At 36.6% G+C, this 235,057-nt stretch overlaps 5 protein-coding genes across 7 annotated transcripts; 2 read left to right on the top strand and 3 right to left on the bottom strand.

Moving 5' to 3' along the window:
• The first annotated feature begins 42,242 nt into the window (after positions 1-42,242).
• On the top strand, positions 42,243-57,973 carry GNPNAT1 (glucosamine-phosphate N-acetyltransferase 1). 3 transcript variants are annotated; one of them, XM_082832729.1, is made up of 6 exons: positions 42,243-42,415; positions 50,070-50,237; positions 51,250-51,312; positions 52,822-52,949; positions 53,873-53,934; positions 55,458-57,973. In XM_082832729.1, the coding sequence occupies exons 2-6, from the start codon at positions 50,084-50,086 to the stop codon at positions 55,603-55,605; spliced, it is 555 nt and encodes a 184-aa protein (XP_082688855.1). In that variant the 5' UTR covers positions 42,243-42,415; positions 50,070-50,083; the 3' UTR covers positions 55,606-57,973. The 3 variants fall into 3 exon arrangements, with proteins under 3 accessions (XP_082688855.1, XP_082688856.1, XP_082688857.1); XM_082832730.1 differs by having other exon boundaries at positions 42,243-42,405; XM_082832731.1 differs by lacking the exon at positions 42,243-42,415 and having other exon boundaries at positions 49,622-50,237.
• An 87-nt stretch (positions 57,974-58,060) lies between these two features.
• Positions 58,061-89,878, bottom strand: STYX (serine/threonine/tyrosine interacting protein). The gene is made up of 11 exons (XM_082835833.1): positions 89,567-89,878; positions 84,162-84,194; positions 82,510-82,563; positions 79,095-79,192; positions 76,016-76,076; positions 75,566-75,602; positions 75,097-75,136; positions 74,954-75,004; positions 72,539-72,611; positions 64,420-64,513; positions 58,061-61,970 (listed from the first exon to the last, which is right to left on the bottom strand). Exons 1-11 carry the CDS (start codon positions 89,621-89,623, stop codon positions 61,897-61,899), a joined length of 672 nt encoding a protein of 223 aa, XP_082691959.1. The 5' UTR covers positions 89,624-89,878; the 3' UTR covers positions 58,061-61,896.
• Positions 89,879-91,622: 1,744 nt separating this feature from the next.
• PSMC6 (proteasome 26S subunit, ATPase 6) lies at positions 91,623-110,296 on the bottom strand. Its single transcript, XM_082832678.1, has 14 exons — positions 110,168-110,296; positions 109,074-109,153; positions 108,944-108,983; positions 108,645-108,697; positions 105,880-105,947; positions 105,160-105,274; positions 103,279-103,366; positions 101,541-101,602; positions 101,333-101,456; positions 100,904-100,965; positions 99,226-99,346; positions 99,002-99,082; positions 95,185-95,256; positions 91,623-92,347 (listed from the first exon to the last, which is right to left on the bottom strand). The coding sequence occupies exons 1-14, from the start codon at positions 110,292-110,294 to the stop codon at positions 92,229-92,231; spliced, it is 1,212 nt and encodes a 403-aa protein (XP_082688804.1). The 5' UTR covers positions 110,295-110,296; the 3' UTR covers positions 91,623-92,228.
• Positions 110,297-118,937: 8,641 nt separating this feature from the next.
• ERO1A (endoplasmic reticulum oxidoreductase 1 alpha) lies at positions 118,938-162,731 on the top strand. The gene is made up of 15 exons (XM_082832610.1): positions 118,938-119,285; positions 127,647-127,766; positions 128,572-128,655; positions 130,176-130,214; positions 139,943-140,019; positions 140,115-140,188; positions 144,203-144,323; positions 146,453-146,499; positions 152,280-152,306; positions 152,430-152,522; positions 153,379-153,625; positions 154,128-154,197; positions 158,464-158,550; positions 158,634-158,767; positions 160,246-162,731. Exons 1-15 carry the CDS (start codon positions 119,172-119,174, stop codon positions 160,304-160,306), a joined length of 1,395 nt encoding a protein of 464 aa, XP_082688736.1. The 5' UTR covers positions 118,938-119,171; the 3' UTR covers positions 160,307-162,731.
• Positions 162,732-174,393: 11,662 nt separating this feature from the next.
• GPR137C (G protein-coupled receptor 137C) lies at positions 174,394-226,801 on the bottom strand (the record flags this gene model as incomplete). The annotated part of the gene is given in 10 exon segments (XM_082837994.1): positions 174,394-174,571; positions 175,618-175,736; positions 175,906-176,031; positions 177,267-177,416; positions 188,635-188,669; positions 188,672-188,741; positions 188,743-188,751; positions 194,487-194,715; positions 196,247-196,290; positions 226,403-226,801. Coding segments are annotated over 10 exon segments (1,359 nt in total).
• Positions 226,802-235,057: the final 8,256 nt, after the last annotated feature.

The following is a 235,057-nucleotide window of genomic DNA, read 5'->3' on the forward strand; positions in this document are numbered from 1 at the left end:
CTTGCCCTACCCAGTGCCTTGCACATATTATTAATAAGTATTTAGTCATCCAATAATCATTTATTACGTGCCTACTAGGTGCTAAAGTTTACATAAACGTTTGTTGAACTGAAATGAGGTAAGCAGACCCGCTGAGACCAGGTGAGCATATGAAGCTCCGCGGGAACCCTCAGGGATGCCTCAGAGGGTGGAGTGGGAAGATCCCCATGACGGGGTGCTCTTCCAAGGGGTCGGCCTAGAAGTCACAGTGGCCGGGTTTCACAGACTCAGAAAGTGGCACCTGTCAGATACTGAGGCTGCATTTGCCACTGTAAAATACTCTCTTTTCCAAAATTCTCTCTCCCTAAGTTTTCTGATACCATTTTCCCTGGTTCTCTTTTCTCTGGCTCCTGTCTCTGCCCACTCCCTGTCGAGGTTAGGCCAGGCCTCCTTGTAGAGACTCTCCTCCTCTCATTCCACACATTCTCCCATGGTGCAGTCACCCGTGCCATCACTGCAGCATCCTCTAGAGGCGGGCTGATGACTTCCAGGTCCCCATCTCAGCTCAGACCTCTCCTCAGCAACTCCAGCCCAGTGGTGCTGGGATCCCACCTCTCAGGTATTTCTCTCTCTCTCTCTCTTTTTTTTTTAATTTTATTGAAGTATGGTTGATTTACATAGCCACGGTTTTTTAAATTTATTTAGTTTTTGGCCACACCATGCAGCATGCGGAGATTTTAGCTCCCCAACCAGGGACTGTACCTGTGCCCCCTGCACTGGGAGTGCAGAGTCTTAAACACTGGACCACCAGGGAAGTCCCTCAGGTATCTCTTAAGTGTCTCAAATGCACCATGGCCAAGGCAGAACTCATCACGACCCTCCCCTACTCTTCTACCAGCTGCCAACATCCCCTTCCCACCCACCCACCCACCTACCATGGCACCAGATCTACCCAGTGACTCTTCTCGCCCTCTCACAGCCCAGCACTACAAATACCTAGTCAGCCATGTAAGGGTCCTTCAAGTCTACCCACTAAATACTTCTGAACCTGTCTAATCCTTTCTATCCCATGCCTTAGTTCAGGACCTCACATTCCCTGTCTGGATTACTTCCATTACCTGACACTGTTCTTCCTAATTCTGGTTAGAGCCCCTTACAGTCAAGCCTCTAAACCAAAGGATCTTTCCAACATGTAACTGCTTTCAGTGGTTCCCTTAACTATCAAGGTTAAGTCCTAAAAAAATAGAGAGGGAGGGAGAGAGGGAGAGCGTATGTGTATGTCTGTGTGTGTGTGTAAGTGTAATATAAGCACTGGCTCTCCAGAGACAGACCCCGCCTACTTTTCAAGGCAGAATAGTACAGCTGAGGTGAATAGAGTCTGGAGTTTGAATGCCTGAGTTCAAATTTCAAATTCATAATTTATGAGTTATGTGACCTTGGAAAAATTACTTAATATGTGATGCCTCAGTGTCTGTATTAGTTAGCTAGTGCTGCGTAACAAACGACCTCAAGACTTAGTAGCTTAAAACAACAAATACTTATTATCCCAGAGGCTTTGCAGGGGGGAGTGGGGTCAGGAGTTTGGGAGCAGCTGAGCTAGGTAGTTCTGGCTCAGGCTTTCTCATAAGGTTGTGGTCAAGGCTGGGGCTGCAGTCATTTGAAGACTTGACTGAGGCTAGATCTTCTTTTCAAAACAGCTCCCTCACATGGCAGATGGCAGGAGGCTCTTGGCCGGAGGGCTCTGTTTCTTGCCATGTGGGCCTCTCTGTAAGGCTGCTTAAGTGGCCTCATCATATGGCAGCTGGCTCCCTCCAGAGTGAATGAGAAAGCAAGGAGGAGGCCATAATGCCTTTTATGACCTAGTTTCAGAAGCCACCAATCATCACTTCTGCTATATTTTATTAGTTGGAAGCAGGTCATTAGCCAGCCCATACCCAAGGGGAGAGGAATTAGGGTATACTTACAGGGAAGCCTATCAAAGAATTTGTGGACATGTTTTAATGCCATCACAATGTCCTCTTCTGCAAAATGGAGATAATAACGGTAACTTCATCGAGTTACATGAGGATTAAATGAGCTAAGACATGTCAGGGTTTAGAATGGTGCACGGCACATGGTAAGAACTCAGTAAGTACTAACTACCGCTATCTTTCCCAGGTCTATATGCCACCACCCACTCCCTCATCAACTCCCCTCACAAATCCTGTCTCCCAGCCTTTCTGAGCTGTTTGAATAAGTTAGCAAACACCTTCATGCCCTGGCCCTCCGCTCTGCCTTACTGGAAGACTCCCCTATTCCATATTTTTCCTCCAACCCTTAGTGGGTCCTTCTCCAAGCACCTCCCCAGAACCTCTCAGGCAGGGCAAGGCGCACGCGGCAAGCCCCCCAGGGCTCCCTCGGCCAAGCGCGCACCCCATACACCTGACTCCTCCTGCTCTAGCTCGTGATGGCGGGTGTGTGTTCCTCAGGTAGCTGTTCCCTCAGGTAGGTGTTCCCTGACATTCCCAGCGGGATCAGGAGCTCCTTCCCAGGAGACCTCTTGGAACTTCAAACCTATTTCTGTTTGTGTATCGTCACGTTGTCATTGTCTTTGTCACCCACTCACACTGACAGGGACACTGTCTTATCTTTGTAGCTTCAGGCACAAGCATAGTGCCCAGAACACAGTGGGTGAATAAGAGATAATTTGTTGAACCAATGGATAGGTGTCTAAAGCTTCAGAGAATATTTTTAATGTACAGGAGGAAGAAGAATCACAGAAAAATCAACAAAATGGGTCAAGCGCATCAGAAATCTCACAGGCAAGCTCTGGCCAAACAAGGTCACACTATATCATTCATCTGGGACGCTCACAATTCTGTTTTCTCAGAATCTACTTTTGTCTTCATCACTAATTAACATAAGCTAAGTTTAAAAGTACAAATTTATGTTATAAGCTTATATAACATCACTATGTTTATAAACTATAAATAACTCTAAGAACTTTGACAGAAAAGAAAGCTGTTCATTGTTTACAATTTACAACGCCAAGGCATAAAAATTTCCCCTATGTTCAATACATTTTCGCAATCTCTTGTTTAAACATTTATTTCATTATCAATGCCTTTAAAGGTAGTTAAAACAAAGCACCCAGAAGTAAGTGTAAGAAGTTTGCCTATAAACACATTGATGGCCAAAAACGGAATATGACTCAGATCAAATAAATACTTCTAAAAACAGGCACAAAGTAAGTCTTAACCTGAAATCTATTTTTCAACAGCAACTCACACACAAACAGGTAACCTGAGAGAAGACTCTGTGACTTAGCATTAAAGCATGGTACACTTGATAACCGAGGGACGAAGAGCGAGAAATGTGAAATGTGAAGATGCTGATGTACTTGTTTGTGGGGTTAGAAGTAGATGCCCTTGGCCTCCTGTCAAAGGATATATACACTGAAATATCTTTCTTAACGTCTCACGGAAGCCTCACCAAAGTTTTAGTTTGAACTTGACCTACTGTATTCTATGAATGTTCCTGTTCTTCTAAGATTAGATTTCTTTCCATTTTTTGAAAGCTGTGTTTTTAAAGCATTTGTGGTAGCTTTCAAGAGCCAAAGTTAAGCTATTTAATAATGTTGGACTAACAGGCAGTAGAGTATTTCTGAATGAAGCACCCTGTCTGGTGTCCCCTCAAATCATGCCAGCTATGTATTCTGTCCACTTTAAGGCAGGCCCTGGATAGAGAGAATTAGGGAATCGTTACACGTGAAGAGCTTCTGCTAACACATCCCTGTAAAAATAAAGGAACATTCGTGCATATGCTGCGGTACCCTTCCAGATGTATTCATGGCTGCAGCTTTTACATGATTTTAGGAGTTCAGTAGCAGCTCCTATGCCACCAGCTCCAATGCTGAAGTACTTCCTTCTCTGAATAACTAAGAAAACAGAAGCAGTGGCCTCTCAACTATGGGATCTGGAAGCAAACTTGAAAGACAAGGACCCAGGAGGCTCCTGCTGTAGATACTGTTATGAAGGTGAAACAGAAGGGGAGAGGGCAGGGCACAACCTTTAAAAGAATGAATAGCTGTTGAGAATACAACATAAACTGGTTAGAACCAATTAGGTCCAAGACAGCGGAAGATTCGACTTGCGGTAGACCTTGAGCCTCATTATACGCACATTGTAATACATTAGCATATGCTAAATGACACATCCACAGGCGCCATGATAGTTCCAAGAGGCTGACCATAAAAGGCCAAAGAGTGGGCAGTGGCCCAATTCCTGGAAATCCCCCTCCCTTCCCCCGAAATAGCTGGAATAATCTTCCCATTCATTAGCCTATGAAATTACCCAGCCCATAAAAACTAACCACCCTGTATTTCAGGGCCTTTTGCCTTCTGAGATGGCCCACACTTTGTCTATGGAGTGTGTCTCTCCCTCAAAAAATGTACTTCTTACCTATCACCATGCCTCTCGCTGAATTCCTTCTGCGCTGAGACTTCAGCAAGTCCTGAGGCCAGGTGTGCAATCAATTAAAAGACAGTGGGTTCAAGTCTGTCTGAGTTTTGGCTGGGTTTGAGTCCCAACCAGTGGGTTCAAGTCCCAGTCTGAGCTGTGTGGTTTCAAAGGGACACTGTGACCAGAAAAGCATTTCAGAATCAGAAGGAATCATAAACCTATGGGAGACTTGTGACCCAGATTTTTCACTGCAAGCACAATTTCAAATCTTCTGCTCCTCTGTCAGATCATGAGTCATAGGTCATCTGGGCCACCACCTTAATTTTATAGGCAAAGAAACTGAGGATAAATAATTTGCCAAAGAGCACACAAGTAATTAGTGCCAGATGGAAATGCTCGACTGTTCATTCCTCACTGTCCTTCTAAGCAATCCCCAGGACGAAACTCAAGGCCTCTTGCAATTTAGTTCTAGCCTTTCTTCACTATATAACACTGAATATGTTTTTCATGAGTTGCATCATTACGAGACAATCTGAATTTAAAAAGGAAAGTTCAGATGAGCCAACCTTTCCTCCTATGACAAGAATGAAGGGTTTTAAGTTGGGGATTGGGAATTTACCAAGCTTAAGTTTCAATTAAACTGAGAACCTTTCAGTAATCAGTTCAAGTATGAACTAAGGAACAGCTAGCAAAATATCTAAACGTGTGAACTTTATATTAGTTAGAAAACTTAACATGCATTTTAATGCACAAAAATAGATCCCCAAAATCGAGTCAGTAAAAACCACAGAATAAAATGAAGAAGGGAGAAGGAAAATCTTGAAGAAGAAAAGTGGACACCATATATTGAGGGAGGTTTGTTTAGACGTGGTGATTGTTTACCACTGTCCAAAATGAACTTCAGACTTTGGGGTTTAGAATTCTGTCACTCTTAATCAAAGAGATAAAAGGGAAAGCGAGTCAGACGCAGTAATTCTGGCTCTGGGAAATAATGCAGTAGGGTTTCCTCCCTCTGACAATAAGTACAAGGGGACAAAATAGGAAGGCAGAAAAGCTGCCGGCCTCAGACGATCCACAGAGTGACAGGTTTCAAAATCATTTTAAAAGCTACTTCTTTCTTGGAAAAAATAACATTTTTTCTGTCTATAAGCATACTTCTTATACTTCTGTAGAAAGTATACTTTGTAGAAAACTTGAAAAACAGAGAGAAAAGAAAAAGAAGCAAAGCACTCATTCTTCTCCAGGCACATCCAGGTAACCTCTATTAATGCTTGCCTATGTTTTTCATTATTTTTCTCCAAATGCAGTAATATTTTATATGAGATAACCCATGTTTATAGATTTTTAACCTCTTTAATTCAGTAAAGTACTATGAACATTTTCTTTTGTCATTTAAAATTATTTTGCAAGTAGTTTGTAAATGGCTGCCTTATATCATAAGCCCACCCTAACTTATATAATGATTTTCTTATTTATAAATACTACAAATAATGCTGTTATCAATATCTTTGTATGTAAATCCTTGTCCACATTCCTGATTATTCCTACAGAGAGGAGCCTAGAATCTGAACTACTAGGTCAGTTTGAACAATTTAAGTTTCTTTTTAACATTTGTCAAATTAACTTCCAGAAAAGTTGTACCGATTTACACTCCCTCTGCCAGCGATGAGGTGCCTGTCTTACCACTGCCTTCGTATCTCTGAGGATGAGCGTTACAAACTTTTGAGGCACTACACTGCTCTTCAGTTTTGATTTGATTGTTAGTGAGTTGTAATATATTTTCACATAATTACTAGCAATCTATATTCCTCTTCGGGTCCTTCAACCATTGAGAGTTCTTCTTTGGTAAAGTAATTTAGACATATATATATATATAAAATGATATCTCATTATCTTTCCTTACAATCCATTTTCACATTAATTGGGCAACTTATTTTCTTTTAGAACTTCCTAAAGAAAACTTCATGAATCAATAAAGTGAAATAAACTCTTAAACCTGTCACAACAGTATACATAATACTGTATGAAATAATTATGGAATGACTAATTTTTCCTCAAATAAATCATATGTTAAACATTTTGCAAAAAAAGAGGCTTTAGTCCTGGCTCTGCCTCAAACCAGAATTTTTATCTTCAACAGGCCAAATTTCAATGAGTCTCATGTGTTCATCTGTAAAACAAGATGCATAATCTTTGAGAATCTTTCCATTTCAAAAGTAGGCAGTCTTGTGCCTAACATAAAATACACAGCACCACCTAGAGGTAAAAATAAATACTTTTATACATTTTCCCTAGGTTAACAAGCAATCTCTAGTCTTCAGCAAAATATCAAGTTGATAAATTTTATATTAGCAAAAGTTGCCTGAGTAAATGTATTCGAATTTTAATAGTCTCTATAATACAGGATCAAACTTTTAAAATGAATCTGTCACAGAATCTGCAAGAGTTCTTAGCTCCTGTGTAAATCTAGCTCATTTTTCCCTACCATCACTTATTTTATTTTATTTTTGGCCGTGTTCGGTCTTTGTGGCTGTGCGCGGGCCTTCTCTAGTTGTGGCGAGTGGGGGCTACTCTTCGTTGCGGTGCGTCGGTGTCTCATTGTGGTGCGTCGGCTTCTCATTGTGGTGGCTTCTCTTGTTGAGGAGCACAGGCAGGCACGCAGGCTTCAGTAGTTGTGGCAGGCGAGCTCAGTAGTTGTGGCTCGTGGGCTCTAGAGCACAGGTTCAGTAGTTGTGGTGCACGGGCTTAGCTGCTTCGTGGCATGTAGGATCTTCCCACCAGAGCTCGAACCTGTGTCCCCTGCATTGGCAGGCGGATGCTTAGCCACTGCACCACCAGGGAAGCCGTCCTACCATCACTTTTTAAGGGGATCAACCTTGAGAAAATTGGCATTGCTTGAGAAAATCCATGACGCTATCTGAAGTCTGACTCTAAGGACCATAAATGTCACGATAACTTAATGCGATGTATTGTAGTGTACAATAGATATTTGGTATACTGGAGGTATTCTTTACCCTTTGAAGCTTTGTGGACTTGATGAAAACCATGGTCAAAAAACAATTTCTCAGGACTTCCTTGGTGGTCCAGTGGTTAAGAATCCGCCTTCCAATGCAGGCGACGCAGGTTCCATCCCTGGTAGGGGAATTAAGATCCCACATGCCATGGGCCAACTAAGCCCGTGTGCCACAACTACTGAGCCCGCGTGCCACAACTAGAGAGCCTGCGTGCCGCAACTACTGAGCCTACATACCCTGGAGCCTGCACACCACAACTACAGAGAAGCCCGCATACCACAACAAAGAGCCCACATGCCTCAACAAAAGATCCCACATGCTGCAACAAAGATCCTGCATGCCACAACTAAGACCTGATGCAGCCAAATGAATGAATGAATGAATGAATAAAAACACAGTTTCTCCATGATTAAAACACAATGTCACTCCCTGGCTTCAACTTCAGAGAAAATAATGCCTGGGTTGAAAACGCAGGTAGCATCAAAAAATTCCAGTGGTGGTGCCCTGAATCTACTTGGACTTGAGGAAAATTTTAATCTATGGAAAGATAAGTCTATGGATGTCCAATCGCTGTTAACATCTAGAATATTACAACACTTTGCTTCCACGCAGATATTAAGAACAGCTTCTGTAACCCCCTCTGGAACTGCACTGTTTTCATTTCTACTTTCTAAATTGTTCTGAATGTGTTCTTCAGCTTCATCATGCTTAACCTTCCAACTAAGCTGTAAGCTCGCCATGTGAAGTTGCATCTTCTGATGGCCTTGGGGCCAAGCCCCCCACCTCCCAGGCCTATCATCATGGGAACGTTTCTGTGGAATAAGTGACAAGTACATTGCTAGTGGCTATGCAGACACAATTCCTCTGGCAAATGTGAATGTACAAGGTAAAAGGGAGCTTGGGCAAATAAAGGTTAAGTAACTGTTGTGACAACGTTCAGAAAGAGTGTTGCCTAAGACCTGAGTTTACCCTTGGCTGATGTAACTTAGACTTAAAAGAAAAACAACAAAATCCTTTCTGAAATTGCCTTAAATTTGTATGATCTCCAATTTCTAACTCATATTTCGGGGAATAGATTCCCCTTGGGGAAATGCATAATCATGCATTGTTCTTAACAGGGAAGAGAAAAAGGGACTAAACGCTTTTCCCAACTTTTTATTCTGAAAGTTTTCAAACATCCAGAAAAGTTGCAAGAACAGTATGATAAGCACCCATACACCTGCCTCCTACCTTTAACCATTGTTAACGTTCTTCTTTATGCAACTATATTTATTTCTGAAACTCTGAAACTGAGTTACAGATATCATGACACTTCACCCCCAAATACTTCAAGCATCATTTAACAACAAGGATATTCTCCTTCATAACCCCAGTGTCACTGTCACACTCAAGAAAATCGACAAGAATGCCCTAATATCTAATATCCAGTTGAAATCCAAATGTCCGTAATTGTCCCAAGGACGTCCTTTATAGCTGTTTAAAAAAACAATCAAGGATTACAAATTACATGTAGCTTATGTTGTTTTTGAAGCATTCATTTATTGGGTGCTTACTCTGTCCCAGGTTACACAGATCTTCCTATTTAATTTTCACAAGAAATTTTTTTTTTTTTTTTTTTGCGGTACGCGGGCCTCTCACTGTTGTGGCCTCTCCCGTTGCGGAGCACAGGCTCCGAACGCGCAGGCTCAGCGGCCATGGCTCACGGGCCCAGCCGCTCCGCGGCATGTGGGATCTTCCCGGACCGGGACACGAACCTGTGTCCCCTGCATCGTCAGGCAGACTCTCAACCATTGCGCCACCAGGGAAGCCCTCACAAGAAAATTTGAGATAGTTTTTTGTTATGTCAAATGGTGATAAAGTCCTTACCTCTGAATATTCTGATGTATTTTAGTTATTCACCATTATATTCAGAGAATTTCGCACAGAGCCTCGAACATACCAGGTACTAATACACAGCTGTGGAATAAATGAAACATGGTGTACTTGTCCATTCTGATGGAAAAACTATAAAGAAAACGTGATGGTAAAGTACCTAATCTGTTGTGACAATACACCTAGGTAGAGGCAGCCCTTCACCCACACTCCCCTGCTTTTCCAGGCACTTTGGTGGAAATATTTGAGCAGTCCACCCTTAGCTGCCTCAAGCGACCTGCTACAGGATAACAATTACAATTCATGCCAATCTTGCATCTATTCAATAGATCCGTATCTTTTGTTTTAATATTAAAAATGGTTTTTAATTTAGCATCAAGGAGGAGAAGAGTTTCCCATTTGTTTTGTCAGGCTATAGAGTATATCAAATTTGGACACTAATTAAAAGGAAGCCAATAGCAAATATAAGTTTAGCATTCAGGCAATTTCTTTTTTTTTTGAGTCACAGGATTTTGAGAACCTAGATTCACATAAACATAGAGATATAAATAGCAAACAATTTTTAATCTTTGTGAGTTATGGCAGGCTAATCCCTGACAAGATATACACAGACCATCGCAAAAGAGGTGATAGAATGCAACACTGCAGCCTAATTTTGGTAACATTTTGATAAGTATTACCTGGCAAGAAGGTAAGACGTTTATGTCATTTATTGGGCTAAAATATTCTCTGATACTTTGTCAGTCTCTTTTAGAATCTAAGAGATGTATCTGTCAGACAACTGTTTAGAAAAGAAAGATGACTAAAGATGATGATTTTTACCATGAATACTATAATTTCTATGACATATGAGTGAAGAATCTGAAATAACTCAGTTTCCATGATAAATGTTAATTACAGAAATCTTGTACAGAAATGTATAATTCTGCCTTCCAGCTGTTAGCTGAATCTACTAAATAAAGTCAACTTTGTAAGATGAACAATGGAGTCATTCATCTTATTTGTTTACTTTAAATTTATTTATTTATTTATTTTTGGCTGCATTGGGTCTTTGTTGCTGCACACGGGCTTCCTCTGGTTGCGGCGAATGGGGGCTACTCTTCATTGACGTGCGCGGGCTTCTCATTGCGGTGGCTTCTCTTGTGGAGCACGGGCTCTAGGCGCACGGGCTTCAGTAGTTGTGGCATGTGGGATCAGGAGTTGTGGCTCACAGGCTTAGCTGCTCTGTGCCATGTCGGATCTTCCTGGACCAGGGCTCGAACCCATGTCCCCTGCATTGGCAGGCAGATTCTTAACTACTGAGCCACCAGGGAAGTCCCCATTCATCTTATTTAGATTTTACCAGTTTGATGTGATATCTTTTTGGTTCTCTATGAAGGGAAATAACTTAAACCTGTTCAAAGAAATTCCTGCCAGTACTTTCCCCTGAGCCAGCATATATCTATCCAAAAGAGCAATTTTTCAGTTATTTCTTTGTGTGACTGACTAGTTTGCATTAAAAGGCTAGTATTAGTAAAAGTGTATGCAAAATTTACTTTTGTTTTTAAACCACCCCACTTCACAGACTGAGAAAGTAAAAAGGCACATTCTCTGGGGTAAGGTATCTTCAGGAAGGATGCAGGCAGGTAGGTGTGTTCAGAGTGTGCAGAGGTTTTGGTGGCAGCCTTGCCCACTCCTGCAGGGGTTTTTTTTTTTTTGCTGTCATAAATTTGGCCTCAATTATGCAAGTGTATGTAAGTTTTTGCCCAGTGAATGCTATGCTCTTTAAAACACTGATCTTTGTTGAAGATTTCATCACCGGCAATCAATCAGTTTTCAAATCAACATGTCTTCATATCCTCAGAAATATGTGAACTATAGAGAACAAAGACCAGTAAGCCCAAATTTCATTAATAATCATGTAGAAGACCCTTAGCATCTTTTAGTAAAGCACTGAACCCAACAAAAAAAGAACTACTTCCCTTTTAATAAACTAGAATAGTTTACATAAATGTCATGAGAACAGAGACTTCATTTGCTTGGATTGTTACTACACCCACGGTGCTAGCATATGGTCGGCATTCAATAAATATTTACTCAATGGATATGTTGAATGTTTTAACCCTTCAGGCAGCTATGAGGCTCTGAAAAGACAGTGGGCCCTGGCAGACCACTGAGTCTAAGCAGTGCCATGAGGTGGGTGTTTTCTGCTCCACTTAGCTATAACCTGAGCCATTTCTAGAAGTCAGGTCGAAACAATATATCGGAACTGAGCCCAACAGGACCTTAATGCACAAGCAGAGTGACAATGCAGGTGGTTTACACTCGGCCCCCACACAGTACCACATTCCTGCTCTTCTCTCAACCCTCAACTATAGGCCTGTGCGCAGCTCCCTATGAGCTGAGCTGAGGCTTGGTAACCCCAGACCTACTAGATGGAGGGATGTGCCTTACCATATATTAAGAATTATTTTCAAGCCTTAGTAACTTATACTGTCTTCTGGTATAAGAATAGATAAATAGACCAACTGAGCAAAACATATATCTCAGAAATAGGCTTATATTTATATGAATATCTGATATATGACAGAAGTGACATTACAAATCAATGTGAAAAGGATGCAATCATCAACGAATGGTATTGAGACAACAGGATATCAATATTGGAATAAATTTAGATCTGCACCTCACAGCTCAACAAAAATTAATCCTAGGTTAATTAAGGACCTAACTATGAAAGAAATCATTTTAAGACTCTTAGAAAGATAACTGCTACAACACAGATGAAATTTGAAAATATCTGAAATAAGCCAATCCCAAAGGAAAAATGCCATATTATTCCACTCATGTGAGGTACCTACAGTAGTCAAAGTCACAGAGACAGGAAGTAGACGTAATAGTCAGGAGCTGGTGGAGAGGAAAGGGCAGTTACTTCAATGGGTACAGAGCTGCAATTCTGCAAGATGATAAAAAATTCTGGAGATAGATGGTGGTGATGGTTGCACACCAGTGTGAAGGTACGTAAAGCCACTGAACCGTGCATGTAAAAATGGTGAAAATGGCAAAATTTAAGTTATGTATATTTTACCACAATTTTAAAAACTCAGAAGAAAATGTAGACAATGTCTTCCATTTCAGTATGGCATACTCATTTATACAGACAGTCCCTCCCACAGATAAATAAAAATGCTTAATAAACATTTAAAATACTCTTTAAAACACCACCTGATGATTCCTGACACCTCAAGCTACAGTTTTAAAGTGGTCCTGGATTGGGAGAACTCTAAGAACCTGGTAGAAGTGGGTATAACACTCTTTGAGGGAATTCACCCTCATCCAAGGCCTCACAGAATCACCACAAATAATTCTCAGGGAAATGAGCAGCTTACAGTAAGAAAAATAACCAAGCACACAAGAAACGAAGACTCATGAGTAAGAAACAACAGATAGCAGAAGAACACTCATGAAGATTGTTATTAACCAAAGGAGTTGTCTATATGGTCTGGGATGCAAAAGGAAGTGGCAAATTTCTTGGTAAATACTGTACAGATATAAAATAATAATAATGGCTTATGGAATAAAGAAAAGAGAGAATTAAAATACATAATCACAATAACATAAATAAGGAGGACAATAAATGAAGTTAAAAGTGTTCTAAAGTTCTTATGTTATACCAAAGGCAGAAGTATTGCTTTTTAGGACTTTGGTAAGTTAATAACGCACGTTGAAATTTCTAGTAACCACTGAAGAAGAGAAACAGTATAGTATACCTTCCAAATAAAGCGAAAAACGTGGAGGGATTCAATCAACCCAAAAGAATTCAATAAAGAAGAGAAAAATAAATAAATTGTACAAATAGAAATCACAAAATGAAATGACAGATTTAAACCTAAATATATGAGAAATGATACTTAATGATAATGGACTAAATGCTCCAGTGAAAAGGTTAGATCATCAGACTAAGTAAAATAAAAAACCCAATGATACACTCTGTAAGTCATCCAAAACATAAGGCAGATAGAAAAGTTTAAAGTAAAAAGATGTTAAAATATATACATTGTGCAAATACCAACCAAAAGATAGTCAGTATGGCATATTAATATGAGACAAAATAAACTTTAAGGCAAGAAGCCTTAATAGAGATAAAGAGGTTTAAATTTTCACAAAACTCCAGTCTGAGATGGCTTACTATTAAATATTAAAGAAATAAGTAACTACAAAATGTTTCAGGGCTAGTGTAACATATACGTGAGAACTTATAGAAACAGTAAGAGACAGGACAATTATAGGACAATCTCATTCATAAACACAAATGTAAAAATCTTCAGCAAAATAATAGCAAAGCAAATCAAGCAAAGTATAAAAGGGAAAATCTAACATGACCAAGTTGGTTTTATTTCAGAAGTACAAAGTTGGTTTCACATTAGAATAAAAACCAAACAATGAAACAAACAAACAATGTAATTTACTACGTTAACAGATTAAAGTGAAAAATCATACAAATATCTCAATAGATGCAGAAAAAAGCATTTAATAAATTCAACATTTGTGACTTTTAAAAATCTTAGCTAAGTAGAAATCGAAAGGAACAACTATTTGACACTGCATTGTAGCTGTTAAACAGTGAAGCAGAGCAAGAAAAAAATATATATAAGGATTAGAATTAAAAAACCAAAACTATCATTATTCATTATTTGAAAATGATATCTAAGTAATTCAAAATAATACTTCAATTAATTATTGTATAGGAAAATCAATATACAAAGTTACTGGGTAGAAAAATCAATATGCAAAATTAATTTTTTTCCTTTATACTTCCAACTCGTAGGTTAAAAAAAACATACCATTTGCAATAGCATGAAAGTGTGAAGGCTAGAGAATAAATCAAACTCTAAATATTAGATTCTATGCAGAGAATTTATGGAGAAAATTTTAAAAGTTTATTTAAAATCTCAAGAAGACCTGAATAAATATACAGGAATCGGAAGATTTAGCATCATAAAGATGCTAAGCTCCACTACTGATCACAAAGTAAGTGGCACAGAACTTGCTCTTCCACAGTAAACAACCAGAAACATGGACAAAAGATATGAGACAACTGTTTGCAAATGACAGGGAAAGACTGATATCTGAGAGAAGGAAAATAAAATGCTCCAGCTTCCTACCTACAGCACAGCAAAGAAAAACTCAAACAAAGCACAGTGGTCTCACTAAACTGTGAAGATAGAGACTGGATTTTTGGGAGGGGAGGGAGCTGGAATTTGTGGGACAAAGTATCAGAGAGGAGGGAGCTATACAGAGAAAGAGCTTCCGAAATCTGCACAGGGGTCTTCTTGAGTCTTTGGCTGAATACCAATCTGCACAAGCACAGAATGAAACTCCACAAGGCTGGGCAAAGAACTACTACCAGAGGCTGTAAACTGAACATTTCTCAGCACACAGAAGATTAGATGATGTTCACATTCTAGCCAACCAGAGTAGAGAGACCTCACTGAGCCATAGGGCAATCAACAGAAACCCTGGAGGGGGTCACGGCTTAGTATTAAAGCTAAACTAGCCCTTGAATAAAGGCTATTCTAGGCACACTCCAACAAAGCTTAAAATATTATCAGGTTGATCAGGTTGATCCACAACTAACCTAAAGATCAGCCTGTGCGCCAGAACAAACTTCAAAACTCTTTGAAAAAAGACAACAAAAGGCAAACATTCAACAGCATTCAACAGCATAACATTTATAATCTATGACGTCAAACAGAAAATCACTAGACATAGCAAAAAGCAACAAGTTCTGAACCAGAAAAAGACCTGAAAATAATATATATAAAATATTATATATGTAATTTTCATATACACATAATATATACATGCATGTATTGTATACACACAAACACACTTTTTTGTTCCAGCCCTTTTCACTTTGACTTAACTTCAGTGCTAATACCATCAGATTTCCTGATAATGCGAAAGTGATCATTTCATGTACATAAAATTTAGTTCCCTCCATGTTTACAATCAAACAAAAACAACATAAATATTAGTGAGTATGGAAAAGGACAATCAACTAATTTTGCTTATTTATGTGTGTTAAGTAAGCCCTTTAAGACTAGTTAAAAAAAAAAACAAAACTTTTTTCTCCCTATGTTTTCTTTGGCTTTACCTATTCCCAGTACATTGTCCTTATCCCAGGGGTACGCAACTAGTGGTGTGCTGGAACTGGCTCTCACCAGCTCCTGAGAGCCAACTGTTAAATATTCAGGAATTTCGCAATCCAATTGCTAAACTGTTGGAAGCTTGAAATCAGCTATTTCATTGGCAGCGTTAAACTCCCCAAATTGACAAACCGTACAAATCAGGGCTTTATTTCATCATGCTGATCTGCTGGTACACTACTGTGTGTTTTTCAGTTTAATAAGTATCCCCTAGGGAGTTCCATGGTGGCATAGTGGTTGGATTCCAGGCTTTCACTGCTGTGGCCGCAAGCCGTGCGGCGCTGCCAAAAAAAAAGTACTGTATCCCCTAGAGAGTGAGCAAACTATGGCCTCCAGGTCAAATCTGGCCAATCGCCTGTTTTTGTAAATAAAGTTTTATTGGAACCCAGCCATATCCATTTGCTTACACACTGTCAATGGCTACTTTTGTGCTACAACAGCGGAGTTGAGTAGTCACGACAGAGACCACAAAGCCTAAAATATTTACTATCTGGCTCTTTACCAGAAAAGAGAGGGTAAACAAAAGCTATAAGGAGCAGAGGTAATAGTCGGATATGGCAAATAATAATAAATTATAGTTTGAACAGAATTCATCAAAAGCTGCCATCTTGGGGCTTCCCTGGTGGCGCAGTGGTTGAGAGTCCGCCTGCCGATGCAGGGGACACAGGTTCGTGCCCTGGTCCGGGAGGATCCCACATGCCGCGGAAAGGCTGGGCCCGTGAGCCATGGCCGCTGAGCCTGCGCGTCCGGAGCCTGTGCTCCGCAACGGGAGAGGCCACAACAGTGAGAGGCCCGCGTACCGCAAAAACAAACAAACAAAAAAAACCAAAAAAACCCTGCCATCTTGGAAAAGTTCTTTTTACACATTCTGATATACAAAATACCTAAAATCTATAGTCTCAGATGTCTAACAGTAGTATACATTTGGTAGACTAATCCCAGGAAATGCCATCATCAAATATAACTCTTTCATTTTTGGTTTACCTAAGCAGCTTTGTACAGATATGTAATATTCTCTAATAATGTATATCCAACGTTGGTGCCATTCTCTGGTTTTCTTATCTCAAAGATCCTACCAAGCACGGTCATACACAGTTTTTGTTGTCTTTATAATTTGAATCAACATTTGTATAAGAAGAGACTTGGCATAAAAATCGAAACTCCCGCTGTCTTTTGAAAAATCAAAATATCTGAAAACGTCAGGGCTACTTTCCTGTGACAAGGCGCAGCTACCCACTTTGGAGGAGACATAATTTCCAAAGTGCCCATCACTCCCTATTAATTTCTGACACCTAAAACCTTCCAGTTCACTCATTTATATTTCTTGTCTCTGCACCACCCTCTCCCATCCCCAAGGCAGCCGATTTCACCTGTTCTTCCTCTCTACTTCCCAGTTTCTTCTGCAACTTCTTTTCCTTCATCCATCTCTTAAACATTAGTGTTTCCTAGGGTCTCGTTTTTGGCTCTCTTCTCACCTTTTGTAACTCTCACTGGACATCCTCATCTATACCCGCCATCTGGACTTGAACTACCAGGCCCAGTGATAAGGTTAAAGCGCATGGACAGCAACCTTACACTGGTAGGGATCACCAAGAATTTTCAGTCTTTTTTCTCTAGTCCTGACCTCCTCTCTGAACCCTTGTTCCACCTATCTATCTACAGACATCTCGCAGCAACTAAGACAACATGCCCAACACTAAACTATTAGCTCATTTCCCAAACCAGTTCCTCATTATTTCCTCGTATTGTTTAATCACACCGTAAACCACTCAGTTATCCAAGCCAGACTCTTGGGATTCACCTATGACTCTTTGCTCATGTTCATACCCATATCCAATTTTTACTAAGTCCTAGCAATTCTATTCCATTAATATGTCTAAATATTGTTCAATATGTCTTGTTCATTCCTCTTTGAATTATTTAGTTCAGATACTCCTTACCTTCATATAGAGCTATAACAATAACTTCTTAATTTGTCTCCAGGCTTCTTGTTTTGACCCCCTCCAATTCATTCTCCACATTGCTGGCAATGTACACTTTCTAACAGTGCAAATCTGATCATGGTGCCTCTGCTTAAGCTCCTCCAGTGGTTCCCCATCACTTACGGCATCGAGTCTAAGCTCCTCTGGATGAAATATCTAACTTCTAACAATCTTTACAGCTTCATTGCCCACCACTCCCCCACATGTGTCTTGCCCTTCATATATCCTGCACAATTTGCAGTTACGAAATGAGTCATGGTCTTTTTCACCCCCATCTTTGCATATAATGGGTTTTTTTGTTTGTTTTTTTTGCTGCCTGGGATGGATTTTTTTCATTCTTCCATCTGCTTTTCAAAGTCCTGCATAAACTCCAAACTCAGTTCAAATGTCACATCCTCCAGGAAGATTTCTGTCATCTTCAGAGTTAAGTGTCTCCTATTCCCACCTCTTCTAGTGAACTTTCCACATTGTTCTAATGATTATTTATTTTAGTCGAGGAGACAAGCCTATGGAACTGTTCTTTCATCCGTGATGAGGAGTAACTATGCCAGCTTCACTCTCTCAACTGGTACATAGTTCAAGATTTCTTAAACTAGGGTCCCCAAATTCCCGATTGTTTTTAAAACAGTCGTTTACCACTTATAAATTATTTTTCATCAGAATTCACAGTTCAAAGGTATTTTTATACAAAAAGCCTTTTTAGCTTATTAAGTCAATATTTCTCTGCTGACATATTCTTAGCGATTTACAAGGAGTATTTATGGGAGGGCTGTTCTTTTCTCAAGTTTGAAAAACACTGTTCTGAATAATTGGCTGAGGTATTTATAACCACGTCTGTTTTTCTCTACAAAAATCTAAGTGATCAGTGCAGAATAAAACCCACACTAACCTCATTGTCACTACCTTATTTACGGTGTGCTACTCACAACCACCTTTGGAGTACATTCGAAGTCAGCATTAACAAAATTGACACGTGAATGAAGTATGTCTTACAAGTTAATACTTAATTTAGAAATTCGAGATGTTTAGGAACAGAAGGAAGTAGATATGTTTAAGAAATCTGATTATCAGCATTCTAATCTAAATTAACCCTATCAACCACAAAATAGGATGCAGTAGTGCAAATGAGAATTATATATCACTGTATTAAAAGAAAATCTGGGCGAGTGGGGGAAGACTGGAGATAGCCTTTGGAGAGAGAGCGAAGCATTAGTTACAAATATAATTTTAACCATTTGAGTGCAAGCTCCACACAGGGTGGGAGTCTTAGCACCCCTGTTACCTGCACTGAGGGCTTCTTAGGTGGCCACTGTTGAAGTGGAAGCATATTTCCCTCTTTCTCTATCCTTGGTAGCCAACGATTTCAAATTCAAACCACTGAATTCAAACCATTCAGCTGACAAGGGGCTGGGAGTAGGTGGTGAGTGCAGCACAAGCCAGGTGTTGCACCAAACGAAGGAGCTAGCTAACTCACTCACCAACCCGGCCCCGCTACCACACAGGAGAAGTGGGCTCAGCTGTCCCTTTGGAGTGTCCCCATGCGGATAATGCCTCAACCAACAAAAATTTTCCCTTTGCCTCCCTCCACCTTGTTTTTTGTTCTTATTTTTTTCTCGAACTCCCCGCTTCCTTCCTTTACCTCAAAATATACAGGCCCTATCTCCTCTGTGACCTTTAAAATCCTAGACTATTCCCCTCCTCCAATCCAATTTTCCCTTGCTCAGTAAAGACACAAGGGGTCATTCCTTCAGTAGATATTTCCTGAGTGCATACTGGGTACCCAACACTGTGACCAAGAGAGGCTTACTCCCTTTATAAGAGTGGTGTTTGACCCACAGAGTCGACAGACAAATTAAACAATTATAAATTAGTACCATGAAGGAAATAAATAATAATGGGAAGTGGGGTACCAATTGGATGGCCAAGGTAAATTTCTCTGAGGGGGCTGGGAGCTGAAAGATGAGAAGGAGCTAGATTTTGCAATGGATGCTGGAGGAGAATGTTCTGGGCAGAAGGAATGACTTGTCTGAAGGCAAGAAAGATCTTCACCTGTGAGACAAACTGAGAAGTAAGGTTTGGCTGGAGCACAGTGAGAGAAAGGAACAACACGCGGGACGAGGGTGAATTAGAGAGGAAGGGACCAGCTCACCTCAGGCCTTATAGGCCAAGATACCAAGTCTGACTTTCAAGAGCCATGGGACCCCATCAGAGGGGTTTTGTTGGAGGGGAACTGCCTGATCTCATTTGTTTTGAGAGGATCACTCTTGCAGCTGTGGAGAACAGATTTGAAGGGGGCAAAAATGATATCTGATAGAACAGCTAGGCACATTTATTGCCTTTTAACATTAATGTGCATACAAATCACCTGGAGATCTTGTTAAAGTGCTGTTTCTGGCATGGGGGGAGGGGGAGGGCGTCTGAGATCCTGCATTTCCATAAAGCTCCTAGCTCCAAGGCTGTTGCTGTTGGTCTATGAGCCACACTTTAAGTAGTAAGTTAAGTAACTGGGAGACCCTGCAGTATCCAGGTGAGAGATGACAGTGATTAGGGACTGGATCACGGCAATAAAAATGGAGAAAAGTAGGTGTACCCAAAACAAAAGTAGGTGATGTTTCTGGATTGAAAAAAAGAAACATCAAGATGGGTTGTAACCTTCTCCTTCCACCTTTTTTTTTAAAATGAGAATTCTCACATTGGGAGGATGGACTTTAGGTCAAAAGCTCTCACTAGAACTATGTAGAAGACTCATCCAAATGCTAGAGAAACTTCTGGATTTTACTATGCCAAAAGAGCATTTCTTCTTCATAAACGTGCATTATAACATCTTCTATTCACATTTATTGGGATTGCCATTCCCAATCACTCTTCCTACTTCCTAGGATTCCCTATCCCTCTACAGCAGAAAGAATGAAATTAATAATACCCAGAACACTAGTTCTCACAGTGTGATTCCCAAACAGCAGCAGCATCAAATAGGAATTTGGTGGGAATGAAGATTTTTGGACTCCACCTTACACGTACTGAATCAGAAAATCTGAGAATGGATTCCAGAAGTCTGTGCTTTAACAAACCCTCCAGGTGATTCTGATGCTAATTCAAGTTTAAGAACCACTGAATCAGAAAATTAGAAAACATTAGTGTATATGTTAGTGGACATTAACATCCTGGATTCAGGATGTTTCTGAGTGAATCTTTTGGAAAGATAAGACAAAGAAGATAGAACAACTTTAACCAAACAAATTAGATAACCTGGAAAAAACAAAAACAGGCCATCTGAGCCTCTTAGATTATGTGTATGGGCAGCTTTCACTATTACCGTTTGCCCTGTGTGTTACCATGACGACAAGAAGAAAATTAGGAGAGAAAAAGAAAGCCCTTTCTTCTTCCCTTTAAAATAAATTGTTTAATAATTTTCAGCTTAAGCAGGTATTTGGTATTTGCTCTTTGTGCCTCTCCTTTCTTTTAGCCACAATTATGAATTAGGGGTATGAGGAAGGAGGAATATGAGAATCATCTAAGAAGCCTTCTCAAAATATGTATCCCCCTTCCCTCTCCCTTCCCCAACTGAGATGCTGATGTAGGAGTGTGGTTGGACTAACACATACATCCTGAGGAATCTTCCTTGTGATTCCAATCTACTTCCATCCTCGACTCTCTCCACAACCCCCACCAGCTCTCTTAGCCTCTTCTCAATGCAGGAGGAAGTATCAGGACCACCAAATCTGTCTTCTACCTTCCTGTAGTCACTAATATGCACCAACTACAGCTTCCACCATGCTGTGAGGTATGGTCTCAGCCCTGAAGGCTGTAATAGTCTAGGTAAAAGAAACAACCAGTGAAAAGCATTAGACTAAATGCAATCAAGTGCTATATTGTGTGATGGAGACATCAGGGCTATGAAATTTGGAGAACAAGAGCTAGGCTACCCGTTCACTTTCACAACGTTATCTTCTCATCTTGGAACATTGGGGCCAGATGGTCTGAGCTGCCAAAAGGACAAACATATAGCCACATTCCACTCATACATATAAACAACAGAAGGGAAGAGTACTTTATGAAACGCACCTGAAAATTACAGATGCATTAGGGCCAAAGCAACCTGAGAGAAGACAAGAAAGTCTTTTAAGAGCCGTTGAGCTTATGTGTATTTCATGTTTCTCCTTTCCTTTTTTGTTGCCCGATCCTTAAGCATTTTGCTTCTTGTTTATTTTTTCAGTGGTGGATAAGTAGGACAGGGGAAATAGGAAATAAACTTTACTATACTGTATCTTGTACTCTTTAATAATAAAAGGTATAGTGACGAGAACATTTCAAAGTGTTAGCTAAGCTTTGCGTACGGATATAGATATGAATTCCAAGACATATTGTTAAGTAAAAAACAAAAAACAAAACCCAAGGTGAGAATAGTGTGTATTTATGTCATTTCTGTTAAAAGGGTGAAAAAGACTATTTATATTTATGTATAAATGCTTTGGTAAAGATACACAAGAAACTGGTAACATCAGTTGCTCCTGAAAAGCGGAATTGAGTGACGGGTGGACAGGGTTAAAAGGAGAGTCTTCACTGGATACCCTTTTGTTATTTCTTGAATTTTGAACCATGTGTTTGTATGACCTATTTTTAAAAAACAAATAACCTTTTTTAAGAAAATTGGCAAAGAGGAGATTTAGGAATCTCAATCCTTTCTTCTAAGAGGTTTCATGGCATAATAGAAAGAGCGTTGTTTTGGGAGTTTAAAAAAAAAAAAAACAGATCTGGTTCCCAAACCTGGTCTGCTACTTACTAGTTTTGTGACCTTGGCCAAGTTCCTCAAGTTAGCTGAATCTCAGTTTGTGCATTAATAAAATCAGTATAACAAAAGTTACTTTGTGAGGATCAGACATTATATAAAACTGCCTTGTGCTTACTAAATGGTAGCTATTATTCTGTGGATTTCAATTATCCCTGCTATTCATTTCTACCAATTATGTGTTGGATGTGGATTAAAGGGAACCTGAGGTATGAAGGAGGTCTAAGAGAGTCTTAGTTTACAGATCTCAATTAACTACCTTTGGGAGAAAACTGATCGTTCTTTTAAAAATTGTATTCAGGTGCTTTTTGGGTCTTTGGATATAAAGTCCAAGGGCTTTTTAAGGCTTCTTAAGGACTATTCCAAGAGATCAAGCTAGCAGTGGCATTGAATAATGGCCAACTCCATAAGGCAATTTCACATTGGTTCTCCCTCCTTCCTTGCTTCACTCTTTTTCTTATTCCTGTTTCTTGGACCGGCTTGCCCTAATAAAGTGACAGCACATAAGCCTTTTGCCTCAGGCTAAGTATACTTGCTGGGGAAACCCAAGCTAAGACTGGAGCCTGCCCAATACTACTGAAGAGAGTCTGGGACTGTGCAGCAGGTACTGTTGGTGCCCTGCCCATATGCCTTCAGGCCTCAGCATTAATAGGGCTTGCTTTCCTGACTGGCAGTATTTGCATCTCCTGCACTGCTAGAGGGCTTTCTTTGCCACCCTCAACAAATATTTTCTGCCATTCTGTGAGGTGTCTTTAAATTTCTTGATGGTATAGTTTGCCCTATAAAGGTTTAGATTTTTGATGAAGTCCAATGTATCTTTTTTTTTTTTTTTTTTTTTTGGCTGCACGGCACGGCATGGGGGATCTTAGTTCCCCACCCAGCTATCAAACCTGCGCTCCTTCCACTGGAAGCATGGAGTCTTAACCACTGGACAGCCAGGGAAGTCCCTCAAATTTATTTTTTTATCACTTGTCCTTTTGGTGTTTTTGGTATCTCAGAAATCATTGCCTAACTCAAGGTCACTAAAATTTACTCAGTGTTTCTTCTAGTAGTTTTGTAGTTTCTTTACGCTTAGATCTAGATCATTTTTAGTTAATTTTGTGTATAGTTGATGTAGGGGATCCAGTTTTATTCTTTCATGTGGATATCCAATTGTCCCAGCCCCATTTGTTGAAAAGACTATTTTTTCCCCACTGAATTGTCTGGGCAGCCTTGCAGAAAATCAGCTGACTACAAATGTAAGGGTTTATTTCTGGATTCTCCATTTTCTTCCATTAATCTATATGTCTATCCTATGCCAATACCACACTGCCTTGATTACTGTAGTTTTGTAGTAAAGTTTGAAGTTGGGAAGTGTAAGTTCTCCAATTTTGGTCTTCTTTTTCAAGATTGTCTTGGCTGTCATCTTTACCTTTTGATTTATACTTTTTGGCTCTTCTTTAAGAAATCCTTTTGGACTCCAAAGCCATAAAATATTTTTCTATGTGTTTTTCTAAAAGTTTTATTATTTGCCCTTTTCAGTTAGACCTTCGATCTATTCGGAATTTATTTTAGCACATGGTGGGAGGTAGGGGTCTAGCGTCATGAATTTAAATTGTATTAACACTTTGTTTTTAAAGTCCATTCTTTCTTCAACTGATCTGCAAAGCAAGCCTGTTACAAATCAATTTTCCATTTAGGCAGGGTTCTGGTTGGGTGTTCTATTCTGTTCCGTTGGTCATTTTTTCTACCCCTGAACCACCATCACCTTTCCTTAATTACTACATATTTTAATAAGGTAACCTGTAGGGCAATTCTCCCCATCTTGTTCTTCTTCACAAGTGTATTTTTGGCTCTTACATATCAATTATGGATACAGCTTGACAAGTTACACACATACAAACACACACACAAACTTCATTTGGATTTTGACTGAAATTGCATTGAATCTATAGATCAATTTGGGAAGAAATTATTTTAAAAATAATATTGAGTCTTATACTCAATAAACATGATACATCTCCTTACTTCCTTACATTGGGCCACAGTGTGGCAAAGTTCCAGGGGTATCTCTCATCCTGAGATCCATTTAGATCTTCTCTCCTTTATGCTACCGGCCTTGTTCCTGGGCTTAAAGAGAATGCTTTCAACATGACCAATTAAGAATAATGTTAGCTGCAGTATTTGGTAGGTAACTTTTATCTGGTTAGAAAGGTCCTTTTTATTCCTTGTTTGTTAAGAAGCATTTTTTAAAAATCGTGTGTTGAATTTTATCATACATGCTTTGCTTCTAATATTAAACTAGTCCTGGATTTGTGAAATATACCCGTCCTGGTGATGATGTGTTATCACTTTTACATACGTCAGATTCCATTTCCTAACTGAACTTATTTAAGACTTCCACTATTAAGATTTTCACTCTGGTCAGAACAGGTCCTTTACTGTCTTAGGTTACACTGACATATTGATATCAAAGTTATACCAATTTTATAAACAGAATTGGGGAGTTCATCTCTTTTTCTATTCTCCGATATAGTTTATATAATATTGGAACTGTTTGTTACTTGACTGGTAGAACTCTGGGTCTGAAGTTTGCTCTGCAGGAAGATTTTAATTGACTGACAATGTATTTCATGGCTATAGAACTACTTTTCAGAGATTCACTTTCTTCTTGAGATAGCTGGAAGAAGTTATATTTTCTAAGACTATCAATTTTCATCTAATTTTCGAAGTTGCTAGCATAAACTTGTTAATATCTTATCTTTTTAATGTTGGAAGCATTTCTAAGCCTCCTTTTCCATTCCTATTATTGTTTACTTATGCATTCTCTTTTTTTCTTGATGAATCTTGCTAGAAGTTTGCTGTTGTTATGACTCTTACATTGGTCTTGTATAAATTTGTTTACTATGTTATTACTTTCCTCTCTTATTATATTACTGCCTCCTTCCATACATTTTGTTTATTCTGCTGTTTCTTTTCTAATTTCCTAAGTTTTATGCTTTGAGCGTTAATTTCCAGCCTTTCTTCAATTCGAACAGAAGGAGTTAAGACAATAAATTTCCCCTGAAGCTCTGTTTAGCTGTCATTTTTCACTTATAGAATTTCCACTTAGTTCTGTTTTTCTAGTTTCCATTTCTCTACTGAGATTCCCCATCTGTTCACTCACACTTTTCAAGGAAAACTTCATCTTTTGCTTTTAACCCTTGAACATATTTATAACAGCCGCTTTAAAATCCATGTCTACTTATTCCATCATCCAGAGTCACCTATGTTTCTATTGACTATCTTGTCTCTTGATTAAGGGTCACATTCCCCTGCTTCTTGAGTTACTTTTCTAAGAGTTTCTTCCTGTATGTGGAACAATTTTGGCTGCCACACTGTGAGGAACTGTATGATACTGTCTTTCTTTAAAGTGTGTTGAGTTTTTTTTCTGGCAGGTTGTTGATTACACTGATTCACCTTGATCCTACGCCGGTTTTGTCCTTAATATAGGGCATGGACCTTACTGGAGTTTCAGTTGAATGTTCAAGGTATTCAGTAAGATCCCTCCAGTCTGAATGGATTGGATTCCACACTCTTTCAGCAGTGGTATTTCTGTTAACGTTCTTAGTCCCCTAACAGTCACTACTGGCAGGCCTCTCATAGCCTTGACTTGCATATGGGCAGCCCACCACGTAGCCATAGTCCTGAAGATGACCTACTGTGAGATTACCCTCTTCACAGCTCTGTCATTTTGGGTATACTGACCCACAAATTACAGCCACGTCAGCAGCCCAAATCTGACCTCTGCCTCTTCTACTCAAGCAAGGCTGCTGCTCTGCACTTGGGCCCACCTCCCTGAACCACACATCAAAGAGCGCTCCCAGGGCTTCCCTGGTGGCGCAGTGGTTGAGAGTCCGCCTGCCGATGCAGGGGACACAGGTTCGTGTCCCGGTCCGGGAAGATCCCACATGCCGCGGAGCGGCTGGGCCCGTGAGCCATGGCCGCTGAGCCTGCGCGTCCGGAGCCTGTGCTCCGCAGCGGGAGAGGCCGCAACAGTGAGAGGCCAGCGTACAGCAAAAAAAAAAAAAAAGCGCTCCCGTTCAGAAAGGCAAGGCAAACATGCAGGTCACCTCACATGTTTCCCTTATGTTAAGGATCATTGCCCTGTGCTGCTGTCCACTGCCTGAGAACACTTGCTTTGTATATTTTGCTACTTTCACAGTTGTTTGTGGCACAAAGCTAAGCCCAATATTAGTTACTCTAGCAGGTCTAGAAGCAGCAATCCCCATTTTTTAATATGCAATATTTTTATCATTCAGTTTAAAGATTTCCAAATTACCATTATTTTCTTAGTGGTTCATAAGTATGTTTCTTAGTCTCCAAACATGAACTTTTTATATTTTTTCAGTGCATATTTCTTTTTTAATCCCGATGTGCTCAAAGAAAGCAATATATATGATACCATTCTCTGGAAATTTGTGCAGACTTCCAATATATGGTCACAAATATTCTGCTTGAAAAACGTGTATTCTGCAATTTTGGGGTGGAATGTTCTATATGTGTCCATTGAATCAAGTACATTCATTGTTTTGTTCAAATTTTCTATATTCTTGTTGATTTTTGTTTTTGTCTGCTTGATCTTTCATTAAGAAATGGGTGTTAAAATCCTTCATTATGATTGTGGGATTTGTCTCCAATTCCTTATTGTTCCTGGTGATTCTTTTATCATATCTAGCAACCTCTTTATTTTTAGTAATGCTCTTGGCTTTAAATTCTTACTTTTTTCTGATATTAATAGATTTATACTAGCTTTTCTATTTGCCTGATATATCTTTTCCATGCTTTTGTTTTCAACCTTTCCATATTCTTACTTTTAGCTATAGCTTTTGTGAAGATTTGTAGACATTCAGTTCAATCCTGTTTCATTGCTGTGAAACAGGTGTCCCCCAGCAACATTTGGCAATAATAGTTTGTCATAAAGATATGCTTCTTCCTTCATAATAGTTTTCTCATTTTTTGTTCAGTTTTGGAAATTGGTAAAACATAGGGAAGATGAGCAGCTGGAGGGTAGAAAGTGACTGAGTATATTAGAATGCCACGGAGAAAAAAAAAGTATAATAAATGAAGAAAATTCAAACTGTGGAAGTGATCTTCAGATGAAATCAGACATTACATGAGAGAATTAAGGATAAGAGAAAACAAGCAATTATGGTTTTAGAATCTGTAAGAAAGGGTAGGCTTTACATAGTGCAATTTCAAGCTAAAGCCAGTACAACACCCAATGCCTGGACTAAAAGGATGTGAAATGCCCATGAACAGGACTGTAAAAGACCACTAAAAGGATACAAATATCCAAAACTTACAAAGCAAGACTTGGAGATCAAGTAATAAGCATAATTTTGATGAGAATCTGTATTTGCATATCTATATGTAATCTGCACCTGAGATTTTTGTATTCTAAATGGCTTATTGTATATGCTATGTGCTGGTCAACTGTGATTCACGACTCTCCTTCCCAAACCTTCTCTTCTTCCAGTATTCCTTATTTAAATAAATGACATCCCCCTGTTTGGTTAGCCCAGAAGTCTGGAAGTAGCCTTGATTCACCTTTTCCTAGCAATCAAAGCCTATTGATTTTGTCTCTTAAGTAGCTCTTGAATCAGTCCACTTTTTCCTCCTCTTCTCTTCCAACTTCCTAACTCATTTCCTCTAACTGCCTCCTAACTGGTTTCTCCACATATATTTGTACAGCATCCTCTCCTCCATTCTGTACATAGTGCCTAGAATGATCTTTTAAAAATGCAAGTGACTATGTCACTTCCCTGCTTAAACATATAAAACAAAAAAATAAACAAACAGAAAACTTCAATGGCTTCCCTCCTATTACTCTCAGAATAGAGACCAAACCTACAATAAGGCCTCAGAGATCTGGCTTCTGTCTCTCTCACTGCAGCCCTGCTGGCTTTCCTTTCAGTACTTCAAAATCAGTTCAGTGCTGTTTCCTCTGCCTAAACCGCTTTCCCCTCTATTCTTCGCCCAGCCCACTCCTCCTCATTTTTTCTTGTTTTAGCTTTGATATCTCTAAAATCCATTCTGACCTCCCAAATAGGTTACATAATCCCCTGTTGAAAGCTCCCACAGGGAGCTTCCTGCTACTGCACAATCTCAGTGCACTTATAGATACTTGTATAATGTTGGTGTCCCTTGCTCTCTTAACAGTTCCATGAGGGCTGGACCTTGTCTATCTCATTCCTCTTTGGATCACCAGTCCTTAACATAACTTGGCACACGGTAGGATCTTAATATTTAGCAAATGATCAAAACACGAAAAGAAAGAAAGAAAGAATGATCATTGAATAGAGAATTTGTGATATGGTGAAGGAGTATAAAGCAAAGCTCTAGTCCTCAGGTAGAAATCTAAGGAAATTCTCCCTTCAGAGAAGGATTAGTAATTAACATAGGGAACAACAATCGTTTGAAGGGCCACAGGAATGGTTCTTTTATGATTCTTTATTTTTCCCTTTGTCCGGGTTTCTGCCTGGAAGAACCAGGCTCAGGATTTTGGTATACTCAAACCATACCAGTAAAATGCAGAAGGAAGGTAATCTGTATCCCTAGTTTTCAGATGAGGCAATTAAGTTCAGAGATCAAAATTACTGTTCATGGTCTCAAAGAAATTTTGTGACCTTTGAACTAAGATGATGCTATATGTTTTCTGCTTTTGACATTGAGGTATGGCCATTATTCTAAAACTGTTTTTATTATTAAATAAGGCCTGTGAGTAGACAGTCTGATACTGAAAAATTAATCATTCCAAATCCTAAAAAGGTTTCCAACTGAATGTCAGTATAATGCAGTAATCCTTCCTTCCTGAGGTAACAACATTGTTCTCAAAACAGAGATCTTGCCTCATAAAATACATCATGACTAGGGTAAACTGAATTATGAAAACAAAACTTTTTATGCATCAGACTTCCAAGTTATCTGTGTCACCGAAGTGCAATTCTCTCTAAATTTGTAATTCTCTTTTCTTTGGCCCAGCTCTTCCAAAATAGCTTCCTAGCAGCGTCATGCATTTTCCTTTAAACATGATGTTCTGGTTGGATGACTAACACTGACCAAATTTGCCCTGACGAGAGTCTTCCTCACTGCTTGACCAAGCCTGTCATCAATTCCCTTAAATGCAGGGGTGTTCAGTGATCTCTCAGACACTCCTCCTTGGGGTCTGGGTGTGGCCCCCAATCTAGCCAAGGAAGTTTGAGAGAGTCCAGTAAACTCTTTGGGCTGATTTCATTTTTTTGCGTCAATCATTATCATCTAATTATTGAGACACTTGGTCATTTTAAGGAAAAACTGACAGAATTTACTCAAAATGTTTGTGCAATGTAGCCTAGTTCCATGGCAACGGAAAGTAAATCACTGGAAGAACAAACTTTTTGGTGGAAGAATCATAAGGATGTGACTAAGAAAAGTCTCTCTTCAAACTATACCTCACATCGGCCAATTGCTTGAAAAAAGTACCCAAAGTATTTTTGAGCCAGCTCTCTAATCCTCAAAACTTTTAAATTGCTTGTAGATATACTATTTTGTGTAGCTTACGTTTTTCTTTCTTTTACATTCTCAACACAGCAACATGCTGTAAGAATGATTAGGGACTGATGTTGTATTTAACAAGGTCATCACTAAGTTTTATTTCTCAATCTATAATTTTCATAGAGAATGTATAATATGTCTAATCACATTAAAGGAATGATAGAAAGGGAGATAAAAAGGTAATGATTAAGAGTTTAACAAATTAATAAGAAAAATAAGACTAACATACACAAGTATGCAGGGGTAAACAGCAATATGTAATCAAATGCTAGATTGTTTAGTACCCAGATTTAGTGAGGATGCAGAGAAATAAACAAGTTAAAACATTGTTTCTGAGGAAGTAAATTGATAAAATCTTTCTTTTTTAATTGAGAAGGTCTATTAAATTTTCTGTCATGATTTTGTTTTTCCAAAATGCAGGTATAAAATTTGGATGTGGGTTTTACAACCAGGGCTACTTTTTCATTTTTAACTTTTATTCATGGAAAATTTTAAACACATACGAAAATAGAAAAATGCATTTTCACATACACATCACCAAACCACACTAATCATTTTATTTTCTTGAAACACTCATCCTCTAGAAATAATCACAAGGCTGACTTCTTCATACCTTTCAGAATTTAAATCAAATCACCTCAAAGAGGCCTTCCATGATCATACTATTTAAAAGTGTATCCTCAGAACACCCTCTACATTTCCCCTATTTCACACCATAATATTTATTACTTTCTAACATATTGTACTTTAAAAATATTATATTTCCTATCTGTTTGCAATGCAGTAAACTATATGAAAGTAGGGATTATCAAATGTTTTCTTCATTGGTATATCCCATACCTAGAACAATGTCTGACACGTGGAAGGGCTTAATAATGAATGAATGAATGAATGAATGAATGAATATGTATTGATATGGAGAGATGTCCATGATAAGTTTAAAGAAACTGAAAAATTGCAACACAGTTTGAATAATATTATACCATGCTGAAGGGAAAGAAGTAGATTGTGACAGAGGTAGTAGCATTCACCAGATATTCTTCACTCCACACTCCACATTTCCCAGTTTACTTACAGCTATGACCAATAAATTGTAACTGGATGTGGAGAATTATGGGCTGAGGCAGTAAAAAGTCCATGTGAGATTTTACAGTCTATTTTTACTGCTATGGTGACTCAAGGGGCCTTGTATTCCAGCGTGTGACCACAACATGGCGGAATCTCCCTACCCTGGGTCCCTGAGTGACCGCATGGAGAAACCACCCTGCCAATCTGTGTAAGACATGCAGCATTGGCAGGAAATAAACTTTTGTTGTGTTAAATCACTGAGACTTTGGGGGTTGTTTGTTATTGCAACATAATCTAGCCTATCGGGATGAACACATGTACAAAAAATTGTACTCATTGAGCACTTGATGAATAGTTAAGCAGGAACCATTATCTTACATATCATCTTATTAAACCCTCACAACCCCCTCACAAAGCCCTGTAAGCCAGTACTATTACAATGAGGAAATTGAGGCAGCATGAGGACAACTAACGGGTCCAAGGCTGCCAGCTAAATGAAAAAGCTGGAAATGGAACCCAGGCAGTTTGGAGTAAGAGCTACCAAGCTGTTAACAGTAGCTATCCCTTACAAAACAGAAACAGACTCACAGACATACAGAACAGACTTGTGGTTGCCAAGAGGGAGGGGGCAGGGGGTGGGATGGACTAGGAGTTTGAGATTAGCAGATGTAAACTATTATATCCAGGATAGATAAACAACACGGTCCTACTCTATAGCACAGGGAAGTACATTCAAGATCCTGGGATAAACCATAATGGAAAAGAATATGAAAAAAAGAATGTGTGTATGTGCATAACTGAGTCACTCTGCTGTACAGCAGGGATTAGCACAACACTGTAAATCCACTACACGTCAATAAAAAACAAATAAACAAACAAAAAAAACCCAGTAGTTATCCCTGACGGCAGGGTTATGGGGACTTATCACTCTTTGTTCTTCATTTCTGCAATGTTGCAAATTTTTAATCATTCATTACCTTTGCAGTAGGCAATAAACAAATAGATAAATTATGCTTAGATACTTCAAGACTATGAATTCAGAGATGGAAGTCAAGTGACCACTGGAGCTTGGCATAATTAAGAAATGTCTAAAAATGGCCCTCTACCATCTACAGGCATACCTGGTTTTATAGGTGAATTTCAGCAAATAAAGTGAATCATATAATATTTCACAATAAAATTGGATTCGTTTTGCAGGAGAGAAATACCCCTATATATTTTAACTTTTGGGAAGGAAGGAATTAATAAAATGGCCACGCCCATAGCAGGATGAATGTTGTAGCTTTGGGGACGTTGTGTGGTTTTTCCCGTATTGCTGTCTGTCCCTCAGTACCTGCAGGGGATTGGTTCGAGCATCCCTTATGGACACCAAAATCTGCAGATGCCCAAGTCCCTTATATAAAATGGTATATTATTTGCATATAACCTATGCACATCCTCCCCATATACTTTAAATGATCTCTAGATTACTTATAATAAGTAATACAATGCAAATGCTATGTAAACCGTTGCCGATGCATAGCAAATTCAAGTTTGGCTTTTTTGGAACTTTCTGGAATTTTTTTTTTTAAGTTTTTGATCCACAGTTGGTTGAATCCATGGATGCAGAACCTGTAGATACGGAGGGCTAACTGTACTTAAGAGGGCTCTTTAAAAGAAGAGCACTAATAAAAAAATAATTCCTTATAGTTAAACATGGCTTTATGAAGTGTGTATTTTAAATGTTCTATTCAGCCATATTTAAACAAAATATATATGGCATAATATACAATGATCCAGTATACATGTAGTTTTGCTGGCTGCCCAGGCTCTGAATCTCCATTTGGAGAATTGAACAACATACAACTTTTGACAGGAGGAAACTGAAAGGCCAAAATACTGGTCCTCCCACACTCTGGGCAGCTAACCGGGTTCTTGGGTACCTGGACTCTCTTGGCCTCTATCATTGTCTGAGCCTGGTTTACGCACCGATTCTGTAAACTAACAACTCTTCCAGAATTGGTTTCTTTTGCATGGAAGCAAGAACCTGACTACCAACCAGGCAGTAGCTACTGACAGCTATAAAATCTGAAGGCACAGTATTAGGAGAAAATGAGCCACCTTTGAAGGATTCAAGAACAAGACAGAAATCTATAATATGATAATAAACGCCATAAAAGCACTCTGACCAGATTTGAGATACTTTCGTATCACCACATTTCTCCCAGGCTTAATCTTTTGCTTCCTGTCCAGGAATTTCTGTCGTATCTGAGTATTCCCTGACTCCACACATAAAACACCTATGCTTAACTCCCATCTTTCGTCTTCCATTTATAATATCCCAGTTTCAAAAAGGTGTCATTCATTATGGATCATGATCTACTCAACAGTAAAAATGCTTTAACTTTGTGGTTGAATGTTACAGAAAACAAATCACTGAACTGTTTTTTTAGGTTAGGTTCAAAAGTATAAAATAAAACACCACCTCACCTATAAGAAAATGAAAATTACCTGAGTTTCATTTGTCTTCTCTCACAGTATTCATAGGAGGATCAAATGAAACAATTTATGATCATTTTTAGAGAATTATTATTTTAAGATATGAACCACATTTCATTAAATCTTAAGATACGCCTATTGTAAGATACACTGTTAGTTTATTATATACCACTAAGAAAGAAAAATATGGCCAATTAAAAACTGTAACACATACTTCCTTATCACTTGGACATCACCACTTAGTAAAAGAGCCCTTTATACTTAACTAGACACAGGTTGTAATATTTAGTTCTTGCGCACACACTGAGCGAAAAATATGCATGAAATAAATTGGTTAAGGTAGTCTTAAAACTTCTCCTTGAGTCCAACATTCCTGAATCATTTCTCAATTCAATCACTGATATTCATGTTTTCCCACATAATATCAATACCTATTCCATCAAGAATGCTGGCGATGCAGCATTTCTTGTAAGAATCTGTACAATGTTTTGCTGGTTCAAAATGGCAACACAGGAGAATCCTGAACTCACCTCTCACAGACACACTGAATCTACACTTACACACAGAACAACTTCCTTTGAAAGATATCCAGAAACTAGCTGAACAGCTCTTACACATTAGAGGAACCAAAAAACCCACATCAAGATGGGTAGGTGAGACGCCATCTCACCATAAACCTCACCCCCATGCAGTGACATAAAACTGGGAGAGAACTCAAAACTCTCAGCTTCTCCCTGAGGAGCGAAGGGTTTGGACCCCACAACTGATGCTACAACTTTTAAGACTTCCACCTCAGAAATGGACCCCAAAACATCTAGCTCTGAAAGCCAACAGAGCTTGCATTCATGAGACCCACAAGGCTATAGTGAACTAATCGAATAGACAGTTCTTAGAGTGCGTGGATTCTCGGTGGCTAATCCTCCAGGGCCCAGGGCAGAGGCAGCAGACTGAAATGCACCCAGTCTTTCCATGAAAGAGGCTAGTCGCTTACCTTAAAAGGCTGAGGGACAGCCTTCTAATTTAAAACACTTCTAGGGGGCGACTGTAACGCTCTCCAGAAACCACAGAGGCTGGTGGGTGCCTCTTTCCGCTCTCCCTCTGCCTCGCTCCAGGTCACCAGTATCTCCCAGAAAGGAGCTCATGTACATTGCTGATGCCCCAATTTTAGTGGCGGCTACCCAGAAGATGCCACTTGATCTCCTGGCTCTGGTGGCCACTGACGCTTCTGTTCAAGGGTACCATAGGACTGTAACAAATAGAGCAACAGGTCTTCACCAGTCAGCCCTCCTTGGGCCCAGTGCAGAGGCAGCAGGCTAAAACGCCCAGTCTCTCCAGGAGAGAGGAATATCAGCTTGTTAATAGGTGCGGCCTGAGGGGCTGGCTGCACTCCTCTCCAGAGACCAGGGAGGCCCATGGGGGCCACCTTCATGCTCTCTCTCTGCCCCGCTCCAGACTGCTGGTGCCTGTGAGAAAGGAGCTTATGCACACTTCTGCCCCCCGGGGTTCTGGGACTGCCGCGGAGAGGACACACCTCCTGCTAGCCTGGCACTGGTGACCAGCGAGCCTTGTGTTCATGGGTTCAATGGGATGATAGCAAATAAAGAAACAGTTTTAAACGGGATATCCCTCCCAGGGCTCAGCGCAGAGGGCGCAGACAGATACAACTCCTAGACTTTCCCCGAAGAGGTATATTTACACCTTTAAAAGGTGCTGCCTCAGGGTCTGGCTTCCATTCAGTCTGCATCCAGGTGCTGACTGAGATCCTCCCCTTTGGGACGCTGACAGAGCTTGGCACACCCTCAGCTACCGGGAGCCTATAAGAACATGGAAGGCTGCCTGGATAACCACAAAGGTTTAAGAGAAAAGCATGAGCTAGGGCAGGGCTGAACGCTAAGGTGCATCTCCTAAATGAGACCACTCCTTCAAGACTGAGAGAGGTGGCATTAGAGCCAACACAGAGAGTCAAAGAAAATGGAAGACACAGAGAAATACGTTCCAAACGAAGGAACAAGATAAACTCCCAGAAAAAGACCTTAATGAAATGCAGTTAAATTCAGAATAATCTCATGTTGTAATGATGGTAGGTTAATCACTTATAAACCTAGAGAATAACTACAGCTACTATAATTTGTTAATGTGTACACAAGATAAAAAGATGTAAATTGTGAAATCAAAAATATAAAATGTGGGTGGGGGTAAAAATGTAGAGCTTTACAATGTGTTCAAACTTAAGTTATTATCAACTTAAAATAGACTTAAAAGATATTTCATGTAAGCCTCATGATAATCACAAAACAAAAACCTATAGTAGATACACAAAAGATAAAGACATTTAAGGTTACCACTATAGAAAATCATCCAATCACACAGAAGAGAGCAAGAGAAGAAGAAAGGAACAAAGGAATTACAGAACATCCAGAAAACAATCAACAAAATGGTAATAAGTTCATACCTATTGATAATTACTTTATATGTAAATGGACTTCAGAAAATTCTCCAGTTGAAAGATATAGAATGGCTGATGGATTAAAAACAACAACAACGAAAAATAAGACCCAAATATATGCTGCCCACAAGAGACTCCCATCAGCTTTAAGGACATACACAGACAGAATGTGAAGATATGGGAAAAAAATAGTCTATGCAAACAGAAACCAAGAGAAAGCTGTGGTAGCTATACTTACATCAGACAAAACAGACTTAAATACAAACCTGTAATAGGAGATGAAGAAGTTCTTTATATAATGATAAAGGGGTCAAATCAACAAGAGGATATAGCATTTGTAGATTTACATGCACCCAACATAAGAACACCTAAATATATAAAGCAAATATTAATAGACTTAAAGGGAGAAACAGATAGCAATACAATAATAGTAGGGCACTTCAATACTCACTTTCATCAATGGATAGATCAACTAGACAGAAAATCAATACGGAAACATTGGACTTCAACAACACATTAGACCAGATGAACTTAACGCACATTTATAGAACATTCCATCCAAAAGTAGCAGAATACACATTTTTCTCAAGCACACCTAAAACATTCTCCAGGATAGATCATATGTTAGGTCACAAAACAAGTCTCAATAGATCTAAGAAGACTGAAATCATACCGAGCATTTTTCTCAACCATGGTATGAAACTAGAAGTCAATTACAAGAAGAAAACTGGAAAGTCCACAAATACATGCAGATTAAACAACATGCTACCAAACAATCAATGTGCCAAAGAAGAAATAAAAAGAGAACTCAAAAAATATCTTGAGACAAATGAAAATAGATATACAACATACAAAAATTTATGGGCTATAGCAAAAGCAGTTCTAAGAGGGAAGTTCTTAGTGATAAATGCCTATGTCAAGAAAAAAGAATGATCTCAAATAAACAACCTAACTTTACATCTTAAGGAACTACATAAAGAAGAACAAACTAAGCCCTTAGTTAGTAGAAGGAAGGAAATAATAAAGATCAGAGTGGAAATGAATGAAATAGAGACTAAAAAGACAACAGAAAAGATTGATGAAACTAAGCTGGTTCTTTGAAAGGATAAACTAAATCAATAGCTTTAGCTAAACTAACCAAGAAAAAAAGGGGAGAGGGCTCAAATAAGGTCAGAAATGAAAAAGGAGAAATTATAACTGATACCACAGAAATGCAAAGGTTTATAGGAGAACATGATGAACAATTATATGCCAACAAATTGGACAACCTAGAAGAAATGGACAAATTCCTAGAAACATACAATCTATCAAGATTGAATCATGAAGAAACAGAAAACCTGACTATTTACTAGACCAATTACTAGACCAATTACAATTTACTAGATCAATTACTAGTAAGGAGATTGAATCAGTAATCAAAAACCTCCCAACAACGAAAGTCCAGGACCAAGATGGCTTCACTGGTGAATTTTTCCAAATTCAACAATTTAATACCTATACTTCTCAAATGCTTCCAAAAAATTGAAGAAGATGGAATGCTTCCAAACAAATTTTACAAGACCAGCATTACCATGATACCAAAACCAGACAAAGGACACCACAAAAAAAGAAAATTATAGGCCAATATCCTTGATAAATATAGACACAAAAATCCTCAACAAAATATTAATAAACTGAATTCAACAATACATTAAAAGGATCATACACCATGATCCAGTGGGATTTATTTCAGGATGCAAGAATGGTTCAAAATCTACAAGTCAATCAACTTGATACACAACATTAACAAAATTAAGGATAAGAATCATATGATCATCTAAGATGCAGAAAAAGCATTTGACAAAATTCAACATCCATTCTTGATAAAAACGCTCAACAAAGTGGGTATAGAGGGAACATACGTCAACATAAGAAAGTCCATATATGACAAGCCCACAGCAAACATCATTGTCAATGGTGAAAAACTGAAAGCTTTTCCTCTAAGATCAGGAACAAGACAAGGATGCCCACTTTTGCCATTTTTATTTAACATAGTCCTGGGAGTCCTAGCCAGAGCAATTAGGCAAGAAAAATAAAGGGTACCCAAATCAGAAAGGAAGAGTAAAACTGTCTTTATTTTCAAATGACATGGTATTATACATAGGAAATCCTAAAGTTTAAAGACTTCACAAAAAAAAACTGTTAGAACCAATAAATTCAGTAAAGTTCAGGATACAAAATCAATGTACAAGAATCAGTTGTGTTTTTCTACACTAACAACAAACTACCAGAAAGAGAAATTTAAAAAACAGTCTTATTTACAATTGCATCAAAAGAACAAAATGCCTACAAATATATATATATATATATATCTCCAAGGATGTGAAAGACCTGTACACTGAATACTACAAGACACTGATGAAAGAAACTGAAGAAGTCACAAATAAATAGAAAGATATTCTGTGTTCATGGATCAGAAGAATTAATATTGCTAAAATGTTCATACTAACCAAAGCAATCTACAGATTAAATGCAATCCCTATCAAAATTCCAATGGCATTTTTCACAGACATAGAACAAATAATTCTAAAATCTGACCCTTAATAGACAAAGCAATTCTGAGAAAGAAGAACAAAGTTTCAGGCATCACACTTCCTGATTTCAAAATATATTACAAAGCAGTAGTATCAAAACAATATGGTAGTGACTTCCCTGGTGGCACAGTGGTTAGGAATCTGCCTGCCAACTCAGGAGACAGGGGTTTGTTCCCTGGTCTGGGAAGATCCCACATGCTGTGGAGCGACTAAGTCCATGTGCCACAACTACTGAGCCTGTGCTCTAGAACCCACGAGCCACAACTACCGAGCCTGTGTGCCACAACTACTGAATCCCACATGCTCTAGGGCCCATGTGTGACAACTACTGAGCCCGCATGCTGCAACTACTGAAGTCCGCATGCCTAGAGCCTGTGTTCCGCAACAAAAGAAGCCACCGCAATGAGAAGCCCACGCACTGCAACAAAGAGTAGCCCCCGGGGCTTCCCTGGTGGCGCAGTGGTTGAGAGTCCACCTGCCGATGCAGGGGACACGGGTTTGTGCCCCGGTCTGGGAAGATCCCACATGCCGTGGAGCGGCTGGGCCCGTAAGCCATGGCCGCTGAGCCTGCGCATCCGGAGCCTGTGCTCCGCAGCGGGAGAGGCCATAACAGTGAGAGGCCCACGTACCGCAAAAAAAAAAAAAAAAGAGTAGCCTCCGCTCACTGCAACTAGAGAAAGCCCGCACGCAACAACGAAGATCCAAGGCCACCACAAATAAATAAATAAATAAATTTATTAAAAAAACAATACGGTATTGGCATTTAAAACAGACTCATAGATCAATGGAACAAAGCAAGTACCCAGAAATAAACCCATACATGTATGATAAATTAATTTACAACAAACAAACAAGAATATGCAATGGGTAAAGGATAGTCTCTTCAATAAACAGTGTTAGAAAAAGCGACAACTACATGCAAAAGAACAAAACTGGACCCCTATCTTACATCCTACACAAATATCAACTCAAACTGGATTAAATACTCAAACATAAGACCTGAAACCAGAAAACTCCTAGACGCAAACATGGGGTAAGCTCCCTGACATCAGTCTTGGCAGTGATTGTTTAGATTTGATACCAAAAGCAAAAATAAACAAGTGGGACTACATCAAACTAAGAAGCTTCTGTACAGCAAAGGAAACCATAAACAAAATGAAAAGGCAACCTACCAAATGGCAGAAAACATTTGCAAACTATATATCTGACAAGAGGTTAATATCCAAAATATATAAAGAACTCATAAAACTCAATAGCAATCCCCCCCACAACAAAACAAACAACCCCCCCCCAAAAAAACAAAACCCCAATTTGATTAAAAAATGGGCAGAGGAGCTGAATAGACAGCTTCCAGTGCAGACATATGTAAGGCCAACAGGTGTATGAAAAGGTGTTCAATTGTCACTAATTGTTAGGGAAATGCAAATCAAAACCATAACGAGCTATCACCTCACACCTGTTAGAATGGCATCATCAAAAAGACAGATAACAGGCATTGGCAAGGGTTTGGAGAAAGGGGAACCCTTGTGTTCTACAGGTGAGAATGTAAATTGGTGCAGCCACTATGGAAAACAGTATGGACGTTCCTCCAACTATTAAAAATAGAACTACCATATGATCCAGCAATCCCACTGTGGGTATTTATCCGAAGGAAACAAAATCTCTATCTTATACATCAAAAGATACATGCACCCTCATGTTCATAGCAGCGTTACTGACAATAGCCAAGGCATAGAAACAACCTGTGCATCCACTGACAGGTGAGTAGATAAAGAAGTTTAGGCATGCACGCACGTGGTGGAATATTACTCAGCAATAAAAAAAGAAAATCTTGCCATTTGTGAAAACATGGATGGACCCTGAAAGCATTATGCTAAGTGAAAAAAGTCAGACAGAGAAAGACAAATACTATATAATTTCATTTATATGTAGAATCTAAACAAAAGACTAATTCATACATACAGAGAACAAATTGGTGGTTGCCAGAGTAGGGGGATGGGGGTGAAATGAGAGCAAGGTGGTCAAAAGATACAAACTTCCACTTATAAGATAAATAAGGCCCAGGGATATAATGTGATATATGGTGACTATAGTTAACAGTATTGTACTATGTACCTGAAAGCTGCTAAGAGAATAAATCCTAAAAGTTCTCATCACAAGAAAAAAATCTGTAACTATATGTGGTGATAGATGTTAGCTAAACTGATTGTGGTGATCATTTCCCAATATATACATATATCAAATCATTGTGTTGTACACCTAAACCTAATATAATGTTATATGCCAATTATATCTCTATTAAAAACAAGAATCCATAAAATAAATAAAAATCACCAGAGGACACACCAACGGTTCTATTAAACTAGAAGGTGACGTTGTCACCTGGCTACCTTGGGCTGCTCATTGCAACAAAGAGAAAGGGTCACTGTCTGGTCAGAGTGACTGACTTTGCTGAAGAGGAATTGGGTTCCTATGGCACAATGAGGGTAAGGAGTAGTATGTCTCAAATGCAGATCTTTGGGGGTAACTGTTAGAACTCCTGTGGTCTCTGATACATTTTATAATTAATTGTTTCACTCTGATAAATGATAAAATGTACAGGGTTCTTTTGCTCAGGAGGAGCTCATTGTAAACATAGGGCCAGAAGTCTGAAAGAAAACAAGGCTATACGTTTAAGATTAGTGGTGTTTATTTTTGTTTATGTCTTAATTCTTCTGTATGTTTAAGGGTAAAAACAAGGATAGATACAGAGATATTTGAAGTTATGAGAATACATCAATCAGCAAAAGAGTTATCTGAAATTTAAGTCTCACAAATAAGCAGAAAATATTATTTCTGGCAGACTATATATGGTGTTAATTCTTTGAACCGTATTAAGAACAATTTCAATCAGTTGAAATTTATGGTACAAGGCAAGGAATGGGAGCTACTAGCTACGTAACTTCGGCAAATTACTTAACATCTCTGAAACTCTTTCCCAATCTGTAAAATAAGGGCACGTGCTAGTTAGGTAAGACGCTTTGTAAGTGGGAATTCAGAGAAAAGTCAGTTTTCTTCTCCTAACCCAGAGTTTCTCAACTTCAGCAATACTGACATGGCCAGGTAATTCTTTATTGTGGGGAGCTGTCCTTTGTATTGTAAAACATGTCGCAGCATGCCTGATCTCTACCCATATCTACCCTCTATCATCTGGAGAGATGCCAGTAACACCTCTCTCCCAGACTTGAGGTTGAAAATGACCACACATTGCCAACTGCCTCCTGGGAGGCAAAATCGCCGCAGCTGAGAATCATTGTCCTAACCCCCGTGTTCATCCAAAAAGGATCTGAGCGAGAAATAAAACGTAGTCTCAGAGTAGAATGCAGGGGTCCCACCTCACAGAGGCAGGATGTGTGACTCAGAAAACTGGGGATGAGGAGATTCGAGCCTCCAGCGAGTAGCTGAAGTCCTAATCAGTGAAAGAACTGACTACGAAGGGAAGGTGCAACGAGGGGCAAACGAAGAGGGAAGAGGCCGAGACTCTGGTCTCTGGGAACCAAAGATGCACACACTAGTCACCACTTACAGTGCTTAGCTGACTCCGAGGCAGAATTATGTCCAGTTAAACCGAGACGCTGAGGCCGTGGGGGAAGCCTTAGGGAGCGAGGAGCGGGTGCCGCGCGGTGCCAGGACTCGTTGCCGGCACGCCTGCCTGGTGGAGTCCCCACGGCGTCTCCGCCGCCGCCTCACGTGCTGACGCCGGCCGCAGGCCCCGCCCCCGCCCGGCCCCCAGGCTCTCGACCCCGCCTCCGCCCGCAGTTGCCTCCTCCGCCTGCAAGCGGCCCTACGTAAGCGGGCAGGGGCGGGCTGGAGGTGTCGGTTCTGCCACGTCCTGGCGGCGGCTCGCGGAGCGGCGGCCTTGCGGGAGACTGTAGAGCCGGAGGTGGAGGAGGTGGGGCTGCCGCTGAAGCCGGATGTGGATCTAGGGCTGTGTACCCGGGTGGGTGAGAATCCGACGGGCCTGGAGAGGAGCGCCGACTGCAGGTCTCTACGGGTGAGGGGGACCGGGGGTCGGGGAGAGAGAGCGGGGCCCGGCCGGATGCCCTGGGTGCCGGCTTGGGCCTGCCCTTCAGGTTTATCAAACAGGTGTGACTGCTACCCCTGGGCGAGGCGGGCTAGGCCCGGTCCGGGGCGGGGGGAGGTTCCGTTCGGGGAACCGGGCATTTATCTTCGCCAGCTGGGTGCGTATGAGGGCGTAGAGGGCAGTTTGGAGCAAGTTGAGCGGACACACGTGTGGAGCAGAGGTTAGGGATGATGGCCAGTGGTCCAGCAGTGCAGGAGGTGGCCCTAGCAGGCAGGAACAGAGACTGAGGTCGAAACTAATTTTTCGTTCGTCAGGCTTTATCGTGGGGGATTGGACAGTTGTTCACAGTCTCTGCCGCCATCGGTTTTGAAATGGGCACGAACGCCTCTGGCCCTGTTTTCCACCGTTCCTTTCCGCGTAGCACCCCACGGCGGTCAGGAGCCACTTGAGGACATGATTCTGCTCCGAAGATCACCTGCACTGACTAAATCGGGGTTTTCACCGCAGGAAAGACGGACATCCTTTGTCTCTTCCGGGGGCTTCTACCCCTAGAAACACTGAGTACTGTGATTTCTCTTATAGGAACTGTTTATGTAAATCGAACTCTTATAATTTCATAAAAAATTGAAGGGCGACTATAGTTTTGTTAGGATATACACTCGTGAATAAATCCTAGAATGGACCTCAAGAAATCATTTAGGTCAGTTTCATTAGGCAGGATTCACTGACATTTTTTAGAATAGGGGAGACACCTCCCTGTCTGGCACGATGATGTAAATATTGGCTTCTATTGAGTATGGTACTGTAGAGCTCAAGACGGGAGAACAACATCGGAGGGTTTAGTCCCAATTCACTCATTGGCTGTGTTACCTTGGGGTCAAGTACTGAAAGCTCCAGGTGCTCCAGCTTGCTCATGGGTAGACTGGGAATAATGCCTAAGTCACAGGGATCAAATAAACTATCAGGAAATTTAAAAATTCTCAACTGAAGTGTAATTGCATAATTTAATAAATATAGCTAGGCCTATTAAAATCATCACCGAATGAAGTGTTCTTTAGATTCACAATTCAGTCAAATTACTATTGAAATAGTTATAAAATGTATGTAGACGAACCCCAAAGTCTCAGCACATGGGCCCCCTTCCTGCTTTAACCATGTACTGAAGTCATACAGTAATGCCCTGAAAGCTCTTGAGATATGTAAAGTCCATTTAGATTTGACTTTAGATTGTTTTTTTTAATTTTTATATCAACTTTTGAAATCTTCATTCCCAGTATCTTATTACTTGTTGCTCTCAGTTGCTTGATTCTAGCAGCAGCTCCTCCCCATGTATATTCTAGTGCACTATAGATGCTGAGAAACCTGTTGAAACTGTGTCCAAAGAATGGTCAACCGACTGAAAACCTGATGTGATCTTAGTAAAAATGAATTTGGTGTATGGTTTTTGTGATATCACTTGTAGCAGCTTGGTAATCTTTTTTTCTTCTAGATATTCTGAAATGTGATCTCCAGATAACTCTTATACCATTCATTATTCATTCACTAGGCATTTATTGGGCTAAGGTTAGGCATATATGGGCCTTTAAATGCTTGTTAACTTAGTAGTTAAACAGAAAAGGTACTTGAGAAATACTTAAGAAGGGTTAGGGTTTACTTTTTAAAATTAATCTAAAATCTTCAAAATAAGACCCCAATGAGGGAATTCCCTGGCAGTCCAGTGGTTAAGACTCAGCACTTTCACTGCTGTAGGCCCAGGTTAGATCCCTGGTTGGGGAACTAAGATCCCACAAGCAGCGTGGCCAAAAAAACCAAAAAAAGCAAAACCAAAAGAAACAAAACAAAATAAGACCCCAATGATAATGGTGAAATTCAGCTTCAAACAACTGTGCATTTCTGTTTACTGAAATTTCCTATATTGTGGTACCTGCGGGCACTTTAAGATGCTGAAAATTATTTCTTTTGTAAACCAAATAAATTTACCTGTTTTGCTCTTTTATAAATGCTTTTGAAATTTAGTATCAAATCACATCTTACTTTAACTTGCCCAGCATATTAATTGGGCACCAGCAGAATTTACTGTATGGGGACAGAATAAGATAAAAGAAGGTAACCTTAAGTATGGCTCTGTTTTGTAAAATAGCTCATATAAACATTTTGATATTAATTTTTTTAAAGATTTTTTTGATGTGGACCATTTTTAAAGTCTTTATTGAATTTGTTACAATATTGCTTCTGTTCTGTGTTCTGGTTTTTTGGCCACGAGGCATGTGGGATCTTAGCTCCCCAACCAGGGATCAAACCTGCACCCCCTGCGATGGGAGGCTAAGTCTTAACCGCTGGACTGCCAGGGAAGTCCCTTGATATTAATTTTTGATTGCCATAAGAATATGGATTCTTATTTCTATCCAGAATGCATTAAATACTTTAACTAGCCTGAAATTCTTACTTTCCAAATATAAGTGCTGCTTTGACTAAATTTTAAACTCTTGCACAATAAAGTAGAGAATTCACCTTCACTAGTGCCTCTTCAGTACTACAGAGTATAGAGTCTGGAGTCATGCAGGAATGGTTGCATAATTTGTGGCAACATTAACAATTTCGACAGTGGCAGCAGAGAATTAAGTGTGGGGCCCTGTGTCCTTGAAGCTGGCCGTGCTACCTGGTTGCGAATCCTCACTGTTCCTTATTTGCTCTGTTATCTTGAGCTAGTTACTGTGCCTGCTTTCTAGTCTGATAGATCTTTCATTGTATTTTCATTTGTATATAAAGTACTCAATAAATATTAGCCAATATCATTTATTTTTATCATTCATGGAATAAGACCATCGATTAAAGAAAAGCACAGGAAAATATTAGTATTTACTGTTTAAAATTCTTTAAAGGCTTCATAATCCTAATTCTTCTCCTGTGTACCTCTCCCCTCTCTCTCAGAAATTATTAACCCTATTTTGCGAGTTTTCTAGGCACATTTCATTGTAAACTCAAGCAACTTTATAGGAAGAAGAAATCTAGTTAACTTTAAATTATCTTAATGTCCATCCACATTTCCTTTTGAGCTTTCTTTAAACTTCATGCTTACAACTGTATGTTAAATAGCATGAACATCAAAATGTTTAAATGGTATGTTGTCTTGAAGAACTTAATTGTAATACTTTCTGACTTCTGCACTTAATGTACACATTTTACTTTATTGATAAATATTTAGCCTGTTTATCTGTATACCTGAAAACCAATTTTGTTATCCATCTTTCAGATTAGAGTACTCTCAAAAGCCTCAGGGGTCCAATTATCAGGGACAAATACTAAAGTGTATGCACTAAAATTAATCTACAAAAAAATCTGTTTCAAGTGGACCATAAGCTTGTTAAATTTTATGAATGATTGTTTTAATCATCACAATTTCCTTTCATTACTATTCTTAGATCCAGGCATAGTTTTTACAGCATAACATGATCTGAGTCCTTTTTGAGGGAAAGAAAACAAACCTCTCAGTATTCTACATAGTAACTATTATTTTTAAAGTTCTTTCTTTCCTTTCTAAGAATGCTAACTTTCAGTTTAACATAAACATAATAGATCATCTTTTTGTAGCTCCTGTACCCAGCACAGTGCCTGACTCACGAATTAATTTAAAGGTGAACAAAGTTAACAAGAACGTATAAAAATAAATTTTAAATTAGTTGCTAACTGAAGTATCAATGTATCTTGTTGAACACTTGCCCTGTGCCAGGCACTGTTAGGTACTTGTATACAGTAATTCATTTCTTCTAACAATTTCATCTCCATTTTACAAATGAGGAAACATTCTCAGTTTAACTTCCTTAGCCATCATCACACAGTTGATGTCTGAACACCAGGTCTGACTCCAGAGCTCATGCTCTTTCCATGTCTAGGTTTCAATTTCAGCTTTGCTAATTCTGTGACCTTGGGCAAGTTACTTAACTTGTCTACACCTGCATTTCCTCATCTGTTGAAATGGAGATAATAATCATCCCTACCCTGTAGGATTGTTATAGTAAGTGAATCAGTAATGTGTAAAGTTCTTTGAACAATGCTGGCACATAAGTGCTGAACAAATGTTAACTTCTATTATTACATCACAGTACCTTCCCAAAGCCTCTGCTATACTGCAGCAGAGTATATATATATTTTATATATATATATATATATATATATATATAACCTATATTTAATAGTTACATAGGGTTATACAGTTCAGTAGACCTTTAAGGAAAACTTAAGAATAGTTGCCCTTAAGCATATTGTGACTTATGAAATAGGGAACATCTGGGAGTTGGGTTATTGGGGAAATTGTTCTGTTATTAAGTGAACTTTAATTTTTCTGGCATTGCTTTTTTGTTTTATGGTAGTATGTTATGGATATATATCTTTAAATTCTTTGTTTCAAAGAAGTACAGGCAGGTATCAAGTAGAATACAGTTGACCCTTAACAACACGGGTTTGAACTGCAAGGATCCACTTACATACACATTTTTTTCAACAGTAAATATTACAGTACTACACATTCCAAGGTTGGTTAAATCCACGGATATGGAACTGCAGATACAGAGGGCTGACTATAAGTTATACATGATTTTTCGACTGCGCATTTTTGACTGTGTGGAGGATTGGCACCCTAAACCCATGTTGTTCAAGGGTCAACTATGGTTTCTTTAGCTGGGCATGGGCTTACAAATCAAAGTTCAGGGTTGCCTTACAATCTCCTAATAATTGTTAGAAAGACTTTCCTCCAGCAGCTCTGTTCCACAGAAGTGTGCCCCACCAGCCTTTTTTTTCTCTTTTTGGCTGCGTTGGGTCTTCATTGCTGCGTGCGGTCTTTCTCTAGTTGCGGCGGGCATGGGCTACTCTTCGTTGTGGTGTGCAGGCTTCTCACTGCAGTGGCTTCTCTTGTTGCGGAGCACGGGCTCTAGGCGCACGGGCTTCAGTAGGTGTGGCTCGCGTGCTCTAGAGCGCAGACTCAGTAGTTGTGGCACATGGGCTTAGTTGCTTCGTGGCATGTGGAATCTTCCCGGATCAGGGCTTGAACCTGTGTCCCCTGCATTGGCAGGCAGATTCTTAACCACTGCGCCACCAGGGAAGCACCGCCCCCCCCCCCAGCCATTTTTATGCTTCATATGTTTTTCATTCTTTCTATCATTATATCTTATTTAAGTCTCAGTTTTATTAGACCACACCTAATAAGAACCTGACCATTTCTGAATGTTCAAAAGAGAGGAAAATACTGTAATTGATCATTTTTCAATAGCATGAAAAACACTGGCTATTTTTTTTTAACATCTTTATTGGAGTATAATTGCTTTACAGTGGTGTGTTAGTTTCTGCGTTATAACAAAGTGAATCAGTTATACATATACATATATCCCCATCTCTTCCCTCTTGCTTCTCCCTTCCTCCCACCCTCCCTATCCCACCGCTCTAGGTGGTCACAAAACACCGAGCTGATCTCCCTGTGCTATGCACCTGCTTCCCACTAGCTATCTATTTTACATTTGGTAGTGTATATATGTCCATGCCACTCTCTCACTTTGTCCCAGTTTACCCTTCCCCCTCCCCGTATCCTCAAGTCCATTCTCTAGTAGGTCTGCATCTTTATTCCCGTCTTGTCCCTAGGTTCAGGACCTTTTTTTTTTTGTTTTTTAGATTCCATATATATGTGTTAGCATACAGTATTTTTCTCTTTCTGACTTACTTCACTCTGTATGACAGACTCTAGGTCCATCCACCTCACTACAAATAACTCAATTTCGTTTCTTTTTATGGCTGAGTAATATTCCATTGTATGCATGTGCCACATCTTCTTTATCCATTCATCCGATGATGGGCACTTAGTTTGCTTCCATGTACTGGCTATTGTAAATAGAGCTGCAGTGAACATTGTGGTACATGACTCTTTCTGAATTATGGTTTTCTCCAGGTACATGCCCAGTAGTGGGATTGCTGGGTCGTATGGTAGTTCTATTTTTAGTTTTTTAAGGAACCTCCATACTGTTCTCCATAGTGGCTGTATCAATTCACATTCCCACCAGCAATGCAAGAGGGTTCCCTTTTCTCCACACCCTCTCCAGCATTTATTGTTTCTAGATTTTTTGATGATGGCCATTCTGACCAGTGTGAGATATCTCATTGTAGTTTTGATTTGCATTTCTCTACTGATTAATGATGTTGAGCATTCTTTCATTTGTTTGTTGGCAATCTGTATGTCTATTTAGGGCTTCTGCCCATTTTTGGATTGGGTTTTTTTTTGATATTGAGCTGCATGAGCTGCTTGTAAATTTTGGAGATTAATCCTTTGTCAGTTGCTTCATTTGCAACTATTTTCTCCCATTATGAGGGTTGTCTTTTCATCTTGTTTCTGGTTTCCTTTGCTGTGCAAAAGGTTTTAAGTTTCATTAGGTTCCATTTGTTTATTTTTTTTTTTATTTCCATTTCTCTAGGAGGTGGGTCAAAAAGGATCTTGCTGTGATTTATGTCATAGAGTGTTCTGCCTGTGTTTTCCTCTAAGAGTTTGATAGCATCTGGCCTTACATTTAGGTCTTTAATCCATTCTGAGTTTATTTTTGTGTATGGTGTTAGGGAATGTTCTAATTTCATTCTTTTACATGTAGCTCTCCAGTTTTCCCAGCACCACTTATTGAAGAGGCTATCTTTTCTCCATTGTATATTCTTGCCTCCTTTATCAAAGATAAGGTGACCATATGTGCGTGGGTTTATCTCTGGGCTTTCTATCCTGTTCCATTGATCTATATTTCTGTTTTTGTGACACTGGCTATTCTTAAGGTGCTTAGATGTAGCTGAGAAACTTATAGATTTTTAGAAAGACTGCTGTGAAAACAAAATCCAGTAGATAGTCTTGGTGTGAGTCTATCATAGCTGAGACCAAATATTCCAGTGAATGCAGAGAATTTTCTGTTCATGGTTAATAATTTTTTTAAAAAGTTACACACCCAGTAAGTCTTCTTTAGTGTCAGGTAAAAAACTGATGAGTTACTCCTTAGCCCAATAATAAAATTAAATAATGTAAAAAAAAAAAAAAAAGAGCTCCTGAAAAGTCAGCTATTCACGGTGCTACACTAGTAGCACTGAGCCAGAGGAAAAAATGCTTTAAAGGTCCTATTAGAAAATGGAGTTTTCAAGTGTAAAACTTCTAAATTTAGTCACTTGTTTACTGTCTGATAGAATCTGTGAGTTTTCTATAGAGCTCTAGCTGTGGCATTTGATGTTAGAGTCAGGATAGGCTAAAATAAAATATCTTGCATACCTGTTAAAGAATTTTTCTAATTGCATTAATTTTTATTAAGAAATTGACATTCTTGGGCTTCCCTGGTGGCGCAGTGGTTGAGAGTCCGCCTGCCGATGCAGGGGACACGGGTTCGTGCCCTGGTCCGGGAGGATCCCACGTGCCGCAGAGCGGCTGGGCCCGTGAGCCATGGCTGCTGGGTGCGCGTCTGGAGCCTGTGCTCCGCAACGGGAGAGGCCACAGGGGTGAGAGTCCCGCGTACCGCAAAAAAAAAAAAAAAAAAAAAAAAGAAAAGAAATTGACATTCTTGACAATCAACAATCTTCTATTAAACAAAATGGCTTAACATTTAAAATTTTATTTTAGACCTTACTGCAAAGATGAAACCTGATGAAACGCCTATGTTTGACCCAAGTCTACTCAAAGAAGTGGACTGGAGTCAGAATACAGCTACATTTTCTCCAGCCATTTCCCCAACACATCCTGGAGAAGGTTTGGTTTTGAGGCCTCTTTGTACTGCTGATTTAAATAGAGGTATGGACTCAGTTTACAAATTCTGGTTAGACTTATAGTTAGCATTCTGTGTTCTCCACAAACACGATGATGATGCCTATAATTTTTAAAAATACTGTTGGACTTTTATATTATTCTTTGTGCTTAAATTTTAAAGTGACTGAGAACTCAATTCCAATGTGTACAGACCAGATGTTACTGTATTACAGTACTGTATTACAGTATTTCAAATGACTTAAGTACAACAGTGCTCCTTCCTAATTAAGCAGCCAAAAAGGGGAAATTATCTTGTATAATGACACGTAAGGAAGAATCTTCTCTAAGAAGCTGGATGGGGAATGAGGATAAAGATAATTTGCCTTGGATAAGTTGCAAAAGGTTTTGTCTACATGTATTCCTTTTTTTAACATCTAAATTCTCCAAAATGATTTCCTTAAATTTCAGTAATCAAAAATCAACTTTTTACAGTTTTCTTCTTGGTAGGAAATCTTAAGAAACTATTATATTTTGGTCATATTAATTATTGGGTTATAGAAGTTAAGATTCTCAACATTCTATGCTATTCACATTAATTTAAAGTAACATTAATGAAATTAATCAGGAATCTTTAAAAACTGTAGTCTCAACAATGTTATTTATATTTTATTTTATAAATAGTATCATATTTGGTCATAATGAGAATCTTGCATTTTTAAGTAAAACCAAAGCACATATTTGGGAAAATTCGGCATCCCTTGTGTTGAATGTAATGCAAATTACATTGAAAACTGTACATGCTGCTTCTGTAAATATTGAGTATTAAGGTCAGCACTATTCCAAAAATGTTATGCAGGCAGAAACACTGGTAAAACCTACTACTATTTGTTTTACGTAGTGATAATAGAAAGAATAATGGGTTTCAGTTTAATATTTTAAAATAGTTCATTACATAAAGTTTTGAAAAAATAATTGCTCACCAGCTTGACACATTACTTCTTTTGATATATATTTCATTTGCTGTTCTCATGACTTGAAATCTGTTTTTCAAAACTAGGTTTTTTTAAGGTACTAGGTCAGCTGACAGAGACTGGAGTTGTCAACCCGGAACAATTTATGAGTAAGTCCTACAGTCTCTTTTTCCTGAAGGAAAAGAAATAAAGGGAAACAAGATTTTATTTTTGTTTAGAGCTCTATTCAGTGTCTACTTGTGGTTTTGTTCAAATAGCTCGAAATTATTCAAATAACAAATTAGCTGTTTTCTTATTTAAATGTTTAATGTAGCTGAACTGTTTTAGAATCCAATTGTAGCAACTACCATGTTTTACAAAATACCTGGCTACTTTTAGATAATTACTGTAGCACAGAGCCTGTGTGGCAACCTTAGAGAGTGTTTTTTATTGTAGTGTTTACCTTTCATGTGGTTAGGTCATTTCACAGAAATTTCATCACCCAATCAAAAATGTAAGAAAATATGTTCTAAATTTATTTTTTGGTTCATTTATATTGAATTTTAAGGTTGGCAGGTATCTTTTAGTTCATCCCTCCCCCTTTTTAATACATATGAGAGGATGGAAATTAAAAGAGAGGTCAAATGACTTCCCAAGATCACAGGAAGTTATTGGTAAGAAAAGAACTACAACCTTCCTGACTCCATCCAATGCTCTTAACAGTGTCTTCCTATTTTCTTCATTTCCTTCAATAGGTAATTTTATTTTGTACTCTATATGACCTTCCTGAGATGAAGATTATTATTTCCTGATTCTCATTGTTTCTTTTCCTTCATTGAATTTATTTCTTCCCACTCCAGACCCATTACTAGAACAAGACTGTGGAAATAAACAGTATGTTGAGACTGTTAGGCTCAGTTTTTATTCTTGAATTCTTCTTTGCAGGCATATCAGATTAGATGAAAAATCATGTTATTTCATCAATATAAGTACTAAAAGTCAATTTGAGGGGAAGATATTTATTCCACTTTTGCTCCTGTTTGCTATGTGGCTTTGGGAAAAGCTGGGAAATGAAGACTTACTTTTTTATCTACTTCACAAGGTGCTTTCAAAGCAAACAAAAATGATGACTCTATTTCTAAAACAGGTCATGTAATCATGGAACACTTGAGAGCACAAAGGGAAAATTGAAAACTACTTTGTCAAGTTATTTTAAAATCAAAAGACTAAAAATTAAAGAATGGAGACACATAAACATTCTCTTATTAAAATTTGCAAAGAGTTTTGTTCTGTGTGAATATCTGTTAAGTGAAAACGTTAATCAATTTAAAGTTAACTAGTAATGAAGGTATAAAAGTTTTCATACACTAATCACAGAAATGGCAACATGTACAATTTATTTGTATTTTAAGTGCTGTTCATCTAAAATAGCTATCTTAGTCTTACCTTATTTTGCTAGAAGAGTTTTTAAATGTATGGACTATGTCCCAGTTGATATTGATTGCTGATATTTCAACTACTTGGTCATTTTTAATAATTGATATTTTCTTTAAAATTACTGTGGTAAAATAGCTATAAATATTCAATAATATTTATTGAAGTAAGCTAGTTCGAGTATTTTTCTGGCACCTAATAAAGTTTAATGTCTGCCACACAACACTATTTTCCAATTTCCACAGAATCTTTTGAGCACATGAAGAAATCTGGGGATTATTATGTTACAGTTGTGGAAGATGTAACTTTAGGACAGATAGTTGCTACAGCAACTCTGATAATAGAACATAAATTCATCCATTCCTGTGCTAAGGTATGTGTTCATATTAATGCTTATGAGTAAAATGGATATGTGTTTTCTAGCAAAATCGACTTTGAGTTACCATTAGACAAGTCTGTTTTCCCACTGCTTTTTATTGTAAAATGAGAGAGCTAAATATTGGCTAGAATAAAAGTTTTGCTTCTTAGAAATCACTTAGTAACAGTCAATTTCCCATTGTCTTCTAAGAGTTATGAGGAAGAAAATGTGTTAATAATATGAATTGTTTGCTAAAAATTGTTCTGTAAGGTGTAGAATTGGTAAAGACAAAGAGAAATCGAGTCAGCATCGTGGAATTTGGCAGTAATGTTTGGAATCTCTAATGCTAATTTTTATTCAAAAACAATACTTTGAATATACTACACTAACACAAATTCCCATCACTTTCCCAGTGGTAAAGGGTTCAGAATAATATATTCTGTTCTAATTGTGGCACTTCTAATGCCTGTAGATTTCCTTCACTCCTCATGACTCACATGAAATAGTAAAGAAAACAAAACCTAGGTAATCCAATGAGAATATGATAGAAAACACTTGGAATTATTCTGTGAAGTATGAATTTTGGTGTGGTTTCTGTACTAGAAATTAATAAACTGTATTTGGATGTCTGAAATAAATTGCAATTAAGCAAGGAGTAGGATGATGGATGTAGTACATTCATGACAAGATTACATTTTGGTGATGTGGATTTTGAGACTTGCTTTAAAATAATGGGGTGGGAAGGTTTAAGATACAGACAAAGCAAAATTAGGCCACAAATTGATTGATTGTATTATCTCCTCTATAATAGTAAGTTAAAAAACTGCATTTTGCAAAGTTCAGGTTTACAAAACATTTATCAATTCTTACCGTCACTTGTTGATTTAACTAAAACAAAACTACATGCTTAGTCCTTTAAACATTGTAAATATTTTCAGAGAGGAAGAGTAGAAGATGTTGTTGTTAGTGATGAATGCAGAGGAAAGCAGCTTGGCAAATTGTAAGTAGGCAGAAACAAGGTAACCCTGGATAAATTAGATACTCTTTGTGTTTCAGTTTACAGTTTCTTGCAAGATACTTTTTTAAAAGTGTTTTACTGTTTGAAGTTTTTTAAGCATCATTAATTATGAACTCACTCCATAGCTTAGACTGAATTTAATGAAGAAATAAGGTATTTTTATATAATTTTTACCATAAAGTTTGGAAATTGGAAGTGTACTGTTAAAACAGCAACACCTTAGTTATTAGCTTTTAATAGTAGTACCTTTTTTTTTTTTTTTTTTTGCGGTACGCGGGCCTCTCACTGTTGTGGCCTCTCCCGTTGCAGAAGCACAGGCTCCGGACACGCAGGCTCAGTGGCCATGGCTCACGGGCCCAGCCGCTCCGTGGCATGTGGGATCTTCCCGGACTGGGGCACGAACCCATGTCCCCTGCATTGGCAGGCAGACTCTCAACCACTGCGCCACCAGGGAAGCCCCAGTAGTACTCTTATAGTAGTAGGAAACAGAAACTTTTGGTGAGCCAAGTAATTTGTCCGTTTCTCTGTCATATTTAAAAACAAAGGAAATGTTCTCAGTTACAAAGTTTTAGAAGCATGTACTGAAACAGCCTTCACAGTGTAATCCTCTATACATTTATCTAAATCTTTTAAAGTAAGTTTCATAGGTTTATTGCTTATTTATAAAACAGAACTTGCTTTTTAATATTATCCCTTCTGAGTTTTAAGGAATTCACTCAGTAAATATTAAGCACCTGCTATATGCCAGATACTATTCAAGGTCTTTGGTATACATCAGTGAATGAAAGAGACCAATTTCTAGTATTTCTAGTCCATGTAACTTAGTCATGCCTTTTATAATTGTGTAACTTCAATCAAGAGGTTCTGTCTTCAGAATAAGATTTTTCAATCTATACAACATGAGAAAACCCTTCAGGTAAATTTTTGTAGATCTTTCCTAGTTTTTATAAAGATGTATACATTTTTGCTTTGTTTACACTTGTTATACTTGTTTACACTTGTTACAACCAATCCAGAGTTAACCTAATACATTCTTTCACAAATATTTAAGTAACTTTAAAAATGATAAAGAACAAAGCAATTATTTACCCATTTTATGTTGGCTATTCCTAAATAGTTTGAATAGATCTAGAGAAAAAGATTAATTTTGGCCATATTTTTAAAAAGGTTTCTAGTCTTTGGTGTTAATATTAATGTTAAAACCTATTTTTAAAGAGGGTTTAGGGTGAGTTCAGGGTTTAGGATAATATTTGTTCTATTTATTAATGGGCTGGAGATTACTAAAGTATATTTGAAACAAAATCAAAAGCTTTGGGTGATTTAAATGTTTAACCACTTACAATTTGAATGTTTAAATGAATATAGTGGGAAGGGCCATGATCTAATAAACCTATTTGTAATAAAAACTTGAAGTTTTATGTGATATTCACTCACATTGTTACTAAAATCCATTTTTATTAACAAATGCTCTATGCCTTGCCTACCTTTTTTTTCTTTAATTTCAGGTTATTATCAACCCTTACTTTGCTAAGCAAGAAATTGAACTGTTATAAGATTACCCTTGAATGTCTACCACAAAACGCTGGTTTCTATAAAAAGTTTGGATATACAGTATCTGAAGAAAACTACATGTGTCAGAGGTTTCTAAAGTAAAACCTTTTAAGAAAGACATCTGTCAAAGGAGCTGATGCAACAAGGCTACACTCTCTTCCTAGAGTTAAAGTATTTTGTTGCCGCAACCCAGTGACCTCCATAAATACTGGATTGAAAAAAACACTGTAATACAAGTATAATGACATTTAGAAGATTACTTTGGGCTGGTGAGACATGCTGAGTTTAGATTACAGATGAAATTGTTAAGGGGATGATTTTTAACCAAAGGAGTATATTTTTAACTTGAATCTTTTCTTGCATTGTATTTTTCTAAAGTTCGGCTTTATTTCTTAGTAGTCAGTATAGGTAGTAAGAAGTTATATGTCTGCTATCTGTACTGCTCATTAAAAAAAAAAAAGCATACAGTGAATAAGGCTGTTTCTTATCACATTCATAAAATTAATATTTTTTTCAAAGAAATATATCTAAATACCACTTAGGGGTGTATCATTTCACATATATTACGTGAAATTGGATGTTAGACATATTATAACTAAATGTAGTTCAGTCCAACATTTGCTGATCCTAATACTATACTGGCAAACCTGGTGAGCCTTCAAAATAAGGAGAAATGAAAATTAACTTCTTATAAAATGTGACAATTTAAACGTACATCTAAAAGTTGATATAATTCTAATGTAGCTGAAGTACCACCTGTCTTATATGTGAAATGTAATAATTATTCATTTGTTTAAAATATCTAAGAGAAATAGAAGGTACTTTTTAACAGTGAATTAGTAAATCCTGGCATATTATGTATTTCTAAGCTGATTTCTCATTTTTCCAGGGGTGTCCGAGCCTCTCTTCTGAGTAACATTTTTATGAAAATGGATTACAAAATTGAGTGGAGTACTTTAAAATGTATCATACTGCATTTATTACATTCTTAAAATGTTGATGGAAGCTTTTCTATTTAATGTGATTATAATGGTACTATTCTGGTCACTATCCTATTTTGATTTTATTTATTTTAATTATTTTTTTTAAGTTGAAATAAGAATTAGATACTTCACTACTCGTTCGAATCTTTTACATTTCATGTTACATTAAACCTGTTCATATGAATAGTCTTTTGTTAGAATCTAAATGTTTTCTGTGCTTTTCTTGAGTTGTCTATTGAATTATTAGGTCAAGTCATGGTTCATAAAATCTTAGTTTTGTGTACCTTTTGTAAAAGGAGCTTAGAAAGTAAAGAGCACCTGTTTCTCATCCCTTTGATCCTCACCTACCTCAACTAGATTTCAGACTTCCCTCCATGCAGTAAAGCTAAAGTCGGCTTTCTAAAACAACAGAAATTCTTCACCAACAGAGGGTGTACTACTCACCTGCTGATGATATAGGCAGATGAATTGATCTGTCCCTAGTGAAAGCAACAAAGTTAAGTTTTGCTTTTTTAGGAGTCCTATAACCTTGATAACACCAGCTGTACTAGGTACAGTCTGGTAATTTAAAACCTCTGTTAACAAATAAACCTAATAGGGACTTCCCTGGTGGTCCAGTGGTTAAGATTCTGCGCTCCCACTGCAGGGGGCATGGGTTCTGATCCCTGGTTGGGGAACTAAGATCCCGCATGCTGTGCTGCATGGCCAGGAAAAAAACACCACCAAAAAAAACCCTAATAAAAGGCAAAATTAAATGCTTTATTTCATTTCTTACCACTGAACAATTTGAAGTAAAACTATAAGGTGGCTATTTCAATAAATCCCTTTAAATAGTGTTCTTAAGGTCTTATCTTAAATCCCCCCCCTACAGGAAATAGAGTTGTAGGTAAGGTGTAATACATAAAAATTGTGTCATTGAGGAAACTGATGATCTGTATTTAGCTTTAGTTAACCAGAGAAATTTGATTTTTCTAAGCCATTTTGTGGGTAAAATTGAGTATGAAAAAAACTGCATAGAACATTTCAATATATACACTTTTGAGCAATGTTTACTTTTGAAAAGGTATAACGAAGTGGCAACTGTGATTTTTATTTTGCTCCATGTATTTTATATATTTGTATTTCACTGACTCTCAAGCACTTTTTTTTTCTTTTTTACATGTAACATTTGGAAATGTGGATGCATTTTATGATCAGTGGCTTGTCTTAGTTTATTCAGCAATATTTTTTGCCTTTTAGTAGGATCAAAAAGATGGTGTAGAGATGCTAATGATGATGTCTTAGATTTGATGAAGAATATTATGTAGGTAGGCTAACAAGGGGAAAACTAAAAGCAAAAAGTATTTTTTTAATGAGCTGGAAGCTGTTCTATGGATGTGGCCTTACCCTTTCCTTCATTCACAAATTTCCTCACTTTCAACTCCAAACTTGTTCAACTAATTGTTTAAAATATACTTGAGCTGGGGCTTCCCTGGTGGCACAGTGGTTGAGAGTCTGCCTGCCGCTGCAGGGGACACGGGTTCGTGCCCCGGTCCGGGAAGATCCCACATGCCATGGAGCGGCTAGGCCTGTGAGCCATGGGCGCTAAGCTTGCGCGTCCGGAGCCTGTGCTCCGCAACGGGAGAGGCCACAACAGTGAGAGGCCCGCGTACCACCCCCCAAAAAATATATATACTTGAGCTGAAACTTGGGCCTTCCCTGTACTGACCATAATTTTTATGTGTGATCACAATGTTTTAGAAAATACTCTTAAGTGCTTCTCAATATCCAATGTTCATTCATCCTTCTTAATCTGTGTGGGACTAAAATTGGGTTACTTTTACCTAGAAGACAACAATCTAAGTAAGTAAAGAGGTTCTGAGGCATAAGCAGTATAAATGAGCTTTTCAATCTTTTTGAGGTATAATGGCACACCAGTTTTAATACAACCACCAATCTTCACAAAATAATTTTAATACTTTGTGCCTGAGCTAGCAGCATCTTGCACTGTGACATTCCTATACATACATAAGCATTTGATCCAAGTACAGATGTTAAAAGCAGAGTAACTTAAGCAATTGTCTGTACAAAGGTAAATAGACACTGTAGGTTATTTTTCTTTGTGAATTATTTTTGCTGCATAGTAAATTGCAATTACATGTCAGTATAATGTTACTGATCTACAAAATACACTTTGAACTGTGAGGTATGGCAACTCCCTATGAGAGAGAGCTAGCATGTAAACCTGAATATTTTGAGTGATTTTTTTTTTTTTTTAGCTGCCATGGATGGATAAGACAAAAAAAAAATCCAGCATTCAAAGACCCTAGAAACTTATTTTTTCTAATCAATAAAAAAAAAATAAAATCTTTTAGTAATTTTCAGCTATTTCCTATCATTTACCTATTGGAGCACTGATGAATGGACAAAATAAATATTGACGTGAAGCTAAGTTTGTTATGGAATTATGGATTAAACAGTTATCTGAAAAAAAAAAGTCTGCCAGGTAACTGCTCATTTACTTTACATCAAGTTGAGATTTTGATATATATCTCTATATATGTATCCCAACTTTATAATTCAAGATTGCAGTTAAATACTTCTAATTCATTTAAATTACCATGGTAATAAGACAATTATAAACCTTATATTTTCTTTAAAAGGACATGCTTAACATTTTCTGACATTACTTCTAAACTCAGATGAAGCACAAAATCCTCCCAAAACAAATAGTCTGCTCTGAAAGTTAGGTGGTTGAGAGTTGGTAGCAAAGGGTATCATGGTTTAATACTTCCACCACAGAGTAGATATAAATAAACAAAGGTAACTGCTGTTTAAACAGCTGGTAAGAAATTAACAGGAACCAATGGACTGAAATTACAAGGTAAGAATACTGCCATTCCAGTTTGAATATTTTCAATATTGAAGTTTCATACTTTCAAAATGGAAAATAAAGCAGTTCTCCTATGTTTTGATGCAATATCATTTTAAATTCTGTGCCCAGGTTAATATTTAATGTTTAAAATTCGGTGCTGGGTCACTCATACATTACTCAAATATTCTAGAAAATAAATTATGATTGGTTAAATGTACTGTAGTTAGCTATCACAAAACATCAGTGGAAACAGAGGAATTATAGAAATGGAACAAAACAGAAGAATAGGAAGAGCTACCAGAAGAACTAGTTGAACACTGGGTGGAAGAATGAAACCAAGATAAAACAAACTTGCAGTATTCTTATAGAAAGAATAAACTTTTTGTCCATATTAATTTGTACTCAAGAAGATGACAGTCCTTTTTTCTAGTGTTTGTGAGAGTCTTTAATATACAGTGCTGGGCAGGCACTTTAGTGCCAACATAAAAATTTCAGTGGTTAGAAAAAGTGGAAAATTACCAACTGTAAATTAATAACCAAACCTGTACTCTTGGCCAGACTACTAGAGAGGATATGTGTATTTAAGAAATTAATTTAGAAAATCTTAACTGCCTCATTTTTAAAACCTAAATGGACTATTACGAAGATTCTTTTGAGCCGTTTTTGTGGAATGAAGCATCACAGATTATTAGTTTGCAAAAGAGATCTTTGCTGACCTAACCAATAATGATCTATATACAGGAAAGTTGTATTATCTGGCACTTCACCAGCTGGAATTTCTGAACACTCAATGCAAATCTTGACTATACTAGACCACCACACCCAATGACCTAATCACAACAGAATACAAGACTACAATGGGATTGACAATAATGCTGTTATTTTAGGGTGGTAAAATAAGGAAGGGAAGGGAAATAAGAAGAGGAATACCACCTGGGGCAGCAGAATTAACGCTTAATTAACAAAGCAGTTTTGATTCACTGCCACTCTCCTGCTCTGCTGGATAAAAAAGCTTTTACTGTATTATTACACGTTAGGGAGGAAAGCGAAGTAGGTAACTTGCTACCTTACAAGTCCCATCAGTAAAGCACCTCAAGAGAGGACTGAGAAAAGTGAGATACAAAGGAGTTTTGTTTGTGCTACCCTAAATCACCAACTATAAAAAGTTAAAAACACTCCTCTCCTCCCCAACATCATACTTAAAATAGCAAAAATGTTTTTCTTAGAACAATTTTTATATGTATAAATAAAAACATGGTGAACCTAGGATCCCTAAAGTGACTTTGCTAATGCAAATTATGGGGGAAATTTGGATTAATGCAATGCCAAGAACTGATTACAACACTAATGTATAATACACTGAAGTCTCCCACAATCACTTTTCCCCAATAAATGCATCCTCAAAGAAAAGCATTTCTCTGAGCCAGAACAATCTCACAGAATCATTAAGACAACATAAAAATGGAGTAAATGCTCCATATTCCAAATAATTTACTAAGGTTTCTTCAAGCCTTAAGACTTTCAGTTTGAACTAATTTATGGTTTAAAAAAAATTACAGAAAAACGTTCAAAACTTTTCACTGTTCTACATACTAATTTAGAGGACGTGAGGATTTATTTTTTATATTTTCTAATGAGGCAAGGCACTTTTCTTTTTTGGGCTTTGTTTAGGAAAAAAATAGTGCTACACTGGTTTATTATATTCTATTTAGAACCATTTTGGACAAAGAAAAAACAGGCTACACAACTCAAAAGAACAAACACAACATTTGGCTTTTAAGAATGCTAAAGGAAAGTCACTTGAGTTTAAAACTCTCCTTGTTTTTGAGCATCTGGTATTATAAAGCGAAACATTTTCCTTTGTTCATTAAACTTTTTTTTCTATAGGATAAAATTAGGAAGGTAGTAGGAAAAGAAGCAATACTTGGATCATGTTAAAGTAAGGACAGATGGCTAATGTCATGATTTAAAGATTATTAAGATGGGATCAAGAAGTTTAAAAAAACTAAAAGATAATTAAGCTATTGAATTATATTAAAAAGAAATGTGGCAGATTCCTGCATTTGTTAATGTTTCTGTAAGAGGCTCCATCATAAAATTGAACTGTAAAATTATTTTTAAAATGTAATACGTAAAACAAAATGAATTTTTAGCAAACTTTAGGAAATTCTTTTGTTATAAATTACCCAGATTTTATAAACAAGTCCCCCCTAACTTGCATTTTGTTTAAAGTAACAACTTTATATCATACAAATAAATTTCAAGTATGAAAAGTGCATTATTGCAATAATACCTCTTTGCAAGTCCAAAATTCTTTGTTTATAATAAAACTGTAAAGAATTAAAAAAAAAAAAAGGAATAAAACCATCAGTGCCATCTATTGCAGAAGTCCGACATCTTAAAATGTTGCTCAACAAGTTGCAGAGAAACATGTCTGGAAGCAACATATAAGTGAAAAGAAACTACTTGTGTTTTTACCATTTTACATTATTACTGTCTGTAGTATTTTCTCCTTCCCAAATAGAAATTCACATCCTCTATACTGTTGCTCTTCAATCAGCCATTCTGTGCAGTCGCCACTTGCATGTTTCCAAAATCATCTTCTTCTTCATGTGTTCTCTTCAAACTGCCTAAAAGTTATTGCATGAACATAACATAATGGGAACTTAAATAAATAAATTCATTCATTAGAATGTTACAACTAGCAAAAGCTTCATTTTTCATGAAGTATTACCATATATATGACTATGAAAATTGTATGACTGAATTTTTAGTAAACTGTTGTAAATCCTTTTGTTGTAAACAACCCAAAGAACTTTATATCTTCATGACATTTTCCCTCTTAAGGTATTTTATATAATGAACATTAATTTTTAAAATAGTTTGAAAATAGAAATTTTAAAGGGATAACGGTCCACAATTGTTTGGTTACTGAATTTGTTTTTTAGGCTCCATAAACATGTGACTTAGGACACTGTACATTTGTACAATTTTATTTTGTAGATGTAATTATCCTTTTGCTTCCACAGATGCTGCCAAAAATATTTTTTCCACTGAAAATATGATTTTATTACCAACAAGTCTAGAGTTGGGAGAAAGGAAGCATGTAGCAGATAAGAGATTTTCTTTTATCTACTCTTCACATCAGAGTCTGCTAGTACAGAAATTTCCCACACAGAATCAGAGCTATCCCCATATGCCCAACAGTTATAATCAAGAAATTTGAGTCTCAATGGAGGAAAACTTTAGGGAACAACTGAACTGGTAGAGGGTTTGCTGTGTTATCTGCCTAACAATCGCATGACCTTAAACTTATGCCCTAAAGGTTGTGCTAAATCATGGTAATAATGTTAATACAGAGGGTGGATTCCAACAGAAAACTAATGTTTCACTGTAAGATTAAAATTAAGGATAGAAATATAGTATTGATGGAATAGAGAAGAAAATATGCTAGCCATAAGTCTAAATACAGTGGTTGTAACAGTTTCAGATGCAGTGTTGCACCTGCATTCTACGAAGGGAGGTAAGAGACATAGGTAACTAATACAAGGCAGAAAGTGAGGAGGTACAGATAAAGCTCTATGGCAGTTTTGAATAACTAGAGATTAGAGGAACAGTAAGTTAATCATCATGTTTTCTTCAGGTGATGACATCTGAACCAAGTTTTTATGGAGAGAGAGACTGAAGGTGATGCTTTCTAGATGGAGAACAGAAGACACGCACAGGAAACCATTAGTAGTCCCATTTTCTGGAGTACATATATAGAGGTACAGTGAGAGATACAAATAAAGATCAAAAGGGCCTTTAATTACTACCTATGATGTGTTTTCTTCAGTAGAAATTATGCCAGTGGGGACTTCCCTGGTGGTCCAGTGGTTAAGACTCTGCACTCCCAATGCAGGGGGCCCGGGTTCGATCCCTGGTCAGGGAACTAGATCCCACATGCATGCCGTAACTAAGAGCTCGCACGCCACAACTAAGGAGCCCGCAAGCCGCAACTAAGGAGCCCACCTGCTGCAACTACAACCTGGGGCAACCTAATAAATAAATAAACAAATATGAAAAAAAAATATGCCAATGAAGACTTTTATACAGGAAGAATATCACTATTAGAACTATCTTTCATGAAAATAAGTCTGGCCACAATGTACAGAACAAACTAAATAACACGAGTTGGAACAGGAGGCCAATATGGACCTGAACTTGACCGAAATTAAGGGTACTATAAAAGAGGGAGGGAATTCTAGGTACTGAGGAAACAGACCATCCCATTTTGGAAAATGATTAGATAGAAGTTGCAAAGAATCAATGACAACTGGGAAGTTGAGCCTGAAGGATGGGTATATAGTATTATCACTAAGGAAGTGCAATACAGTGCTGGACTTGTGGAGCAGCCAGTGTTAAATTTCCAGGACCAACACTAACCAGGTTGTATGTTCAAATAAGACTGAAAGGAACTCTGGGAGAGAAAAACCATAAACTAAAAAAATTCCACGAATGCTCTAATAAAAAGAAAGGAGACAAAAAAGGGTAGCAAGGTCTTGGAGAGGATGGCAAAAGTTAGGATTTTGAGAGCATGCCTGGATCATTAACTTTTAAAATGGGGGAGGGGACACTGCAATAGGGAAAGGAGAAAGGATTCAAATACGGCAAGAGAAAAACTGAGGTAGCTTACATTTAGTCACCCTGCTTTTACTTACTAACCACCTTTCATTTTTAATAAGATCACCTAAGTGTATTTAGGGGCTCATCTCCAGACCCCTCTTATTATTTTAATCTTTGCAACACAGTTATACTGCTTAAAGATTTAAAACTCAACAAAGTAGAAATCTGACCTTCCAACCAACACGTTCTAATTAACTAGTGGTGTACACACAGAAGCTCAATATAATACATATTTAATTATAAATTTAAAATTTGAAATTATCTTATTTTAATTAAATAGTCCATCCAAAAATTTTCTAAACAATTTAAATTGTTCAGTGTAACTTGTTAATGAGCAAAAGATGCTTCTTCTCTTCTATTTTTCACTACCATCATCTTTCTTCCCAAATTTCTCCAAAATGAAAAAATCCTTACCTGTGGTGCCAGAATGAACAGATAACGACCTTTCTATCTGAAGTGGCGACATCATCTGTATTGTTAATTTCGCTAGGTAGATGGCTTCATATTCCTAGAAAAGATTTTAATTAACTTGAATATACATTTAAATTCTTAGATACCCAAAACAAAACAAAATTTTAAAAGTGTTTAATACATACATTATTGGTATTCTTAGTTTATACTGAAAACTCTGGTGCCATATTGCTGTAAGTGAAAGGCTTAAAATTCCTATCTTATAATTTCACGTTTATTGATGAGACTATAAATCAAGTCAAGTAAATAGCTTGCACTAAGGCACTGTACATTGAACTGCCAGTCAGTATGTATTCTCTGCCACCGGGCATAAGCTATATGATCTCTGACTTCATCTGTTAAAACACATACATACCCCCAAAACCCAAACTGGCAATCTCATAGAATGATTATAAGAATAAAAAGAAATAAAATATTTTTAAAAATCAGATTACTATATGGCATTTAATTGATTCAAGTATATATTTGGTTCTAATTCCTTAAAATCAATAGTCCTCTACTTCCAGTTAAAGATGGAGTAATAAAGCCATTCCTATTCCTCTCCCCTTTCTGAAAACAAGAAATAGAGAACTCCTTATTCCAAGAAGCTAGGAAACATCCATAACCCTGAATATGAGAAGAATGAAGAGAAAAGTAAGGAATTAATTATCAAATAAGTCAGGATACTGGCTACCTTTATGATGGCAGAAAGAGAATTATGATTAGAAAGAGGCCTCAAGAGGGCTTTTGGGATTCTGGCAAACGTTCAATTTCTTTACCTGGATGGCAGTTACATGGATGTTTATTCGCACTTTATGCATTTTTATATATGTGTATTATATTTCACAATAACATTAAAAAAAATGGAACCAGACTAAGCTATGCACAAAAGACGCCTGACTGCGGATATCAGACAGAGTGGGTACAGCTGACAAACTAACAAGCCCTTGCCTAGTATGATACAGCCAGGAAGTGTTCGTGGGCTGTGGGAGGAGGAAGGGCATATTAAGGAAAATGTGAACACCCACACCTGGCATTTCTGCAAGACGCAAGCAACGTGGAGGAGAAACTGGGTTGCATGTTGCCAAGCATCTGCTGATCTTGGTCAGCTGAAAGTAAAGGCTAAACTATTGATTCTCAAGCCTGGCTACACCTGAGAATCACCTGAGGAACCTTAAAACCTGTAGGTATATTGTCAACTCCTCTCCTCTCCCCCCAGAGATTCTCATTTAACTGGTATGGGTAACATTCCCCAGGTGATTCTAATGTGCATGCACTGTTTATCAACCTAAACAAGAAGAACCTGTGACAAAAGGGGCTCTTTTTTTTCCCACTCACTAAGTAGAGTCATACCACTGGAGAAAAGTGTTGGTGAGAAAGTCTTCCAAGACAACTGGGAAAATTTAAGCTGCCTACCTTTCCCCACCACTCCCCTGGTCCCTTTCCCACAACCTTATTGTTGGGCACATAGCTTATCTAAGAAGAATGTCTCCAGTTCAAAGATGACCAATATCAAAAAAGGAACCAATGTATGTCTTATGTAAAGATGTTTGCAAGGGAAAGAAAAGCAACATTATAACCAAAAGTCTATATATAAAGAACACTGCATGAAAACTACACCATGGAGCAGGTCAAAATTACAATTCTCCATGAAATCAATGAGAATACGGCATTTCTGAAACGAGTTCAAAGAAGAGATAAAAGGATTCATGGAAGAAATAGGACAATAAAAGAGATGACTATGCCATTTCCTACCATTTCAGAAAACAAACAGAACACCCCTCTTAATCCTAGTTTCCCCTCCAACTACTGTTTCATTTCTGTTTTCCCCTTCTAAGCGTAATTCCTGGAATTATCTATTCTTGCTGTTCACATTCCTCTCTTCCCATTTTCCTTTCAACTCTGAGCAATTACGCTTATCTTCCCCCTTCCACAAAAATTGTCAAGGGCACTAATGACATCATGTTCCTAACCTAATGTCAATTCTCAGCCCTTATCTTATTTAACCTGTTATCAACCTTTGAAACAGAGGGTCATTCCCCACTCTTCTAACACCTTCTTCACTTGACTTCCCAAACACCAGACCATCCTGATTTTCTTCCTAACTCACTGGCCACTCTTTTCAGCCTCCTCTGCTGATTCCCCATCTCCACAATCTCTACATGCTGGGAATACATTAAGGTTCTGTTTTTGAAATCCTTCTCTATCCACACTCACTTCTCTAGTGATCTCATCCAGTTTCAAAGCTTTCAATAGCATCTATATATTGATAACCCCTAGAAATACAGTTCTTTCTCATGAAATCCAGGCTTATATGTATACCTGCCCACTATCTAATAGCTCTCTCAACCTTAACATGACCAAAACCGACTCTTGATTTTACTCCCTTCAAATTTCATGCAGTTTCTCCCATACAAGCAAGTAGCAGTTCCTCTTCCAGTGTTCAGGCTACAAGGCTTAAATTCATCCCAATCTCTCTTCACATCCAATCCATCAGCAAATTCCGTCAGCTCTACTGTCAAATAAATCCAGCATCTGATCTCTTCTCACCTCTCCCCCTGCAACCACTTTGATTGAAACCAACACTCTCTTGACTCCATCACTGCAACAGCCTCTTAACTCAAGCACCTGCTTCTGCCCAAACCCCAACAAACCCCTACAGTATATACACAGTATACTATATTCAGCACAGCAGCAGGCAATCTGAAGTTGTTCCTTCACTTAAAATAAAAGCCAAAGGCCTTACTTATAATGGCCTACAAACGCCTGTCATGTGGCCCCTTACCTCCCAGCTTTAATCTCCTACCATTATTTGCTTACTCTGTTGCAGCCACACTGACCTTCTTGCACTTCTCGAAAATACTACGCTTACTCCCATTTCAAGGCACTTGCTCGTATATTCCTGCTACCTAGAATGCCTTCCCCCCAATATCAGCACAGCTTGTTCTCCTAATTTCTCCAGGTCTCTGCTCAAATATCATTTTTGCAATAAGGCCTTTTCTGATCACCGTTTAAAAATGCAATTCATGTCGCATCTCCTTATATGGCCTTATTTCTCCCTCCCTTATTTTTCTCTGTGACCCATTACTATATGACCTTCTACATTTTACTTTGTTTACTGTTTAATTCTCTCATTAGAATAGGTTTCATGAGGTCAGAGATTTCTATTTTTTTCTCTGCTTTACTGCCATTGCCTAGAACAATGCCAAATAAACATCTGATGAAACAATGACATATGGGAAAGGCAGGAAAAGCTTGAGAAAAATCAAGCCAAGAGAAAAGAACAAAGTTGAAAATAATTACAGAGAAAATGGAAGATATGGAAGAAAAAGGGAACCAACATAAACTATGTCTCTGGGAGAAAAAACCAGGCAAATGAAACAGAACAACAAAAACAGAAGCCAAATACATAGTAGAAGAAAACTTTCTGAAATAAGGGAAGGTGTGACTCTGTAAGTGCTAAGGGCATACTAAGACTGAGAAGTTAATATAGAACAATCAACAAGATATACCTTGACAAATCATCCTATGTTCATCCAGACAACACCTCCTCCTCCCAATCAAGTCTTTTAAGGGGGAAAAATTTTAAATTAGGCTCCCCTCAGCCTTCTCTGGAGCAATATTCAATGTCAGGTCTGTGTACAAACCCATAAGGGAAAAAGGATTAAACAAAAAATTTTTATCTAGCCAATTGTCATTCAAACATAAGAGCAACAGAAAAATATTTTCCAAAATGCCAGGACTTAGGGAATATAGTTTCCAAGAACTCTTCTTGAAAATAATGCTCAAAGACAAACTCCATTAGTTGAATACAGAAGCTAGAATCCTATTTAAATGTAGAACTAAGGATGAACAACTAGAAAATGTGGTTATAGGATAGAATATAAATATTATAATCTGTAACAATGTAGAAAAAATATAATCTTTTTTTTAAAAAAAGGAGGTGACAGGACATATAACAGGAGGTAGTTTAAGTAGATGATCTTACATTGCTAAGTAACAAGAGGTATAATATTTAAATATTTTTAAAGGTATAAGAGGTAACTCCTAGAAGAACTAAGACTAATAACAAAACAGGTAGTGGAGGGGAAGGAGGAAAGAAGTAGAGGTATATAAATTTTTATCTTTTATAGTGGAAATCAACTGATAGTTATTTAAAAGTGATAACTCAAGAAACATATGTATATACTATAAAGTTACAACTGTGCCCATTAGAACTAAAAACAATAAACTTAAAAATTATCAAAAGATTACAAACATACAAAAAATTCATAAACTATAGTGAAAAGTTTTAAAAAGATGCATTTAAAAGAGAAAGCGTGACATGAAATAAAATGACAAAAGTATATATCATTTTTAGTGCAAGAAAGTGGGATAAATTCACCTATTAAAGAAAAATACTGATAACAAATCAAACAGCAAAATCCAGCCATAGACCATATATAGGAAATGCATCTAGAACAAAGTGATTTAGAAAGGTGGAAAGAAAAGTAAGGCAGAAACTCACAAGGCAAATGCAAACAATATTACACAAGGTTAATTTCAAAGTAAAATAATTGAATGGAGGAATAATGAATATATAACTACAATGAAGATCTAACTTGAATTTTATCTACCAAATAACACAGTACCAAAATTGGCAAAGACACTAGAAGAACTAAAGAAAAAATAAACAGAAATATAATAAAGTAAAGGAGTTTCAATTTACCTCTCAGCCCAAGACAGACGAATCAAACAAATACTATCAGCCCTCTATGCACGGATGCAGAACCCACAGATACAGAGGACTGACTGTACTATGCCATTTTATATAAGATTTGGAATTCACGGGGCGGTGGGGGTGGGGGGTGGGTGTCCTGAAACCAATCTCCCACGGATACTGAGGGACGACTGTATATTGAGCTTTATGCCCTGAAAACAGAGAATACATCTTCTTTTCAAGTGCCCAGGAGACAGTTGTAATAACAACTGTATATTAGGCCATGAAGAAAACATTAAAAAATTCAAGAAGTAAATAGTATTAGAAATGAACAAAAATAGAAAATAAACCTTGTCACCTATATAGTTTTTTTTAAAAAAAAACCTCTCAAACAAATGTTAAGTAAAAAATAAAATCAAAAGTGAAATCACAGAATATCAAGCTATAACAGTAATAAAAATATTGCATAGCAGAATCTATGTACGATATGTAGAATATGGCTAAAGCAATGCTAAGAGGGTAATTCATAGTCTTGAATTCTTGAAAGAATGAAAAACTAAGCTTTCAACTCAGGAAATTCACTAAAGAATAACAGCAGCAGCAGCACGAACAACAAAAACCTAAGGAAAGCAGAAAGCAAGGAGAAATTCAAATACAAAGAAGTTATATAAACTAACCAGATCAAGGAAAAAAGAAAGCACAGATACACAAAACTGAAAAAAGAATGGAAAAATATTTTCCTCAATTTTATCTCAAATCCTATGAAATGAATGATTATATAGGAGATTATGAAACCATCTAAAGTGACCTGAGGAGTATATGAAAATCAGACTTAACCTACCAAATGAAGAAAAGCTGTCCAAGAATTGGTCCACCCTCAAAATACACAAATGAATGAAATAATGAATAACTGAATTAAATTAAAAAATCAAGGTCCAATGATTTCACAGGTACCATATATCAGAACACCAAGAAGCTCATAACTCCAATCTAATTTACATTGTTCTAGAGCACATAAAGAGAAAGCAAGTTTCCATTTTAAAAATGAGAATCACATGATAAACACCCAAACCAGAAGAGGGTAGTATAGAAGAAAATTACAAACCAATATCACTTATTCAACTAATTCCAAAATCTTAAAAAAAATACTGACAAATAGAATCTAGCAACACATTCATGGAACATAGTGTACCATAACCAAGTGAGATCCATTTGTGAACCAAAATGATGATTCAAAATTAAGAAATCTAGCATAATGTGATCCAATAATTCAACTCACCATATTAATGGCTTAAAGGAGTAAAACTACAGTCATTCCATTAAAAAAAATTTTTTTAAGCTAAAACTCAACATCTATTCCTGGTAAAAAACTCTTTACATAGGCACAGATGAATACATACACACACATACACACACACACACACACACACACAGACACACACACAGTGCAATACTAGAAGCACTGACACTGAAATCAAGAATAAAGTACAAGTACTATACCACTATTACTTATCATGGTTCTGATACAATGACCATCCAATGAGAAAAAAAAAATTAGAAAAGTTGCAAAATTATTATGATTTGGAGATGAAAATCTAAGACAATTAGAAAAATTTTCAGAATTGTTTAGAGTTTAATGCCAACTGAAAACAATAAAAATCAATAGCTTTCCTATATATAAGTAACTAATTAGAAAACATACTGAAGGAAAAAAACATTTTATTTATAATGGGAATAAAAGAAAATAGGAAAAATTTCATAAGAAATGCATATATTCTATATAAAGAAAACTTTAAAACACTAAAAGACATAGAAATTGACTTGAATAAATGGAACATACTCTTAGAGAGGAACATACTGAGAAAAATTTAAAGGTGTCAATTCCTTCTGAACTGTGAACATAGAGATAATGTTATTAAAAACAACTACAGGACTCTTTCCAGTAAAGTTCACACCAAAAAATAAGTGTTAAGAACATACCAGGAAAATTCCAGAAAAAACATTAATGAGGGGATCTTGATTAAATTACTTGATATAAGTAATATAAATTACTTACATAATATTATAGTATTTAAAATTGTTTGATACAAGTGCGACAATAAGCAGATCAATGGAACAAAATACAAGGTCAGAAACAGACTCAAGTATAGATCAGAATTTGGTATATAATAAAAATGGCATTTCAAATCAGTTGGATAAAGACAGATTTTCTTAATATACAGAGTCCTTACAAGCCAATGAGAAAAAGACCAACAACCTGATAGAAAAATAGGCAAATCATAAGGAGTTGCCACTTTTACCACCATGATAACAATGATCAAGAAGTTTCATAAAACACTTTCACTATTGGTATTGATTAGGTATGGGTAAACAGGTACCCCTTGTTTCCTGAAGCCTTTTTAGAGGCAATTTGGCAACATCAAATTTCAAATGCCCTCTGACCCAGCAATTCTACTCTGATCAGTTATCATACAGGTGCATTCACACATGTAAACAAAGATGTACCTACCAGGATATTCTTTCCAATGTTGTTTAAAATCATGAAAGGCTGGAAACAATCTAAAGGTCCGTGTATAAGCAATTGATCATATAAAACTGCAATACACACATACATCTATGTACATATACACATAAAAATATTATGCAGGTAGAGCTATATGTGATCTTCAAGATACACTATTAAGGAGACTTACTTTTCAAGTATTCTTCTTAGGCATTATTGAATTTTTATTTTTTTAACCATATTTTTTTCTCTTTTAAATGAAGTAAAAACTAAAAGTGAATTAAAAATAAAAAGGAAGCAAAATTTAAAGTTTGGTAACTGAGACAACCCATTTTGTAGTGCTCTTGATATCTCAATGTAAGATTTATTCCTGCATAACTGGATAGAATCAGCCAGAGCACATTCTTCAACCTATGATTTTCCTTCTTGGAAAAAAATCAAATAAATTAATCAGATAAATTCACAAACTTTACTGTCTTTTTAGTGCATCTTCTAGGCATCATCAAAATGTGAAAGAATATGGAAAAGATAAAGCATATAAAACAGAAAAAGCAGCTATACATAATACATTTAAATCAAAACTCTTATGCTCTGTACGTGTGATTAAAATAAAGAAGTAATTGAAGACATTTCTAACACCAATTATTTTACTTTAGGTTGAAAAATGTGCCTTTAACTCTTTTTTTCTTGTTAACGGCAGCTTTTAAGAAAATATTGATAATTTTAAATACAGATGTAAACTTGAACAAAGAATCAAATTAATCAGGTTATGGCAATTTTTAAGTATTTACAAAGTAAATACTACAACTAAATTACATGAACATAAGATTTTAATTATCCTACTTTCTGACTGCCTTAAAGAGGAAGAAGAGAGAAGTTACCTGAAGCTGATGGACAAATCCAGCATTAGGATTAATACAAAATCTTCTTTCTTGAACGTAAGCAAATGCATCTCTGAAAACAAAAAAAGAAAACTAAAGCGATAATATTATTTCATGAATTAATCTCAATTTTTCCAGAATTTATCTAAAATATGAACTTACCTAACAATTTACCTAAAATAGAAAATCATAATCATACAGCTTGTACTACAGAGAAGTAGTGAATTGTAGTGGAAAAACCGAAAGCATGGTCAGACTAAGTATCACAATTCGTTTGCTTCCCAGCTGTGTGTCCTAGAAGGGGACACTTCTCAGCTTCTCTAAGCTTTATTTTTCTCAACTGTAAATTAGCCATTATAATAATTCCTATCTTGGAGCACTACTGTAAAGATGGAAGATAATAAGTATAACACATCGTGTACAGCATCTGTCACACAGTTCATGCTCAGATATTATTACTGGTTAATAAATGAGAAGTATAGGGACTTCCGTGTGTTGTTGAGATGAAAGTGCCTAGAATAGTATCTGGCACATGGCAGAAACCCAATAAATGGAAGTTATTTTCATTATTAATATTATTACTGATACATCACCAAATAATAAAGAGAATATATAAAACAAAATCTACCAGGCATTAATCATTTTCAGTTAAATAAAAGCACTTGTATTCAAATAATATTTAAGAATTAACACTTTTAAGCAAACTTTTCCATTATAATTTTTAGATAAAAAATACCAAATAAACTAAAGCATTTGGGACTTCCCTGGTGGCACAGCGGTTAAGAATCTGCCTGTAGGGCTTCCCTGGTGGCACAGTGGTTGAGAGTCCTCCTGCCGATGCAGGGGACACAGGTTTGTGCCCCGGTCCAGGAAGATCCCACGTGCCGCGGAGCAGCTGGGCCCATGAGCCATGGCCACTGAGTCTGCGCGTCCGGAGCCTGTGCTCCGCAACGGGAGAGGCCACAACAGTGAGAGGCCCGCGTACCGCAAAAAAAAAAAAAAAAAAAAAAAAAAGAATCTGTCTGCCAATGCAGGGGACACGGGTTCCATCCCTGGTCCGGGAAGATCCCACATGCTGTGGAACAACTAAGTTCATGCACCACAACTACTGAGCCTGCACTCTAGAGCCCGCAAGCCACAACTACTGAAGCCCACGCACCTAGAGTCCGTGCTCCGCAACAAGAGAAGCCACAGCAATGAGAAGCCCACGCACTGCAATGAAGAGTAGCCCCCGCTCGCCCCAACTAGAGAAAGCCCACATGCAGCAAAGAAGACCCAACGCAGCCAAAAATAAATAAATAACTAAATAAATTAAAGATAACTTGGCAAAAAAAAAAACACTAAAGCATCTGAATGTCTACTGTATGTGAGACATGTGGATCCAATGCTGAACATAGCTCAAATGGAGAGGGTTAATGGGGAACACAGCATTAGAATGGAGAGATTGATAGGGGCATGTCATGTGAAGTTTCATTGGCCATGTTAAGAATTATTAAGGATCAGAAACCTTTGAAAGCTTTTTAGGGTAAGGTAACATATGATCAGATTTATCTTTTGAGAAAATCATTCTCACTGTGGTGTGGAGAACAGAACAGACTAGAGAAGGAAAGAAAACATGAGACCACTAAGAAGGTGACTACTGGAAGAGTCCAAAGAAAACATGACTAGAGCTTGGATTAGGGAAATTAAATAATGATAAAGAGAAAGAGACAGATTCAAGGAATATTTTAGGACAAAAAACAGACAGGATTTGGTAAAGGATCAGTTTCGGACATGGGGAGTGAAGAGAAGGAGGTATCAATGATTACAACAGATTTCTAACTTGTACAAGACACACTAAGAAAGAAAATACTGTACATTGGCCAGTTTTCTAGGTTTGTTTTAGGGTGAAAAGTTCATCAGCCTGTCTCTCTCTCTCTCTCTCTCTCTTTTGTCTATGCAATATGCTTGGAACAGATGATTTTGGATAAGACAAACAATGAGTTGTGAACAGACACTAAAACAATTCTTAGGTAATTTTTCATCCAACTACTGTTAAAGGAAAACATAATAAATTAATCTTAAAGAAGCAATTACATCTTTGTCTAAGAGTTTTTAAACTCAGATTAACCAATTCCCTAGTAGTAAGCAAGCAGTTTTCCATGGGTTATTCCAACTATAATTATCTTTGGTTAAAATAACAAAAGTTAGCACTAGCTCCATAAAATAACAAACATTAGCCTAAGTGGATCTATACAAGGTAGACAAGCTACAAGGATTAAGAGACTTAACCATGGGATAAAAGGGCCTGCCTAATCAAACATGACAAGATGACAAAATCAGGAGATTATTAACTTAAATCTCCTAAACCGTCTCCATTAAGCTTTATTTTAATGAGAATCTAAATTGTGGCTAAGTTTCAGAGTACTTTCTTACCTGTACTTCATTCCAAATGTTTCCATAATGTATGCAATAACAAAGGCAGCACTGAAGAGGGGGAAAAAATTTTTAGAAAAAAACAGAAAACACAACTCATTAATTAAATGCAAGAGAAAGAAAGATTATCTCTAACTTCATACCTCCTGGAGATCCCTGCATTCCCATGGACAAGAACTTTTCCTGAAAAACAAGAAATAGTTATTCTGATAGAAAGATACCTGATTCAGCAGCTAAAATATATTGAAACTATGTATCATACTACAATAAATCTTTTCTTAAACATTTTATGTATTTTATACATACAACTTGGATACTTATTAATTTTCAAATCCTTGAATTTATTTATATTAACTGTGTGGAGATTACAGTAGACTTTTAGGTTAAAGAGATTTAAAGCTGACCCAGAACATGAAAAATAGTTCTATAGAGATATTTAAGAAAGCCTATCCAAATGAAACAAGAAGTTAGGAAAATACAAATTTGGGAAGTCTATTATACATAAATGCAGAATATGAAAGTTGTAATTAAGACAAATACTAACTAAAAAATTAACTATCATAAATAATCTCCTAAAAATAAATGTAAGCTAAGTAAAGGAATATTATTTACCTCCACTTTGTAAGCTCCCATCAATAAATTCTTTAGTCTGAAGGCAAAAGACAATGTGTTATAATAAAACATGTGGAGTAACATAAGCATAAAATACATACATACATACATACAGTGAAACAAAGTATACTGAAAGTAATTTCCTGATTATTTATATGAATAAAAATTACTTTATGTCAAAAATCTCCAAAATGCTACAAATACAACTATTACAAGTTTAAATATTAGTTTGAATTTAAGAAATCTGAAGTGTGATTTCTCAAATATTTGGAGATCATAAAAAGGTTTTAAAAATAATAAATATTTTAAAAAATATAATCCCACAATTTTCAGACATAACAAAGTAAAAGCAGTATAGGAGAAAATCATGTTTCATTAAGTTTTAGAACCACAATTAAGCAGGTCAAATCATAAATAAATTTTAAATGATATTAAAATATTGATACCTACCATGGGGAAAAAACGTATTATATTTTCAACTGGATTATCTGCAATATCCAAGACTAAATATCTGAAAATAGAATATTTTGTGATAAGCACATTTTCAGATAAAACTCTCTTCATATATAAAAAATATGAAAATTTCTTGGCAACCATGAAAATAATGCAAAACAACTTTCAAAGTATCATATTCCCAAGAACCGAGCCATAGATTTTATACTGCTTGAAGGCATAGATAGCATTTAAAGCCTTAAATAAAACGTTAACATTTCTCTGATATCTTATTATTTAAAAAAATTTATCTGCTTAAAACAGAAAAATCACAAGTAGGAAGAAACCTTCCTCTAGATCAGAGTGGACCTGGAAAATAAAGACAAGAATTGCCTGTTTTCCTTATTGTTATTCTTCTATTTCTACCAACTTCCCTAGGACTAAAAGACTTTTCTCTGGATAGCCCTGCCACCTTTCCTCACAACCCTAGAGAGGACAATTCAGAGGAAGCCCACAGTCTGAGAGAGAAGAAACTAACCAAAACAGAAGGCAGCAGTCTGACAGAGCCGTGAGTCAAACATTCATTGTTTGAACTAACCTTCAGTAGAGCAACAAGCAACAAAAGACCACCTGTCCTGGAATTTTACACCTTCAAAAACATTTAAAATAAGTCATTTTAATATACTAGCCTTAATTTGTGAAAAACTTCTATTTCTGGAAATTCCCTGGCAGTTCAGTGGTTAGGACTTGGTGCTTTCACTGCTGGGACCCTGGGTTCGAACCCTGGTTAGGAAACTAAGATCCCGCAAGCCGCGTGGTATGGCCAAAAATAAAAAATAAGAACTTCCATTTCTAACCTATCCAACACCACCTGTTTATTAACACAACTTAGTTAAGTAATTAAGTTCTAAAATTTAAAGTCAATATTGCTTTAATGATCATTTCGGTGGCAGCAACTTCAATAAATTCAGGGCTTATCACACAGAAGCTGTATCCAGGACATTTTGGCACTAAAAACAAAAATTCTATACAAACTAGAAAGCTATGTAGTATGGCATTTTAAAATATAACATTTTCATTTTCTTTAATATACACAAGTCTATATGTGTGTATACATAATACACATATACAGTAGAAAAAGTTTAGAAGGAAATATACCAAAATGTTAAAGTTATGTTCCTCTGGGTTGTGTATTTATGGATGACTTTTAAAATATTTTTCTTGGTGTCATTCTGTATTTTCCAACATATCTACAAAGAACAAGTATTTCTTTTGCAATTAGAAAAGTTAGATCTATTTTATTTTAGATTACAGATATTCCCTTTTTAAAACTAGTTTTTTTTTTTGCGGTACGCGAATCTCTCACTGTTGCGGCCTCTCCCGTTGTGGAGCGCAGGCTCAGCAGCCATGGCTCACGGACCCAGCCGCTCCGCGGCATGTGGGATCCTCCCGGACCGGGGCACGAACCCATGTCCCCTGCATCGGCAGGCGGACTCTCAACCACTGCGCCACCAGGGAAGTCCCTAAAACTAGTTTTTATTAACTGAAAAATCTGTACACACAATAAAAAATTCTAACGGTATAAAGACATCTGCAATGAAACCTAATGTCTACCATCCCAGACCCTAAATTTCCCTTCTCAGAAGTAACTACTATCAAGTTTCTAGTCTGTCAGTCCAGAAATTTTCTATGCATATACAAGAATATATGCCTAATGTACTGCATATATTTTTAAACACATGGCTCTGCACCTTGCTGTTTTCATTTAATAAATCTTGAAGATTAGTCCATATCAGCACACATAGAAATACTTCATTCTTTTTCATGGTTACAGTATTCTACTGTGTATTCACACAGTATATTTTATAGTCTCTTATACTGATGGACATTCAGGTTGCTTTCATTTTTACAAACAATAAAGCAGAACATTAAAACAGTTTTAACATATATGCTTTTATACAAATATTTCTAGAATGATATCAAAAAAAAAGAGTTAATAGTAGCTGCCTCCTAGCTAGAGATAGACTAGGGTAGCTGGGTTTAGGGGAGGAAAGAGACATTTTCCTTATATACCTTTTTGACCCTTTGGCCTTTGTATCATGTGTAATATATGCTTTATTTTTTTAAATGAAGCTAAAACAAAGAACATTAAAAACCATCAGATGCTCAACCTCATCATTTTAAGATAAATGAGAAAGGCAAATTAAAACTACAACAAGACACCTTTTTTACTCTAGGAGATTGGGAAAAATTTTAAATGCTTTATAATTTTGTTGTAGAGAGATACCAAGGAAAGAGTACCTCTCATTTACTTCACAGTGGGAATGTAAACTGATACAACTCACTGGAGGGCAATTTGTAACATCTATTAAAATTTAAATGCTCACGTTCTTTAATCCAGGAATTCCACCTCTACAAATTTATCCTATTAATGTATTCACATATGAATTAAATGATATATACAGGGATACTCACTACATTAGCAAAAGTCTGGAAACAATCTAAATGTCCAACAAGAGGAGATGGGTTGAATAAATTTTAGTACAGTAATACAATGGATTACTGTGCAACTTAAAAAGAATAATGCAGGAGTTCCCTGGTAGCCTTGTGGTTAGGATTCTGGGCTTTCACTGGTTGGGGAACTGAGATCCCGCAAGCTGTGCAGTGTGGAGGGAAAAAAAAAAGAAGAATGCAGCTAAGAAATAATATGAAGCCATCTCCAAAATACATAATTTTTAAAAAAGGCTAACTTGATCTGTAAGAATATGTTTATATAGGTAACATACCTCTGGAAACGTACTCAAAAACAACGGATACCTGCAGGGAGGAGAATTGAGTATCTAGGGGACAGGAATAAGGAAACCTACTTTTCAGTATACATGTTTTTCAACATTTAGAATTCCACATTCTGTGCATGAATTACTTTTTAAAAATATTTTAAAGGAAGTTTATTCTTTAAATGATGTACTGTATGACCCATCTTTATAAAACATATATATACAGGAGAAAAATCCGATATAATAAAATCAACTTGAAATAAAAACATTACATGTTTGCTACCCTTAACATTTTTATAAATTATAGCAACAATTCTTACCTAAATAATTGTTGAAAGTTGGGTTTAATAAAGTTTGCTTCAATATTTTGTCTTATACATATTATATGAGTTATTCCGTGTTTCTGTAGTATAGGTAGCTATAAAAAAAGGGAGAGAAATAGTTTAAAATACAAAACATCATCTTATTGTAAAACAGATATTTGAAAATACACAGGACTCAACTTTAGAACTAATGTAGCCACATCTGAGCTTTAAGTACAGGGGATCAAAGCTAATTTCATAATAACATACCTGAAGTGATCAGCAAAATATTTCAATGATTCAAGGTTAATACACTACATGTCCTCAAAAGGCTAACAGGATTATTTTATATCTATAATTTCAGAGCTTGATATGACCTTAAAGATAATTTATTTGGGAAACAATACTATACCTTCATTATATACCTTATTGTACATTTTGACCTTTGTATCATGTGTAATATACTTTATTACTTATTTATAATTTACATTTATATACTCTTTATTATTTATTTATAATACTATGTAGTGGTTAAAAGCATGGGCTTTGGAGTCATGAGAGCCCAAGCTCTAGATCCTAGCTCTGCTAATGATCTGAGCACTGTGGCTCAATTTTCTCACACGAAAATAAGGAAAACCCTACCTATTCACTTGAGTGGTTGTGAGAATTATATAAGAAAATATGTTTGGCATACTGCCTGGGACACACAGCAAGGGTTTTCAGTAAATGGCAGTTACATATATTGACTACAATTTTTATTTTTTAGAGAGGACTACTATGACATAAACAGTTGTTCAACATCACTGATCTCTAGACTACTCCCTGCCTCTCCCAGTACACTTTTTCTACTATAAGCCAGAATTAAGTTATAAAATTCACAAAATCTAATTAACCTTTTAGGGTTTAAAAATTCTTCTAAAGTTAAAACTGGCAACTCCAAAGTATATTATATTCTGTGGTGCCTTTGGGCTCTACATTTAAAACAATTTAACATGACAACTCTAAGAACTATCAAATAATTTTTATTTGCAAGTGACTAGGTTTCAATGAAATTTACAGGTGACTTTTTTTTTTTTTTTTCCCTGTACGCGGGCCTCTCACTGTTGTGGCCTCTCCCGTTGCGGAGCATAGGCTCTGGACATGCAGGCTCAGCAGCCATGGCTCATGGGCCTAGCCGCTCCGCGGCATGTGGGATCTTCCCGGACCGGGGCACGAACCCGTGTCCCCTGTATCGGCAGGCGGACTCTCAGCCACTGCGCCACCAGGGAAGCCCGAAAATGTGGTTTTTAAATGTTAATTTTTGCAGCTAGGTTTCCTATGTCTGGCATAGATTAGAGTTAAATTATCTTTGTATTTTCTCAGTATATCCTGAGACAGGGGAAAGGAGGTAAGCATTTGGTAGGATTAACAATGAATCAATGGTGACTTCCCTGGTGGTCCAATGGTTAAGACTTCACCTTCCGATGCAGGGGATGCAGGTTCAATCTCTGGTCGGGGAGCTAAGATCCCACATGCCTCGTGGCCAAAAAGCCAAAAAACATTAAAGAAGAAGTAACTGTACTGTAACAAATTCAATAAAAACTTAAAAAAAAATGGCCCACATTAAAAAAAAAATCTTAAAAAAAAAATCAATGTTCTGTATTCACATTTACGGAAACTCCAAAGTAAATTCAATATTCATTCCTTTGTTTATGATTATCTATGATATGTGAAGTTTTCATATCTACTCTATTAATGTGGGAAACTACAAGAAGACATATATAAAATTAGGGATAAAAACATATTTTAACAAGCCTGGAAGGCACATTAGATTACTAAGTGAAAAACAAAACTTAAGATAGACCCCAAAAGTAATAGCACACAAAATAGTTTTTACTTTTCAACAGAATTTCATTTATACAAAGCAAATTATGACCTTATCTCATACCTAGAAACAACAGAAAAATTTTAGAAAAAGAAATGGTTCACTACTTACAAGGAGCCTAAATATGTCCCTTTTATTAAAACTGTATTTGAATGTAATAAAAGATAGGCTAAACTAAGTGAGTTTATTAGAACAGGAGTTTATTCCCTAAGGTTTCTTTATCTCCGTTATTCTTTTGTTACTTTTTTGGATGATGAAATGAAAAGAAATATGGGCTGTACTATAATGACTCATGGTGGGAAATAATCAAATTTTGCCATAGAAGCTTTTCTTCAGTCCAATGCGACTTATGGTGAAATTAGGGGGGAGAGATTTTGAGACGATAGATCTGTAAACAAACACTTATAAATTAATGTGAGAAAGAGTATAACAGGTATATTTATAAAGTGCAGTGAGAATACAAAAAGCAAATAGTCTAAAATCATCCTGAAGGCCAGTATTTGTGAATATTACATTATTTGGGCATAACTTTGTTTTTACAAAGTAAGTCACAGTTAATTCTATAGTTATCTACCATATTCTTTCCTTAGTATTTATTTACATAGATTTTTTTTAATCAACGTCCCATCTTTCCAACTTAGCTGTAAGCCATCAAAATGACTAGGGTTACTCTTAGATAGTCCTCAACAGTCAAAAAGCCTTCCAGTACCAAAAGGAATGACATTAACTTTAAAAAACTCCCAATCACCTAAAATTCGTAAATACATCAAATTATTTCATAAAAGCTTTAAATTCTACAGTTTTTATAAAACCTACTGCAGGTAAGTATCATACACAAGAACACTGACTTCTAAATAGGCAGGTTATTAGGGAAAACATTTGTGACACAATGTTTCACATTATAATTCAAAGAGAATTAGCACTGCCATAATTCATAGGGCTGAATCCTCTAGAAGTGACAATAACACTGTTACATATATTTGAATGAGATCTACCCTTTTAACTGTGTAACTGAAGAAATACATTTCAGGTTAACTATATAGGACATCTAGATATATAGTACAATACTTTACAACCTGGAACATCCAGACCTCTAAAGTCTGGAAGAACAGAAGATTTGAGTCACTTCAATTAAAATGTGTGGGTGTATGAGTGCATTCGTATACACTTGTGCACGCACACTCTCTTACCCTTTAACTAAAATGTTAAATAACCTTATTTTAGGATTTAATTGTATCTCATATTTTTCAGAAACTATGATTAGCAATTACAGATGTCTAGTATCTTAGAGGGTAAATAAATTATTAAAGGTCAGTTTTCAGTAAGTCTTTTAAATACATGGATTTCATGAGGAAAAAAAATACAAAAACTCATTTGTGATTTGTGGTTAAACATGAGAATCACTGGTCCAGTAAAATTTGGAAAGAACTAGGTGCTCCAGAGTGACAACTACTGTTAATATGCAATATCGGTGCACCCTTCCTCAAATAATACTCTTTCTACCAAAAAATTTTACTCCAAATAGTTGGTTAATAAGGTCTCTTGATGAATCTAATCTAAAGTTCTTACCTTGCTTTTCATGGCAGAAGAATATGGGCCTAAAAACAATCCAGGCAAAATTTCCTAGGAAAAAAAATTGAGCTATTTACCATCAGCAATTTAAATCTATACAAAATATGTACCATATAAGTGGATTAGCTGAGTGTTTTCATAGCTGTTATAATAATTTGCTAAAAAGCTTGTTATTTAGGGAGTATTTTCTAGCCACACTGAGCAAATGACTGGGAAGAGAAATGCAGATGTGCTTTACATAATCAAATGACATATTTAAAGTTGAAATGTAGTTCTGAAAAGTCAGATATTTGAACTTCCATAGAGCTTTTTTTGTTGCGGAGCACAGGCTCCGGACGCGCAGGCTCAGCGGCCATGGCTCACGGGCCCAGCCACTCCACGGCATGTGGGATCTTCCTGGACCGGGGCACGAACCCCTGTCCCCTGCATCAGCAGGCGGACTCTCAACCACTGCGCCACCAGGGAAGCCCTCCATTGTGCTTTTTATAAGCAGTTTGAGTAGAATTACTATATTGTATTGTTGTCTTTTAGATTACTAAAACACCCATAATTTTATTTCTATTCTCTATTATAGTTTAGAAATAAAATAGGTATAAAGAAAATCATCCCTTTGGAATTACACAAAACCTTATTCAGTCAAATCAAAAGTAGTACAAGATAAAACAATTACAACTTTTACCTATGTAAAGTATTTTTGCAAAGCTTAAAAAGAAAGACTATTGACAGTTTCAGCAATTTAAATAAGTAACTTCTGAATGGTGAATTAAAATTTATTCTATGTGAATTGAATATAGAAAGCTTTCAGTGTGAATTCTATGTGAATTCAATATAGAAAGTTTTTAGTATATAGAGTATATATCATACTCTATATACTAATACAATTTTGTAGTTCAGTTCTATGGGACATCAGAATTATTTGTGTATAGGTGTGATTTCTTCTAATAGCTTCTTGTGGACAGAAACTAAATTTTACTCATATTTGCATTCCCCATAGCACCAAGTAAAATGCCCCATGGGTAATCACATATTTTTAAAAAGTGAATTTTCACAAAAAGAGAAAGGAAACAGATTTTTAGAAGTCAAGGGATTCCTGAGAAGGGGAGACATTGCTTGATCTTGGGAGTAGCAAAGTTGAAATGCAAAACAAAAAAAGTACTGCTATGTGGGTTAGCTATCACTAATTCGTTCATTCCATACTGTGAGTATTCAACTCAATCTTCTGGAGAACTTCACTATGAAAGTTGACTGGGAATCAGACACGAAGATGAGCAATTAGTCAAAAGGGTGATGTGCTTTACAGTCAACTCTCCTGAGTTTATCTAAGCTAGACAAACACAGAAAGTAAACTGCTTTCAGAAATAATACAAATATTGTACCCAATTTTTCAGATGAAGAAAGACAAAGTGACTCATTAAGTACAAACATATATTACTATGTCCATGGTTCTAATCTAAGAAAGAAATTTCATCTCCCATCTTTTTAAGAGCCACGATCAACTTTAAATATGTTAATATTTAAAATACTCAGTGATGAACCTACAGATCATGAGTCAACAGGACTCAAATCCTTTGTGAAATTAGGTTAAATTATTTAACAATGATAGTAACAGTAACACGGGCTGGCTGGAATAAATGAGAAGGTTGTCATACCTGCATCTCTCGTCTCATAGGGTAGGTCCACTCCTTAAAAATGGAAGGAAAACAAAAGAAAAGTAAATAACATTATGAAAAAGTCACCCAATTAAAGGTTAAAGATGTGATATACAAGTGTACGGATTTTTTAAAAATACATTATACTTATAGAATGTTCTATAAAAACAGCTGATTCAATTGGCTTCACAAGCACCTAAAAATTTAAGTGACAAGAAACAACGATTAAGGTAATTCTTTAAATAACTGGGCTTCCAAAATTATGATTATGTTACTTTATAATGGATGGAATAGTTCAATAATTATAAGGATAAGTATTCCAGAAGTTTCTCTCAAAAATGATCCTCTAAATCAGAGATGTCAAATACACTTTTTGTCATTCGTGCCAACTCTAATCAACTGGCAGTAGATAGCTAAAACCCTGTGTGGAGAAAGACTCAAGGAAGGAAAGAGTGCTGTGGTCATTGAGCAATATCTGCAATGATGAAAGAAGAACAGAATGTGATAAGTATTTATTTGCCATTCCTGATCTAAACTGCCAGATGCTCATCAAACAGCCTTTCCCATATCTCACTTGGGCTTAAGATTCTGTCTAGTTCAAGTTCCTTTACAGATACACTTCACCAAAGTACAGAGTTCATTCTTGGAATGCAGACCAAGATAAAGAAGTTGGAAAATAATGCAAAATGGCAAAAGACAGAAAATATTTTAAAAGAAAAAGAAAAAAGCAATACAGTGAATTGAAATGAAGAATCAAATATAGTACAGATAGTCCTCATTTGTAAATGGACTACATTCCAAAAGTTTCTAGCTTGGTTGCTTAAAACTCAGAATTATAAACAGTAATTAGGTTTCTAAAGTTAAAACTGCAAAAAGTTTTAAAAAAAAACTTTCTATTTTGAAATAATTTTAGAATTACAGAAAAGTTGAAAAAATAGTACAAGGAATTCCCTTTACCCTCCATCCAGATTCCCCAAGTCAGAAAAGTATCTTTAACATCTAAGGTAGAAATGTATCTCTGTAATGGAAAGAGAGAATAGTACTCCTACAAAGACAGCATTTTTTTTAAAATAGAGAAACAAAATACATTTTTCATTTTTAATCTTGAAAAATGGTCTCGGCAATGTAGTAGAAGCAGACTATAAAGCCTGAGAAACCATCTATGAAATGACTGTTAAAAAAAATATAATATATATATATTATATTTTTGTGTGCGTGTGGTACACGGGCCTCTCACTGTTGCGGCCTCTCCCGCTGTGGAGCACAGGCTCCGGACGCGCAGGCTCAGCGGCCATGGCTCACGGGCCCAGCCGCTCCGCGGCATGTGGGATCCTCCCGGACCAGGGCACGAACCCGTGTCCCCTGCATCGGCAGGCAGACTCTCAACCACTGCGCCACCAGGGAAGCCCTGTTAAAATATATTTTTAAAGGTATCTTTAAATGCATAGCTGAACTAAGAAGTGAGGGAAATCCCCAGAGAGACACACACTCATAAACACAAGAAAGCACAAAACCAGCAAGGGTAGTAAGCACTGAAACACAGCATACTGAGAAGATCTGCTAGTCTTTTCATGGCCTTATATTTCTTTCTGTTCTTTTAAAATGTAGGTATAAAAGAACTTATAATGAGGTGCTAAAATGCCCAAATCTGAATGTAGAGCTCAATCAATTTTTACAAACATACATACCCATATGATCACCACTCAGATGAAGATTTCCATCATCCCAGAAAGTTCCCTCATTCTTCTTCTCAGTCAATATCTCCTGTTTTCAGAGGTGACCACTGACTTCCATCACTACAGATTTTAGTTTTGTCTGTTCTGGAACTTCATGTAAATGGAATCATACAGCAGTACTATTTTATGTCTGGTTTATCTCACTCAACTTAATGTCTGTGAGATTCATCCATGTTGTTGTGTATGTCAGTAGTTTGTTCCTTTTCACTGCTGTGCAGTATACTATTGTATAAATATTCCACAATTTACTCATTCTCCTGTTGGTGGAGATTTAAGTAGCTTCCAGGTTTTGGCAATTATGAATAAAGGTGCAATGAAAACTCTTTTATATGCTCTTTGGTGGACATATGCATTTATTGCTCTTGGATATATAAGTGGCAATGGAATGACTAAATCACAGAGTAGGCCTATATTTGGCTTTACTAGACACTGTCAAAAGTTTTAGAAGAGCAATTTACACTCCCACCAGGAATGTATGGGAGTTCTAGTTGTTCCACATCCTCATGATGGACTTAATTTTAAATGGCACGGCACATGAGACAAAGCCTAGGACCTGCTCAAAGTCAGATTATGACCAAAAAGCTGGGACCCCCAAAGGGCAACACCCTAAGTGAAAGATAAAGTGGTGGGAGTGGGGCCTCACTTCATCCCCATAAAAATGAGTACTCTTGCCTTTCCTAGCTTTGGTTCTGAGTAGGTGGTGGTGGTGGTAGTAGCGGGGTGGGGTCTTCCTAACCAATCTGGTCTTCACTAAGGTTTGGCATTAGAATGCAATTATCTTTGTGAGGCCAAATGAAAATTTAATGTCAAGTGGCCTTGGGTAAAAAGTGTCCATGGGTTCCTGGGAGAAGCAAATGCATTTTCTCTCTGAAGGAACACACCTTAAACCTAGATCAGAAATAATTCAAACAGATAGGTTCCAATGAACTCGCAATATAAAATTCATTTAAAAAAAAAAGAGGAAATGAATAACCATGATAAGCGATACAACTGAATCACAGCCACAAAGATGGCAGATATTAATTACCAAATAGCTAGCTAGTGGGAAGCAGATGCACAGCACAGGGAGATCAGCTCGGTACTTTGCGACCACCTAGAGGAGTGGGATAGGGAGGGTGGGAGGGAGAAGCAAGAGGGAGGAGATATGCGGATATATGTATATGTATAGCTGATTCACTTTGTTATAAAGCAGAAACTAACACACCATTGTAAAGCAATTATACTCCAATAAAGATGTTTAAAAAAGAAAACAATGGGAAATCACAGCAGTTTTAAAGGAATGATGATGTTTTTGGAAACCCATCTAAACACAGCTAAATTTCTGCTAACAACTATCCTGTAAAGAGTGCTCTAACCAGTATTTCACGAAACTTGGAAGTAATATTTTTATAGAAGTGACAGGATCATCAAGCTACCATAGCCTGATCACAACAATCATTAAGAGCCTTCACTGAAATCTCTGTACTTGAATTTTTTTTTTACTTAAGCGAGATTTGGATTGTGATTGGTAGTGCTTTCTACGTGGAGGAACTATGCTGGCTGGTCACCATAACCATGAAAAACTGTTTGCCATTTTATGTATCTCACTGGAAATTAGAAAATTACATTGTTTTATTAGTCAGTTTTTCATGAGTAACTATATGCCCTATTTAATGGTTATTTACAGTTTTGTCTGTCCAGAAAGCATCCTCCATCTTTTATGAAATGCTCCTATGGTTTTGGTGGGAGGGCTACTAATGATAAGCTTCACTCCCCCAGCCCAGAGTGAGTATCTGACCTAGACTGGACCCCTCACTGTATTCACCCCTTCCTGGCTCTCTTGACTGATCCAAAGGATGGGCATATGACCTAAATTGGGCCAATCTTCTAGATTTTAAACACTGAAGCTTAGAGAAAGGCACTTTTGTTCCTCAGTGTGTATGCTGTAAGCATATGACCCTCGAGCAACTGATGGCCAAACTCCATACCTGTGCAGAAGCCCAAGAAAAAGAACAGACACTGACAGAAAGTAGATACAAGCACTAATGAAAGGCAGAGGCAGCTCTGATGCATTATAATACTATCTAGTCAAGTCCCTGAGACCAGCTGCACTCCAAACTTTCTGGATTTAGTTACTTCTTTTCTTTTTTGCTTAAGCTCCTCTGGTTTTTGTCACTTGTAACCGAGAGATAACAAACATCCAGTGCTATGAAATAAGGAATGAACTGGCTTTCAGCAGATAATATCATTATGTACTAGGTTTAAGCATTACTTCTGTCCGACACAGAAAAGAAGCTATATTCCTCGTAAGATTTTATAATCTTTGCAAAGATAAGATATATTATTTACACAATAAAAGATTAAATACAAAGTCTGTAAACATTTTAAACTAGAACTATTAAGATTAGAACAGGGAAGAATTGAGGTGTAGTAAAAAGGACAATGAATTAAGAATGAGGAGACCAAGGTCCTCACTTGTGTCTTGTGCTAGGCATATCATTTATTCTTAGTAAGCTACAATTTCTTCACTTTAAAAGTAGGAATGCTCTACATTATTTCTAAGGTTGCTTCCAGTGATGAAATTTCTGAATCATTTTGAGGATATAAAAGCATACTCCTCATTCACATTATTCCATATGAAACAAAGAAAAAAGTGTAAATTCATTTTTAACCTAATCTAAATTCTACTTTTTTTTCCTACTTAAGAGTCTACTCTTAAAACATGAAATTCTCAAGGATTATTATCACAAGCAAAAGATCCGCCCCCAATAAAAAACGTGAACCACAAATGAAGACATTCAATAGAATGAATATTTGGTATAAACTGAATGATCTCTTAAAAATAGAGATTTTAGATTTCTTTCTTTCTCGATCCTACTAAAGCATATCTGAATATCATTGTTCTGTTATAATTGAGTCTTCAAAAAATTCTAATTTAGTATTCTGCAATACCATAAAGTATTCCAAACTAGGAATAAATGGGAAAAAACTCAGTACAAACGTTAGGGAAGGAAGAAGTAAGGTGGGGTAAAAAGAACCCCAAATTAGAAATCAGGAGAACAAGTTATAAAGAATTTTATTCCCCATATTAACTTCTCTCCAAAGGGCAAAGTTTTGGATTGAAGTTTTCAGATTCGAACGAGCTAGCTTTGTGACATTTACTCTGCTGGTCACGGCTTGCCTCAAAAACACCAAAAACCAAAACAAACCAAAACAAACCAACTACTTCGGGGAAACTTTTTGAAGGCACACTTAGCAAGCTCAGGGCCCACGTCTATTCCACACGTGGGGCCGTGTGTCCCACAAGTGAATCGACGACACCAAAGATTACCCCTCAAAAGATTAAAAACATTACCCTCGCATTGTTTTGGCAATAAAAGGGGAACCTTACTCCAAGTAAGGCCTCGACGCCAAACCTGGGGGAAAGGGCTGTTTTTGCTCATCTCATTGAATTCAGTTGACCAGACCCGGCTCCGGCGCCGGAGACTCAGGAGGAGAAGAGGAACTCAGTGACCGGGGTCTGGGCTGACAGCCCCGGAGTGCGAGGCTCCGCCCCTGGGTCCCGGGACGCCCTCAAGAGGCAACAGGACTCCGGGGAGCCGGAGGCTTCGACGGTTGGGGCCTGGGGTCGCCCCTCGGCTGAGGAGCCACAGGGGGAGGCCTTTGCGTGGCAGTCACTGACAGACTCACCTCGGCGTCTTCTTTGCACTGTGGGAGCGAAGGGAACTCCAGCTTCACGTCCTCCATGGTCCCGGCCCGCGGGCTTGTGGGTGGGGTGGGGTGGGAGTGGGAGTTGCCCGCCGGCCCGACACTCGGGCTGGCAGTGGCGGTGAAAGGGAGGGAGGGTAGACCGGAGGACTGACGGGGAGGCAGCGGGCTTACAACTAACACACGCAGACTAAAGGGTCCCAGCGACTCCGGCGGCGGCGGTGGCGGCGACGACAGCCGGGAAAAGGAGGGCTGGGCGGCTCGTGCCCGGCCGCCATGCTGCTGCCGCCTCCCTCCCCCGCCGAGTCTCCGCGCCCCTAAGGCCGCCCAGGCTCCCGCACCAACACGAGCCCTACAACCATCTCCCCTCTTTCCACCCCGCCCTCCCCGCGCCGCCCCAGCCAATCCCAGCCCACGCTCGCCTTCGGCCCGCCCCCCGCGGCCGCCAGGTGTCAGAGCGCCGCCGCCCCACCCCTTCGCGAGAGCGCAGACGCGGGGGGGCGGGGCCCTGGAGGCGCAGCGGCGGGAGCTCACCGGGTGTGGAGGAGGTGAGACTGCGGTAGGAGGGAAAGCACGAAGGACGGTCCTGGGAAAAGGAGCGGGATAATACGACTCAGCTCTGCCCTTTCCGGATTGGACGCAAATCCCTTCTTTGGTGTAAGAACAGGGAAGACATCCTAGCCACCATAAACTGGCAAACGAAAGGAAACTATAGTTTTCTCCCCTCTCAGAATCCTGCGGAATCTGGTGAGGTTATAACCCAGAGTAATGAATTCACCTGAAAATTACGTTATGCCACAGAATGAAACACCATCACTTTTAAGCAAATCGAAACGGTGTACTTTTAAGAATACTTGGGAATATAACAACTAGAAAATATCAAGAAAAAATGGCAAACAGAAAAAATCCTAATACAAACAATTGATAGCCCACTAATTTGTACATAATACTGAAGGTGTCTTCCTTTAATTCTAAGCTTATTAACACTTCAACGTATTATTAAACTATATGGCTTTCAATATCTTTAAAAGGAGTTTGCATCAGTTAATACTATATTGTTAATAAAGTTCAGGTATATAATACTTTCTCTGGGTTTAGGGAGATAATGTTATCTTTTTTGTTTTTAAACAGATGAGGAAAATCAAGCTTAGAAGTGGAAGAACCCACACATAAACTTTCAAGATTTGTACACCAACCTGATTCTTTAAAAAAAACACTACCACCACCACCAAAGTAAAAAAGTGAGATAGTCTTTCATTAACTGAATTGCAGATTACAAGTAAAAAGGACCACATGGATATCTGACCTTTTTAAAGTAAAAAGGACCACATGGATATCTGACCTAGACCTGACATACTATTACTTTTTATAGTCATGTTTATGAAATACACTACTAAACATATAAATAGAACTGTTCAATAATTTGAGTATTAGATGGCTAGTTTGAGGGCTCCATTTTCTCTACCTCTATGTAAACAGTTCTCTCCCTTTTAGTTACAAAAAGGCACACATTACTCTGCTAGCAAGTTTTTAATTTGAAGAATGATTGTATTATTACCTGCGTCATATATCATTCATTCTTCAGTGTTTATGAAACTGAAGTTTCTTTTGTTTAACAGCACCTTTAATAATAACATAATCTTAATTGATGCCCAATGATGATTTCCTATTGTAATTTGTTAAAGCTTTAATTACCACATGAGAAAGAATCGTGTATAGGTAACGGAACTTTTGTTCTGAACATTTCTGACATCAACATCCCCTACATCAGATCCTTGGCCTGGTATCCATAGATACCTAGTGTCCATGGGTGAGCTTGGGAAATAATAAATCTCCTAAGTTTTAATATATGCAAAATTGTGTGTATGTATGTGTGAATCTTTCTGAGAAGAGTGCACAAACCTCCTCAAAAGGGAACTATCATTTCACATAAATCAAGAAAACCAAGTCACATTTAAATAGCAAATGTTACTTTTAATCATAATCTAAAAAATGGTTATGGATGTGCATGTACTATTTCAATTAACTATCACACGGATTAATCATAGTAGGTGGAGAATAAAGGCTTTCTTGAAGGAGGAATATATACAGACACACATCTATGTTACATATAACAAGATGCTCTCATGAACACTGAGTATAGGTACTGTTTTAAAATAAAATTCAAAAGTCTACGATCTAAACCCAACTTCATCTTGGTTATTAAATAGTTTAGACCATAGTAAATGTAGTCTCATAAAAGACAAGAATATATGTAGGAGAACTGAATCAAACAGATTTTATTAAACTTTTTAGGATGAGGAAAACAAATGATATAAAATAAGTCATAAGAAATACTATCTGGTACTACCGTCTCAAACCATTTTCAAGGTTTTACAAAATACACAGCAAATACAAAAAGCTTCAACATACTCTTCTTTTATAACTTCTGCTGCAATAAATGCAACATTAACAAACATACAAATTTCTTCCATACTTCTTAAAAGTAGAATTACTGAATTACTAATCTTTACAATGTTATTCATATACATTTTTATTCATACTCTTTTAATGAGATCATTTTTGCCAATACATAATTTTCCTTAACTTTATTTTTACATTAAGCCAATATCTGTCATGCAGCCATCAAAAATCTTACAGTAAATTACACAGGTTTGTAGTCCAATTTAGACTCTAGCTTCTTAGAATCAGCCACTTTTCTGACTGCTTTCATGAAGTCTTCCTGTACTACAAAATCATGATCAGCACGAATTGCAAACATACCTGTGGAGAATAAAACAACATGACTGCTATATTTAATATGTGAATTATTTATTATAAGAAAACTAAGGGAGAGGGTAGGTGAAATGGGTAAAGGTGGTCAAAAGGTACAAACTCCCACTTAAAAAAATAAATAAGTCCTGGGGATGTAATGTACAGCATGGTGACTATACTTATTAATACTGCACTGTGTATTTGAAAGATGCTGAGTAGATCACAAGAAAAAAATACTTTTCTATGTGTGATGATGGAATGTTAACTAGACTCATTATGGTGATCATTTCATAATATATACAAATACTGAATCATTATGTTGTATACATGAAACTAATATGTCAATTATATCTCAAAAAACTTTAAAGAAAACTAAATAATGTAATATTATTCTATGGAATAAGTGTGAAGGAGCTTAGATGTATTACTTCTCAGCCAACAGTTCTAATTTCCTAAAAACCACTATTATTGTTCAATTAATTTCCGTAACTACAGTGAGCACTATTTTCCAAACCAAAAGCTAGAAAACAGTGAGACAATTATCTGTATACTTAAATTCCACCTCACACAGTCCCTGTATCCAATGTCATTTTGAAAAAAACAAAACAAAACCCAACTATCAATAACACATACACATTTTAGGCAGAAGTTTCCTAACTCTACAGGCAGCAATCCCCTGGAAGCAGGGGGCACATGTATGGTTTGGGAAAACACAAAACACCTCAGTAATTTTCATAGCTCTTCCTTGTTAATAATCAAAAGCATAGAGAATAGGAATTAAAGAAAGTCAACAAAAATCAGTGTCATTATTCATGTGAGAAAATTTACCTTTTTTATGTACAAATTGGTATTTTATAAGACTTTCATATTCAAATATCACCATTCAGTTTTTGCTTTCAAGGTTTTGACAAGTTACTTGTCAAATACTACTTGGCAAGGAGGTAAAAGGTTTGTGGGTTTTTTTTAAACATTAGTTGTGTCATAGATATGGGTCCCAGATTTTGAGACAATCTTAATTGCATAAGCTAAAGCTGGTAAGTTATCACTATCTACTAATTAAGTGAATCCTACTACTATTTTCATTGAGGATCTGCTTATACTGAATTTTCACTAACATAAAATGAGTGGGTTGCAATAGAAAATTGCAAGGGTTACTTCCTGTCTTCCCTTTCCTTTCAAGATTTCTACATAAGGAATATTGGCAATAGTCATTCTATGCTGTCCTCAGAAATCAGGTGAATGGAAATGACTGTTTTTTTTAATAGTGAAGTTTTAAAACCTGTTTAGAAGGCTGTAACTAAATTAGGCAAGTTATTTTTCCAAACCTTGTGCATATTACTGTTTCCAAATCATTATTTAGTGAATGAGTGAATGTGAGATACATTCTAATCCAAAAAGGATGACAATCTCAGGATTTGAATGGAAAAAGACAACTATAATTGAATCAAGTATATTTTAACTCACAGAAAGATATGTTAACAAAAAAGGCTTGAAGACTAATAAAAAGAAAACTCAAGAATTTCAGTATGTCTCTAGATGAGAAGTTTAAAAAGCTTAAATTTTAATCCACACAGAAGTTATAGTTCTTTATTGGAAATAGCTAAAAATAAACTTTTAAAAAATATGTGGAAAAAGAGAGAATATAATTTAATGGTATCAGCCTTTAAGATTTAGATACTGCTTTTGTTTGGATTCCATCTTCACCAAAGCAAGCTTCTAATAATAATTTGGTCTAGTGTAGATTTTGAAAGGAGAATGTCATAAGTTACCCCTAGTAGTTCAGGCTACTGACTGCTTACCTTTTAATATTTTTGTTTACTAGTAAGTCTTTGTGAGCATGATTTATGTGATTTGTACTGAGAGTTTCTGGACCTGCAGATCTTTGATCCAGATACTGAGTCACAGTATACCCATGAAGATACTCCTATGGAGAAGCCATGTCTGAGCAGCCTCTTTAAACACTGTCTGTTGAATTTACAAGAAATGTTAAAATAAGGCTAATGGTGATATGAAAACAAGAAGAAATCACATATTGTAATACTTAAAAAGTGTTCATATGCAACCTATGAAAGTCAGTGACTATAAAATCTACTGTAGACATTTTTTTAATTTTAAGATTCTGTGTGGAGGACAAAAACTAAATGACCGTATGTATGATTTTAAAGCCACTTGGTACCAGAAATAAAAATAAAATCACACAATCCACAGAAAAAATTATACTAAAAAACTACTACATTTCCACAAGTTGAATGAACACAAAATTCATAAATCAATCTTTCAAAGGTTAACTACTGACAGGCTAGTATCAGAAGGCATGTCATCCATTTTGTAGCAGATACCCCCAGTGCTGGCCCAGTCGGATTTCAGCCACAGGTGTGGCAGATAGCTCTGTACAGTCTCAGACTTACTCCAGGGGGACAGCATGCTATCACTATGCATGTCTTTCCACATTCTACCCTAAGGCATCCATAAGTGCAAAGAAGTTAACACCCCCAAGGGCAAATCTCATCCCACGGAGGAATGGAGGATGACAGCTGGTAAATGTCTAGTCTCCCATATTTCAGCCAGATAATCCTGGAAAGAATTCTGTATGTTTCTCTGAGGTCTCATCAGAATCAAACCCCTCTTGCTTACAACAGTTATTTCAGTGATGCACCCTTATAACAGCCTTCCCTCTTCCCATTTCACTTGCCCTATTCTCTACTTCTTGGAATCAATTTCCCAGAAAATAACAAGCACTCAAATCCTTGCAAAGCTCAGGCTCTGCTTTTGGACAAACCCAAACACATTTTTAGCAAATTAAACAAATCAAAATCAATAGTAAAAATTGTACTTTAAACCCTTACCTGCTTCAGTACAAACATTTCTCAGGTCTGCTCCATTAAAGCCGTCTGAAAGCTTCACAATTGCTTCATAATCTGTTTAGGAAAAATACTGGAAATCAGTTAAAAAAATAATAATAGGAGACCTTTTTTGGATTTATTCCCATATAGAAAATTTAACTTAAGAGCCTGCTTCGAATTTAGTCAGCTAGGCATCAACTCTGTTAACATTCCACAACATTAACAACAAAAATCAATACTTCTGTTAAGTAAACCAGCACCAAGCAGAAATAAACATACTTCTAAAACTCTAAAACCAAGAAATATCAAGATCTGAAAGCATCTTAACCTGTTTCTACACAGAGAAACTGTTAAGTGCATGTGAACTTTAGATATGTCAAGCTATGGCTTTTATTAAAACTGTAACCAAGTATCTAATTTGAATAAATCTAGAATATTCAAAATCAACTGTAACCACAATGGAATTTAATCACATAAGGCAAATATAAAATATACCAAAAATAGTCTTCAGACATCATTTTATCATACAGAATTTTTAAATGCTAGAGTAAACACTGACTAGCTTTTCTGGTTTCTGTGAAAGCTCCAAGTGTTGAGGTATCAAATCTATGATAACAGTAATAGTTAAGTGACCTTTCTATCCACGTGACAGACGAAATGAAGAGCTGCTGCTGGTTTAAGGTAGCAGTTACGGACTTGATGTAGAATAGCGAGAAGAGACACATAAGCTACTACAATGTGAAAAACTGTGATACGACACCCTTGTCAGGCAATCTGGAGTATGTCAATCTCTATTTGAAATCACACAGATAATTCATTAATTAGTCTTCATTCAGGTTCAAGTTCATGTAAGCTTCTGGAGAGCAGAAATTCCTAAGGTTAGCACAGCATCTGGCACCTAGCAAGAGCTCAGTATTGGAAGAAGGTGGTAAATTCAGCTCAGTCTTTCCAACTCAAAACTTTCACATGAGTAATGAGAAAGGCAATGGTCAACTATCTGTAATTATTTTGGACCACTAACTTGTAAAAAGTTTTTAAAGTTGCTTGGCAATTATACTAGATGCCTCTAGTCCAGGGGTCAGCAAACTTTCTGTAATGGGCAAGACAGTAAATACTTCAGACTTTGTAGATCATATGGTCTCTGTCAAAACTACTCATTTCTGCCACTGTAGTGGGAAAGTAGTCATAGACAACATGTAAATGAATGGGAGTGGTTGTGCTACAACAAAACTTTATTTACAAAAACAGAAGGCATACAGAATTTAGCCCACAATAGAATACATGGCTTGCTGGCCTTTACACTAGTCCAGTCTCTCACTTCTATAGATAACTATTTTGTAATTTTTCCTGTCCTCAAATCTCTAACAGTACTTTCCCATTTTCACTCTTAACTTGCTTTCTATTTCACTGAGAGAAAAAACGCATTCAGAAGAAAAATCCTCTAAGTACCTGCCATATTTAAGAACCTGTTATCATCAGCATCTAATATATGCTGCCTTTCCTCCTATTCTCCTGAGAAGTCTATGCTCATAGACAAAGCCAACCTCTCTTCAAAAAAAAGCACATTATCAACTTGTGTCTCTCTCCTAGATCATTCCCATCAGCATAAAAAAAAAGTGTTGTAAGTACATGCATCTTAAAGAAAACCCCAAGTCCTCATCTCCATTTCTGCTGCAGCTCCATTTCTTCTCTTCTCCCCTTCGCTAGAGAACTCCTTGAAAGAGGTGGCTAAACTCAATGCCTCTTGTCCCCATCTCTCTGATATCCATTTGAACAAGGCTCTCACTCCTACCACTCCAAAGAAATTTCTTTTGATAAGGTCACCAATGATCTTCACAGTAAATCCAATCTCAGAACTCTTCTTATCAGACCCATTGTCAGCATTTGACAGGAAATTAGTCCCTCCCTATAGTATTTCTTCATTTATTCTCCAGGACACCATCAGGTCCTGGTTAACTCCTATCTCTGTGAGTAACCTTCCTCAGTCTCCTTTGATGGTTCTTCCTCTCAACTTTTTTTATTTCCTCTCAACTTCTTAATGCTGGAATTAGCTCAGTTTTGAATCCCTTCTCTATCAACATTCTCTTCCTTGGAACCATTTTTATGCTGATATTAGCCACATTTATAACTCTAGCACAGGCCACCCCAACGAACTATTGATGCACACAGAATTACTAATCAACATCTTTACTTGGCTATCTAATTGGCATCTCAAATTAAATATTGCCAGAATCAAATTCCTCATTCTCCCTTTAAAACCGAATCTTTCCAGTCTTCCCTCGCTTTAATTGATGGCAATTCCATTTGTTCAGTTGCATGAGTAAAAAACCTAAGTCTTCCCTGGTTCTTCTCTTTAGCTCACACCCTACATCTGATTCATTAGCAAGCCCTGTCACCTCTATTTTCAAAATATGTCCAGAATCTCATTATTTTAAAAGATTTTGCTACCACCTTGGACCAAGCCACCATCATCTTTTGCCTGCATTACTGAAATAACCTCCTAATGGATCCTCTTGTCTCTATCCTTGTCCCTCTAGCTGCAGCCAGATGATCTATTTAACATAAGTGAATTCTGAAATATTTACAGATGAAATGATAATGACTGGAATTTGCTTTTTTTTTTTTTTTTTTGTGGTACGCGGGCCTCTCACTGCTGTGGCCCCTCCCATTGCGGAGCACAGGCTCCAGACGCACAGGCTCAGCGGCCATTGCTCACAGGCCCAGCTGCTCCGCGGCATGTGGGATCCTCCCAGACCGGGGCACGAACCCGTGTCCCCTGCATTGGCAGGCGAACTCCCAACCACTGCGCCACCAGGGAAGCCCTGGAATTTGCTTTTTAAAAACCCAGAAGGAAGGTAAGAGGTGGGAGAGATTACAGATGAAACAAGATTGGCCAAGGGTTAATTACTGAAGCTGGGGGATGAATTCCTGATAAGATTATGCTCATCTCTACTTTTATGTATTTCTAATTTTCTGTAATACAAAGTTAAAAACAATAAAAAGTAAGGTCATATCATTCCTCTGCTCACAATCCTCCAATGGAATCCATTTCACTAAAAACAAAAGCCAAAGTTCCTACACAACGGCCTCAGTAAGGCTCTATACAATCTGATCCCCATTACTTCTATGATTTATTTCACTTGCTACCGTCCCAATAACTATGCCACAGACACCCTGACCTCTATACTGCTCCTGGAATGTTCCATGCACGCACCTACTTCAAGGCCTTCTTACTTGCTGTTCCCTCCGCAAATTTCCCCCAAATATCCATACTTAGCTCCTTCACCTTTTAGGTCACTGCTTAAAAATCACCTTGGTAAGGCGTTCCCTGTGTCTCCTCCTCCCCACCTCTATTCAAAATGTATACATTCGGGCTTCCCTGGTGGCACAGTCGAAAATCTGCACATAACTCATAGCGGCCCTCCATGTTCATGGTTCTGCATCTGTGGATTCAACCAACCCCAACCAGGTAGTACTATAGCATTTACTAGTTAAAAAAAAAATCCACGTATAAGTAGACCCACACAGTTCAAACCCATTTTGCTCAAGGGTCAAGTGTATTTTACTTTCTTCACCTGCCTTTCCTGACAAAAATGTAAGTTATATAAAGGCAGGAATTTATCTGTTTTGTTCATTGCTATATCCTCAGCACTTAGAACAATTCTTAGCATACAGCACATGCTCAATAACTATTAGCTAAATTCAAGACCACCAAGTTTCCTGAATTTAAAACTAGATTTGGTAGACTATCAGTGATATCCAATAGCATTTTACTTCATTTACCAAATGTAAATATATATAAAATAGGTTATTTACTTACCTATTTCACCATGCTTTGTAATGGGACCTGCATGGATTTTCAATATATCTAACCTTGCTTGTTCGTTTGGTAAATCAATATCTGAAAATAAGAAAATTACAAGAAATTCTTTTGCAGTCAGGTTTTTTGTTTTTTAAATAAAGTAGGGGGTGAGGAGGAGGTATGGGAAGAGAAATGGACATAGACAAAGGGAAATGGACAGCAGGCACAAAAGCTTAACTTACGTATTTTTCTATCTAATCTGCCTGGACGAAGCAAAGCAGGATCCAGTGTATCTGGTCTGTTTGTAGCCATGATCATTTTAACTCTATGTAGAGTATCAAATCCATCCATCTGATTCAGTAGCTAAGAATATATTTGTGAATATAAATCAAAGGCACATTTTATAAAGCATCCCAACCATTAAAAAAACACATAGCACACACCTTTTATAAAATGACTAAGACCATGAAATGTATTGCTTACAGATACATATGTGATGTGCAGAATGATCGTTTGATGGAATCATATTTTTTTCTCTCTTACATAAAGGGATATATATTCCATCCTAAAAGTTCCAAGATAGATTATTTAATGGGTTTTTTTGGGCCGTGCCTTGCAGTATGCAGGATCTTAGTTCCACGACCAGGGATCGAACCCGTGTCCCCTGCCGGGGAAGAACAGAGTCTTAACCAATCGACTGCCAGGGAAGTCTCCAAGATAGATTATTCAACTATGTACCTTTGTATAGCTATCAGATAGTTTTAATAAATCTGAAGGCATCCATCCAGTCACGAATTATGAAACTAAGTTATGTGGATCTGATTTCCAATGTTCGAATTTTTTTGTTACAATTACTTTTAAAATAATGTTTCAAGAGCTTATGGCATGCCAGACATAAAATTTACATCAGGATAACTGGAAACAATGATTTTCTACAAACTTGATAATAAATCCATTAAATATCTTTTCAAATAATTCTACTTACACAGAAATACTCAGATACCTAACACATTTCCTTCAATTCCTAAAGTTTTCTTGAATAAATGTTGAAAAATCTAACTGCATTCAACAAACACTTTAAAACAAAGCTAGCCTGACAATATGTCTATTTCTTCATGCCAATATGTCTAACATACCCTAAGTGTTAGCTAACAACATATCAGCTACATGAATAAAACTAGTATCTGCGTTTTAAAAAAAATACCTCAATTTAAGGCTTCTAATAGACTCTACAACTAATTTTAAAATACTGTCTTTTCTGAGCAGACAATTTATAAAAAGCAATTTTCAAACACCCCTACTGAGACAGTAGTTGACAATGCATTACCTATGCTACCTATCTATTCATAGGAGTTGGAAAATGTGTTTGGAATCTTGCCAGCACTTTCACAGAATGTGGAGTGGGAAAAGACGTTAATATACATTTCAATATCCCATCATCTATCTTCAATAATCAAAACTATTTTAGTTTCCTTTCACTCTCAGCAATAAAGAGAGGAAAGTATTAGTAATTTTTAGAGCAGCCTCATACATAGTTACAATTCATTTACTGCCACTAGTTTAAATATATTTGTCACTCATAAAATATCTGAATAAAACTAACACAAAATCACATTCACAATGTAAGTACAATATATAATTTTTTAAATGGCCAGTCTGCTCAAAAAATGTAGAACGGTACAGCTGTAACTCACATGAAATTTTGTAGATATCCCTATTATTTTCTAGTACTCATTTTCTTACTAGAGATTGTGGTAAAGAAAACTGTTCATTCCTGTCAATACTGTACTTTCAAATTTCATACTTAAGTGCATTCTTCATTTAAACCATTATCCATATTTTGACCTTCAAATATCCAATGTTCACTTCTTCACTTTATAAACATTGATTTCTTTACAAACAGGCTTTACCAAATATTACCTCCATTAAAGTTCTCTGAATCTCTCTATCAGCTGAAGTACCCTCAGAAAACCGACGACCACCTAAAATAATGATGTGGAAACTCATATGCATTACTCCTTTCCTCTTTAAGCATCATTTAAGAAAATATGAAAATGATAGTGTCTGGGGTTTAAAACATTAAGATGAAAATAAATTAACAAGAATTACACTGACAAAATTAGAATTGATTTTGGTATGTTTATCATTTTCTCAATGTTAAAGGTTATTTATTGAGAGTGGTTAAACTTTCTTAAGAATTTTTTTAAAGTAACATTCAATTCATTTTGCTACTTCACACAAATTGCAGTTAGAGGTGAAAAGAGAGGGAAAAAGTTCTTTTAGATTAAAAAAATATTCCTAACAGTTCAAGTAAAGTTTAAAATAAATTTTAAGAAGTGTTATTCTTACCAATAGCATCTATTTCATCCATAAAAATGATGCATGGCTGATGGTCCCTGGCATAATTAAACATTTCTCGGATCAAACGAGCACTTTCACCAATGTACTTGTCTACAATAGAACTAGATACAACCTGATTAAAGGAAAAACATGGTAAACATAGGAAAATTCAAATAAAATTTATTTTCAATAGCTACAAAAAGAATATTCCCTTTACCTTTAAGAAATTGCAATCCAACTGGCTAGCAACAGCTCGTGCCAAGAGTGTTTTTCCTGTACCTAGGAATGATAAATGAAGTCCTAATTAAATGGAAAGTAAAAGAAATTTTCAAAAGCCTTTAAGAATGTAATCCTTTGAATAGTAAATTTTGCAAAATGGAAGCTAAGTCTTAAATAAAAGCATTTAAAATCATTTAAAATCCCAAAGCACTTCCACTCTCAATATTAAAATTTAAAATTTTATTCAAAATATCCCTTCTAATTTTATTTTAAGCAAACTGAATACATAACTTTAGAAATATATCAAAGCCAACTTACAAAGAGACTGTGATGGAAACTTGTACATTCAAATACATTGGGCTATACTGAACACTGAGTGGACCTTTGCCTACGTATGATATTGTAATATCAAGTATTTGTTATTTGGAAACTACTGATTCAGTGGGTTATGAAAATCTTCCAAATACTGGCATTTTCCATTATATAATATTAAAAAGTCACATTTGTTAATACCATCTCCGATCTCATCCTGTCTTATATTAACAAACACATTGGAAAGTCGTCAAGCTCATAGTACCAGAGGTAAAGTTTTCAAAAACTCAATTTTCGTTTGAAAGCTCAAATTTTATCACTGGCTACAGATGGTGTCAGTTGTTTGCTTTAACATGATTGGCTAACTTCATTCATTTTTTAAAAAAAATGTGTGCAGGGACTTCCCTGGTGGCACAGTGCTTAAGAATCCACCTGCCAATGCAGGGAACATGGGTTTGATCCCTGGTCCAGGAAGATCCCACATGCCATGGAGCAACTAAACCGTGCAACACAACTACTGAGCCTGGGCTCTAGAGCCCCTGCTCTGCAACAAGAGAAGCCACCGCAATGAGAAGCCCGCACACAGCAACGAAGTGTAGCCCCTGCTCGCCGCAACTAGAGAACGCCCGCGCACAGCAATGAAGATCCAACACAGCCAAAAATAAATAATAAATTAAAAAAAAAAATGTGTGCAAGGTAACCAATAACCAGTCTGATAACTGACTGTAAATTATCCTTTCAAGTAAAAATGGCATTCCGTGAAAAGCAGCTAATACAGCAGGCAACTCAAATAATCACACAAATGCTTTTCCTGGAGATATCTTATTCAGTATGCAACGGAAGTACTTTATATGTATTTTCCATTTCATCACAGAATACAACACATTATTCAAGGATCAAATCAAGGATATAATGCTTTAGCAAGGACATTTTAAAGTGAAACTGACATCTTTTTTTAAAAATACTGCAAATGTGAGTGGCCCCGAACACAATGACTACTATACCATTTTGTGCCACTGACTTAATTGATTCATACTATGGCATGAGTAGCTTTACCCTCATTGCTTTGCACCATCAGCACAGATGTTAGTTGCTTTTTTCTTTTTCACTGTGTTGACATCTTAGTATTACAACAGTAATTCTGACCTTGCAGAATCCCTGAAAGTGTCTCTGGGACACCCAGAGGTCTGTGAACCACACAAGACCATTGCTTAGAATCACATGGCATGTTTAGATATATATACCCTATGAAGCACAAGAGGACTAAGCAAGACTAAGACAACAGTAGACACACATCCCCAATTCCTTCCTTACTCTGAACAGAATGGAGGCTGGAATTGTCACATTAATTATCTCCATCTCATTTTTTTACTCCTTCATTCATTCATTCGCTCATAGTGGGGCAGACATGATTTAATACCAACCTGGTGGTCCATATAACAAACAGCCTTTTGGAGGTATTATTCCTACACGTTGGAATAATTCTGGGTTTGTAAGAGGTAATTCTATTACCTAGAAAAGAAGTTGCATGTTTCTTAAAACGTTAGTAAAGATTTTGATGTACTTTCAAATATTTTAAGTAAACTATCAGCAGATTTATGTACATACATCATAATTCGTAATAGATCTAGAATTCAGTGCTATGTAAAACCATTTATATTAGAGGTTTTTCTTCAGATAGATGTAAGATATCTCTTAAATCTAAAAATCTTAAAATATTTTTTAAATTAATTAATTAAAAAGCATGTGGTAATTTGAACTATTTATTATTTAATACACTTGCTAAAATAACCACACACTTGATTAGAGTGATGTTTGCACGGGCATATAATCTGTCAAACACATTTGAACTGTACACTTAAAAAACGTGAATTTTACTGAAGGTAAATTATGCCTCAACGAAACAATTAACACTACAAAAAATCAGTTAAGCAAAAAAACAAAAAGATTACACTGGTGTGCATCTGAATACAACAAAAAATAATTATAAAATGGGGAACTTTGGTAAGATATAACTGCCACTAAGAGAAATGGTACATAAAATTTTCTTATGTTGGCATTTTGTCATAGTAGTCTTAAAAAAAAACATAAATTCTGCTCTCAATATTAAGACTGATTCAAAGAAAGAAAAGTGGAGAACAGCAAAAGTGAGGATTTGACTGCCCAGTTTACTTGAGAGATAAACCTCTACTGAATAACTCTGTCCATAAGGTATGATTAAGACACGCCAAAATTGTGAGAAATTAATATTCGCAATTGTCTGATGTATACTGCATGTCATTGGTGTGTGTGCGTGTGTCTGTGTGTGTGAGAGGGATTCATTCTGCTCCTATGGCTGATGCAGCAAATCACTGTAAAATATTTCACTGTTTCATGAAGCACTTGTTCTTCCTCTTTTCATTAACTATAATGTGAAAAGAATAGGCTTTTATTTATGCTTAGGCCAATGCTTCCACAAGTATGGTTGAAAAACAAAAACAACTTGGTTTCATAATCACCTGGAATGCTTGTTTAAATGCTAATTCCTGTGCCCCACCCCCAAGCCACTGCATCAAAACCACGCAGAGGGCCTAGGAATCTGTATCTTTAGTAAGAGTTCCAGAAAATTTAAAGTGCTGAAGTTTGAAAACTACTGGTTTAGGGCTTAAATCAGATAATGTAAGCCATTCTAATTAATCAAATTCATTCCTGAGTATTTCCATCCTAAATTAAGAGGAAATCAATACAACAATGTAATTTGCTTAAAAGAGAATTGTTAAGAAGCTATCTGTGTTGTAAAGCAAGGCAACCCTGATTTGATTCTTCATGTAAGAACTTAAAGTTTAAGCCACGCTAAAGCCAGTATTTTTCTTAAATGACAGCAAACAGCTTTATCAAAATAAAATATTTAAGGCACAGATAACTTACTCTATTTAAGGGCAATAGGAAATCAATGAGGTTATGGGAAAAACTACATTACACACACTATCCAAATGTGCTCTGACCCAACTAAACTACTAAGATAAACAAAATACCAGATGGTATGGGCAGTGGATTACATCCATTATTCTTAGCTTTTTTTCCTTCTTGGTCATAAAAAGAGCAGGATTTTTCAAACACCAAATTATCTCCAAATTTAACAAAAACCCATAATTTTCATAGCTAGAGATTCAGTGCTTTTTTTCTCTTGGCAAAAATATTATATATATAATATTCAGTAAACACTATTTGGATAAAGTGATTTTACATCCTCTTTCTCCCTTCAGGCATTTTAAAACCCGTACTACTTCTTAGTAAGTTCAGAGAATAAAGCACACACTACCAACCTCTCGTAACTCCCGAATCTGTTCTGACAAACCTCCGATCTCAGAATAAGAAACATTCCCGGGGTCCTCATGCGACATGTTGTAAACCAGTGGGTCCACCTCTCTTGGCAAATACCTGTAATGATAAGGTGTGTATTTTTCTTTTAAAAGATGTATTTTCTCTCAGCCTACAAATAGAGTATAAATGACTTGCTTATGCAAGCACCTGTAGGTGATCTTGGAAAATCATGTTGGGACTTCCCTGGTGGCGCAGTGGTTAAGAATCCGCCTGCCAATGCAGGGGACACGGGTTCGAGCCCTGGTCCAGAAGATCCCACATGCCATGGAGCAGCTAAGCCCGTGCACCAAAACTACTGAGCCTGCGCTCTAGAGACTGCAAGCCACAACTACGGAGCCCGCGTGCCACAACTACTGAAGCCCATGTGCCTAGAGCCTGTGCTCCACAACAAGAGAAGCCACCACAATGAGAAGCTCGTGCACCGCAACAAAGAGTAGCCCCCGCTCGCTGCAACTAGAGAAAGCCCATGCATAGCAATGAAGACCCAATGCAGCCAAATAAATAAATTTATTATTTTTTTAAAAAAAACATGTTTAAATTAATTTGAAATTAGGAAAAGCTGAAAAGTGGCAAAACATTCAGTGATCTCAAGAAGCATATATTTTGGATAAAATCTTCCCTCCTGAAAATGAGACGTAAACTAAATAGTACAAGAAACCTACCTCATGATAGTTAGTGTAGTCATATCCAAAGCAACTCTTGTTCCTGGTTTCAGCTTACTTTTGTCAAGCTAATTGTGTAAAACAAAAGGTGTTACACAAACACTTGAAAAGGGGAATAACACTCTAACAAGAGCATAGTTAGAAGCCAAATAATCATTTTTATCCTTCCGAGAGAACACTAAGATTAGATTATAAACACCATGCCCAAGGGAAGGGTTTATAAAAAGTAGTAATTCAAAGTTATTTCCTTCTGCTCCTTCAAAGAGTGCCCTTTTGTGCAATCTCAGTGTGAAATGAGAAATCACTAATATATAAAGTCTGAGGTGGCAACAACCTTGTTTTTGAAGAAGGAACTGACTGCAATATTTTACTTTCAAAGGCTCACTATTTAATATAGTTTTGCTCATTATTTTGATTTAGGCACTGTAGTACAGTGACTTTGGCAATTGGTACCAAAGCATTTATACAGAAATCCCTTAATGAACATTTGGAGGGGAAGGACAGGAAAGCATCTTAAAGGTATGTCCATTAGATTTATTTTGAAAACTATAGTTTTGGGAAGTATGTGTTATGTGATCATAGGAGATAAGGGGGATATGCACTCTATTTCCCCTTAGAGATTTTTGATTAAAATTCTAAAGAACAAACAAAAAAACCCCAGCAACCTTCATTCATGCTTTTGCTACATGCCAGACACTATGGTAAATATATTACTGTACATATTAAGTTGAATCATACTAAACAATTTATTGGCATATTTAACTTATTTGGATAGAAGTGGAGAGAATCTATCCAAATAGATTCAAATCACACTCAGGCTGTTACTTGTCAAAAATAAAGTTATTTTTCGAAAAAACTATAATTTTTTAGTTTTTTCGAAAAGTGCAACAAAAAAAATAATAAACTGCTTGCCAATACAATTTCAGAATCATACAAATTACTGACCACTTTTCACAGGATTTTGCAAACAGCGCTCAGTTTCGGATTTAGTGCGAATTAAAATGAAGTGAAGATATGCTAAATACTAGGTTTAATATAATGGATTAAACTAAGAATAATTGTCAGGTACAGTAGTCCTGCCCTTATCCACATTTTCAGTTACCTGAAAATATTAAATGAAAAATTCCAGAAATAAACTAATCCTAAGTTTTAAATTTCATGCTGTTCTGAGTAGCGTGATGAAAGCTCTGTCCTTGGGACATGAATCATCCCTTTGTCCAGCGTATTAGTAGCCCTCTCGGTTATCAGATCCACTGTCCTGGTGACTGAAGTACTTGTGGTCAAATAATCCTTATTTTACTTAATAATGGCCCCAAAGCACAATGGTAGTGATGCTGGCCATTCAGATATGGCAAAGAGAAGCCACAGACCACTTCCTAATGAAACGGGGAAAGTTCTCGACTTAATAAGGAAATAAAAATCATATGCTGAGGTTGCTATAATCTAGAGTAAGAACAAATCTTCTATCCATGCACTTGTGAAGAAGAAAAAAGAAACCTGTGCTAGTTTTGCTGTCACGCCTCAAACTGCAAAAGTTATGGCGACAGGGCATGACAAGTGCTGAGTTAAGATGGAAAAGGCATTAAATTTGTACAAGATATTTTGAGAGAGACCACATTCACATGACTTTTGTAACAGCATATTTTTTTAATAATTGCTCTATTTTATTATTATTTTTGTTAATCTCTTTCTGTGCATAATTTTTAAATTAAACTTTATCATAGGTATGTATGTAGAGGAAAAAACATAGCATATATAAGGTTTGGTATATGCCCAGGTTTCAGGCATCCACTGGGGGTCTTGGAACATACACCCCACGGATAACAAGGGACCACTGTACTTGAAAATGAGCTTAAACAGAGATGAATATGAAGCTATTTCAACATTTACATCTATAGGGAATATATACTCTGGCTTTTCTAACATCTTCCAGTTTTCAAATACTCTCTTGCCCCTCATACAACCACAAAATATCTTAGAAATGCCAACTTTTGGCATCCAGAGGGCCCTGAAAGGGACATAAATATCCTCTGTCGGATTAGGCAACTGAAATTTTGATTTAGAAAATGTCATCCCACTTACATGCTAGGCAAAATCTTAAGACTGAATTTAGTCCCTAGGAAAAATTCAATTCTATAGCCATGTCATATCAATGTTTTAAAACCTGAACCTGACACAACAAATACTCAGTTTAGAAAGCTCTTCCAATGAGTTTATAAGAATTCGCTAAAGACGCTTTCTAAAGAATAGGGTAGTACATAAATTGGCTTCAGAGGCTACTAAATGATCCAAAGCCATTTGTTGGTGATTTTTGATGACTGCAAGATAAAATCTGGAGTTATTTCAATTTGCCGATTCTAATTTAAATGAACTCATACAAAATCAATTTAGCCTCTAGTAAAGACTATAAGTAATATTTTTGAATGTTTAAATATAAAATGTAATTTATAAGGTCTAATACTTTTAAGACCTCTTCAAAAAAAGACACTAAAATAAAATAATCTGAGATTCTTTCACTTCTAAAATTCTTTGATTTCTCAGTGTGTAGAGCTGACTGAGGCAATGCAATAGAGCAGAAAAGTAGAGACTACCGGGAGTCAAACCCATGGTCTGAGTTCAGGCTTTGCTAATAATTAGCTATATCTGAACAAGTCATCTTTGGGAGTTATGGGCATAATGCCTGACCTGCTTACCTTGAGAATTAAATACCTTACATGAAAGCGCTTTTGTCAATTATAAAGCACTATAGAAATGTAAAATGTTACCTGTCGACGACAACCCACAACATATCTTGGTCCATTTGTAGCTTTAACAATGACTAGAGGAAGAAAATGAAAAAACAAATTGAAAAATAGAAAGTAAAAAATAAATATATCCACATTGATGGCAGATTGAGTTTTATTTCTGTTCTCCAAAAGACAAGAATTGAAAGACAACTTAGTCTATGCAAGAATATCATCTACCTTCATGACAGGTCATTAAAATAATAAGCATTTCAAAAGTTGGTGGTGGGAGGGAGGGGAGTCTGCTCTTTTTTTCTTTACTAACAACCTAATACACTTACATTTTTCTTCAGTTAATTGCTTAAGTACTTCACCCACAATCTAAGAAAGAAAAAAAAAAGCATTACTTTTTGCCAAGAGCTAAAAAAACAAATCACCATCACCCTCTACACCCCAAACTCCATTACCTACCTGCCCAACACTTTGTAGGGCCTTCAGATCATTTTCAGACTTTTCATACTGCTTGGTAAGTTCTTTTAATTGTTCCCTTACTGAAAAATATAATTTGAACATTTTAAATTAAATAATCTTAGCGAGTTTAAGTCACTAAGTCTCACTTTATTTAAGTTTATTTAAGTCTATTCACTTTACGTGTATTTTATATCCACTATATCAAACCACAGAAAACATAATGCCATTTGTAGATGACATGTTTAAAAACGAAATGTTACAGAGAAAGCACCACGTTTTTATTTTCTTGATCAGGAATACTTACTTGTTTGAGCACATACTAGGTTACATTCATAACAGATATTGACATTGACACTTCCGGATTTGAGATTCCAAACCCGAATGATAAAAGAGTCAGACCCTTCCTCCCTTCACCTACCCACATGAACTGTTACTCTGGCTTTCTAACCTAAATAAAGCGCCACAGAATTATACAGTTAAGGTCTTCCTTCATTATTTAAACCATTCAGGTTTGTCAGTGACGGTGCACTAAGAAAAATTATAAGTGCTCTTTTGGTTCAGGAGTAAGGGAAAATTGTGTGCCTGACAGAGCACAATTCAAAACACGAGGAAAAAAGAAGAGGACTACGATTGACCGATGGACCCCTTCTCTCTTAAACTCCGCGTTCGGCTTTCCATGCCACTAACAAGCCAACTACCCGAGTCTCGTCTCTTGCTTGAGCTTCTTTGACTCAAGTCTCTTTCCGCCTCCGGGTCCCGGGACTCCACCAACACCGCACTCCTTGCACCTTAACCTGGAAACATCCCTGTGACCCACTTCTTCCCCAGTCCCCTCTGGTCATCTTCCAATTCCATCTCAGAACTGGGGATGTTCTCTCTGTCACCTGGACCAGACTGGTCCATTTTCACGACCGAAGAGGCGTGAAGAAGCTCGGCTTCCGAAGCTATAGGCGGGGATGACAAAGCGCCTTGTCTCCAGACTGAGGCCTTCTCTCCTCGGGGCTCGGTTGCCGAGCTCGGCCAAAGGCCTCCGCTTTGTCAGAGACAGGAGCGGGTCCGGGCACGAGATTATGTGGAAAGAAAGGTGCACTCACACTCCTTGAGACGGCCGTCGATCTCCTTGTGCTCCAGCAGCTTCTTGCGGTAGTCCTGAAGCGCCTTATCTCTAGGGTCCGCCATGATGAGAAGCCGCCGCTCATAGGGGATGCCGGGAATGGCCATGGCCGCCCGGGCGGGGGAAGGGGCGGGGCGAGACAGGAGAGCCTCCCTGGAGGGGCGGGTTTCGCGGAAGACACTGCCCCTTCCGGTTTGCACCGCCTCTGCCCTCCACTTCTCCAACGTCTGCGTCTCTATGCGCTAGGGTGCCGGCGTGCACCGAAGGAGGCCTCCAGATACACCATCCCCTGCAGGTCAGCCTGGGTAGAGCAAGGGCGCTGTCCCCTGAGAGGCCTTGGTGTTTTTAAGTCACTGCTGTTCTGGAACCACAACAGACTTTGTAATAAACCAAGATGAGAATGAAATAGGGAATATATACATATCTCTCTAAAGGGCTCTGATGGCTTATCGGTATAACACAGATAGCCTACTGGTATAACCCAATACTATCCAGGATCTCCAGGTACAGAAGGAGTAGGATATTTATTCATTTATTCACTCAGTGAGTGAGGTACTAAGGGTTAGATCTGGTGGGAAGATAAAAAAATATCTTTAAAGTGTAATAAATACTATACTATAATGAAAATAAAACATGGTGGTGTTATAGAGTAAGGTGAGGAGAACTAATTTAGCACAGATATCTGAGATAACGAGCCAGATGTGCAACAAACTGGGGAAAACCTTCCAAACAGAGGAAACAGCAAATGCAAAGATCTTAAGGTGAAAAGGGGGTTGGCTCATTTCTTGGAACAGAAAGAAGGCCAATGAGCCTGGAAGGGGGCGGGTTGTACAGATGAGGGGCACAAGATAAAGATGCCTTCTTTCTGTGCTTTTGGACAAATTAATCTCTCAAAATCTCTGTAGAATGAGCATAATATTTGTACCTATCTCATAGGGATGTCATGAGTATTAAACAACATAGTGTGCCTGTAAGCTATCAACACAACATCTGGCACATAGTAAGCATTCAGTAGTGTTATTTTAAATTGTTTATTTTAAGGGTAGTAATGACCTCAGTTTTTGCGGGACAGGTCCACATTGCTGTACCTCTTCCCAGCATTACTCCTAGGGAGAATTTATTGCTGTTCCAAAAGAATCAGTCACATTCCCCAGACTCCATTTGATCTCATCTTATCCAGTGGCCCAGGATGTTTGAGTTTAAATAGGTATATCTTATATATACATATAAATTGCAAATTTAAGTGAATTAAATTACAAACAAATTATTAGGAAATTAAAAGATGCCTTCAAATTTATTAGGAAAAAATCTTATGGATATTGTGTGAATATTCTATTCTGTTTTTCTAAATATAACTGGTAATTGCAGTTAGCCAATAAACAAGGAAGGTGGATTGAGCAGGGTTAGTCCCTTCTCCCAATCAGCTGCAACTATTCTGGTCAAACTGTACCAAAAGTATATCACCTCTGATGTCAAGAAGAGAGGATGGGGCAAAGAAAAAAAATATATATATATAACTCAGTTTGATTCCATTCAATAAATATTTATAAGCACATACTAGTGTGTTATTTCAACATAACACACCAATATTTTAAACTCCCTTTACTCTTATTCTTTTTCTCTCACCCATCTGGCAAAATCCCAACTTCGGTTGAACCTCCTGTCTGTCTTCAGTATGCCTGCAACAGAACAGCCCTGTTCCTTTTTATATGCACCTCTAAGACTGTATCCCTGTCCATCAGAAAATATAGCTTAATTTGTAATTATACATTCCTAAGTGTTCTTAAAGATGCAATTAAATGTGTATTTTCCCCCTAGTAGACTATAAGCTCCAGGAAAACAAGAACTATGACTATTTCTTGCTCATTACTGTATCCCCAGAAGATGGAGATATATATATATATATATATATATATATACTATTGAATGAATTTGTGAATATGTTAGACACTATGATAGGTAAGCAGAGATACAAAAAGACTAAGAAATATCATCGGTTCTCAAGGAACTTAAAATATTGTAGAATAGAGAAGAAGTGAGGTGACAAGGTAGGGTATATCTTAGTTTTGGAAGGAGGGATCATTAAAAGTGATGTCATAACATACAGTGATGAAATTTTTTTAGATCTTCAAAATATCATTTTTAAGGATAGTCTCCTAACCTACTAACGTATAATGTAGCATTGATGGGTGTTGTGGTTTTAAAATATGTACACAGATTCTTTGATACTTCCCATTTCAAGAAGTGGAGCCTAATTTTCCTCCCCTGGATCTAGTGACTTGTTCTGGACAAATAGAATAAAGTGGAAGTGACAGTAGACAACCATTGAGCCTAGGTCATGAAAGGCGTTGGAGTTTCCTCCTTACTCTCCCTTGGACCACTCCCTCTGGGGGAAGCCAGCTCTCATGCCAAGAGGACACATCAGCAGGTCTGTGGAGAGACCCACACGGAAATGAACAGCCAGCAAGGAACTGAGGCCTCCTGCCAACAGCCATGTGAGTGAGCCATTTTCGAAGCAGAGCCTCCCACCCTAGGCAAGCCTTCAGATGACAGAAGCTCTAGTCTTAATTGCAACATCATGAGAGACTGAGTCATACAACCCAGTTCAGCTGTTCCTGAACTGCTGGCCCACAAAAACTTGAGATAATAAATGTTTGTTGTTTTAAGCCACTAAGTTTGTGGTCATTTGTTACATGATGACAGATAACTAATACAACAGGAACTGATATTTTTCTAGAGAGAATTGAGAAACAGTACCAGATAGGCAAGTAGCAACTACTTTTGCTCACATATCAGCTATAACACTTGAGTTTTTAGAAATTTGTCATTCCAAATATCTACCCCCAAATACTTACCAGAATGCACTTAATTGAATGTGTCTATGGCCGAGCAGCAAGATGTTGTTGTAGAAATAGAAGTTAGAATTCCTAGCTTCTGGGAAATACTCTTCTTTAATCAAAGTAATACATAAAGTTTTTTTTTAGTACTACAAGTCTTAGATTGAAAAAGAGGAGTCTACTGCCCCAACCTATTCTATCCCTGAGCCCCACTATCCAATTATTTTTTTTTATTAATTTTTTTTAATTTTTATTTTTGGCTGCGTTGGGTCTTCATTGCTGTGTGCGTGCTTTCTCTAGTTGTGGTGAGCGGGGGCTACTCTTCATTGCAGTGCGCGGGCTTCTCACTGCAGTGGCTTCTCTTGTTGCGGTGCACGGGCTCTAGGCGTGTGGGCTTCAGTAATTGTGGCACACGGGCTCAGTAGTTGTGGCTCGCGGGCTCTAGAGTGCAGGCTCAGTAGTTGTGGAGCACGGGCTCAGTTGCTCCGCAGCATGTGAGAACTTCCCTGGCCAGGGTTCGAACCCGTGTCCCCTGCATTGGCAGGCGGATTCTTAACCACTGTGCCACCAGGGAAGCCCCTCCAATTCTTTAACTTGTTTTTTTTTGTATTTATCTCCACATTTCTAACTAATATGCTTATGCTGCTATTTCTTGTTAGGTCAATTTTAGGCTTTATCTTTTGACTTCCTAATAAGAAAGATAAAGATTCAGCACCCTTATATTATTCCAGATTCCCACTTTCCCTACCTCCACCCCCCCATATACAATATATACAAGTTTTGGTTAAATCACTGTCCAGCACTTGTCTTATCGTGGGGCTATGCAAGTCAAGCAATATACTATAGTTACATTTGCTTTATTGTAAAATTGTTTTGAACGTCCTATAATTAAAAGCTGCCTCATTTAAAAAATATGCTTAGCTATTTTTTAAAATCACTTTTTCTTCCCAAATTTACAATACAATTGTAAAATTCCTCTGAATAGTGTTTTTCAGAAAGTCACATCAGGTATCCCTCCAGTCCCAATTTTAACTAGAGACACCCCTACTGGAGGCCTCCATCTTCTTCTAGGGTTGCTGCATAACTCCCTTCTAGAACTTTCCTAGCTCCTCTCTTGTGTACTATCTTCTCTTTCCTGATACCCAGGTCTCCTCTTTTTTGTTTTACTCCTTTGTTTGGTTGGATCATATCCTTTCAGTGAATTTTCCTAGAAAGGATTTAAAGATGTACATTATTCTTTGTATCTAACAATATCTTAATTCTACTCTCATATTTGATTAATAGTTTGGCCGGCTATAGAATTCTCAGAATTTTGGAGGCCTTGCTCTATGGTCCTGTAGCTTCCAGTTCATCTGTAGTACCCTTCTGATTCTCAATTCTTTGTCAGGAACCAAGATTTCTTTGTTCTTTTTGAAATTTTTGTCTCTGTTAGGGACATTTTCCATCCACTGACTGGGCATTTAGTATGCCCAGTGAATCTAGACAGCCATCCCTCCATTTGGCTATTTTCTTGAATTACTTCTAAGATTATTTCCTGTGTTTGCATGTTCTCTCTAAGTGGTACTCTTATTAGTCAGACTGTTCTCCTTGAATTAGTCCCCTTATTTTTTTTCTATCTCTTCTCATCTATTTCTGCCATTTTGTCTTTTTCTTTCACTATCTAGAAGATTTCATCAGCACTTCTAATGGCTGCAGCTGGAAACAAGGTCTCTGGAGGAATCGTTAGCAGTTCACTAACTATAAGGCAGAGAGGTGTTGGAAGTGAAGTTGGAGAAATAGATAGGGACCTTGAATGTCGTGCTGAGAATCTTGAATTTAATTATTCAGAAGCATCAGATCAGGAGCATCACAGATTTTAGACAGAAGTGTGATTTACATTTTTGAGAAACCAGGCTAGCAGGGAAGACTATTTTTTGAGGGGTACAACCCTAGAAGTTGGGTAATCAGTTAAGGAAATATGGTAATAAATCAGGTGAGCAATAATCAGGGCTGAAACTAGTCCTTAGTCATAAAGATGGAGAGGAGGAAATAAACTGATGACAGAACTGGCAGGACAGAATAGGTTATGGAAGGTGAAAGAGAGGGGGAGACTGAGGATGGTTTCCTGATTTCTAGCTGTCTAGATACGTATGGCAATGTGATCAAACATTTCTGAGAAAACCAGATGGCTGTGTTCAATAGGCAGCTGGATTTTGAAGCTCAAGGAAGAGATCTGAACTGGAAAAATAGATTTGGGAGTCATTAGCATAAAGGAAATATTTAAAATCATGAGATTGGGCAAGTTTCTCCAGGGGAGAGTATAGATGAGGAAAAGCACTGAAGAAAGGATAGAACACTGGGGAACACTCACATCTTAAAGGAAGGCTCAGGGAAAGCCCATGAAGGAGACAGTTAAATAATATCAGAGAACTATAAGGAGGATCTGGAATGTTCAGTGCACAGGAAATTGAATCAAAGAAAGAAGGAATCTGCTTTGTCAAAATGCAGCAGAGATGTTATGATTTCAATGAAAAATGGCAATTAGATTTGCCAATAAGAAGGTCAGGTAAAGAAGAGTAAGAGAGTGGAGTTGGCAACCAGACTGCACATTTGGCTAAGGTATGATCCCGAAGTTAGGAAGTGAAGTCAGTTACTATTTATAGTTCATCCTTTCAGGAACCTGAGGTAAAGAAGGTGATGACAGAGCTTAGGTGGCACGTCTCCCCAACTCAGATGATGTCAAGCAGCCCAATAGAAAAGTCTAGCAATACAACATGTGCACACTTACATTCAGTAAATATTACATAGATCTAATCAAGTATCAGAACCAGACCTTTAGGTTATTTAGCCTTTCTTCATCTTGTGTGTCATAATAATCCTTTTCCTTGATCACATTTTTTTCCTTAATCATTTCCTTCTAGTCAATTCAACGTCAGAAAGTGTTCATGTACTGAGAAGTTTCCCACAGAAATTCCATTTTGAGAAATTGGACTCAAGCCATTTCCTGCTTTGGTCATTAAAAAAATAATAATAGCTGTTATTTGCAGAGTAAACAGAATTCTGTCAAGAAATGCTGTGTACATTAAATCTAAGTCATGTTATTGTTATGATCACTAGTATTAGAATAACAAGACCATGGCCTTGTTCATCTCTAAAAAATTTACTATTGTTTAGCAAAGTTATAATATATGGGAGGCTGTAGTTTCAGAAATCCAAGGTTGAACTATGTACCCTGTGGATGCTCCCTAGTTATTTGATAACTAATCGGTTATTTCATGGCCTTAACATAGGCAAGATGGTGTGAGAGGAGGCAGAGTTGAAGAAGTGAACTCACACAAAGGACCAACTCAAAAGGGTTCTCAGGGAAATGTCAGTAATATTTATACAGTATGTATAAAACTGTATTTTACACATTCTAAAATCACTTACAAATCTGGTAGGAGAAAATATAATTTTCAAGACAATAAAGTAAGATCCAGCAATCTCACTTCTGGGTATATACCCGGATATCTGTACTTCCACATCCATCCAGCATTATTCGCAATTGCCAAAGCATGGAAACAACCTAAGTGTCTGTCAGCAGATAAATGGATAATGAAGATGTCGTATACATATACAATAGACTATTATCCAGCATGAGAAATTTGATACAACATAGATGGGGCTTGAGGGCACCATGCTAAGTGAAATAAGTCAGACAAGACAAATACTGCATGGTATCACTTATATGTGGAATAATAATAATGAAAAAGCAAACTCATAGAAACAGAGAGTAGACAACTGGTTGCCAGGGGCAAGGGGGTTGGGAAAGCAGGGAGAGGTTGATAAAGGGGTACAGACTTTCAGCTATAAGATGAATAAGTTCTGAGAATCTAGTGTGTAACATGGTGACCATAGTTGATAACACTGTATTGTATCATTGATATTTTCTGAGAGAGTTGAACTTAAATGTTCTCACCAAGGGAGGGGAAAAGGGTAAATATGTAAGATGATAGATGGGTTAACTTGATGGGGAGAATCCTTTCACAATGTATATGTATGTCAAACCAGTTAGATATACACTTTAAATATCTGACAATTTTATTTGTCAGTTATACTTCAATAAGGCTGGGGAAAAAAGACAATAAATTAAAAAAATTGTCTTATATGGTGATTGTTTCTGATTTTAAGTTTGCTAGAAATTTGTTCTGGGCAAGAATTTGAATCTTATGGACTAGAGTCTTCATCCTGGGAATACTGATGTTTTTAAATTCTCCCTAATTACGGGCTATTGCATCAGAGTGAAATCCAGAGCTGATGATGTTCAGATTGCTTCTTTCTGCAATTTTAGGCTTTATTCATTTAGTTTCCCCCTTTTCATACTGTGTCTCTCATTTTTGATAGCTTAATCTTCAGATATTAATACTGTGGCCATATGAAATATATTCATTCATTTTACAAACGTGTGCAAAGATTTCTGGGAGTCACAGGCATGTTTGAGACATAATCCCTGCTTAAGGAGTTAAAAGAGATTACAGTTCAGTGGTAGAAACATAAAGTAGAACTGTCATAAAAGATTACATACTAAATTCTATGGGGTGTCCATCCATGTGCAGGGACTGGGTTTTATACATCTTTATATCTCTAACGTCAAGCTCAATCTGGCAGAGTGTAAGTTCCACCCAGTGGAACTGGGTGAAGAGGAAACCAGGAAGACTCATGATGAGGGATTGAGTGAGCTGGGTCTGGCCCTAGAAGGATAAGTAGAACCCATACACAGTATAGTGAAAAAGTAACTTTCGGAGTAAAGCGAGAGATTGTATTAATATGCACACATTGCATTTTGTAGATACTAAGATCAGAGCTTCCCCGGCCCACCAGGATGTCAGATGATTGGTAACTTTTTAATTACATGTCAATTCACTTGGCAGTGATGGACAGAGCATAGGGTTTGAGTCTCACCCCTACCATACCAAGTGATTTTTAATAACGTATATAAATTCTATGCCTATTCTTCTCAGCTAGAAAATAGGTGTATAATATCTATTTGAGGCCTACTATATCCTAGAATTATGTCAATAAGTGATGGCTTTTTAAGAAAAAACAGAAGCAGAAACAAACAGGAAAAGATTTACCAAAAAACTAAATAGAAATATTTTAGCTTTTAATGTAATATGTAAGATGTTGGAACGTTTTCCAGTTTCACCTTGAAAATTTATCCTTAAAAAAAAGCTGATGGACCCATCCCACAGCTGGGATCAGAGGACCTGGCTCTCTCACTGCCCAGCTCCCATTCCTATAGCTTACATTGCCTCACCTCTCTGGGCCTGTTCCCTTCTATAAAAAAAACAGTAATCTCCCCCTCTGTCCACACAGTAGCCACTGGCCACATCTGACTATGAAATGTGGCTAGTTCGTAAAAAATACACATCAGATTTCAAAGCTAAAAATAAAAAAATGTAAAATATTTTATGAATCATCTACTATTGAGTATATTTTGAAATATTTTGCACATAATGGTTTCAATAAAATCGATTATTAAAATTAACTTCACCTGTTTCTTTTTGCTCTTTTGATGTGACTACCAGAAAATCTAGATTAGATATGCAGCCCTGGTCTAGATAGATGATCACGAATATCCTTCTCAGCCTAGGACTCAGCCAGGGCCACTGTGCACACGTAATTCAGTTTGATTTCCTCGCACTGAGATACGGAAGGACTGGCTGGGAGTGAGCAGGCTGGGGCGGGGACCTGCCGGAAGACACAGACCCCTCCAGCTTTCGCTCCGGCTCGGCTCTCGGAGCGGGAAGGACCCCGACTCCCACGCGGGGCTGGGGGTAGACAGCCCATTCCAGTCTCCGGGCCCCGGGAGTTAAAGGGGCCGGGGGCGGGCGCGGCGCGCCGGGAGGGGCCGAGCCGCGAAGCGGGTTGGTGCGTCAGCCTCACGCGTGGGGAAGGAAGCGGGCCTCAGGCCCCGGACTGCCACCGCGGGGTCCCCGGCACGTCCGCAGGCTGCACCGGGAAGTGGCGGCTTCTGAGAGGCTGGAGAGCCGAGGGCGGGCCTGGGAGGCGGCCGGGAGGTGGGGCGCGGCCGGGGGCAGGCCCGCGCGGGCTTCATCTGCGGACTCACGGCCTGCTCCCGATCGCTGGGGATTCCGAGGCGCGGCGCGAAGACCGCCCGGAGCGGCTATGGACCACCGCTGGGGCTTCCTGATCGGCTTCCTGGGCGCCGTGGGGCTGCTGGGCTCGGGCCACGGCGGGCAGCAGCCCCCGGAGACGGCGGCGCAGAGGTGCTTCTGCCAGGTGAGGGGTGTGCGTGGCGGCGCTGCGGGTCCCGGGACCCCTGCCTCCGCCGTGCGCTCTGTCCCGCGCGCCCGGGCAGGTGGGGCGCTGGGGGTGCGTCTCTGCATCTCCACCCTTCCGGAAGGAACCCCCTGTGCTTCTGCTCCCTGGCAGGGGCTGAATCCTCTGCAGCTCGCCTGGGTTGGTGTGGACCGGTTCCCCCCTTCCCCCCCCCGCCCCAAACAGCCTGAACCGACGTCGAATCGCCCTCCCGCGCTTCCGATCAGGCGTGGGACGAGAGGTGTGGGTGCACCGCTGTTTCTACCTAGTTGGTTTGTGCGTCTTTTTTGGTCTTCCCTGCCCGGGGAAGGTGTGCGCGCGCGCACACACACACACACACACGCACACACACAGTCACACTCAGTATTTTTATTTTCGCAGAACCTGGGTCTTCCTGACTTCTAATTTGACTTGGAACAGTGTGGGCTGTGCCTGTGCTGGATGTCTTCTCCAGCCTTTCTGGCCAGGACAGGCTTTTGCAGGGGGGCTGCCCTCAGATCTCCCTGTCAGGCAGGAGAATGCCTTCGTGTGGCTTTTCTGTGTCTAAGCCTAACTGCCTGGTGTCTTGGGGGCCGCGGTTGCCCCGTGACTACTCGCCCTATGTGTCCTTTGTTTTTCCTGAATGTAGTGAGACTCTTTTACCGTGATATCCATATTGCCGGTCTGAATTGGGAGAACGGTCCTCAGTGCACAAGTTTAATTACAAGCTTATTATGGTTATTTCCTTCTGTTAGTAAGAGATGTGGGTTCCTTGAGAAAAAAATTCAAAGAAAGTTACAGGTTTTTGGTGCCCACAATATCTGATATTTTAATATCATTATTCTTAAAGTCACTTTTGGTTGGCTTCTGTTGATAAAAATTACATTTTATACAAAATTGAGATATGGGTATCCAAATTGTCCCTTTTAAGTAGACGTTACTATTAACTTATCAGAAATAACATTTTATGTGTGTAGGGGGGGTAATACTATTTCACAGAGGAAAGAAGAATTTAAATATTATGAGAAGAGGTGTCATCTCTTTCACTGCTTTAAATTCTTGGATTTTATTTTTTGCTGAGTGATTTGGAAGTTGGGGTGAGTGATAACTGGGAAGGTGTAAGAGAAATTGAAAGAAAATTGCTGCTTTATAACTAAGAGATTGAAAAGCTCCTTTACCTTCAGTGATTATAAACAGTATACAATCAAGTACTTAAAAGAAAAAGGGTAATTTTTCTTCTGCTTACAAATATAATGTATCACAAAGTTTAAACATTTAAAAATAAGTAAATTAGAAATAAGTGGACTTAAAAATAAGGTATTCAGGGCTTCCCTGGTGGCGCAGTGGTTGAGAGTCCGCCTGCCAATGCAGGGGACACGGGTTCGTGCCCCGGTCCGCGAAGGTCCCACATGCCCCGGAGCGGCTGGGCCCGTGAACCATGGCCGCCAGGCCTGGGCGTTCGGAGCCTGTGCTCCGCGACGGGCGAAGCCACAACAGTGAGAGACCCGCGTACCGCAAAAAAAAAATAAAAATAAGGTATTCAGTGCAGAAAGATTCCATTGTAACATTTTCAACTATATTCTAGAGATTTGGATAATGGAATAAAAGTACATGTTGAACTTTTAAACGTTCACTCCCCTCCCCCATAACCATTTTAGATATTTGATTAAAATTGGGGAGCTTTTAGTTTTTTATATTCATTTACTTTTGCTTCTGATTAGTGTTAGGCTTTTTTACTCTTTCACAATATTTTCAAGATTAAAATACACAAAAATCTGTTAGACCTCTTTCATTTTCTTTTAGAACAAGAGTGACTGTTTTTCTTTCCAGAGCCAAATTAAAAAGTAATAAAATGAGTAAAAAAAAATTAAGGGAAATTTAAAATGGTTTAGTTAAATAAACTTAAAAACAGAGACCATCAATTCCAATTCAATAAATGAAACATGTGTACCTTAGTTCTAATTATGTTCAGTAATAGAAGGGATGGGGGAAAGGGGAGGAAAGGAGGGAGGGGACTGTGACGAATAGACATGAAGAGAAAGATGGAGACAAACATATTGACATGCACACCGAAACAGAGGGAGAGGCAGATAAAAGAAAAAAGTGGAGAAAGAAAAGATAAGGGGAGGAACAAATTATTCATTCAAAAAACATTTATAAACACTATGTACATTGATCTGAGAGTTTGGAATACAGAAATAACTATGGCATAATCCCTGCTCTGAAGAGCTTACAGTTCAGCACATCATGTTCTTTGGGGCTTGGGAAGAGGTGGGGATCCTAGATATTTTTTTAAAATTTAAAAAGTTAGTAAATATTGCTAGAAACTAAATTTTCACCTGAGATTTGGAAATACAAGTTCAAATCTTGTCTGGTTCTATTTGCAGTTTCCAACTGGCCACACAGTCCTGTTGACTCTTTTTCGTTTATAGTCACATCCCTTTCTTCCTTCCTGCTGCCTGTGCCTCTTACCACTTCTGCCTTGAGTTACCACACCATCACCCCTCACCACACTGTTGCATGGGTGCCTGACTTAGGGGTTGTGATTTGAGCCAGAGCAGCATGTAGTTAGTTATTCGACCTTAGAAAGTCATTGAAGTAAAATGTACAAAGCTCTACAAATAATCAGACTAAATTCAATAAGCATTTATTATACTATGAACAAGTTTTGAGAGATCAAAAAATAAAAAGTTACAATTTAGTCCCAATTCCTGACACTCCAGAGTACGGAGACTGGTAAATAATTGGTGCTCAGCAAGTGTTAGGGAAATTATAATACAAGATGTGAACACTACAGGAGCTGAAGTATATTCTTAATTGAAGATGGGTTGACAGCTTCCAATGAATATTTAAACTTAGTCAGTTACTGCAGCGGTCCCCTACCTTTTTGGACCCAGTGACTGGTTTCATGGAAGACAGTTTTTCCACCGACGGGGGCCGGGGTTGTGGGGTGGGAGGATGGTCAGTCAGTAATGCGAGCGATGAGGGGCGGCAGAAGAGACACTTCGCTGGCTCTCCCTCCTCTCACCTCCTGCTGTGCAGCCCAGTTCCTAACAGGCCACGGACCGGTAGAGGTCCTTGGCCCCGGGGTTGGGGACCCCTGAGTTATTGCATATGCCTGTTAGTTGACATCGCATCCTATTAAAACCATTTTCACTGTATGTTGTAAGTTCTTTTGAGAATAGTGCTTCAGCTTAGCTGCTCAAAGTAAGTGATCAATTGTCTGGAACTTATAAATCTTCCTTATATACATTCCCTTTCCCCCAATCCCTGTATCATTCTGTTAAAAAATGTTAAAAAAAATTTTTTTACACAGAAAATTGGCTTTTTTCCCCGTTGGTATACAAGTTTGTGAAGTCTAACACATGTACAGTTTTGTGTAAAAACCCCATAAAGCAGGACTCACCCTTTCTTTAAATCAAAATATTATTGTAGTACGTATGGGCTTCAAGTAAATGAAGATTTTTCAGAGTTTATTCCTTTGTGACAATTATTTCCTCGTTATGCACCATTAGATAGAACGAATGTAACAGAACTTTAGTTCCAATTCATGGAATCCCAGGATGCATTTTAAAGAAATCACCTCAGAAGAGATATTGAAGCCCAGATACGGAGTCAGTATGGACATCTTTTTCATCTTTTTAAAATTAATTAGAGATGAGTTTGTAAACTTCTATACTCAGAATGTTTTATCTCCCTTAATAGAGCTAATGCTGGTAACCCTCAGATCCCCTTGCTTGAATGCAGTGAATCTCCATCAGGTTAATGAAAGGGGAGTAGTTCACATAGTCCATCATAGCTACTTCAAAGGTGGATTATTTTTCCTTTGGAGTGCGTTGTAGATACACTCTGCATTCATGTATTTTAGCAGTCTGACTTGTCTGGGTGTCTTGTTTAGGTCAATTTAAAAAAAAGAGTTTTTGTTAGTCAGAGTGGCTGGGCCATGGAAGAGACACTTGAGAATATGCTAAGTGGTGGGTGGAAATAAGTCCAGGATTAATACTTAGTCAGAGGGATCTTTGAAACAGGTTATACTGGAGAGGGGTCCATTGACTGTGAATGCTTCCAACATTCCAGGCTTTTCTGAACAAAGCAAGTGGACCAAAGTGTATTTAACGTTGGTTGCCATACTTTGGGTCATTTAGCAACAATTTAAAGTTCTAGCAAGACCAAGACTTTAAAGAAGAAATAGCTCATAGCATTCCATGTTCTTAGAATGGTGCCTACTAGCCAGGATAGAATCTTTTGGTGTTTCTATTCTTTCTTTAGCAGTTGTCCCAGTCTGCTCTGTCAGTGAATGAATGTTTTTCATGTTCTTTTTTTTTTTCTAATGGTCATAAAACTCAATAAAATTTAGCACAACTGCAGTTCTTTGCCAAATAAAGCGCATTTTGAGCACTTTTGAAAGGTATTTCATACAAGTATGAGGAATGTATTCTTACAGTGCTTTGGAAAAAAAAATCTATGGTAGGACTGGAAGTTGTTGGGACACAGGAAGACCATTTAGAAAGTGTTTTTTGTTTAGTCTTTCATTGCAAAGTAAAGGATACCTCTATCCAAAAACTAGAGAACAAGCAGGCCAGTGTATTTTCTTTTCCCTTGCCTTTTGTATTTTGGTATTTGGTCCAAACCAATCAGAGTCAATGGAGAAATAATGGAGCTAACATTTGGTTATCTAGTTGTGTGTTGCACTGGAGCTTCAGATGTAAAATGTTTGGAGAATTTTAACTGCAAACCTGGCCTTTTGCTTTGGGGGAATAGCAAGCTCCCTGTCACTGGAAGCATTTAAGCAGTGGTAGGGTAATAGTAATGATCAACATTTATTGGGCATTTACTGTGGGTCGTTTTATCTTGATATCAACTCTTTGAGATGGGAACTACTGTTACTTCTATTTTTGTACTCAGATAGGAAATTGAGGCCTAGAGAAGTTAAAAAGCAGGGGCAATGTCAACAGCTAATAAGTACCAGAGATGGGATTCTACCCTAGAAGGCCTGACTCCAGAGCCTGCCTGCTATCCACTGTTATACACTACCTCCCCTTGAGGGTGTGTGAGGGAGGGGATTGCTGGGTTGCTCTGAAGATAGCAAGAGAAGACCTTCAAAGGCTTTCCAGCTCTTAAGAGACCAGGACTTTAAACTGGGTGATATTGTGTGTTAGGCCTACCTTGGTCCTTATATCCACCACCCTCAACAAGGGCCTTTCCATTGCTTCCTATTAGTCTGGCCCTCCACAAAACCAAAGCTGATCGTCACCTGAAGCCTAGAGCAGCGAGCTTCAAATTTTAGCATTCATCAAGCACTTTGTGTGTATGTTGCAGAGGCGGGGAGGGGGGTGCATTTTTAAAAGATTTGGATTCCTATGGTAGGGCCAGAGTTCTATTTCACTTTGGGAGATAGTGTAGTGGTTACTTATGCAGCCATAGCACCTTTCGAAGTACAGCATCAAGCCATTCTTCTTATAAATCAGCACCTGTCTTTTGGTCTTAGTTTAGGTAATAGGACTTTGCTTCGTTTCCAAGGTTCTGCCCTGGGTCCATCAACTGGAGTTCTGCCTTAGACTTTTCCTGAGACTCTATTCTGGTAACATGCCTGGTTCTCTACTTTCTAGAACTGGGCCTGGAATCATACCTGCCAGACTTCCTTGCAGGGATCAGGTTCTGCTGCCTGTTGGCAAGCTTATTTGAACAGTCAGATGGCTTGGATTTCCAAGTATCTGCCTGCCTCTCCTTTGCTGGACTCTTTCCATCCAGTGAAACTCCTTTCACCCGCTGCTGTACCTCCTTAGCTGCCCTGTGGCCTGTCATTGTCGTTGGTAATACCTCCTACTCAATTTCTAAGGTAAGGGGCAGGAGATTTTTAAATCTCCCATTGTCCTGCCTTCTCTTCCTCTGTGGCCTCTAGGTTATAAGCCACCTCTGCTCTGGAGGCATCTTGCATTTCTTTCTGATGTGGGGCTTCTTATCATTCCCTTTGTAATTAGGATATAGATCCGTAGAATATTGGACACAAAGGGTTGTTTGCCTTTGCTGCTTGCTTTCCTTGCTCTGTGAGTGCATTCCTGCCCCTTGAGTTGGCATGGTCTGGCACTGAGCACCACCATAGGTGACATGGAAGTACATAGTTATAATTAGGCAGTGCAGTGCTAGGCTCCAGTGAATGAGAGTGACAATGGACAGCATTCATTAATTCATTCACCAACCCATTCCACAAATAATTATTGAGCATCTACTGTGTGCTTTCTACAGTGCTCAGTACCGGGAATACAAAAGTGAACAAACATGAGCCTGCTCTCAAGGGTCTTAACTCTAGTGGGTGGGAGTGAGATAGATACATTCAGTACAGTGAGGTAATTCTTGTGTAGGAGTATGTGGAGTGTCATGGGAACACATACGAGAGACAGTTAACTGAGCAGGGGGTGAGTGGTACCTGAGGGGCAGCTTTCCAAAAGAGGGGAGGATAGATTTTTACCTTAAAAGTGAATTCCTGGGGTGGGGGGAGAAATGGATTGCCTCAAACCCTTCCTCTTAAGATTTTTGTGTTTTTTCTTTTGTGATTTAATATCTCTATCTGGCATGTGTCTCTTTGGCCTTTGCAGCCTTTGTGCCTGTTGTTCTTTGTATAATCATTTGTGTCCAAGAGGAGAAACAGTAGCTTATTTTATGTTCTTAGAAGTTTTGCTTTGAAGGCTCAAAAGAAAGAGGTGTGAAAAATCAAACCATCTGGGTTAGAAGCACTTCTGTTTTGTTGGTACCCAAAATTAGGACTCTAAGATTCTTGTGTACTCAGATAATTTTTACAGGAAACAAGGACACATTTGCGTATGAAATGAAAATAGTTATTACAGTGACAAAATATGTAGATCAGATTTCTAGAAACTGAATTCTTTAGTCCAAAACAAATAAGACTAGGCAAATTGGCTAAACAAACAAACAAGCAAAAAACTTAGCTCTTGAATATTGCCGTCATCATCCCAAGTATTCTTATCTCTTAGGTGAAAATTTTCCATTACTGTTTTGTGATGTTCTAAAATTAAAAGATAGTGTAGGATTTTACATATTCCAAAAGGAAAACACCTAAATTTAGTATTTCAATGAAGTATTCTTAATTTGTTTCCTTACCAACAGATTTTTAAATTATTTTTTTATTGTCAATAACTCCCCTAAAATATAATCCAAAGTGGTTTATAATGTAAATATTCAGACCAAAGTATAAGGATCTCTTTTCTGCAGCATGCTGTATATTAAAAAAATAAAAATTTTAGTTTAAAAAAATCATAATATATTTTTTACTTACTTAAAAGCACTGCTTAATTAATTCTGTTAGGTGTTTGCCTAGTCCCAAATAAACATCTCAGAATTTTAGCTTCACAGCTGTTAACAATGTCTGATTATAATATGATTTCCCATTGCCTCTAATTATAACATGATTTAATAGTTTGATTTAGTAAATACAGTTAAGACATTGGTTTTAAGCACTTGAAGATCAGGATTGGCTTTGTGGTTAATTTGCTATCTCAGTGTTGCTAAGGATAAGTCATTTCTAAGTACCATTTCAAATCTATAAAAATTGTCATGGCCAATATTTGAGGGTTGTTAGATCCTTATAATGAGTTATTGTTTCTCTTATAAATTCAATATCACTTCTTTTTATACATTCACCAAGCTAGTCTGTGACCTACACATCCTGTGGGAAACTAAAATAAGGGAAAGACAGAGACAACTGAATTATAAGAATATAGAGTCAGAAAAACCAAGGATGGGAATGCCACTGGGCTTCAGGAAAGATGGTGGAAGTGGGAGCAGGCAAACCCTAGGGAATCCAGCTAGCATATGTTCTCCATCTCCTACCTCTGCTTCTCTGTGTCTTTAAAAATCTTTCCTCTCTCTACCAACTGGCTCACGTGGTCCTCAGTTCATGTGATGGAATATGGTCTGAGTTTACTTGTTCACTGGTTTAGTGACGGAGACATTGCTCCTTCTTAGCCTCAATTCCTGATTCCTGGAGAGGGGACCATGACTTGTTTTGGCTTAGATGCCCAACCCCGGTCAGTCTTGGGGAGCAGGGTTATAGAGTGGCTGCAGGGGACCAACTCTTTGGGGGTATGTGTGTCATTATGAGCTCAGTACACCCACCCTACAAAAGGTATCCACTGTGTTCCTATAGGTATATAGTAAGAGCAATAGCATCACTAGATTATGGTCATGTCCCATCTCAGAAAATTATGGGGAGGCGGGAAGCTAGGGGTTGGTTGAGTAAAGGGCTCTTTTATCATAACCATGTAAGGAAAAAACCCTGTTGCGTCTATGACATTTTGATATAATATTCCATTTTCTTTGTAACAGGTTAGTGGTTACTTGGATGATTGTACCTGTGATGTTGAAACCATTGATAAATTTAATAACTACAGGCTTTTCCCAAGACTTCAAAAACTCCTGGAAAGCGACTACTTTAGATATTACAAGGTATTTAAAACAATTTTTTTGGTATAGGAACACTTAACGTTTAAATGGGTAATTACATTTTCTTAGGAATCACTAAGCTTCAAAATTGTGCTTATTATTTAAAATTGAGCAAGGCTATATTAGGAAAATTCAATTCACAAGAATGAACCATATGGTTCTAAAACGACCCATTGGATACTTTTAATTTCAGTAATCGAGTTTTGAACACTAGAGTTAGAACCTAGTTGGTCAAATTGAAGTCAGAACAGAAACTGTTATATCGTTATCAAAGTCATGAGTTGTTCATAACATTCTAAAACATCAGATTTACTCCAATTAATTTAAAAAGAGAAATATTTTTGAGAAGAAGCATGACTTTGTTCTGACCTGTATTGTTCTAACAAGTCACTTGTGACATTTTATCTTGAGATATCTATTGAAAGAGTTGAGAAAACCTCATCATTGGAGTATGTAGTTACAATCTGAGTTCACAATTGTCTGTTAGCTGTTACTTTCATTAAAAGACTGTGAGTTGAAAAAGAAAAAAAAAAGAAGACTGTGAGTTGAGCAGTGATAACATGAGCTACTTTGGCTCCCCGTTGCCATCTGTTCAGAGTCTGTTTAGTAGCAGAGTTTGTCATTTTAACCAAGTCTACCAATTTATTCATACCAGCTACACACTTATACCACCACTGAAATTTGATAGTGGAAGAAATAGAATAATTGTAGCTGATAACATGACCAGGTTATAGTATCATAATTCCACATCTGTCTGTTATAATCTCAAAATTCTTTTATAACTTTTTTCTAATATTTTATTTTACAGGTAAACCTGAAAAGGCCGTGTCCTTTCTGGAATGATATCAGCCAGTGTGGAAGAAGGGATTGTGCTGTCAAGCTTTGTCAATCGGTAAGAACAGTGTATACGTTTAAGAACTGTCACATGTTTTTTTGAATAATTGTGACTTTTGAAAGGGGCCAGTATAACTGAAATAACATTTCAATCCTTAGGTTAAATATAATGTTGTTTAAAATTAACATATTAAAAACCTAAACTTACAAATATAAAACCTATTTTGAATTATTCTGTCTTCATAATAATAGAATTTAAATTTTGTGGTTAATATAATCCTTTGATTTATTACTGAGATTAATAGTTCTTTTGGCTTGATATTTGTTTTTCTTCTTATGTCTTACCCAAAGTTATGTTTGTGGTATTAAAAAAAAATGAAATTAATTGAGGTACAAATAAAATCTCTCCCTTTTTCTGTGGATGTATTAATTTTCTTCCTTGGGAAGGGTCTGGACAAAACCACTGGCTTTACTTAGGAATTCTCAGATTGGCTGCCCATAGAGGCTGGACTCTCTGTCAGTCGAAAGGCCAGTTATTTATCCCCTTTACAGTGAATTAGAACAATGTTCTTTCACTTCCATTATTAATTGGCCAATGTGAAAAAGAACAACAGTATCCAGTGTTAGTCTGGGAATAAGAAATGAGCACTCTGGTGGCTAAGTCTTTTTGGAGATCAATTCAGCAAATGTATCCAAACAATAAAAAAGGTACATATCCTTTGACCTAGCAATTCTGCTAAGAATTTCACTTACTAAAATAATTAGATAGATGTCCAAAGATGGCCATAAAGCAATACTGAATATTGTAAAGATGTCAGTTCTGCTGAAATCAGTCTATAAATTTGGCATAGTTTATTATATGAAAAAATTAGAAACCATCTAAATATCTGGTCATAGGAAAAGACTATACATTGACCTAGTTCAGAGTGTAGGAGAGTACACAATAAAGTGATTGTCCCTGTGTGGGTCCTTCCCTTTGGGCAGGTGTAATCTATTTCAGGAATGTACTGAATATACTTAGCATTAGAATAGCTAAGTATTCTGTTGTGGCAGAGGCCACAACAGTGAGAGGCCCGCATACTTAAAAAAAAAAAAAGGAATAATGGCTAAGTGGCTATTTTTACATTTCCGTGCTGTAATATAACATGTGTATAATCCATAGCGTAACTTGTTGGATTTTTTGTTTACTTTTTTTTTTTTCCTTTTTGGGTTCGCGAGCCTCTCACTGTTGTGGTCTCTCCCGCTGTGGAGCACAGGCTCTGGACGCACAGGCCCAGCGGCCATGGCTCACGGGCCCAAACGCTCCGTGGCATGTGGGATCTTCCCGGACCGGGGCATGAACCCTTGTCCCCTGCATCGGCAGGCGGACTCTCAACCACTGCACCACCAGGGAAGCCCGGACTTTTTGTTTACTTTTAAGAAATAACATAAAGACTGCCTAACTATTCTCAGTTCAAAAATAATCTGTTAACTTCAGTAATTTGTTCTGTGAATTTTTCTTATAAATCATAGAGCTTTAAAATATTTTTTCAGAAGATAGAATAAATGTCATCTAAAAGCATTTAAAATTTTTTTTAGGATGAAGTTCCTGATGGAATTAAATCTGCAAGCTACAAGGTATGTACATATACTCATTAATGTGTCACTTCCCCTGCCAGCTACTACCCCACTTCTCTGGTCCCCTTTGCAGTGAAACCCCTTGAAAGTTATTTGTACTCAGTGGCTGTAATTCTTTTGTTTCTTTTCTTTAACCCTTTATTAAAGAAAGCTTGAAAGGTAAAAGTAGAGGGAAGAAAACAAAATAAAACATGTGTACCCATCACTCAGCTTTAGCAATTACCAATATGTGGTCAATCTTGTTTCATTTGTACCTCCCATTCCATTCTCCCAGTTATTTCAAAGCCAATCTGAGATAACTCATTTTGTTTACAAATACTTCATATACATCTCTAAGACAAAAAGCACTAAAAAAGCCCCACATAACCAAAGTCAGGGTTCCAATTTCTCTAGTTGTTTCATACGTGCCTTAATAGTTGATTTAAAACAGGATTCAAACATATTCCACACATTGCGCTTGGTTGATGTCTCTGTCTCTCTCTCTCTCTTTTTAAATAAATTTAAAAAATTATAATAGTTTTAGATTTACAGAAAAATTGTAGAGATAGTACAGTTTTTCCGTATATTCCATACCCAGTTTCCTCTATAATTAACATCTTACATTAGTATGGTGCATTTGTTACAATTAATGAACCAATTTTGACATGTTATCACTAATTAAAGTCTAAAGTTCATTCAGATTTCCCTTAGTTTTCCACCTAATGTCCTTTTTCTGTTCCAGGATCCCATCCTGGAAACCATATTGTATTTAGTTGTCATGTCTCCTTAGGCTCCTCTTGGCTGTGACGGTTTCTCAGACTTTCCTTGTTTTCGATAAGGTGTTTCAGAGGAGTACTGGTCAGGTATTTTGTGGAGTGTCCCTCAATTGGGATTTGTCAGATATTTTTCTCATGATTAGACTGGGGTTATGTATTTTTGGAAAGAAGACCACAGAGGTTAAAAAAGAAACAGTGCCATTTCATCACATCCTATATCAGGGGTACATACTATCAACATGACTTATCACTGTTAATGTTAACCTTGATCACCTGGCTGCGGTATTTTTTGTCAGCTTTCTCCACTGCAGATTTATTCTTTTTTTGCCCTTTCCATACTTTATTCTTTGGAAGGAAGTTACTAGGCCCCGCCCACATTTTAGGAGTGCTTCATCTCCTTGAGGGTATAAATTGTTTGGAATTCTTCAGTGTGAGAGATTTGTTATCTTTTCCCTCCATTTCCTTATTTGTTCAATCATTTCTTTGTCTTGTGGGTATTTATTTTCTATCGTGGATTATAACCTAGTACTCCTTTATTTTGTTGTTCATATCGTTTCAGTTTTCACACTTGGGAGCTGTTTCAGTTGGCTCCTGTGTCCCTTTGACATACCCCCATCACTGTTTTTTTTTCCCTTTTGATAGCACTTCTTTATTTTCTGGTTCTACTTGAACATTTCTTGCTCTTAAGTCTCTTTTAATCTAGATTCATTCCCCACCCCACTGCCCTTTTTCTTTCTTTGCCACTTATGTGTTGAAGGAAATGAATCAATATCCTATAGAATTTCCCACATTATGTATTTAGTGATTGTATCCCTGTCATGTCATTTAACACATCACTCTCTTCATTTTCCATAAACTGGTAGTTAAGTATTATAGCTTATCAGAGTCAGATTCCCCTTTAAAATTACTTATTTTCTGCTTTATTGAGGTACAGTTGACTAATAAAATTGTAAGATGTTTATAGTGTACATTGTGATGATTTGATACATGCATACATTTTGAAAGGATTCCTCTCATTTAGTTAATTAACTCATCCATCATCTCACATATTTATCTTTTTTTTTTTTTTTGGTGAGATCATTTAAGTTCTACTCTCAGCAAATATAAATGATACAACAACAATGATACATCAACTGTGGTCACCATGTTACACATTAGATCCTCAGACCTTATTCATCTTATAGCTGAAAGTCTGTACCTTTTTACCAACCTCTCCCTGATTTTCCCACCTCCTTGCCCCTGGCAACCACTTTTCTACTCTCTGTTTCTATGAGTTTGACCTTTTTTTTGTTTCTACATATAAGTGATACCATGCAGTATTTGTCTTTCTCTGTCTGGCTTATTTCATTTAGCACAGTGCCCTCAAGGCCCATCCATGTTGTAGCAAATGGCAGGATTTCCTTCCTTCTCATGGCCGGATAATATTTCATCATATATATATATCTCACATCTTCTTTTTATATTCAACCATTGACAGACAGATTGTTGACATATCTTGACTATTGTGAATAATGCTGCAATGAATATGGGAGTGCAGATATCTCTTTGATATCCTGTTTTCATTTCCTTGCGATATATACCCAGAAATGGGATTGCTCGGGCATTTGGTAGTTCCATTTTTAATTTTTTGAGAAACCTCTATGCTGTTTTTCATAGTGGTTGCACCAGTTTACGTTCCCACCAACAATGCACAATAGTTGCCTTTTCTCTTCATCCCTGCCAATGCTGGTTATCTTGTCTTTTTGGTGATGGCCATTCTAACAGGTGTGAGGTGTTGTCTCATGGTTTTGATTTGTATTTCCCTAATGATTAGTGATGCTGAGCACCTTTTCAGGTACCTCATTTGTATGTGTTCTTTGTAAAAATGTCTTTTCAGTTCCTCTGCCCAGTTTTTAATTGAATTGTTTGATTTTTTGCCATTAAGTTGTGTGAGTTCTTTAATATATTTTGGATATAACCTCTTACCAGATAACTGATCTGCATATTTTTCTCCCATTCGGTAGGCTGCCCTTTCATTTTGTTATTGGTTTCCTTTGCCGTGCGGAAGGTTTTTAGTTTGACGTAGTCCCAATTTGTTTATTTTTGCTTTTGTTGCCTTTGCTTTTGATGTCAAATCCAAAATACCTTTGCTAAGTCCGGTACCAAGGAACTTACCCTCTATGTTTTCTTATGGGTTCAGGTCTTAAGTTTAAGCCTTTAATCCATTTTGAGTTGATTTTTGCACATGGGGTAAAAAAGGGGTTAGTTTCATTCTTTTGCATGTGGTGCCCTGTAGTTAGATATTAAGGCTTATCAGATTCAGATTAATTTTTTGATATATATTCATTAGAGTTCCTGTGTACTTACAATTGCATCACATAATGTCTGGTTTCCTCCTTTTTTTCATGATGTTAAGATTGATCTTTTGGGTCATTATACGTCCATTATAATGTTCCCTACTAGCTTTTTACCTGAAGGTTTTACCAGCCTTGATGATTATTACCTAGTTGCGTTATTTCATTAGGGGTTTGAAAATATTGATATTCTAATTTTATCATTTTTCCTATACTAACTATCCATTATTATTGTATAAAGACCTTTTCTTGTCAACTCTTTGGATGCCTTGAAATACAGTTTATCTAGAACACATAGAATAAATGCTTCATTCTTTTCCTTTGTTTACCAGTTTTCAGAATAATTATGAGTTGATGCCCCAGCACCCTCCAAAGTTGCCCAATAAGGTTTTTATTTTTAAGTATTAATATGAACTTAAGTTTTGACATATTTAATGTATTGGAATCTTCTCTAGTCATTTAGTCATTATTTGTTTCAATACTTGAGTTCCATCTTTGGCCATGAGAAGCTCCTTCAAGTTAGGAATTGTTGCCTTTTGAGATGATCCTAGTAGTCTTAGTAGATTTTTTTGCTTTCCATTATGAAAAGATGTCCTAGGCTTAGTTTGTACCTTTCGTGCTTCAGTCTTGGAATTAACCACTTTTCTATGGAACGCTTAGCTCTTTTAGTGAGAAATGGTGTTTAGTGATCATAACCTGAGCTATTGCGGTGCTAATTCTTACTGGGTTGTCATTGTTTCGAGGTCTTTTTGGTGAACAAATTCAATTTTTGATTACAGGGTTTTAAAATACACCCAGAATCTTACAATCTTTATTGCTACTGCTGTATTTCAAGTCATTATCACTTTTTGTCTGGATTATGGCAGTAGCCTCTTAAATGGTCTGCCTACTTCTAACCATGCTCTCTATATTAGTCTGTTCTAAAGACAGCAGCCAGAGTGATTTTTTTCCAATAAATTTATTTATTTATTTATTTTTGGCTGTGTTGGTTCTTCGTTGCCGCCCTTGGGCTCTCTCTAATTGCAGCGAGTGGGGGCTACTTTTCATTGTGGTGCACGGGCTTCTTTCTCATTGTGGTGGCTTCTCTTGTTGAGGAGCACGGGCTCTAGGGTGTGCGGGCTTCAGTAGTTGTGGCTCGTGGGCTCTAGGGTGTGCGGGCTTCAGTAGTTGTGGCTCGTGGGCTCTAGAGCGCAGGCTCAGTAGTTGTGGCCCATGGGCTTAGTTGCTCCGCGGCATGTGGGATCTTCCCACACCAGGGCTCGAACCCGTGTCCCCTGCATTGACAGGCCGATTCTTAACCACTGCGCCACCAGGGAAGCCCCAGAGTGATTTTTTTTTTTAAACAAAGAAATCAGATTGTATCCCTCCTCTGTTTAAAGTGTCCCATCTCCCTTGGAGTAAAGTCCAAAGCCTTTATTTAGTAACAAGAGCAAATAAAGTGACCATATGCCAAGGTTTGCCTGGGACAGAACCAGTTTATGCTTGTTGTTCTGACATCCTGTCTGATTTATTATTTGGCTCGAGTTTTAAATTTTTTAAATAAAATATTAACAGTTGCATTAAAATAAGTTAGGATAGATTTGGTTGACCAAATGCTTTGTGTTTCTAGCTTCCTCTGTTGTCTTCTCTCTTATATAATATTTCAGATGTATGTACACTAAAGACTTCTTACTTCAACACAAAGATGACCAATAATATCTTGTCCTTCCTCTCCTGACCTTTTCTAGATGTAAGGAAACTAAACCTTTCTTTCAAAGACAACATCCTAGGTGACTACTGATAAAATAATTTCAGTCAGTCACAAATGGCTGGGGACAGCTAACTCCTTACAGTCTTTTTTTTTTTTTAAACATCTTTATTGGAGTATAATTGCTTTACAATGGTGTGTTAGTTTCTGCTGTATAACAAAGTGAATCAGTTATACATATACATATATCCCCATATCCCCTCCCTCTTGCGTCTCCCTCCCACCCTCCCTATCCTACCCCTCTAGGTGGTCACAAACCACTGAGCTGATCTCCCTGTGCTCTGTGGCTGCTTCCTACTAGCTATCTATTTTACATTTGGTAGTGTATATCTGTCCATGCTACTCTCTTACTTCGTCCCAGCTTACCCTTCCCCCTCCCTGTGTCCTTACAGTCTTGGCAAGTGGGGGGAGAAGCATTGGCCACTGCTATGCTGCTGGTTTTGGAGTTAGCAGCCATTTGTACTGTGGTATGTGTCCTACCTGTGATATATCTTAAGCTGCCAAGCTGCCATTTGACTGGTCAGTGAAAAACCTGGGAAATTATAGGTTAGGCTTATGAGAAATATGTATGGGAAACAGAGGATGAGCAATCCTGCATACAGAGAGTAGTCCTTTATAGTGGCTTTATCCTTTATTGCATAGTGCAAATCAACCACTTATTACTATTTAGTACTTTTAAAATTTTACAATGAATCCTTTTGCCTGAAATAACTGAAAGAGGAAAAAGGAAGTACATGTTTAATGAAAAATGAAGTACTGAATTTCCATTTCTTAGAACAGTTGATGATGACATATAACTTGCACAAAGGTCATCGTTTACCCTCCATAAGGGCCATGGAAGTATCACTGATCATATGAAAATCCAAACACACAGATCTGCTGACACAGCCTTAGCATCTTCTTTGTAAGTTAGTGTTTGTTCTAAGAAGACTGCGTTTAAGATGACAATTTGACACGTGTAGCTGGAGACAGTGCATTTACGTATCATTCTGGGATATGTGATTTTTCATTTAGGCTAAATAACTGTTCTAAATTAAATTTTTCTGATATTTTATTATGAAAATTTTCATGCATACAGCAAAGTTGAAGGAATTTTCCTGAGAATACTCTTATACTAATCACCTAGATTCTTCCATTAACATTTTCATAAACTCACTTTACCACATATCTGTCCATCTGTCGATCCTTCTAGCCATCCATTAAACCATCTTATTTTTTTGATTCATTTCAAATAAATTGTGAGCATCAGTACACATTGCCCTCACTATATGTCATTAACTAGATATATACATAACTGGAAGTATATCATTAAGTAGAGTCCAATATTTGCTTACGTGTATGTTTCATAAAATTAATATACAATGAAGTGCACAAATCTTAAGTGTGCATTTGTTAAATGCATACACCCGTGTGACTTAGGCTTGTGTTTCAATATAGAACATTACTGTTACCCTAGAAAGTTGCTTCATACTCTGTCGCAGTCAATCCGTACTCCTTCCCCAGAGGCAACCACTGTTCTGCACTTTTTCCACCTTAGATCTAAAGTAATTTTGCTCATTTTTGATTCCGCATTTTCTTATTCATACACAGAGTGAAGTCATAGCTATTAATGTGTTGGCTCCAGTGCAGAGCTTTGCACGTAATTAGATGATGCCATTATCAGCTGTTTCCAATAGAAAATCATTTAATTCCAAAAATTGTTTGATTTTTTCATTCAGTTGATGGACTCAAAGTAAAACTTTCGGAAGTTCACTCTGTTGAAGGAAAACACTTGTCACTGAATGTTAGTATAAATTCATTTAAAGTTCAAAATTGAAGACAAAGGGTTTGTTTTGTGGTGATAATACAACTACAGATTTTGATAAAAAAACAATGTCCTGGTAAAAACAATGTCCTTACTAAATCAAGAAATCTGTGGAGCAGAAATGAATTTGTAATTGGTTGAGGTACATACATAATTCATAATTGCATCCAAACATGCTTGATATCTTACCACTTAAGATAGAAGTGGTAATTGCCCAAATATGTAGGTTTTTGTTTTTATATATACACTAAGTAATGACTATAAAGTTTTGAAATGAAGATGATGCTGAAGAGAATATTACTTTAGCATGGCATTAGGACTTTCTTTGCTGTCCATCATCAATCCAATTTTTTAAATGTTTGAGCCTTTGAAGAGCTATTTTGTAAAATAACCCAAGCGTCCTTCTATGGTGTTGATTGATTTTTAATAAATGAGCCCTCTAAATGTTGGTTGCATTTTCAAAATCAGTAGAAAATCATTTTTCAAAGTATGAATTAATGGAATGCTTAAAGAAAAGAACAAAACAAATTTCAGCTTTTGAAGGTTTAGCAAGTTGCACTTATTATAACAAAGCTTGTAAACAAAGACCTTAACTATTTATTCCTATGAAAACGAGGGAGGAATTGTACACATTAAGTGAGGAAAGCTCAAATGGTATACTAGATTAAATTCTGAAATTTTATAATTGTATTTTGGAGAATCTCCCCTTGTGGGAAGAGTCTCCTCTTGTTGAATGCTTGCTTTTAGCTGGATAAATTTATATTCTGACCTGAAATGGAATGAAATTGAGAAGGCTTACAATTTCATAGCATCTCTATTTGGCAAAACATTTAAAATAATTTAAAAAATAAAGACAACTTATTTGATGAGTTTTATCTTAGAATATTTACTGAAGAAATTTACTTTAGAGGCAAAGAATAGAACTGCGAAAATATGTGGGCTAAAACATTTTCATATATTTACCTGAAGAGAATATTTTCTCAATTAAAAATTATATCTGCAGGGAAGAGTCAGTTGAAGGTATGGATTATTTCAAATTAACCTTAAAATTAACTTTGAAGACGATTGTGGGCAATTTTATGAAACATTGAAAATAATAAGCATATTGGAAAAATTATTTTTCTTCAGAAAAAATGCCAATGGACATAGTTTTGAGACAGACGTGACTTACAAAGCTGATTAAATTATGAAGTCGGAACTAAGAAAAGTTATTTTGTTTAACTTATGTTTTAATATTCAGGTAATTATAATGATAAAGTTAAAAAAATTTTGTTTTAAATATACATAGGTATATTAAAATACATAGGTATATGTTATCTTTTGAACAATTTTGTTTACTTTTTGATAAGTATTTTTAACGTTTTATTTTGAAATAACGTCTAACTTATAGAAAAGTAGCAATATTAATATAAAGGCATTTTGCACACTCTTTATAAACATTCACTAATCTTTAATATTTTGCCTCATTTGTTTTAGCATGCTTTTTTTTTTTGCGGAATGTGGGCCTCTCACTGTTGTGGCCTCTCCCGTTGCGGAGCACAGGCTCTGGACGCGCAGGATCAACGGCCATGGCTCACGGGCTCAGCCGCTCTGCGGCATGCGGGATCTTCCCGGACCGTGTCCCTTGCATCAGCAGGTGGACTCTCAACCACTGAGCCACCAGGGAAGCCCAGCATGCTTTTTGTATATACATATTCTTATTGTTTTCTGAAACATTTGAGAGTAGGCTGAATAATACATCATATCCCTTTATGCATTAATACTTAATTATGTATAAAAGAATTTCATTTTTTTTTTTTTTTTTACGGTGTGCGGGCCTCCCACTGTTGTGGCCTCTCCCGTTGCGGAGCACAGGCTCCAGATGCGCAGGCTCAGCGTCCATGGCGCATGGGCCAAGCCGCTCCGCGGCATGTGGGATCTTCCCGGACCATGTCCCCTGCATCGGCAGGCGGACTCTCAACCACTGCGCCACCAGGGAAGCCCAGAATTTCATTTTTGAAAGTAGTTTTTGAATTGAACTGTCTTTAGGTCGACCAGTATAATGAAACAACGTTGTAATTCAGTACATAAGCGTTTCAAAAAATTGTATCATTTCAGTTATTTTAGTGTTCCCTTTTATCCTCAAAAGAGTCCTAGTCTGAACAGTCATTTGTGTGGTCATCCTAACAATAAGGACATAATAGGCACTCAGTTAATATTTGTTGAGTGATTGAATTTGTGGCCTCCTGCTTCCAATGTTGTCTTTTAGCTGTATGGTGGTGATGACTTTTGTGTTGTGAAATCTCATGATCCACACTTACTTCCCCTGTGCCATGTACACAGCTAGCAGAATATATATAGTGACTTAGACATTGAGAAGAAATATGGTTGTTAAAGAATATATTTTAAGCACCTAAAGATATTGGAATACTTTTTATAAGATCTGGTAGATTCCAGGGCATTTTTAGAATCATGGCATTTAGAGCTGAAATGGATCGTAGACACACAAGATCTAGCCCAACCACGTATTTTATGGAAGAGAAAACCGATGCTGACAGTTAGGTCATTAGGAAAGTGGGACATTGGTCCATGACTCCTTGCCAAGTTGATTTCTTTAACCTCAAAGATTTTCTTAATGGACATTTTGATAATGAGTTATCAGACTATAAACTATTCTTTATTTTGTCAACATAATAGTAAATCGTGTTTGCCAACAAGACAAAGGGCAAAGACTTTTATTTTTTAGCTCCAGGAGGAATGTGGGGCTAATTTTTTTTTTTTTTTTTTTGCGGTACACAGCCCTCTCACTGTTGTGGCCTCTCCCGTTGCGGGGCACAGGCTCCGGACGTGCAGGCTCAGCGGCCATGGCTCACGGGCCCAGCCGCTCTGCGGCATGCAGTATCTTCCCGGACTGGGGCACAAACCCGTGTCCCCTGCATCGGCAGGCAGACTCTCAACCACTGCGCCACCAGGGAAGCCCTTTTTTTTTAAGTTTTGAAGCCAGGGGGATGGTGCTAGGTATAAAAGAAGCCCAAATTCCTTTGAAATTCTTTTTTAAAAGTTTTAAAAATGCAATCAGTTGAATTCTATTTATTTCCCTTTTGTTTTAGTATTCTGAAGAAGCCAATAATCTCATTGAAGAATGTGAGCAAGCTGAACGACTTGGAGCCGTGGATGAATCTCTAAGGTTTGGGGTTTTTCTTGCAGTAGTATTTTATGCTTTTTCATGTGAAATGTTAACTTAAGAAAAAGAATACCTCTATTTCTTTTCTTTGTTTAAAGTGAAGAAACACAGAGGGCTGTTCTTCAGTGGACCAAGCATGATGATTCCTCAGACAACTTCTGTGAAGCTGATGGTATAACATTTTTTTTATGCTATACACATTAAGATTGTGCCTAAGGAAAAGAAATCCTTTTAAAATAATTTAAAAAATTATTTCTAACAGTTTGGCAGTTCCCCAAAAAGCTAAACACAGAATTACCATGTGACTTAACAGTTCAACTCCTCAGCATATACCCAAAAATACTGAAGACAGGGAAGCAGATACTTGTACGCCCATGTTCACAGCAGCATTATTCACAACAGCCAAAAGGTGGAAACAACCCAAGTATCCATCAGCAGATGAATGTATGAACAAAGTGTGGTATACACGTACAATGGAATACTATTCAGCCATAAAAAGAAATGAAGTTCTGATACATGCTGCAATATGGATAAACATTGAAAACATTAAGATAAATGAAATAGGCCAGACACAAAAGGACAAATATTTTATGATTCCACTTATATGATATATATAGAGTAGGCAAATTGATAGAGGCAGTAAGTAGATTTGAGGTTACCAGGAGTCAGGGGGAGGGGAGAATGGGGAGTTATTGGTTAATGGTTACAGAGTTTCTGTTTGAGGTCATAGAAAAGTTTGGAAACAGCAATGATGGTTGCATAACATTGTGAATGTATAAAATTAATGCCATTGAATTGTGCTCTTAAACATGGTTAAAATGGCAAATTTCATGTTATATATATTTTACCACAATAAAACAATTTAAAAAGAAAACCCAGTTTCTGGAAAAGAAAAATTTACCTCCTGAGTTTTGCAGTTCTGTGTACTTAGTAATATATATAATTTTTGTGATATGTACAGGTATTTTGCATAAATAGATAAAAGGTAGAGATTGCAAAAACCTGCTTTTGATATATTGGCCTTGGATTGTTAAATATTTTCCTTAATGATGGGCTGTGTTATTTTTGGAAAAGAGAAAAATGAACCATGAGTTATGTCTGTGACATCTAAAACTAAGCCGGAGCTCTGGTATGATTAAAATCTAGGAGCCCTAGAACCCATTAGAACCATTTGATTTATGGATTTATTTATTTAGATTTATAGATTCTCCTAGTCTTCCTTTTTTTTAGTATCTCCTTTTTTGTAAGTTTGTTAGCCTTTTAATTGGCTAAACAAAATTAAACCAAATTGAGTTTTTGTATCCTTCTTTGGTTCTTTTGGAACAGATTAATGATCTTCTAAAAAATCAGTGAAAAGAGCAGTATAGATCATTTTAATTATAAGCAAAAGATTAATCTTGCAACACCCCTTCCCCCCCAGCAAAAAGAGGGAAGAAAAAGGGAAAGTACTTATTTTTAATTTGTGGCTTCATTTTGGGAAAAAAAGATACATATGCTTTCCTTAATAAAAACCATGACCATATTTTGGCAGATACATATCTATAATCCTTTATTCCTAATTCTCAAATCTGAAAATGTTGAAAAATGAACATTTTTCTCCTTAAATTTAGTACAGATTCATTCAGTGTGAATATTCATGTTTTTACTGCATGTTTATATTCATGTTTTTATGTGTTTGATTAAAGGTTGCTGTCCCAGTCCCTGCTAGAATAATATTGAACATATGTTGCATGTACTGTATTACCTTTCTAAAATCTGAAAAGTTCTGATTTCCAAAATACATTTGGCCCCAAGGGTCTTGGGTAAAGAACTGTAGACTTATATCTAGCTTTAGGCCAGTAAAGAAAGGGGGATAAAATGCTCTCCCAACCCTAACTTTGCCATCTTTCTGCAAGGATTCTTTGGCTTAAACATTGCTATGTGAGATAAAATTCAACTTATAACATGCAGCATAATTTTTTTAGGCCTGCAGTGTTAGAGAAAGAATGGTACTACTTTAACCAAAGTATCCTTTTAAGACTACATGCTTACATTTGTGTCACAAATCAGTAAGTCACTCCTTATATGGTGAAGTTCTGTTATCTTGGGTGAATAACTTGTCCATTTATATTTGTTTCTTCTGTTAAAGGATGGTAAATATTAAAAAAAAAATGGACAGCTTTGTAAGGAATAAATAATGTATGTAAATGGTAGGTAGAGGATAGAAGGTATTTTGTAAATCCTAATTAGAAATTTGAGCTTTTGTTATCTGGCAAAATAAGGTTATAGTAACTTTATTTTTAATAAAGTTGGGAGAGAGGAAGTATTTGTTGTAAGTAAAATTATGTCAACTAATGTTTATCTCTAACGAGGCAAGATATTAAAAATTTAATCATTCCTTGGTGATTAGTTTTCTGTCTTAAAGTACTCGATGCTGAGTGTTATTTATATATATATTTTAAGAGTCAGAGTTATTTTTTATGAATTTATTATAGTTTGCTATACTGAGGTAATACCTATAGTATTAATTGAGATGAACAGAGATATCTGTTCCTGAACTATGTGATTCCATGCAGATTGTTTTTTAAATTTTTATTTTTACTTCTAGTTATTTTAATTGCTACTTCTGCCTTGGACTCTCAGTTATTTCTAGGTGCTGTCACTGGGCTGTTTATAGAAGCAAATTTTCCCCTAATTTATGACTCTAATGAACTGTGAATTGGGATAAAAATAACCAAGCATAGTTTTATCTTTGTTTTTTAAATGAGAAGTAGGTACTCTAGAGAGCTTGATGGAGTCTTGTGTAAGCATCTTTCTGCTCAGAGTTTTGTCATCTACTTTGGTTGCTTTGGGGCCATTTTCACTCACTTCCTCCTTCTTTGTTGGTTCATACTGTTAAGCTTTATCGATGAGTCCGGTATTACTGTGTTATTAACTAATTCCCCAAAGCCACTGAGGACCAGGGGCCATAATTTTTTGGTTTTATTTTAAAGTTATAACACATTATACAAATTTATAGAACATATGAGAAACCAATATCCCACCAATTTTGGTATGTTTTCCATATATCTCTGTAATTAACTTTTCTATAATGCCTTATCTTTTCATTTTATTAGACAGCCTTCGTACTTACCAGTTCTGTTGACTGTAAAATGGTCTATTAAGTTACATCATAATACCAATGCCATAGTTAATATTTATTATACTCTTACTGTTGTGCTAAGCGCTCTGCACATATAAACTTCTTTATGTCTCACAGTAATGCTATGAGTATTATCTCCATTTTACAAATGAGGGCACCAAGGCATAGAGAATTTACATAACTTGACCAGGGTACCGAAGTGAATAAGTAGTGGGTCCTGGATTTCTAACCCAGGCAGTCTCGCTCCAGGGACCGTGCCCTGCTCTGTTGGACATTTAGGTTGCTTCTGATTTTCCCTTTTATAAATAATGCTGATACAAATATCATCCTGCTTATAACTTTTTTTTTATTTTTATTATTTTTTTTAACATCTTTATTGGAGTATAATTGCCTTACAATGGTATGTTAGTTTCAGCTTCACAACAGAATGAATCAGTTATATATATACATATATTCCCATATCTCTTCCCGCTTGCGTCTCCCTCCCTCCCACCCTCCCTATCCCACCCCTCCAGGCGGTCACAAAGCACCGAGCTGATCTCCCTGTGCTATGCGGCTGCTTCCCACTAGCTATCTAACTTTTTGAATATTTAGGATTATACCTTTGGGGCAGCTTTGTAGTGGATCCTGATGGTGGTCATGTAAGAAGGAAGTATTTGGTAACAAACTGTATGGTACTAATATGTCTTCATTTACCTTAGTTACTGATGAACTCATCACACTGTGGTTAATGTGATGAGAAATGTATGGTATATTCTTTGCCTGGATAGCTTATAAGAATTGAATTACTATGTTCCTTCAATTCTAAAATTCACATATTCCCATTTTTTTTTTTTTACCATTTCTAAAACCAAGAGGTTTTTGTAAACAGTGTGTAATTTATTGTGGCTGTGTTTGTTCCTTCTTTTCCCTTCTTTTTAGGATTTCTCCTAAAAAGGTGTTTTTAAATCCTAGACGCATTGTTACATTTGTGGTGCCTTAGAATCGATGGAATACAGTCTGGTCATATTAGCTTTTTAAGGTTACTGAAAAGAAGGAAGATTATTAAAACATTTTATTTTACAGACATACAGTCTCCTGATGCTGAGTATGTCGATTTGCTCCTGAATCCTGAGCGCTACACGGGTTACAAGGGACCAGATGCTTGGAGGATATGGAATGTCATCTATGAAGAAAACTGTTTTAAGTATGTGTCATTTTCATTTCGAAATTCCTGAAAGATGTGTTCATTTCTCTTTATAAACAAATAAACAGAATCACAATGATTTAAAAGAACAAATCAAATTCACCTTATTAAAGGATGTATTTGGACATGGAAATGTACTTGTTCCTTAATCCAGCTCCCCTCTGGGGAAACATGAGGACATGTGTTTCAACAAATAATTCTTTGTTCTTTAAAAGACTTAGAACAGTGTTAGACTTTTATGGGAATATGGTAGGCATTTCACAAATGTTCCTTAAGTGAATTATAGAATCTAATCTTTTAAATTAATTTTTATTGGAGTATAGTTGCTTTACAATGTTCTGTTAGTTTCTGCTGTACTAGAATCTCATTTTATAGATGAAGTAACCTAGAGCCAGAGAGATCATATAGTTAGTGGCAGGGAATAGATTAGGATGTATAATTCCTAATTCTCTTTTTGATGCTCTATACTCCTCTTTTTGTGGCTATAGTTATTTTACCTGCTTTAAAGTTAAATTCTTTTCAGAGAATAATTATAATTAGTAACATTTGAGCACTTACGGTGTGCCAGGTATTGTGCTAAGCATGTTACATACATTTTCTCCTTTAGTCCTTGTAATAACCCTGTGTTATAGTCATCACTGTTTATAGATGGAGAAACTGAGAGTTGGCAAGGTTAAGTGATTTGTCTAGTGTCAAAGATCTAGTAAGTGGAAGAACCCCCTTTGTACTGTTACCCACTACAGTGGAAGCTGTCAATTTGATCATTGAGAGACTGAGACATGCTTCACGTTTGTTCACTTGTAAGCCTCTAGGTTGTAAACAATGTATGTATTGGTTTTTGGAAGGGATGCGTGTGTTTGTGTGTGCCTGTGTGCACACAAGCGTTACGCTATCTCAGAGATGGGGATAGTTCTGGGAAGATTTCTGGATGTATTGGTTTTTGGAAGGGATGTATGTATGTATTGGTTTTTGGAAGGGATGCGTGTGTTTGTGTGTGCCTGTGTGCACACAAGCGTTACGCTATCTCAGAGATGGGGATAGTTCTGGGAAGATTTCTGGAGTTCCCAAATGTGGCAAAAATACATTTCACTTTTTATGTCAAATATACGCATAAGAGATCAGCAATTTCTTTTTTGGACTTGCAGAATTTCTACAGTTTGGGAAGTGGAGAGTTTTCATTATTTACTCATTTCTGCCACGTGTATCATTTAAATTCTCTTGACTATTTTTAGGAATGTTTGGTTTACTGAGTTTATTGACTTACGTTAAAGGTTTTTTTCCTTAATTTTTTTTGATGTGAACTAAAATAAAGTCCAACTAAAGCATTTGTTAGATTTTGTATAAGTTTTGTAGTTATTTCCTAACTAGTTTATATCATGGTCCCCATAATATTTCTAAAATATAAACAATGTATGAGGCACTAAATTGAGGATGTTAAAATACAACTTACATGTTCTGTTCTCAAAATGTCTCAAGCTGTGCAAATTTGTGAAATAGATAAAAGGACATTAAAACAATCCCTACACTCTACTAAAGATACTAATGAATATTTATTTTGAGATTTAAAAACACTTTAGTGACATACTAACTCTTTCTTTTCTTTCTTGTTAAAAACTACCTATTATTGAAATCATAACAAACTTGATGGCCTCAGGGCAAACTGATGTACTTAAAATTACCAAAGTGGAAAATAATCTACCCACACTGTTTTTTCCCTTTTTTATTTTAGTGCTTGTGTTGGATATTTACATTTTTTGCTTGTTTGTCTTTCAAGTAGCAGTGTACTTTGTGACACACACACACATATATGATATATATAAAAACATATTAGTAACTCTAGGAGAAGAGCTTGACTGGTATTTTTTTCTTCCTTTGTTTGAAGAGGTGATTAGGAAATGACTTTCTGGCTGCTACAATGGGAAAAGATCAGAAACTATTATCACTAAAACAAATAACCACCCTCCCTTAAAGCAGTTAGAGAAAATAAATATTTTATAAGATCAGTAAAACAATTTTATTTTGGATATAGTCATTAAAAAACTTTCTGAGATAAATTCACTTTTACTTAAATAATTATAACATGATGGGTAACAAATTTATATTTTATACTTTAATTCTTTTGTTTGTAGGCCACAGACGATTAAAAGACCTTTAAATCCTTTGGCTTCTGGTCACGGTGAGTTATTTATTTGCACTGTTATTTTTCAGCCAGTGAACTTTGGTTAGAAGGAAGGAGAAGGCAAGATAAGGGTTGGCAAGAGCAGTTGAGATCATATATTCTTGTTTTCACCGAAGTTATGTCTCATTCTTGCAGAGAAATTGGTGTTGAAAATACTTACACTTCAGTAAGGAGTATTTTTTTAATGAAGTTCATTGTGTTAGACTATCATAGGATTAAGTTTAAATTATACATTTATTCTTTTATGCATGTTTGCAGAATGTGTGTGTTCAGCCTTTCTACTATTTGTACTCATCTTTTAGTTGAATGAATATCCAAAAAACTTCTGCCTCACATCTTTCCTAAAACTTGAAATTGTTATATATATTGGGAGTCTGATTTAAAATTCACATGACTTTATATCTCATTAACATTTTTCATTTTCTACTTACACTCAGGGTTTGGCTTAAATGCTGCCTTCCCCGCCCAAATTTCCTTGATACTCTTAACTGGAAGTAATCTCTCTCTCCTCATAAAGTGATCTTATGTATTGTTTTGTTCCTCTTAACAGCTCTTTCCACTTGCTAGCATTATTTTACTATTAGTTATATATCTATTGATCTACCCTGGTACTTTGGACATATGGGCAGCATTTATTGATTTCATCCCTTAATACAGAGTCTGGAACATAACAGATGGAATAGTTTGTTAGACAAATGATCAATGAAATTCACCCTCCTCATTTAACGGTCTTGTCTACAGTAGTGAAAATCACTTGTTCCTCCAACAAATGATTATCCACCATTTACTATGTGCTAGGCACTGTATAGGTGCAGAGGGGATGTAAAATTGAAACTCACAAACCCTGCCCAGTCTATAATAGACAGAACAGTTTGTTGAATAAACCATTTCAAGTGTATGATTTCAGGCTTTTTCCTTAGGAAATATATCCCTGTTCTCTGAATATGTGCTTACTGATGAAATCTTTGATGTACTTTTAGCAAATGTGGAATGGTTTTCATTTTTTAAATTTATTTGAAAAGCTGCTGATCTCATAGAGTCAATAAACATGAATTTCCTCCTGCAAGGCAGTGAGATTGCAACGTTCCCTAAATGTTGGCAGACTCGTCATTCTTAGAAATGAAAAAGCATCTTTAAACAAGGCTTTTGGATTTATATGGAGTCACATATGGTACTCAGTGGAAACTATTGATTTACTATCAGATGAAATGCAAATTCCCAGGCAAGAGATGATCTTCACTATGAACTCATATTATGATCTGATAAGTTAATTAACCACCCTCACTTATTTTAAAGATAAATGGGAACAATTTCAATGTTTATCATTAGGGAACTAGTTAAATGAATTATGGTATATTCATATAGTAGAATATAACCATTCTAAATGTTGCTGAAAATTTATATTCATTTATATCAGTGGTGATCAATAGCACATTTAGGAGAAGAAGCAGGTACCAAACAGTATGTATAATATATATATATATATATATATGTATATATATATATATACACATATATATATATATATATATATATATATACACATATATATATATATTTTGCGGTACATGGGCCTCTCACTGCTGTGGCCTCTCCTGTTGCGAAGCACAGGCTCCGGACGCACAGGCTCAGCAGCCACGGCTCACGGGCCCAGCCTCTCCGCGGCATGTGGGATCTTCCCGGACCGGGGCACGAACCCGTGTCCCCTGCATCGGCAGGAGGACTCTCAACCACTGCGCCACCAGGGAAGCCCTATAATATATTTTTTATAAAAACATAATTGATATAATATCTAAATATCCTGTACACAAAGAAAAAAGACACTTACCAAAATGTAAATGGTATTTATCTTTGGGCAGAGGGAGTTATGGATGATATTTTTTATTTTATCTTTGTCTTCTTTTTTTTAACATATATTTGCAATGAGCATATGGTACTTTAATAAACAATGGCATTAAATAAAAGTGGCAAAATGGAGACAGTTTTTCAGTAGTTAATGAGCAGCTGCATACAAACTGCTGAATTGTGCATAATTTGAGTCTTACAAATAGTCTTTAAAAATATTCCTGAATAAGGTAAAATTTTATAATGTCAGTCCCGGGAGTTTGGAAGCAATAACACACATCTTTAGCAGAAACTGTGTTATAGCTATAGAACAAATAAATAAGTGAAAAGACTCTGACAGCCAAATAACTGTGAGTCCTTAAGATATTTAAGAGTATTCGCAGATGATAGATTAGATTTTTCTTTCCTGTCAGCCCATATTAAATCTTGGACAAGCTGAAAATACTCTTTATCCAGGCTCTTGGAGATGAAACTATTTAGTCAAATCAGCCATAATTCCTTTCATCACCAGAAAGAGTTGCAGTCACAGGCACATCTCACTCTAAGATTTTATTTATGTGGGTGAACTGATGAACTAAAGGTAACCTCTACTAAGTGTTATTTTTGTGGAAGTGTAGCAGTTTAAAAGGAGCATCTGGAAGGAGTTTTTAATAATAAGCATTTTGTTTTCTTTTTTCAGGGAAAAGTGAAGGTAAGTATAATGTCTTTATCATACATCACATATATGAATTTGCTTATACATTCAGATGTTTGTTGGGCAAACTTGTTTTGTTCTACCCGCACATGAGACAAAGAAAAAGTTTAAAAGTTAATTTTTATTTCTTTACCTGAAATTCTAGGGGTGACAGCATAGGTTAAGGGAAATGTGACTCTTTGTGCCTGGGATCAGGCAGTAGAGACAGCCTGCCTCAGCCTCTGATAATTCACTGGTACATTTTACCTATTGCATGTGAAAGCTAGACATTTCCCCAGCCTCTGTCAGGGAAAACATCTCCTTTACTGGTTGAACTCTGGTATCTACTAGGTCTCATATAGGAAGGTTCTAGACATGATCAGAGTGTTGAGCTACCGTCTTCCAAGCTTGTGGTGACTCTTGGGTGTAGGTATCATTGCCAGCTCTTTAAGTTAATTGTAAAGCTAAAAGTTTTAACATATTTTAGGTTTACTCTGTCTTTTTGAGAACGTTTTTGCTTTATGAGTGAGATTGAAATGAGTTTTGTTACTATTTGAAGATCTCAACCTATCTCTCATTATCAGAGAAAAGATTGTTAACCTGTAGAGGCTGTCCTTAGAGAAAATATCTTATTTATGAGTATATTTATAAGTATTCATTTTAGTCAAATATGAAAGCTGATATATTAGGTGATTATCTAACTGGATCACATTCAGAGAATATCTACTTCAGGATTATAAAACTGAACTGAAAATTTCTTTAGAAGGCTAGGTCCCAAGCAATGTCACACTCCTACTCCCCCCAATTCATGGTCCAAAACTTGAAAAAAAAAAACCTCAAAACCTAGAGGTTCCCAGTAAGGAAACAAATCACTTGTAATCCCACAACCCCAAAATAATTGATAATGATAATGGCTAAGAAGACATGCTAGTACTTTTCAAAGCAATTTACAAATATGAGTTTATTTAATCCTTCCAACAATCCTAGGAGGTATTATTTTTATCTCCATTTTATAGAGGCGGAAAATGAGTCCCAGAAAGGTTTAGCAACTCAGCTAAAATCTTATGATTTGTAAGTAGCAGAGTCAGGATTCAAATCAGGCAGTTTGGCTCCAGCGTCTGTGCTTTAGTTACTATCTCATACTGCTTCTCTGCTAACATTTTGATAATTATTATTATTTACATGTTTATATTTTTATAATAGATATATTTATAGTTTTATGTATTATCATTACCATGTCTACTTGCTTCCTTAGCCTATATCCTCATCAGCTCAGGGTGCTCTAACAAAATGCCATAGACTAGGTAGCTAAAACAAAAGACATTTATTTTCTCATAGTTCTGGAGGCTGGGAAGTCCATGATCAAGGTGCCAGCAGATCTGGTTCATGGTGAGGGCCCTCTTCCTGGCTTACAGACAGCTGGCCTTCTTACTGTATCCTCACATGATAGAGAGAGAAAGAGCTCTGGTCTCTTCTTCTACTTATAAAGACACTAATTCCATCATGGTGACCTCACCCTCATGACCTTACTTTGATTACCTCCCAAACACTAATTACCTCCCAAAGACTCCACCTCCAAATACCATCACATGGGGAGCAGTGGGGGTTAGGGGGAGGGTTTAGGGCTTCACCATATGAATTTTAGGGGGAACACAAACATTCACCCATAATAACCTAGATTTCTAGAAATGGATCTACTGGATCAAAGGATAAGGACGTTTTAAGCTCTTGATACATATGACCAGATTGCTTTTTGTCATTGGAAGGGTGTGCTAATTTACATCCCTTCCAGTCATTGTGCCTGCTAGTTTTACCTGACCCTCGTCTGCATTAAGTATTATATTTTTACCTTTACTCTTTAAAGTTGTATCTTTATAGTTTTAATTTGAATTTTTATTTATTTTTTTATTGAGGTATAGTTGATGTACAATATTATATAAGTTTCAGGTGTGCAACATAGTGATTCACAATTTTTAAAGGTTATATTCCATTTATAGTTATTTTAAAATATTGGCTACATTCCCTGTGTTGTACAATATATGCTTAATTTGCATTTTATTGTTAGTGAGGCTAAACAGTTTTTATCTGTTACTACCATTTATATTTTCCCTTTATGAATTCTCTATTCATACTTTTTGCCCATTTTTAATGGGCACTTTGGCATTTTTATTCAGTTTGTGAGCTCTTTATATACTTAGGATATTATCCTTTGTTGTATTTGCATTTTACCCGGTTTGTTGTTTGCATTTGTTTATAAAGTTTTCTGACACACAGATGTTTTATGTTTTTATGTAGTCTATAAATATATAAATTTATTGTTTATTTCCTTTGTCATTTCTTCCATTACTTTTATGCTTGTTTGGTTCATTATTAATATTACTATAAAAAACTTTGTAAAAAGAACTATATAGTACAATGTTTGTCATTGCTAGTAAATGTATACATAGAATGTTCACATAATTATAATAATTATTTCTTATGCCTTTTTATATATTATTTCAAATAAACATTTTCATGCATTGTCATGTTCCACATTCTTCTCATTTTAATAGTTTTATATTATTCAACCATGCTAACTAGTATATAGTATTCTATCATGTCAGCTTAGGCCTTGTATATTTTGATTATTTCAGGTTTTAAAAATTATATATAACATAATCATCTTTCTGCAGATTATCCACCCCCCCACCTCCATTTTGAGTTATTTCTTAAGACCATAATTCTAAAAGCGGAATTGTCAAGTCTAAGTATATGAACAGTGATCTTATTAGGTCATAAAATATAAACAACGTTTGGTTTTTGTAACATCTCCTTGAATTGCTCTTTTGAAATATTGAATAGCATATAATACTACCAGCTATAATAATATACCTCCAATACTATTTTATAATTTTTATTTAACTTTTCTCATTTTAAAAAGTGTGTAATGAGTTCTTAATTTTTATAGCATGAATTGTTACTAAGGCTAAGTATTTTTCCATGTATTGATTTACTATTTAAATTCTGTGTTTTGACCTCATATAAAACATTTTATCCAGAAAGTTATGAGGCTGGGGCCACCTAAGGTAATGCTAAAGCCTTCTAAAGACCGGGCAGCCAAGTAGAACTTAAAGTGAATCCATACCAAGAACCTCTCTTTCCTCTACAAACAGAATTTGGACCTTTGAATCACAGTTTGTCAAAAATTTGCTATAGTATTTTAAAACTTACGTTTTGGCATTTTTTACAATCTCGTGACTTATTTTTCTTTTTATTTCAGAGAACACTTTTTACAGTTGGCTAGAAGGTAATTGAGCATTTTTAAGCAAATTTAAATAACATTTTTTTCATTTTTAAATGCACATAAAATTAATTTTCTGCCTTACAGATTTCACATATGAAATTTATATTTCCAAATTACTTTTTGTAGGCCTCTGTGTAGAAAAAAGAGCATTCTACAGACTTATTTCTGGCCTCCATGCAAGCATTAATGTGCATTTGAGTGCACGGTATCTTCTACAAGGTATGTGACATTTTAGTTTTATTCACTTTACCACACTTATTTTCAGGTATTCTTAAAATTTTCTTGGTATTTACCTGGATGAGAAAGGATTGACCCTATTGAATATTAGGCAGTAAAAGATTTATTCTTAAATGGTAGTAATCAGGAATGTGGGAACCATGGACCTTATAAGGAAAAGTTCAGCCTGTTCTTAGCACTCTTCACCTTCTTTTAAGAAGCTGCTCAAAATCGTACATGTCACTTTGGAAATGTTCTTTTATTGTGGGAATTAAAAAAGCTCTCAAGAGCATAGTTTGTTTTTCATTAGATATTACTGTATCAGAATCCCTATAATTGTATGCCAGCTTCAGGCCTGGAGTTTAACAGGTAAGAGCATTTTTTCTGCTGCTCTTCATGCTTTACGAAGGCTGTTGAAAAATTAGACCATGTTGGAGTTTCATCAATAACATATTTCTTCTAGAATTACGGTATCTTTTACTTTTTAGAAACAAAATCATAGTAACTTTAATTAGGGCTTCAAACTCATTAGTAATGTCAGATAGTCATTTTTGACTTCTGTATCTTGGTTTTATGGATATGTTTATATTCAGAAATTTGATTTTATTAGTCCTGGTTTCTCAGGAAAATATTGAGTTTATTTTCCTTTTAAGGATGGCTTCTAGAAGATAAAATATTAATATGGAATTATTCAAGGCTAAATTATGTAAAACAGTTTTCATGGTTGTATTGATTATATATTTTAAAATATAAAATCAAATTAGCTTCTGCAGGCATCAATAACCTAATATAAGTAAAATGAAACTTACTTAATTTTAAAATGCAGTTTTTTTAATATTTAATTCTTCTTTCTTCTCAGATACCTGGTTGGAAAAAATATGGGGACATAACATTACAGAATTTCAGCAGCGATTTGATGGAATTTTAACTGAAGGAGAAGGTCCACGAAGGCTTAAGAACTTGTACTTTCTCTACTTAATAGAATTAAGGGCTTTATCTAAAGTGGTACCATTCTTTGAGCGCCAGGATTTTCAACTCTTCACTGGAAATAAAGTTCAAGATGCAGAAAACAAAATGTTACTTCTGGAAATACTTCATGAAATCAAGTAAATTGTGTATTACAACTTATACATTAATAGAAGAGTGACAAGTGGTATCCAAAATTAAATTCTTAAATATTCAACTTAGAGAAAGGAAAACTATCTAAAAAATAATTAAAAGCTAATTCTGCTCATAGGTCTTTTAGAATTGAGTTTTGGTTTTGTTTTCATTTTGACTTATGTACTAAAAGGCACATAGTTTTAGTTTTAAGAGCCATTCTTTTGGTATTTGATACTTGCATTATTTTCATATTTAGTTGAACAGGTTGGGTTTGGGGCATAACTTCTACTATATTATACAGTTAGCTTTTATATTTGAGGATAAGAATTTGTTTGGGGGCATAGAATTTTTGATTTTACTATCTATTCTACTCTATTTTACTTATATTATTCATTGCTGACCAGCAAAATGTGGTATCAGCAGGACTTTTAATGTTTTATAATACATGAAAATATTTTCTGTTCTATGCAGAGAATATATGTTATTTATGTTTTTTTTTTAATGTAGGTCATTTCCTTTGCATTTTGATGAGAATTCATTTTTTGCTGGGGACAAAAAGGAAGCAAACAAACTAAAGGTAATAATTTTATACTCTAACTTAATTTTTAAATACAAACTCATGCAGGTATGAATAAAGGCCGTGTTTTTATTCTTAACAATAAATCTTGATATACATCCTGAAATTAGAAGAAAAGTCAGAGTCATAATCTTTCTTTTCCTCAAGAAAAAAGATGTCCAAAAGCAGGTCCAACTTAAGATCTAGTTTGTGTTGTTTTCAAAATAACAACAGAAATGTGTACTCTTTACAGAAGGCTTTCATTTCACATTGATGCTCTCATGTAGTAAATAGAACTTATGAATGAAAGGAAAGGGATCTAGAGCACAAGGGGCAGAATTAGTCTTTTGCTGGAGAGAATTCTGAAAATAGTTTTGGCTAAATTACAGGATGCTCTTTAGGAGGAGAGGTTACAGTATTGTTTTGTCAATTCATCTCATTCACTGGGAACTAAAGAAATTTAGTTACACCAGGATGCAGTTCTGGGAAGAACAGAAGACCTGAGATCACACAAAATGGGCTCTGGTCTTTGCCTTACCTCTTAGTAGAGGTATGACCCCGGGCAAGACCATCTTTGTGCATATTTGCCTCAAAATACTACAAATAAACAATCTCACTGGGAAGATTTATTAAACGCTCACTGGGTGTAGAGCATGATTTTTGTCACTAAAGGGAGAGATGCTTCTACCCTCAGGGGATTTCTAAGTCTTTTTGAGGACTTAAGTAAAATTATATTACTGTTCTCAGTTATAAAGCTATAGGTAAGTAAAGCAGGTGGCCCTCAGTAGGACTGGGCTGGATCTGATTTCATCAGAATATTTATAACAAACAATCTGCCTTTGTGTCTAATTCTTTGTTTCTTTCGATAATGAAATAACCTGATTTTTTTGCAGCTTGCAAACAAAATACTTTGTGCACTCCATTTTTTTACTGTTAGATAATAGTTATTTTTGACCTCCCATCTACCTCCTACTTAAAGCATTCTTGCTAGAAATATATATCTCAGTGCTTATATAACCTCCCAAACAGTTTCCAGGAACTTAGAAGTGAGGGGGAAGATGCTGTAATAAGACTTTTTTCCCTACTATTTTCGATATCTTTCTTATTTTTAATACACTTGCTGGTTTATGGAGAGTGTTTGGCATTTACTCATTTTATATTGTACAGATTAGAAATATTTCTCACATCGTTTTCATTTTATCGAAACTCTGAAACACTCAGCTTTCATATCCTGTGAAATTTAACATAATTTTTCTGAGTCCTTTTACAAGAAAGGAGTAAAACACCAAGGAAACTTGTTGATATCAGATATTTACTTTTTTTTTAAATAGCAGTTTATGGTGAATATAATGGATTTGAACAGTCATATAAGTTCATTTGAAAATCTCATCTTGTCTCCTTTATACTCTATCAGTGTATGGTTAGAAAGAGAGGACTTGTATGAAAGAGAATTGTTTAGTGTTCAATTCACAATAGAATAGGATCTCACCTGAAGGCTTATAAAACATCTGAGAATTGGGTGAGAATTGTTTTTTGGTCAGTTGGTTTCACTGAATATAGATCACAATGTTTAACCACAGAATGTTTGATTATTCTACCCACTGACTATAATTTTAAGTATTGACTCCAAAACTGTGTAAATTAACAAGGAGAATTTGTAAATGATTTAGGTTTTGGTTATTTTAAGGATCATACATTTTTCTAATCTGGGTTAACTTTAGAATATACTCAGGTTATTGGACATTGATTGTCATTTGTAGAAGTCACAAGGATTTTCTCCTTGTTCTGATCTAGTAAATTTCCACCTTATTAATTTGGTTCTAGCATATTAAGTACATTTAAGCAATTGTGCTTGGTTTTAATTTTGCGATGTTATTTTGGCTCTTGTAAGCAACCATGTTTATTCTCTGTACATGCCACATAGGGATTTACTCAAGAGCTGCCATATTCAAGTGTTTGAATCAGTGAACATAGATTCAAATACCAAGGTTAGACAATGTGTACGAAAGGAAGCACAATCATTTCCAATAGAGGCTTCCAACCTTTACGAGTCTAAGTCAAGAACTTTCAAGGCCTCTCCTCACGACAGTGGTGTTTTTAGCATCTATTGATTGTGAAAATATAACTGCCAAAAATCCACTATGCATTTAGTAACACTTTTAAAGTAAAAGTTGTGTTTTATTAATCATAAAATTTATATCCATTTGGAAATTTATAGTGCATACATGTGAGCTATTTGTTCTGTCTATAAACAAATGCTTGTCTACACAGGGATTTTGTAGACTCTTATACCAACTATTAAATCCTTCAGAGGTGAGCCCCTCATTGGATGAGAACATCTAATTTAATTTTAGTGCTCTGTTATTAATGTTAAAAGTGTGAATTTCCTTAAATCCAAGGTTGAAACACAAGTTTAAAGGAAACCTCAAATCACCAAAAATCTACTTAGGGAAATATTGCTGGGTAAATATTTTTTCTAAGTATGTTTAAAATTAGAATGACCTCTTACTGAACTCAGTCCAAAAGGTACAGAAACACAAGATGTAGAATATTGCTAACATATGGTGACATTTAATATTAATTATTTGGGCTTTGTATTAAATCAATAAGATTTAAGATCTGGAATCCTATTGTAAATCTTTTATTAATACATGTAGTGGCTGTTTCAAAGTCTCAGGCTGAATGAACCATCTGGGGAAAGACTGTCCCCAGAGTATGAATTGAGGTCTGCTTTGAATAGCAGGTTCCAATCTTTGCTGATTTATTCCCATTTTTAGATCTTTGGTCTTGTTCTCTTTTGATTGAGCCCAGTGTGTGGTTTATCACATTAGAAAAACAAACAAAACATTATATGCTTCCAAAGTTATAGGCCATTTGGTATAATGAATGTTCCATCTGAACTGTATGTCAAATTTCCTGTTTCAAGTACTGTAAGCTTGGGATTCCACTATAAATTCAGGACAGAGGGAGTCACTTGGAGGATTAATTTATAATTTCCACTGTAGTAAAAGAAGGATATGTTCTTGGCTTCCCTTCTTTCTTCTTTATTCCTTAAAGACATGTACTACTTTTGGATGAGTTTAATGCATGTTGCCCTTTTATAAACAATATAATACCCTAGTGTTCATGGATATATATATATATATATATTAAAAGTATAAATATAAAAAAGGAATGATAAACACCAAATTCAGAATAGTTATAGAAGGTGGGATATGGGACTTTGAAGGGATACATAGGAGGCTTCATTGTAATGGTTTCTTTCTGAAACTTGGTGGAGGGTACATGGATTTCATTATATTCTATATATTTTTTTGTGTGATAATGTAAATAATAATCAAAGGTCTGGTTGATTTACCTAATTAATACCAGAGAGGAGCATTTTAATTTAACTATTATGAAACCAAAGGTTTTTATTCCTCCCTCCCTCCTTTGTTTTTTTTGTGTTTTTTTGTAAACATCTTTATTGGAGTATAATTGCCCCACAATGACGTGTTAGTTTCCGCTCCATAACAAAGTGAATCAGTTATACATATATACATGCTTCCGTATCTCTTCCCTCTTGCGTCTCCCTCCCTCCCACCCTCCCTATCCCGCCCCTCCAGGCGGTCACAAAGCACCAAGCTGATCTCCCTGTGCTATGCGGCTGCTTCCCACTAGCTATCTATTTTATGTTTGGTAGTGTGTATATGTCCATGCCACTCTCTCACTCTGTCACAGCCTACCCTTCCCCCTCCCCATATCCTCAAGTCCAGTCTCTAGTAGGTCTGTGTCTTTATTCCCGTCTTACCCCTAGGTTCTTCATCCTCCTTTGTTTTTTTCCTCTTTCTTTTTTTGGTAAATGATGTCATACGACCCCCGCCCCCCTCCCCTGATATTGGCATATGGTTAATAATCACACACAACAGAACATCTCAACTCAGTTACCTTTGTGTATATTTATAAATAGTCTAGTTTTGGAGGCAGGCAGGCTGGGGTCTAGATTTGCTGTTTACTAGGTATGGGAATTTAGGCAAGTTACGTAACCTCTCTGAACCTTGTTTTTTTAATTCATTAGGTGTAGACTATAATGATATCTACTTTTGGATTTGTGGTGAAGATGAAATGAAATTGTATATGTAAAGATTCCGGTGTGTAGGAGGTACTCCGTGGATGTTGACTTCAGTTCTGTTCCCCACTTTGGTGCCCTCCAGTGCCTTGCATACTGTGAGGCACATAGAAGGCACTCAGAAATACTTAGTACTTGACTATATACTATATTTTAATAAAATTTTAAATTATTTTTAGGAGGACTTTCGACTGCATTTTAGAAATATTTCAAGAATCATGGATTGTGTTGGTTGTTTGAAATGTCGACTGTGGGGAAAGCTTCAGGTAAGCATATCAGGCTCAATCCTATTTTCATCCTTTGCACAAAGAATTTTCTGATTTTTCTTTTTTTCTTGTTTTTATTATAGACTCAGGGTTTGGGCACTGCTCTGAAGATCTTGTTTTCTGAGAAACTTATTGCAAATATGCCAGAAAGTGGGCCCAGTTATGAATTCCATCTAACCAGACAAGAAATAGTATCATTATTTAATGCATTTGGAAGGTTAGTTTCTACCAAAATTGTTTCTGCTAGCCAAGTAAGTCTAATGCAACATGTATACTTTCAGATAAAACTGGGTAAGAAACACGCTTTTTAGTGAAATTATCTCACTACAGAATTCTGCGATCTTATGAAATAACTTTGTAGATACACACAATCATTAAATAATATTCTTTATTTTCATCTGTTGACTTTTATAATCATGATTAATTTACTGAGTGGACTTCAATATTCATCTTGCTGAAACTGTATATTTTTTCTGTGTTATTTAAAAGTACTTGTGCTGCCCAAATGTTTTTTTGAAGGTCCTGGAAAAATCATGTTGTGTAATATAGGTGTACACATAAAATTTCCATGTGAACTCACCATTGTGTAAAAAGGTTAATAGTTCTTTTAAAAATAATTTGCATCAAAATGATTAGAAAATAAGCTTGAAATAAGGAACTTACCTTATAAAATTTAAGTATAGATACATTTCTTCTAGCCTATTATATCTAAGGAATGCAGAGATTTATTAAAATAACATTTTCTAAGGACTACATTACTTCACTTAAAAAAATTATGACTAATATTTTGGGTTTGATGTAATTGACCTTCAGAATTATTCTCTAGTATACAGAAGCTTGACAGTTATATTTGAGTACTTTGTAACTTTTATCATGGTGGAGAACAGAGCTAAAGTACACTTAAAATAACAAACTTTGCTTTTTTATAAAAGTTAGTGAAAACAGTTTGATCACACAATTACTGTTCTCACTCTTTATAGTCCAAAGGCTTTGATTCTTTGTATATTTACTAAATATGGTATATTGATTAGTTTAAGTGTTCATATACTTATGCATATTTAAAATACATATTTTACTGCTTATATACTTTATACCTATGTACTTTAAATACTAAGCATATGAATATACTTCTGAATTCTTAAAATATCCTAATATTTTAATACTTACATAGTTTATAATTTTGCATTTTGAAACTTTAATACTAAGTTATGAATAATTAAAAATAACTAATTTCTGGGCAATATTATCTTAGTTTTGACATGTCAAATTAAGAACTGAAGCTATCTATTTTACATTTGGCATCACCAAATGTAAAATAGATAGCTAGTGGGAAGCAGCCACATAGCACAGGGAGATCAGCTTGGTGCTTTGTGACCACCTAGAGGGGTGGGATAGGGAGAGTGGGAAGGAGATGCAAGAGGGAGAAGGTATGGGCATATATGTATATGTATGGCTGATTCACTTTGTTATAAAGTGGAAACTAACACACCATTGTAAAGCAATTATACTCCAATAAAGATGTTAAAAAAAAAAAGAACTGAAGTGCATCAAAATAGATTAAATGGTTTATGCACCTTTACATTCGCTGACATAAATTACTTAAATATTTTTCTGTGTTCTGAAAATGGAAAGTGAATAACTTATAGAGAAAAATTATCTAAAGTAGTTTCTAAGTGAAATTTTTTTTGGTTACAGAATTTCAACAAGTGTGAAAGAATTAGAAAACTTCAGGAACTTGTTACAAAATATTCATTAAAGAAAACGAGTTGAAATGTGCCTGTTTTTGGACAACGGAGGCCAAAGAATGGAATTTCGTTCAAAGGCATTAATAGCAATGACAGTCTTAAGCCAAACATTTTATATAAAGCTGCTTTTGTAAAAGGGAATTATATTAAGTAAACAATTTTTAAAATTGTGTTAAGTCTATGTATAATATTATTGTGAGTAAAAGTAAAACTTTGATAATGTGGTACAACTTTTAAAGTTTAATATTAAGTAAAATCAGGATTATCAAATTCATATATGGTAACCCTAAGTAAATGATGTTTTAATAATTTTGTGTAAGAAGATGTAATATAAATAAAACTATGGCCAATGTGACAAGCATTTATAGGAAAATGCTAAGCAGGCCCCTTGATGACCCATTATTAACAGCCTAAAATTTTTCAACATTTAGGGTGACCAGATTTAGTAAATAAAAACACAGAATGCCTAGTTAAATTTAAATTTCAGATAAACAACAAATAGTTTTTTAATACAAGTATGTTCCATGCAATATTTGGGACAAACTTATACCAAAAAATTATTCCTCCTTTAAAATTCAAATTTAACTGGGAGTCCTGTGTTTTATCTGGCAACCCTACAATACAATGGTATGAAACAAATCAGTTTTAGAATTATATTGCTATTTTGATTGGCTTATTTTGGAGTGTAGAAAGATACAATGATAACTCAAAGGCATAGGGGATTTCCAAACAGTGTGAAAAGTTGAATAGATTTATATATTTATTCTCATAATACTTTCCCTAATTCTGAATAAAATTTTGGGGAAACTTTTTATTTTTATATAATTTCAAATTACAGAAATGTTTCCAGGATAGTACAAAGAACTCTTTTACCAGATTCCTTAATTGTTCATATTTGCTTTATCTCTCATGCTCTCTCTGTATACATACACACGTATACTATTTTTCCTCAATCATTTGAAAGTCAGTTACAGGCATTGTGCCCTTTGAACCATGAACACTTCAGTGTGAATAATTTTTTAATGATTTTTTTCAGGAAAAAAAATCTGGAGCTATATAATACTATAAGCCTTAGAATCAGGAATCATTTTGAGTTCCAATCTAAAATTCTTTTTGAGTTTTGTTACCCTTTTAATGCTCGATCTGTATAGTCATAAGGCATATAATTTTTGGTTTTTGTACATGATGTTCATTTCTTTTTTCTCATGAAAACTAAACTGTAATTTTTAGTGGTTTTCATTAAGAAAAGACCTTCAGTGATAAAAATATATGAAGGGGTTTAGGAATTTATACCACATGGTAATTGTAGGGAAAAAAGAAACTGTATACCTCAAAGTCATGGGCCCTCTCTGTATGTCTTGGCAGGTATATCATGTTGAGATGTAACATTATTAATAAAGCAGGGTTTATTTATGTAATGGCTTAGAAATGCCACTTTATACTACTGTATCCTTTTTCTTCTCTATGTCCGTAAGGCCTGGTACAGTGTCAAACACATAGTAGGTGTCCAGTAAATATTCGTTGGATGAATGTATGAAAATGTAGTCAGTATATTTAAATTAATAATCACAGAACTAAATTTCACAATATATGTCCTATTTTCCTTTTCCCTCTCATTTGAATAGGGCAGGAGAAGAAAGATACTAACCTACTATTAAGCCATTATTCTTGGAGACTCAAAGGACTATGAAGCGAGCGCCAAATATAAAACTCTGAGGACATTTGTAGTACTCTGAAAATATGGTAGATCGGTTTAAATGGTTGTTTCACCTGTATACCTCTCTAACTCTCATCTTATGTCCCTGCCCTTTTTTTTTTTTCTTAAACAGCTAATCTTTTTGAGAATATTCCTATCTTCACTTTGTCACCCTCCACTTGCTCCGTAAATGAAATTTGGCTTTTGGCTCAGTAGTTCTTAACAATATTGTACTCTGAAGTCTAAAATCCCAATTCTAAATCCATGGTTTCGTTCACAAGCCATTTCTTACTTGACCTTTTCTTCTGCATTAGACACTGTTGATAGCCCCTCCTTTAAAAAGCATTTTTCCCCTGGGTTCCTTATATTTCACTCACTCCTGGGTGCCTCTTTCATTTATTAAGTTATACCTCAGGCTTTCATTCCTGCTCTCTTCACCACCACCACTTCTCACTCTTGAGTCCTTCCCATTAAATGACCTCTAAATCCTTATCTTTACCCCAGACTTCTCAGTCCATCTGCCTTCTACACATCTTCAACTGGTCGTCCCACAGACACCTGTGTGTGTCTTAAAAAGTCGTTCTCCCCCAAACCCACTCTTATGCCTGTGTTTCTTCCTTTGGTTAATTTTAGAACCATCATCATCTAAATTCTCTAGGCTCACTTCTCTCCTCCACTTCTCCCCTGTCCAGCCGATGTCTAATCTCTAAGGATTTTATCTCCATGTTTCTGATATATCACTGTCTTTCCATTCTCACTGCTCTTCCCTAAATATGAACCTTTCTCCTTGTCCCAAGCCTGTTTCCTTTCCCCTTTCTTTCGTCCCACAATGCTACCAAAGTGGGCTTTCTAGAAGCACTCAAACAATGTTACTCCCTGCTTAACACACCTCAGAGATTTCATGAGGCTTTAGGAGGAAGCCAAACCCCTTTCCTTGGTGTACAAGCTTCTCTGATATGGGTCTTTCTGCTCCCCTGACCCCATGTTCTGCTAAAAATACACAGTTCTTCAGATGCAGCATAGTCAGGCCTCCACACCTTGGTACCTGCTATTCTTTCTATCAAGTGCCCTAGCCATCCTTCCCCACCTGGAAAATTTCTGTGTATCCTTGCAGGCCCAGCATAAAGCAACACCTCTGTGAAACTGCCCTTGTTCCATCCAAGGAGGATCATCTAACTTCCTCTTTTGTGTCATCACTGTAATTACAACCTACCTCTATTGTGTCACTTATTGTACTGTATTGTTTTTGTTTTATAAAGTCTCCTTTACTAGAATGTGAGCTCCTTAAGGGCAGGAAAAGGAACTTTATCCATTTCTGCATCTCCATAGCATAGTTTTTGGCATATGAACGCTTAATAAATGTTTGTTGAATAAATTGCTTTTAAAGTGACAACTTCATTATGTTAATGGTCATATCTTCACTCCAAATATTCTTTACAGTAAGAGGCAGTAGATGCCCAAGGATCTGTGGATTTTAGGGGGGGGTCAATAAAACTTCTCAAACTGTATTCAAAATTTTGTGTGGTTTTGGCAAGTTATGTAAGGGGCCTATTATGGAAAAAATGGTAAGAACTCTTCTTTCAGGGGAAAACATCACTGAAGAATTTCTTGAATAATCAAAGAGCTGCCCAGAATTGTGGGCTAGATAAATTTATACCTGTTTAAGAAACTAAGGGGGAGAGAGACCTTCAAGATGGTGGAGGAGTGAGATGTGGAGATCACCTTCCTCCCCACAAATACATCAGAAATACATCTACACGTGGAACAACTCCTACAGAACACCTACCGAATGCTGGCAGAAGACCTCAGACCTCCCAAAAGGCAAGAAACTCCCCAAGTACCTGGGTAGGGCAAAAGAAAAAAGAAAAAACAGAGACAAAAGAATAGGGACGGGACCTGCACCTAAGAGGGAGCTGTGAAGGAGGAGAGGTTTCCACACACTAGGAAGCCCCTTTGCGGGTGGAGACGGGGCCGGGGGGACTTCGGAGTCATGGAGGAGAGCACAGCAACAGGGGTGCGGAGGGCAAAGCGGAGAGATTCCCGCACAGAGGATCGGTGCCGACCAGCATTCACCAGCCCGAGAGGCTTGTCTGCTCACCCGCCGGGGTGGGCGGGGCCTGGGAGCTGAGGCTCGGGCTTCAGAGGTCAGATCCCAGGGAGAGGACTGGGGTTGACTGTGTGAACACAGCCTGAAGGGGCTAGTGCGCCACGGCTAGCTGGGAGGGAGTCCAGGAAAAAGTCTGGTGCTGCCGAAGAGGCAAGAGACCATTGTTTCTGGGTGTGGCGCGAGCTGCAGCTATCAGCACAGACCCCAGACATGGGCATGAGACACTAAGGCTGCTGCTGCAGCCACCAATAAGCCTGTGTGCAAGCACAGGTCACTATCCACGCCTCCCCTCCCGGGAGCCTGTGCAACCCGCCACTGCCAGGGTCCCGGGATCCAGGGACAATTTCCCGAGGGAACACACGGCGCGCCTCAGGCTGGGGCAACGTCCCGCCGGCCTCTGCCGCCGCAGGCTCGCCCCGCATCCGTACCCCTCCCTCCCCCCCGGGCCAGAGTGAGCCAGAGCCCCCGAATCAGCAGCTGCTTTAACCCCGTCCTGTCTGAGCGGGGAACAGATGCCCTCAGGCGACCTACACACAGAGATGGGGCCAAATCCAAACCTGAGCCCCTAGGAGCTGTGAGAACAAAGAAGAGAAAGGGAAATCTCTCCCAGCAGCCTCAGGAGCAGCGGATTAAAGCTCCACAATCAACTTGATGTACCCTGCAACTGTGGAATACATGAATAGACAACGAATCATCCCAAAATTGAGGCGGTGGACTTTGGGAGCAACTGTAGTCTTGGGGTTTGCTTTCTGCATCTAATTTGTTCTGGTTTTATGTTTACCTTAGTATTTAGAGTTTATTATCATTGGTAGATTTGTTTATTAATTTGGTTGTTCTCTTGCTCTTTATTTTAATATATATATATATATACACACACACACACATATATATATGTATTTACTTTTTCTCTTGTTGTGAATCTGTATGTTTCTTTGTGTGATTCTGTCTGTATAGCTTTACTTTTACCATTTGTCCTAGGGTTCTCTCTGTCCCTTTTTTTTTTAGTATACATTTTAGCGCTTGTTATCACTGGTGGAATTGTTTTTTTGTTTGGTTGCTCTCTTCTTTCTTTCTCTCTTTTCTTTTTTCCTCTTTTTTGACTACTTTTAAATTTATTTTATTTTTAATATTTATTTTTTATTTTAATAGCTTTATTTTCTTTTTTTCCTTCTTTTTTTCTTCCTTTTTTCTTCCTGGGACTGACAGGGTCTTGGTGCTCTGGCCGGGTGTCAGGCGTGTGCCTCTGAGGAGGGAGAGCCGAGTTCAGGACACTGGACCACCAGAGACCTCCCGGCTCCATGTAATATCAAATGGCAAAAGCTCTCCCAGAGATCTCCATCTCAACGCCAAGACCCAGCTCCACTCAACAACCACCAAGCTACAGTGCTGGACACCCTGTGCCAAACAACTAGCAAGACAGGAACATAACCCCACCCATTAGCAGAGAGGCTGCCTAAAATCATAATAAGTCAACAGACATCCCAAACCACACCACTGGACGTGGTCCTGCCCACCAGAAAGACAAGATCCAGCCTCATCCACCAGAACACAGGCACTAGTCCCTTCCATCAGGAAGCCTACACAACCCACTGAACCAACCTTAGCCACTGGGGACAGACACCAAAAACAACAGCAACTACGAACCTGTAGCCTGTGAAAAAGAGACCCCAAATACAGTACGTTAAGCAAAATGAGAAGACAAAGAAACACACAGCAGATGAAGGAGCAAGGTAAAAACCCTCCAGACCAAACAAATGAAAAGGAAATAGGCAGTCTACCTGAAAAAGAATTCAGAGCAATGATAGTAAAGATGATCCAAAATGTTGGAAATAGAATCGACAAAATACAAGAAACGTTTAACAAGGACCTAGAAGAACTAAAGAGCAAACAAACAGTGATGAACAACACAAAAATGAAATTAAAAATTCTCTAGAAGGGATCAACAGCAGAATAAATGAGGCAGAAGAACGGATAAGTGACCTGGAAGATAAAATAGTGGGAATAACTACTGCAGCGCAGAATAAAGAAAAAAGAATGAAAAGAACTGAGGACAGTCTTAGAGACCTCTGGGACAACATTAAACGCACCAACATTCGAATTATAGGTGTCCCAGAAGTGGAAGAAAAAAAAGGGACTGAGAAAATACTGAAGAGATTATAGTTGAAAACTTCCCTAATATGGAAAAACGAAATAGTCAACTAATCCAGGAAGCATAGAGAGCCCCATACAGGATAAATCCAAGGAGAAACATGCCAAGACACATATTAATCAAACTATCAAAAATTAAACAAAAAGAAAAAACACTAAAAGCGGCAAGGGAAAAAACAACAAATAACATACAAGGGAATCCCCATAAGGTTAACAGCTGATCTTTCAGCAGAAACTCTGCAAGCCAGAAGGGACTGGCAGGACATATTTAAAGTGATAAAAGGGAAAAACCTACAACCACGATTACTCTACCCAGCAAGGATCTCATTCAGATTTGATAGAGAAATTAAAACCTTTACAGACGAGCAAAAGCTAAGAGAATTCAGCACCACCAAACCAGCTTTACAACAAATGCTAAAGGAACTTCTCTAGGCAGGAAACACAAGAGAAGGAAAACACCTACAATAACAAACCCAAAACAATTAAGAAAATGGTAATAGGAACATACATATCGATAATTACCTTAAGTGTAAATGGATTAAATGCTCCAACCAAAAGACATACACTGGCTGAATGGATACAAAAACAAGTCCCGTATATATGCTTTACAAGAGACCCACTTCAGACCTAGGGACACATACAGACTGAAAGTGAAGGGATGGAAAAAGATATTCCATGCAAATGGAAATCAAAAGAGAGCAGGAGTAGCAATTCTCATATAAGACAAAATAGACTTTAAAATAAAGATTATTAGAAGAAACAAAGAAGGGCACTACATAATGATCAAGGGATCAATTCAAGAAGAAGATATAACAATTGTAAATATTTATGCACCCAACATAGGAGCACCTCAATACATAAGGCAAATGCTAACAGCCATAAAAGGGGAAAGCGACATTAACACAATCATAGTAGGGGACTTTAACAGCCCACTTTCACCAATGGACATATCATCCAAAATGAAAATAAATAAGGAAACACAAGCTTTAAATGATACATTAAACAAGATGGACTTAATTGATATTTATAGGACCTTCCACCCCAAAACAACAGAATACACTTTCTTCTCAAGTGCTCATGGAACATTCTCCAGGATAGATCATACCTTGGGTCACAAATCAAGCCTTGGTAAATTTAAGAAAATTGAAATCATATAAAGTATGTTTTCCGAACAAAATGCTATGAGACTAGATATCAATTACAGGAAAAAATCTGTAAAAAATACAAACACATGGAGGCTGAACAATACACTACTAAATAACCAAGAGATCACTGAAGAAATCAAAGAGGAAATCAAAAAATACCTAGAAACAAATGACAATGAAAACACGACGACCTATGGGATACAGCAAAAGCAGTTCTAAGAGGGAAGTTTATAGCAATATAATCCTACCTCAAGAAACAAGAAACATCTCAAATAAACAACTTAAACTTACACCTAAAGCAATTAGAGAAAGAAGAACAAAAAACCCACAAAGTTAGCAGAAGGAAAGAAATCATAAAGATCAGATCAGAAATAAATGAAAAAGAAATGAAGGAAACAATGGCAAAAATCAATAAAACTAAAAACTTGTTCTTGAGAAGATAAACAAAATTGATAAACCATTAGCCAGACTCACGAAAAAAAAAGGGAGAAGACTCAAACCAATAGAATTAGAAATGAAAAAGGAGAAGTAATAACTGACACTGCAGAAATACAAAGGATCATGAGAGATTACTACAAGCAACTATATGCCAATAAAATGGATAACCTGGAAGAAATGGACAAATTCTTAGAAAAACACAACCTTCTGAGACTGAACCAGGAAGAAACAGTAAATATAAACAGACCAATCACAACCAGTGAAATTGAAACTGTGATTAAAAATCTTCCAACAAACAAAGCCCAGGACCAAATGGCTTCACAGGCGAATTCTGTCAAACATTTAGAGAAGAGCTAACACCGATCCTTCTCAAACTCTCCCAAAATATAGCAGAGGGCGGAACACTCCCAAACTCATTCTACGAGGCCACCATCACCCTGATACCAAAACCAGACAAAGATGTCCTCAAAATGAAAACTACAGGCCAATATTACTGATGAACATAGACGCAAAAATCCTCAACAAAGTACTAGCAAACAGAATCCAACAGCACATTAAAAGGATCATACACCATGATCAAGTGGGGATTATCCAGGAATGCAAGGATTCTTCAATATACGCAAATCAATCAATGTGATAAACCACATTAACAAATTGAAGGAGAAAAACCATATGATCATCTCAATAGATGCAGAAAAAGCTTTTGACAAAATTCAACACCCATTTATGATAAAAACCCTCCAGAAAGTAGGCATAGAGGGAACTTACCTCAACATAATAAAGGCCATATATATGAAAAACCCACAGCCAACATCTTTCTCAAGGGTGAAAAACTGAAACCATTTACAGTAAGATCAGGAACAAGACAAGGCTGTCCACTCTTACCACTATTATTCAACATTGTTTTGGAAGTTTTAGACACAGCAATCAGAGAAGAAAAAGTAATAAAAGGAATACAAATCGGAAAAGAAGAAGTAAAGCTGTCACTGTTTGCAGATGACATGATATTGTACATAGAGAATCCTAAAGATGCTACCAGAAAACTACTAGAGCTAATGAACGAATTGGTAAAGTAGCAGGATACAAAATTAATGCACAGAAATCTCTTGCATTCCTATACACTAATGATGAAAAATCTGAAAGAGAAATTAAGGAAACACTCCCATTTACCATTGCAACAAAAAGAATAAAATACCTAGGAATAAACCTACCTAAGGAGACAAAAGACCTGTAGGCAGAAAACTATAAGACACTGGTGAAAGAAGTTAAAGATGATACAAACAGGTGGAGAGATATACCATGTTCTTGGATTGGAAGATATTGTGAAAATGACTCTACTACCCAAAGCAATCTACAGATTCAATGCAATCCCTATCATACTACCACTGGCATTTTTTACAGAACTAGAACAAAAAATTTCACAATTTGTATGGAAACACAAAAGACCCCAAATAGCCAAAGCAATCTTGAGAAAGAAAAACGGAGCTGGAGGAATCAGGCTCCCTGATGTCAGCCTCTACTACAAAGCTACAGTAATCAAGACAGTATAGTACTGGAACAAAAACAGAAAGATAGATCAACGGAACAGGATAGAAAGCCCAGAGATAAACCCATGCACATATGATCACCTTATCTTTGATAAAGGAGGCAAGAATATACAATGGAGAAAAGACAGCCTCTTCAATAAGTGGTGCTGGAAAAACTGGACAGCTACATGTAAAAGAATGAAATTAGAACACTCCCTAACACCATACACAAAAGTAAACTCAAAATGGATTAAAGACCTAAATGTAAGGCCAGACACTATCAAACTATTAGAGGAAAACATAGGCAGAACACATTATGACATAAATCACAGCAAGATCCTTTTTGATCCACCTCCTAGAGAAATGGAAATAAAAACAAAAATAAACAAATGGGACCTAATGAAACTTAAAACCTTTTGCACAGCAAAGGAAACCATAAACAAGACGAAAAGACAACCCTCATAATGGGAGAAAATATGTACAAATGAAGGAACTGACAAAGGATTAACCCCCAAAATTTACAAGCAGCTCATGCAACTCAATATCAAAACAACAAACAACCCAATCCAAAAATGAGCAGAAGACCTAAATAGACATTTCTCCAAAGAAGATATACAGATTGTCAAAAAACACATGAAAGAGTGCTCAACATCACTAATCATTAGAGAAATGCAAATCAAAACTACACTGAGGTATCACCTCACATCAGTCAGAATGGCCATCATCAAAAAATCTACGAACAATAAATGTTGGAGAGGGTGTGGAAAAAAGGGAATCCTTTTGCACTGTTGGTGGGAATGTAAATTGATACAGCCACTGTGGAGAACAGTATGGAGGTTCCTTAAAAAACTAAAAAGGGAACTACTATACAACCCAGCAATCCCACTACTGGGCATATTCCCTGAGAAAACCATAATTCAAAAAGAGTCAGGTACCACAATGTTCATTGCAGCTCTATTTACAATAGCCAGGACATGGAAGCATCCTAAGTGTTCAATGACAGATGAATGGATAAAGAAGATGTGGCACATATATATAATGGAATATTACTCAGCCATAAAAAGAAACGAAATTGAGTTATTTGTAGTAAGGTGGAGGGACCTAAAGTCTGTGATACAGAGTGAAATAGGTCGAAAGAGAAAAACAAATACCGTATGCTCACACATGTATATGGAAATTAAAAAAAACAAACAAAAAAACTGGTCATGAAAAACCTAGAGGCAGGACTGGAATAAAGACACAGACATAGAGAATGGATTTGAGGACACGGGGAGGGGGAAGGGTAAGCTGAGACAAAGTGAGAGAGTGGCATGGACTTATATATACTACCAAATGTAAAATAGCTAGCTAGTGGGAAGCAGCCGCATAGCACAGGGAGATCAGCTCAGTGCTTTATGACCACCTAGAGGGGTGGGATAGGAAGGGTGGGAGGGAGGGAGACGCAAGAGGGAAGAGATATGGGAACATATGTATATGTATAACTGATTCACTTTGTTATAAAGCAGAAACTAACACACCATCGTGAAACAATTATACTACAATAAATATGTGAAAAAAAGAAGAATCTAAGGAGAAGGTGAGAGGTGTTGTAAGTTATTTCATGCAAGAATTTTTCTCGGCTTAATGTGTGAATAAACATGTACTATCTAATAGCGTATTGGTATTTTAAATTATGGCATTTCATATCAAATTCGTGTATAATACTGATTAGTGTATACCACCTCTAGATGTGAAGTACCTACAGTTATATACTTAATGATAGCTCAACTTAAGATTTTTCAACTTTACAATGGTGCAAAAGCGACACACGTTCAGCAGAATCTGTACTTCCACTTTTGAATTTTGTTTTTCCCAGGCTAGCAGTAGGCAGTATGATCCCCTCTGGTGACCTGGGGCAGTGGTAGCACTGCAGCCCCCAGGCAGCCATGCCATCAGAAGGGTAAACACACCACACACAACCATTCTGGACCCATAGGACCATTTTGTTTTTTTACTTTCAGTACATATTCAATAAATTATACAAGATATTCAACACTCTTATAAAATAGGCTTTGTGTTAGATGTTTTGCCCAACTGTAGTTTAATGGAAGTGTTCTGAGCATGTTTAAGGTAGCCTAGGTTAAGCTGTGATGTCCAGTAGGCCAGGTGTATTAGATGCATTTTCACTTACGATAAGCCAAGGAAGATCTGTAATTATGAGCTCACTGAAAGCAAACGGTCATTTGTAACTCCAGGTATTTTTCTCTTTTCTATGGTAGCACTAGGCTTCTTATCCTTACGTGATAGAAACTCAATCGGTGTAGTCTGTTAAGAGAGATTAAGAAAACCAGACCTCCAGATAAAAGCACAAACACTTTTATTTTTAACAGTAGTGTTTTGTTACAATTTAGTGAAACAACAAATAAATACATTCATTGGCCACAGCTATACTTTTACAACCAGTTTGAAACTGATTATATAGCTGAGAAACACCATTAAACAATAAAAAAGGCAGCTATGCATAAAAAAGCCACTTTAGCTATAAATTACATTTTTCATAAAACTACTACCAGCTATAATGAGTGGAAAGAATTTCAAAATTAATGACCACCCAAATGAAACGATAAAAACAAGTACTGCTAACCACTGTAAAATTACACACTTAAGCAATGAAATTCTCTGTTCTAATTAAGGAACCAAAAAGAAGGTTTGAAATTGTCATCATGTGCTTCAGTGCAGGATGAACAGGGAATCGATAGCCCTTTGATTTTAAAACAACTCCTTCTTTCGAGACCAGACTTAAAGTGCTCCTAGTGCTTTGGAATTTTTAAGCAAAAACTGGGCCAGAAGTTTATCTTTTTTGTCTTTGGTGATATATTGTGGGAGATGTGTATAAGGAGACAAATGCAAGAATTCAGGTACCCTGGTCAGGGGTAAGAAATTTACAAATCTCAGATTTGGAAGAATCAACTAATGCAGCTGAAAGAACGAAGTTATTTTATCTGAAATATTTTTAAAAAGTTACCTTTGCTTATCTGGTCAAATAGGAGCATTATCTAGGGAAGTCTAGGGAAGCTTTACTAGAAAAAATTTACTTTATCACTTTGAACCCCGAGGACTAACAAAGGCAACACAGATCTTCTCAGATAGTTCTACATAATTAGATATCTAACATTATTAGGAAAATAAATAGTTGGCATTCTGAAAAGAAACCCAATAACTGAAGTCGCAATCAAAATATACTCAGGTAAGTGCATGTTATGTTGTTCTGTTACTACCAAGGTTAACTTCTATACTATAAATTTTTAAATAATTTGGTTGCATTGAGAGAATTTATTATAAATAAACCCAAAGTAACATTTATAAGTTTATGCTTTTAACTGAATTCAGAATCATTTTGTATGATAAAAAGATGAAATTTCTTTGGCTGTGTACCAGCCTTCCAAAAGATCAAAAGCATTATAAATTTCATTTTTTTCTTGGGGTTTCACTTATTGTTATACTTTTATAAAGTTACTGAATCAATTAATCAAAAAGTTGAAAGGTATTTTATGTAAGAGTAGAAATAAAACATAACTTTCCAATCAAAGTAAAGACAGAAAAGGATAGTTGTATTAGTTCCAGTTCTGAAGAAATAGATCAGCAAACAATTGTATATATAGTTAGTCATCTTTAAGCATGTTGTGACAACTTCCCAGTGTGCCCATTACCTTGGCATCTTGAGGTATTCAGCATCTACTTCTTTCCATATAGACACTGGTAGAAAGTGCATTTTAAAATTCTCTATTACCTTAGCCTACCATGTATTATTTTTTAGATCCAAGGTAGGACATCCAAGACAGTTTTAATGTAATTCTAAAAGTATTCCAATATTGTGAACCACTGGTTTTATACTTACCTAGTTAGTACATTTACATAAGTTGTTCATTTAGTCTACTGCTGGAATTAATTTGAATTAAATTTAATTTGGCTTTTCCCATATACAAGATATAAAAATGTGAAAACTAAAGGAGGAATTACATGTCTTACAAAGTATTGCACTTGAGTTCACTGCAATAACGTATCATGATTTAATTTACCTGAGGATAATCCTGATTCAGTAGGAATAAGTAAGATTACCTATATTTTGTTTCAGCTAAATAGAATGCCTTTGAAAATGTATTCATGTTTTAACTCAGAATTATACATTTTATGAATAGTTCTTAAATGCATCTGTAAACTTGTTTAGTCCCAAGAAGTTACTACCGAAATCTCCCTATGCAAAAATTACTATTGCTTTCTTGAAGAATCATGCTTAAACTACTACATATATCTTAATCATACAAAATAATCACTTGACCAAATCTACTCAAAGTAGCCACATAATTTTGACTGGTATACTTTCCTCTTGAAGAAATGACTGTGGCTTTCCAAAGAACACTGCTGGTCCTCACTGTAAAGGATTACTACTGTCATTTGTTTAAAATGATTATTTGAATAATTTCAGTTGGTACTGTACAATCATGCTTAAAAGAACTATCTTCAGTGATTACATACTTTTTAGTAGATCTTTTAAAAGAATGGTACATTTGTATGCCTTCATTCTGTGCACTGTTCACACTATAAACTTTATTGGGTAAGAATTCCACATGGAGTACACTGCTGAATATACAGGCTTTGATTTTTGTAGGGAAATTGCCTCCTAATTCGGTGTACAACATAATATCCCAATGTGAACACTGGGTATGACTTTGGGGACTGCAGTGTACTCTTTCAGGACAAAGATAAAAGTGCAAATATGCAACTATGCATTTGACGTTCCAAAGTCAGGATGCTTGGAGGCCATCAAGTGCCTTAAGATCTAATCCCTCTTTTCTCCCGCTCCAAACTTTCCACTGCACTTCACGTTACCAGGACGAGGTCAAAAGTAACAGCCGTGTCCCCCACTGGACACGGCCACATTTCCAGGCTTTGTTTTCGGTTGCAACAGATAATGGAATGTTTATGTAGATGGAATTTAAACACACAGGATATACACATTCATGGAAAACGATTGAAGAATCACGACTTGGTAATGCCATCAGTTTTGTGGTGTTACATATAAGCTATGGTGATTGTTCATATCTAAATTACTACAAGTAAAGAGCAAAGGAGCAGTATCTGTCATAGGTCCATTCAGGTGGGGAGAGACTGTGTAACTGTTGCTGCCACACCCAGTCATGGTGCCATACCAGCCCAAACCTTGTGAATTTGATAAACTGCAACAAAAAAGGGCAAAAAAGCCAAAGGACTGTGATCAGGATGTAATAAGTCATGTTGGCATTTTTAGTTTTCAATGAATTTTATAATACAGTTAGTATCGAATATATTGAAATATGTTCTTTGCTAAATAACATAATGGTTCTCTACAAAATTCAATGACTTTTATCTAATATCCTTGATTCTATATCACATATTAGAAAATAATGAATTAATACCACTCAAAACTAGTAGAACTTGATTATCAGATAATAATAATAACAATATAGTGCTTATTATGTAGTAGGTTCTATTCTAAGACATGTTTGTGTGTGTGTATATATATGTGAATATACATACATATGTACAGTATGTTTACACACACACACACTCATTTAATCTTTACAACCATCCTATCAGATAGGTTCTATTATAATCCCTATCTAACAGATGAAAGCAGACTAAAAAAACTGAGGTTAAGTAACTTGTCCAGATGAAGTAAGGATTATAGAAAATGCTACATCAAACTCAAAGCATTAAGGCTTTACATCAAACTTTTACATCAAACTCAAAGCATTAAGGTGTGCATTAAGGCTTTCTCTTTGCACTGCCACATAGCTAATGGTATGGACTTGCAAAGATTTTGGAACAAGTAGGGCACATGAAGATTTTTTATGGCACTAAGCTTTGCAAGAGTTTATCTAGGGTTTCTCTGTGGATTTTGAACAGCAGACTAGATATGGAAACATATAAAATCACTATAATAGTATTTCTTCCCTGCTCACCAACCCCCATCAGCTCTGAACTAACAAGGAATCCTGCAATGAAATGGTACCATTTTACCCCCAAAGGCATTTCTCAAATAAAGGTAATATATGGGCTTAGAATCAGATGATAATTCTTTATCGTACAGGTCCCATCATGGGTTTAACATCTACTGTTCTAAGCTCCAATGTTAAATGATCTTATTTATTGACATATATCAGCAAATCACCCTTTTCATATCTGGGTTAAAGCTTAGATTTGTTCTCTTGAATCTATGTCAGTACTAATTCAGTACATCTACCTTCCTTCTCTTGAACTTCCCAGTCTTGGCAAGTCATCATCACTATCATATCGTCTTGGATTGTCAAAGAAGTATGCTCTGGAACTGTAACTGTGACTATTTATCATGCCAGCAGGTGCCTGTGAACAAAGTATTAGATAGCATAAGAAGATTTACTTTTCAACTAGGAAAGGAGGCCTGGATCTATAATGCTTTTTAGTCTTTGCCAAAAATAGAAAATCAATATAAATGTTCCATTATTTTTTAAAATAAGGAGAACAAACATTAGGTAGTATTATGACATCATACCAAGTTCTGGTTTAATCTCTGTGCCCGGAAAAACAGTACCACCGACCATGCTGGCACATGTTCCCACAGAAAGAGGACCATTCCAAATACTATATACTCTTCTCCACTTATGTCTTTTACATGAGCCTGTAAATAGAATATAGCAGAGCAATTTTAAAATCTGCTTTATGTGTAAGAAATCACCCTCCACAATCAACTTGCTTCAGGTAGGGTAAGTTAAAACATCAACTTACAAGCACATAAAACTCTAAATTAATTTTCTATATTTTATGGTTTCTCATATAGTGATATTTACCCTTTAAAGGTCATAAAAATGCTTTGCTATTAAGTAGAATAAAGAGGTACTAACTTTTTCAATACATCAATTTATGAAAATATTTTAAATACATGGGTAATGGGGTAAACAGTTTAGGCCCCATAGTCTAAGGAGAATTATAAAAGAGACTACTGGTTCCAGCTGCTCCAAAGGCAAAATAGTTACACTTACCGTGAGTTATACCTGTAGAGAAATGTAACATGCAAGTCGCTCAGCTCTGTTGCTACTTAAAAACATGCTTTTGGGCTTAAACTCCATGTTGGATTTGTTTCTATTCTAATAGATGTGGGAAGAGAGAAATGGGAAAAGGAGTGAAGGGAATCTGCTACATGGAACCACACGTGAAAATTCCTTCTTAGAAAGGTAACTGAAATTCAGATAAAATAGTATCCCACAATGCCTTAAATTCAGTACAAAGTTAAATTAGTATAAATAAAGATATGACATGTACCCATGTCAAAATGTACTTCTAGGTAAAGGATGGAGAATGCTGGGAAGTCAAATATGCATAGCTAGGACACCAGGAATCACTACAGAAAACACCTGGACATCCAAGGAACTACGAATGCTCTCCCATTATCAAGACTGATAATGCCAGATTTTCATAAGTCATACATCTAAAACTGAACCAAATATTTAGGTTATATGTAGCTCTTGGGTAAGAGAGAATTAATTTCATCCTAACAAATTAAATATATAACCATATTCATTAGCTAATGACAGGTAACCAATTTATCTAGAGATATTTAAATACTATCCTTTAAAAACTAGTAAAATAGGTTTATGACCAATAGATTTAAGGCACTGTTAGTATTATTAACAAAAAGAAAAGAAAATACTACTTTGAGAGAAGTTCTCTCTGAAGAATGATTTCAAGTGCCACATATAAATGAGGATTTTTAAACATAGAACTTTTAAGTATGATTACTGATAGTAGCTAGAGATTCCATAAAAGTGTTTGTAAGTCAAACACTTAAAACGTTCTCCTAGTCAGGCTAACTTCATTATCATACACTTAGATTGGCAATACATGCTAGGTACTTACCTTATCTGAAAGATTATCCCAGCCATAATTAAATGGACTTTCTAATGTATCCTGAGATATGGTGATCACCACCAAATTATAACATGCTCTTGAAGAGTAGAGAAGAATGACTACAGAGCCTACGACAACAGTCTGGCACAGAGACATACCCTAAAAGAAAAAAAATTCATCATCATGAAACCCTGCACATTTGTCATGACAGGCCATTCATCCATATACAATATAGTCACCTCTTGCAATGCACTCCTAGAAAACACTGAGTGAGCACCAGTTGAAATAAACTCTTGATTATCTTGCTTTACAATTCCTATTTTTAGAACCACTTGTGTTTAAACTACCCTGTTAATACAAATAAGTTCTTTGCCAACTTGCCCAGTGGCAGCTGGAGGAAAATTTTTTTCTGCCAAGGTTACCTTAAGTGGTATAGGAATAAACAACTTGGCAAAAGATCTGAGCTTTAATTGATGTTAATCAGAGAGGTAGTTTTGTCATAATGAGAAAAGAATGGGAAATAAAAGCATTAGTCCATTTGACACACTTAATTTCCAGTAAGATGAAAAATTAAAATAGAAATACAACTCCTGTGCTATTTGCTTTGTTCTATTAGATTCTGTTAGTTGATGTTATTCCTCTATTGATGCTGTTATGTTGATGAAAAAATGATGCAGGCACCCAAATGCATTTTCAAATCCAAAATATTTCATTACTAAGCCTTTCACCATTTCCCCAAATACTGTAAATTGAGGGAAATTTGTCCTTCGTTTTTTGTTCAGAACTTTATCAAGAATGGTCAACTATTTCAGAAAGGCATGAAACTGACAACAATACTGCTTGTGGTATGTAAAGCATCAAAGCAACACACCTGTAACAGTGTGCATTTATAGCTGTCTCAGTCACAATTTCTATGTATAGATACAAGCATCTGACTACTACATCACCCCAAATTTACATACTGAAATATTTATTAATCACTTTCCTTTTATTTCCTCTTTATATTACAGTTAGGGCAATTGCACTGAACATTTGAAGTTGTGTGTGTAGTTATGTTAAACAATCTATTAATTTCAGATAGAAATAGGTTATTAAAATGTTATTAGAAGGGGTCACTGGGTTTGGTAGGATTGAGAACCATTATTATAGCTGATTTCCTTACAAGAACAACACATTTTAGAGGTATATGAGAAGAAAGCAAACTAAAAGATGAAATATATCTTGAAAGATGTTGAAATAGCAGAAGAGTACCTTCTCTGAGCTGACCTACTACCATAGCAAAAAGGATGTGTGAAAATAAATAAAATTCTAGCAAGATTAAATTTTTTAATCAAGGCTAAAATTTTCTACAATGTACATTTTTATTTTTGTGAATCCCCCCAAAAATGTTGTTAATAAAAAGCTGATCTAAAAGCAATCCAGTTTCCATTTTAAAAGTACTATATTATTAAAGAAAAGTTAGGTAGCAAGAAAAGTTAGAATGCTGTAAGCGTTACTGTCCTTTAATATAACCATAAGTAAATTTACAGTCACTGCTTTGAGATATAAAGTGACTGCTAAAAATACATCTTATAATATGGAGATACTCTGCTTATACTTGTAAATACTATAAAAACTACAAAAGTATGAGAAAAGAGCAAAGAATAATATCAAAGCAATTAATAAAATCGCAGTCAAATTACATACATATAACAGAGAAAGAAGCCCACCGATTTAGAAAACAAAATAAGATCCTTCTCACAAAATACAGGATTATAAAACAAAAGATAAGGATTCAGCCACCTGGAAAGTGCTCTCGAAAAGTTAAAGAAACTTCCTAAACTGAAAAGTCATGACAAACAATTCCACTCAGGAGCAACCCTCAAGGAATGATTCTCCCTTCCTCCACCTCTGACATCTACATACCACATTTTTAGAAATTCCACACTTGACAAGTAAAGAAGAGTTAGACCTCACTCCAGCATGCATATCATTAACTAGAGTTCAGTATTTGTTTACAGGTATTTTTAGATGCAGATATGCAGAAACCTCAACTTACCATTCATTGAGTTTTGACAAATGTGTATACAAATAGAGAACATTACCATCACTCCCGAACGTTCCCTCACATCCCTTCCCCATCAGCCAACTCCCCAGCGCAAATACTCTCCTGCTTTTGTCTTTTACCACAACTTAGTTCTGCCTACTCTAGAACTTCACATAAATGGAATCATAGGATATGAACTCCTTGTGTAGGTATCATTCACTTAGCATAATGTTTTGAGATTCATCCATGTTGTTGGATGTACCAGTAGTTAGGTGTTTGTATTGCTGAGGTGGACTATTAGGGTGACCAATTCCTGGTTTGCTCATAAGTTTCCTATTAAAAAAAAAGTTTCCTAGTTTTAGACTGAAAGTCCACGTCCCCCAAAACTTCTCAGTTCCAGGTAAACTAGGACAGTTAGCCACACTAATTCCACTGTATAATTACATGAGTTTGTTTACGTGAGAATTTGTTTATCCATTTTTTCTGTTGATGGACTGTTTCTGAACGTTCTTATTCAAATCTTTTTCTGGACATACGCTGCTTTCACTTCTTTTAGGTAAATATCTAACAGTGGAATTGCTGGTATATGGTAGGTATAAGTTCAGCTGTATAAGAAACTGCCAGATATTTTTCCAAAATGGATGTACTTCCAACAGAGTATGGGAGTTCCAGTTGTTCCAATTCCTAGACAACATTTGGGATTGTCAATCTTTTTCATTTTAGCCATGCTGGTGGATATTTTGGTTTTAATTTGCATTTCCCCGGGTGACTAATGATATTGTGCTTATTGGCCATTTGTATATCTTCTTTGTGAAAAGTCTGTTCATATCTTTGACCATTTTTAAATTGGGTTGTCTTTTTGAAAATTATTGAGTTGTAGGTGGTCTCTATGTATGCTGGAAATGAGTTCCTTATCAGATGTATGTATTGCAAATATTTTCTTGAAGTCTGTGGCTTGCCTTTGCATTTTCTTAGTCTTGTCTTTTGATGGGAAATTTTAAATTTTAATTAAGTCTAGTTTATGAATTTATTCTCTTGTGATTACTTTCAATGACCTGCCTAAGAGACCTTTGCCTATACCCAAATTGTGAAGAGAGTCTCCTGTGTTTGGTTTTAAAAGCTTTAGAATTTTTTCAGTTATATTTAAGTTTGTGATCCATTTTGAATTTGTGTGTGTGTGTATAATATGAGATGGAACTAAAGTTTCATTTTATTTCATGTGGATAACCAGTTCTTCCAGCACTACTAGCTAAAAAGACTTCCTTTCCCTTTGAATTGCTTTAGCTTCTTTGTCAAAAATCAAAGACTATATAAGTGTGGATTGTTTCCAGGCTCTCTATTCTGTTTCATTGATCTGTTTTATGCCAGTAACACACTGTCTTAATTACTGTAGCTTTATACTAAGTTTCAAAGTCACGTAGTCTAAGTCCTCTTCTTTTTCAGTTACCTTCTGCACTGTTCAATATAATAGCCATTAGCCACATGTGAGTACTTACATATTTACATTTAAACTAAATTAAATTAAAAGATCGGTTTCTTTCGGACTAGCCCTCTTTCGAGTGCTCAGCAGTCACATACTGAACAGTGCAGATATAGAATATTTTCATCATCGCAGAAAGTTCTACTGGAAAGTGCTACTTTTTAAGTATTTTGGGTCCTTTTTATTTCCATATAAATTTTAGAATAAACTTGTCAATTTCTATTTTTTAAAACCTCAAGGTAGTATTATGATTGGGATTGCATTGAATCTATAGATCATTTTGGGGAGAATTGCTATCTTAAAAATACTGCATCTTCCAATCCATGAACAATGGTCTTCATTGATTTATGTCTTTTTAATTTCTCTCAGTATTATTTTATAGTTTTTAGTATAGAGGTATTGCTTGTTTTTTGCAAAATTTATTCCTAAGTATTTTGTTTTTTTATGCTATTAATGTTATAGAATTGCTTTTTGAATTTCATTTTCTAAATGATTGCTCCTGGTATATATGAAAATACAATGTAATTTTCTGAGAATTTGCTAGTAGCTGTTTAGTAGATTCCTTAGGATGCTTTACATAAACAATCATGTTATCTGCAATTAGAGACAGTTTTACTTCTTAATTTCCAATTTCATACCTTTTTGTTTTTGTTTTATTAGAATATTGACTAGAAATGGTGAGAGTGGGCATCCTTGCTTTGTTCCCAACCTTAGGGGCAAAACATTCAATACTTTAAGTATGACACTGATTGCAGGTTTTTTACAGACCTCCTTTATCAGATTGAGGAACATTCCTTCTATTCTCTATTGGCTGAACATTTCATTGTTGTTATTTTTAAATCATGAATTTTATTCATGTTATTAAATTTTTAATCATGTTATTTTAAATGATGAATTTAAAATTCACGGTGTTGAATTTTGTCAAATGTTTTTTCTACATCTATTCAAATGATTATTTGGTTTTTCTCCTTTGTTCTCTCAATGTAGTGAATTACAGTGACTGATTTTCAAATGTTAAACCAATGTTGCATTCCTGGGATAAACTCTTTTTAGTCATGATGTATTATCCTTTTTATATGTTGCTTAGATTCTGTATCTCTAAGTATAAGAGGTACTAGTGTATAATTTTTATTTATTTATCTATTTTTAATTTTTTTTTTTTTGCGGTACGCAGGCCTCTCACTGTTGCGGCCTCTCCCGCTGCGGAGCACAGGCTCCGGACGCGCAGGCTCAGTGGCCATGGCTCACGGGCCCAGCCGCTCCGCGGCATGTGGGATCTTCCCTGACCGGGGCACGAACCCGTGACCTTGCATCGGCAGGCGGACTCCCAACCACTGCGCCACCAGGGAAGCCCCTAATTTTTATTTGTTTAATAATGTCTTTGTCAAGTTTTGGTATCAGAGTAATGCTGTTCTCATAAAACATGTTAGGAAGTGTTCCTTTCTCCTCTATTTTCAAAAGAGTTTGTTTACTATTGGTGTTATTTCTTCTTTAAATATTTGATAAAATTAACCAGTGAGACCATCTAGGTTTGGAGTTTTGGGAGAAATTTCTGATAACAAATTCAATTTCTTTCATAAATATGGGGCTATTTATATTTGGTATTTTATCTTTAATTAATTTTGTTATGTTGTATTTTTTTTATTTGTCCATTTCATCTAAGTTGTCAAATTTATCCACAAGGAGTTGCTCATAATATTCCCTCATTTTTCTTTTAATGTCTATAAGATCTACTGTGATTGTCCCTCTTTTATTCATGGTATTGGCAATTTGTATTTTCACTCTGCCTTTTTTGGTGCATCAAATTTGTTGACCTATTAGAAGAATTAACTTTTGGCTTTAATTTCTCTATAGTTTATTTTCTGTTTCACTGATTTCTATTTTTACCTTTATTATTTCAGTTCTTCTACTTACTTTGGGCTTACTTAAAAACAAAAAACAAAAAACTTTTTCATAGTTTCCCCCAGCTTTTTCTAAGGTGAAACCTTAGGTCACTGATTTTATATCTTTCTCCTTTTCTAATATAGCATTTAAAGCTGTATTTTTCTCTTCAAGCATTATTTTAGCTGCATCCCACAAATATTGGTATATTGTTTTTCACTATTCTTCAGTTTGAAATATTTTCTAATTTCCCTTGTGATTTCTTCTTTTTCCTATGGGTTATTTGTAATTATGTTGCATAATTTCTAAATATTTGGATTTTTAAGATATCATGTTGTTATTGATACTTAATTGCATTGTGGCCAGACTACATTCTTTGATTCCAGTCCTTTTCATTCTTTGATTGATACCTGTCTTATGGTCCACTGTATGGTTTATTTTGATGACCACTTCCATGATCAACTGAAAGGAATATATATTCTCCAGTTATTGGGAGTCAGTTGGCTCAGAGGTGTTGATAGTGTTGTTCAGATTTTCTATGTCTACTGATTTTTTCTTTTATCAACTTCTGAGTATGGGGCATTAAAATCGCCATCTATGATTGTAGAGATTTTTCCCCCTTTTTTTCTTACTATTTGGTAAGTCTTTTTTCCCCTCTTTATTCCTACTATTTGGCTTCATGTACACATTTATGATTTTTATGTCTTTCTGATGAAATGTACCTCTTTATATTTGGTAATATTCTTTGCTTACCTTTTTATATCTGGTAATACCCTTTGTCTTGAAGTCTCTTTTATCTGATATTAAAGTGCCTTCTAATACTTACTGAATGAATAGTATATTAGTTTCCATCTAATTATTTTTAACTTATTATCTGTCTTTATATTTATTTAAAGTGCATTCCAGAAGCCAGAGTATAGATGGGTCTTGTTTTTTTAGAAATTCATTTTGAGTCTCTACATTTTAACAGGAGTGTTTACTCCATTAACATTTAATATAATTAGTGATATGTTTAGATTTAGGTCTTACATTTTACTATTTTCTTTCTGTTTGCCCTTCTTGTGCTTTGTTGTTGACATTGTTTATTTGTTGTTCCTCTATCCATCATTTTCTGCATTCTTGTGGGTTAACTGAATATTTTTTAGAACTCCATTTTAATTTATCCATTGAACTTTTAACTATACTTTTCTATTTCTTTGTTTTGTTTTGTTTTGCTTTTTGCCTTAAGTGGTTGTTCTAGGGCAACAGTTCCTAAAGTGTGGTCCAGGGACCTTAAAGATCAAAATCAAAATGATTATAAAAAAGAGTAATAAGATGTTATTTGCCTATTATATTCTCATTCTCTTTTGTATATACAGCAGAGTTTCCCAGTGGCTCTATGATATATGATGGTTTCAACACTCTGTGTACATGTGTGTTCTTGTGTTTTCTAGATTCCTGATATAATAGAATTAGGGTATAAATATATGCATTTTCAGAGATTAACTCAGCTTGTTCTCTGTACCTTTACTGGGTTCTTGTTAGTTTTCTTTGGTTATAACTGCTATATCTGATAAAACTTCATTATTACCAAACAAGTAGTTATTTTGAAATCCTAAAATTTTCCTTGTATCTACATGGCAGCACAACAAGAATATGTACAATTTACAGATTTGTTTTGTAATATTTAAGAATTTCTTTCAAACACTTAAAAAATTTTAATTTAATATTAAACTATTTTAGAAATTAAAAATTTTACTCTAAGATGAAAAATTTATAATTTTTTTCATATTTAAGAATGGATTATTGGCTGAGGATTGGGGACTTACTGTTTCATTGGTACAAAGTTTCAGTATGGGATGATGAAGATGTTCTGGAGATGGATAGTGGTGATGGTTGCACAACAGTGTGAATGTACTTAATGCCACTGAACTGTACATTTAAAACTGGTTAAAATGGTAAATTTTATGTTACGTATATTTTGTCACAATAAAAAATATTTTTCTCTACATACAGCTTCTTTGTTTACCTCTAAGATGCTGAGAAAGATGAAAGTGTTAGAATTCTCTGGTTCAATGAAGAAAGAAATCTACATCAAAGTAATTGGGTGAAACTGATTTCTTGTTTTGTTTTATCAGATGAAGTGCAATGAAAACTAACTTTCAATAGGTTTTATACACGTTAATAATTTACCTTATTGTGTCTGCTGTGACAGAACATTATGTCCAAGTTAAGCTGCAGCATCATTTTGAGACCAATCATTCAGAGTTTCAAGCACAAGGAATTGAAATTTTAAATGCAGGTGTGGTGAGCACTTTAAACATCACAAATTGTTTTTATTACTTTCCAAACTAGAAATTAAAAAGCCACTCAGGCATTTTACAGGCTAAATTACTATATTGCATTGGCTGGCGAAGCACTCATAGTAGCTGAGAGACTAGTAAAGCCTTGTACAGTTAATATTGCTGAATGCCTGCTGGATGAAAAGTCCATAAAAGAAATTATGGCACTGTCATTTTCCAAGATAGAAATTCACTGATTCAAAGATTTAGCTGAAAACATAGTGATTTAACGTCTTGTCAATAGACTTGTATTTTTGCCTTACAAATATATTAATCTGATATAGAAGGACTAATTTTGTTTATATTCATCAATTATATTCATAATTTTTTTATATTCAAAATTCATTCAGCATTTTGTTTATATTCATTCAGTAGCAACTAATCATCCAAGAGGGCATTCTTTTATGTCAATGCCTGAGAAGAAACACAAGTAGTACTGAAATATTCAAAGTGTTGAAAATTCTTCTGATTGTTTATCCTGGGCCAATTGTACTGATAATCTCACTAATGGTACAAAAGCAATGGTGGGTAAAACTTTCGGTCTTAGCACAAATCAATGCAGTGTCACCAAACTGTATTGTATTCTTCACTATTATGCACTCCCAGTTAAAAAAGAAAGCTTCACTTAAGAATCTCCTTGATGAAGGGACTTCCCTGGTGGTACAGCGGTTAAGAATCCACCTGCCAATGCAGGGGACACGGGTTTGATCCCTGTTCCAGGAAGATCCCACATGCTGTGGAACAACTAGGCCTGTGAGCCACAACTACTGAAGCCTGCTCACCCTAGAGCCCGTGAGCCACAACTACTGAGCCCGAGTGCTGCAACCACTGAAGCCTGCGCACCTAGATCCTGTGCACCGCAGCAAGAGAAGCCACTGCAATGAGAAGCCTGTGCACTGCAACAAAGAGTAGCCCCTGCTCTCTGCAACTAGAGAAAGCCCACGCGCAGCAATGAAGACCCAATGCAGACAAAAAAAAAAAAAAGAAAAGAAAGAAAAAAAGAATATCATTGATGAAGCAGTGAAAATATTTATTAAATATTGACCCTAGAGTACGTGTCTATTTAATATTCTGTGTGATGAAATAAGACACACACTTAAAGAAATTCTGCCGCATCCTGAAGCATTCTTGAGGAGAAGCACTTATGTGATTACTTGACTTGTGAGCTGAACTAACCACTTTTTTCATGAAATCCCATTTTCTACTTAACAGACAACTATGGCAGACAAACAATGGTTATTCAGACTTGGTTAATGGGCATATATTTTTTGAAAAATAAATGAAATGAGCCTGTCATGTCAAAGAAAACATCTGACAGTATTTATGGCCAATGATGAAATATGAACTTTCAAGTGAAAATCAGAATTTTTGAAAACTTGTAAGCGTTTGTATCCACTGTAAGACTGGCAGCTTCCCAAAACTTAAATACTCTTCTAATGAGATTGCTGGTGATATTAACAAATGTGATTTAGGTTATTGTCTAATGAAATGTATCAACATTTTGAAGATCTGTGACCACTCTTTTCTAATGATCAATGCATGATGTTACAAACTCATTCAAAGTGCAAGATAGACCAATGGAGAGTACAGAAAGTTCACTAATATCATTTTAGATTCCACACGGCAACTAACCTTTAAGAAACCTCCACTTCAGAGTTTTGGTGTAGTATTAGAGAAGAATATCCACAATTATCTGAAAAGGCTATTAAAATTCTCCTCCATTTTCCAACTACATATATTTGTGAGGATGGATTTTCTTCATATACTTCAACCTAAACAACATATCACAACAGATTGAATGCAGAAGCAGACATGAAAATCCAGCTGTCTTCTATTATGTCAGACATTAAAGAGATTTGCAAAATGTATAACAATGTCAATCTTCTTGCTATTTATTTTTGTTTTGGAAAATATAATTATTTAGCATAAAATGTTATTCGTGTTAACATATAATGGATTTATTATTGGCATTTTAAATCAATAAATGAATATTTTTAAAATTTCTCAATTTTTTTTTCTAAAATGTATATATAGGTAGATATAATCTACATAAACAAAAGCTCTTTGGGGTCCTCAATAATTCTTAGGAGTGTAATGGGAGCTTGAGACCAAAAAGTTTGAGAATCACTGCTCTAGGGATTATAATATATATCCTTAACTTTTCATAGTCTAAGCAATAGTTAATATCATACCACTGATGTAAAATGTGAGAATTGCAACCATATAGGCCCTGTCCTTGATGCTACAGTGCTATAGTTGTTATATATACTATATAGAGAATTATGTATTATATCTACATATGTAAGCCTCACATGTTATAATTTTTGCTTTGCACAGTCACATTTATTTTAAAGAAATTAAGAAATTATATTTACCCACATATTTATTATTTCTTGTGTTCTTCATTCCTTCCTGAAGAGCTAAAATCCAAGCCGATTTTATTTCCCATCAGTCTGAGAATTTCCTTAGCATTTCTTGTAGTATAGGTCTGTCGATAATGAACCCTCTTAGTTTTCTTTTATCTGAAGATGTTTTTTATTTCTTCATCATTCTTTATGAATATTTTCACTTGATGTAGATTTCAGAGTTGACAGCATTTTTCCTTCAGCATTTCAAAGACATTGTTACCAAGTTTTCTGGCTCCATTATATCTGATGAGAAGTGAGTGATCATTTGAATCAATGTTCCCTTATGTATATGTCATTTTTCTTTGCTCTCAAAATTTTCTTTTTCTTTTTGGTTTTAAGCACTTTGAGTACAATGAACTTAGGTAAGATTTTCTATATATTTATCCTGATTGGGCTTAGTTGAGCTTCATGAAACTATAAATTTATGTCTTTCATCAAAACTGGAAAATTTAGGTCATATTTCTTCAAATATTTTTTTCCAATCTCATTTTCTCCCTCTTTTCCTTTGGGAATTCCAATTATACATAATTTGGCCCTGAGGCTCTGTTCATTTTATTATCATCTTTACCCCCAATATCCTCTGTCCTTCAGATTGGATAATTTCTGTTGATTTAAGTTCATTGACTCTTCTTTCATCTCCAATCTGCTGCTAAGCACAGCTAGTGACTATTTAAATATTGTATTTTTTAATTCTAAAATTTCTGGTAGTTTTTAAAAATAGTTTCTATTTCTCTGAGATTTCTTATTTATTCATTCATTCAAGTATATTTTCCTTCACATCCTTGAGCATATTATAAAATCTTTGTCTGATAAATCCAACATCTGGGTCATCTGTGCCACCAATGATTGCTTTTTGAGTTTTGATTTTTGTTCTTGAGTATGAGTTAAATTTTTCCTGTTTCTTCATATATCTAGAGACCTTGGATTGTGTTTTGGACATTGTGAGTGCCATGTTTTAGAGTCTGGATGCTGTTATAGTCCTCTGAAAAGTATTGATTTTTCTTTTTTTCCCTTAAATTTTTTTTAAAATTTATTTTTAGCAAATAATTAACCTGGCTAGACTCAAATCCCAAACTATCTCCCATGAATGGATAGCAGCTGAAATCTCAAGTTCAATTTCTTTATCCTTAACTGTGCTGCTGCTTGGAGTATGTCCTGCACATGCTTAGTTCAGGTATCGGATAAAAATTTGGCAGAGTTCATAATCAGAATTTGGAGCTTCCTCTATCTGGCTATCTTCTTCTCGAGATCTCCCACTCATTTTCCATCTGGAATAGTTTCTTGAATTTTGTCCTATGATTCTTCAAGCAAGTAAAATGGAAGGTTTCTCTTCAAGTTTTGGCTGCCCCATGGATGGGACTTTCCCTCAGGCTAGAAGCTGTAAAAAATAGGAAACTCACTGTGTCGGTTCCTTCTTCTAAGGGGTTGCTCTCCAGTGCCTTCAGTGCTTTTTATATTTTGTCCAGAATTTATCTTTGCTTTCTGTAGAAGGTTGGGTCCAATGGAAGCTACTCAGCCAATACCAGAAGTAGAACCCTGCACATAGTTTTTGAATTCATCTCACAAACGCTACTTCCATTTTGAAATTAGAATGAAAAATAAGAAAATAAGGTAGTCTCAATTAGTAAATTTTAAAATGTATTTTGATAATTATATGGCCTAAAACAGTCTCCAAAAGAGTTTCACTGTGCTAAGACACAATGAAATTAGATCTCTGGCTCCTATGACCCTACCATTACAGAATAGATGGCTTTTAGTGGATGGACCTTATGACCATGGAAAAATAAAAAATTCTGAAAATGCTGGCTGGTCTAGTAAAGGAGTCTAGAAGTACAAGGGAAAGCTACTTGAGCTTAGGAGTAGGTAAAAGATATAAACCCAGGGTTGTAAGCAGGGATTTTTCAAATGGGATAAGTGTGTGGAGGGTTGGCTCAGCAGCAGAGTAGAACAGAATAGGAAATAAGACTTGGAGTATAAGAACTGGAGGAATGAAAGCAGTAAATTAAAGACGTACCACAGCTTAAGATAGATAAAGAAAATCCCAGTGACTCAGGAGAGAAATTATAACAGAATATTGGGAAGGTGGCAATAATTCCTATTACAGAGGATGATGCAGCCTCTATTTTTTTTTTACCACCATCCTCACCAAATTCTGGTGAAGTCATATTTCAGGGTGGTGGAAGTGAGACATTAATGGCATTTTAGCCTATTTCTTTAATTATGGCCTAAATTACCATACACTCCTTCTTTAGTCTTATAGGATCAGCTGGTCTGCATGAAAGATCAGAAATGTTGTTTAGCTGAATGTTACTGTGTCTCTGCAAGATGCTAATGATGCCTCCATCCTAATACATTAATTAATATGGCTCAAGGATTGAGTGAACATGGGACAGAAAGGTTTGCATAGTAATTAAAACTGTTAGACATTCGGGAGAGAGAGAGAAAATGCATTATTTGTAAATGGCTAACTGGGCAGGGAGATAAGCTGACCTTGAGTCAGATAATGATTCTTTTTACACTCTTATGCAGGTATAAAATTGTATGTGTCCTTGACCAGAGATGTAAGGCTGAAAGCTTAACTTTTATTCCCACCCCACCTTTGAGTGGTCTTTCATGTAGATAATTCCAACTTGCCATTATAGGGACTAAGCATCTACCATCGGTTTATACCTTTTTGTGCCAATCGGTTATTTTTTCCATTAAAAATGATATGTCTCCTATATTCTTATAAATATGCTTATTTTTTTCTAAAATGGAAAGGAATATTAGAATAAAAATAATTTTATTGTATGCATTTTAATGTTAAAAGTTATAATTCTGATAAAAGTAAATAATTTCAAATATACCACAGAGATCATACAAATAAAGGCAAAGCAAACAGCAATAAAAAACCTTAATGGGAGAAAAGGACCAATACCAACAATCATATCAATAAATATAAACTATTTGTTTACACTATAAAGAGTTTATATAAAAAAAACTCTAAAATATTTTGTTTAAAGTTAATGAGACATACTTGAAATGTAAGCAACAGACAAAAACTTAAAAGCTAATATCAAGAAAAGAAAAAAAATCAAATAAAAAAGCCATTACATAATTTTAACAATACATGTTCCAAAAATTTCTAAGAAAAATGAGTTAAACAATGAAATGTAATCTATCAGAGACTTCAATCCTTACAAAATCTGTGTGGGATGGGATATAAATAGAGTCAAATAAAATTACAATAAATTATTTAAAAGAGAGATCCTGTTCTTCAGGTAATCCTTATTCTTTTACACCGTTCCTTTTGAGAATTTGATTACATATATAGGATCTGTCTCCAGATACAATTTGCCAAAAATTTCAGGTATTCAAGAACTTCCTGAAGCTACATTACCATCCCTTAGTACACATTAGGATAATAATGGCTAACATTTGTAAGTTAGCGCATTCCCAAGTGCGAGGTATTATACTAAATACTTTATATGCATTTTAATTTAATTCTTATAACATCTTTATAAGGTAGGTACTACTTTTACCCTCAAACAGTCTATGAGATCAATACTGTCATTATTTCCATTTTACAGATCAGGAGAGTGACGCTTAGATGTACTGTTACTTGTGCAATGTCATACAGCCAATGAGCAGGAGAGATGGTATTTATTTAGATCATTATCTATCTGATCCCAGGTTTCCAGCTCTTAATCACTATGATATACTGTCTCTCACTAAGGTCTTTTCATATTAATTAAAAAATCAATATACCTGAAAAAGAGATATAAACATATCCCAAAGTATATCCAATCCCATTTTTCATTTATATCACCCTCATTGCAAAAGAGAATTTGAAGTAGTTACAGAGATACACACAGAATAAAAAGTAAACATAGGAATGTGCGGGGGTGGGGGTAAGAAAGTGAGATGAAACTAGAGGTAGACCCAGAAACAAAAATGAGTATCATAAGGTCATCTACGATTGATATAAAGGTGAGTCACATATTTGTTTCTGAACAACATAGTAGCCAGGGAAAAGAAGAATTTAATCAATAATGTTTTACCTAGTACTGAATTGGAGGAAAAGATCTTTTCTAGGGAACACTGATTGTATGGACAATATTCTTAACAACATAATACAGTAGAGACTTTAAGATAAATGTTTCTTACAAGAATTTCAATACATATTTCTTGACGTAGGCCAAAGCATAATGTCACAGTATATGTTGGGAAAGACAATTCTATCCAGGGTACAATGCAGTCTCAGAATACAACTCTATAATGAACTGGATTGGGCAGAGGAGAAGATATGGAATAGACAGGGAAATGGACAGACTGTACATACTTCAGGTAATTTTTCCAGCAATTAAGCCTTTGAATTTAACAGTTGATAGTAAATTTTTTCTAACAAGAACCTGGAGTACAGAAATTCTACATTGTTTAGTAGGCCACATTCGTATGCATGGACAATCAAGCAGAGGGTAAAACTGATAATTTCTTATGGAGGTTGGGGGCCTGAAGAGGACAGATATCTGAATTTTAGACTTTCCACCAAAGGGAGTGTAAAGATAGTATCTATCTATATGTAGAGATAATGTGTAATTCGCACTGATGTGTAAATATGTAGTATTTGAGACATGGCTGGAATCCAAACGGAAAAATTTTCTTTGTTTTTGTTAAATAAGAATGTTGCTATAATATAGCGATATTATGGAAAGTTGCCAAGGCAGTACTTGAGAAAACATATTGCTCTTAATACCTTTATTAGTTTACAAAATAATAAATTAAGCATCTATATAAGAACACAGATATGGAACAAAGGAACAAAAATTAAAAAATGAAAGAGCAGAAATAAACTATTCAAATTGACAATAACTAATATTTAAAACGCAAGTTAGAGTTGCTACTTTGAAAAAGAACCAAATCACAGCACTGGTCTAGTTGCTAAAAGAATAAAATTAAATTTAAAAGAATTCAGATAGAGAGTTATTTCTAAATTTTATTCTGGAGATGGAGGAGAAGGGACCAAATTGAGGTCATAAAAAGGGGTAACATTAGAGTTATGCCTTTAAAGTTGGGTAAGATAAGGACAAACAGGAATAGAGCACTGGGAGGGAAAAACATTCCTGGAAGATGAAACGGCCTAAGGATATACAGACAGGGAAGCATACTGTGTGCCATTTAGAAATAAGGTAGGTAAGACTGGTTGAGACAAATCATGGAGGATCCCATTATCACCAAATATGTAGAAGAAGGAAGGAAGAATAAAGAGAAAAACAGACTGAAGTCTGAACTTTAAGGAAACTCTCTGAGAGACAGCCAGAAACAAGGTCAGTTTGAAAGTGGAGGATATAAATGCTCAACAGACATTTGTTGATGGAATAAAAGAAATGGCCATGACTATATGTTGTTATAGAAGTCAAAACACAAAAATGAGCCTAGTGATTTTACAAAGAGAATATGAAAGCAAGATGACGTACTATTTGAATAAAGAAGTTTATACCCTAATTAGGAAGACCAAGAACTACAGAACATAGAATAAAAATAATCGAATATCTCATATTATATTTACCTTTATAGGTGTGTATTGGAACATGTTTCTCTGTAGTGTTCCTAGAGAATTCTGAATGCATGTACCTTTTAAATTTAATATCTTTCATATGATAGCGAGGGAAAGGTATTTGAAATAATTCTGGAGGAGTTATCAGATGAACTTCCCTCCTGAGACTGGCAACTTAACTCTATTCAGAGAATTTTCTATATCAGAGTGAGTAAAACCAAACTTAGAAAGTTGCTAGGTATTCAGAAAAGAAGCTCTTTAAATTCAACCATATCTGTGTATGCTTTATCACTAGACAACAAGAGGTATGGATTCTATGGCGATGTTATCACACTAGGAAAAGATGCTGTTGCTACACCAAAAGGTTATGCACCACAACAACAGTGAGTGTATTATTCTTAACACTGAAACTGAAGCCAGAGTTAGCTAAAATATTTAACTTTTAGGAAGTAAAAGTTTAGAAGTTGAATAAAATAATTTTCCGGGTGAGATTAATGGGTTGAAAGTGAGTCTGTCTGTCTATCTGTCTCTCTCTCTCTCTTCTATTTCTATTTTTATTTCTATATTTATATTTCTACTGATATATGTTTAAAAAATAAAGGTAACATCTCCACGTAAACTTAAAGGACAAGTTAATTACCATGCATTTAATTAACTTTAGTAGGACTATATTAAGGATAATAACAATATAGAAGTCTAAAAATATTTCAGAAGACTGTTCTGTTTAAGACACTATCTTGTTTATCTTCAGTGAATAGGCAATGATGCCACATTAAAGCAAGCTTGTATGTATGCATAAGCCCAACGAGCCCAACACCACTCTGGAAGCATAGATGAGGAACTCAGCCTGCGATGGGCTATGAGCCAATATCCATACATCTATGCCCCACATCCAATGCCATACATACACTGGGACACTGATTCATCACTCAACCACATTGTCAGTCAACAACAGTAGAAACATTCATGGTTTTCTGTTAATAGGTTAACACTGGTTTTTGTTTACTGACCCGAAGTATAAGGAAAGGGAGAAGCAAGGCATTTATAAATTTAGTTACACGACTAGCTGTTTCAAATGTCATAGGGACTTCATATTATGGGGTGAAGTAACATTTTCTAAACCTTTATACAAATAAACACCCCTTTACCAATATGACACCTTAACATTGCTAACCCAAATATGAATAGACATGATGCGGTAAATTTGTTTAATGGCAATACTGTCACCCTTACTGATGAAATCTTCAGTTGTTAGTATGGCTTTGTATATTAGACTATTTGTGATACATCTGTATAAATTCTGGTTTCTATCATTTAATTAGCCTCCAGGGTAGAGGATATAAGTCATAGAAAATACAATATGCTCATGATGAGCTTCTTCTTTAAAAAAAACATTGTTTAGTAAGGGCTCAGTTTTGAATACCTTTTAATTTCTTGTGATCATTCTTTCATGCTCAAAAATGTACCTGGCACTCAGAATGCTTTCTGAAGAATTATAAAATTTCCATTAAAATATGGTTCATAGAATGAAGATTTGAAGTTAGATTTTCAAGTATAAATTTAAGAAATATACTTACCTTTGATTCGAGGTAGACATTTGCTGATGACATTTTTGTAATTTTGCATATGTAACTAACTAAAGAGATGGCACAAAGAATAAACAGGCTATCGTTAATTAATGCTCGAACAAACACAGTCCATTTCAACTGATTTTCTGGGACATCTCCGTGGACTAGCATTGCACAAGTCAAGTTCACCACTAAAAAGAGAAGACTTGCCAATATAAAGCCCAAATGCAACAGAATTCTGAAAGAAAAAAATGAGTTTATTAGATGTTTATAAAACTAATGAGAAATTAAACTTAATACTGAATTAGTGTGTACTTTAAGTACAATAATTCCTTCAGCTTAAACTGCTTGTAATTTAATACAAATTTAATAACTACTCAGAGTTACTTGGGATATTTTTGCCATTATGAAATTAGTATCTAAGCCATTTAAAAATGGCATGAGATTCTAAAGCACTAATTTAAAAATAATCTCATGTGGACTTGAATTCAGTTGTCTCTACCAGGAAGAATAATATTGGACTATTTTAACATTAATTCAAGTAATCCTGAATTTTTCATTTTCGTAACTGCTGAGCACATTTTCATTGACCTTTCCATTCTAAGAATTATCAGGTTTTTATAATTTGCTTGGAAAATTAATATACAGTATATAAATTTAAATTGATCACTAATATTAACTTTAAGAGGTAAGGGAAATGTGTTTTAAACAATGTTCAGTTTTATGAACATCTGATTATCTATAGCAAACATTTCTTTCAAACAAAACTAAAGAGGAACACAGGGACAATATACGTAGAGTTTCACACACTCATCAGTACCTCATCTTCTTATAAAGTTAAATATTTACTATGCGTACAGAACTACTCCCAAAGTAAAATGCTTAACCACTTCCCCCTAAAAAAAATTGGACCACTTCTAATTTTTAAACTCTTCAGGTAAGGTGTGGCTGTCTGTATCAAGTAGCTGGAACAGCTTCCTGTATGAAAGTAATCCTAGTTCAAATACATTTATACCCCAAATTAACATGATCTAGAAATTTATTTGCCATTCTAATATCTTCCATTTTGGTCACTTTCAATAGTGGGAATCATAAAATGCTGTTTGCCTTTGGGAGTAATTTACACAAGGAAAAATTGAAGGTAATGTGTAATCTGTAACAAGCAATCTTTATTAAGTATACATGCAAAGTACAAAGATTTTAGTTTGAGAAGTTTAGATCTTAATATTCTCTCAGATTAAACAATAAAAATAATAATTATATACTTTGAAACCCAAAATGGACCTTGAAATTATCCATGCATCCAGGGGATTATAGTAGTTTAGGAAACAAAGTACCAAGAGGTTAGATGAGTTGCATAGCTGGCAAGTTTGTGGGAGAATTGGTCTGAAACCCAAGGCTTCTGATTCCCAGGTTTAGCAATCTCATTTCTGAGGTGAATCAGTACTGAAATATTACTTATTTCATGGAACTGTACTATATATTCTTACTCTAAACAGCATAATCTATCTTGAGTATTTGTGGACCCTATGAAACAGTCCTAAAACATCTGACATCTGAAGTAGGCCAGTGACAGAGCAGCAAAAAAAGGTGTTTGGCAGCAATACTGCTGAAAGGGAATGACCAGATTACTCAATTCACTTCCTATGAACTAATCTAACTACTTGATCTTCTATAAAACTGCTAAGGCATCCTCAACTACAAAGCCCTTCTACCTTGGGAACTGTACTGTGAAAAAAAATATAGATCTTGCTACTCATGAAACTTACTTGTGTTTGTCAAGTTCAGTTGCACATCTGACTTTACATATAACCTATAAAGAGAGTACAGAAAGAAAGTTTTGAAAACACATGTAATATAGTATTCTTAAATTTGTTTTGATTTTGTGTTTCAAAGTGATACAACAAATAATAATAGATAGCAAGTAAAACTCAAAAGTTAACAGTTGAACTACGCTGGAGAAAACATAGGCAGATTTCCAAAGGTTTAATACAATAAATTAATAACTTTCTATGGTATAATCTTAAATTTCTACATTTTTAAACAGAATTAATTCAGTTTAAACATTTATTGAACTTATTTTTTACATTGGAGTATAGCTGATTAACAATGTTGTGTTAGTTTCAGGTGTACAGCAAAGTGATTCAGTTATACATTTACATGTATCTATTCTTTTTCAAATTCTTTTCCCATTTAGATAATTACAGAATATCAATCAGAGTTCCCTGTGCTATACAGTAGGTCCTTGTTGGTTATCCATTTTAAATATAGCAGTGTGTACATGTCAATCCCAAACTCCCTAACTATCACTCCCTGCTACCCTTCCCCTTGGTAACCATAAGTTCTTTCTCTAAGTCTGTGAGTCTGTTTCTGTTTTGCAAATAAGCCAGACAATGGGAAGGATGGCTTGCCACCTATTCTAAACTTCATTATATCACTCATGTTTTGTCTTAAAATGGAACGACTTACTTTTAAATATGAATATGGGTGAGTGTTCTCCCAATATTATTTACCCCTAAGATGAAATAAAATAGTAAAAAGAAAGAAGGGAACAAAAAATGAACACAAAGATGAGATCATATTTAGGGAACTTACTTTCTTCATAAAGCCTTGCAAAAGGCAGGTTCTCAAATATTTGATGAATAAAGTTAATCAGGTAGGTTAAGTAGAATTTGAAATAAACATGGTAACTTCTGAAAACATACTGTGGAAGGTCTCAATTCCTAACTGGTGAATATGGACTTTATTATTTAGATAATGGGAAGATATGGAGGGTTTTTATGTAAGCACTCCAAATCACAGAATTTCATTAATCTGGCATCAACGTAAGGCAACTGCAGAGAAACTTCAGACTAGAAGTAGAAAGACTAATTACAAGACTACTGAAATAGAGTAAGAACTTTGAGCGCGGGGTGGGGGGGCCTGGAAAGAAAGAGGCAAGTACAGAACATTATAAAGGAAAACAGTGTAAGTACTCAATAACTTACTGATTCCATTCAAACAGTTACTGAGCACACACTATGAAGGGTACCATGGATTCATACATACAGTAACTGGTTCTGCCCTCAAGGAGCTCAGTATATGAAAGAAAGAGATAAACCAACTATTTTGAAACATTATGTCATCAATGCAAAAGATGCTACCACAACAGCTAAGAAGGGGGATAGACTAATTCAGTGCAGGAAATGGTGAGAGGTAAGGGGAAAGAGGAGAGACTGTGTAAAGGGTCAGGTAGGCAGGACTTAGAGAAGTCACATTTGAGTCAAGTTATGAAGGATAAATGAGTGTTAGACAGGTAAAGGCTCAGGCAGAGATAGCAGCCTGTGCGTCTACTCATATCTATTGTATTTTGGTTAACAAGCTAGATGTGATAGATGATTTTAAAATACTACCCTCTTAATCTCAAATTGTACCACTTAAATCATCCTCAGATACATCTGTTTTCTTTGTCTTTACTACTATATAGCCTTTTAATTGGTCTCTCTGCTTCCATTCTTAACTCCATCTGTATCTTTAGAAGATAACTATTCATTTTGCTATTTTTCCTTTATTCTCACCTCTCTACATGTTTTATTTTTACCTAAAAGTTGTACTAAAATATATATGACATAAAACTACAATTTAACCAGTTTTTAAGTGTACAGTTTCACTGCACTGAGTACATTCACATTGTTGTGCAACCATCACCACCACCCATCTCCAAAACTTTTTCATCCTCCCAAATTGAAACTCTGTATCCATCTAACAATAACTCCTTATTCCTCTCCCCTCCAGCCTCTGGCAACCACCATTCTAATTTCTGTCTCTATGAATTTGGCTACTCTAGGTACCTCATATAAGGGAAATTATACAATATTTGTCCTTTTGTGACTGGCTTTCTTCACTCAGCATAATGTCTTCAAGGTTCATCCATGACATCACACATGTAGATGTGTCAGAATTTCCTTCCTTTTAAGGCTGAATAATATTCCATTTTATGTATATATCAAATTTTGTTTAAACATTCATCCACTGATGTTCACCTGAGCAGCTTCTACCTTTTGGATACTGTGAATAATGCTGCTATAAACATGTCCTATACGTGAACATGTTCTATATATGATTTAAAAAATCATTTGAGAGTAAGTTGCATATGTGATGCCCCTTTACCTCTAAATATTTCAATGTATACTTCCTTAAAAAAGAAATTCTCTTATATAACCAGTATGATTAAAAAAATCATAAAATTGATACTGATAAAATACTATTATCTAATCTGCAGACCTTACTCAGATTTTGCCATTTGGTCCCCAAAATGCTATTTATGGGAGGGAAAACTCCAAGATTATACATTACACATAGATTTCATGTATACTTAATTCCTTAATTGTCATTTTCCCCCTTTGTCTTTCATGATATTCAGTTTTAAAGAGTTCAGACCAGTGATTTTGTAGAATGCTTCTCACTGGGTTTATCAGATATTTCCTCATGATTAGATTCAGAATTTGCGCTTTGGTAGGAATACCACAGAAATGACGGTGCTGCATTCTTCTCAGTGCATTATATCATGAGGTTCATGATGTTGATTTGTCCCATTACTGTGAGGTTAACTTTGATCATTGGTTAAGATGGTATCTACCAGGTTTCTCCATGGTTAAGTTACTGTTTTTCCCACTGTAATGAGTATCATGTGGAGAGGTATTCAGAGACTAGTAAATATCTTTTATTTGTCAAACTTCCATACACTAGTTTTAGCATCTATCAATCATTCTTGCCTGAATAAATTATTACTATGATGGAACACCTTCTTTTAAAAAAGTAAATCTGATCATACTACTCCAGGAAAAAGCCCATACTCCTTTGATACAGAAAAGGTCTTTTATCACTTAGTTCCACCTTCCCATCATTATATCCTTTTATCCCCATCTTCAATCTTATGGTCTGCTCATTCTGAATTATTTACAACTTTCAAATAAGGGGTTTAATTTCACATCTCTGTGCCTCTGTACACGCTTTTACTTCACCTGAAATATGATTTCATGGTCATAGAGCAAATTCCAACTCATCCTTCAATACCTTACTCTTTGTCATTTTTTATGTTGTCACCTTAAGTGCCTTAGGAAGAGGGAAACCACTCTGTCTCCCTGCATTACAAATCATACTTTATGGCATTTGTTTACATTTTTATTCCCCTCTTAAGAGAGACGTAACTTACTCATATGTATAGCCCCAGTGCCCAGCATGATACCTGGTTCACAGTAGGTTCAGAAAATGTTTGAATAGATGAGCAGTGAATTTAGGTCAAAGCAAGTACTCTGGCATGTGGTGGTGTGGGTGAGTATGGGAAATACAGCACAAGCAGAAACTGAAGGGGGAAGCAGTCGTCCAATCACGGAGACCCTGTATAAAAATGTCAAAGGATTAGACCTTAACTCCCACCAACTCTGTAATATGATTTTATGCTCAGGTGATTTCTTAGGTGACAGTGTAGACAATGGATTAGAATGGCATAAAGAATTCCAGTTAAAAGACTGTTGCATTTGAGTGAGTCCATGCAATCTCATTCTCAGGTTTTGAATCTAAAGAACTGATAGAATGAAAGTCTCACTGACAACAATTTTAAAAAGTCAGGTCATAGAATTGATTCTTAGTTTTAAAATTTATTAGATATAGGCAGAAATAGAGATGGCAGATGAGTTTTGGAATATAAGAAGTAAATCACAATCACCTACAGAGGTGACAGCTGCAACTCAAAGTAGAATATATTTGAGGGAGCAAATGTAGAATGAGAAATCAACCTGTGATATGTTCACATTTATTAGTCAAAATGAAAAAGCCCAAAAAGTGAAGAAAAGAAAGATGACCAAAGGACACAGACTTAAGAATCAGACTAGTCACAGCAGTGGAGTACTTTAGAGGTGAAAGGAAGAAAGTTCAGCCATTGTTAAATTCGGCAAAAAGTCAAGAATAATTAAGAAACAACCATTTGATTGAGGTATCTTGAAGAGAATAGTTTTCAGCGGAATGACAGGAAAAAATGCAAGGAATTAAGATGACAAAGGCAGTGAGCACAGATTATATGAGATATATTTGAAGATAGGAGATAAGAAAAGGAAAATTTGTATTAGAAATCATGTATTGGAATATTGCAGGTTTCTACATGCCAGGTTTTCTACTATGCAAGGGGTTTGCACAGCAAACATCCTTGAAAATTAGAGATAGTGTCTACCTTAGGGTCAGAGGGAAGATCTGTCTCCTGATTGGTATAATATAGAGAACATTTCCCTCCCTGGAGATATTCCAGGGGAGTAAAGTCTTCCTCTCTCTCCTTCATGAAGATTTGCTTACATTCCAGAGTAAAGATAAGGTCTGTCTGTCTTCCTCATTTTGGGGTTTCTCTCCTGTAACACACCTTGCTGCATACACAGGTAACATCTGGCTCTCATTGTGTTGCCTTACAGGAATTGGGCTTGGGCGCTTGATTCAAAATATTGCTTTGGTTGCTTTTTGTTTTTTTGCCATGAGTAATAAATGGTCTTTTTCTCTGACCCATGGGTCTTCTGTTTTCTGTTGGTATATGTATTATAAAACTGTGGCAGGCTAACCTGTCAGCTTTCAAGTAGGGTAAAATCTCAGATTTTCACAGTTTCTGATTTAATAATCTGCTGATCGAAAATGAACTAGAGGGGGTGAAATGGTAAATAGAGGAGAGTGGGAGTGAGGAAAGGAGAGTTCAATTGCTAAAGAAGGCTCTAGGTGAGGCAGGTCAGCCCTGAAAAGGAAAACACATACTACTGAGTCAAGAGGGTAGAAAAGACAGTTGAAGAAAAATTTGGAGGTCTGCACAGAAAATTTAAAATAATCTACAAACCTCTCTTTGCTAGAATAAGAAGTGGGGATGTAGCACAGACACAACATTTTGATGTAGAGAAGATGGATGAGAGAATTTGGCAGATGGATTCTATTCTTTTCTAGTAAAGTAGGAGGCAAGGTCATATCCTGAGAAGAGATGTTAGATTTAAGCCCTTGGAATATGGAAAATATTTGGAACACACGAATAGAAGGGCTATAATAGATTATATTGAGAAGCAGAGAGGTCCAGTTAAAGTCAGGCAGTTGACAGTATATGTGGTCAGTAAGGGTTCCTAATTTGAAAATTGAAACACTCTAACAGAAAAAAAGATACCATTATAAAAAGTTCAAATAACTACATTGCATTTTTCAAGCAAAAATTTAGAACTATTTAGACACGTGGAACTATTGTAGAGAAAGAAAAAGTGGGTGAGTGAACCACATCGGCACAGCAAAGTCAAGGGATGAGGAATACTAGACTGACCATAGGTTCTAAATGCAAAATGACATCAAAAAGAAGCTAACGGAGTGGGGAAACAAAAGGGGTAAAGTGAGTAAAGGTTAGGATGAGGGTAAAAAACATATAAAGGGATGAATTCCATATGTATAAGGGGAAAGAGAAGAAACGGGTTGGAAAGAATTGCTTCATTTTCAAGAGTTGATCCAAGGTGTGGTCATGCTGCTGAGTAGCTCAAATAGAAATGGAGGGTTTTAGAGCTCTGAGAAGCCACTGAATTGAGAGACATTGGATGCATTATCAATATGGGCTTTGAAGGACATCTATAGATGTTCAAGAGACAGGGCCAGAAGAAAGAAAGTGATGATTCACCCAGGAAAGTGGAAGTTATTATTATAGCCAGTGATGACCTAATCAGATGGCATGGGTTTAAGACAGATGATGATGGTATAACATCAGAAGGTGTACTGGGAAACATAAAACAGGCTGACTGTTCTTCCCACAAATTGAGATGGGGTGTTTACGAAGTGTTGTCTGGAAAAAGCTAGAGTTCAGTGAAGGCATTTAAAAGGTTCAAATGAAGAAGAGAATGGGGACAGGGTAGAAAGTGTAATCTAAAAGGTCATGGGATGGGATAAATAATGAGTGTGAGAGGGAGTTGAGCTGAACAAAGAAAGAATTAAAGGTCAGCAGTGGTCCCAGATTTGCAGAATGTTACAATGCATCATATAAACACAACCAGGTGCTTCAATCACATTGAGATTACAATAAGATTAAAAATGATGACCTGATATTAGTAGATTCCAAGTATTTTGTAGAATATAGCTAACAGGACATGATGCTAGGTAAACAAAATTCATATAAAAAATGTCAAGCAATTATCATTTGTTAAGATGTTAAGACAGTGAATGATAGTTCATGAAGCACAGTAGACATGTACTTTATGTAGATTTCCAGAAGTTTAGAATGGTAAATAGCATACATGTAAATGATTTGCTGATGCCAATTTATGTCAGAGGGGCCATATCTTTCCAGGTCTTTCTTAGTATCAGAAAAACTGAATAAATTGGTCATTTTATTTTACTTTTTAATTAAACACTTAAAAAAATTGAAGTATATTTGATTATATTAGTTTCAGGTGTACAACATAGTGATTCAAAAATTTTTCACAAATTATACTCCAAAGTTATTATAAAATATTGGCCATATTCCCTGTGTTGTATAATATATCCTTGCAATTTATATACTGTGTACATAGTAGTCTGTACTTCTTAATACCCCTATCTTAATACCCCCTCTTCCCTCTCTCCCTGGTAACCACTAGTTTGTTCTCTATATCTGTGAGTCTGTTTCTGTTTTGTTATATTCATTCGTTTATTTTTTAGATTCCACATACAAACGATAACATATGGTATTTGTCTTTCTCTGTCTGACTTATTTTACTGAGCATAATACCCTCCAAGTACATCCATGTTGTTGCAAATGGTAAAATTTCATCCTATTTTTATGGCTGAGTAGTACTCCACTGTATGTGTATACCACATCTTCTTTATCCATTTATCTGTTGATGGACACTTAGGTTGTTTCCATATTTTGACTATTGTAAATGATGCTGCTATGAACATTGGGGTGCATGTATCTTTTTGAATTAGTGTTTTCACTTTTTTCAGATATAAACCCAAGAGTGGAATTGCTTGATCATATGGTAGCTTTATCTTTAGTTTTTGAGGAAACTCCATACTGTTTTCCATAGTGGCTGCACCAATTTACACTCCCACCAACAGTGTATGAGGGTTCCCTTTTCTCCACATCCTCACCAACATTTATTTGTGGTCTTTTTGATGATAGCCATTCTGACAGGTGTGAGGTAATATTTCAATGTGGTTTTGATTTGCATTTCTCTGATGATTAGTGTCTGTTGGCCATCTATATGTTTCCTATGGAAAAATTTGATTAGGTCTTCTGCCCATATTTTAATCAGGTTGTTTGTTTTTATTGATGTTGAGTTGAATGAGCTGTTTCTATGTTTTGGATATTAATCCCTTATTGGTCATATCTGCAAATATTTTCTCCCATTCAGTAGGTTGTCTTTTTGTTTTGTTGATGGTTTCCTTTGCTATACAAAAGCTTTTATGTTTGATTGGGTCCCATTTGTTTATTTTTGTGTTTGCTTTCTTTGCCTTAGATCCAAAAAATATTGCTATGATTCAGGTTAAAGAGTGTTCTGCCTATGTTTTCTTCTAGGAGTTTTATGGCTTCTGGTCTTTAATCCATTTTGAGTTTATTTGTGTATATGGTGTGAGAATATGTTCTAATTTCATTCTTTTACATGTAGCTGTTCATTTTTCCCACACCACTTATTGAAGAGACTTGTCTTTTCCCCATTGTATATTCTCAACTCTTTTGTCCTAGATTAATTGACTATAAGTGCATGGGTTTACTTCTGGGCTCTTTATTCTGTTCCATTCATCTATAAGTCTGTTTTTGTGCCAGGATAGACTGTTTTGATGACTTAACTTTGTAGTATAGTCTGAAGTCAGGAGCATATCTCCAGCTCTGTTCTTCTTTCTCAAGATTACTTTGGCTATTTGGGGTCTTTTGCATTTCCACACAAATTTTAGAATTTAAATGGGCTATTTTAGAAGGATATTATTCTTTATTCTAAAATTATGAACAATTATATGGGTTGATGGATAACAAATGTTTTTCATCATATAACCTACTTTTTTCCCTACGTACAAACTAGTAGTCCCTAATTTAGAAAATATCAGTTTATAATTTTTGAATTAATGAAGATTTAAAACACTCATCACTAGCAAACATTTTAAAATATTTAACCTATTTATGAGTGATCTGAAATGATTTTGTTATTTTGTAATTCAGACTCTCAGTTTTGTCTCCCTATTTAGTTCTTCAAGTAAAGGGAAGAAAGATGAGAGTATGATAAATATATTTTATTTGTGAATGTTATCTAATATAAGTTTATTTAATACAGGTATCCCAAGATTTGAGGAAGAGTCACCATGGAGCTATATATCATTTACTGTCTCTCATGGCATTCAGAACCATGCTGCTTGGAGATAGTAGATACTGAAATACCTATAGAATGGGTGCTTTTCTATACAATTTTTTTTTAATTTTTTTTTTTTTGTGGTACGCGGGCCTCTCACTATTGTGGCCTCTCCCATTGCGGAGCACAGGCTCCGGACGTGCAGGCTCAGTGGCCATGGCTCACGGGCCCAGCTGCTCTACGGCATGTGGGATCCCCCCCGACCGGGGCATGAACCCGCACTCCCTGCATTGGCAGGCAGACTCCCAACCACTGCGCCACCAGGGAAGCCCCTACAATTTCGTTTTGTCAAGTCAATTTTCCCATGTTTGTTGATTTGAAATAGAAACTTTATTGGAGAACATATCTATATAAACTTTGGAATTGATGCAAAAATAAATTGGGGTGAACAAAGTCTCTTCCCCATTCTGAATAGATAGGCATATATTTCCAACTATGTAGATTTCTTTCACAGAAGCAGTTTCCTTAGATTCCATCTCAATTTAAGTTCCTATGGAGAGTAGTGCACCATTCCCAAGCCTGCCCTTGCTAGTGCTGCATACTAAAAAAATGAAGCTTTTGGGCTTCCCTGGTGGCGCAGTGGTTGAGAGTCCGCCTGCCGATGCAGGGGACATGGGTTCATGCCCCAGTCCGGGAAGATCCCACAGGCTGCGGAGCAGCTGCGCCCGTGAGCCATGGCCGCTGAGCCTGCGCGTCCGGAGCCTGTTGCTCCGCAACGGGAGAGGCCACAACAGTGAGAGGCCCGCATACCGCAAAAAAAAAAAAAAAAAAAAGGAAGCTTTTATATGCCTTAGCTATAAGGTGAGTAGCCAGTCTTTTCTCAGATGTTCTCTTTCAATGCCTATCCTATATTTCATTTTTTAAAAACTCCTTTTTAAAAATCTTCTAAATATTTTTTCTTTACAGCAGCCTCTTCTTTCTAGGATACAGAGGATACAATCTCTTTCTGTCACTCTCTTAGGATACTAACATCTTTTTTTAAATTTAAAGTTTCTTCTCTTTGCTTAGTCTGTTTTCTCTCAAGTTGCTTAAAAATGATTTTATACAATTAAAGTGGGGTGTTTTGATTTACAATTTAATAAAATTCCAGGTTAATACTGAAGATAAATGTCTAATTGTTCTCACCTGAAACTCCACTAAAACAATAGCAAAGGGATTTTCTTAAAAGATATAAACCCATAAATGTGAGTAGAATGGGAAAGGATACAATAACAAAGTGTTGGAAGCTAGAAAGCAGATGGATATGTGTGCAGAAAAGAGTTAATATAGTATGCCTGAGACTGCTATCCTTAGAAAAGCCTGCTTGTAAGGCTGGTACTTGGCTGGCATTTGGGAACTTGGATTTTTGGGAAGATTCTCACCATTCCCTAAATGATAAATGTATTTCATTGTGCCTAAGCTTTTTGTGCAAACAATATGGTTTATACACAACACCTGCTTTCCTTATGGAAGTCTGGAATTTTGGTGTTGGGCAACGAGTGCTTACATGACTAAGCCCCAATAAAAAACTTTGGCACTGAATTTCTAATGAGCTTCCTTGGTAAGTAACATTTCACATGTTGTCACAACTCATTATGGAAGAAATGTGGCCCTACTGGGAGAGGACTCTTGGAAGCTTGTTCCTGGTTTCCTCTGGACCTTACTCCATGTGTCGTTTCCCTTTGCTGATTTTACCCTATCCGTGAACTGTAACAAACTGTAACCATGAGTATAACAACTCTAAGTCCTTCTAGCAAGTCACTGAGGCTGAGGGTGGTCTTAGGGATCATCAACAAAATGTGATGAATCCCAAGCCAGTAGTGAGGAGGACTGAGAACCAACCTGATAAATATTTCAGAACCTTCAAAAGGTTCAGGAACCAAGAGAACCAAGTACCACTGGAACTGAGAGGTGGAAGTGGCTAAAACAGGGGTAGATAAAAGCTGTTTAAGAGCAGTTAGATCCCTAAATCTCTTTCCCTAGCCCATGCCCTGAAATGCCACTTATTCATTCTGCCAGATATCTGGGTGTTTATTCTCTGAAGAGGCTATTCTGGCCTGGAGTAAGAGTTAGATGGCAGGCACAGTTGATAGTTTGGCACCATTCCAAAAAACAGGGAGATTAGTAATGAACACCAAGTAAAGGGATTCCCCCATGCCCAAACCCTCTTCCCTGACTAGGTTCTCAAAGTGTTGTAAACTACACCTTTATTCTCTGAAGGATTAGAATACTTTTCCCCCAGAGAAATCTGCGTGGCCCAAGAGGAAAGACCTAAGTATACCATCATTATAGGTTCCCTAACAAATCGTCCAGCCAGATCACCTAGTGTGTACATGCCTCACCCACATGCTTAGAGCTTCCACTCTTAATTATGAACAGACAGCCAAGGATAACCAGATAGCTCAAAAGTTTTCAATGAAAGATAGAGATCACAACAAACTAATAGAAAAAAGAAAATTATAAAGAAAAAACTAAACAATGTTATTATTAATAGAATCAGAGAGAGAGAATATTGTGTTCATGAAACAAAAACAAGATGCTGTTAATAAAAAAAAATTCAGAGGAAAAAAAAGAGCTTATAGAAATTAAACAAGCTAGTAGAAATTAAAGTGTCAAGAGAGGGGCTACAAGTTGGGGGAATCTCCCTAAAAAAAGTAGAGACAAAAGACAGATGAAAAATAGGAGAGAAGAGGTAAGAAAAAGATCTGTTTGGATGTCCAACATCCAAATGTTAGGAGTTCCAGAAGGAGAGAACAGAAACAAAGGAGGGGAGAAAATCAATGAAAAATTCAAGAATGTTTCCCCAAACTAAAGGATACATGTGACTATATTAAAAGGGCATGTTCAATGCCCAGCAAAATGGATAGAAAACAGATCCATGTGAAGAGACATCATTTCAGAACACTAGGGTCAAAGAAAAATCTAATAGTTTTCAGTAAAGAAAAAAACAATTCACATAGAAATGATCAAGAATCAGAATGGCTTTCAAGCTTCAATAACAACACCGGAAGTGGAGCAACACCTTAAAAATCCTCAGGGAAAATTATCTCCAACCTAGAATTCTATAAACTATCAATTAAATATGACAGTAGAGCAAAAAATATTTGACATGAAAAGCCTCCAGAAATTGCTCACCAAGCACCCTTCCTCAAGAAGGCTCTAGAGGATTACTTCACTGAAAAGTATGCAGCAAAGGATTAACTCAGCAGGCCTGAGTTGTCTAAACCCTGCACATTCCACAGAAAGATCTGGCTCTTGCTTAGCTCTTGGAAGATATTTCTGAATCCTTGGAATATCTTGCCTGATAAGAATATCTTTGTTTACCTGGGGCCTTGGGCCATACCAAATAATTTATGCTAACAATGTGATTTATGGTGGCCATGTGACCACCATAATAATTTATGCTAACATGTGATTAATGTGACCCAGGCCATTTGGTATCATTTTGACCTTTGAAGAGGTTGGAGACTGAGTAATTAAAGTCTGCCAGGGAGATGCTCCATGCCTATCTGGCTGATCTCCAATAAAAAACCTGGACAGCATGTCTTAGGTAAGCTCTCCTGGTTGGCAATACTTCATAGGTGTTGTCACATATTGTTGCTAGGAGAATAAGCACTGTACGTTAAGACTCTGCTGGGATAGGACAACTGGAAACTTGTCCCAGCTTCTCCTGGACTAAGAGAAACCTTAGAGATTTAATTCAATAACTTAATTTTATAAATAAAGCTGCACTTTAGAGATTAAGTGGATTGTCTAGGAATACACAGGAAATTGAAAGGATTAAAACCCAGGTGTCCTGACTCCTAATTCAAGGCTCATAGGGATCCTGGTTTTCTTTGATACATTTGTACATTTAGATCTTTGATGGTACATAGTTCAAGTTAATTCCTTCATTTTTAGGGTGACAAATACTGCTTTATTAATAGTAGTGTCATATATATGTCACTGCAACTATTTGTTAGCTGCTCAAGATCTGAAGAATTAACATGCCCAAGAAAAATATATTCAGAAACCAAATGATCAGTTTAGTAAAATATAATGATCTAGAAGCAGTTTAACACCTTCATTTTGTGTTATTTTTCAGACTATCAAGTACTTTTACCATACCCTTTACTTAACTAGAAGTGTATATACATATATATATATAATTTTTTTTTTTTTCTTTTTTTGCGGTATGTGGGCCCCTCACTGTTGTGGCCTCTCCCGTTGTGGAGCACAGGCTCTGGAAGTGCAGGCTCAGTGGCCATGGCTCACGGGCCTAGCCGCTCCGCGGCACGTGGGATCCTCCCCGACCGGGGCACGAACCCGTGTCCCCTGCATCAGCAGGCGGACTCTCAACCACTGCGCCACCAGGGAAGCCCTTAGAAGTATATTTTTAAAAAAGCATAAATAACTATTATTTCAGGAATGAAGTATTAATTTTATAAGGAGGAAAATTTGTGAGCTTTCATTATTGAAAATCACCCTGAAATATAACACGTTACTATGGATTGCTCATTAGTTTACTATGCACAGCTCTGAAGAAAATTTAACATATATTAAGGAATATAAAGAATTTATTTCTGAACTAAGAGTCTCATACATTATGGATTTAGAATTGTTAGGAAATTAATCTAAATTGTATTTGGGCTGAAACTGTGCTATCCTTTAAAAAGTTTTTCCAACACAAAATCCCCCATTGTATATTACTGATTTTCATAAAACCTTTCATGCTTTTCAAACTAGGAAGATAGCAGAATTGCTTTTTGTAAAGATAAAGACAGAGAGCCAGAGTCATTGGAGAATATCGTTCTGACAGATAATGGTGGGGAAAAAAAGGGCAGAATGTATCAGAAGAAGTAATAGAATATCCCAAGGGAGACAAAGGCAGAAGGAACACTGCTTGCTTTCTTTCCATCTAGATTTCTAAAGAACAATAACAGTTTGAACATAATCAGTGATGATGATCATTCACATTCGCTTAAAACCTGCTAATTCCACGGTATGACAGAAAAGTTCCCTAGAGTACACAGTATCACCTCAAACCAGCCTAGGTGGCTTCATCAGCAACTGGACAAAGTCCTACACAATAGCTGAGGAAAGAGCACAAAAGTTGAAGAAAATATTACTTAAGCATTTTTATACTGAGATATTAAAGCTGAAAAAAACTGTAGCATGTGATCAACATGCTAATGAAAAATGGCAGCTGTAATTGAATTTTTGTTAAAAGAACATACAGATTTGAAATATACAGCTACACCTTATTTCAGAAAGCAGATGATTCTAAATATTTATGTCCTAAACAAACTAAACTTTGGTTTTTACATGATATGTGTAATTTAAAAATTGGCATTCATATCTCAGAGGTAGCATTCACAGACACTGTATTAGATTTCAGAACTAGGTCATAAAGTAAGAAGAGATTTTTTTAAAGAAACCCTCAAATTCTAGAAGCTTTATCAGTGTCAGACTATGAGAACTACAGCTGTCTTAGATATCACTGAGACTAACCACTTTACAAATTAAACAACTGGCCCAGAAAAGTAGTGATTTGACAAATATCAATTAGCAGTAGAATAGGATTTGGACCAGAACTCATATTCTCAGAATTCTAGTTCAGGACTATTGATGAAATTAAACTACTTAAACAGACCCCTCAACAAAGTTAAAATAAAAAGATAACAAGGACACTTAATTTATAGAAGTTTGTCTTTAGTTAAAACAAGTTAGATGCAAAGTTCTACTTCGCTAAGTTAGAGATTCTGATTTTATTTGTGTGGAGGAAGAGAAGGAAACATTTCTTTTAAACTCCTTTACTTTACCATGAATTTGCTCAACCATCCAAGTCATTAAGTATTGATCACACATATTAGGTGCTGAAGAGCATGCAAAATTTCCTTCAAAACAAATGTACAATAATGGCTGACCTAAAGCAATGTATACAGTATAGTAGAGCGAGGCAGACATTGATGGTATATCACAAGGGGATGTATGGTACTTTCTTTATATTTGGTCAAACTTAGAACAACATAAACCTCCCATAAATTAAGGTGTAAATTACTCAGAGTTCATTTTAACTAATGTTGATGGGTATTAAATGTAATTTAGCTTTGTTATACGGACATTATAAAGAAAATATGGTGTTGATTTGTTTTATTCCTCTAAGGAAGATAATACAGAAAAAACAAAAGGGGGAGGAGAAGGAAATACAGATTAGTAGCCTATGGGTTGGATCTGATTCACAAAATGTTATGTTTGGCTTAACCAGTGTTAGCCTATGGTATTTTTTTTTAAACAATACTTCAATTCCATTATTTAAAAAGTAGATTTCCTATTAAAAAATCCAAATTTCTTTCTCTTGAAAAATCAGATGATTTGTCAATGTCATCTCACAGATGGAACTGAATTAATGTAGTGTCCTCTTTAGATATATGCTCTCTAGTACACCATAGTCACTACCATTCCCTATTATCTCTCAGAGGGTAATATCCAGGGCCCTCTAGGCCTTTGAGTTTGGGACCCCTGTTTTAAAGGAAGCTCTTTTTGAGTAAGACCCAGAGGATATAGACACAGCAATTAGGAGGCTAACTGCCATAGACTAGGCAATAGATAGATGGTAGTATGCACCAGGCATTGTGGATGGGAAGAAGTGAATGGACTTAAGAGATGTTAGGAGGTAACAGACAGGATTTGGTAATGGGGTGAATGTGAGGTATGAGAGAGAACGCAGCAGCCATGACTCATAGGTTTCTGAACTACGTAAATATATGGATAGCAGTGCCAGTCACTGAAATGGGGAAGAAAAGAGGAAGGTGAGGTTTTGGGGAAAATAGGGGTAGCGTGGGGAGGGAGGAGGAAAGATCCTGAGCTCAGTTGAATATGCTGGATATGGATGTGCTGAATCTGAGGGCTTCAGATATCCTTGAAGAGATGTCAAATAGGTGTAGAATATAGAAAGCGAGAGCTCAGAGTCTGTGTTAGGATCATAGATATGTGTACGTGAGTCATCTGCTTTTAAGTGGTATGATACCAAGAATGTGGATGCAATCACTTGGCAAGAGCAAGGGACCTAGGCTTAGGTCTTGAGAATCTTCAACCTCTGAGGGCAAGGCAGAGGCAGATGAGCGTGAAGAGAAGCAAGCAAGGTAGTTTAAAAAAAAAAAAAAAATCCAGGACAGTGTGCTAGCCAGTGGAAGTGTTATAGAGAAAATTATGGAGTCAATTGCTGCTGAGAGATGAACCTGGGTGAGGACTGAAAAGTGCCTAATGAACTTGTTGATAGGAAGGTCACTGTGAGCCTTAGGCAACAGCTCTTTTGGTAGAGTGATGGGGCAAAGCAGATTAGAGTGGCTGGGGAAGTGAGAAGATGGTGAGTACGTACATGGTCACCCCTGAAGAAATTTGACCATGAAAAAAAAGTCTGAGGTAGCTCTTGGTTTTGTTAAGCCTCTTCATTATTATGTTTTCTATTTTATTAATCTCTACATTAATTTCCTTCTGCTTGTTTCCTTTGGGTTTATCTTTTTTTTTTTAAACATAAAATTGGATGCTTACTTAACTTGCTAAATTTCAGGCTCTTCTTTTCTAGTGTAAACATTTGAAGTTCCAGATTTACTTCTGTGTGCCAGTTTAGCTGCTTCATATAAAGTTCTGATATATAGTATTTTTATTATCATATTCTAAGTATTTTCTAAATTTCATTGTGATTACATCCTTTACCCATGTGTTCATAAGTGTTTAAAATTTTTCTAACTAAACTTTCACACTTTATTTCTGTTACTGAATTCAAAGAGTTATTTGGGGGTGAGAGAACATAGTCTAAGAAATCCCAATTTTTTGAAATTTAATATTAATAGCTAACAATCATCACCATTTGGCAGGTACCACTCTAAAGATTTTATATGAATTATATACTTTACTCCTCACAATGATTCTATGAGGTAAGTACTATTATTATTCTCATTTTTATAAATGAGGAAATAGGCATAGAGAGGTTATGTCATTTACCCACATAACTTTATGAAGTTACACAGAGCTGCTAAGTGACGGGGCTACACTTTTTACATTCTTCCTCACTTTAGGTCTTATTCTCAGATTATATTTCAAACCTCTGCACTGTTTTTGTTTTTGCAGGGGGAATCAATTTCATTGAGGTATAATATATGTATGTGGGTGCACAATTTGATGAGTTTCGTCATACTTTTGCAACCTGTGAAACCACCATTGCAATCAAATACAGAATCTTTCCACACGCACTAAATTTCATCCTGCCCCAGGCCCCAAGCAATAGGTAATCCACTTTTTGTGACTATAGGTTGGTCTGCAGTTTCTAAAATTTAATATAAATGTAATGCCATAGTGTGAGCTCATTTTTGTCTGGCTTCTTTCATTCTACATACTGATTTTTTAGATACATCCATGTTGTTGTTTTTATCACTAGCATGTTCCTTTCTTACTGCAAAGTATACTCCTTTGTATGGATATACCATATTTTGTTTATCCCTTTGCTTTTTATGGATATTTGGGTTAATTTCAGTTTTGGGCCATTGTGAATAAAGCTACTACGAACATTCACATTCAAGTTTTTGTATGGACATATGCTTTTGTTTCTCTTGGGCCTCTAGGACTTCAAGAGCTGTTTTATGGCATTTCACTTTTCAAAAACTGTCCAACTGCTATCCAAAGTGGTTGTAAAACTATATTCCTATCATCAGGGTATATTTTCTTATTAATACACATCTTTGGCAATACTTGGTATAATCTTCTTAATTTTAGTCTTTCTAGTCAATATTTAATGGTATCTCATTGTTGTAATTTTCATTTCCTGATGACTAACGATCATGAGCATCTTTTCATGTGCTTCTTGGCCACGCATACATCTTCTTTTGTGAAGTGTCTGTTAAAATATTTTGCCCATATTTATTGGATTTTCTTACTGTTGAGTTGTAAGAGTTCTTCATTTATTCTGGATACAAGTACTTTGCCAGATACATGTGCTGCAAATCACTATCCATTTTGCAAAAAACAAGCTTTTATTTTGATAAAAGTCTTGTCAATTTGGGTTCATGCTTTTTGTTTCCAAAGAAATGTTTGGCTCCTACAAAGTAATGACGATTTTCTTCTACGAGTTTTAGCTTTTACATTTAGGTCTATGATCCATAGCAAGTAGATTTCTAAGTATGGTGTGACGTAAGAATCAGTATTCATTGTTCCTCATATGGATACCCAATTATTTCAGAACCATTTATTGAAAAAAATGTTCGTTTCCTCACTCAATTACCTGAGCACCTTTGTAAAAAGTCTATTGACTATATATGTGTGGGTCTAATTCTGCATTCTCATTTCTTCTCCATTGATCTATATGTCTATCTTTTCCCTAGTATTACAATGTCTCAATTACTACAGCTTTACAGGAAGTCTTGAAATCAGGTAGTGTGATCATCCAACTTTGGTTTTCTTTTTCAAAATTGTTTCCGCTATTCTAAATGCTCTGTATTTCTACATACATTTAAAAATAATCTTGGCAACTGCTACCAAAAAATCCTGCTAATATTTTAATTGGGATTGCATTGAATATATATATCAATTTAGGGGAGAAGTGATATCTTAAAAATAATGGGTCTTCCAGGGTATTTTTTGCCATTTACTTAGGCCTTCTTTAATTTCTCTCAGTAGTTTTGTAGTTTTCATTGTGAAGATCTTGCACATATATTATTTATTCATAAATATTTTAATTTGGGGTGGGGCACTATCGTAAATGGAATTGTTTTTATATTTCTTTTTTCAATTGTTTTCTGCTAGTATATGAAATAGTTTTATCCTGCAAACTTCTTAAATTCACTTATTAGCTCTAGTTGATTTTTGTAGGTTCATTAAAATTTTTTCCTCAATCATGTCACCTACAAATAAAGACAATTTTACTTCTTTCTTTCTAATGTTTGTCTTTTTTTCCTTACCTTGTTGCAATGGCTGAACCTCCAGCACAATGGCTAGGACAAGAAGTGAAGTACCTGCCTCTTGCATAGGGAGTAATCTTTCAGTCTTTCATCATTATTATGTTGGCTACTGGTATTTTTGTAGATGCTCTTTAGTAGATTGAGGAATTTCTGTTGTTAGTTTGCTAAAAGTTGATTTTTTTTAAAAATCATGAATGGTTGTTGAATTTTGTCAAATTCTTTTTCTGTATCTATTGAGATGATATGATTTTCTCCCCTACACTGCAAATATGGTTTATTACATTGATTTTTGAATGTTAAACCAATGTTGTATTCTTGGGATAAAACATATTTGGTCATGATATGTTATCCTTTATCTATATATTTGGGTTTGATTTGTCAAGGATTTTTGAATCTATGTTCATGAGAGATATTTGCAATTATTTTTTTAAAAAAAATTATTGTAGTTGATTTACAATGTTGTGTTAATTCTGCTGTATAGCAAAGTGATTCAGTTATACATATATTCTTTTTCATATTCTTTTCCATTATGGTTTATGACAGGATATTGAATATAGTTCCCTGAAGTTATTTTTATAATTATTTTTTCTGATTTTTGTATCAGTTAGTCCTCACAATAACCCTATGGAGTATGCATTATTATTATCCATTTTTGGAAATGGGACCTAGGCAGAGCCAGTAAGTGGTTGAGATGTACTCTCAGTCACTGTGTCTCACTGCCTCTAATTTGTTAAGTGTTGCTTTCATGCTCTAGTATGTTGTCAATTTCTAAAAGTGTTCCATGAAATAAAAAGAAATTATACTCAATGACTGGCATTTTTTGTTATTTCCTTGCATATTTTTTATATTCTTTATATTTTCTAAGAGCAGAAGTAAAACTAGAAAATTAAACAACACATTCTTGAAGAACCATTGGGTCAAGGAAGAAAGCAGAAGGGAAATTAGAAAATATCTCAAGACATTAAAAAAAAATGATGTTAGTTGTAGCTTTTTTTTGTTACATTGAAGTATTTTTTTCTATTCTTAGTTTGTTGCGTTTTTATCATGAAAGGGTGTTAAATTTTGTCAAATGCCTTTTCTGCATCTATTTTAAAGATGTGACTTATCTTTTGTTCTGTTAATGTGGTGTATTACATTAATTGATTTTCTTGAACCATCCATATATCTCAGAGGTAATTCCCACTTGGTCATGGTGTATAACACTTTTAATGTGCTGTTGGATTCAGTTTGATAGTATTTTGTTGAGGACTTTTGCATCTATATTCATCAGGAATACTGGCCTGTAGTTTTCTTTTCAGGTGGTATCTTTGGCTTTAGTATCAAGGTGATGCTGGCCTCATTGAACTAGTTAGGAAGTCTTCTCTTCAATTTTTTTGGAAATGTTTGAGAATAACTGATATTAACTCTTTAAATATTTGGTAGAATTCTCCAGTGAAGCCATCTGGGTCTGGACGTTTCTTTATTGTGAGCTTTTTGATTATTGATTCTCCATACTAGTTATAGGTCTGTTCATACTTTCTGTTTCTTCATGATTCAGTCTTGGTAGGTTGTATGTTTATGGGAATTTATCCATTTCTTCTCAGTTATTCAGCTTGTTGGTATATAACTACTTATAGTAGTCTCTTATGACCCTTTTTATTTCTGTGGCATCAGTTGTAATGTCTCTTCTTTCATTTCTGCTTTTACTTATTTTGTCTTTTTTCCTTAATTGTCTAGCTAAGAGCTTGTCAATTTTATTTAGCTTTTCAAAAAACTTAGTTTCATCAGTTTTTAAAATTGTTTTTTAATTGTCTATTTTGTTTATTTCTGCTCTGATCTTTGTTATCTCCTTCCTTCTGCTAATTCTGGGCTTAGTTTGTTCTTTTTTTCATCTCCTTGAGGTGTAAAGTTAGGCTGTTCATCTGAGATCTTTCTTCTTTTCAAATGTAGGTGCTTATGGAAATCTCTCTTAGTACTGCTTTTGCTGCAACCCATAATTTGGGGAATGTTGTGTTTTCTTTTGTCAAGACATATTTTCTAATTTCCTTTTTGATTTCTTCTTTGACCCAATGGTTGTTCAACAGTGTGTTAATTTTCACATAGTTGTAAATTTTCCAGTTTTACTTCTGCTATTGAGTTTTAGTTTCATTTCACTGTAGTCAGAAAAGATACTTTGTATGATCTTAATCTTATTAAATGTGCTAAGACTTATTTTGTGACCTAACATGCAATCTACCCTGGAGCAAGATCTATGTGTGCTTGAGAAGAATGTGTATTTTGCTGCTGTTGTGTGAAATGTTCTACATATGTCTGTCAGTGCCATTTGGTCCATAATGTTGCTCAAATGCTTGGTTTCTTTATTGATCTTCTGTCTGGATGTTCTATCCGTTATTGAAAGCGGGGCATTGAAGTCTCTTACTGTTATGGTGTTACTGTCTTATTTCTCCCTTCAGTTCTGTCAATATTTGTTTTATATGTTTAGGTACTCTGATATTGGATGCATATTTATAATTGTTATATCTACCTGGAGGATTGACCCTTTCATAATATAATAATATAATGTCCTTCTTTGCCTCTTATGACAGTTTTTGACTTAAAGTCTATTTTGTCTAACTAAAGCAACCCCTGCATTCTTTTGGTTACTATTTGCATAGTATCTTTTTCCATCTTTTTACTTTCAGTCTACGTGTACCCTTAAATCGAAAGTGAGTTTCTTGTAGACAGCATACAGTTTGGTCTTTTATATTTTTAGTCCTTTCAGCAACTCTTATGTCCTTTGATTGGGGAGTTTAATCAATTTACATTTAAAGTACTTACTGGAAAGAAACTATTTATATTGCTATTTTGTTGATGTTTTTCTATTAGCTTTATAGTTCTTTGGTCTGTTATTTCCTCTCTTGCTGTCTTCCTGTTTTGTTAATTTTTTTTCATATTGATATACTTTGATTATTTTCCATTTTAATTTTGTGTAACTTCTATAGTGTGTGTGTGGTGTATGTCCGTGTGTGTGGTTACCTTAAGGCTTACAAAAAATATCTTATGAAACAGTCTATTTAAAGCTGATAAATTCAACTGCATACAAAAACTCTACACTTAAACTTCTTCCACCCACCCTCCAACATTTTATTGTTGTCATAATTTACATCTGTTTATATTGTGTATCTTTTAATATCTTTATAGTTATTTTAATATTTATTCTTAACTTTTATACTAGAATTAAAAGTGATTTACCCACCACCATTATAGTAATACAATATTCTGTATTTGTCTATATATTCATCTTTATCAATGAGTTTCATACCTATGCTACTGTGTTACTTTTTAGCATCATTTTGTTTCAACCTGAAGAACTCTCTTTAGCATTTCTTACAAGACAGGTCTAGTGGTGACCTTCAGCTTTTGTTTATCTGGGAAGATCATGATCTATTTTTTGAAGGCTAGTTTTGCAGAGTATGTTATTCTTACTTGGCGTTTTGTTGTTGTTGTTGTTTTCTCTTAGCACTTTAATAAGATTATCCTGCTCTTTTTCTGGCCTGCAAAATTTCTGCTGAAAAATTTCTTATAGTCTCGTAGGGGTTCCCCTGTAACAAGTCTCTTCCTTCTCTGCTTTCAAAATTCAAAGGCCTTTGACTTCTGATAATTTGATTATAATGTGTCTTGGTGTGGATTTCTTTGTATTCTTTTGACTTCTTGGATCTGGATGTTCATTTTCTACTCTAGTTTTGGGAATTTTTCAGTCATCATTATCATCATCATCGAATAAGCTTTCTGGTACTTTCTTCTCTGTCTGGGATTCAATGTGTATATGGATCTGTTTGATGGTGTACCATAAGTCCCTTTAGTTTTGTTCATTCTTTTTCATTCCTTTTTCTTTTCTGACTAAATTATTTCCAATGACTTGTCTTAAAGTTCACTGATCCTTTCTCCTGTCTGATATCTAGTCTATTGATGAACTGCTCAAGTGAATTTTTCACTTCAGTTTTCATGTTCTTCAGCTCCATGATTTCTGTTTTGTACTTTTTTTTTTTTTTTTGGCTGTGCTGTGTGGCTTGTGGAATCTTAGTTTCCTTACCAGCGTTTGAACCCATGCCCCCTGCAGTGGAAGAGTGAAGTCCTAACCACTAGACCGCCAGGGAATTCCCTTAATATTTTCTATCTCTGTTGAAATTTCTCATGCTTTGTTCTCTTGCCTGTAGTTAGCATCTTAATGACAGTTATTTTGAATTCTCTGTCAGGTAAATTATATACCTCTGTTTCATTAGGGTTTCTGGAGATTTATCTTGCTTCGTTTGAAACATCTCTGCCTGATTCTTCATTTTTCTCAACTCTCTGCATTACTGTCTGTGCATTAGACAAAACAGGTACCTCTCCCAATCTTCATGGACTGGCCTTGGACAGTAGAACACTGTCACCAATCAACTTGTCCAGAGACTTTGGGGGCCTCTACCAACTCTTTCCCTCCTCAGGGAGAAGCAGGAAGCTGTAGTTCTGGTTTGCTCGTTCTGTGCTGAGGAAGCAGGGGAGCTATGTTGTCTGCCAGTTCAAATTGCTGTCTCCATTCTCCTCCAGGTGTCTAAACTGTACTGAACCTGTCAGGGTTCTAAGACTGGCAAGACAGAAGCCTGATCTCTGGGGAGCTCCCCAAGAAAAGCTGGGGTGCTGGACATGTGAACTAACCCCTCCCCTCCTCTGGGAGAAGCTGAGACCTAGGAGGTCTCTTCCCAATTTTATGGCACTGTGCTGGGGTCAGGGACTCTGACGAGAGTCTGTCCCAAATCTCCCTACTGGTTTTGGTGATTCTCGTTTTGTGTTCACCTGCAGTGCAGGAGCCTTTCAATTTGTTTCTGGATCTCTCACAAAGGGAATTTGTGACTTGTTGCTGATCAGTATGTTTTCAGGGGGATGGAGGGTCCATCACCATCTTGCTGATGTCACTCCCAACTTAGCTTTTATTTCACCCTTATTATTGATAGTTTTATTGTGGGCAGAATTTTGCTGGTTATTTTCTCTCAGCATTTTCAAGATGTTTCACCATCTTCTGGATTCATTAGTTGTTAATGAAATGCCAACAAAAACTAACTTTCATTCTTTTGTTGGTAATATTATCTCTAATTGTTTTAAAAACATTTTGTCTTTGGTATTTTGAGGTTTTACTCTTTGTTCATTTTCTTTTAACCTGTCTTGGGTTTTTTGGGCTCTCTGAATTTGAAATTTGGCATCTTTCATAAATTTGGGAAAACTCTAAGTCATTATTCTTTTAAGTAATTTCTCTGAAATTCTAATTAGATATACACTGGACCTGCTCATTATATCTTCATTCTCTCTTAATCTCTTATTTCCATCTTTTATTTCTCTGGGCTATATTCTGGGTGATTTTCTCCCTCAGATCTTTGAGCTTAATGATTTCTTTTTAGCTATTTAATCTGTTCAGTTCATTTCAGTTTCTAATTTTAATTGTATTTTTCATTTAAAAAATGACTTTTCTCCAAATGTGCCTAGTCAATTTTGATTATTTCTTTATCATATATCACCAGTGTTTACTTACTTAAATCAGATAAGTGAAAATTTTATACAATCTATCTGATAATTCTGACATCTTCAATCTTTGCAGGGAAGAGTCCCTAGAGTGATTTTTCATTTTGAGCTCATGTTCTTTCAAATTTTATTTGTCAGGATTCTGGGAGTATAGTACACTCCTCAACAGATTATTTGCATTTGCTCCTTCCAGGTCCTTGAGGTTACCACCAACCCAGGATTTTTCCCCCTCTAAAATCACAGAAGTGTGATTTCAGGCTTCAAACTTGTGTGAGAATAAGCTTGTTAAGCATTTTCAGAGAAGACATTTCTTTCCTCAATTTGTACCTCCTTCACCCAGAGCCAAGGCAGAGACAAGCATAAATCCTACCACCAACCTCTAAGGACCTGCTTATTTATCCCATAATTCATCCACTGAAGATGTGTGTTCCGAGAGTCCTGGCATTAAGTTGGAGCAGATGAGTTCTTTGTTTAGACCTCGCCACCAGGTATTGCCTCCTATGTCACCTCTTCAGAACCCCAGCACATTGAAATCCAGGCTTTAGGTTAGCAGGAAGCAGCTAGCAACTACCCCCAAACCCAAGACAAACATTTGTGTGGTACTTTATAATTTCATATTCACTTCTTTTTTTGTGGTTTCTTGTCTCTGAGGAACTTCCTCACTTACCAGCTCAATCATTCATTGAAAGGGATTAAATGCTCTCTGTAGCATTTTAAGGCATTTCTCGGAATCTCTGTTCAGCCAGATGGCCCTGGTTTCTATTTCTATAAACTAGGAGGCGAGGGTCATGTGCTGAGTATGAAGGAGGAAAAAAGTTTGCTGGAGAGTGGAAAAGGTTTGAAATGGTGGAAAATGGGAAAGCAAGTTAAATAGTGAGCACTAAATAATAAACAGTGTTAATGGTATTCAGAAAAGTTCACAGGGGGCGATCACTTGACAAGACTTTATAGCCCGTGGGCTATGCAGTAGTCTCATTTCTGATACATATTATATTAGCCATAAAACCTTGGACAAATCACACCTTGTTTATATCTACCTATTTCATAGGGGTTATGAAGACAACTGTTATGAAGTGCTTTGAAAATATTAAATCACATAGAATGTAAGGCATTGTAATCAGGTCTTTGCCATGGAACCGTATCGCAAACTCTTGCCTCACAGATGATCTCAGGAAAAACAGAATCAAGTTAATGGATAGAACAGTTTAGAAGATTTGGATAAAAACAGTTCATAATCAGTTATGGATAAAAACCCAACATTGACAAAACCACGATTTCCAGTAAATAGTAACTGACTCATGATGTGAGACTTGCTTGTTCTGCAGACTTTTCTGTTTAATAGAATTTGTTGAAATCAAATTAGCAAAGCCCTAATTATCATGGGCCATTTGCCATGATATAAGAATAGTTTTGCTAAGCAAAACTCTAATATATTAAAGTGGCTTCATTAGTAAGATTTTACCTGTAGTAATCAGAAGTAACTAACTAAACCAAGAAAATCTAAGAGAATCTTAGCATTCATATCAAAAGCAATCTTTTAGGCAGAAAATATAAAGATCCCAGAAAGTACACAAATAATTTACCTCACATATTCATCAAAATTAACTCTCAAATTTTAGATAGCTAAATATTTTCAAGATTTTGGCCTTTTCAAGATTGTCATTCAAAAATATATTCACCATTGCTCTATGAGATTAAAGTATGATAAAATAACTTCTTATCCTTAAGGAATTTCTATTTTAGGTGGTAGAAATACTTTTGTGAGAAATCACAGAACATGGTAACAAAACCAAAGTACCTGTTAAGTTGCACTCCATGTTGTTTGACATTCCATCAATATTTGGAAGAATATATCCAATGTCAGGGACAATGATAGCATCCATGAATATAAGAGTTAAGATTCTGAATTTAATTTTCCTAGCTGTTTTGGCACTGTGATTTAGTCACTGCATTTTATCCCGATTAAGCAACTGGCACCCATTTTACAAAATTGCAAGAAAAAAATGTCACTATGGGTCATGGAGATGAATTCATTGATTTTGGCATACATCAACAATACTCCAAAGATAGTATACTATCAACACTCATTTTTAGTCCTTTTACTTGTTCCAATGGTAGGTACCATGTTTTATCACATAATTTGTTTTAAAGACTGAAACCTTCTCTGTTAAACATACAGGACTGTGAACCGTTCTCTGGTAAAGTACACGTTCTATTAATCATGCTGGAAAAAGTTCAATAGGTGTTTTTAACTTAGTGTACAGGTTTTTCTTTTTTTCTTTTTTTCAACTATCTGCTTCCAGGAGGTTAAGTATGGTAAATCTAATTATTTCAGAAAGGGCTACTCCCCCTCATTTGAATTCCATTCAAGTGTAGTCAACAAAAGAAAGAGTGGTTTAGGCAGTCTTAACTTTTTTTTTTTTTTTTTTTTTCGGTAAGCAGGCCTCTCACTGCTGTGGCCTCTCCTGCCACGGAGCACAGGCCCAGCCGCTCTGTGGCACGTGGGATTCCCCTGGACCAGGACATGAACCCGCACCCCCTGCATCGGCAGGCGGACCCCCAACCACTGCGCCACCAGGGAAGCCCTTAACTTTTTAATATAAATTTATTTTTTATTTTATTTATTTTTGGCTGCGTTGGGTCTTCGTTACTGTGCGCGGGCTTTCTCTAGTTGTGGCAAGGGGGGGCTGCTCTTCTTTGCAGTGCGCGGGCTTCTCACTGCAGTGGCTTCTTTTGTTGTGAAGCATGGGCTCTAGGCACGTGGGCTCAGTAGTTGTGGCTTGCTGGCTCTACAGTGCAGGCTCAGTAGTTGTGGAGCACGGGCTTAGTTGCTCCACAGCATGTGGGATCTTCCCGGACCAGGGTTCGAACCTGTGTCCCCTGCATTGGCAGTGGGATTCTTAACAACTGCACCACCAGGGAAGCCCAGTCTTAACTTTTCGAAAACTTATTTTTAGAAGAACTAGCAAAATGTATTCAAAGTAGTAATGGTTGTTTTACTAACTTTATTTTTACACTGCTCTATGGTTCTTTGTAACTAAGTCCTTAAAGTTAGGATGTTTTTAATTAGTGAGAAATGGACACAACAAATACTTTAAAGAGGTCAAAAGTAAAATGAAATTGGCATTTAATATGACAGTAAAGACAGAGTGATTTGGTAATCAAGAAGCACAACTATTTAAAACAGATATAAGGGCCTTTTGTTAAAAAAAAGGTCAAATTTTAGTTAAGTTTTGTTTTTGTCACCATGTAGACTTTCCCTATCGCTTTGCTATAATACAAAGAACTCACTGGGGGGATTCTCTGGTGGCGCAGTGGTTAAGAATCTGCCTGCCAATGCAGGGGACATGGGTTCGAGCCCTGGTCTGGGAAGATCCCACATGCCGCGGAGCAACTAAGCCCGTGCGCCACAACTACTGAGCCTGTGCTCTAGAGCCTGCAAGCCACAACTACTGAGCCTGCGTGTCACAACTACTGAAGCCCGCGCACCTAGAGCCCGTGCTCCACAACAAGAGAAGCCACCGCAATGAGAAGCCCGCGCACTGCAATGAACAGTAGCCCCCACTCGCTGCAACTAGAGAAAGCCTGGGCACAGCAACGAAGACCCAATGCAGCCAAAAATAAATAAATAAAATAAATTTATTTTAAAAAAGAAAAAACAAAGAACTCATTGGGAAAGCTTTATTCATTCAGAACGATCAATAAGAAGTGTGCTTCCAGTTACTTGAAATTGATATAAAAATTTGAATTCAAATACTATTTTAAATATAGATTCCTTTGGATTTTTTTAGTGAATATGGAAATGATTTCTGGTTAAAATATCTCTTTTTAAACAGGTTGAAAATTTGTTCAAGTTATAGTTATGTGTCTTAAAATTGTTAATTTTACTAAAAAAAAGGATAGACAAACAACCTACACTCTTTCTAGGAGACACTACAAAATGAAAAAAACTTTAGTTCAGCTTCTTTCCAAATTATGTTTTCTAGGGTAATAGAATCTTATTGCTTTTTAAAAAGTACATGAAACAAACAAGAGATCCATTTAACAGGAAGACTTTTAGACGGTTAAATTCTCTGTCACTAGCTTGGAATAACAGCAATCAAAAGACTGAAAACCCAATCTAGATATTGTGTAGTTTATGCCGTAGAAATATACTTTTAGAATTTTGAGCTTAAATACAGATGCTTTTTTTCTATTGTGATAATGTTTAGTCACATTGTGTTTACCTCAGGGTGACAGGTATGACTGGTAAAGGGCACAAGGGGACCTTCTGGGGCACTGAAAATGCTGTATATTTTAATCTAGTGGTGGTAACACGAGTGTATGTAAAATTTCACCTAGCTGTATACTTAAGCTTTATGTACTTTATGTTATATGTTATATTTCAAGAAAAAAGTAAAAAGAGTATTTAGCTACTTTATGAAATGCCCACCAATTATTTTACGATGAGTCATTAATATGACTTTGTTAGTCAAAAATGCATAGGGGAAAAACAAATTATCTGATACTCATGGCCTAAGGACTGCTAGTCACTCTGAGGTAAATTAACTATATCTGAAGCTAGAGCAAAGCTTTAATGATGAGATGTTGCTGGTAGTGTATCAGAAATTGTGTCAGGAAGAATACAATGTATCAGCTTAACTATGAAGGACTGAAGTGTTATAACAGTTTAAACAACTAGAAGATCAGAACATCTTCAAATAAGTGACATGACTGGCATGTTTATTTGATTTATGATTACCCATGCTTTTTACTTATGGCTTCTTAATGTTTGGGTTTTTGTCATTGTATTGCTTGGACTTCCAAATGATGGGGAATTAAAGTTAAATTAGTTTTGTTGCCTATTCTGAACTGTTGTTTTTAGTGTGGTAAAAAGCTGAAGTTATGACTGTGCTTTTAAAATTATGCATTCTACTTCCTAGCTATTATGGGAGAAAAGAGTTGGTTTACGCAGGGAATATAAACACTTAATCTGCCTCAAATGTTTTTTTACTTTTGCTCAGAACTATGTTAATTCTCATCACCTCCAAAAGCCTTTGAGAGGATTAGCTGCATAGACCAATATTGTTCTATATTAGTCAGTATTAAGCATATGATGTCACCTTGTTTCCTCTCCTCCTCAAGATTTTTTTTTTTTTGCGGGGAGGGCGGGGGAATTGTTTTTTTTTTTTTTTTTTGGCAATTCTCAAAATACTGTGGCTTAAATACCACTAGCTGGCACACATGATTGACAACCTTACACTCCCAAACCTGTTTGAAATGGGTTAAATACCTAAGTGCTGCAGAACAATGCAAACCAACCAGCAATTCCTCATAAAAGAGAAAGGGGGTGTGATTAGGTTCCAGCTATTAAGCAAGTTATTGAAAAAACAGTTTGGTGGTTTGTTTCTGCAATAGGCGCAGGTTAAGCTAGTATTTTCTCTCTTAATTAGCTCAAAAAAAAAAAAAAGACTAGTCTATAAGAGGTAGGATAAATAGCCAAAACAAAACATGAAGCAACTGGGGCAAACACACTCGGGGCTTTACGGAGGTCTTTATACTGATCCTCGACATTGGTTATGGCTTATTAATCCCGCCGGAGAACTATCGAACGGAATCTGTGTGAGGCTTATCGAGCCCGGGGAAAGGAGATGCAGGAGAGAATAAAGCTTCTAATAAAAGAAACGCAGCAACAATAGCAGAGGAACAGCTCTGCCTGGTGACGTAATGGCTGGCAGCAGTCCAGCTTCAGCAGAGCTGCTGCTACCTCAGCATCCAACCTCTCTCAACACAGTCCAGCTTCAGCAGAGCTACCGGGGCTGCTACTTTTTGCGATGCCACTTTGTCGGTGGCACCGACACCTTCCCTTAGAGGGCCAGGACGCTGAACAAAGGCTGGTCCTGCTGTTTCAAGTTGTCGGAACACACACTCTCACTCACACCCCGCAAGCCCCTCAGTCGCCGAGCCGATCGGCTGCTTAAGTTTAGGACGAGAACCCTGGCGCACACACCATGCGTGACTCGGTTTCCCCCGGGCTGCTCTCGGGTCCGCCTCTCGCGGTTCGCACCGCCCCCCCCCCCCGCCACCGGTCCTCAGCCCGAGTTGAACTCGGCGGCCCCGCTCTCCCGCCCGGCCCCGCGTGCTGGTCCTCCCGCCTTACCTCCGCTAGGTAGAGGTTGAGGAGACAGAGCGTGGAGAACTGGAGACAGGAGGGGAAGCAGTAGAGCAGCCAGTGGGGGAAGAAGTGCAGGTGAGCGGGCGGCCGGAGCAGGGGCAGGGAGCCGCTGAGCGAGAAGGCGGCGGAGAAGAGGGTGGTCCTGAGCGCTGCCCACAGGAGACAGAGGAAGAGGCAGAGGCTCTGGTAACTCAGCCGCCGCTCACGGTACAGGAGCAGCCGCCACAGCTGCAGGTAGGCAAAGGCGAAGAGCGCGGCGTAGAGCAGGGCGTGCAGGATGCTCAGCGCCAACTGCACGGAGCCCGGCACCGCGGCGCCTCCGCCGCCCCCGCCGGGCGTGGAGGGCTCGCGGCCGGCCGCCGGACCCGGCACGGACGCCCTCATGAGGGGGCTAGGGGGCGGGCGAAAGAGCGCGGGAAGCAAGGGGCCGGACTCGGAGCCGCTGTCGAGGGGGAGAAGGATGTCTCCCTGACCCCCCACCCACCCCAACCTCCAACCCCAGGAAGCGCCGTGACAGGACCCGGAGCCCCGCGGAGAGCAGCCGCGGCTCCTGGGACCCCGCCTCCTCTCCCCGCCCCCCCCCCCGGGGGGTCTCGGCTCCTCCTGCTGCGGCTCGGCTCGGTAGCTGCAAAAAACAACTCTCGGCTGGAGACAATCAGCTGAGAAACCCGAGCATTTGAGGTGCTCGCTCCGCACCGTGGGCTCCCGCTGATTGGCCCAAGCGGGCTCGCCCCCTCCGCGCCGCGCTCGGAAGGCCACAGGCCGCTGGACCTGTCGCTCCAGGAGGCCAAGCTCTGATTGGGTGCCCGCTTTCCCCTCTTGCTCCTCCCCTTCACTCCCCACCCATGCTGCCGATTGGCCCAGCAACTGCACGGCCAGCTCGCGCCTGCGGGCGGGCTCGGTTGTCGCCTGTCAGCGGGGCGGCTGTCGCTCCGCCCCCTGCGCTTCCCATTGGCTAGAAAGGCTGCACGTAAGACCCACGAGGACCGGGAGGAGCCTCGCGGTTGTTTTTTGCCCAGCAGGCTGACTCCACCGAGCGGTGGAGGCTGCTGGCGCGGAGGGTTGGGAGCACTGCGGACCCGCAGGTAAGGGAGCGGTTCGTGGATGCCCGGCAAGCGAGGTATGGGCCCGCCTTCTGCCTTTCATCCTTCTTGTGGCGGGAACTGTCGGTCAGCCGTCCGGGTCCCAGCCCGCAGGTCTTGTCCTCAGGTCTCGATAGGTAGGTGGCAGCGCGGGTCCTGCAGGCGAGGGCTGTGGTTTCTGACGGCAGGGATGCCTGCGGGGATTCAGACCTGGCGGCTCTCCCCCAGCAAGGACAGCACTGCCCAGCTCTGGAGTTTGGCTTAGAAGGGGCCTCACCTGGATCCTTTTAAGGGACGTTTTGCTTTCTTTTTTTCCCTAGCGTGAGCAGGTAGTAAAACGGGAGCCCTTCTGTGGGGAGAGGGCAAGGAATGAGGCGAAGGCTGAACGGAAGCTGTAAGTAAAAGAACCTCCCTCCCTCGGGATATGTCCCAGAAAGAAGTGTGGAATTAGAATGGGATGGATATGGAAGCCGTCTCAGGGTGGGGGGAAGGTGGGTCTTTGAAACTTAGAATTTGGAAAGATGCTGTGGGCATAAGTTTAGGCAAAACGGCAGAATCAGAATTTTAAGTCTTTGAATGTCTAGAGAGGAAAAGGTAGAATAGTCTGTGCTTCTTAAATTCCACATGTATTCCTTCAAGCCTTAGTCCCCTGTGTGGTGGATGGTGGCGCTATTTCTAGGGCTCAGAGATATACAAAACACATGCTATATTATGTTTCTGCTGTAAATAAATGAGGAATAAATAGATCTTCCCACGTATATTGGACTGAGATAATATTTGTTGACTTTTTTTGGGGGGATGTTTGGTAATAAAATGAGCAAATTAGTGCAAAATGGTGAGGGAATAATTTGTGTTCCCCTTAGGATGGGTGGCATATCGCTAAATAAGTATCCCTCTGAAAGATAGTGCTACATTTATTGGTGCAGCTAAGACTCAGCCTCTCCTAACTCACCATTCTAAGAAGAGTGTTGCTACTTTCTTTCCTAGCTAAGTGATCCACAGGGAAGGTAAAAATCTCTTGTGCTCCAGATTGTGGGACAGTAGTTTCCCCAGGCACCAGATACCGGTGTGTTTTGGATTCTTTGTAGGTGTGCTGACAAACTGTGATAGATGTTTAGGCCTGGCACTGTTATGTGGAGATCCCTCTGATGAAACATTCAGTTGAGCAGGTTGTGCTGTGCAGCCTACAGTAGAGTACAACTTGCTGTAAGAAGTTAACAGTCCTAATCCAACATCAGCGCTCTAAAGAAGGATCTCAGCTTTATTGGAATTGAAGACATTTGCCTCATGGATTCATAGGGAATGTGGTTAGGGCAGTACACAGTTCTATTTGAAAGGGGACAGAGTGCTCCGGGCCCCAGTGAGGTAACTGATTGCAGTTATGTGCTTAAGCCCATAAATTAAGCATGAACTCAGAGTTATGTGCTTTTAGGCACTTGTCAAAATCAGGAAAGCCTCTTATTCTCTGGCATGGCCTATTTTTGTATCTTCTATAATCAATGAATCAGGTCATGAATAGATTTTCACCATGAAGGGGTTTTTCTTTTTTTTCCTGTATTCTCTACTCAAAGTGAGAGTAAACGACATTTGGATAGCACCCATACTAGTTTTACATCTTTGTTTGTGAGACTTTTTATTCCAGTGTCATAGCAAATCAGAATATCCGCTTTTTTTCCCCTTCCTTTTTTGGGGGCATATATAGGGGGGGTGCAGGTAGAAGATTTTGCCCCACTCCCTTGAGGGAACTCTTAAGTGGATAGATGTTGAGTCCTTTTATTGCCTCCTTTGGGTCTTAAGTGGTAAACTGTGATGAGATCTAATCAACATTTTATTTGAGTCAGGTTCAGTGAGCAGGTTCTGTTCTCTAAAAGCGGCATTAAACTGTAAGCAAGCTAATTTTTGACAGAATGTTCCTACAGGAACTTTGTAAGCATTATATGCCCCATTTGTTGCAGAATATGAAATGTGGCATTTCCCAGAGAATGATGCCTGTAGATCTTGGTGTAATTTGTTTAATGTTTACAGTTGTTAATTTCCTCTCTTTCTTGAGAGGGGAAACCATTAGTTTTATGTTTAATCATAAGGGAAATTTAGGCCTTTAAAGGGGAAACTATCCAAGGGTCTTCTAGAAAAGCTTGCTCCTGGGTAACCTAAAATTGGAAATATGTCCAAATACACAATGGTTGAATATTGTTGTTTTGAGAGAGCAGATTACTCTAGCACAATGTTCTTTCAAACATTTAAAAGCAGAACTATTTGCCAAGTGTTATTATATGTAGGACCCAATCCCAAAGTGTGATTGCTGTAGCTGAAGAGGGCCACCAGTTGCTCCACCTACACAGAAAGGCAAATCTTTGCCCCCTCCTCTCACTAGCAAGATGATCAGTGTTTTTCTCTTGAAGTACTTCCTCGTCATTGCCCTTGGGGGCTTTCTCAGAATTCTGGTGCTGAGCAAAACAAACTTTTGTTGCCTTTAACTTTTTATTTGCAAGCTTTAGCCCTTTTTGTACTATAGCCTTACTCATCCATTCTTACAGTGCTTGTCATCCTCCTGTATTTGTCCTTAGTTAAATGTCACATATTTTTTCCAACTTTTAAATGACCTGTGCATGCATACTTGTTTAGAGTTTAGGGATCAGGCAAAAGTTACATCTTGCCTACTGACTCTGATTAGTTCCACCAGGAGCGTTATACTGAGGAACTGAGGGCTCCTTCCAGCCCCAAAGGTTAAGAGTCTGCACTTAGTTGTGAGGTGTCTGTGTGTAGGATAGGCAAACATTTGCCTATGACTTTCATTTTCTTTTTGTATTGGCACTGGTTGTGGTAACAGTTGTATTTTAAAGAGTCATCTTCCCTTTTAGGATCTTTCTAAAGTGAAATTGGGTCAATTTCTTGTGAATTCTTTGAAATATACTGCTTTAAAAATCTAGGATATGTATTTATGTTCAAGTCACTCTCCTCTTAGCTGTTACTAAAACAAATAGGGCTAGGTTGGGCTATACTGTAATAACAACCCTAAATCTTCAGAGATTTAAAGTAAAGTTTATTTTATGTTAACACTGAGTTGGCTGGGAACCTTGCCCCATGTTGTCCTCTTTCTGAGACTTGGTTCAACAGAGGAGACCTTGGTTTGAGTGTTTTCAATCATCATAGCAGAGAACAAAGTGTGTCATGCTTCATGATACATATATGTTAACTCTTAAAAGCTTCCAGAAGTTACATATTCACTTTGCACATTTCATTGGCCAAATCAAGTCATGGCCATACCTAACTCAAGGAAGTGGGGAGTAGGATTTTAACATGTGTAGAGAACTAGAAACATTTGGACAGTCTACCCTTTTTGTCAATAGATATTCTCCTTCCTACATGTACTTCATCCTTGGCTCTTCTCAGTGGACATAACCCCTAAATCCCATCCAGTCACTGTCAAGCTCAAAGTCTGGGATCTCTGAGTAGTACCCAGTAGCCATAATCTCTTGTAGTCTCTATCTTTATAAATTATCTGTCTCCGTCACCCTGTTGAATACATAGTGTAGGGACAGATAACTATAAACTATAGTAAGTGTTCCCATTTGGAGAGGAGAAGAATGGAAGACATATACCAGACTCTGGACTGTAGCAATTTTGGAATCTTGCTGGGCAGATATTGCTAGAGCTCTAAATTATAAGAAAAATGAAATGAAAAAACACATTGAATGACTAGCCCAATTTAAAAATAATTAGATGCAACAGACACAATATTACTGTGTGAAATTGCTATAAAAGCTTCTAAACATTTATATGCATTTTCTGTGTTTATCTCATTATTGTGGACCAGTGACATACAGTTCATATTCTAGCACATGCCCTGGAGCATAGTTCTCTATGGTCCTTGGCTTTATGCCCTGCAAGAGATCCTTTCATTTTTATTATCTTTGGCCCCACCTGAAGTTGGCTTTGGAGAATGTGGCTTCTTTCCATGGCTGAGCAGTTTTGTCAGCTTGTTTCCGGACCCTACAAGCATGGGGGCTTAAGGATTGTTTTAAGTTTTGAACAGCTTAGTCTTTTGGATGGTGGTGCTTCTTTGAGTACCTTTCTTTTAATACCTCGTTAAACACAATCAACAGCAACTATCACACAGTACTCATTTCTGTCTTCCAGCCTCTTCTCTTAGGGCCATAGATAAGTTCTTTAGCCACGTGAACCTACCTACATGCTCATAAATTCATTAGGTACTTGTCACCTCCAACTTACTGTAGCGACAGTTTCATCAAATGTTTTGTTATTCCTCAATGTGGATCATTTGTTGAGGTCTTGTCTCTTTTTCTTTGAGGAGAGTTTCCTTGAGTACTCCCAGAACAGCTTTCCTGCTGCGTGGCGCCTGAGCGAGTATGTGGGGTTCTTGTTAAGGCAGCACCTCACTTCTAGTTTGTACACCAGTGAAGATAAACTAGATTATGCTACAATAGAAACCCCCCAATCTCAGTGGCTTAAGACAACGAAGTTTATTTCTTCCTACATCATATGCTCATTGCATACCAGCTGGGGGTTCTCTGGGCTGTGCTTCATCTGGGAGCCATGCTGACAAATAGCCACCATCTGAGTGTTTTCAGTGACTATGACAGAAGAAAAGAAAGGCAGGCATATGACACAGTAGCTGTTAAACTGTTGCCTGAGACAGGCCACTTTGGCTCCCATTTTATTGGCCAGGGTAAGTTACGTGGTGGCCTCAAACTTCAGTAGTGGTGGGAAGTGCAGAAAGCTAAGTGTGATCCTAGGTATAGCTGACAGGAGAACTGGAACTGTTTACCCCATACTGATGAACCATCACACCAAGGTAACAAGGCCACGTTCCTCCCAAGGAACTCAGCACTTTGTGGTGACACTTGAATTTTGAAGCATTAAGTGTTGTTCTCTATCCCATTTTCTAACTACCAGAGAAAAAAGTCACCAAGTACCCTCTGTAGCTTTGTTTTTAACTCTGTTCTTGCTAGATGTTCTCTTTCCTCACTATTTCCCATCCACACTTGCCTTCTCTTTGTTTAAAGTTATTTTTATGAGGAGACCATGTCTCTGGGCAAAAGCATTTCAATTACCATGCATGTGAAATGAACACTTTTTAGTGACACCACAGGGGTAGATTGGATTAATATGAGTAGTAGCTATGGAAGATTTGATTACATACAAGTAATATTTTTTCTTTTTAAGTCAAAGTGAAAAGGTACACTGTTTAAAAGAGTCAGTTCTAGAAGGCTTCAAAATTCCCCTTGGTATCTTACCCCCTCCAATTTCTTGTTCCTCAGAGGCAATTACTTTGAACCACTCACAGTTTCTTTTGGTGTTGATCTTTCCATTTCCAATAAACTTGGCTTTTGGTCTCGTGAAAAATGAAGATTTAGCTCTCTTTCATCCCTTTTCCCACCCTGACTGTATGCTCCCTTACTTTCAACTCCACTCAACTCTGGTTGTTACGGATCTGGTTAAATCATTATTCAGTGTGTATCTTATGACCATATAAGCTGTGTTTCTAGCTGACCCACACAGTATTCTCTGCTTTAAGTAATTTTTTAAATAATCAAACTTACCAAAAGATGGAGAAAACTGCAAAAGTTACTACTGAGTACCTATCTCTGAGTAATCACCCACATCTCTAATTGGCGAAATGCATAGTACGTTCATATGGATAATCTAATCTGTCCAATGAGGTGGGTGTGGGGAAGTATTCAAGCATTGAATGTGTGTGGTTAGACCTTTGGTTCTACCAAATACATTCTACGTGAAAAGAGTATGTTAACTTTAGTATCCAATTTAGTGTTTAAATGACTGAATTGTAACCACAGGGCCAGGAAAAAAGATATTTATACTTGGATTTCTCATTTGTGCTTTTACTTAAATGTTTATCCTTTTAATTAGGTTGGAGTTATTTCATACAGTAACATGTTATATTCTTTCGGCCTCAGGATGCATGCATCTCTCCCTCAGAATATAAGGAAAATATTGGATGACTCATTTTATACCATTTTCATTAATATAAAGTGGCTTTAAAATATGCTGGTTTAAAATAGATTTAATGTATAATATTTTAATGTCAAGGATACCTCTTAATTATATTATTAAAATTACTTTTTACATACCTCTCTCAGTCCTCACTCCTCATTCTCCTTGAGTTTTTGAACTCTTGGCTCATTATTAAAAGTTGATGGCAAATTTGTTCACTGCTTGATATAAACTAGTTCTAGTGAAAAGAATTATTAGGAAATAATCAATAAGTAATTAGCTCCTGTTTTAGGAATACCTGTTCCTTACGGAGAGTTATTATATGCTTATTGATAGTATCGAAAGACCAGAGTATATGGAGTTTCAGTTTATCAATTCTATTGTACAATAAATTGAAGAGTAAATTTTTTCTCATTACCCCTGAAATGCTAAATTGAAGAGTTAATGGTCTTTCATGACCATTGAAATGGTAGGTGTCTAATTTAGTATGATTTTTTCCTAAATTTTTTATTCTTTAATCATTTCTTTACTGAAAAGTTCCACTCCTATCCTTATGAGTAATTCTTGCTATATTCTCCTGTCTCCTGTTTTGACATAGTGATCTTTGTTTAAAAGATAAGCGTTCGGGCTTCCCTGGTGGCGCAGTGGTTGAGAGTCCGCCTGCCGATGCAGGGGACACGGGTTCGTGCCCCGGCCCGGGAAGATCCCACATGCCGTAGAGCAGCTGGGCCCGTGAGCCATGGCTGCTGAGCCTGTGCGTCTGGAACCTGTGCTCCACAACGGGGAGAGGCCACAACAGTGAGAGGCCCGCGTACAGCAAAAAAAAAAAAAAAAAAAAAAAAAAAAAAAAAAAGATAAGGGTTCTATTTGAAATTAAAATTAAAACAAAATTCTCACCTATACCTGTGGGTATATCTTTACCTTCTAGAAGTGCGATGTTTAATATAAAAACTAATTTTCCTAAACTATCTTCTTTTAAATGTAGATAATATATATCATCAGTAGAAAAGCTTCCTGAAAGAAGAAATTGTTCAAAAGAAATTTGAAAGTAGCAAAAGTATAAGACAAAGATAATTGACAGCAGATACAGAGGACAGCATGGGAGTAAGTACAGCATGAAAGAAGATGAGATGATAATATCTAGAGCAAATCTGAGTTCAGAAAATAGAATTGAATTAAAATATGAGTTGAAAAAGATATTTGAATTTCTAAACTGTTTAAATAAATCTAAGTCTTAGGAATTACTAAATGTATATTAAGAAGGAATGTTCTTAAATAGTTTTAATAGATATCTTCTAGGGGATTTAAAGTAAAAAGAATGTAAACGTAGTAGACATATATTTTGGCTCTCAATTCCCACGTTAGTGGTTTTAATTGCTATTTGAGTATTAATTGTACATCTACTCTAGGTAGAGAAAGATAAAATACCCAGTTTAAAATAAATGGATTGGATAATGTTTGAAAATTAATTTTAGAATCCTTAAAAATGACAGCTTAGCATACACCATAAATATCTATTAATCTTAACATACTTAGTATTGCATTTTCCAGATATCTTTGATATCTTTTGCAAGTATCAAAA

Source organism: Leucopleurus acutus (assembly GCF_964270905.1).
Source record: "Leucopleurus acutus genome assembly, chromosome: 1".
NCBI classification, from domain to species: Eukaryota; Metazoa; Chordata; class Mammalia; order Artiodactyla; family Delphinidae; genus Leucopleurus; species Leucopleurus acutus.

Coding starts and splice junctions, on each gene's coding strand:
- STYX (XM_082835833.1), bottom strand. CDS start 89,623: ATGGAGGACGTGAAGCTGGAGTTCCCTTCGCTCCCACAGTGCAAAGAA. Junction 76,077..79,094: donor AACTTTCAACAATTATTTAG/GTAAGAATTGTT, acceptor TTCTATTTTCAG/ATATTTAGTCTTGGATATTG. Junction 75,603..76,015: donor TAATACGTTTTTTCCCCATG/GTAGGTATCAAT, acceptor TTTTGCCTTCAG/ACTAAAGAATTTATTGATGG.
- ERO1A (XM_082832610.1), top strand. CDS start 119,172: ATGGACCACCGCTGGGGCTTCCTGATCGGCTTCCTGGGCGCCGTGGGG. Junction 127,767..128,571: donor ACTACTTTAGATATTACAAG/GTATTTAAAACA, acceptor TTTATTTTACAG/GTAAACCTGAAAAGGCCGTG. Junction 144,324..146,452: donor TATGAAGAAAACTGTTTTAA/GTATGTGTCATT, acceptor TTTTGTTTGTAG/GCCACAGACGATTAAAAGAC.
- GNPNAT1 (XM_082832729.1), top strand. CDS start 50,084: ATGAAACCTGATGAAACGCCTATGTTTGACCCAAGTCTACTCAAAGAA. Junction 50,238..51,249: donor TACTGCTGATTTAAATAGAG/GTATGGACTCAG, acceptor TTTCAAAACTAG/GTTTTTTTAAGGTACTAGGT. Junction 52,950..53,872: donor TCATCCATTCCTGTGCTAAG/GTATGTGTTCAT, acceptor AAATATTTTCAG/AGAGGAAGAGTAGAAGATGT.
- PSMC6 (XM_082832678.1), bottom strand. CDS start 110,294: ATGGCCATTCCCGGCATCCCCTATGAGCGGCGGCTTCTCATCATGGCG. Junction 108,698..108,943: donor GCAATTAACTGAAGAAAAAT/GTAAGTGTATTA, acceptor TTCTTCCTCTAG/TCATTGTTAAAGCTACAAAT. Junction 95,257..99,001: donor TACAAAGCATGGTGAAATAG/GTAAGTAAATAA, acceptor TTTCCTAAACAG/ATTATGAAGCAATTGTGAAG.